At 42.1% G+C, this 288,358-nt stretch overlaps 2 protein-coding genes across 5 annotated transcripts; one reads left to right on the top strand and one right to left on the bottom strand.

Annotated features, from left to right (window-relative positions):
- The first annotated feature begins 6,508 nt into the window (after nt 1-6,508).
- On the top strand, nt 6,509-36,721 carry AP2M1 (adaptor related protein complex 2 subunit mu 1). 3 transcript variants are annotated; one of them, XM_063442876.1, is made up of 11 exons: nt 6,509-6,606; nt 12,719-12,838; nt 19,852-20,117; nt 22,892-22,974; nt 23,809-23,944; nt 26,303-26,444; nt 26,742-26,861; nt 27,146-27,281; nt 28,417-28,514; nt 34,003-34,114; nt 35,604-36,721. In XM_063442876.1, exons 2-11 carry the CDS (start codon nt 12,765-12,767, stop codon nt 35,736-35,738), a joined length of 1,302 nt encoding a protein of 433 aa, XP_063298946.1. In that variant the 5' UTR covers nt 6,509-6,606; nt 12,719-12,764; the 3' UTR covers nt 35,739-36,721. The 3 variants fall into 3 exon arrangements, with proteins under 3 accessions (XP_063298946.1, XP_063298948.1, XP_063298947.1); XM_063442878.1 differs by lacking the exon at nt 6,509-6,606 and adding an exon at nt 6,646-6,705; XM_063442877.1 differs by lacking the exon at nt 6,509-6,606 and adding an exon at nt 12,112-12,393.
- A 59,550-nt stretch (nt 36,722-96,271) lies between these two features.
- DVL3 (dishevelled segment polarity protein 3) lies at nt 96,272-266,428 on the bottom strand. Of its 2 annotated transcripts, none has more exons than XM_063442874.1 (16): nt 265,298-266,428; nt 216,782-216,851; nt 193,189-193,310; nt 174,153-174,259; nt 133,941-134,076; nt 132,016-132,109; nt 131,322-131,391; nt 130,837-130,976; nt 130,635-130,711; nt 130,052-130,119; nt 115,122-115,271; nt 100,567-100,698; nt 99,339-99,506; nt 98,843-99,055; nt 97,844-98,245; nt 96,272-97,345 (listed from the first exon to the last, which is right to left on the bottom strand). In XM_063442874.1, the coding sequence occupies exons 1-16, from the start codon at nt 265,456-265,458 to the stop codon at nt 97,311-97,313; spliced, it is 2,145 nt and encodes a 714-aa protein (XP_063298944.1). In that variant the 5' UTR covers nt 265,459-266,428; the 3' UTR covers nt 96,272-97,310. The 2 variants fall into 2 exon arrangements, with proteins under 2 accessions (XP_063298944.1, XP_063298945.1); XM_063442875.1 differs by having other exon boundaries at nt 96,272-97,342.
- Between the last annotated feature and the right edge of the window lie 21,930 nt (nt 266,429-288,358).

Here is a 288,358-nt window from a genome sequence, read left to right as displayed (position 1 = left end):
TAAACTGTATGGCTATGCTGTGGTTCCTGTAGGCTTTGCGTGCATGTGGGAGTCTGGGGGGTGGGGGGTTGGGGGCCTCTATATCCATTTTGCTTGGGCGCCCAAATTCCTTCAAACGGCCCTGCTTCCCCATAGGATTGGCTGAAACTGACAGGATCAGTGGAGGAGACCGATCCCGCCCGCCTGCGGGGGAGACCTAATGCGCATGCATGGCAATGCTGCGCACACGCATTAGACCTCGTCATAGGAAAGCATTGAAAATGCTTTAAATGCTTTCCTATGGAGATTTTAGCGATGCTGGAGGTCCTCACACAGCATGAGGACGTCCAGCGATGCTATAGCACAGAAAACCTGTGCTATAGACCAGGAAGTGCCCTCTAGTGGATGTCTAGTAGAGAGTCACTAGAGGAGGAGTTAACCCTGCAAGGTAATTATTGCAGTTTATAAAAACTGCAATAATTACAGTTGCAGGGTTAAGGGTAGTGGGAGTTGGCACCCAGACCACTCCAATGGGCAGAAGAGGTCTGGGTGCCTGGAGTGTTCCTTTAATTTTGGCAGCAAATTTCAGTAGTTTTAGTCATAGTCTTTTGACTAAAATGCCATTTTAGTTTTAGTTGTATTTTAGTAATTTGAATTGTTTTAGCTTTAGTCTATTTTAAGTCGATTAAATCTCAAAAATGTTAGTCGACTAAAATTGTTAGTTGATAAAATTAACACTGCTGCTGACAGCCACCAAGTGGAAACCCCAGCAGGGAACTGAGAAAATGCTTTTCAGGATTTAAATATGCCTCTCTGTGTAGTGATTGATTTGTACGTGACTTTTGACACCAAAACGTGTGTGCATAGATGGTGTTACTTCACTCGCACGTTGGCGCCATCTTTGTTATGGGCGATAGGGATTACTTTATATAAATCGGGAACGCAGCGGCCGCCGCCCCTTAGAACACCGTACTGGCTGGGAACCGTCGGGGAAGATAATCACGTGGCAATCCGCCACGATCCAAGTAAGTAACATTCCCCTTTTCGGCACGACCGATCTGCTCAGGTGCGGCCGTGTTTTTTTAGTGTATAACTTTTATACTTCAGATTAATAGTTCACATACTCCTACTTACATGAACAACATTCACATTATGTCATATTTATTTTAAAAATATTCTTTATTGGGGGCGGGGCCTAACCGCAGAGCAGTGAGGACGCTAGCCTTAACAGCTCCTGGCCAGGAAGCGAGAAAAATCTATATTTTGTCTACAAAACGGCAGAAAACTGAAACTAGACGGCCACCAAGCCACTGATGACATCGAGGGGAACAAAATGATACCTTACAACAGTTATTACAAGCGATGCACACCCGAAGTGTCTATGAGGCCTACAAGAGTGGCGAGCGCGGGAAAGGCAGTAACTCTCCTCTCGCCAAGACAAGAAGCGATTGTAACCCTGAGCCCGTGTCCCCCCCCCTCTGGACCGGTGGGGGATATCCCGGTCTACCCACAAGCACTCCCCGAGCACAACAGAGAGTCCCCAGCCTCGACACAAGGCCTGGAACTGCTAACCAGAGAAACTCCCAAAAGGGCGGATGCTTCCATCACCTCCGACCCACAAGACGCATGGCTCGAAACGGAGCGCCGGCTGAATCTAATTTTCACCGCCTTTTGGGCGCGATGGGAGGCCCGCATAAAACCACCAGCACCCGTTGACATACCACGGGCTCCGACACAGGTGACCAAACGGAGGGAAGCAGAAACCCCTCCTCCCCTTAACCACACGTCTACAGGTAGCCAGCACAAGCAAGGAGTCTTCAGGGGGTCATGCCGCTGGAGCCCGGTGGAAAGCAGAGGCAGATCAAAGCCAGCCCGGTGGAAAGGTCGGAGGAAGCGCACAGCACCACAACGGCGCAGGCGACGACCCAAGACACAATCAACCCACGGCCCACAGGATTCAGGGAGACATATCCCCAAGCAGGGATGCCAATCCCGAGTTCTCACCACCCAGCGATTCAGACGACAGCGGGTAGGAGAAGCCAGAGAGCCTGCACAGACTGTGGGGAGCGGATTGTCTTTGCACAAAGCCACTCTGGGGGACGATGGAATTCCAGCAGCCGGCGTGGGCTAAGTGACTATCGAGACTTTTAAGCTAACTGCCCTACTCTTTTCTCACTAAGGACTTTTAACTGCAGCTGAACTCAGTTCGCATTCATTATTTTCATTTGTCGTTTACTGATTTGCTTTTCCCTAACCCTGTCTCAACACTGTAGTCTTTTACAGTATAGGCAGGGCCAGCCTGCAATGGGTTCACTGATCATTTGTCTTATTATTGCATTGCTCGATATTTGCTATTGGTAATTTGCCACCTTAGCTTAAGCTAACAGTTATCCAGCTGCCACATCCTGAATACTCACCTCGGCTAATCACACACAAGTTGTCAGTTAGTTTAACCTGTAATAATATAGTTGATTATTGTCTACTGACAAACGCTTGTTATGCCCTTTTTGCGAAGAGCCACTTGTTTTCTTTACCTTTACTCTCACATTGATGTTCTAACCACGTAGTCAAGCTCATCTTTTCCGCAATGTACAGCTAGACTAGGATACAAGCCTAACATAGTTAACTCTTGTACTTACTTGTAACGTCGGGACCTATATATTTCACTATATGTATCTGATTAAGCTTGTTATTAATAGGGGAAATCAGTATAAGCGCCTACGATATGTACTCACTATAACGAAACTGGTTTTCTTATCACTCATGTGCACTGTATAGTTTTCATCACTGTTCTTTCATGTTAAACAAAAAAAAAAAAGTGCTGTACTGCTGACATTTCACAACCAACTTGATCCTAACCTCATTGTATTGAAAATTTCTTGCTTGAAAATGTCACTGTGTACTTGTTTACTAAACCATGCACTACAAAAATAAAGAATTAAAAAAAAAAAAAAAAAAAGAAAATAAAAAATAATAATAGCCCAGTTTGAGACCAGGCCAAAAAAAAAAAAAAAAAAAAAAAAAAAAAAAAATATTCTTTATTACCTTTAATTGGGTATAGGAACACTATAGTATCAGGAATCCAAACGTATTCCTGACACTATACATTTGAAATGGCTTCTTAGGTTACCGGCCCCATTGTCACCTGTTAAAAAGGTGTTTTACTACCTTTTTCCCAGCAACACACCGGTCTCCTCGCAGCTGACCCCACCACTTGGCTGAGATCATCAAATTTGATGATCTTAGCCAATTCAATGCTTTCCCATAGGAAAGCGTTGGGAGGCTAATGCGCATGTTCGGCAAAATGCTGTTCCAATCAGCATCTCCTCAGAGAGAGATACACTGAATCAATGCATGTCTATGGGGAGCATTCAGTGAGACGCACCTCTAAGTGGCTGTCTGGGTGACTGTCACTGCAGGTGTCCCTAAGCCGCAATGAAAACACTGCCTATTCTCTGAAAAGGCTGCGTTTACATTAAAATGCCTGCAGGGACTGACTACACCCACCAGAACCAATACATTAAGCTGTAGTTGTTCTGGTGACTATAGTGTCCCTTTAAATTAAATACCAAAAAGTGGGAAAACACCAATACGTATAAAAATAATTATAACCACCTGGGAAAGGTAGCATATTGAAAGATCCTAGAAGTCACTGGGATGTATAAAAATCAATAATACAACATAGCATAATACTGTATAAATAATACATAATGGGAAGTATATAAAAAAAAACTCACAAACATATGGAAATTCAGGTTTGTCACCCTCCCAGGGGTACACACAGGTGTAGTTGCAAGATGTTGCTCATAAATGGACAGTCTTCCAATAATGCATACAGAGAAAAAAAAAAAAGGTAATGGCGAAGCACAGTAAAGACACAAAAGGAATTTATTAGAATGCCCTTACAGACCAATGTGGACAATGGGCATATCTCCACATGTAGTGGACATTAGATGGAAGCGTGGTACTGGAAACTAGGCATAAATAGAGATAAACCAAAGTAAAAAATAAATAAAAACAAATAAAAGTATGTATGTCCTTATTATAGTATATCCAACGCGTTTCGCCCCGCAACTTGGACTTCTCAGGGATATCCGTATACTTCACATTATCACATTACATATTATTTATACAGCATTATGCCATGTTGTAGTATTGATTTTTTTTTTTTTTTAAGAGAAGACAGGCTATCAGCACAGTTTTATAGTATGAGAGATTCATGCAAGGCAAACATGTCAAAAACTTTAACAACTTTAAATACAGGCTATGAAGTACGAGGACAACTCACTGAGTGGTATTGCTATCAAACTTGTAAGACAATCTGGGTTTAATAGAGAGACATGTCTAAGCTATTATGAAGCCTCCGTGTAACAAAAGTGGAAAACACTATTAAACATTATAAATTGAGAGACACGATAGGTTGGTAATGGTCTGTCTGAGGATAAGACAGTAGTTTAAGGAGCCTGTATGTTAACCACTGAAACTACTATTTCTGTTACGCTGCACTGGTCATAGTATTCACATTTAATATAAGAGTTTAAGAAACAATAACGAAGCAGACTACGTAGCATTTAAACAGTAGCCGGTGACTTCATATTAAAGCCGGGTCAGCCAATACCTCTGAGCGGCAAGGTAGGATAGCGTCCATAATGGGTCACATAGGCCAAAGTCATGCTACCACAAAAAGGAACATATTATTTAAGTGAAGCAAGATAGTGCACATATTTAAAACATTAGTTATAGCATAACATGGTCTGCAGTTGCCTGTGGGGGGGGGGAGACGGCATCCAGTATCTGCTAGGTAGTACCAGCGGTGGTAAGGCTGCACAGTTGGAGTTACCCTATGCCCAGACTTGGGAGGCATTCACTGGGAGCAAGGTAGGTGCTGTACGTAGTGTCACAGTGTGAGCGGGCCCAGCTTAGGGAGTCCATATAGCCCTGTGAGTCCTGTTGGTTGTCGGTGTGTCGGGGGCTTCTAGTGTCACCTCTCACTCTGTCGCTGGTCCATGTCAGGCGTGGGTCCTTGATCGGGGCCATTGCTGTCAGGTACAGTGTGGAGAGATCTGGGCACCCCTGCTGATTAGGTCTTTGCTGGCAGTTGCCTGTATCGACATGGTGTGCTGGGGACTTCTCTTTCGTAGCGTGAGCTGGGATGTGGACTCCACTGCTGCGGGCCTTGTGAGTGCCGGTCGTCCGTTGCCTCCCTGATGTGGGTCGCACGCCTAAGTGCTGTGTCGTCTGTGTGGAGCCGCGACGTTTCAGAGGCGGGAGTCCCCTTCTGCCCCGGGGTTGCATGAGGGCTGGTGCTTGTAGGCCACGAGCCTGGAGACCATTGTGGTCCAGGTTCGACCCTTGCGGGTTGGTGCGAGGGATCATGGCAGGTCACTTGGGAGTTCGCTTGGCTGTTCCCCGCTTGTGTGGCCGGCACCTCTGTGGCTTGCCCCGTGTTGCTCTCAGCCCGGGAGGTCTTAAAACGTGGGAGTCGGACGCTTGGGTTGTGGTGTTGTCCTGAAGCGGACCCTCACTCACCCGTCTGCCGTCGGCTCTGAACGTGGTATAGGAGTTTCGGCGTGGCACTTCAGCCCATAAGCGTGCTTCTAGCATGGCCCAGAAGCGGTCAAAAATAAGAGTAATGGAGTCGCTTGCTTGTTCCCTGGCGTGCATTGCACCTGGGTGCTTTTGGTGCTTGTCGGATGTCGTTGACTGACGATGTACCGCCATCTTGGGTGTTCCCGTCACCGCGTGTCTTCTGGAGGTGCTTGTGCCTGTCGCTTGGTGCTGGTTTCGGGACACTCCGTCCGGCGGGGACCGGGATATCCCCCACCGGTCCACGGGGGGGGGGGTGCATGATTTGCATTCGCTTGTTTCGTACAGCATCAGGCGGGAAGGCGGCCGTCCTTCCCCCATGGCTCCGCGAGGCCTCAATCTTTTGCCGCGGTTCCCGGTCGGGATTGGCGCCGAGTCTGGTATCGGCACGTTCCAGGGTGCCTCCTCTAGCCGATGGGCTGATTTGTGGAGGCATCCCAGCGATTTTCCTCGGGTTATCTGTCGAGTTTGGGCCATCACGGTAGGAGCTCTTGTAATGTGCGTCTAGTCAGGTTGCCTGCTTGGCTCCGCCCCGTAGTATTGATTTTAATAGATCCCAGTGACTTCTAGGATGTTTCAATATCCTACTTTTCCAGGTTTTGTATTCTATTTGGCATTTGGTGTGTGTGAGGGACACCTGAGATCACGTTTTTTTTTACTTACTTATTTATTTATTCATGTTAGTGTGTATATATTTTTGTTTTTATATTCCCTTTAAATTATCTGTGTCAACACGTTTCATTTGGAATTTAAACCAACAGAGATGACGTTCTCGAGGCTGGCTAGTATAACGGCCATATGGCGTTCATTAGCCGGATGACGTCACGCACAGCCGCTCCCGCCATCGGGCAGTGAGTGGAATCAGGTGATCCCAGGCCGCGCTCTTGTCTCTGCGCACGCGCTCACACACCCTTCGCGGTCTATGGAGGAGGCTGTCAGATGACGCTGTTGCGTGGTGACGTAAGCACTGCGCAAAGAACCAGGTGGGAGGGGTCGGTCGCCATCTTCGCCTCTCATCGGAGGCACGGAGAGTGAGAGGAGGTAATTGGTACTTGCTCAGGCTGGGTGCAGGCTGTCTAGTGGGTCGCGTAGGGCATCTAACGCTGTGATGTTGGCTGTGATTACACGACACGTTTCTCGGTTAAACCCATTAAGCAGCAGCTGAAGGCACCTGCCCGGGGGGCTGACATATTAATCTTAGAAAATATATTTTTCTTCCATGTTGGGTGGGGGGGATGGGTGACAGGCTCGGTATAATGGGAGGGGGTGACAGGCTCGGTATAATGGGAGGGGGTGACAGGCTCGGTATAATGGGAGGGGGTGACAGGCTCGGTATAATGGGAGGGGGTGACAGGCTCGGTATAATGGGAGGGGGTGACAGGCTCGGTATAATGGGAGGGGGTGACAGGCTCGGTATAATGGGAGGGGGTGACAGGCTCGGTATAATGGGAGGGGGTGACAGGCTCGGTGTAATGGGAGGGGGTGACAGGCTCGGTGTAATGGGAGGGGGTGACAGGCTCGGTGTAATGGGAGGGGGTGACAGGCTCGGTGTAATGGGAGGGGGTGACAGGCTCGGTGTAATGGGAGGGGGTGACAGGCTCGGTATAATGGGAGGGGGTGACAGGCTCGGTGTAATGGGAGGGGGTGACAGGCTCGGTGTAATGGGAGGGGGTGACAGGCTCGGTGTAATGGGAGGGGGTGACAGGCTCGGTATAATGGGAGGGGGTGACAGGCTCGGTATAATGGGAGGGGGTGACAGGCTCGGTATAATGGGAGGGGGTGACAGGCTCGGTATAATGGGAGGGGGTGACAGGCTCGGTATAATGGGAGGGGGTGACAGGCTCGGTGTAATGGGAGGGGGTGACGGTCTCGGTGTAATGGGAGGGGGTGACGGTCTCGGTGTAATGGGAGGGGGTGACGGTCTCGGTGTAATGGGAGGGGGTGACGGTCTCGGTGTAATGGGAGGGGGTGACGGTCTCGGTGTAATGGGAGGGGGTGACGGTCTCGGTGTAATGGGAGGGGGTGACGGTCTCGGTATAATGGGAGGGGGTGACGGTCTCGGTATAATGGGAGGGGGTGACGGTCTCGGTATAATGGGAGGGGGTGACGGTCTCGGTATAATGGGGGGGGTGACGGTCTCGGTATAATGGGGGGGGGGTGACGGTCTCGGTATAATGGGGGGGGGTGACGGTCTCGGTATAATGGGGGGGGGTGACGGTCTCGGTATAATGGGGGGGGGTGACGGTCTCGGTATAATGGGGGGGGTGACGGTCTCTGTATAATGGGGGGGGTGACGGTCTCGGTATAATGGGGGGGGTGACGGTCTCGGTATAATGGGGGGGGTGACGGTCTCGGTATAATGGGGGGGGTGACGGTCTCGGTATAATGGGGGGGTGACGGTCTCGGTATAATGGGGGGGGTGACGGTCTCGGTATAATGGGGGGGTGACGGTCTCGGTATAATGGGGGGGGGTGACGGTCTCGGTATAATATGGGGGGGTGACGGTCTCGGTATAATATGGGGGGGTGACGGTCTCGGTATAATGGGGGGGGTGACGGTCTCGGTATAATGGGGGGGGTGACGGTCTCGGTATAATATGGGGGGGTGACGGTCTCGGTATAATATGGGGGGGTGACGGTCTCGGTATAATGGGGGGGGGTGATGGTCTCGGTATAATGGGGGGGGGTGATGGTCTCGGTATAATGGGGGGGGTGACGGTCTCGGTATAATGGGGGGGGGTGACGGTCTCGGTATAATGGGGGGGGGTGACGGTCTCGGTATAATGGGGGGGTGACGGTCTCGGTATAATGGGGGGGGGTGACGGTCTCGGTATAATGGGGGGGGGTGACGGTCTCGGTATAATGGGGGGGGTGACGGTCTCGGTATAATGGGGGGGTGACGGTCTCGGTATAATGGGGGGGGTGACGGTCTCGGTATAATGGGGGGGGTGACGGTCTCGGTATAATGGGGGGGTGACGGTCTCGGTATAATGGGGGGGGTGACGGTCTCGGTATAATGGGGGGGGTGACGGTCTCGGTATAATGGGGGGGGTGACGGTCTCGGTATAATGGGGGGGGTGACGGTCTCGGTATAATGGGGGGGGTGACGGTCTCGGTATAATGGGGGGGGTGACGGTCTCGGTATAATGGGGGGGGTGACGGTCTCGGTATAATGGGGGGGGTGACGGTCTCGGTATAATGGGGGGGTGACGGTCTCGGTATAATGCGGGGGGGGGTGACGGTCTCGGTATAATGCGGGGGGGGTGACGGTCTCGGTATAATGGGAGGGGAGGGGGTGACACTAGTGTTAACCATACAGCTTTGTTAAATGAGTGGAGTATCAATTTAAGTTGTGACACTGTTGCTTGCATTATTAAACTTTTTCTAGTTATCTGTTATTGTGAGCATGTACATGTTAAAACAAACTGTTTAGATTTACTGAATACCAATCTTCGCTTCTTACAGAAGTGATTGATAAATCCCAGGTCGCCATGGCGACTAGGAATTTTGCCCTGGTGCCTGGGTGCTTGTCAGCCTCTTTTGCAGCATGTAATCAGCCCCCACCCTCCCACGGAGGTCAGCAAACACTGATTTGAGCCAAGCGATTGAGGGAGCTGTGGTCACAGGAGCCAAAATCACTCCCGTCCCAGCATCACTAAACAGTGCGGAGCAGAACAAGAAGATTTTGAAGATAATCTTGATCTCAGCCAATCCAATGCTTCCCAGAGGAAAGCATTGAGAGGCTATTGCGCAAGCATGGTAAAGTCTGTAGGGACCAGCAATAGACACCAGAATTAAGCTCTAGTGGATCAAAGACTAGTGTCATTTTAGGAATTGTATTTCTGTTGTTGAAAAAAAAACTTCATGAATTTAAAAGGGGGGGGGGGGGGGGAGGAAAGAAGCCTGGCTCCTAACAACACTTTGCGCCTTTATTCCAAACAAATTTGTCAAGCCCTGGCTTTTTCTGTGCTGTTCAGTAATGCTATCTTCTCTAAGAATCAGGTGGCTGCTTGAATACCCTGCCCGTTACTGTTAATCTCTCACAACTAGTTGGATGGCCCCTGAAATAAAATATTTCCCCTAGTGTGTTTTCAATGTTATTTTTATTTGTAATTCCCTCCCTCTTGTGCAGTACATTCCATCTGTGCATGGGTGAGACTAGGCTTTCATCTTTACTACCTGCCATGTATGTCTGCTAGTTACCAAGGAGTCAGCAGTACACAAAATGCCTCTAACTTAATCATTCATTCCAGCTGTGGGATCTTTTTACTGCAAGCCATCAGTTATTGTATTATTAAACAGTCTTCTTAAGTATTTAGTACTGCTCATTTTGCAGTAATGATCGGAGAAAATGTTTTCTTTAAAATCTGTAGTCCATGAGAATGTAGCGATGTCTCTGCAGAAACCTACATAGAGAAAAAAGAGGCATAGAAAGGCACAGGCAGCTTGAAAACAATACCGTATGTAGTTTGGCACTGTATCTGCGTCTGCTGTTAGAAGCAGCTTAATTCCCTGTGCTACAAGAATTGTACAGTAAAGGAGTTGCTTAATTTTCAAGTTACAATCGGTGTATTTTGTTTGGCACCCTTTATTTCCTCACTTTTCTTAAGGGGTGATCCAATGGAACTTCTATCTGTTCACATCTGTGGACTCTAAGGGTTCAACAACCAGTGTATAGACAAAGAGCAGGAAAAATATTTTTTGTCCCTGCCCCTTGACAACATATCTGTGCTCTATATCCTCTGTGTCCTGCCAGAAGCTTCCTCCCACTCTGAACTTTTGCAACGCTACATTAACCCCTTAAGGACACATGACATGTGTGACATGTCATGTTTCCCTTTTATTCCAGAAGTTTGGTCCTTAAGGGGTTAAAGGGTTACTTCAGCCATCAAAACCACTAAAGCCTGCTGTAGTTATGATGGCAGGATTACCTGCGCTATTCCTGGGCAATGAGAAGAGTTTTTACAACGGTTTCCTTCTTACCTTTGTCTCTCCTGGATTCCATGGGTCCCCTGTTCAGCAGAATTACATCCGTCTTCTGCACAAGCTGAATGCTTATCCTGTTGTCGATTGACAGTGTCACCTGACATCTTTCAGCAGATTAATAGAAATATGCACATAATTGTCACTAGCCAGCCCAGAATTCTTGTACTAAGCTCGCTAATAGCAACCCAGTGATGCTGCCAGAGGTGGAGTTAAACCTCCAACTGCGTTTTTTTAATATAGCAACATGACTAATACAAATCACAAGTGGGCATGGTGTATGGAGTAACAGTTTAAAGAGACACTATAGTCACCTGAACAACTTTAGCTTAATGAAGCAGTTTTAGTGTATAGAACATGCCCCTGCAGCCTCACTGCTCAATCCTGCCATTTAGGAGTTAAATCCCTTTGTTTATGAACCCTAGTCACACCTCCCTGCATGTGACTTACACAGCCTTCCATAAACACTTCCTGTAAAGAGAGCCCTATTTAGGCTTTCTTTATTCCAAGTTCTGTTTCATTAAGATTTTCTTATCCCCCTGCTATGTTAATAGCTTGCTAGACCCTGCAAGAGCCTCCTGTATGTGATTTAAAGTTCAATTTAGAGATTGAGATACAATTATTTAAGGTAAATTACATCTGTTTGAAAGTGAAACCAGTTTTTTTTTTTCATGCAGGCTCTGTCAATCATAGCCAGGGGAGGTGTGGCTAGGGCTGCATAAACAGAAACAAAGTGATTTAACTCCTAAATGACAGTGAATTGAGCAGTGAAATTGCAGGGGAATGATCTATACACTAAAACTGCTTTATTTAGCTAAAGTAATTTAGGTGACTAGTGTTCCTTTAAGGTGTAGATGTTCAGCAAGTCAATTACCAGACTGTCCTGCCAAACCTCAGACATCTGGCAATAGTTGCCCAGTTGGGACAATCTGACGTTTTAATTGACGTTCTCGTTGCTCCTCTTCCTTCCACTCGATGAGTGGGTCGTTGTTTTTTTTTTTTTTTTTTTTTTTATTCTTTTTTCTTTATTTTAAAAGTGGACCAAACTTTTGTTTGTTTATTTTAAAAGTAAGCCGAACAAAAAAAATCAAGTCATACGTTACATTTCATGATACATCAGAAGTTAGACATACCAACATAATTACAATCATTGAAATCTTAATATAAAATCTATTTATTATATAAGTATTTTTGACACCTTTTAAACTTAGATTTGGGAATGCTGTTTGACCCCCACATCTAGTATAATTGTTAGTCTTTAATTCTTGGATACCATGATTGTGTGTGGTTTGTTTTTTGTTCCCTCTCTTCTAAGAAGGGAGGAGTGGGTGTGCTGCAGAGCCCTGATATTTCCTACTCTGGTCATAATCTAATTGTTCAGGCGCTTTAGAATATTTTCTTTAGAACTTTGAATTTTTATTTTTCTTTACAGGAATACTATAGAGTTAGAAATACATGTTTATATTTCTAATGCAAGTGTTCCCTGCACTATATAGATTTTGTAGTGAGTGGGGCTTAGTTTAGGACCACGTAAAAAACAATTCCATAAATTGATGACCCTTCTCCAGTGTTCTAAATTCTAGTTTGATATAGAACAGTCTTCCCCATATTATAAACATTACTTTGTTTAGTCAGCAGCGACTCCAAACCCATGTCTCTGCAGAACCTGACAATTTCCTCTGAATTCAGCATTTTCCATTGAATTCTGTGGATCCCACCCCTTCCTTCCTTCATGCAGCTGTGCATCCAGGAAAACTCAGAATGCTGACATTTTCTTGCTGATCATCTACTTAACTTTTTTGCTTATGGTTGCAATGCAGATGAGATCTGTAGATGGTGATTTTCGGTAAGCAGCTAAACCTGGTTGTTCGTTTTATACTGCAAGTGCATATCAGAGTTACTATGTGGGTAATGAGTATATAGTGCAAGATTTGGGCAGGAGAAATTCTGTTCACATTGACAATTTTGTTAGGATACATGCCTCTAGTGTACGTAAATTACTAATTAGCTACTCATGAAAGTAAGATGTCTTCTTTTTTTACACATTGATGTATGCCTTGGCATAAGAGGTTGGGAATCACTAATCTAGATAATACTATAATTTACTTGTTAATTTGATTAAGATATCACTTTGTGCCAATATTTGTATCTAACATTTTATTCTTTCTTAGGTCTGTATTAACCATCATGGGAAGGAAAAACTGAACTGTAGCCACCATGATTGGAGGACTTTTCATCTATAATCACAAGGGGGAGGTCCTTATCTCCAGAGTGTACAGAGATGACATAGGGTGAGAGTCTTTAAAATAAATTTTTATTTTTACAGATTTCGTGTGACCCACACCTTGTCCCTATTTCTGCCTAATGAAGTCATTAGGAGTGTAGCCATGTGTTTTTAATGTAGCATGGAATCCATGGCATGTAATGTGAGTTTTACTTGGTTGTGAAGCTTCTGGTAACAAACACATGGCTGAATTTATTGCATGGTGAGTAGGTACTATGAACCAAAAAGTTTTTTTTTTTTATACCTATATGAATAAGCATTTTAACTTGAACCAATATTATATATATATATAATTTTTATTTGACTTTATTCCCATAGAATGACTTTGTGAAAGATTTGACTTGTGGTAAAGACAAGTATGTAGCCACAAATTAATAATGGTTTGCTTTCTTCAGAGAAAGTCTTTGCTACTAGGAATCTGATACCAAACCTGAGGCAAAAAGGCCCTTTTTTGTGTGCATGTTTTAAATTATTGCTCTGTAATTGTAGATTATTTTTTCTTTTCTTTTGCATGATGCTTAAGATGCACTGTTTCAAATTGAGCTATTTGGAAGCGGGAAACTTAAATGTGTGATGCGTAAATCAATTGCTCTCTTTGAGCAGCATTTGATTAAATACATCTGACTTATTACTGCAATTTAAACATTGCAATTTCTCTGAAATTACAGTGGTTTACATTGCAGGGTTAATGGGACAGAGACACCTCACCGAGACTACTTCAATAAGATCAAGTGCCTACAATGTCCCTTTAACGTTGCTGTATCTACTAAACAGCAGTGTTAGATTATTGTTGACATGACAATGAATCAAGACTACTAAATTGAAATTAAGTAGCTTGGGGGCCTTTAGTGGCTCTTTAAGACCAATGGTGCACAAGAGTTTAAAACTGTTACATCCTTCAAAGACTTAGTGTGGAATGAGTCCTGTCATAAGTAAAGGGGCACTATAGTTACCAGAACTACAGCTTCATGTAGTTTTTCTGGTGAGTATAGCTTGTCCCAGCAGGCTTTTTACAGTAAACACTGTCTTTTCAGAGAAAAGGTGTTTACAATACTGCCTAGGGGGACACTCCACTGGCCACTCCTCAGATGGCTTCTAGAGGTGCTTCCTGGGGCAGTGCTGCACACCTCTGCATGAAGACACTAAACTTTCCTCATAGAGATGCAATGCTTTGATGCATCTCTGAGGAGATTGGGCAGGGCAGTGTTTAGCACCACTGCTCAGCCTGCCTCTTTGGCTGAAATCTTCAGAATTAACAATTTCAGCCAATACAGTGCTTTCCTATGGGAAAGCATTGTGATTGGCTGAGATCATCACTTCTGTCAGCCAAGGACGCAGATCAGGGTCAGGTCCAGCGCCAGCAATCTGGAATAAAGGTAAGATTTTACAATATTTAAGAGGGGCTTAGTTTGTGTTCCTCAACCTATAGTGTTCTTTGTAGCCATAATTCATTAATAGTATGGTTAGGTGGACACTTTTTTTTTTTTTTTTTTTTTTTGGCTGGCTGCCTGGGAAGAACCACACGCTTGTAAAGTCATGACCACTATAACCAGCACAACAATAATATAAAACATCAGCATGGCATACAGAGAGAAAGCAAATTTTTTTAAATAACAGTAATAATCAGGCTAATTACTTGTGTCCAGACATTGTTTTTTGGCTACAAGCTTGCCACTCATCCATGGGACCACTCTGCCAATAATCTGGCATATCCTGACATGCAGTTGGTGGACACAGCCTATGCTGAACATTCCTACGGCCTGCAGCTGCTCTCGAGTATGGAAAGGAGGGCGACCCTCAACCTTGACTTGGAGCTTGTGAGCCTGATGCCTGCCCCCTTCCCCTCCCTTTTGACCGAAGGGGGATATCCTGGCAAAACGTCAGCGCCCTGCACCACATGCGTGTTGCTACTCACCCAGTAGCAGAGGCACAAGTTGGAAGCCTATAATAACAGCCGCGGGTGCGCAGGAGATAGGGGAAGCTGTAACACAATATCGACTGGTTTGGTTCAGATAAAGGCCTCCTTGGAATGTATGGTGGATAAGGTGGCTGGGGACTACCAATTTTGGGCATCGGTTAATCCAATGTCTAGCTTGCAGCATAGTTGCTTTAACGCTATTCTTATCATACATGCCCGTATGTTCTGATTGTTTTCATATGCTACTATGCCCGAATAAGCCATTCACAGTAGCCCATTGCCATGCCCAGTGGTATTCACCATTTACTCTGACATTCACCACAGTTCTGCTTTCCAGCATGTATTGCTGTCTTCTTGTTTGAACACATAGGACTGTGCTTCTGCTGTTCTCTCATCCTCTTTTAGTGTGTAAAAAAAAAAAAAAGTGCAATGTCACTAACATTTCATGTTACAATCTTCCTTTATTGCCAAATGTTCTTCTGGTGAAATGATTATCAATGCTTGTGAGTTATCGAATGCACAATAAAAAAAACACACCAACAGAAAAAAGGGAGTTCACCCAAGAGACTCCCCACAGTAAATGGTTAAAAAGTGAGAGAGCAAGACTCCTGGTAGTTAAGAACCTTAGAGGTACACTTAAGAGTTGACATAGAATAGAAGCAGCCTCATGCAAGCTGAGCATTAGTGAGGCATGTATACGGTTATCAAAGCAATCGAATGAGCTCAGCTGATCCCTCCCAGGGGTTTAGTGTAGGCCTGCTGCAATCGGGCTCTGTTAGTGCTGCAGTCTCTTCGCGGCAATCAAGGAGGTATGGCAGGCAAAGCCAAAGTGGAAGTAATGTCTCTTGTTGGGACCTGTCCTCTTGGGTAGACCGGTCCCAGGGTTGATATCCATTGGTTGTTTGAGTGCTACATGCTCTTGCTTGATGTGTCTCCGGCTCCTCCACCATACCCTGGCTCGCCCCATGACCGGAACACAGGCTCTGTGTTGGATTTTGTGTGGTAAGTGCCGGACTAGGGGTTTGTTGTTTTTGCTTGGCAGGCTTCTGCTGGTATCAGGCAAGCCGGTGCCAAAAATCTGCAAAGATTAAGTAGTGTGGAGGGAGCGTCGGTCTCCACCCCCCCCACCCCTGGCACAGGCAATTTGACATGTGGTCTCTGCCATTTTTAGATGTGGCCTCTGAGCTTTGGGTCGACATGGCTGTATCTTGGACTTATGGTGTCAACATACTAATAGGGGCCACAGGGTATGGAGGGGGGCAGAGCCAGTTCCACATAGCCTCATGCTTTTGGCAGGGCATGGTTAGCATGGCAACGGCCATCCGCCCGCCCCCTTAACGTCCCAAGCAGTCCTTCTCTCTGACGAGGAACAAGACTGCTAGATCACAGGAAATTCAACTGCAAATAATTTGTTGGCTGCCTATGTGAAGTGATTCTGCGATCAGTGCAGAGGGGAAGTGAAGTTGAGTCAGGTTGCTTTGCAGGGTTTCCCACACACTACCAAAAATTCACTTCTGTAGTGGCATTTCTAATTTCACCCATGTTGTGAATATTCACATAGTAAAAGCAATAAGGGTGTTATTCAAAGATGGCACACTAACTATGAGTGATCAGATTTAGTCCTTTGAATCTACATGTAACATTGCCTGACAAAACCCTAAAATATTTCCCTAAATTTTCTACACAGTCGGCATTTGTAATGGGGGGCATTCTTTACCATTGTCTGGCCTTCATACCAGAGAATAAACCAGAAGTGGCTAAATCAGAGAATAAAGCAGAGGTGGGTGGGGGCCCTAAAGGATGATGGGTATGGGACCTATTGTCCACCCCCCAGGCCTCCACCCCTGCACGGCGGGTGGGGGCTCTAAAAAAAAAAAAAAAAACAATAAGGGGGGCCCTAAATGAACCCCACCTCCCCCAAAGGTGACTAGGGATCCCCAAGCCCCTAGTCACTCCCCCCACCCAAATAAAAAATAACCCCCTACCCCACTCACCCTAAAAATAGTGAGAGGGGAATAAAATAACTAATTTCCTGTAAAAAAATAACTTACCATTTGTCTTTTTTCTAAAATCTTCATTTTTCAGCCCCAAAAAAGGCCAAATAAAAACATACCCGTCGAACTTGTAAAAAATAAATTAAAACCCAGATAAAAAATGAAAAAAACAGAAGCTATAAAATTAGTCCATTTAGGGCCCCCACCTGCCGCTGGGGAGAGGACAATAGGTGTCGTCTCCCCCCCCCCCACACCTTATTGTTATTTAGTTTTTTAGTTTGACTCTGTTCTCAATGCTAAAGCGCCTCTTGTAGTTTCTGTAAAACTGCAATTATTTTTTTTTTTTTTATAAATATATTTCTGGGATACAACTACAGGGCCACCGCACCCAGGCCGCTTGAATGATTAATGAAGCAGTTTTGATATATATATCATGCCCCAGCAGTTTCACTGTTCAATTATCTGCCATGTAGGAAGTTAATTATTTTTGTGTCTGTGTATGCTGCCATAACCACACCTACCCTGACTGTGACTGACACAGCCTGTGTGGAAAAAATGTTTAATAGAGCTTTAATCACACACAGAAGGCTTCTTCATACTGTTAAAGAAACACAGCCTCTTCCTTCTCTTCTCTCCCTGTCAGGATGGTACAAGTTGAAGAAATCTTCCAACTGCACACGTGTAAGTGCCCAGTGCACTTTTCCAGCATCCTAGGGATAAGACACTGGTTAGAATAGTGTCTCCCCTGGTGTGCATGTCGAATGCATAAGAAAGAAGCGGGTAAATATGCGGAATAAAATACTTTGTTTTCATTTTTTTTCAGCCTGCGAAAGTATTTGAATAGGACAGTTGTCTCAAAGTGATGTATGTCCCTTTTGGATCACTTTTTTTTTTTTTTTTTTTTTTTTTTTTTTTGTTTCTTTGTTTTAAATAACCTTAATCTGAACCTAGATTAATTTGAAGGCTTTTAATTGGATTAGTTTATTTCTGAATTCTCCATATGTCTTGTCCCTTTTATGTAGAAGTGACTTCTTTTTATTTCCCTTACAGTCTAAAAGTCTACTTTGAGACAGAAATGGCGTTACGTGTTTTGACCACTGATTTTTAGAGGCTTAGATTTTTCAGTATCTAAATCTGACATATTTTAAAGTACCACTATAGTGCCCTGAGGGTACCCCTTCTGCCGGGCTGGATGGAGAGGAAGGGGGTTAATCCCTTACCTTTCTCCAGTGCCGGGCTCCCTCGGTGCTGGAGACTCTTCTCCTCCTTTCTTGTCATCAGCTGAATGCTCATGCGTGGCAAGAGCCAGTCTCACAGGAAAGCATTTCTCAATGCTTTCCTATGGACGCTGGCGTCTTCTCACTGTGATTTTCAGTGAGAAGCGCGGTAGCACCTCTAGCTGCTGTCAATGAGACAGCCTCTACCGGCTGGATTAACCCAAATGTAAACATAGCAGTTTCTCTGAAACTGTTATGTTTACTGCAGAAAGGGTTAATCCTAGGTGGACCTGGCACTCAGACCACTTCATTAAGCTGAAGTGGTCTGGGTGCCTATAGTGGTCCTTTAAGATATTTTGCCTGGCTGCGCAGGTTACACTGAAGTGATTTCACAGTCTCTGCAATATTTCAGGCCCTTCTAAGTTGTGTTCTTTGCATGTTTTCCTGCTGCATTTTCTTGCATTAGAGGTCCCATTTCAACATTGAAAAGAATACTATTTCATGTAAAATGCATTACTGCAAATGTGGCATGCGCCATGGGTATGTGGAGTTCAGAGGTGCATCTCTGAAGGAATGAAGAGTATATGCATTGCTGTTTTCTTGGTGTCTGTGCAGTTTATTTTCGTATTTTTTTTTTCTAACCCTTTTCTTTCATTGCTGTCACTGTCCTTTCCCTTGCTGGTGTCATCTCTTTTCATCTCATCTCCTCATTGGCTGCTGTAGCAATAGGTAAGATCAGTTCTGCTGCTGCAGCCTGCCCTCTAGTGGCTGCTGCTTGCGTCTTTGCCCATGCAACAGTGTAGGTCTTTGAAGTTTTTGTCCTTAACATATTTCTAACCTGGTGGCCTCCATATTGTAACATTAAATATGAACTACACGTCATTGTCTATGTATTACTTGTGTACTAACAATCTCAAATTCACTCATCACTACTAGAGACCCAGTATACAACCATTCTTAGAAATGGTCAAACAACTAGCACTAGCTCTCTCTTGGGCATTAAATTGCCTTACTATGTAGTTCTGAATTACTTCTAGTATGTTGAGGTGGTCATTACTAAATTGTCATTAGTGGGATACGTTTAACAGAATGAAAAACAGAGGTTCTATGGGTCTCTAAAGCTAATGAGTGATATATTTTTCTTAGAAATTCGTTTTTTTGTTAAACATATGGATATATATGGTGATGAGGTGCTAATGTTTTGGGTTGTACAAATATTCAAGAGTTCTGGAAACATGTAGGTGTATTTCAGGGATTGAGAATTTAAGAATTTAGGACCTAGCCATGCCTTCTTTGTTGCTAGTCAGAGATAGTTATTTCCTTATCTGTGTCTCCCGTAAGATATTAGAAACCATTTTTAGGAGGCATATATTCCTAGATTCTGTAGTTTTTCAAGCCCTGATGTACACAGTGTGATATGTTAACATGTAACTCAGCAAATAGGTTTTACCTTCTGTAAACCAATCTTATAATTTTGTACAACACTAGTTATCTGCAAGTGTTCTACCCCCTGCTTTTTATTTTTTTTATTTTCCACTCTATGAAAGAGTATGAAATGCTGAATTTTATGTCTAAGTGCTTATATTGATCTTGTCTGTTTCTAAAATGGTTTTCTCCACCTTCTGCTCTCAATGATGGAAAGCCAACCAAGTTCTCTTAAGCTGTAGAAGCTTTTTGGTAACAATGCACCCTTTCATGGAGAGGAAACTTGTGTTGACTTAATACATTTGTTTTGTTTTGCCTTTTACTCAGCTTACCATAAGAAAAATGGTGTTTGGAACTTTTAATGAAAACAATGCTGTTTAATGCCCTATCACAACATATAAAAGTGCGTGTGTGTATATATATTTGAATCTTTTTTTAATGTCTCTGCTCTTTCCCTAATGTGTAGGCGGAATGCAGTGGATGCTTTCCGGGTCAATGTCATCCATGCTCGACAGCAGGTGCGCTCTCCAGTCACCAATATTGCCCGCACTAGCTTCTTTCATGTCAAGCGCTCGAACATCTGGCTCGCAGCAGTCACCAAGCAGAATGTCAATGCTGCAATGGTGTTCGAGTTCCTCTACAAGATGTGTGATGTTATGACTGCCTACTTTGGGAAGATCAGTGAGGAGAACATAAAGAACAACTTTGTATTGATTTATGAGCTGCTGGATGGTAAGAAAGTGTGGCGGTTGTGATTTAACATTACCCAGACATTAGTACATGTCTTTTTAACACTAGATTGAACAATGAAATGTTTGAGATGCTTAGATTTTGATGCAAAGTAGCTCGTGTTTTAATATATGGAGTGTGGTGAGATCACGTTCACTCTAAATTCCTTCTGAAAAGGCAGACTGAAATCCTAAGTACTGTAACATTGGTTCACCCAGCATGTGATGTGATTGGGCACTTACACTGAGTTGGCATAATATTTTGGAACTGGGGGATTTTTTTGAAAAACAATGAAAGATTAAGTTAACACAAGCAGGAACATATAATACTTTTTTTTTTTTTTAAATCTGTTTATTGACGAATGTGCGAAAACATGAAGAACAAGTTGAAAGGACACACAGGCCCAGCTTTGCAGATAAAACATCATAAAAGAGCAGGCAGATATTATTAAGTAATTGCCAATAAATCAATCGCAGTATATGCAGCATTATACAGTAGAGTAACTGGACCCGTCTATCCGTTAGCTTAGCATCAACATGTGAAAAGATACAAGCGGGAGTAACCTCGTACAATGAACTACATCATTAACTATATTCTAAATTGTTATGCAATGTGCATGAACGGGTTATGTCTGGTGGTGAACCTGCAGTTGTGTACAAATCTCAATATATAAATCTATTATACGGTGTGCTCAACTATACTTTCCATCTCGTGGGTGATGTATCTGGTAAGTAGCGGGTTAGCAGTATCGACACCAGAACAAAGCCCCGAGTACAATAGGAGTAGCATCATGTTACGAGATGAAAACCCCAAGCACTTAATTAACTTGGGAGTCGGGACCAATAACTAACTATGGCATCGCATATGACACATCGACGTTCCCTTCTACCCCAACTCTGGGTCGGGCCTGCAAGGCAGTCTCGTGGCGTTGCGTCTGAGGGGGGGGCGTGGGGAAGTTCACCCTCTTGTGTGCCATGAGAGAGGTGTACGTGTGTAGTGTGTTGTGGGTGCTACTATCGTGTAAGGATGAGCTGTATCGTGAGTGTGTCTTGTCTGGAACCTACGTCTTGATGGGCACCGGAACATATAATACTTGAACCAGGGGTGGCTTTGTATTTTTTTATTTTCTGGGGGAGAGGTGGATATATTTAAAGCTCCAAAACTGTAGCAGCTTTGGTGTATAGATCACATCTGGCCAGTTTAACTGCTAAATTCTTTTATTAAGGAATTAAATAACTTTTGTTTCTGTTTATGCCTGACTGTGACACTCACAGCTTTTATGAAAACAAATTGATTTTAATCCCCTGCTCTGTTTAAACTTTAATCACACACGGGAGGCTCCTGTTGGCTCTAGTAGGCTGTAAACAGAACAGGAGAAAATATTATAATTATAATTAAACACAGTGCAATGAACAAGGTTTTAAATATTAGACCCCCTCTTTACTGTTAATTCATATGTACACTGTGTGGGTCACATGCAGGGAAGGTGTGGCTAGGGCTCCGTTAATATAGTGATTTAAATCCTAAATGGCTATTGGATCATGCCCATGCAGTCTCACTGTTCATACACCAAAATCACTCCATTAATCTAAAGTAGTTTTTAGCTTAGTTTACTTTTATATAATACTTATAGAATTCAATGCATATCCTAGAAACCTCCGGACGCCCTGGGTTAATGGAATGATGGTTCAGCTTTCTGTTAGAAACTGCGTAACAAGTAGTGGTTCTGGCTAGTAATTTAAACTGTGAAAATGAAATGTACTACCTCAAATTAGAGAAAACTTAAACAGCAGTCACTAGAGGTGTTAACCTTGCAATGAAAACATTGCTGTTCCTGCAGATCAGAAATATTATTGGTTGCAGTTGACATTGAGGTGGCGTCCAGTTCATTAACGTTAAAGGGATCCTATAGTGCCAGGAAAACCTGTTTTCCTGGCACTATAGGCTCTTGGAGTGCCCCACTCCCACTGGGCTGAAAAAGTTAAAACCCTTTCAGCCCCTTACCTGAATCCAGTGCTGGGTCAGGCTCTGCCCACGTTCCTTCCCCACCATCAGCCATCGGAGAGACCTAATGCGCATGCACGGCATTGGCCGCGCATGCTTTAGACCTCCCCATAGGAAAGCATTATTCTATGCTTTCCTATGGGGAAAATCTGACGCTGGAGGTCCGTGAGGATAACGGATCAAAAGTCCGTTTTGGATTCCGAAAGTTCTCTAGTGGCTGTCTGGTAGACAGCCACTGAGGGCAGACTTAGAGCTGCAATGTGAACATTGCAACACTAATTGCAAAAGGGTCACAGTACCCAGACTACTTCAATTAGCTAAAGTGGTCTGGGGGCCTACAGGTCCCTTTAAAGGCGTTTGGGTGCCTATAGCGTAATTCTCACTGCTTCTTGGAAATAGGGGGAAATGGTATTCAGGTAAAGGTTTGCAAATGTTAAAACCGTATAACTATGTTGATAATCTGCTGCTTAATATGCTACTTTTAGATGCATCTTTTCACCTAACCTACCTATAAAATTCACAAAGGCTTAGCTTACTTCTCCACTTTTGTTCAACAAAACCATACACAATGGTATTTACTGGGAGGAATGAGCCATAAAAACTCAATATCTCCCCTCACACACACACGCATTTATTATGGTATGATAATACACATAGGAGGAGTACTATAAAGGAAATGTTGTGAACAGCTGCTTTGTAAAATGTATTTTTATTCATCTTGCCTAAAAAAGAAAAGGAGAAAAATATATATATAAAATGTTTCATTTATACAGAGATCCTAGATTTTGGTTACCCTCAAAACTCTGAGACAGGAGCCCTGAAAACATTCATCACACAACAAGGGATTAAAAGCCAGGTAATTGTATTTGCATGCCATAGTACTGATTAGGCGCAAACCTTTTCTGTCGTGTGGATTTTATTTTTTTTGCCCTGATAACTCAAATGCATACTCTGACCTGTGACTATTCCTTGGTACTGGACCTCACATTACATGTTAACATCTGATTTATGGTAATAAAGACACAATAGTTGTGCATGGAAATGTGTTCCCTGTGTTTTAGAATGTGTTATCTGCTGTTTTTCCTATGTGCGCTAACTGCATATACCAAAAACTCTCCCAGCTGCAGGCTTTAAATAGACTTGTTTTTATTCCTTTTTCATGACGCGCTTTACTCTGCCCGTGTGTTGCCTGCCATATTACTTGTCGTCACTGCTTCGTGTGGCTGGATCTTTAGCATCAGGTAGGAGCGAGTGGTATGGGTTTCCATTTTGTTTCTTGGGAGGTCACTGAAGGTGTATGCTTAACTTTTTTTTATGTCTTATGCGTTCCAAGATGGAAATGCCTAAACTTAATTTTGCATAGGATTACTAAGAAACATTGTTAATTTCATTTTATTAAACACACCAGCATCCTAATTAGGTCTACAAGCAGATATGAGCTTTGGTAAATTAAGCACTGGATGCTTAAGCGTATGTAGTAATCTGATGGTGTCCTAGAACCTTTGATGCAATCCATGGTAACTATTCTTGCTGATGGATACAAAACATTGTGTCTTATTGAGTTTATAGATCATAATTTTCTTAAATGACCATAATTGTGTATTGCTTTTCTGGTTTTTGCTGTTGCTAAAATGAACTAAATAAAATAGGAAGGGTCATAAAAATGTAAAATAATCCCTGTTTTGTTCAGACCAAGGAGGAACAATCTCAGATCACAAGCCAGGTTACTGGACAGATTGGCTGGAGACGTGAAGGTATTAAATATCGTCGGAATGAGCTATTCCTTGATGTGTTGGAGAGTGTCAATCTGCTGATGTCCCCACAGGGTGAGTATAGCTGGTGAGCATGGGATAAAGAGGAATATGGTTGTAGTTGGCAATTACTGTTACCATTTCTGATACTGTTAAAGGGACACTATAGTCACCAGAACAACTACAGCTTAGTAGTTAGGGGGAAGGGGGGGGTGGGCTAGATGGTGGTTTTAATACCTATCCCCAAGTCACCAGTGAATTCTCAAATGTAAACCATCTGCTATGTGTGGCTGCCAAATGTTGTGATTTGTACAATGTTCCACTTAATACACTGATCATCCATTCTTCTCGCCTTCTCCCATCCTGTTTAGCATGTAAGCCATTTGATGTTCATACTTTAGCCACAAACCCTATGCCCACCCCACTTACAGATGACTGATTTACATCTTTGTTATTATCACACCCAGATGGAAGCAACTACCGTATTTTTCGCTCCATAAGACGCACCTCACCATAAGACGCACCTAGTTTTTAGAGGAAGAAACCCAGAAAACAATATATTCTGAACAAACTGTCCCATAGTGTTTCTTACTATGGGACAGTTTGTTCAGAATATTTTTTTTCTCCCCTGTCTTCACCCACCACCCTCCCCATAGTCTTCACCCACCCCCCACTCCCCATAGTCTTCACCCACTCCCCATAGTCTTCACCCACCCCCCACTCCCCATAGTCTTCACCCACCCCCCACTCCCCATAGTCTTCACCCACTCCCCATAGTCTTCATCCCCCCTCCCCTCCCCATCCCATAGTCTTCATCCCCCCTCCCCTCCCCATCCCATAGTCTTCATCCCCCCTCCCCTCCCCATAGTCTTCATCCCCCCTCCCCATAGTCTTCATCCCCCCCTCCTCTCCCCTCCCCATAGTCTTCATCCCCCCCTCCTCTCCCCTCCCCATAGTCTTCATCCCCCCTCCCCTCCCCATAGTCTTCATCTCCCCTCCCCATAGTCTTCATCTCCCCTCCCCTCCCCATAGTCTTCATCCCCCCTCCCCTCCCCATAGTCTTCATCCCCCCTCCCCTCCCCATAGTCTTCATCCCCCCTCCCCTCCCCATAGTCTTCATCCCCCCTCCCCTCCCCATAGTCTTCATCCCCCCTCCCCTCCCCATAGTCTTCATCCCCCCTCCCCTCCCCATAGTCTTCATCTCCCTTCCCCTCCCTATAGTCTTCATCCCCCCTCCCTTCCCCTCCCCATAGTCTTCATCCCCCCCTCCTCTCCCCTCCCCATAGTCTTCATCCCCCCTCCCCTCCCCATAGTCTTCATCTCCCCTCCCCATAGTCTTCATCCCCCCTCCCCTCCCCATAGTCTTCATCCCCCCTCCCCTCCCCATAGTCTTCATCCCCCCTCCCCTCCCCATAGTCTTCATCCCCCCTCCCCTCCCCATAGTCTTCATCTCCCTTCCCCTCCCTATAGTCTTCATCCCCCCTCCCTTCCCCTCCCCATAGTCTTCATCCCCCCTCCCTTCCCCTCCCCTCCCCATAGTCTTCATCCCCCCTCCCCTCCCCATAGTCTTCTCTTCTCTCCCATACTGTCCCCCTCCCCTTGTCCCATAATTACTTACCTGTCTTGTAGCGTTTCTCGGCAGCACAGGGCGCACCGCGGTACTGGAACTTGAATTTCATGTTCCGGTTTCCGGCGGGACTGAAAGGAAGTGTGCACACTGAGCTGAGTGCGCACTTCCTTTCAGTCCCGCCGGAAACCGGAACATGAAATTCAAGTTCCAGTATCGCGGTGCGCCCTGTTCTGCCGAGAAACGCTACAAGACAAATAAGTAAAGCTTCATATTCGCTCCATAAGACGCACAGACATTTCCCCTCACTTTTGAGGGGAAAAAAAGTGCGTCTTATGGAGCGAAAAATACGGTATGTCCTTTGTTTCACAACTCTATTCCATTTGGAGTTCTGAAAGGATCTTATTGGACTCTTTTTCTCATTGCATATAAAAATTGTTTGCCAGTTATTATTATTTTATTATTTATATAGCGCCAACAAATTCCATAGCGCTGTACAACAGTTGCTGGCAATATGTAACATTTGTGTATGCGTGCAGGTGGCTGCATATTCTACACTAAAAATCAGACTTTTTCCAAACCCCTTTTATTGAAATTCTATCAAAATCCTAATGCAGTTACAGTGGAACTTTCTATACTTAAAAATTTAAAAATCCAATGTTAACACAATGGAACTTTTTTCTTTTTAATTATACTGTAAAAAAAATAAAATAGTTTAATGTGGGGAAGAATCTGTTGCAGTGCTTAACGGAGATAGCCCACTCTCTTGTATCTGTAGGCTTGTCACTGCTGTGTTTGTTTTGTTTTTTTTTTCCTTGTAAAAATTTTTCAGTGTGGTTTATCAATGTGATTGCATTCTTTTCTAGGACAAGTTCTTAGTGCCCATGTGTCTGGTCGTGTGGTGATGAAGAGCTATTTAAGTGGGATGCCGGAGTGCAAGTTTGGGATGAATGACAAAATTGTGATTGAGAAACAAGGCAAAGGAACTGCAGATGAAACTGGAAAAACGTGAGTGAAATTTTTTTTTTTTGGGGTGGGGGGGGATTTAATTTTGCTGACTTTATATATTGACCGTGTTAGAGCAACTAATCCAGAGTGGGTGAAAATAAAATATATATTTTTCTTCTTCCACTGAATTGTATGGCAAAAAAGCAGCTACTTTCTTTAGTACTGTGCGATCTATGGCTTGTGGGATTCATGAAAATATATTCTTGTCCACTCAAAAAACAGTAATTCAGTGTACAATGACAATATTTCATATGTAAATGCATTTGTAAAATGCCAACTACACGATTCTACTTTCAGTGGGAAACAATCCATTGCAATTGATGACTGTACATTCCACCAGTGTGTTCGGCTCAGCAAGTTTGATTCAGAGCGCAGCATTAGTTTTATACCGCCAGATGGAGAGTTTGAACTAATGAGGTAGGTATGGTTCGTGTTTTGGTGTGACTTTCCAGGAGCATTAAATGAAAAATGTTACAGGTCCCTCTAGCCAGTGTTTTAGTTCTCCTCCATTGTCTGCACAAGGGTTGACTATTTCCTTTTTGGCTTGTTTTTGAGGTTGAGCTGATCAGTGTGCACAGAGATTTAAAAACTAAACAGATAAAGTTTGTGATGCAGTAGTAATTGGGGATTTTTATCTGTACATATTCATATGTGACTGAAACTAATTTCCCAATCGGTGATCTAAAATTCTCTTTTTGCAGATACCGAACCACAAAAGACATCATCTTACCTTTTCGTGTCATCCCTCTTGTGCGTGAAGTTGGACGAACCAAACTGGAGGTGAAGGTGGTCATTAAATCAAACTTCAAACCCTCTCTTCTTGCTCAGAAAATTGAGGTAAAGTTTAGAGAGCACTATAATTGTGTAAGAATCTATTATGGGAATGCTTCACTTCTATTACTGAGGCAATTATCTGTTTGAAATGCCTAGTTTACAGATGTTAACTATTTTTATATAAAGGAACACTATAAGTAAGGAACACAAACCTGTGTTTCTTGACCCTATAGTGTTAAAATAACTAGCTCCCCCCAGTCCCCCCTCAATATAGTAAAATCTTACCTTAGTTCCTGTCAGTTGGTTATGGCTCTGCCCCTGGTCTGCCTCCTTGGCTGACATAATCAGAAGTGATGATCTGAGCCAATCTTCCATAGTAAATCATTGGAATGGCTGAGATTGCCAAAGCGTGGGCATTGGGCAAGGAATCAATGCATCTCTGAGGAAAGTTTGGTGTCTCCATGCAGAAGGTGACAGAATGGCAGTGCGCACTGCCCCAAGAAGCACCTCTAGTAGTCTAAAAATACAGTGTTGACTGCAAAAAAGCCTGCAGGGACTGACTACTCACCAGAACTACTTTAAGCTGTAGTTGTTCTAGTGACTATAATGTCCCTTTAAGTAAACCTTCAACAAAATCCCTAAAAAAACACTTCTTGTCATGCATTGGTGTGTTCAAATGAGCTTTTAGCAAATTTTGCCACAATGCATCGTCCAACTTTGGTACTTAAATACCGGCTGTATTCAGGCAACAGGTTCTTTCTCTCATCCAGTTGTTGGTAAACGTCACTCTCCTCTTTGAAATGTATGTTTAATTCTGCATGGTCACAACCTGCATGCTTAGAGTTCAGTGACTGTAAAGAGATTATTCAATAGATATGTCTACGGTCCATGTTCTTTTTAGCTCTCTACCTTTCAGAGTTTTTTTTTATTTTTATTTTTTTTTTTAGTAATATGTAGTTTAGGAACATTTTTCTATGCCTGACTGAATACACTAGGAGTTACGGTTCTGAATAAACTTCTAATTTATCTGTAGATATCATACCAGCCTCTTTAGGCATCAGCCCTATATCCATATTTAGCAAACCTATTTAATTGTAAGGTTCCTTCTGCTTTATTAGACTTCTTCATTACTGCATTACTACATTACTGCATGCAGACAATTTGTACATTCATCTAAATTGATGCTTCTTTTATGCAGGTTCGCATCCCAACTCCACTTAATACTAGTGGTGTGCAAGTTATTTGTATGAAGGGTAAAGCCAAGTACAAAGCCAGTGAGAATGCCATCGTCTGGAAGTAAGAAACTTTAAAAAAAAAAATATATATATATTTTTTAAATTCTACTAAATATACAGCTTGACCAAGAAGTCTGTCTAGCTGTAAGGTCAGAGTTAACAATTTTACAAAAGTTAATTTGAAAAGTTTGCAAGAAAAACTTTTAACTTCTCCTCCTGCCTCGAAGTACCCACTTTTGCCACTTCAACATTGAATATCCACAGTAAATGTGGAAGAGTAAAACTGAGAATAAGAGAACTCTGCCCTTCAGTTAGTCCCTGCTCAGGTCTCAACATGTAAATACAATCAAAAACAAGGTGAACAGCGCTGAAACTTCAAAATACAAACGTAACAGGAGATGGCGATTTCCAAGAATATGTATCTTAAAACAAAAAGATTAAAAAAATAGTGCAGTATATAAAAGTGCCAAAGGTACACTCACGCTTTATAGAGCTATGCAAGCTCGATTTCATGGGCCTGGACGGAATAATCCCCATCTAAGGATATCTTTATAGAGGTCTGCAATGCTTGGTACTTGAGTGGGTGATGGTCATTATATATATATATATATATATATATATATATATATATATATCTCCTATGGTATGTAAAGTGACGGTGACTTTAATAGGCTAAAATCTACTTACTTAACCTAGAGCAGGGGTTCTCCATTAGTTTTTCCCATGGAACTCTTGGAAAAAAATCCACAAAAATCTCATCTCCCAAGAAAAGCTGCTTACAATCCAGTGCATTATAGCCAGGAATGGCAGTGAACTCTGTGATGTCTGGTAAAAAATTATTAGGGGGTACTCAGTCATTTGCGCCATGTATAGCATTATTGGAATAAGAATTTTCTCCTGCAGTATCTGGCACATAGTCTCTGTCCTCTGCGTCACTCTCTGAGGCAGTGTCGGTTGCCTCTAAGTTGGCCGCTAACCGGGCATAAGCGTCCTCTGCGCTATACTTCCTAAGCATTATGGATTAAGGTAATAAACTTCCCACTAAATTCCACCCAACTAACAATCACAAATTAATAAAATATTAAAATTTAACCCCTGTGGGTAAAAAAAAAAAAAAAAGAAAAACCTAGATCACAGTAAAGTACTGTGATCTGTATTTTGATCACCGCTGGCAGTAAATGGGATTTGGAATCTCTACTGACAATTTATTCTCTTCAGGGACACAATGTAACGATCAGTTTCTCCCCACTTCACAAACCCACAAAAGGTGGAGGGAGGCGGTTCTGATATCCCAGCAGCATTGTGACCAGTGTGACTGGCTTTCCCAGCGATCACATGGGCCGGGACATTGCAATATGCTGTTGCTGGTCTGCCCCTGACTCGGAGGCACCCAGCAACAGCGTTAACCCCGCGATTGCCGGCACCGCAGCGGTCTGGGGTTAATTTTAGCGCATTGCGGTTAGTCGCCAGTCATTAAGGGGTTAATAGAAACATAGAATGTGACGGCAGATGAGAACCAGTCGGGCCATCTAGTCTGCCCTAAATAAAGTACTCTTATACTACATATATCCAGCTCTTTATATACTTGCGTCACATCCAGTTCTGGTTGCTGATCTGGGTCCATGTGTATCCCTAGGTGGGGATCGTTCCACCTAAAGTTTTATACACTAGAGCAGGTCCTTGCTCTAGGTTATGTAAGTAGGTTTTATACTTTTAAAGCCACTGTCACTTTACATACCATTGTATTTAAAAAAAAAAATAAAAAATAAAAATCGCCCACTCAAGTACCAAGTATTGCTGACATCTTAACACCTTAGTGACCTCTAATATATCTGGTATGTTTGACCAAAAATGGTCCTTAAGGACCATGGACGTACCTGATACGTCCGCGGCTAATTAGAGTGCTGGATGCGATCATGAGCGCTTCCAGCTGCTCTAACTGTATTGCAGCGATGCCTCAATGTCGAGGCATCGTGCAATACCCCTCCTCACTGCCGGGTGATCGCTCGCCCGGAGCGATCACTTCCGGGTTGCCCCAATACATTTTAAACCCTTCCCTCTCTATGTGTACTGACCCCATCGCCACAGTTTGTACATGTATTCTTAAATTGCTATGTGTGTCAAAAAAAAAATCACCAATTTATTTTAAATTTGGCATAGATTGGTGGTGAAATGGTTGCATGAAAAGTCAAAATACCTCAAATGTAACCTTAGGTTGTCGTCTTTAAAAAAATATATAGATGTGAAGGGTTATTCAGGGATTCCTAAAAGACGTGTTACAATGTAACTTGCGCTCATTTTGAGGAAAAAATGGTTTGGAAATAGCAAAGTGCTACTTGTACTTATAGCCCTATAACTTTCCACAAAAAAGTGAATTGCATGTTAACATTGGGTATTTCTAAACTCAGGACAAATGGTGTTTTTTGGTGGTTGTAGATGCGTAACAGATTTTGGGGGTCAAAGTTAGAAAGTGTTTTTTTCTCTTTTTCATATTCTAGAATTTTTTTATAGTAAATTATATCTTTAACCCCTTGAGGACGCAGGACGGTTCAGGACCGTCATCGGCATTTTTGCGTTGCCGACCGACGACGGTCCTGAACCGTCCTAAATTTAAAATGTACTTACCCGATCGCCGTCGTTCCCCCGGCGGCGATCGGCGGTGCTCCCGGTGTGGGGAGACTGCCTGCAGCCCAGACAGTCTCCCCATGGCGGTTTAGGACCCCTGGGGCCATGTGATCGCCCAACAGGGCGACCACATGGTCACAATAGGTGTCCTAGACTCTGCCTGCAGGGGGACTGTCTGTGCTGACAGGCAGTCTCCCTGCTGCTGTAAAATCATAAAAAAATTAAGTTATAGTTAATAAAAAAATATATATTATTATATATGTGTATATATATGATATATAGACATATATTATACCTATATAATATATGTCTATATATCATATATATAATGTCATGCTAAGTGTATTTTTATATTAATATGTACATATATTAATATAAAAATACACTTATAATTAATTTGCACACGTATATATATAATATATATAATAACTATATATATTGTGTATATATATATTATAATAAAATACGAATAATAAATAATTTAAATTAAATTAAAAAAATTAAAAATAATAATAAAAAATTGAAAAAAAATTATATATCTATACGAAATTTTATTCTAACTGTATTTTGATATTAATATATATATATTTATATCAAAATACACTTAGAATGAAATTGTATATATATCTATGTATATTTAAATAAATAAAAAGAATGCGAACTATTCATATGTCGATATACAAAATTACATAAATAATTATATAAATATACACGTAGACTTCAAATATATAAATATGCATATATATTTAAATTCTACGTGCGTATTTAGGTAATATTTTGACATAATTAAGTTATTTTATTGATTGCAATTTAAGGGACCTGCCTGCCAACCCAGGCCGAAAGACCAGAGAATTTAATTTGCTATCACTGTATTTTACCCTGTAACGTTCTACGACACCCTAAAACATGTACATGGGGGGTACTGTTTTACTCGGGAGACTTCGCTGAACACAAATATTAGTGATTCAAAACAGTAAAACATATCACAGCGATGATATTGTCAGTGAAAGTGACTTTTTTTGCATTTTTCACACACAAACAGCACTTTTACTGATGATATAATTGTTGTGATACATTTTCCAGTTTTGAAACACTAATATTTGTGTTCAGCAAAGTCTCATGAGTAGAACAGGACCCCCCATGTACAGGTTTTATAGCGTTTTTGAAAGTTACAGGGTCAAATATATAGGTCAAATATTTTTACATTGAAAATGGCCAGGTTGGTTACGTTGCCTTTGAGAGCATATGGTAGCCCAGGAATGAGAATTACCCCCATGATGGCATACCATTTGCAAAAGAAGACAACCCAAGGTATTGCAAATGGGGTAAGTCCAGCCGTTTTTAGTAACCACTTAGTCACAAACACTGGCCAAAATTAGCGTTCAATTTAGTTTTTTACTTTTTTCACACACAAACAAATATGAACGCTAACTTTGGCCAGTGTTTGCGACTAAGTGGCTACTAAAAAAGTCTGGACATACCCCATATTGAATACCCTGGGTTGTCTACTTTTAAAAAAATATGTACATGTGGGGTGTTATTTAGCAATTTATGACAGATAACAGTGTTACAATGTCACTATTGATACATTTTAAAAATTTATGTTTTGAAACCGCAATATCCTACTTGTACTTATAGCCCTATAACATGCAAAAAAAAAGCAAAAAGCATGTAAACACTGGGTATTTTTGAACTCAGGACAACATTTTGAATCTATTTAGCAGTTTTTTTCATTCGCTTTTGTAGATGAGTAAAAGATTTTTCACATAAAATTCAAAAAACGTGTATTTTTTTCAATTTTTCATCATATTTTTTCATTTTTTTTTAAATTAAATTAGATGAGATTATATAAATAATGGTATGTAAAGAAAGCCCCTTTTGTCCTGAAAAAAACAATATATAATTTGTATGGGAACAGTAAATGAGAGAGCGGAAAATTACAGCTAAACACAAACACCACAAAAGTGTCAAAAAGATGCCTGGTCGCAAATGTACAACATCGCAAAAAAAGTCCAGTCCTTAAGGGGTTAAAAAGACAATTTAATGGCGAGAAAAACAATATATAATGTGTGGGTACAGTAAATGAGTAAGAGGAAAATTACAGCTAAACACAAACACCGCAGAAATGTAAAAACAGCCCTGGTAAGAAAATTGAAAAGCGGTCTGGTCACTAAGGGGATAAAGATATCCTTAAACGGGGATTATACTGTCCAGACTGTCCAAAGGTTCTCTTTGTAATGGCACAAGTGATTTAAAACATTTTGAGATCTAAGCGGGAACACACCAAAGGACAAGCTACTGAGTTTCTCTAAGCTTTTACCTGTTCTCGAGGTTATTATATCCTCTTCTTTTGAAGTTAGTAAGACAAACATTTGATCCCATGCTGGAGAAATGGGCTTCTGGCTGCCACAACCCTCAGTGAGTCAATTTATTAAGCCAGGCCAATTGTGAGCCCAGTAACGTTTTTGACACTATAGTACTTTTGTCAAGCCTGGTCCACTTGTAGCTTGGTTTAAAAAAAAAATAAAAAAAAAACCAATTCATAACTGAACCTTGAGTGAGTTGCAACTTTGTTTTGAACTTCTAATTTTCAGGCAGTTTATACTCTTGCTCTTGTAGCCCCTTTCAGATTAATCACTTTTTATAATCTAAAGCTTTTCAGTGCATTTGTTGAAATACGTTATTTAAGAACGGTCATTTGTTGAATAAGGCTTAATTATTGCTGCAATTTCTAAACCTGTACCTTGACACTTCTCCCACAGCGGCTGCCTAATATTTGGCCTGTCAGTATTAAAAATTAACTACTTATCTAAATCTGCAAGTTGTGAATTTAGGGGAAGCAATCCTGTTTCTGGGTTGGCATGTATGGACTTGTTGCATGTGAGATTTAAATACCCCCTCTCCCTTTCTTTTCCCTTAACCAGAATAAAACGTATGGCAGGAATGAAGGAATCTCAGATAAGTGCCGAGATTGAACTCCTGCCAACCAATGATAAAAAGAAGTGGGCACGTCCCCCTATTTCCATGAACTTTGAGGTGAGCAAATTTTGTGTGGAGGACAGTATAAGGGAAAAAAACAGGTTATGTTTGGCATCATTTTTAACACTGTAATTTGTGTTGTTTCCCAATGTGTACTTGACTTCCTGTCAATTGATAAGTTCCTATTTTAATTATTTTTAAATACTATAGCTATTTTAAACACTGCACAGAATGTTTGGAATGGGTTTTAGCGGAATGTTAACCTAGCTATTGTCTTGTGGGTTTTTACAGAAAGCAGGAAGAGCATTTGAAATATTCTACACTGCTGACAATAGGAGAACGCAATTACAACAATGACTGACAATTAAATACCATATGATTCTTTAACATTCTTTTCCCATTGATCCCAACTAAATTGAAGTTGTACAAATAAACTAGAACTTTGCCCATATGACATTTCATGCATTTTGTTTTCCAAAACCAAATTTAAAATTTCTTTGAGTGTTGGGGGTATGCGGTGATTTCCAGTAACGTGGTAAGCAAGATGTAGCAGCAATTAAAATGTAGCCAAGATACCATCGATATAGAAGCTTATAGTGATTCTTAAAATGGTTTGTGCAATACGTAACACCTTTAAGAGCTGTAAAAGAGTTGAACCATTCCTCTAGACCAGTGGTTCCCAACCCAGTCCTCAAGTACCCCCTAACAGAACAGGATTTAGGGATTACCCGGCTGTGTCTTTAGACACAACTTGGTAATCCCTAAATCCAGGACTGGGTTGGGAACCACTGCTCTAGACTATATTGCGTGCCAAGCTCCTTCTCCCATGACGTGTCCTGATTTACAAGAGGGTTCGGTGTTATATAATGAATAACATAAAGACAGTAGCCCTTTACGTCCCGGTTCCTGTAAAAATAATTTTTCTAGATTACAACATTCCAACGTTTTATAGTTTTTATCTACTTCCACAACATTAAATTTTTCCTTCAGTCTTGCACTGATTACTGTGTACTCCATTCTCATGGTTTCAGGTAAGCTATATTTAAATTGTGATTTTTCAAATGAGAGAATAGTTGCCCAATAAGAAGTTATCGAAATGCATCATAGTAGTTGTGCCAAAGGCTTATGTCGATATTAGGCAGATGATCAACTGATGTTGAAATCGACATAGCTCTATATATACCTGAACTCCGACACAATGGAATGTAGTTGCAACATTGTGTTCATTATTATGGATGGATCCCTCTAAATTCCTTTTTTTCCAAGTTTTCCTTTCCTTGCCCTTACCCCAAATATAGTATGTTTTGCTGTTTATTATTTTTATAAAAAGTTAAAATTTCAATAAAAAACTATTTGAAAAGAAAACGCAATAAAAAATAATAATAAATTCACCCCCTCCCGCTATTCTCAAATTACTTGGGAGGGTTCTTAGCCTTTGAGAAGGTTTTATTTTTATTTTATTTATTTTTTTTGCCCATGCTTTGTGATCACAAAAAATATTGATGTGTTATGGCTGCCTAACTTGTAACATTATTTTTTTTTCTAGGTCCCCTTTGCTCCGTCCGGCCTGAAAGTTCGATACCTGAAGGTATTTGAACCGAAGCTGAACTACAGTGACCATGATGTTATTAAATGGGTTCGCTATATTGGAAGAAGTGGAATCTATGAGACACGTTGTTAATGCAGCAATGCTCTGAGGGGAAAGAGCAACTTCACTCGCTAAACCTTCCTCCCAATCTAACATTTTTGGTAAAATAAGGTCAGAATGTGGACCTTAAACAGAAAGGAGAGAGCTTGTCTTCTACTTTCTGTGGTGGATGGTTTAAAAATGCTCATTCCTTGTCCTGCTTCTTCCGCCCGATCATTCTTGCCACAGAGCTGCATAATCCATCCTAGTACTGATGCTTTCAAGGCTGCTTCAGAACTGGAAGGATTTACTATGAATACTGGGGGTCTCTTACTGATGTGGGATCTCCTGTCTTGCTGCTGTGTCTTCAAAATACCCTTCACATGCAGCTGCACTTACATTATTTTACGGGAATGCTTCAAGCACTATATTCTACATTGCTTATTGTAATTATGGTGCAAGGAGGTAATGAGAAGTCTCTCTCCCCCCCTCCCTCTCTCCCACCCCCCCCAGTTCCCCACACTGCAATTTCTCAGCACCTAAAGCACTCTCCTTGCTGAGAATGTCCAAAATATAAAATGAGCACATGTTGTGCCTATTCGTTGTCATTAACCCCTTTTGGTGTGACAAAACTCATGTTAATGCTGAATTATTTTGTGCGTATAGGGACTTCACCCACTGCCTCCTTACATTATAACCATTACAAAAAACTAGTATTTATGGTGCTAGATGTGTTCTGTTAACTCCGTAAGTCTGTGAATATTGCTGGCAGATAGTATTCCTAAATAGTGTAGTGCACCCCGCACGCTGTCCATACTACCCTCTTCTCTTACTATAGTGTCCTGTTTTGTGTCCCCAAGTATTTCTCTCATTAGAGCTGTGAGCACTGCCACAGACCAGCAGAGCATCTCCAGAAGAGTGACGGGAAGGAGCAGCTGTGCTCTCTGGCATTCTTGTCTATGGCTGGAAAGCGGACTCATTGCTCTATTGCAAGGTGTTTAATCCTCTGTGTGGTTCCTGACCTCTCACAGTGTTTGTGACCAAATGAAGGAAAAAGATTGTCTTGATTCTTGGTAAAAGCTTTCTCCTTCTTGTCCATTACAATGGGAAAGGAAGTAATTGTCGCTCCTTAAAGCAATCATTGGGGGTCTAAAGCATTAATCATATCATTGCCAGGGAGCAGTTACAGATACTAAATAAAGGATGGGATTCCTCACCTTCTCCTGCTGGTGTGGCCCGATTAATTCTCTCTCCTACACATGTGCTCTTTGTGCTGTGATATGCTGTTTTTTTTTTTCTTTGTGATGGTCAAATTATAATAAACCCAATAAAAAGTATAGAAACTAAAGCCATTGTTACTTTTGAAAGGTTGAGAAAGCTTGTTGTTTGGTTAAGTATTTGCCACAGAACTCTATACTATAGTATATGTAAGAGTGAGTATGTTCAGAACTAATCGGTTCCTTTTATAACAGAAATGTATATATTTCTATTCCTTCAGGTATTAGTGATGTAAATCTGGCACTTCACACTCATTTTTTATCTAGGAATGGTTACCCACCTGTAGTGGAACAAATTTTTCTGCTACAAGTCACTGAAATGTCTGCAAAAGTGCTGAAAATGTCTGCTTAACTTCTACTTCTGTACAGTCAAGGATGTTTCAAGAATGGGTCAATATGTTTCCACAGGGAAGGAGGGGGTCGAATAGACACCAGCATTCAGGAGGTTGTGACAGCAATTTTAAATTATTTATCTATGGGCATCCATAGCTCAAATCAACTTTTTTAAAACTTGCTGTCACAACCTCCTGAACTGCTAGGTAGTCCTATTCGACCCCCTCACTTCCCTGTGGAAACCATATTGACCCATTATTTGACACATCCTTGACTGTAAGAAGTAGAAGTTAAGCAGACATTTGCCTTTTATGCAAACATTTCAGACCCTGTGTGAAATATTTCAAAAAAAAAGATCTAAAGCTTTTAGTTTTCAAAATATTTTTATGAAGGGTGAGAGAATAAGTGTAAAATTGACAACTTACACAGTGTAAGTTTCTTTGCAAAACAATATACCGTGTTTCCCCGAAAATACACCCTACCCCGAAAATAAGCCCTAGCTGGATTATTGGGGTGGGCTGCAATATAAGCCCTACCCCGAAAATAAGACCTAGGCAATTTACTGGTACGTGGAAAAATTGTTTGCACCCACCGCTGCCCCGCCGGAGGTCCTCTTCTCTCCTCCCGGCTGATGTCTGCTGCTGCTTCCTCCTGTGCGCGCGTCAGCCAGGGATCTTGTCTCTTCTTTTTCCTCCTCTCCTCCCGCGGACATCTGCGCCCAACTCCCTCTTTAGTGCACGGAGCGGGCTGACGTCATCACAGCCGAACTTCTTCTTCTACCGGTACGGTAATCATCAAAAAAGAATAAAGCTGTTTGTTTTTTGTTTTATGCAGTCTTAGTGTTGTCTTCCAATTTCCCAATTCATTTGTTTATTTATTTCTCTCTTCTTCTTTATTTAATCTTCCATGTTATCTTGATTTTTATCTATATTATTTTATCTCTTTATTTTTACTGGTATTTACCATATTATTATTATTCCCTTTTTTTTTTTCATTCATCCTTTCCTATTGCACTTAAAGGTGTATTACGTAATATTAGCACTTAAAGGTACAAGACACCTTATATACGATACCAACCTGTCTCCATCTGGTATATACAAATTATTATACTCACCATATAGTCACCAGCCAGCTCCTGGACCCACACACCTAATCTCATTATCTATATTGAATTTTAGAGTGTTTTTACCCTTCTTCCACATAGGTTTTTAATGAATCCCTATTGATTCCAGTGTTTTGAGCAGCTGAGTGCCAGTCTATCTCCCTCTCCTCTGTGTGTTACATTTGGTACACCAGAATATCTCACACCGTTACCGTTATGTATGCACTGAACCACAGTACCAGAATTGATTATCAAAAAAACGGATAATGTAAAGGGAAAAAAAAAACTGACTCCTGACATGATATGGGGGGGGGGGAGGTGGTGGTGGTGGTGGGGGGAGACCTGAGGGGAAGACAGGACACAGAATTTTTAGATTTTAACAGTTTTTTTTTTTTTTTTTAGAAAATAGAGAGGGATAAATGACAGTGTTCTTTATCATGCTTTAAAGGAACAGGATTTTTCTTAAAGCAACAACCAGCCAGACTTCAGACTTTTTGCGCACTTTATGCGTACTCTATACGGTATTAATACAGTACGGTATTTTGATCCCCAGACAAGATGAGTGCAAAGAGAAAGAGCTATTCTGTTGAGTACAAGAAAGGAATCGTGGAGGACTCCCACGGCAAGAATCTGACCACTTTCTGCAAAGATATGAAGTTAGATCTCCGAATGGTCTGAAAATGGCGAGCAGAGTATGGTAACCTCAATCAAAAGGTGGACGAGGGAAATGCTAAGAAGCGCAAGTGTGGATCAGGTCGCCAGCCATTATATCTTGAGCTGGAAGATGTCATCTGTGAATGGATTGCTGACAAGAGAGCAAAGGCTTTGGTTGTGCGCAGGGCGGATATTCAAGCATTTGCCCTTGAAATGGCACCACAATTCGACATATCCACGGAAGATTTCAAAGCATCACACCACTGGCTGGATGGCTTCCTTAAGCGATATGAACTGTCTCTAAGAAGATCGACAACACTGTTCAAGCTGGAAGATAATGAAGTTGTTAAACGTGCACTTGCATTCAAGTTCTTTATTGATGGCATAGACTTTTCTAAATACCAACTCTCCAACATGATTGCGATGGATGAAACTGCAGTGTATATGGGCCAAGGATCTCAAACGAGATTGATAAGAGGGGAGCCTCCTCAATCTACGTTCCCTCCACTGGTTATGAAAGTGCACGTGTTACTTGTGTTTTGGCAATTCGTCTGGATGGAACAAAAGCCACACCTCTAATTATCACAAAGGGCAAGAAAGATAAGATTGAACGCGTTTCAGGCATTTATGTTCTTGAAACAGAAAAAGCCTGGTGCACACAAGCAGTTATAAGAAAGTGGATCGATTTAATGCTGCCACTTGTTCTGAGAGGTGGCCAAAGAGGTCTGCTAGTCTGGGATTCAGCCAGCACTCACCGCGCAAAAGACATGAAGAACTTCCTTGCAGAGAGAAGAATAGATCAAGTATTGATTCCCGCAGGAATGACTGCTTATCTCCAAACTCTTGATATTGCAATAAACAAACCATTCAAGGACCATTTGCGCACGGAAATCAATGAATACACTGAAAATAGATTGGTCAGAAATCAGCATGGAAACTTTGTGAAGCCTAAACTGCTAGAGGTCGTGACATGGGTGAAGAATTCATGGGATAAAATCACCGACAGCTGTGTTGCCAAAGCACTACGAGCAGGCTACATGGACAAGAAGTACTCGTTTAAGGAGAGCTATATTGCTTTACATGAGAGATTAGGCCCAATGGTTCAAAAGAAAATGGAGATGCAAGAAATTCAGGCTGGCAATCAGGGTTTGGAGAGGTATGATGATATTCCAGAAGAAGATGACATGATTGTAATTGAATACATTTTGTTTACAGTAGGGAGAGCTACTGTACCATATATTGCTCTAAATGAGAGATTAGGACCAATGGTTCAAAAGAAAATGAAGATGACTGTACCGGTATTTGAAGAAATGTTGTTTAAATGTTGTTCAATGTACATACCGATACCGTAAATAAATAAGCCCTAGTGTGTTTTTTGTGACTAAAATTAATATAAGACCCGGTCTTATTTTCGGAGAAACACGGTATATACATTGATATGCATAATGAGCCTCCGTGTCGTGAAATAAAATTGTGCTTTTATATGTATATGCATTATTTGCTTCCAATATTATAAAATCCACCTACCATCAAAAAGTTCTCTGTAGTGACATGCCGACATTCAGGCTTACTGATCAAACTACTTTCTACCTTTGGTAAATCGTAACATTGATGCAGGCGTGGATTTTTAAAACTTCCACTTGTCTAAAATACTGTTCCCTGTCTGTTCAATTTCTCTGAATCTTGGCTAATCAACTTTATGGAACCCCTTGTTATATTTTTAGAGAGGGAATTCAGAAGAGGTTTTAGATACAGAAATTCCAAAGATAGTATATAAAGATAAGAAAATGTTTTCTCCAAAATAAGATTTCAGCAGATAATTCAGGGTTTTAACCCACTAAATCATTTTAAAGCCTTTGATAGACAACGTATTATAAAAAACATTAGTCGCTCCGCTTGGAGGATGAATTAGAAAACAAGAATACCTCAACTTATGAAAACTATTTTTAAAAAGGATAACAATATTAAGAATATCTTGGCCCCAAGTAAATTTTGTATGAAAGAAACCGGAGATAAAATGCAATGTAGGATTTTATACCTGTTGCAATTGTAAATGTTGTAGACATTCATATAGTTTTTAGGGAATTAAATGGCGCTAAAACTCTGGAAACTTTTAAAATTAAGTGATTCCTGTTCCTCAACACATGTAGTGTTCCTGATCACATGTGGTTGTGGTGCGCAATATGTGGGGAGGACAGGTAGGAAAGTGAAACTAAGAACATCTAAATACTAATATGTAAAAAGACACATTCAGTTCCAGTTTACTGCACTAAATGTCCCTACTTCGTTAAAGGGATGCTATAGAGCCAGGAATACAAAGCTGTATTCCTGGCACTACTGATCACTCTGCCTTCCCTCTCCCTTGTAAATAAAGGGTTAAAAACCCTTTATTTACTTATCCCAGCGCCGATGTCCCTTGGCACTGGGTTGAGGTTCCACCCCCTCCTTCGTTCCCCCAACGTGCGAGGTCTAATGTCCCTGGGAAAGCATTGAATCAAAGCATTGAATCAATGCTTTCCCATGGGGGGGAAAAAATCTGACGCTGGAGGTCCTCCTGCACAGCGCGAGTACATCCAGCGTCAGATAACGGACCAAAAATCTGTTACGATTTTGGAAGCACCCCCAGTGGTAGACAGCCACTGAGGGCAGGCATAGTGCTGCAATGTAAACATTGCAGTTCTCTGGAACTGCAATGTTTTACCTTGCAGCACTAGGTGCAAAAGGGACACTTCACCCAGACCACTTTAATGAGCTGAAGTGGTCTGGGTGCCTACAGTGTCACTTTAATGATTTTTAGCGTTATAATTCTAGAACAAGTGCAATTGTATGAAAAAGACTTAATGCTGAACTTAAGGGAGGAGAGGGAAGGATTTTGGATCCACGAGCTGCAGACTATGCAACCAAAAGGCTTAAATGTGGATTTTTTTTTTTTTTTTTTATAAATTTATAACTGTTTTTTATAGTTTTTATATCTTTTTTTTTTTTTAGATTTTTATTTTCTTAAGGGGTTAACAAGATCTATTTTTGATACATTTATTGTTTTATGTTAATCGAGCACTTTTGGATCAACTAAAACTGTTAAAAATCTCTTGGCGCGCAGCTCTTTGAATGGAATGTTGTGACGAACACCCCCTTGTCTGGACGTTTGCCAGGGGCTCTTTGAGGAGTGTGGAAGCCAGCCTCCTGCCCACTGACTATGGGCCCTGGAAACTGCTGGTAAAAAGACTTGGTTCATGGGAGTTAGTTGTACTGTTTGGGAACCGAACAAACTCACGAATTGCAGACCACCTCTGTGCTTGTTAACCTCTCCTGACACTTCAATCATCGTGTGTTCTAATTGTGCCGCTGTTAGCATGCATGAACGCGTGGGAACTGTTGGTGACTATCTTGAATGCAGGCAGCAGTGTTTGGGCGTATATCGCGTGGATGTAAAATCAGACTTGAATATGCTGTTCACTTTTGGGCGCCTGTTCTAAAGAAAGATATCATGGCACTAGAAAAAGTCCAGAGACAAGCTACAAAATTGATAAAAGGAATGGAGCATTTTAGTTAGGAAGAAAGGTTAAAAAAATGGAAATCTGTTTAGTTTGGAAAAACGGCGCCTGAGAGGGGATATGATAACTTTATACAAATATATTCGAGGCCGGTACAAACCTTTATCTGGAAATCTATTCATAAACAGGGTTATAATTAAGACACAAGGTCACACATTTAGGCTGGAAGAAAGGAGATTTCATCTAAGGCAAAGAAAAGGTTTTTATACAGTAAGAGCAATAAGGATATGGAATTCTTTGCCTGAAGAGGTGGTTTTGTCAGAGTCACTACAGATGTTTAAACTGCAATTGGATAAATACTTACAAAAACATAACATGCAGGGATATAATTTCAAATTAGTGGGGTAATAGCTGCTTGATCCAAGGAGACATCTGACTGCTAATTTGGGGTCAAGAAGGATTTTTTTTCCTAGTTTGTGGCAAAGTTGGAAGCGCTTCAGACTAGGTTTTTTTGCCTTTTGGATCAACAGCAACAACATATGTGAGGAAGGCTGAACTTGATGAACGCAAGTCTCTTTTCAGCTATGTAACTATGTAAGACAAACTCCTGAACACCGCTGAACTTTGACAAACGCCTGCTTCTTCCCCACACATGGCAGGAGAGGGCCAGTTAGTAGGTTTGTTCGTATGGTTCATACGAACAAACGCTACCCACAAGCCAGAGTGTGTGTTCGGTATTTCTTTCCTATGGAACTCCCAAAGTTGACTTGCCGCTACCACTGAATCCCTGGAACTGTTTTGGGCAGGCGCCTTGTATGCGGTCTTTTTAAAACTTTACCCCAATGCTGTTTTTTGTCTGTGTTTGTGGGATCTGAGCGCTTTTTGGATATGTTGGGCGCTCAGATCCAGGCTATCTGGGGATGTTATAGACCGTGGGGGTTCCTATGTGGGGAAATATGTCTATTTTTTTTTTAATTTATATATAGTTTGTAATTTATTTCTTAGTCTTGGTGATACTGGATTATGGGGACATCTTGTGTGTTTAGGGAAGTGTCATGGGTGTGTTTATGGTGTCTCTGTACTGTATAAAAGTGGGCCATTGAGCCCTCATTAAACAGATTTGTTTTACCCTTCATCAAGTCTAGGCTGATGTTTGGGGAACTGGAAGCTATAAGCACTGCAGCGCTTGGGACTCGGGAGACTTGTAACAGAAATACTCAGCTGGAGTATAGGGGGTCCGTTACAAACGTGAGCATCAAATATTGGTCTTCCACCTGTGGTACGCATGTTGGCAATGTAATGCACGCCTACATGAGCTTTACGTACATGTCATGGAAGACTGAACGTACATACGCACGCATGGTAAGTGTTGCATATATAAAATTGAGGCTTGGAATGCAATCAAGGCAAATAAACAGTGGCTATCTGCGGATAGGCTCATGGCAGCCACGGGAGTGGTCTTTTAAATTTAAAACTACTACACAGCGTTACCAGAGGATTAGACTGCTTCCAAACTCAGGAGATTGGATTACCATTTACGCCTGAGGAAGTTCAGACACCTACCGGATGAAACGGGTGTTTATATGGTTTTTAATGTTTGCTTAATAAACGTTTTATAATTACCGAACGGAGGAAGGAGTTACCTGCATTATTGCAGAGGATAAGCGAATTTCATCTATTTGGGACCACATCTATTTGATTTGATGTGCCTATTCCTTTTATCCTGTAAATCCTATTTATATTAAAGCGCAGTATTTTAATATGACTTTTTGCACCATTTTATTTTTTCCCACATGCCCGTCCATTGTTCCCAAGACTTATACCCAGTTTGATGCGCCTACAATCAAATATGTTTATATTTTGTTTTCTTTATTGACCCCACCTACACTGGCCCACCAGCTAAAACAGCCTCCTCCTTTGAAGAAATTAGAATTTATGGACAGGACCCTCCCTCCTTATATAATTTCCCAACACACACAGCCTAACCTGCTTTTCCATATCTAATTGCAGTATTAGTACTGGGAGATTCGTTTGTTTCAAATTGAGTTTGGGCACTAGGGCTAAATTTCTTAAATTTAAATGGCATCTATGAATTTGATTCAACAATGATCTAGTTTTAGAATCGTTTACAAATTTCCGATCTGCAACTGGTTTGCTATCGCTTGTCTACAGAATGCATTAAAATTAGCATTTCCAGTCTGCATTATCCCTTTAATGGTAAGATCTTTCAATTTGTTAAACCATTCTAAAACTAATTGTTTACGGGGGTGATGGAGGAGGGGTGTGTGCCCGTGTACTGTAGTGGTTGTTCTTGGAGCGTTTATTTTTTATTTAATGGAGCTTAAAAAGTAACCAACCTTGTTCACACTATCCAGTCACTATAAACATGTATTTACATGTATTTACCTCGAAGCACTCAGCATGTCAAATTCAAACATATGAGAGCTCTGGCCAAAATATAGGAGTGTACACAACTGGAGTCAGCTGATCTGTATGTATGCCCAATGCTTCTTTTAGTAGGTCACATTAGCTACTTACAGAAATAATTGCCCTTGTAGACCATAATGAAAACATAAATTAAAATTTTTTTCCCTAATATAGTGGCAGTACTAGAAGTTGGGGATATATCCAGATCCCATATGAAACAGCCTGAAACACCCTACTCCCAATAGTGGCTTTTGAGGATGAAATGTCTAGCCTATAGTATTTGATGAAAATATTGACTGAAGACCAGGTAGCTGCCCTGCAAATGTCTTCTGGGAAAGGCATTGGATCTTTAAGCCCAGTAGGTAGCCATTGCCCTTAGTAGAGTGCGATTTAACTGGAAATATAGAAAATGTTCTCCATACTTACCGTAATTTTCTTTTCCTGGCTGTAATTCATGGCAGCATCACTAATGGGTTAGCTCCGCCCCTAACATGAACAGGACAGGAAACAATCAATTATAACCAGACTATAGGTATAAAAGGTCCCTCCTCCCTTTAACCCACAGTCTAGTATAAAGCTAAAACAACATTTTTGGGGAAGGTTGCTGATGCCATGAATTATAGCCAGGAAAAGAAAATTACGGTAAGTATGGAGAAAATTTTCTATATTCCTGGCCATTCATGGCAGCATCACTAATGGGTAATACCCAAGCTCCGTAATAAAGGGAGGATGAATAAAAACGAGACTCCAATAATATCCTGCAAGGAGATTTATTCATGAGAGATTCACTGAGGACAAAACCCCTCTACCGAAGGATGAGGAGGAAGAGGCCACATCAGTTTGTAATGTTTGATGAAGGTTATAGGCGACAACCTGGTGGCTGCCCTGCATATGTCGTCAGAAGGAACCTCTGCCCAATTAGCCCAGGAGGTGGCCAATGCTCTCATAGATTGGGTCTTTATCTTTTCCGGAGGAGAGAGGTTTTTGAGTTTATATGCCATTTTTATGGTGGTCGAAACCCAACGCCTTAAAGTAGCTGTAGAGGCTGGTTCTCCCTGTCTGTATCCTGATGGGATAAGAAATAATTGCTGCGATTTTCTAAATCGGTTAGAGACCTCCATCTATTTCATCACACATTCTCTCACATCCAACTGGTGGAGTTTAACTTCTTCTGCAGAAGAGGGGTTTTGGAAAAAAGATGGTAGAATCACTTCTTGAGCCAAGTGAAAACGAGAAACCTTAGGAAGGAATTCCATTCTAGGTCTTAGGATAATTCTATCATGGAAAACCTGAACGTGATTCAGATCACTGGAGAAAGCTTGAATTTAAGATATTCTTTTTGCTGTAGTGATTGCCACCAAGAACAAAGCCTTGTATGTCAGATTAATAATACCCAACTTATCCACCGGAGCAAAGGGGGTTTCTAAAAAACATCCAGTACCAAAGGAAGATCCCAAGGAGGAGCATAGTTTCTAGATGGAGGTCTTATGCGTATAGCTGCCTTAAAGAACCTCGCAATGATAGGGTCTAATGCCCAGGAGGTGTTACACAGGGCCGACAGAGCTGATGACTGCACTTTCAGAGTGCTCAGGCTTAGGCCTTTTTCTAGACCTTCATTTAGAAAATCCAGAATATCTATATTCGAAGGCTGTAGGAAATTATTGGATTTTTGGAATTCTGTCCGTAATTGAAATAAATCCCATATCCTGTGGTAACATGCAGAGGTGGAATTTTTCCTGGATTTTAGCAGTGTATTCACCAACGGCTCTGGTAATCCTTGCTCTAAAAGTCTCTGCTTTTCAAGAGCCAAGCCACCAGTTTCCATTTGTTTGGATTGGGATGCGTAGCTGGACCTTGTATTAACAGATCCATTCTCTGAGGAAGAGGCCATGGAGGACCCAAGCACATTTTGTTCAGGAGTGGAAACCACGGTCTTCTCGGCCATCTCGGAAGTATAGCAATCACCGTCTTCCTTTACTTCCGAATTTTCCTCAACAATCTGTGAATCATTGGCAGGGGAGGGAATGTATACCCCAGATCGAATTCCCAAGGAAGGGAAAAGGCATCTTGTCCTGCTGACTGAAATTCTGCTTTTAGAGAAAAAAACTTTGGGACTTGAGCATTCCGATACGAAGCCATCAAATCGACCTGGGGTATGCCCCACCTTAATGCTATCTGCTGAAATACCTCTGGGTTTAATTGCCATTCTCCTGATATAATTTTTGTTCTGCTCAGATAGTCTGCCAGAACATTGTCTTTCCCTGAAAGATATACTGCTTTCAGGCCCTGTAACTTGTTTTGAGCAAATTCCATCAACGGAAATCTTTCTCGCAATAGACCCTTGCTTCTGGTTCCACCTTGTCTGTTTACATATGAGGCCACTGCCCTGTTGTCTGTTTGGATTCTCACCCAATAATTCAATATTGCTTGTTGAAAACCCTGTAGTGCATATAATATTGCCCTCAGTTCTCTTAGGTTTGAGTGCAACTTACTCTCTCTCTCTGCGCCCATGTACCTTGTATCCATTCCGTCTCTAAATGCGCACCCCAACCTTGTAGACTTGCGTCTGTAGTAACTGTTATCCATGTTGGATCCTCCAGAGGAAACCCCATGGATAAGTTCTTGGTTTTCTCCCACCAAGTCAGGTCGTCTATTGTTTTTTGAGAGATAGGAATTTCTTGATCGCAGTCGCCCTCTTGGGTCTTGAATTCTTTTAGAAACTGCAATTGGATGGGACGCAACTCCCACTGGGCCCATTTCACCAAGCCTAAAGTCGATGTAAGAGATCCTATAAGGCTCATGAATTCCCGAGCTGTAATGCATCTCTTGTAGTGAAGATTCCTGATTTTCATCTGAATCTTCTCCATTCTTACCATAGACAAATTCACTTGACCGATTACCGTTTCTATGGCAGCCCCCAGGAATATAATATTCTGAGAGGGAACTATCATACTTTTCTCCATGTTCAGTTTCCAACCATGGTTCACGAGGATTTCTACGACCAACTGGGTGTGGAGTGCTACCGTCTGGCTGGAAGGACCTATAATTAGAAAATCGTCCAAGTAATGGTATATCTCTATCCCTTTCTTTCTGATCACTGCTACCAATGCGATGAGCACCTTTGAGAATGTTCTCGGAGCCAGGCTTAGTCCAAATGGAAGTCCCCGGAACTGGTAGTGACTTCCAAACACACAAAATCTGAGGAACTTTCGGTGCCATATGTTGATTGGGTTCTGGTGGTATGCATCTTTTAAAATCGATTGACGTCATCCAATCCCCCACACTGATGTTTGGAATAATAGTCGAAATGGATTCCATCTTAAATGATTTTCTTTTTAGTTTTGAATTTAACTTCTTCAAGTCCAGGATAAGTCTCCACTTCTTTTGTGGTTTTGGGGCTAGAAAAACTGTAGAATAGTGACCCCTTCTCTGTTCTCTATTTGGAACGTATTCTATCACATGATCTTTTAGGAGTTTCGAGATGCAATCCCTCATAGCTTTCTCTTTTTCTCCTTTTGCTACCCGAGACTGGGTAAACACATCCTTTGTTGGAATGGTCTCGAATTCTAACCTGTATCCTTCGGCCAAGATTGATAGGACCCAGGCGTCTGTCACACTTCTGACCCAGACAGGATAATATAGATGCAGTCTTCCTCCTGTAATTCCTGGCTGGGCCGGCACACGTTCAGAAGTTTTTTCCCTGTCTTGCTCCTCTTCTGTTTGTCCTGCTAAGGACAGAAAAAAAGACTGTGGGTTAGAGGGAGGAGGGACCTTTTATACCTATAGTCTGGTTATAATTGATTAATTGTTTCCTGTCCTGTTCGGGGCGGAGCTAACCCATTAGTGATGCTGCCATGAATGGCCAGGAAAGGTAATTTTTCACCGCTAACCTCGTAAACCAGCTTAATGGTATCTGTAAGCTATTTTGCAATGGTGGTTTTTGATGCTTCCTTCCCAAGCAACCTTCCTTGGAAACTATTAAATAGATGATCAGAGGCTGTGAGTTCATTGAAACAAAGCTAAATCTACAATGCTCTTTTCACATATAGAAGGTGCCAGCTACTTCCTCTCTTGATCGGATAAACCTGAACTGTAGAAAATTGGCAGAATAGGTTGATTCATTGATCTTTTGGATATGTTTGGTAGAAAAGATGGTTTAGGATCCAGAACAACATTATCTTCATGGAAAACGGTGAATTCTTCTGAACAAGAACGAACTTGAAGTTTCTTCTAGCAGAAGTTATGGCCACCAGAAACCGGTTCTTGAGAAAGAGAGCGATAGTTAAGCAATGGTTCAAAAGGCGATTGAGATAATGCCTTAACCCCTTAAGGACACATGACATGTGTGACACGTCATGACTCCCTTTTATTCCAGAAGTTTGGTCCTTAAGGGGTTAAAGGGACATTATAGTCACCAGAACAACTACAGCTTATTGAATTTGTTCTGGTGAGTAGAATAGCTCCCTTCAGGCTTTTTGCTGTAAACACGGTCTTTTCAGAGAAAATGCAGTGTTTACATTACAGCCTAGTGATAACTTCACTGGCCATTCCTCAGATGGCTGTTAGAGATCCCTCATGGCTTCCTAAAAGGCATCCAAACGTTCAGTATCTCCTCCCTCTGCATGCAGACACTGAACTTTCCTCATAGAGATTAATTTATTCAATTCATCTCTATGAAGAGATGCCGATTGGCAAGGGCTGTGTTTGAATCATGCTGGTTCCGCCTTTGTCAGTCTCAGCCAATCCTATGGGGAAGCATTGTGATTGGGATCAGGCCACCACTTCTGATGATGTCAGCAAACTGCTTGTTTTTCTCAGGCAAACCGCATGCAGCTCTACAGCTTCAAACTTGAATACAGTAAGATTTTGCTATATTTATGGAGGCATGAGGGGCCCAGGTGGGCTAGATGGTGGTTTTAACCCTGTAGGGTCAGGAATACATGTTTGTGTTCCTGACCCTATAGTGATCCTTTAAGAGCCAACGACAAATCCCAGGAAGGAAATTTAATTTTGCGTGTAGGACTTGTAAGTGGAATGGACTTAAAGAATCTTCTGATCATCGTACTTCAGTCAAACTCTTTAATTTAAAAAAATGTAGTAATTCCATTGGCAGAGGTTTGTTTTCCAGAAGCTTTTTGCTGATATTTTGAGTTCCCAGAACGTTAAGGCCATCTGCTGCAATTCCAAGAACCAGCTTCTGTTTCTCCAATATGGAATGATCACCAACACCTTGTTTGTTCAGATTTATTTATTTATTTTTAAGCACCTTCGGACTTAATGGTATAGGAGGGAACAAGTATTTTTTTATTTTAACCTTTTGAGATAAAATACTTCAACAAATTCTGTGTTTTCTTCTTCCCTTCCAGATATAACTATCAAAGATGGACTGGATTATTTTAAGCCCAATGGAATAATCTGGAATAGGTAGGACCATTTAGGGAGGATGTAAGCTCTAATTGTGTTCATTCATCCCCACTAGGATATTTAATTTTGAAATCCCCAGCGATTCTGGTTATTCCTTCTTTCACTTCTTCCATTTTCTCTAGGATCAATTTTAAGAGACTTATCCTCTCCATAGTTCGGTTTTACCCAGTTAACCTCCCCCTCTGTTATGGCAGCATTCACACCCCCGAAGACCTACCATCATCCTGCAGGTCCTACTCCATGCGTTAGAGCTTGGAGGATAGGTTGGCCTAGCAATATAGCCCTAACCCGTTAGCATAGCTTGACCAAAACAAGGGAACATGGAGTCATGTACACCATACACCCACTACAGCTTACCTTCTCAGTGTGTTAACACCCAAGCAGCCACCCACACTGACTCTTTCAACACTGCCTCTGCTCACCAGCATATGTACCTGAATAAAACAGAATGTCTAAATGGGAGAAATAGACAGAACATGGTGTAGTATGTCTAAGTACATAAAATAATATATAGTCCGTAAGAAATACACTCACATGGTGCTGACCCTTATAGTGATAGGCTCAAGTCACTTGCGCAGAGGTATTTTAAGTTTATACCAAAACTTCTTCTGTGTAGAGATGTAGAGTACTCAAAAAGGAGAGCTAAAACAAATATAGTTAATTGCCCTCACTGTAAACGTGAATACAATATACTAATTATTGATCACCTTGTTGAGAGCCAAATGACTGGGCTCTCAGGGTAATGTGCACTGTGCCTTTAAGAGGGCACAAATCTTCTTTTAGCAGAGGACAACCGCAACATATGGGACTTGGAAATAAATTAAAAAGAATTTATTTACCAAAATAATGGATATATAAAAAACAAAGTAAAAAATACCATAAGTATTATATTCCCAAAATGGAAGATATGCCGTCCAAAATTGTCAGACGCGTTTCGCCTGAACCAACAGGCTCTCTCAATCGGTGTCCTCTTGTGCGCATTAAGCTGGTTTTATATCCAGCGGTTCATCTGTAATTGGTCCCCTTGTCGTGTGTCTCGTCCAATCAATGCGTTGGTTAAGGGGGGTGGCGGTTAGCTCAGCTGCTTGTAGTCAGTCCCGTACAAACGGAAGTGACGTATCGGAGAATATCCGACGTCACTTCCGGTATCGCGGTATCGCCATTTTTTTGTATTGGCATAGTGTTAGCCGGTATTTTGGCTCAGGGCAAGTTCATAGTTTCCAATATCGAGTGATATAAAAAGAAAACACAGCATTAGAACACATTCTTTACAAGAAGTTTGTAAGAAAAACATAATGATTATTGCATATACATTAGCTCATCTTCTGAATATGTTATACTCTATATATTGACACATAGTAAGAGATAAGGACATGATCATAATCCACATAGTTGGTGTTAAGTATCCTGAACATCCTATACATATATACACATCGTGTCATATAAAAATGGAAAACGATTCACGTAGACCAAACAGGCTTCATCCCGGGACGAGAGGCTAGGGATAGCACACTGAGGCTATTCTCCATCCAACAACACGCCAGGAGGACGAAGGCCCAACTACTCCTCTTATCGACTGACGCCGAAAAGGCATTTGATAGGGTCGACTGGACGTACATGATGGCCACTTTACAACAGATGGGATGCGGGCAGAGGTTCCTCACGTGGATATCAGCCCTCTATAGTAAACCGCATGCAACTGTAAGAGTCAACGGGTCTACGACTGCTGCCTTCGGGATTGGCAATGGCACCCGGCAGGGCTGCCCTCTCTCGCCACTTCTGTTCGCAATGACACTGGAACCGCTTCTCCAGGCGATTCGCTTAAACCCGAACATACATGGATATGAATGGCAAGACACACACCATAAAGTAGCCGCTTACGCGGATGACCTCATGTTCTTCGTTAGGAACCCGAGGACAACGCTACCTAGCCTACTCGCGGAATTCGACAGATTTGGTAAGATCTCGGGCTTCAGACTTAATCTCTCCAAATGTGAGGTCTTGAATATCACGATCCCTACGGAAGACTACACGTCTCTTGACTCGCAGTTCCCATTCCGGTGGTGCTACGGCAAAATGAAGTACCTGGGGGTCTGGGTGGCCACAGCCCCAGACGATACTTATCAAATCAACTTTGTTCCCCTCTTGAAGTCAATAGCGGCCGATCTGAATAGATGGTCATACCCGCACGTAACATGGCACGGCAGAGTAGCTGTACTAAAAATGAATATCTTACCGACAGTTCTCTACCTCATGCAAACAATTCCTCTGGCCATACCGAGCACCTTCTTCTCCTCACTGAAAACGGCGATAATTAAATTTGTGTGGCGCGGTGGCCGTTCCAGAATCCGTCACGACATACTTTGCCGGCCGCGGAACCACGGGGGACTGGCACTCCCGGACTTCAAGAAGTATCACCAGGCCACGATATTACAGCGGATACTGGACTGGCACCTTGACCCCTCGTCGAAACAATGGGTAGCGCTGAATAAAGGCCTACTCGGACCATCGCTCGAAATGGAGATATGGGGGACTGCACAGGGACGGATATCCAACGAAGACAACGGAGGCCCGATACAACAAACGCTGCTCGGATGGCGGTCGCTGAGGAACATGGGCCACATCTCGCCTACCCCCAGCCCCATGATCCCGCTGACGCGTAACGCGTCTTTGGGGGGCGGACTACCATCGGACGCATGGCCCATTGCGAGCACTAGGAAATACATTCCCATCTACCAAATTCTCGAAGGGGGCGGAATGCTAGACCTGACCACGCTATTGGGAACAAATCCCAGGACTCCCCTCACGGTCCTCAGATATCTACAAATGCAACATTATTACAACTCGATACCACATAAAGATCGCTTACATCGGGACCTTACCTGGTTTGAAGACCTCTGCAACCAGGGCGCTCCACTTAGCCACACAATTTCGGCTTTATATCAACACTTACTTATCGGGGACAAAACTCAGGCATCCACTTTTCGCCGTCAATGGGAAGAACAACTTGGAAAGGTATTTACACCTGCACAATGGGAAACGGCATTGCTATGGCAACAGAAAAGCTCTATGAGTTCATACTACCAGGAGGTCAACTACAAATTGCTCTCATTGTGGTATAGAACCCCTACCTTGCTGCACCGGATCTTTCCATCGATCACCCCATTGTGCTGGAGATGCCAAGCAGAACGCGGCACGCTGATACACATTTGGTGGGAATGTAGGGATATCGTCCCATACTGGGCGATGATTAAAGGTGCCATAATTGACATTTTGGGAGATATCCCGGAATGGAACGCAGAACTGGCCCTCCTACACATCTCAACGCAATCCATCCGGACCTATAAAAGATCTATATTACGCCACTTGCTTAACGCAGCCAAAGCCAGTATACCAGCACACTGGAAAACGAGCGACACGCCGACAAAAAAAGAATGGATCCGCAGGGTAGAGGACATACATGGAGCGGAAGACATTCACGCCTCCCTGACTGGCCGTGAAACGAAACATATGGAATTGTGGCTCCCGTGGTTCACATACATTACCCAATATAGACAGACAACTGATTCCCTTGGGTCCGCGGACCGGGGGGCGGCTGGCGTGGACTCTGCTTGACGCAGAGCACCTCACCCTCTATCCCTTCCTACTACACCTACATCCTCCTGTCCCCTTTCCCACCTCTATGATTGCTGGGTTCAAGGGCCCCAGGACCTGGGGGAGGGGGGCCGAGATCATCGTGAAGTGTTATTGACGCACGCAAATCTGCCTCACTTTGACACAATAAGGGCTCCTGACCCACACGGACCCGCTCACCTGCCTAGGTTTCTGGGGCGCGCGAGACGCGCCCAGACGCACACACTGTTACCACACGAGTAAATATCTGGGACCTCACACGTCCGTAGCTAACAGTCCTGTATCACGTAGACCCACTCCAAACTCACTTCACGCTAACGCTGAAACACACTGTAATGACATGGTTCCACAGCTCATGCCTGACAATTACGTTGTACTCCACAAACCTATGTTATTCACATCCTGGGATATTCGCGCACCACGGGCTCTGCCAAGAGAAGCAACGACCGTAGATTGGTACACTAGTGACAAGGACTGTAGGACATCCTCCCGCGGAAATTCGTAGCCAAACTATGGAAACCAATCCGCGTCGACCTTACATGAGGGCGACTCTTACCTCAATAATGTATCCCTATACGACCGGATTCTTACCTTACAGTGACGCTACGCAACAACACCCGCCAACGCAACATGTTAGGTTTACTTAGTGAGAACATGACTGACCCATAACTCAGAACCCGCCGGGAGTCTGAACTCACCTTTCTTATACCTGCCTTGACACCATACCCAACTGCCCGTGGAATACAGTGCTTGGTGACTCTTAAGTTTCTGTGTTGGGAGCGGTTTACCCCGTATGCCACCAATGTTTGTCTACTGCATATAATCCTGTTGATCGAAACTTTTAATTTGATACATACATGTTATTCAGTATAAAGCTACCGTCTCGCACTATATAATACCCACGCTGTAAACATTATGCTGGATAGCTAATCTTATCATGCCTGGAGACCCGCGGGTCTCTATTGAAATGTATGCAGAATTCTACTTGTTTCACTGTCTTAACTTTGCTTACAGAGAACAGAAACCTGCGAGTTTCTTACTGTTCACCAGTTGAATGCCTTTCTCAACATGAAAATATCTCAATAAAAAGATTTACAAAAAATAAAATAAAAATGGAAACCAAATGTCACATTTCTCAAAAGAATAACAGTATCTTATACACATATAAATTAACCTAAAAGGATGGGACTAGATAGGAAAATACTATATTAAAAAACACTATATTAAAAATACTAGAATAAAAAAATGTATGAATAAAAAACAATCATCCATAAGAAAAATAAAAAGTAATCAATAATGTAAATAAGAAAATATTTTTATAAAAAATGACAAAAGTTCAAAATCACTGTTTGTAGCGGACTGGACCCTGCACCAGAGTCTGCCCCAGTTTCCTGGAGGGGACTGCTTGCTAGCCTCCTGCCCAGTGATTATGGTCCCTGGGAGATATTGCCCTTTAAGAGATTGGATTGGGGCTTATGGACTGCTACCATAATGTACTGACCTTTTAAGAACTACTTTTGGGCATGTGAATTGTATAATACTGTTCCTAGCCCTTTAAATACTTTGTGGAAAGATTGGTACTTTAAATGGGCACTTCGGACACAGTCGAAGCAGTCGAAGTGACCGAAGTTGTCGAAGTGGCCGGCATCGGACAAAGGACCACGTGGCGGCGGCCATTTTAACTTCGAACACTGCCGACCCTTACCATCCCCTCCACTTCGACACTTCGACTAAAGTCGAAGTACAGGCAACACTTCGAATGGGACTTAGCCGTTTTTATGCAGGAAACTGACCGACCGCACAGCCCAAATCCATGGAACTGTTTTGGGCAAGAAAATGTGCTTGCGGTCGGTCATAAAAGAACTTCCGGGTAACTTTTGATCTACTGGAGGGATTTGAACGATTTTTGAGAGTGTTACTAATTGAAGTCTGCTGATTAAGAAAATGTTTGTTTTATGTTTGTGGCACGAATATTGTAGAAGTTATAAATATTGTGTAAAAGTTATGTTTAAACTGTGTGAATAAGTGGATTACCTCTCAGGCTAAGGGGAGGGGATGTGTGGGTTGTTCCATATATCTGATTGGTTATTTTAGGCCTCCCCCTGGGTGTGGCCTGTATGTGTACAATTGTAATAAAAGCCAGGCTGGATGTGCCAGTCCAGAGTTCCTGCTTAACCCTCAAAGTGAAGTGTCGTCACATTATTGGGGGAGGATTTATTGTATGCCGTTCCAGTTTGACTGCTAGGAGTGTAAACCTATTCGTATGGTTTCCTATTCAACTGTCTACAGCATTCATATGCTTGAGAGGATTTATACGCTTCTCTGATTTGGTGGTTGTGGTGTCTGCTGCAGTGCTTGGAGTCCTCAGGAAACGCTAGGAGCATCCATTAACAGAGGTACCCAGTCGGGGTGCCAGGCTATCCGTTACACTGTTCAAACCACTTGGTTGTAAGGTATCCAAATTGAATATCATGCCCAAAACAGTTCCAGGGAATTCGGGCCAGCGGACTCTTTGTGGAGTACAAAAGTATTTACATTACATGAATGGAGCCTTTTAACCCCTTAAGGACACATGACATGTGTGACATGTCATGATTCCCAAAAAACCCTTAAGAACCAAACTTCTGGAATAAGTGTATTGGGCAAGGTATATTGCAGGTCCCATAGTCACAGGATAGGAGGCAAGCAAACAGGCCCCTCCAAAAACTTGTGGCAAACTCACAGAAAAAGGGGAGGTTGTCACATACGCTGATTAGGAGAGATGTATGTGCTTATATTATTATTGAATGAATATTTCGTAAGTATTTGCAAATATTTCCTTGTCTTTCCCTTCTCCCCTTTCCTTTTTTACAGGTTCCCCTGCTCTCCCCTTACTTTAATCGTGCACCTGCATATAAATGCATTTTTTAAAATTTACCCCTTAGTGACCTTACTCTAAATTTTCAAGAAATGCTTAATCCTAGTTTCATTTAGTGTTACCATTTTGTGTATAGCCAGTTCATTTGTATCATATTTTCTTTATAGTATTGCCTCTATCCATATTTAGAGAGAGGGAGGGAGGGGGTGGAATCTTTCTCCCACTTCTTTCGTCTTCCTAATTTTTACACTTCTTGTATCACTTTTAATGAATTAATCCAATTTCTTCATCTGTATCCATTTGCTTAGTTCATCCATTGATTTAACAGTTTCACAGGTGCCATTCCATTGAATTTTCAGAGAAGCCGTTGAATGCCATCTGAATTTGACATTATGGGACTTTAAGGCGTATAACCCTGCCAAGAATGCTTTTCTTTTTGTTCTCGTTGTATAGGAGAGATCTTGATAGACTAATATGTTTATATTTTTCCTCCAGGTTCTCCTGCATTCTTAGTCCTTTATAGACTTGCTCTTTAAATTGAAAGGAAATAAAATTCGCTGTAGCGTCTCTATGTGCTTTCTCCAAGACCCCTTTAGGCTTACAAAGTCTGTGCCAACGATTCATAATATCTCCAATTATTTTTTATTTTTATAAACATTTCCTTTAGGATGTTTTGGATTCTGAGGTTATGCCTTCTGGAGCAGTCCTCTAAGTTCTAAATTTAAAAATTTTTGGTCAGCTATATATTGGGCTTCTTTTAGAGCTATCAATTGACTTATCCATAGCCTTATCTTCTAGTACTTTTAATCTGCCTGCTAATACTTAATACTTACATTTCTGTCTTAATAATAGTGCCATTGTTTAAATTTCAATCTTCAAGCTCTCCTGGAGCGTATACAAACATTATTTTAGATAGCTTGGTAAGACATGATGATTTTTTTCTGTTAGGTACAGTTCTGCAGTTTTTTGTATTTCTGTAAATTTTTCCCTCTGGTTTCTCCCAGTTGGGGGTGAAAAAAACCTGACACTGACTTGTCCAGTTTGCTATCTTTTTTCCTCTTTCTTAACATGTTGGGTTTTAGATGCCATAATTGCTTAAATTTAAATAAACAAAAAAAAAGCACCAGAGCAAAATTGGAAAACGAATTGGAAAACTGTATTAAAAAACAAACAAAAAAAACAGGCAATTGAAGTGTTTTGTACTTGGCTTAGGTCAGGCTTCCCCAAACTCTGGCCCCCCAGATGCTGCTGAACTACAAATCCCATAATTCTCAGCCTATCTTCTACTGCCATATTACTGGCTAAAAAAAAAAAAGTACTGTAATATTAATATAAAATGGCACAGAGAAAAAGCTACAATTTGGTAATACATTTTTACTCCTACACAAAGCACTGCACTGAAGATAAAGCACACATTCCTTTTGGACTTCTTGGTTTCAAAGTCAGTTAAAGTTAGATTTATAGGCATGTGCCAGATGTGCCTAGGTACACCCTAATGAAGGGTCCTCCCCTCTCCACTATTTGGGTTTCTGTGGGAAATGTGTAAATTTGCATTAGTTAATTTCCGTGCTTGTTTCCAATTGCGTGCTAGTGTAATCTTGTAGGCAATAAAACAATGTATAACAAAACTCAAATGTTTGGTTGCATATTCGGAAAGTGCATGTGTAATAATACGATTTGAGGGTTTCTTTTTATTGTTGGTCTTTTCATGTATATATTTAAAAAGTGCATCTAAAGCTTTCTGAATAAATGTACAACTCCACCAAATATGAAGGTAGGTCCCTTCTTTAAACCCACCAGCAACAAGGCAATGCACTCTGTGCTAATCTAGTCGGAACCAGATATCATAACACCTATTTATAACTTTATAGTGGGTTTCAACTAAATCCAAACATTGAACTTGTATTCAAGTGACATTAAAAGCTTTACAACATTCTAGACGATCTAACACACAGTTAAGCTCTTTTTTCCACTTTGTTTTCTGGGGAGAGTTCTTAGAGTGATTTAGAGTTCTAATTAAATCTATAGCTTTTTGTAGTATTTTTGGGACTACTTCATACTAGGGCTGTGGTCAGCGATTCCATGGAGTAAATCTCTCCCACGCGGTCTACCCATTGCTGGAAGGATGGCACACCTGTCTGCTTCCAGAGCGTGGGAATGAGGTATTTTGCAGCCGTCAATAAATGTTTAGTCAGGGAATGTTGGTGTGGTGTAGCAGCATGGGGAGAGGCTGGAGTGGCAGGTCCAAGTCCGTGATCTCTTGGGTCTTAGAGTTCACCATCGCCCAGAAGGGGGCAATAATTGGGCAGGTCCACCAGATGTGAAGCCTGGTGTAGTATTGTGTAGAGCATGGGTATGCCTCTGGCTGTGTGCTGTCTGGATGTACATAGCGACTCAAATTGTGTGAGGTCCCTATGTAAGAAACACTTGCAGGGGGTGGTCGTATAGAAGCTCTTGATTTGGTGGTATTGGTCTAGTCCTAAATAAAAGTGGTGGTGAGAGCACTCAAACAATTAGAGAGATATATTTTTTACCAATACTGTCTTGGACATTTATCTAAAATAACAAGACAAAGAAAACATAGGGTAATATTGTTATAGGCAATTATTAAAACCCTTGTGTGACTGGTCAAACTCACATTTTCTTGAGTCACTTATAAAAGCTTTGAAACTATGAACAGGTAACGGAGATAGAACTCGTAAAGCAGGACTTCTGTAGTCTGCACAATTAATCCAAGATACAGGATCAAATAAAAATACTTAAAATACACTGGAGAGGAGGTGACATTAAGAGCCTCCTCAGTAAAACTGAGATGAGGTGGATTTTTAATATGGAGACATTATCCCCTCATGGTCGTAATGTAGACTTTGAAATTAATTCATGTTTATAATCATTAGGATTTTATATGTATTTATCATGTTTTCTCATTTTTTAAAATAATTTTTTATAATGTTTTGATACATATTTTAAGAGTATTTATGTTTTTATATTTAATCTTGTGTACTTAATTATGTATGTTTTTATACACAAATTATGACATTTCATCTATATCTCTTCCCTTCAGAGCAGTTTCTTTGTTGTTAATATTGTTTTTTGATATTTTTTTGATGCTTTTGCGGGCCTGGAGGCTGAATGGAAAACCCCATTTATAGGGAATCCTCTTTTCCTGAAGAAGGCGGGTTATGGGTCTTAGCACCCTGCGAGCGTCTAAGGGGAGTACAGAGAGATCCTGGTAGAGGGATATCTGCGCCTCATTGTAGGTGATTGAGGCCTGTGGTCTAGCATCTCTCATTATAGCTTCCTTTAGGTTAAAGGATAGGAGACCGCAAATCACGTCCTGTGTTAGGCCTTCACCTAGGGGGACGGAGCGCTCTATGGGTTCTCTCAATGTGAAATTTGTCAGGGGCTTCTTCGCTCAGGACCTGCGTGAACAGGTGAGTTAGGGTCTTTGCGAGGTCCTCGCCACCTGTCTCGGGTAGGCCTCTAATGCGTATATTATTTCGCCAGCCTTGGTTATCCAGGTCCTCAACTTTTCGACGGATGTTTAACAGAAACGAACCCTGGCGTGCGGTTGCCGTTTCGGCAGCTTGCAAGGTTTTAGTAGCTTGCTGATTATCTGCCTCTTGTTCCGTAACTCTTTGCTCCAGGGACAAGAGATCCCTGCGTACCCCTAATATCTCCTCCCTAATCACTGTCCACAATTCTGTCACTAAGGCATTTTTATTGCTCTGGTGAGCAAGTTGGCAGATATATTGCTGCTAGTTTCGCCGAAATCTGTGTCAAGGCTTCGCTCCGTGAGGACCCGGCAGGGAGTCGGCCATGCTGTCAGAGCCCCGGGAGACCAGCGCCATCTTGTCCGATTGCTCTGAGTGTCTGAGGCTGTCCGTTGTCGATATATAAGCATCTATGGGGCTCGTTGCCTGTCTTGGGGAACCAGAGCCAGAAGGTCCAGGGGTTACCCTGCATCGTGTTTTCCCAATTTTATGCAGTGGGAGAGCTGTGTTAAGAGGCTATGTGGGCTGGGATCGCAAACCCTCAGTGAACAGCATCCTACTCCATTATTTGGCAGGCCATGCCCCGGAAATCTTAAAACTGTAGAAACATATTTGTTTGCTTGAATCAAATATTTTTGCAAAAATAGTTAAAGAAACACTATAGAGAGCAAAAAACAGGTCGCAAGAGTATTCTGAGAACGGACAGCAACTGAAATAGCCTGCCCTTCGGTGGGTCCCCGCTCAGAACTCAAGCTGGTTTTAGCTCATCTTGTGCCATTACAGAGAGAACATCTCTGAAGCATATCAGACTGGTCCCACCCATACGGGCAGTCCGGACCCAAAATGCCAGCAAGTTCTCTCTGCACGAGAGACACAGCAACCCCAGACGATCGTTTCAGCCTTGTTAGGCATCATCAGTGAGGCATAGCTGATATCTCTCTAGGCACCGTGAGCAAGGGGTCCACGTCTGGATTACCCTTTAAAACGTATGGAGAGTTTATTGCTCTCCATAAGTTTAAAGGGTAATCCAGACGTGGACCCCTTGCTCACAGTCTTTATGTCTATAGCCTGTCCCTGCAGACCTTTTAATGTAAAGAGTGTTTACATTGCTTCCTAGGGACACCTCTAGGGACCGTCACTCAGACGGTCACTAGAGGTGCTTCTTGTGTCTGTGCTGCACCTACATTCAGTGTCTCCACGCTCTGCATAGAGGTGCTGAATGTTCCCCATAGAAATGCATTGATTTAATGTATATCTATGAGGAGATGCTGAGTGGTGCAACGTTTTGCAGCCAATCCTATAGTAAAAAATTGGATTGGCTGAGATCATCAAGCTTAATAATCTCAGCCATAGAGGCAGGGCCAGTCGAGACCAGCTCGGCATGGAGAAAAAAAAAAAAAAAAAAAAAAAGGTGAGTAAAAACACTATTCCCTTGCGATCAGAAGGGGTCTGGTCACCTAAACACACACACACACACACACACACCATGACAGATACATACACTCATATCATGATGGACACATACACCATGACAGACAGACACAACATGACACAGTTATACTGACAGAGAAACACACACACCATGAAGACAGACACAGATTAGATGACACACACACACACCATGACAGACATACACTCAATATTGCTTGTCTTAATACCTGTGAGTCCAGTGGGCAACCAGCTGGGGGATTGGGCAGGGGAACAGCATGCTGGGGGGTCGTGGCAGCATACTGGGGGGTTGTGGAGGCGGGTGGCTGGCTGCACGTATTGTTGCTGGGTGGCAAGGGAGCTGTGATGTCCCTGCTCTGCTCCCTTGCGCGCCGCTTGGTGAGGCCGGGGTTGGAATATCACATCATATCCCAGCCCTGATCTCATTAAGCAGGGGGAGCCAAGCAGGGACATCACAACTCCCTTGCCGCCTGCCTACTATTTGCACAGCCAGCCTCCATCCGCCACGACCACCCCGCATGCCGCCCTCCTCCATAATCCCACAGCTTGCCGCCGGCTGCCCACCTCGGGGATTTGTCTAGCCCTGCACTAAATTTTAGTTGTACTGGTGTCTATAGCATCCCTTTAACTCTAAGGAATGGAAATATTTCAAAGTTTGGTATTGGAATTTTTGGGCCAAGGATTCAAAGGGCATTAAATTAACCTGCTGTAATAATTGGTCTAAATTAAAAATGCCCTAATTTATCCATCTAGATAATGATAGGTCAAGTATGTTGGATTCACTTACAAAAAGCTATAGAATATCTGAATCATGATGTATCTCAAATCTCACTTTAACCTCTTCCCAAATGGAAAGAATATGATTAAGTATTTTGTTATTTTCGATTGGAACACCCATTGTTTTAAGCTTTTTTTGTATTCCAAATTAGGCCAATAAGGTATTTCAAGTTAAAGGGAAACTCCAGTGCCAGGAAAACAATCAGTTTTCCTGGCACTGCAGGTCCCCTCTCCCTCCCACCTCCCAATTCCCGGTTGCTGAAGGGGTGAAAACCCCTTAAGTCACTTACCAGAGGCAGCGACATGTCCCACGTCGCTGCTGCTTACGCCGCCGCTCCTCCTCTGCATTGCGTCGGCCAGTGGGTGAGACTGATCCCGCCGGCCGGCTGTGGAGACCTAATGTGCATGCGTGGCAAAGCCCCCCATAGAAAGCATTGAAAATGCTTTTCAATGCTTTCCTATGGGGAATTGAGTGACGCTGGAGGTCCTCACACAGTGAGAATCTGTGCTAGAGACACGGAAGTGCCCCCACTAGAGGTGTAATTAACCCTGCAAGGTAATTATTGCAGTTTATAAACAAAACTGCAATAATTACACTTGCAGGGTTAAGGGTAGTGGGAGTTGGCCCAAGTGAATCTATATTATCTGCTGATCTCATAGTTTGTAACATCATCTAGTCTGAATCCCATTATAGTTGTCTTGTCATTATTTACTTTGTAATTAAATGCCAAACTGTAATAATTAAATTCTCCATCAGATGGTCCAATGGATTTTTAGGATCCTGTATTGTAAGTAGGATATCGTCCGCGTACAGGAAGATTTTAATTCACTGTCTCTCACCTAGAACCCACGTATATTATAATTATTTCTAAAGTTCAAAGCCAGCGGTTCAATTGAGTGCGTGTATAATAACGGCGACAGTGAGCAACCCTGTCTGATGCCATTATTTATGGTAAACCAATCTGAGCAAACATTTGGCCCAACCACTCTGGCTGAAGGTTTTTTTTATACAATGCCATGATTGCATCTAGCTGCCGTCCATTATTATAAGACAATAATACCGATTCAAGAAATCTCCAGCTTGGCCTATCAAATGCTTTTTCGGCGTCAATCGCAATAGCTAGGAGTGGTATATCTTTACTTTTAGAGCGATCAATAATATCTATTATTCTTTTCGTATTTAAACCTGACCATCGTATGGGTATAAATCCAATTTGATCTTGATAAATCAATTTCTCTATTATACCTACTAGGCGTTCAGCTAAAATAGATGCAAACTATTTGCCGTCAGAATTTATTAGAGAAATGGGCCGATAATTCAGAGGAATTTTTACTTTGTTTTAGGATTGGCAATACACCTTGGCCCTAGTCATTTAAGCAGGACAGCTGCCAGTACAAGTGGCATTATTAAAGGTTAGGGCTAAATGTTTCCTCACCCTCCTTATTAGTTTTCCTGGCACTGCAGGACCCTGCAGTGCCCCTCTCCCAGCCAACCCCCATCCCCAGTTGCTGAAGGGGTTAAAACCTCTTCAGTGACTTACCGGAGTCCAGTGCCGATGTCCCTTGGCGCTGGGTCAGGCTCCGCCTACTCTCCTCCCCCGCCTACGTCAGCCAGCAGGGAAGACCTAATGCGATCGACAGCCACTAGAGGAGGACTTAACCCTGCAAGGTAATTATTGCAGTTTAGAAAATCTGCAATAATTACACTTGCAGGGTTAAGGTTAGTGGGAGTTGGCACCCAGACCACTCCAATGGGCAGAAGTTGTCTGGGTGCCTGGAGTGTCCTTTAACGTAAATACTGATTTATGAAATTTAAAGGGATATCTCCCTGAAGATTATATAATTTTCCATACTAATCATTAAAACAGTACCCGATGTCATTAGGGTTTATACAAACTTTGTATTGATAAACAATCTTTGTTATATGTGAATGGTCTTGTTTTTTTCTGAGCTTGTTAGGAGTCGATCAGTTTTTTATCCCCTGTAGTAAAATTCAAGTTTTAACTTATTCATGTTTTGTAAATTATTTTGTTCATGCATTGATTGATTTTGTCTGGTATAACCACCATTTTGCTTACTCTGTCCGGTGAGGGATTTATTTTATTATCTGCAGTGAGTTTATATAATTAGATGCATAAAGCTGATACATTTTTAAATTAGTCGTGGTTCAGTTTAATCAAATCTCCTTTCAACGCGGCTTTAAAGGCACACCAGGTATTCCAAGGTGATGTGTCTGAGGGGTCATTCTCTTTGAAATCGCAGTCAATTAACTTTTCTGATTTATCTGTTTTTTTAAAAAAAATTTTTATTTATTATGCAAGAAGTAATTATTTAGTTTCCATGTAGTGCTATTTCAAAAGAGAATGATGCTTTGGTCAGACCATGTATTGTTGATAAGTTTTATATTCTTCAAATTATGCGATGATTATGTCTTACAGCTCATGAAAACCCCAAATCCACAATCTCAGTAAATTAGAATATTACATGCAATCAATAAAACAAGGAGTGTACATAGAACAACATCGGACCTCTGAAAAGTTTAAGCATGCATATGGATGCAGTACTTTGTTTGGGCCCCTTTTGCAGCAATTACTGCCTCAATGCGGCGTGGCATGGAAGCTATCAGCCTGTGGCACTGCTGAGGTGTTATGGAAGACCAGGATGCTTCAATAGCGGCCTTCAGCTCTTCTGCATTGTTCGGTCTCATGTCTCTCAACTTTCTCTTGGCAATGCCAGGTCAGGCGAGTTTGCTGGCCAATCAAGCACAGTAATCCCACAGTCATTGAACCGTGCTTTTGGCAGTGTGGGCAGGTGCCAAGTTCTGCTGGAAAATGAAGTCAGCATCCTCATAAAGCTCATCTGCGGAAGGAAGCATGAAGTGCTCCAAAATCTCCTGGTAGACGGCTGCATTAACCCTGGACTTAATGAAGCATGGTGGACCAACACCAGCAGATGACATGGCTCCCCAAATCAACACCGACTGTGGAAACTTCACACTGGACTTCAAGCATCTTGCAATGTGTGCCTCTCAATTCTTCCTTCAGACTCTGGATCCTTGGTTTCAAAATGGGATGCAAAAGTTGCTCTCATCAGAAAAGAGGACTTTGGATCACTGAGCAACAGACCAGGTCTGTTTTTCTTTAGCCCAGGTAAGACGCTTCTGACGTTGTTTGTTGTTCAGGGGCGGCTTGGCAAGAGGAATTCGACATCTGAAGCCTATGTCCATGATCCATCTGTGTGTGGTGGCTCTTGATGCACTGACTCCAGCCTCAGTCCACTCCTTTTGAAAGTCCCCAACACATTTGAATGGCCTTTTCCTGACAATCCTCTCCAGGCTGCAGTCATCCCTGCTGCTTCTGCTTGCTCTTCCACACAACTTTCTATTAATGTGATTTGATACAGCACTTTGGAAACATCCAACTTTCTTCGCAATTACCTTTTGAGGCTTTCCCTCCTTATGGAGGGTGTCAATGATGGTTTTCTGCACAACTGTCAGGTCAGCAGTCTTCCCCACGATTGTGATTCCTACTGAACCAGACTGAGAGACCATTTAAAGGTTCAGAAACCCTTTGCAGGTGTTATGGCTTACTTAGCTGATTAGAGTGGGACACTGTGAGCCTAGAATATTGCACCTTTTCACAATATTCTAATTTACTGAGATTGTGGATTTGGGGTTTTCATGAGCTGTAAGCCATAATCATTGCACTTATGACAAATCACCGCTTGAACTATCTTGCTTTGCATGTAATGCGTCTATCTCATATATTAGTTTCCCCTTTTACGTTGCCTTGTATATTTCACATCATTAATCTTGCATACTAAGATCATAAATCTCCCTTCTGGATCTAACTCTTGATCAAGAGACTTCCATTTGATATTATTTGAAACTCTTTTTTTTTTTTTTTTTTTTTTTTAAATGCAATTATCAAAGCATGAATAATAGTTGGCTATCTCTTGTCACCCCAGTTCAGCTTATTGTCCTGGCACCAATATGTTTCTTGCAGCATACATACATCTACCCTCTCCTTCATGAGATAATTGTATACCTGCGATATTTTATTCATGGTACTGAAGCCCTGAGTATTTACCGACAGAAACCTAACCATATTTGTATGAGTCTATTGACTCGGTCCCAAGCTCCACCTCTCGTTACTGAAGATAAACATATAAACAAGACAATTTAACACTCAGGGATATACTGAGTGGAACATATAAAATCCTACCCTGCAAGATGCTCCAAAAACCCATTCTGGAGACTCCCATTCTCATCCACATCCAGTCTTATAGAAGGCATCAAAGTAGGGCTAAAATGGGCCCTTAAACAAATAAATATTCAAGATTTCTAGGTGAGCTGAGTTGACATATACTAGAAAGCTTAAACAGCATCCAATCGATAGAGAAAAAAAACAAAACACACTTCTCGGTTTCAAATTATATATCGTTTTATCCAATCCTCCAATAGTAACTGGGCCACAAAGAGTGACTAATAATTATGGCCATATATTATATATAATTTAAATATGTATAGTGTATATATTCCAGATAAATAATACTAAACATCAAAGAGAAGAGTGGAGAACCCCCCCCCCCCCCCAAAAAAAAACAAAAACCAAACACTTCTCAGTTTCAAATTGTATATCATTTCCCCCCTCCTGTTATTGTAAATGTGTCACAAATTGTCTCTACACATTTTAGCCATATATTATAATAATTTGTAAAAGCTTGAATATATTTAGTGTATATAGAAAATATTTTTCAAAAGCACAGAACTCTACTTCCCCGGTTGTGTAGACAAGCTCAGGACATCAATTCTAGGGTATTCATTATAGTCACATATTATATTAACTCTATTGTATATATTTTCCCAAACCACTCAAAATAAAACATCCTAATCATCTCTCATTTTGCTGCAACCCCAAGTTCCTGGTAGAAATTAATAGTTAATTTGGGTGGATTTGAATATGTTAGCACAAGTTTGGACATTTGTCAGGAAGTTGAAGCTGAGCCATTTGTTTGAGTGGTTCTAGAGCTGAGTGGAAACTCTTTCTCCATGTCGTGTTTGTAGTGAGAAGTCTTTGAAAATCAAGATATCTTTATAGCAGTCACTTATATTTCCTTTATCTCTGTGGGTATTCCCAATTTGTTCTTCATATGCAGAAAAATGGAAGCATGCTATGACATCTCTCAGATGTTAAGATGGAACCGCTTTAGGTTTGGCAAGACGGTGGAATCTTTCCAGAATTGGGTGATGATCACCTGTGCCCAAGCCCATATCATGGAAGTATGAAAATAAAATTATTGTGCAACAGTTTCCGGGATATTCCTGAACCACAGAATACAGCATCTTGAGCAGGTTTCTAAGTTCCAAATTTATTAGTGAAACTTTATTTTCTGTGTCGTTACTAGCTTCTTTTAATGTAATAAGTTGTTCCTCCATCTTGTAGAAATTATATCTAGTGCCTCCCATACTATCTTATGCTTTTCTGTATCACCGAGAGACCAACACCCCATCACATTATTCGGTGGCCTGAACTCCACTCAGCCCAACGCATAGATAGAGCCACTCAAGTCGCTTGGCAACTAGCAGGGCCGCACCTGTCACCCACTTAGCTAATCTTTTTACCACTTGACATTAGTCAGCAAGCCAATACAAAAAGGGAATTCAAATTATTTCTACGAGTTTTATTGTAACAAGAGACCCAAGGTTGAATAAAGAGTTATTTATTCCTACATTCAAACTAGTTTTTGGTATTTACAAAGATGGAGTGTGCTCCAGTTTCCCATACTGTAGAGAATAATTTGTTTTATATTTGCACAGGTTGGAGGATCAGGGTTACAAATACAGTGGCTCTGCATTCTATAACTACAACCGATTCTTTTCAGCCCAAACTATGGTAGCCTTGGCGCAGTAAAAACAAACAAAAAGAAAAACAATTGGAGTCAGTTGAATACAGAGCTCTTCTACAAGCATTTTGCAGGCTTTAGGACATCAACATGTGCGATTTGTGCTTCTACATCATATTCCAACAACCTATGCCCTCCTGATACTAACACACCTACCACTAGCCTGCAGCATACTACTAACGCAACATGAGCCAACCAAAGAGAATTAAAAGAAACGGGCTTTTCACACAGATTTACTTTCCTCACACAGACATTGGAATGCAATAATTTGCAGTTTGATTTGAGAGATCCCTCATCAAAACAGAGTTAGAACAAGGATTCTTAATAGGCCCATTTAAAGTTCTTCCATTCTCTGTATGGCATTCTAACTCAATAGGGATTGCTACGGAAAAACGTCAAATAAAAAAGGATTAATAATTGACTTATCAGCCCCCCATTCTACAGCCCTAAGTAGCCTAAATGTATTAATCACATTTGAAGAATACTTGCTACAGTACACTACAATAGACAATGCCATTCAAGCTATTGTTTCAGCTGGAACTGGTGCATGGTTAAGCAAGATAGATATTGTACATGCATTCAAACTCCTTCCTATTCACCTATCCCTATAGCATATACGTGGTATTAAGTGGAAATACCACTATTTCTTTACCAGGTTTACTTTTGGATCAAATAGCCCCAGGCTTTTTGATATGTTCACCGAGACACTATGCTGGTTACAACTTAAAGGGATTCTATAGTGCCAGGAAAACAAGGCGTTTTCCTGGCACTATAGGCTCCTGCAATGTTAAAGATAAACAACACCTCTAATCGTCAAAGATAAGCAAGCTTTGGCAAACCATACTATGTGGCAGAGGTTTCTACACGAGTGGAATGCGAAGTCCATGTTTCTTCCACCTCTAGCAGATAATTCACCTATAATCTGAACTGATTTTTCATCCTCAACTCGCTTCGCAGAAATCTACAATAATGATTGGTTTTGCAGCACCTGGACAACAGAGGCTAAAGATATAGATGCCTTTACAGACACAACTTATCGGAATATACCGTATTTTTCGCTCCATAAGATGCACCTAGTTTTTAGAGGAAGAAACCCAGAAAAAAAATATTCTGAACCAACTGTCCCATAGTGTTTCTTACTATGGGACAGTTTGTTCAGAATATTTTTTTTCTCCCCTGTCCCATAGTGTCCCCCCTCCCCATAAACTTCATCTCCTCCTCCCCCCCCCTCCCCATAAACTTCATCTCCTCCTCCCCCCCCTCCCCATAAACTTCATCTCCTCCTCCTCCCCCCCCTCCCCATAAACTTCATCTCCTCCTCCTCCCCCCCCTCCCCATAAACTTCATCTCCTCCTCCTCCCCCCCCTCCCCATAAACTTCATCTCCTCCTCCTCCCCCCCCTCCCCATAAACTTCATCTCCTCCTCCTCCCCCCCCTCCCCATAAACTTCATCTCCTCCTCCTCCCCCCCTCCCCATAAACTTCATCTCCTCCTCCTCCCCCCCCTCCCCATAAACTTCATCTCCTCCTCCTCCCCCCCCTCCCCATAAACTTCATCTCCTCCTCCTCCCCCCCCTCCCCATAAACTTCATCTCCTCCTCCTCCCACCCTCCCCATAAACTTCATCTCCTCCTCCTCCCCCCCCTCCCCATAAACTTCATCTCCTCCTCCTCCCCCCCCTCCCCATAAACTTCATCTCCTCCTCCTCCCCCCCCTCCCCATAAACTTCATCTCCTCCTCCTCCCCCCCCTCCCCATAAACTTCATCTCCTCCTCCTCCCCCCCCTCCCCATAAACTTCATCTCCTCCTCCTCCCCCCCCTCCCCATAAACTTCATCTCCTCCTCCTCCCCCCCCTCCCCATAAACTTCATCTCCTCCTCCTCCCCCCCCTCCCCATAAACTTCATCTCCTCCTCCTCCCCCCCTCCCCATAAACTTCATCTCCTCCTCCTCCCCCCCCTCCCCATAAACTTCATCTCCTCCTCCTCCCCCCCCTCCCCATAAACTTCATCTCCTCCTCCTCCCCCCCTCCCCATAAACTTCATCTCCTCCTCCTCCCCCCCCTCCCCATAAACTTCATCTCCTCCTCCTCCCCCCCCTCCCCATAAACTTCATCTCCTCCTCCTCCCCCCCCTCCCCATAAACTTCATCTCCTCCTCCTCCCCCCCCTCCCCATAAACTTCATCTCCTCCTCCTCCCCCCCCTCCCCATAAACTTCATCTCCTCCTCCTCCCCCCCCTCCCCATAAACTTCATCTCCTCCTCCTCCCCCCCCTCCCCATAAACTTCATCTCCTCCTCCTCCCCCCCCTCCCCATAAACTTCATCTCCTCCCCCCCCCCCCCTCCCCATAAACTTCATCTCCTCCCCCCCCCCTCCCCATAAACTTCATCTCCTCCCCCCCCCCTCCCCATAAACTTCATCTCCTCCCCCCCCCCTCCCCATAAACTTCATCTCCTCCCCCCCCCCTCCCCATAAACTTCATCTCCTCCCCCCCCCTCCCCATAAACTTCATCTCCTCCCCCCCCCTCCCCATAAACTTCATCTCCTCCCCCCCCCTCCCCATAAACTTCATCTCCTCCCCCCCCCTCCCCATAAACTTCATCTCCTCCCCCCCCCTCCCCATAAACTTCATCTCCTCCCCCCCCCTCCCCATAAACTTCATCTCCTCCCCCCCCCTCCCCATAAACTTCATCTCCTCCCCCCCCCCCCCATAAACTTCATCTCCTCCCCCCCCCCTCCCCATAAACTTCATGTCCCCCTCCCCTTGTCCCATAATTACTTACCTGTCTTGTAGCGTTGGCCGGCAGCACAGGGCGCACCGCGGTACTGGAACTTGAATTTCAGGTTCCGGTTTCCGGCGGGACTGAAAGGAAGTGTGCACAAGCTGATTGCGCACTTTCTTTCAGTCCCGCCGGAAACCGGAACCTGAAATTCAAGTTCCAGTACCGCGATGCACCCTGTACTGCCGGGCCAACGCTACAAGACAGGTAAGTAAAGCTTCATATTCGCTCCATAAGACGCACAGACATTTCCCCTCACTTTTGAGGGGAAAAAAAGTGCATCTTATGGAGCGAAAAATACGGTACCTTATAGTAGCCGCAGCCCAATCCTGGGGCCACTTATAGTCTGGTCAGACTTAAATGCTTGCCTAAAAAATATAAAATAAAAAAAAAATCCAGCTATGTTTTATTGTAAATAAAGGATGGTCACAATCCTCAGCCATTATGAAATGTATCATTCAATTGACCTGGTTAGCAGCAAAGTACCAGTTTCATTTGATGTGTACAGTACAGGTACCAACATTCAACAATATTACAGCATTGTCTTATTTCAAGCACACCCAACACAAATCCAAACTTTCACCAATTAACGATGTATTAAATAGCGTTATTAATCATAGACATCTAGCGCAAGCAGCACTTTCAGCAAATACTATTTGGTCCTAGAACACGGCATTCAAAATTTGTAAAAGATTTTCAGAAGAGTTTTATATGCACAACTCTCAATTGATCTTTGGTAACCTTTACTGCTTTTTGCCACCTTACTAGGATATTGCAGTCTAGGATACTACATCACATGTTGACCTTATACCCTAATAAACATAATTTCATGTCATGAAATCAGATTAAAACCATACTAAAGGGTATTCAGGACACTAGTCAATTTTAAACATCTCAGCGACTCCCTATAATGGTGATATACCGTATTTAGATTATCTAATTTACTTGACTCATCTCAGTCTCATTATAACATAGCAATTAGGACAGCAATATACTATGGATTCTTTAACCCCTTAAGGACACATGACGTGTGGGACACGTCATGATTCCCTTTTATTCCAGAAGCTTGGTCCTTAAGGGGTTAAACCAGATAATTTATTAGTGAAAGCTCTATTAAAAGAGAGTAGTGTTTAAAAGTTGACCATTTAAAAAAATAAAAACATTCAGATAATTATACAGTTTGCCATCCCCATACAAATACCAGCAAAATAAGTCACATTTTTGAAATACCAATGTAGCCTACACATAATAAATAGTACCATTAACAAACTTTAGATATTAATTGTCTACAATTTCCTCTTCCCCTAACCAACCATTGTTTTCACGTTACGGCTCTATTCTAACTACCATGAAATTCATACGGTGTATATGAATTTTGCGCCGATTAGATTAGGCCTGAACTCTACACTTTATTTGGGACACTCATTCCAGATAGGATGAGCATCCAATGCTTCTAGTTAAACAAAACATAGTCCATATTATTACAAAATTGGGGCACTGAAATCTTCAGCATACTGTCGCTATATTCCACAACAGGAAACAGAATTCAGACAAACTTTCCAAAGTTTAATGGAATAATTCTATTAAAAATAGTTTTGGCACTCCTGAACCATTATGTATATTCCCTATGTTACATTTATTATGTTTATTTCTTTTCTTAGGCCTTGTGCCCCGGCCACAAACATAAAGGCGGGAGCCTGGAGTTGTGGGAGGGACTAGTTTAAAGTAATCACATCCTCTACAGTTAACTCATCTTGATTTTGTGAACTTAGGTAGGCCCTCTTTATTTTATGGTATATTGGTTTTGGCACACCTTAACAGAATTGCGTATATTCCCTATGTTACGTTTATTACAGCTTACGACCACAAATGTTTATATATATATATACATACACACACACACACATATATATATACATACACACACACACATATATATATATATATATATAGTCTGAGGTTGTGGGAGGTGTTACCTGGCCTATAAATACACAGGCTACCCTTCCGGTATTGCTGGTTCAGTATAGAACCTTCTACTTCTGGTACAAATGTTATTAACACCAAATCCCTAAACTCCAGACAAGCTGGTCTTCGCCAAAAGTGCAGCCCACGCAAGAATTAATTTTACCTCACTTGAGTAAACCCCCCCCCCCAAAAAAACAGCAGTCTCCCTTGAAGCTCATAAAGGCACCGCTGCAACATTTCCTATTGTTGTTTGTGCGTTTTTTCAATAAAACCATTAGTTTCTTTGTTTGGCCTGCATGGGTATGTGTTATCACTGACATTCTACACGTATTCAGCCCACATTGGCCATTTCACTAACTAGGGCAGGATTCACAGTTCAGTCCATATTCAAATGTGGCAAATTTCACTAACAATGCAAATTTGGCCTATTTCAATCGTACATAGAATTCCAGCCCTTTCCGAGCACTAGGCGGGCCTAGTCAATCATACTTTTTTTTTTTTTTTTTTAATTCTTTATTTTTGGAGTGCAGAGCGTATCATAAAGAAGAGCTTGAACATTTACATTACATTTCTCAACAATACAGTTCAAATAATGTCAGAGTAAGATCAGCGAATGTTTAATGTGAAAGCATAATATAAGGAAAAAAAGGCATTATAATACACAATAAGACAAAACATGTAAGCACATGGGTACGGACACATATCCACTGGGTTATAAGTCACGTTAGGAGTATTCTGTTCAAAGCACATATTTTTGTATATGTTTTGTGAGACCGATTGTTTGGTACGTTGTCGAGGGAGGGTCTATATATGCTGTCTGTGAGTCGTGTGCCTGACCAAGCTATTTGCCCGCTTCTCTTGTCTAGTGTGGGGGGGGTGCCTACTTGGAGGTCCCATCTTTCAATGGAGGTGATGCGTCTATTGGGAGTTTGAGGTCTGTTGGTAGTCAGGGACCAGTGCCCGCTGCGTGTCTCTTGCCTGGCGTGTGTGTATTAATTGCATGTGGAACTCTGTGTGACTTTGTGGAACAAAGCCAGTTATGGCTTGTAGTGCCGGTGTGGGACAAATTAATGCACAGTACGATTAACTTAGGAGCAATGCAAAACAAGTCAAAACAGAGCAGAGGTCTTCAATTGGTGAGGTCATAGCTCAAAGGCCTGAGTCAACGGTATAGCAGGTCTTCTTGTGGGTTAGCATATTTTTGTCAGGTGGGAGCTATTGTACGTTCCGTGTCTCTCGGGGTAAAGGACACTGATCTCTCCGGGTCCCAGGTATATGATCTTGCGGGAGTTGCTATCTCTGCGTTCGGCGTGGGAATCCCCAGGGTTTGGAGGTATGAGGTCGCCTCCTGCGGCGTGAACAGTCTCTTTGTGCTCCCATATTTAGTGATTAACAGAGTATGCGGTAATTCCCACCGGTATTCGATGCCCATGTTGCGTAGGTGGTTGGTCACAGGGCCCATTGATCTTCGCCATAATAGCACTGTGCGGGTAATGTCCTGGTAAAAAGTGAGTTGGGTGCCTTCGAAGTTTAGCAGGGTTTTACCTCTGACCGCGGTCATTATTTGGATCTTATCCGCTGTTGAATGGCATCGGACGATGATGTCCTGTGGGGCTCCTCGTGGTGCTTGCCTTGGCTTTGGTATGCGGAATAAGCCTTCAAAAGTGAGTTTCTTTGCTTGGGCGTGTGGCATGATGGAGGTGGTGAGCAGTCTTATGTAATGGGGGAGTTCCGTTAAGCCAACAGAGTTGGGTATGTCCCAGATCTTAATGTTTGCCCGTTTGTGACGGTCCTCTGCCAGGTCCGCCCTGTTAGTAGCATAGCCTGGGAGTTTTGCAGTTGATGTAGGGCTTCTTTTAGGCCATGTACTTCCTGCTTCAAGTCCAGTATGTCTTCTTCGGAGACCTGTGTACGTGCTGTGACCGCTGTCATTTCTGTTTTGAGTAAGTCCATGTCTGCTGCATGCAGCTGCCTCATTTCATGTAATAGGTCCGCTATGTCTTGCTTTGTAGCTGGGGTTAGATTGGGTCCCACTGCTAGGGCTGCTGTGTGCGGTTGGGTTTGCATGGGTTCTGTGGGCCTCTCTTTGGGTCCCTCATGGGCGCCTGGGCCTTCTGGTTGTTCCAGCACTATCTTTTGTGGCAGATTGCCTCTGCAGTTCGGTCCCCTGCCCTGTCACCCTGGGTGCCCCACCTAGTTGGTTAGTGTGGGGGTTCCCTGGTTGATCTGGGCTGTGCTGGGTATGGAGAGTTTGCCTTATTATGCTCTGGCGGTGGTGCCGCGGGAGCCGGCTGGGTATGGGCTGGCTTCTGAAACATGGCCCCTATGTCCGTCTCCGGTACCTTTGGGAGCGGTGTCCCATAGCTGTAGTGTGTTCCGGTGAGTTACGGATGTCCGGCGGGTGCGTCTGTTGAATGTGTTTTGCCAGATGTCCACGTAGGATTTCCTCAAGGCCCAGGCTTGATGGTGCGTGGTAGGCCCCGGTCTTGTGTTTCCGCTTCTGTAGCTTCTGCGGTTGGAAGAACGGCATCGATAGGCGCAGTGTCTTGTGCTGCTGCCGTCTGAGCGGGTGTTGTGGCTGGATGGGTGTGAGAAAGAGGGATATTTTGTGGATTTAAGTAGTTTGTTCTGGGAGCTGGTAGAAATGGCGTCCGTTCGTGTTGAGTTGCCAGTCAATCGTACTTTAACCATAGAACAGACATAATTATAACAGACATACATTGTATATGGCCATAAACATGGCCCTCATCCAAGTATGTTATTGTCACACTTCAAATCAAGAAATGCCATGAAGCAGGTCCGGCCACTTGGGTGTCACTAATAACAATACTAAATTGACACCAGTGTACTCAAATATCATCAACATTCATTATACCCAATATAATTGTATCCTTCCCCTGGAACTTTTCATTAGTCCCTCATTCAGCCACCGCGCAGCTTCGTATAATTACGTAGGGCCCTCATTTAATCTATCACACATATACGCTTATATTCGTCCCTCACTTGGACTTCCACAGCATACAATTACATACGGCCCTCTGTTGGCAAAACTACAACATGAATTACGTCCCCTCATTTGATCGTTACATTACTTACATTGTTTCAGTCACGGTTCCGCTGGATTCTGTTGGCGTGGCCGCACAGAAACACAGCGGTCACGCCGACAGAAGAAATATACTTACCTTGCTTGCGGCAGACCACTACCCGACCTCCTTCTGTCCCAGTCCCCAGTGTGTGTGGCGTTCCTAGAGACGCCGGCCGCTGCTGTTCCGGTTTGAATGGGGATATAGCCTTTGCCCACATTAAAGATGGCGCTTACGTGCGTGCAACGTCACGTCATAGACCTGCATGCATGTTTTGGGGTCAGAGGCCACATACATCCAATTACAGCTTTAGGAGGGTTATTTAAACCCAAATTGCCTTTTGATCAGTGCCCTGTTGTGGTTTCCCTTTGCTGGTTATCAGAGAGTGTGTTCCTGATCGTATTATTCTGTTTTTTTACTTTGGCTTCATTTTCACTTCCCTGATTTCTGGTATCCTTGACTTTTGACTTTCCCTCATTGTTGTGTCTCATTCTGTATCCCTGACCTCGGCAAGTATTTTGACTATTCTTGGGTACGTTAAGTCTGGCCATTCTAAGGCCCGATTAGGTGATTTCCTTTCCTTAGTGACAGTTTCAGCCTTTCAGGGCTTCTCACTGGCCTAATCAATTGTACTTTAAAATAATGTCACATTTATGTCTGTTATATGGTTAATTGGCCATATACAAGACCCTCCTAGTAAGTTATTGTTACACTCAAAAAACTAAATTGTTACGTCTTTATGAGTCTCTCATGGGTCATGTTTTGACATCTGTATAATATTATATGGATCAGGCTAGCATTTCTGCAATTCTGCATATATTGCAACAACTCCACAACCATTATTAATCTACATCCACCAATTATAGGCAGGTTTATTCTCACACAGCCTCAAGTGGCCACCCAGCAACTCAGGACTCAAATTGGGCTCCCTCTTGGCCTATACACCTGTTCCCTAAACATTGATGTTAATAGGCCTTAACAACACACGCTTCATCCTTACATCTCTTGACGCTTTAGTCTAGCACAGTATATGCAATTTACAGTCCATTTTAGAATTCCTACAAGCTTGGTAAAATTAACCTTCATTTGCTTATGCCCTATTCAGAACATCTCATACAGCCTATTATTGGCTTACATTTGCCATTCTTGGCCTTTCGCTGCAATAACTCTACACATGGCCCTCACTCCATATATTATATACTGCCTTCCGCCAACAATCCACTACGACACAATTTCGGCCACTAATTTGGGCAGTTACATAAGACAACTGCCTTGTTAGGCCCATGTAGTTCCTTCCTATAAGACCCGCTTTCTGCACTGTAGAGAACCTAAAACCCCTCACTACACATTTAAACCATATTCAGGCCTCCTTGGTCTGTCACAATTTTACCTAAGTCTCGTATAATCCACACAGGCACTTGCTAGCTCTCACATATTTTGCTTTCTGCTAGTAAACCAGAGAAAGCCTCCCCATCTTTCTCATACACACTTCAGGTCCTTCTAGTGGAAGGGCACACAGCTGGAACTCATAAGATGAAGCACAGCTAGGTGTTCTTTCCTATTTATATTAATTGGCCTAGGTTCATGCTGGTAATGAGAAGTTCCATTATTATCTAGGTTTCGAATATCCATACTTATCATCCTGTTGTTAACATTTTAATCCTTAACCACAACATAGGTACCAAGGTCCAGCATATCAGGGAAATGTGGACTGGTTCCTGGGCAAAGATGCCGGTTCCTGTTTGGATCTCCAGTCTCTCCTTGGTATTCTGAACTTTGCCATGTGTGAATACCACAAGGTAACCACTTTATTTTCCGACTACTCAGTCTGCTCCCAGGTTACCTACCGATTAGCCGCACTACAGGCACTGAGACACTCTATGCACAGGCTCAAGCAGACCCATTCATGGAGCTAAACTTTCTATCCCACCGGAACAGGCAAGCCATGTTCCCCCCCCCCCCCTGTCCGATGATTTACCCTTTCTAAATTTGCAGTCATTTTCAAGAATACCTGGTTCTATGACAAATGACCCACATAGATGCAAAGCCTACCCTAAGCATTAGCTAAACTTCAGCTCTCTTTGAAATATACCCCATCGTAACAGCAGCAGGCGCCTAGTGGTCTCTATGAAAGAGGATATCTGTCAAATGCTACTCTGAGAACAAGTGCATGTAAAATTATAAATAAAAGTCGGTCCTCATCACTAACAATAATGAGGAATTTTACCTTGTCCGTATACACATAACAGGCTGTCACAACATAGCAGCCGAAACCGTCCCCCAATCACAAATCCGGGTATTCTTTAAAGCACACCACACAGCTGCCAAACAACCTACCAAAACTCCAGGACCTCATACTGCATTATCTCAGCTCATGGACGCAGTAGATTGCTGGCACATGGAGCACTTTCTGCCACTTTCTGCCAAAACTTCAACATTTTCAGATCATTCTTTTAGAATACTATCTGCTTCTGCAGTCTTTAATAAATATCCCAGTACACATAATTGATGAATGGGATGGAGGAAATCATCTGCATCCACCAGGTACATCCCTCAACCAGAAAGGGAATAAAGGCAGGCCTGTACTGCTTACATCGTACTGGTTACATAAAGTCAACACCACTATTGACTTACACTACCACAACTATAACTCTGCTTATTGGCCTGGACCACAAATAGAAAGGGTGAGCCTATAAGCGGAGTCTGAAGTTGAATACACAGGCCGCCCCTTCCTCTGGCCCGATTCCGAACTCCCACCCACCGCTCCCTTTATCAAGCCATTCAATTTTTACAAGCCTACTCGACCATCGGTTTTGGCGCACCACCACTACTATAACTCTGCTTATTGTCCCCGAGAGAATATGAATATATATATATATATATATATATATATTTATTTTGATTTGAGGCACTAGGTTCTTTTTATTTTTTATTTTTTTTGGTTGGCATGGTGACTTGACTCCCAGGATTTCTGAATCTCTGCAATAGGAGTTGTAAGAAATGTGATCTACTAGAATTGCAGCACTGTGAGGGAAAGACACAATGCAGCACAGAAATTTGCTACACAGGAAATAAAATATCTGAGAACAATGCATGAGCAGTGTTGAACAAGTGTTCATTCATTAAAAGAAGCTCATTAAATTTTTGTAAGCAAAGCTACTCTAAGCCACTTTTTCGTTCATGACTTATGACAATACTGAGCTCCAAATATATATATTTTTTGGCATTCTTCGTTTTTATTGAAGCATATAATACATGGGTACAGTAAATAGACAACTTGAAAGCTTACAAAATCCAAGTAGTGTACAACATATACTGCAATATTCCCTCCCCCAGCCTCTGTTTTGAACTGAACAACCAGGCGCAACTGTGCAACCTGAACTGTAGAACATTTTCCGTGCGTCCCAACAGGGGAAGGTCGGGTCAAAGGTGTCCTGTGTGATAGGTCGAACCCCGTCATGACCGTGCATCTGACTTAATGTAGAGGCAGTACCGTTGTCGTATAGGTCTGTCGTGTGTGGGAGAGAAAAAAAAATGGGGGGTAGGGGTGAAAAGGGGGATGTCGGCCAAGGCGAGGGAAAAGTCCGCCAGCACCACCGCTACCAATGTCCCAGGCCCGCGCGCACCGTCGGTCACCCGTCTATTCGGTCTCCCGCTCCCGCTGTCCTGCCGGCCTACGGGCCATGTACTCGATCCAGGGAGCCCATAGGCGGGTGCATTTCTCCCCTGTCCCTCTCAAGTCCGCCGTGAGGCTCTCCATGCTGTATATTTCTTCCACCTTTCCAATCCAGTTCGCTATCGTAGGTACAGCATTTGTCTTCCAGCGGGCCGGAATCAGGCTCTTGGCGGCATTCAGGAAGTTTCTCGTAAGAGATCTCTTGTATACCCCCAGGGGCATCGTAGTGTGGTGGAGGAGCATCGGCAGGGGTTGCATCGGGATGTCTGAACCTAGGATCTCCAGTGTATTTGTTGCCAGAAGGCCTCTATGGGTGGGCATGACCACCAGATGTGCAGGTCCAAGCCTTCATCCGCCCCGCATCTCCAGCAGCTGGCCGTTGTTGTCAGGCCCATCCGGAAAAGCAGGTAGGGCGTCCTATACCAGCCAGTCATGAGCTTGTAATTCACCTGCTGCAATTTCGCACTAGTCGTACCTTGATGCGCAAGGATGTGTATCTTCTCCCACTCAGAGTTCGATAAAGTGGCACCCGTGGCTTGTTCCCATTTAGATTGGTATGTCACCGGAGGGCTCAGAGTTGCTGTAAGTAACATGGAGTACAGAGTAGAGACGCCCTTCGATAGGCGCCTCCCCTCTGTGCAAAGGGCCTCGAAGCTGGTCAACTCCCTGTGTACCAGCTGCTTGCCCGGTAAGGATTGATAGTAGTGCCGAACTTGTTAGTATCTAAAGCGGGTCAACCCCGTCGGGGGTGTCAAAGAAGTTAAGGTTTCCAAGGGTTTCAGCTGACCCCCGTGCACCAGTCCCCTAAGTATGGTTTGTCCGGGCTTCCCAGCCCCGCCACGTCTCTCGGCGCCAGCCCTCCCGCAATATCAGGGTTGTAGATCACCGGGGCGAGTGGGGTCGGGTTAGTCATTAGTTCCAACTTGTAGCGTATAGTGGACCACACTTGCAGGGTTGCCCCTATGAGCGGATGTTTCCGGATGTCCCCCCGTCTGCATGGGTTTCAGGAGCCACGTTGTCCAAGGTATTCGTTCCCTGACCTGTGCGCGTTCTAAGCTGACCCATTGCTTATCGGTGTCGGGCAGTCTACCACTCGGAGGAGGTGCGCCGCTTGGTAGCAAGTTTGGAGCGAGGGCAGTGCCACTCCGCCTTGGCATTTCGGACAAATCAACTGTGCATGTCGGAGTCTGGCTGCGCCAGCTGCCCATGCAAATAACTGATGGCCGTAGTCAAGGTGCAGAAGAAGGTCCTGGGGAGGCGGATGGGAATTGTCTGAAACAAGTACAGGAGCCGCGGCAGGAGGTTCATCTTGACCGCGTTTATTCTCCCAAACCAGGATACACACGTCGCGCCCCACCTCTTCATATCCGCCCCAAGTGTCGCCAGAAGGGGCAGAACGTTTTCGGGGAACAGCCTGGACAAATCCTTCGTCAGCCAGATGCCTAGGTATTTAATTCGCTGTGTGCACCACCTGAAGGGGAAATTCGCCTTCAGTTGGACCGTCAGGCCAGGGGGTAGATCAAGTGGCAGTGCCTCGGACTTATCCGTGTTCAATTTTAAGTTGGAGAGTGCCCCGTATGTCCGAAAGGCCTGGAGTAGATTCGGTAGTGTCACCGTCGGGTTTGCAATAAAAAATAGCAGGTCATCTGCATAAGCAGCTACCTTATGTTCTCCTCCCCCCACGGTGAGCCCTGTTATACCCCCGTCCCGTCTGACCGCCGCCAGGAACGGTTCTAGCGTGAGGGCAAACAGGAGGGACAGAACCCCTGTCGCGTTCCATTGCTAATCGAGAAGGTAGGGGACAGTGCTCAGTTTATCCTCAGGCGGGCCTTCGGGGTCGTATATAGGGCCGCTATCCAGGTCTGAATATTGGGGCCGAAGCCCTTCACCCGTAGGGTCTCCCTCATGAACTGCCAGTCCACCCTATCAAAAGCCTTCTCAGCGTCTGTGGAGAGCAGGAGGCCTCAGCGGGCAGTTGCCTTGGTGGCATGTATGAGGTTGAGGGCCCTGATTGTATTATCCTTCGCCTCACACCCCGGGATGAACCCGGTCTGGTCTGGCGGGCGAGAATCTTTGTGAATAATTTGAGGTCCGCATTGAGTAGGGAGATAGGTCTATATCCAGCGCATGAGGTGGGGTCCTTCCCGTCCTTCGGCACCACTTCCACCGTTGCCATGAGGGTATCCTCCGGGAACCTCCCTCCCTCCAAGATGGAATTGAGGCTCGCCAGCAGCTCCGGTAGGAGGATCTCCACGAAGATCCCTATGTATCTTACAGGCAAGCCATCCAGTCCCGGGGCTTTGTTCATCTTTGCTGCTTTGAGGGCGCCCGAGAGCTCCTCCAGGGTAATGGGAGCGTCCAGATCCTCTGCCTGGGCCTGCGTAAGCTTCAGGGACACATGTTGCTCCAGGTATTCCCGGATTTTGACCAGTCGCTGTTGAGTCTCCTCTCTCCTGGTGTCCATCGGCAGGTTGTATAGCCTGGTGTAGAACTCCTGGAATTCCGACATTATTCCATCTGGCCTTCGTATGGGGGGCGCATTCGCCTTTTGCAATATAGTGATTTGTGACAGTCTTCGTTTCTTTTGTAACATTCTAGCCAGCATACGTCCGCATTTGTTTGAATGCTCATAGAAGAATCTTCGGGATTTTTGGAGCGTATGCGATAGATTCCGGGACAGAAGGCTCTTCAGGTCTCTTCTCGCTTCTAGGAGAGAACGGTAGTTGTCCTCCGTCGGGGCCGACCTGTGTGTCTGTTCTAACTGCGAAGTTCGTGCGTACAAGTCTTTCAGTCTTGTGTTTTGCTCTTGTTTACGTTTCGAGCAGGTCTTGATGAAATGACCTTGTAAGACGCATTTGTGGGCTTCCCATCGTATCTGAGGAGAGGTGTCCGTTGTATGATTGTCAGCGAAATATTGATATAGGACCTCCCTCGTCTCAGCCTGAAGTAGGGAGTACCCCAGCACTTGTTCATTCAGTCTCCATTGTCTACTACTGGGTTTATAGAGAGGAGAGCGCATCGTGGCCAGGACCGGGGCGTGGTCCGACCATACCACCATTTGGATATCACAGGTCTGAAGCAGGTGCAGGTATTCCTGCGCGATCAGAATATAATCAAGGCTGCTGTGGCCGTGATGCACCTGCGAATAAAACGAGAAGTCCCTGTCTTCAGGGTGAAGGACTCTCCAAGTATCGGCCAGACCCATTTCTTGTAGTGTTTTTCCCACCACCCGAATACATAAGTCGGAGTGCGAGCTGCGTCCTCTGCAGGTGTCCATATGTGGGTCCAGTGGGACATTGATGTCTCCCGCCACAATGAGGAGTCTCTCCCTAAACTGGTCCAGCTGACGGAGGGTCTTGGAGAGAAAGCGGTGCTGGCCCGTGTTCGGGGCGTATTGTATTTCTTATTAGCAATCGTGCCTTTGAGGAATAAATAGCGGCCATTCGGGTCCGCCTTCGTCTCAAAGCAGCAAAACGGTACGTGTTGTGCAAATAGTATCGCCACCCCTGCTTTCTTCGCCACCTGGTGGTTCGCGAAATACCCAGTAGGGAACCTCTTATCTCTAAGGGAGGGTCTCCTGGAGGAATGCTATGGAGGCCCGAGCGGCCCACAGGGACCGAAGCAGGTGTGACCTCCTTTCCGGGTCGTTCAGTCCCCTCACGTTGTTGGTCCAGAAGCGCAGAGGAGCAGGGCAGAACCCCCCACCCCGTGGCCCAGCCATGACCGACACGGAAGGGAAGGGCAAGGGGAGCCGGGACTGTAGGAAAGGGGAGGGAAGAGGGAGAGGGGGCGGCTCTGTCGTAGGGGATCTGTCAGGAAGGGAAGGGGGTGTCCGTCAGGAGGGGGAGGAGTTCGTGACCTGGTAGGTCTACCCTATCAGGGGAAAGTTGGACGTGACTGTATGGGAAGTACTCGTCGGGCCTGAGTCCCCGAACCCTTAGTTGACTCAGTCTCCCGTGATTCTCCCGTCTGTAACCCTCAGTCTGTCAGAGGAGTCGTGCGCGGTGCCCATGCAGAAGGGCCGGTGTCCTTTGGTCCAAGTGTTAAGGGGTACCCGAATAGAAAGGACCGACCACTACCGGCCCACGGCCTGCCTAATATTATATGAACTGAAAACTATTTACAAATCTAGGTTCGGAGTGGGAGTTGTGAAGTGGAGGGAGACCCGCACCCCGCCAGACCGCACCCGCGGGCATGCCTCAAGTCAGTGACTCCTTAAACGGCAGCGACGTCTGTGTCCACACCCTCCATATAAGCGGACCACCATCACCACCCCCCCACCCCCAGCCCCAACAAAACTCCCCAGCTCATGCTGCGAACCAACCCCCCATCCCCATCGTTCCCCAGTGGGCGATTTAGCCTACTAGCGTTGCCCTACCCCCTCCCCAAAGACCAGAGCCCGACGGGCCAACCAGATCCACTGAGCTCCTCTGGGTCCACAGTTCCCGGCCCCCCACTCCCCACCCAAAACCCAGATGAGGGAGCTCCTCCATACTGCCCCGGGGGGTGGGGGAACAAGAGACAGGGGAGGGGGAGGGGACGGGTCTCTCTCCCTCCGTTGTGTTGTCCCAAGTCCACTTTGCAGCAAGGGGGGGAGGGATGGGAAGAGGAGAGGGGTGAGAAAGGTCCACCCTGGAGGTCCCCAACCACTCCTCTACGACCCGCTATGGCCAACCACGATGCCCAGCCCCAGTACCTCCGTGGAAGTCCATTCGCGTCAGCTGGTAGGCCCATTACTCCTCAGCGCCTGTCGGGCCACCCAGCATCCTTGCGGGGGGCTCCCTCTCCCGCGGTTGTTCTGGCAGTGGGCTCTGGGAACCTTGTCTCCCCTCTAGGCGCCAGCGGTGTCTCCAGCAGCCAGTTACGGGTGCGTATGTGCGGAATGCGGAGTGTCCTCAGTGTCGGGGCCACGTCATCCGGCCACCGAATATGGAGCCAGGCATTACCATGCTTTATCTGCAGGCTAAGAGGGAATACCCAGCAGGAGGGCACATTCTTCTCCCGCAGGGTAGCAGTAATGGGCCGCAGTGCTCTCCGGGCATCCAGCGTCAGGCTTGAGAGATCCTGGAACAGCGCCACCTCCACGCCCTGGAACATAATCTTATCCGCTCCTCTGGTGGCGGTCATCAGTGCCTCCTTCAAGCTATAGGCGTGCAGGCAACATAGCACGTCTCTGGGTTTCCCATCCTGTCTTGGAGGACCCAGGGCCCTGTGAATCCGGTCAAATTGGATATCCTCTGGGCAGTTACGGCCCAGGATATGTCTGAAGAGTGCCCGGGCCGTGTCTTGTAGCTGTGATGCGTCCGGCTCTGGCAGTCCACGTATCCGGATATTCTGGCGGCGACTGCGGTTCTCCAAGTCCTCCACCTGTTGCCGCAGTGCCAGGAGGAGGTTCCCCTGTCTGGTGGTCGCTATCTCGGCGGCCCTGTGTTGGGAGCAGCTCGCCTGTGCCTCCGTCTCCAATGCGTCCACTCTCACCTCCACAGCTGACAGGTCTGTGCGTAGTGCGGTGATCTCCTCCCGCACAGCCGCTCGGAACTCCTGCAGCATTCCACTGGAGTCCGCCTTCGTAAGCATACGTGCCGAAATCTGGGTGACTTCTTGGCGGATCAAACTCAGCACATCGCTCTGGTCGCCTTCCTCCGAAGAGACTCCCGCGCTTTCGGCACCAGGGGAGGCCGGCACCATTTTGGCTGCTGGCCTGGCTCCACGCAGATCCGCCGGCGTGGACACAATCATCCAGTGCCACTATATTTACGAGGTGAACCGGTGGAGGGTGTCCCCCCCGCAGCAGAAGCTTCTTGGTCCGAACCATTTTAGGGCAGTTAGTCGCCTAATTAATCGCTGTTTTTTGTCCGAGGGCACGGAGCACAGGCACTACACGCCTGCACTCATGCACGGTCCGGCCATGCCCCCCCAAATATATATTTATAACTGAAAACTCCTGCAGCACTATTCTCCAGCGAAATCAAGCCTTCGGTTTATGGTAATATGAAGACAATCTTCTAATAACGGTTACAACTGGAAATGCACACTTACAATAAAATAAAAACGCACAACAGCTTACAAGTGGCCTGGTTCTGTTTGATTTGTATCTTTTACATAATCCAAAAAGTATAAAAAGTTACAGGCTGAAGTGAGTCATAAACTGGACTTGCCAAAAGCTCTCCTATCAAAATGGCAAATACTTTTTTTTTTTTTGTAAATATAATTTTTATTATTTTTGGAATAGGTATTGTCAAACGTAGAAATTTAACATGGAGACACGCAGGTCTCTAGCTCACATATGTATACATGGGCACGCAGGCCCGTTTATCGTCTGTTCTTAATTTTGGCTCGCAGGCCTCAAGTGATCTCCATAAGTAAAATGTTAATAGAGAGACAGACCGATCTCAGTAGGATGCTATTATATTCGACATATCTAGACGTTTCAGGTCTCTGGAACGGCAGCTCATAGGAAAACCTTTACTACCCCTGGTTTGGTTAACACTCTGTTTCATGATGTTTGTGGAACAGCTATTTTCGCGCGGCTTGGCCGTGCCTGTCCCAGTCCCATCTGTGCTCTCTCGGAGTGTCTGGTTAGAGGTGTCGGTTAGCGTCAGCCTGCCTATGGCAACCGTTACCTGTGCTAGCTTCTAGGTCGGTCCGCTACTCCCGTCAGGCCTGTCTGTTATTTCCAGGTCGTGGACTTGGTCCTTCTTGGTCGGGGTGAGTGGGAGAGGTCGAGGATAGAGGGTTAGGGTCATGGAATTAGGGGGGGGATGTCGGGTGCGTCTGTAGTCCCTTATGGTTCGTTTCTGTCTATCAGTCTCAAGCGGTCCATAAAGTCTGGTTTCGAGGTCTGTAATATCCAGTGTGTCCATGTGTTAAAGTATGTCTGTTGTGTGTTTGCTGCTGTGTGTTGGAATTCCTCTAGGATTCGGAGGTCTTCCATATGGGCGAACCAGGTGGTCAGTGGTGGGGTTGTGGTTTGTTTCCAATATTTGGGGATAATGGATTTGGCCGTGTTCAGTATTCGTATGGACAGTGATTTTTTGTATGCGGATCTTGGTATCTTAGTATGGTGCAGGAGCATTTCTGCAGGTTTAAGGGGGGGTGGGTCATCTGAGAACAGTTGCAGCATTTTGTGGATTCCCTGCCAGAACGGGATGATTCCCTTGCATTCCCACCAAATGTGCATGTGTGTGCCCCTTGCCTCTTCACATCTCCAGCATTGTGGAGAGTGTGTCGGGGAGATCGCGTGTAGAGTCGTTGGCGTGCGGTACCAGTGTGTCATGATTTTGTATGCCGTGTCCTGAGTCTTGCTATAGCTAGCGCAGTGGTGTGTGAGGTAGCAGATTTTTCCCCATGCCACTTCGTCCAGTGTGTGCCCTAGTGCCTCCTCCCATTTTCCCATGAAGCCTGGTGTGGTCGTTGGTGTGTGAGTCAGTAGTAGGTTGTATAGAAAAGAGACGCCATGTGCTAATGGTTGGGGTTCCAGGCATTCCCTTTCGAATGCTGTGGGGGTTCTTGTGAGCGATGTGCCCTGAGGGAGTGTGGCAATGTAATGGCATAGCTGTCGGTATTTGAATTGCGTCAGGAATGTGATTGGTGTCTCTCCTCTAAGCTCCCTTAGGGTTTTAACGCCGTCGTGTCTAAGGATATGTCTGAGCCTGGGTATGTGGTTTGGAATTATGTCCCTGAAAGCTTTCGGGTCTTGGCCTGGGGGGAACTCAGGGTTGTATGTCAGAGGTAGCATGGGTGAGGGGTGCGTTGACAGGTTGTGTTTACCCTTCGCCCTCTGCCATTCCTGGATGGTGGCCCTTATGTATTGTGATTGTGTGAGCGTCTTACTCCCTGATCCTGGTGGTATCCATGGTATTATCGCTGTCGGTATCCCTGCCTCCCCCTCCTCCGCCTGCTTCCAGAGCTTGTGCACCCCCTCCTTGGACCATTCCAGTATCCGCTGGAGATGGCAGGCTCTGTAATATAAGTGGAAATCCGGGAGAGCGAGACCGCCTCTGTTTTTGGGAAGGGTAAGTGTGTTGTGGCTAATCCTGGGTCTTTTCCCGTCCCACACGTATCTGCCCAGAGCGGAGCGTAATGTGGTGAAGAACTTGCGAGGAATTGTTATGGGGATGGTCTGGAACAGGTACAGCAGGCGTGGCAAGAAGTTCATCTTGACCACCTGTATTCTGCCCAGCCAGGATATGTGTGGGTATGCCCATTCCCTCATGTCTGCGTGTAGTTGGACGTGCATCGGTGTGAAATTCTCCCCGTACATGTCCCCCGCCTTCCTAGTTAGCCAGATGCCCAGATAGCGGATCTTGTGTGCTGCCCACCTAAAGGTGTAGCTTTGTCGCATGTGTGTTGTCCTGTGTTCCGGTATGCTGATGTTAAGTATGGAAGATTTTGTGTTATTGATTTTTAAATTAGATATGGCCCCGAAGTCATGTAGTGCCTTCAAGATGTTGGGAAGAGAGACCTCCGGGTTCGATACATAAAACAGCATGTCGTCTGCATATGCCGCAATTTTGTGGTGGGTCTTTCCCACCGTCACCCCTGTGATGTCTGGGTTTGTCCTGATGGCCTGTAAGAGTGGTTCCAGTGCAAGGACAAAAAGTAATGGGGATAGGGGGCATCCTTGGCGGGTGCCATTTCGAATATCGAATGCCGTTGTCAGTGCCCCGTTCACCACTACCTGTGCGGATGGTTGCGTGTATAGGGCCTCTATCCAGCCTCTGATTCTGGGGCCCATGCCAGTTCTCGCTAGTGTTTGAAACATGTATGACCATCCGACTCTGTCAAAGGCCTTCTCCGCGTCCGTGGACAGCAGGAGGAGGCCCCCGTGAGCGTGTTTCTGGCTGTGTATCAAAGTGAGGGTGCGCATAGTGTTGTCCCGTGCCTCTCTTCCTGACACGAATCCCACCTGGTCCGGGTGTACCAGGTGGGGCACGTGTGGTTGCAGTCTGTTGGCCAGGATTTTGGCCAGAAATTTAAGGTCACAGTTGATGAGAGAGATGGGTCGGTAGTTTCCGCAGTGGTCCCCATCTCTACCTTCTTTCGGGAGGATGGTGATGTGAGCTGCGAGTGATTGTTTGGGGAAGTGGTGGCCTGCCCTGATAGCGTTGTATGTGTCGACTAATGGGGTGTAAAGTATGTCCGCAAATGTTTTGTAGTAGCTCCGGGGTAAGCCGTCGGGGCCTGGGCTTTTGCCCGGTTTCGTCTGTTTTATTGCGAGGGCCAATTCCTCTAGCGTAATCTCCTCCTCTAGAAGGTCTGCGGTGTTTTTGTCTAGTGAGGGTAGGTCTTGTGTAGTGAGATAGTCATTTATTTTGTTCATCAGGCGTTCGTCGGCAGCCTGTGTCGGTGGGCGGGGCAGATCGTATAGGTTGGCATAGTATGTTCTAATTATGTCTTGGATCTTCATGGGTAGTCGGTGTAGTGTGCCTTTATCGTCTCTAATGCGCTCTATGTATGTCTGCTGTCTGCGTTTTGCTAGCATCCTAGCGAGTAGTTTGCCACTCTTGTCGCCATGCAGTGCAAAAAACGCTTTGTGTCGTAATGCGTCCCTGAGATGTCTCTTCAGTAGGAGTTGGGTCAGTGCCCTGCGGAGTGTAAGAAGTTTGTCTTGTAGTGCGTGTGTTTGGGTGCCCTTGTTTTGTGTGTCTATCTCCTGGATTTCGGTGAGTATTGCGGATATTTCTGCTTCCCTTCGCTTTTTCAGCAAGGCTCCTTTTTGGAGGAAGTGGCCTCTCACTACACTCTTGTGTGCCTCCCATAGTATGGTCGGTGTCGTTTGTTCGGGTGTGTTTAAGGTGAAGTATTCTCTTAGTGTGGTGCCAATGTCCGCCTTAATGTCCGGTTGTGTTAGCAAGTGTTCATTCAGGCGCCATTTGGTCACCCTTGGTCTGTGCATCGGGGATGTTATCGTGATGGAGATAGGTGCATGGTCCGACCACGTCACTGTGCCTAGCTCCGCTCGCTCCACTAAGGGGAGGTGGAAGTGAGTCATAAAGAAGTAGTCAATCCTGGTGTAGGTGTTGTGGGGGTGGGAGAAGAAAGTATAATCTCTTTCATCTGGGTGGTGCGCCCTCCAGCAGTCAATCAGTTTTTGTTTAGATAGGAGAGTTTTAAGTGCTGTTAAGTGTTGGGTCGGGATGTGAGATGTCCCCGATGAGGTGTCCCATCTTGGGTCCATAGCTACGTTAAAATCACCCCCTAGGATGAGTATTCCTTCCGCAAATTTCTGAAGTTTGCGCAACATGTGGGATAGGAACCTATAGTGTCTCTGGTTGGGGGCGTAGATGTTAGCAAAAGTGTAAGTTTGGTCTACAATCTTCCCTTTCACGAATAAGTACCTGCCTTCCCTGTCCGTCAGTATCTCTTCTTCTATGAAGGGGACTCTTTTGTGCATGAGGATCGCGACCCCCCGTGCCTTTCCCCCCTGGAAATCGCTATAAAACCCCTTCGGGAATCTGTGGTCGTGGAAGCGGGGTCGTGCCCCTTCTCTAAAGTGGGTCTCCTGTATGTATGCTATGGACGCTTTTAGAGTGTTTTCAGGTTTTCAGGTTTATTAAGCCCTTTGGTATTGATGGACACTAGTGTGAGGTTTGCTGGTGTGAGTGACATGTTTGGTGTGTGGTAGTGTGTGTGTCTACGTCTGCAGTCGGTCGGTCTCGGGGCGTAGGATGGGAGGGGGGGGTGGGGAAGGTGGGGAAGGTGGGGAGGGTGTCGGGAAGTAAGGGGGTAAGTAGGTGTAGGAAATAACCGTCACCTGGGTGACGTTAGGGTTATGGCGTCGAGGTGTATGTGTGGGCCCGGGCCGTTTTGCGCGCCCAGTGCCCCACTCACCTGGATGTGGCGCCTATCCCGTCGGGGTGTGGGAGGAACACCGAGAAATGTCGTGACCACGTGGGAAACTCCTCCCCCAGGTGGTCCGGTTCTCGATCTCTTCCTAGTCTAGGTGGTCTGGGGATGTCTGCTTCCCATGCCTCCCTGTTCAGTGGCTCAAGTCGTGATCGTATGTGGCTGTCTCCGCCTTTGGACGTCTCTGTAGTCGAGTCGTCACCCTGGGCATATCTTCAAATAACATAAGAACAAGAAACAATAAATCATACATTAAACGATTCTATTTACCCTCAAGCTTGCAATGTCTATACAATAAGTAAAACCAATGCCGCGCTATAGAATTATGTCTATACAGAGCGTTATAGTTTGGTCAGAGAGGTAGCGCGTTCTGAAATGATTGGAGAATACAAATAACACAAGTAAACCTTCATAAACATTCAAGTTATTTCTGCGCGGCTTTATGGGCCGGCCGACCCCCCCGCTCACCCTCCCCTTCCCCCTTAAGATAGTGGTGCCGTGATACAATAGTGTTGCTGCAGCTAATACCTACAAAGTTGGTTATAAATCACCCCCTGCCCCCAGTTATTCCCAGTGACCCTAGCTCGTGGTGAGAGGTGCCCCTGTGCCCTGTCAGCTCTTCCGTGCTCTGGAGGGGTATCTTGAGTGGTCTGGGCATGTGTTGGAGCCTATGTGTGAGGTGGTCCGCATGGGGTGACATGCGGTCCCCTTTCTTGTGTATCCGCTCTCTAGGCTTCATGGAATGTCCCCCCCTCCTCCCTCCTCTATCCTCCTCCTCTACGGGTCGATAGCGGCCCTGTCAGTTCCCGAGTGAGCCGGGCCCACACCTCTCCTCTCCCGCCCGCTCCTGCTGGGTTCATCACGGGTCGGTGTAGGAGAAGCGTTTGCCCAGCCCAGTCGGCCCCATCTTGTGCCCGTCTCCCTCCCGGCCCTTGCGTAGTCTGTTACTTTCGGGCTTTACCTTCTTACCCTTCAACCCTCGCTCCCTCCCCAAGTGGTTGGGCTAGTCCCTTGCCAAAAGTCCAGCATATACTTGCGAGTCCTTCGGTATGGGCGTCGTCTCGGTTGTGGCCGGGGGCGGCAGTCCTGTGATATATCGAATGGTTTGCAAAGTCCGGGCCGCACCCGGGGTTTCGTAGTTCCGAGGGCGGGTGTCTCCGGAGGAGGGGTGTCAAAGTTCTGGACAGAACATTAGGTATTATCTTCAAGGTGGGTATTCCTCGTGTCCAGGTATGGGGAGTCCATGTGAGTTGTGATAGTCCGTGTCTGGTTAGAGTTCTGCTATTGTGGTAGGGGAGTCTCTACTGGTGGTGGTCGGCCGATGTCGTCCGCCATCTTGGCGCGTGTCGTCGATCCCTTCAAAGTTGGGCCCCCGAGGGCCTCAGCGCCTGTTGCCGCGTAGTTCTCCGGGTCTGCGTACTCTGTGGTTGGGGTGGAGCCCCTCGAGCAGGCGTGTATGGTGCTAACGGGTCCGGCCACTGTAAGGGTGCCGGCGTGATTTGGAGTTCTGCTGCTAGGGCATTTAGGTCTTGTCTGTCCTTCATCAGGAAGGGGCCGTTTGGTGTCTGTACTTGTAGCCCCGTGGGGAAGCACCAGCGGTAGCGCAGCTTATTTGCTTGTAATTGTTTGGTGAAGGGGCGTAATGCTCGCCTGTAAGCCAGCGTGGCAGGTGCCAAGTCGGGAAAGAGTTGTACCTCGGTATCACCAAGGTGTACCGTTCCTGCGTCCCTGGCCTTTCTGAGTATGTCCTCCTTGAGTTGGTAGCTCGTCAAACAGCATATGATGTCGCGCGGTGGGGTCCCTTCCGGACCTTTGGGCCGTAGAGCCCTATGTGCCCGTATAAAGTCAATGGGATCATGTTGTATGCGGCCTAGTATGGAGTTAAAAAGACCGGTCAGCGTGGTCTGTACTGGGGCGGAGTTGTCCGCTTCCTCCGGGATCCCCCGGACTCTAATATTTTGCCTCCTGCCGCGATTGTCTAGGTCTTCCATGTGGCCCGCCATTTGCTGTAGTTGGAGGGTGTGGAGTCGTAGCGTGTCCGTGTTCGCAGATTGCGCCGCTGACATGTGGTCGCAATCCGCCTCCACTTGGGCGACTCGCTGGTGTAGGCCTCGGATTTCCTCCTTGAGCGTTTGAAGCTCCGTTGAGATGGAGGTGCGGAGTTCCGAGTTGGCCGCTTTTAAGTCGGCCTTTGTGGGCAAGTTGCGTAGCATTTCCATCCAGTCTGGGTGGTGGGCGGCTGGATCGGTAGGCAGGTTGTCCGCCATGGTCCCGTCTCCGCTTGGTGTAAGTGGGAGCGGGTCCTCTGGGGCCGTTTGGCTCGTGTAGGCCTGAGGGTCTGCGTCCGCTTGTGCGGTCAAGAAGTGCCTCATGGAGGGGTTTTGAGACCTCCTGGGGGTGTCCGCTTGTTTAGGGGGTTGAGAGGGTCTATTTGTTTTGCCCATTTTCAGGGTGAAATTGTGCTTTAGGCGGTGATTTAGCGGAGCCTTACAGGGAGCTCTAGGTCTATGCTGCCATCTTCCTCAGCGTCCAGGCCACGCCCCCCTGGCAAATACTTTTTAATTTTAATATAGCCAATCAGGCGTAGCCAATGTTCGGCACTTCAGATTGTGGACATCTCACAAAATGCTCTTATAGCCATAATGCTGGCAAAGGAATCCACATCTAGGGTACCATAGGTTGCATACTACCTGGCCTAGACAGGAACACTATAGTATTAGGAATTCAGCTTTGTATTTATAACATTATATAGTGTCCCTCTGCCATCCGCCGAATGATTTTCTTACATTGCAGGGTTAAGGGAACAGGGACACGGCACCCAGACCACTTCAATGAAAATAAGTGGTCTGAATGCCTATAAAAGGGAACTCTACAGCAGGGCTCAACAAATCCCAGATGCTTAGTCGCCATAGCAACTAGGAATTTTGTCCTGGCGTCTCGGTGTTTGTCCATTCAGTCCAGGACACCTCTGGATGCACAAAAGTGTCCTGGTTCATATGGAACCAATCTTAAAGATTTTGATAGTTAGCCTTTTTAATATTACATGCCAACATTATGGTTATGTTGCTAATAAGCTGCAGGAGCCACCCCCTGGTTTTTAGGTCAACCACGTTCTAAAACGTAAACTGTAGAGTCTCTAGTGCATTAACCTCCTGTGCAGTCACTCACAAAATGTGTTTCTTGTTGGCCATCTTTGTATGCAGTAAACATACGAAAGACCTTGGGGGTAATACACTTAGAATAAAAAAATATTAAAATTCTCCCTGACCACCATAACCCCTTCATTGAGATGAAATACCCTGACACCAACTTACCTTTTCAAATGGTTTCACATTGCCTCATCATACTGACAGCCACCACATGCGTGTGATGCACTAGCTCACATAGGAAAGCAATGCTCAAGCATCACTGAACCCGCATATGCACCAGGTATCCAATGCTACTCTGAGGCCATGCATCCTCCATGACAGCTTGCGAGGCCAGAGGTAAGCACTGTCGAGGAAGCCTTGGTGCGAGAAAAAAGTAAGTAAATATTTTTTTTTGCACACACAGGGGAGTCACCTATCTAACTAGGGACAGGAATACTAAAGAGTTAGAAATACAGGTTTGTGTTCCCAACATTTAGTATTCCCAACATTTAGTATTGGTACCAAGAGTTTCCTGTTAATTCACTTTTAAGTTATGCACTGGCGCAAAGTTAATTAGAAACTTACCAAAACCTCCCAAAAGAATCTACCAATTTTTTTCTTAGTTCCATAACAAATGCTTAGCACTGTACCAAATATTTCGTTATAAAGTGCACTCTTGCCACCTGCAGTGTGCTTTAAGAACTCGCCTTCATAGAAACATAACATTGAAGGACATCTATCATCAAATTTGAACTTCTAAGTTAAAGTTTATTACGTATTTTTCTCAAATGATGTATATTGATTTTTTAATCTAAGCAGCCCTGTTGGGCTAGACTACGTTATCTGACCAACTGAAACTCAAGCTTTCCTGCTGCTGCAGGTTCACATAGAGCAATCACAGCAGCAGGCAAATTAGGTTGAGAAGCAGTTAGTCAGATAACAGTAGAGTATGATACAACATAACTGCTCAACAAAAACAGAATACCCTGCACTCAGGTCCTGCACATATGCTCTGGCCTTCCAACAAGGGGGCGCTCTGTGTGTAGGATGGACACCGCTGAATCCACTAATGTAGTACCAAAGAAGAGAAACACAGGTAGCACTCCTGGATATAGAAGGTGAATTTATTCGTGGGTTCACTACCTCACCAAAATAAGTGCGACATTTCGGCTCTTAGGAGCCGAAACGGCGCACTTATTTTGGTGAGGTGGTGAACCCGCAAATAAATTCACCTTCTATATCCTGGAGTGCTGCCTGTGTTTCTCTTTGATACAACACAACTGCTCAGTCAGACAACGTTAAACATTCTCAAAATACACGTAGAAAATGATATATAGATCTATATTGATCATTAAGCTTCATTAAATGTAATACACTTTCAAGGTGAAAACTTTGAAGTGAAAATTTGATTACAGTTGTTATTTAAGAAGCCATTTCCAATAAACATCTAGACAATGTAAACAACATTAAGCTTTTACAAAAAATTTTATATTGCCTTTTGAAGTCATAACGCATATTGTATTTTGGCTGTTTAATTAGATTTAAAAAATAAATGACCCTTCAACACAAGAAAGCAGAAATTAGTTTTTTGCCAATCCATAATGGGATATTCCAAGAGCAAAAACTGCTACATATCAATAAAGATGTTTTGGTGTATGGATACCGGCCCTTTTGTCTGGTGATGGAAAGCAATGCCAATTTTTTACATTATGCTAAAGTATGCCTCGAGTTATCAGGCAGAGAGCCACTAGAAGCAATTCCAACTTTTGAAGGTTTTCAAATTTGGCAACATTACACACAACATTGTGGCACTGAATGCCACTAATGCTTCTCCCAGATGGAGGACAGTGATGGCTGCTCATCCACCCTATGTTCCAATGCCTCTATAGAAAATATATAATGGTTTATCCAACTTCATCAGAGGAAGATCTGGCTGCAAAGAGAAGTCTGTCCCACTGCTGCATTACAGGAAAGTTTCAATCTAGGCCCCACAGATCAAGACTATACAAATATAATATTTAATATGAAGTGAAATGGGTAACTGGGTCAGCCATTTGATGAGAAGTGAAACAAACTACACAATATCATTACAGGAATGAAAGCATGATATGTGACCAGAATATGACTATGATTTTCTTGTGGCTTTTTTAAGACATTTCAATGACCTCTGCCACCACTCACTGTAATCAAGGGACACGTTCCACAGGATGATCTAAGTGGTTAGCCATATATGACAATATGTGTTATTATTTTGAAACCAAGTGAATAAAACAAGTTGACATGTAAACTTGAGTGGAGATTTATTGCAGCAGAAACATTTCAGTGCAACAAAGCAATGGGGAAAAGAAATAATAAAATTAAAAGTAATACCAGGTATTTGCTCGAAGACTGAATGCATTTACACTCAAATGCTGGATCACAATGCTTCACTCTGAAGCATACAAGAATGTTGAGCAACAAAGTGAGAGCAGAACTTGCTTTAATGGAAGTGTCTGTGATGATCAGATACTAAAGGAACTCCAACTTCCTGCCACAATACTATGTTCTTGGGATCACGTATCAGCCTGTCAGTTAGTGTAAAGCTTTGATGCAGAGACCACATTAAAGTCACTCTGTATACATTTGTGCAATGCATCTATCCCCAGTTGTGCCTTTAGTTTAGTGTTTTGTTTTTTGCTGGGAGGGGGAGAAGGGGAAAGATGGCAGGGTAGTACAGAATATTATTGTTTGTGGAATAATAGATTTACTAGCACCATTGTTGGGACATCATCCCCAGGTAATAGAAGAGAAGAACATCCAGCTGCAGTGTGGAAAATGCAAGGAAAATACAGTAGGACTGTTATAGGACAGCAACAAGGAGAGACGTTATAATCCATTCATGCCAAAATGATATACAACATGTTGCTAAACAATTTAAGAATAATGCAGAGCAATATGCTGCAGGCCGTACAGACTGATAGTTAAAATACATTATGCTGCTTAAGATCTGAAAATAAAATCCAAAAATAAGTAACATTTTTAGAGCATGGAGCTGTGACAGCAGTACTGTTATATGAATATTGAATAAAATAAAAAAAAAGTATAATTTTGTTTTGTTTCAGTTTATATTCTGAATGTGATGTGTTGTGGCACTCCGTGGTTATATTCATTCTTGTATTGTGAAAATGTAAGGCTTGTGGTGTTCCCCTCGGCAGAATCTTCTCCTGTTTTAAGATGTTCCTGTGGCAGCGGAATCTCCTCATCTATACACTGTGCTGTTCTGACATGCTCACAAGAAAGTGACACTCCGAATGGTGTTCATACACTTCCTCTGGCAGCTTGCTCAGAGAAAATCAAATACCCCAGAATTCTTTGCTGCTTAATGAAAGAAACACAAAGTGTAAAAAAAAATAAAAAAAAAGTGGGGGGGGTGGGGGAGGAGAATATATATATTTATATATATATTTAAAAAAAAAAAAAAAAAAAAGGAAGTAAACATAAGAAGGAATGACTTAATTCGGTCCGCTATTTGCGTCTCTGGGTTTTAAATGGATGCATTATTAATTTGTTAAAATCAATCTGTTACAAAAGCCAAGCAGCCAGGCAAGAATGCGGCCAGCCTCCTCCCCCTGTACAATCACACAGTCTTAGCGGGATTCTGAGAGATTAGGTGCGTGGATTAGTGGCGAGTGAAAGGGTCCGTGCGCACATCACACACACACACACAGCTCATCAGGATCGTGCTGGTCAATCCATCTCTTTTCTTAGTATCATAATGTAAATAATGATATTTTCAGATTGACACAATGGGTTAAAAAAAAATAAACAGGGCCATAGTTGGAATTCTCGCTCACATAACATCCACAAAGAACTCACTGGGATTCCCCATGGCCATGCGGAAGGACTGTCTACTAGCGGTGAGTTCTGGTGGGACGGAAGCTAGATCACGACCTGTAGGGGCTACAGGAGGCCCCATGGTAGGAGAGGGTGCTGGCATCATCATCATTGGAGAGGCATAGAGAGGGGGTACTCCTGGGGGGCCATATGACTGATGTGTGTGATGGCTCCGGATACTGTGTGCAATGGAGTGGTGACTTCGAAGACTGTGTTCACTTGCTGGGGCTGAACGTTCGCTGGCTGCTCTATCTCTTCGCAGACTGCTTCGTGCGGTGTGATCTGACTCGCTACCACTTCCCCCAGACTTTGATTCTCCAGGTTTGGCTTCTCTGTCTTTCCGTTTTTCAGTGCTGCTGCGGTTGGAGCCACTACTTCGGCTACCTGTGGGGGAAAAAGACAACCAAGGGGTCTAAATATAAAGTTCTTAACAACTTTCAGTAAATGATAATGTCCCAGAAAAACAGAGTAGAAAAGAATAGAAGGATTTAGTGTTAACAAAAACAGGGGTGGTCGGTAGACATGCATAACATATAATAGATACACTAGTATCACGAAAGATACAAGAGTAGCAACAGGAAGGTAAAATCAAACCAAAACACAAAAGTAAAAATAATTGCAACAGCAGAGTTGCATCCAAAAACATACTCTTCCCTAATAATACAGTTTCAAAATAATTTATAAGGTCATTCAGTGATTTGGACTTCAGTGATTTGACTTTGTCATGGTGCTTGGAGTCTGTATGTACAATGTTTCAGTGGGTGAACTAATGACACTGATGTACTAATGACGCTATCTGACAACAGAGTGTTGTTCATTGGTTCACAGCATTCGGCTGTTGCTCCCAATCAATAAATGACTTGTGGGATCTGCTTCGGTTACTGTTTAGCCAGTGGGTAGCCAGGTAAGACAGCAAGCCAATGAAAAATGTTTTGTCTCATTACTGGGCACAAGAATGATAGTAATATTTTGCAAAATTACCTTCACTGTGTTGACTGCCAGCACTACCCCCTCCGTAGCTGAACCCAGGTTCTGGAAATACCGGGTGAGGATTGTAAGGATGAGGCAAAGGGTATTGATATGGAAATGCCATGGGCCAAGGAGCTGCTCCAGGATGTGGAAGAGGAGCCAGTGTGTCCTGATCAGATGTTCCACTGGAGCCATCATGGTCATTTAAGGAAAGGTTTGCCATGTCTGCAGAAAGAAGAATACATCTTATATGCTTTGGCCTCAGGTGACAATTTTCATGTTAAGGGCGTCACATTAATTAGTGTAGAGAAATTAAGTAAAAGATTAGGTTGGAAGAGGAGATGCCAACATGTCATCCAAGAACAGGATAAGCAGTGCTTGTCAGAACAGAAAAGAAGACACAAAGAAAATAAAAACTAAACTATAAGCACAAACAGAGAGGAAGGAAAGACACAAATCTAGTGGGAATAAATCCAATTTCCCTAAAAATAAACAAAATGGTACATACTACCACACAAGTCTCCAAAGATGTAGTAACATTGCTCAGAAAAAGTAATTTTGTTGACTGTATGACGAATGTATCCCGCTTTTAGGAGGTTGCTGGCATATTTCCTAGCTTCTCGACGATCTGTGAATCCTTCAACATGGTGATAAAGCCAATCTACCACATCAGAACCTGAGATCAGAGAGTCAGAGAGAGGTACAAAACTTAGAGCAGGTGAAGATAGGAATAAAGTTTTAGAAAAAACAAACAAACAAACAAACCAAAATAACTTCTAAATGCAAAGTGTCAAGGAAAATTACATGGAATAAGAACTAGGAAAATTCAGAAGTCAGACCAGCTTTAGAGGGCTGATGGTAAAGTATCAGTTCTTATAACTCATCTTCCAAAGTTAAAGACAACTTTATTTATAATAAGTAAAACATAGTAATCAATCAAAATGCTAATGGTTACAAAAATGAATGCAATATAGCCCTGCATTGGCTTCCAGTTAGATATAGGGCCCAATTCAAAATTATGGCGCTTGCTTACAAATCCCTACATAATGCTGCTCCAACATACCTATCCTCCCTCATACACAAGTATGTCCCGTCGAGACCCCTGCGCTCAGCCCCTGCTCTGCCCGGATTCCCACCTCTGATGCTCGCCTTCAAGACTTCTCCAGGGCTGCACCTCTTCTGTGGAACTCCCTTCCCTCCTCAATCAGACTTTCACCCAGCCTCCACTCCTTCAAAAAATCTCTGAAAACTCACTTCTTCATTAAAGCGTATCAATTACACTGTCAGCAGGTTTCTCATCCCCCACCCCATGACTCCTTTCCTGCAACTGTCAAAAATGACATACCAAGCACTCAATAAACCCTTCACTAACAAACTATTTAATTCCCCTACGTTAACCCTTTGTGTCACTATACCCCACTCCCTCTAGCATGTAAGCTCATCGAGCAGGGCCCTCAACCCCCTCTGTTCCTGTACGTCCAGTGGTCTGATCTCAATTATGTGTCTGATAGTCCACCCATTGTACAGCGCTACGGAATTTGTTGGCGCTATATAAATAATAAAATAATAATAATAATAATAATAAGGAACAATGTGCATTCTAAGACACAAAGCAAAACAGACTATGGAAGCAATTGTGTAATTAGTGAAACAATATACATCACAACCAGCATATGTCAACAATGAAGATGTTGCCCAAAAGCATATTCCAAGATACCAACACCACTACTACTTGCCTATAAAAGCACTTGGGATGGTAATCTTCAGCCACATTCTATCTCTTACTTCCAGGCCAGATTCTGGAGAGCTCATGGCTTTCACAATAGTCACCATGTCACTGTGTATTGACAAGTGAAAGTCATCGAAACCTGTTGAGAAAAAGAGAGGGGAAACGGATAAAAGAGAAAAGGTTGTTTAGAGAAGGTAACATTATGGAAGTAAAATAATGTAAGTACAGGTACAAAGGGGTTAATACACAGGAGGTCCAACGGAAAAGTGTGGATAATAAGGAGATATAAAGGATAGGAATACACAGTTCAAAGTCACCACTCCATTGCACACAGTATCCGAAGCCATCACACAAAGTCATATTTACAATACAGTGGTTAATAAAACATGGATTGGCTGAGGGGCGGAGCCTAGCGGTGAACCTGGACGGTCGCATGCTCGCTGTGCTCCGCTCAAACTCACCGATACCAGCCAAAATGATCAACTCAGAGACTTGGAAAACCCTGGAATTCAACCACAGGACCACAAAACTAAGTATGGGCCGCAAGAACAAAAAACCTAAGACAGACAAGAGCCAACCGGGCTGGGATATCGAGGACATGTTCCGGAGCTCGCAGAGGGCCGCATGGAGCAAGATGGCACTGGAGGACGACGACACCTCGTACTCCTCCGATGACATAGCTACAGCCCCAACAGACAGAGCAGCTCAGGCGGCGAAGCAGGGCCGCGCTCCATCGGAAGCTGCTACAGGCGGTGAACCGGTCACAGCAACGCAGCTAAAGGAGATGCTAGCGGAACTCCGTGCAAATCTAGCGGGAGACATGGCCCCCCTCAGGAAAGCCATTGAACACACAGCCACTCACCTGGCCCAAGTGGAATCTGTCCAAAACACACATGAGAACCGGATTGCGGTGATGGAGAAAAGCCTCGCTGATCTGGACAAGCACCAGTTGCAAATCGACCGCAGAATGGACGTCCTGGAGGATCAGAGACGCAGGTACAATCTAAAACTCAGGGGGGTGCCAGAGAAGGTGGGTCTGCCAGACTTACCACATTTCATTAGGCGCTTCCTTGCGGCCCACCTACCCCCGTAACAGGCTAAAACCATGAGGCTAGACGGCATGTTCCGCCTCCCCAAGCCTACCAATGCCCCAGCAACCAACCCCCCGGACCTCATCCTCCGCTTTAGCTCCCTGCAGGACAAAGCCCTGGTACAGTCCGCGGTGAGGGGGAAGACGCCCATTGCTTTTGAAGGCGCTCTCTGCTGCTCATCTTCCCGGATCTCTCGCGGAACACACTCCTATGGCGCCAATCTCTGCGACCACTACTCCAGCACCTCCGTGCTCATGAGGTGCCCTACAGATGGCCACTCGGCCCCGATTACGGCCCCAGACACCACCCTCCGAGCAGAAACTTACCAGTAACTGGAAGGCCACCTGCAGACACTGGGAATCCCGCTGAACAATGCAACGGAGAACAGGTCGCTAGCGCAAGTGGACCTGGCTGTGATCAGAGACTTTATACCGAGGTCAGCGAGACCCTCCTCATCCACTGGAACGGGGACTTAAGTGAGGGGAAGTCGAACTCTGGCGGAGACTGAACCCTTGCCTGGGACCCTCCACAGGACCAGGGACTTACCAAGCGGGCTAATCTCGCTAGACCTGCTGACCCCAGGACTTTAAGCTGGATATATACTTTAACCCTTGTTGAAAAGTTTTATTGTTACAATTTGTTCTTGCTGCTAAGGTTACTAAATGCCACTCATGTCTTCACCCACAGTACATACTGCTAACTGGAGGGGACATAGAGTGAAACATTCACCTTCCTGTTTCGCCTACATCGAACTAAACACATGGGGCCCAATCATTCAGCATTACTCGGCATGCACACACACGGCAGACCTCACATACCATACCGTCCAGACACCCACTCACAGACTTCACAAATGGCAAAACCTTTCCCCCACACAATCCGCCTCATAATTCACACGGACGCACACAAGCCACACAACTATCCATAGAGGGAAGGGACATACACCCAGGCCATGGGTATACCAACCACCCGTATCACGCTCAAGATGTACAACCCGGTGGCAACTCAACTCATACGTCCCACCGTCAGGCTCACACCACAAAACAAAAACACCTCTTCTCACCGGCACTCTCGCAGGCAACATAACACTGTCGCAATCTCCTTATACTGTGCACTCTATTGCCTTGAAATACTGTTTATCTGATACCTTATCAAAACGTATATTCCCTAAAAATGTTGATACCTGATGTGAGTTGAGAAAAATAAAGAATAAAAAAAAAATAAAAAATGGATTGGCTGCTTGTTCAAACATACATGCCCGCAACATACATGTTATTTTACACACTGTGAATCACACTGTGCAATACAAAGGACTGAGGTAGGCGGAGAGGGCCAAGAGACCGAAAGGGGAGGAGGTGAACAAGACAAAGAGGGGAGGAGGTGAATGAGATAGAAGAACAGGAGGAGATATGACGTGGAGAATAGACAACAATATACTTATCAAGGCTGCTCAAAGGGACACTATAGTGACCAAAACAACTTTAGCTGAACAACTTTAGTTTTGGTGTATAGATCATGCTTCTAAAGTTTCACTGCTCATTTCTCTGCCATTTAGGAGTTAAATCACTCTTGTTGCGGATTATATCACCCTAGCCGCAACTCACCTGGCTGTGACTCGAACCGACTGCATGAAAAAAATTGTTTCATTTTAAATCAGACAGTAACTTACTTTAGAAGTTTGTATCTACTGCTCTATAAAATGAACTTCACAAACAGGAGGCCCCTGCAGGGTCTAGAAGGCTATTAACAGAGCAGGAGATACATTCTAAATTAAACAGAATTTGCAATAAAGGAACTGTAAACATGAAATGACTCTTTACATGACTAGGGCTGTATAAAAAAAAAAAAAAAAAAATTTAATTTAACTCCTATATCACAGAAAATTGATTAGTGAGATTGCAGTGGCATAATCTATACACTAAAACAGCTTCATTAACCCCTTGCAGAAGCTTGTCTTACGCTTCAGGACAAAAGCCATTTTTGCATTTTTTTGCTGTTTGCCTTCAAAAGCAATTTGCATCTGTCATTTATTGCACCAACACATATTATACATCGTTTTTTAGAGGGCAAACAGGGCTTTAATTTGATGTCACATATACATAGATACATTCTCGCCAATTATATAAAAATGCCAAAAAATTGAAATAAAAACAAACAAAACATTTTTTTTCACAGTTTTGGCAATAATAGCGTGTGCTTAACCCCTTAAAGACACAGCTTCAGAAGCTTGTCTTACGCTTAATGACACAAGCAATTTTTGCATTTTCTTGCTGTATGCGTTCAACTTCAATTTGCATCTCTCTCGTTTATTGCACCGACGCATATTATTTACTGTTTTTTAGAGGACAGAAAGGGCTTTAATTTGATGTAACATATATATATATATATATATATATATATATATATATATATATATATACTTATTTATTATTAAAAAAATACAGAAAAATTACAGAAAAATACAGAAAAATGTGTGCCTAATTAGTGCAGGTTAAAGAAAGTAATTAAAAATAAATTCATTTAGTTGTTCTGATTTACAGAATATATAATGTGTCTGGGATTTTCAGTTTTTTTTTTGGTAGTTACAGGTCACAAAGCACAAGGAGTAAAATAAACTTTTAATATGGAGCGATTTTAGAATTTGGTATGTTTGTCTTGTAAGCTTAATAGCCATAAAAGAAAACACAATTGCCACACAAAAGTATCTATTTATATAAAGTAGACATCACAGGCTATTGTCCTAAGGTTGTTTTGACACTTTCTAAGTAGCCATTTCACCGCCAATCTCTGCTAAATATTGGAGTAAAATTTAGTATTTTGGGGTTTTTGGCACACAAACTTATAACAAAGAACTTCTCATGTGTATTTTGTAAAGTTGGTGTGTGCTATTCCTGTACAAAGTTTTATTATGTGTTCAGTTACTTCTGCTGAGTACAACGGTACCCCCATTGGATGTCTTTGGCACTATTTCATGAAGCTACAGTGCCATATAGGAGACCTGTCCGTTTCAACATTTACAGTAGAATTTTGAGAGGCGGATTTAATGGGCCTATGCTTCAATTTGGGGTATTATAGCAGTTTGACTGTTCAAAATAACATCACAAAGGCCTACCATTTGTAAAAGTAGACAACCCAGGGTATCTCATATGGTGCAAATTGTGCTTTAACATGCCCCCATTTTTTCACCAATATATGCCAAAGTATGTGGTAAAAAATAATTTGGGGCATTTTTTTTTACATATGGATTGCATTTTTGCTGGGCATTTTGTATATTTTTATATGTGCTACTAAGTTCAAGCCCCCCAAATTATGCTCAGCTAAGCCTTGAGTAAAACAATATGCTCAATGTATCAATGTATGACCTAGACACTATTTTGTGAAGTTACACTGCTGTAAAAGAGACATAACAAGTTCAGGTTTTTAAAGGGACACTATAGTCACCTGAACAACTTTAGCTTAATGAAGCAGTTTTGGTGTATAGAACATGCCCCTGCAGCCTCACTGCTCAATCCTCTGCCATTTAGGAGTTAAATCCCTTTGTTTATGAACCCTAGTCACACCTCCCTGCATGTGACTTGCACAGCCTTCCATAAACACTTCCTGTAAAGAGAGCCCTATTTAGGCTTCTTTATTGCAAGTTCTGTTTAGTTAAGATTTTCTTATCCCCTGCTATGTTAACAGCTTGCTAGACCTTGCAAGAGCCTCCTGTATGTGATTAAAGTTCAATTTAGAGCTTGAGATACAATTATTTAAGGTAAATTACATCTGTTTGAAAGTGAAACCAGTTTTTTTTTTCATACAGGCTCTGTCAATCATAGCCAGGGGAGGTGTGGCAAGGGCTGTATAAACAGAAGCAAAGTGATTTAACTCCTAAATGACAGCGAATTGAGCAGTGAAATTGCAGGGGAATGATCTATACACTAAAACACTTTATTTAGCTAAAGTAATTTAGGTGACTATAGTGTTCCTTTAAGTGTGAATTTTCATGGAGGATTTTGATGCATCCGTGTCCCACTTTGGAGCACTTGAGCAGGCTACATATTCCAACTACACTATAAAGGCATACCATTTCTTAAAGAAGACATCCCAGGGCAATTCAAAAGGCATTTTTTTTAACCTTAGCGTGGGATCATTTTTCCGCTAGCTTGTACCAAGTGTAGTGGTAATACGCATTTTTTCTGCCTTTTTGACACACAAAGTGAGTTTGCGCAGTATATTTTTCAAACCTTATGTGTACTACGACTGTATAATACTTCAAATGTTGCTCAACTATGTCGGCTGAGTACAGCAATACCCCCCCGTATGTACCTTTGCCAGGTATATGTGGACATTGAAGGGGCACATTTGAGACACAGCCATTCCAGTTTTTTTTCAAACTTTGAATTTTTACGCTGTGTCCATGTCCCATTTTAGAGTATTTTACAAGGCTATATAATCCAATTACTCCATAAAGGCATACCATTTCTTAAAGAAGACATCGCAGGGTAATTCAAAAGGCATATTTTTAACCTTAGCGTGGGATCATTTTTCCGCTAGCTTGTACCAGGTGTAGTGGTAATGAGCTTTTTTTAATGTATTTTTTTACTTTGTAAATCTTTTTTACTTTGTAAAACTTTTTTTACTTTGTAAAACCCGTTTTTAAACTTTTTTTTTTTACTTATTAAATGTTTTACATATTCTTACCTTTTTTTACACTTTTACAATTTTTTCTAAACTTTTCTTTTACCGTTAACCCCTAACTAGCAGTAAGCAGCACTAACAGTAAATTCCCTATTTTCCCATAACTCCCACCCACCCCAGCTAGCAAAATATATAATTATAAAATATTTAAATGAATTAATTAAATAAATTGAACCCCTGAGGGTTAAAAAAATAAATAAAAGTTAATCCTCAGGGGTTAAAAAAATTAGATCACAGTATAATACTGCGATCTGTATGTTGATCACTGTAGGCAGTGATCAACTGGCAGGGAAGGGGTTAATTTTTATTTAGGCTGGGTAAAGGGGGGTGGTATTTTTTTTTTACTTAAACGTTACTAAAACAGTTAAAAAAATTTTTTTTTACCTTTTTAAAGCTTATTTAAAAAAAAAAAAAATTTACGTTAACCCCTAGTTAGCCTAACACCAAATTCCCCAATTCCCCACTAACTTCCACCCATCCCAGCTAGCTAAATATATAATTTTTAAATATTTAAATTAATTAACAAAAAAATTTACAAAAAAATATCAGATGACATTAAAATGTATACCCTGCCAATTGATCACTGTAGTCAGTGATCAATTGGGAGAGAAGGGGTTAATTTTATTAAAACAGGGTAAAGGGGGGTGGGATTTCACTTTAATTTTTTTTTATTTATTTTTTTTAACACCAGGGGGCAGGATCATTGAAGATCCGTCTCCCTGCACTTCAAACAGAACCCGGAAGTGCAGGGAGGCGGAAGGTGAGTATGTGGAGCACATGTGCTCGCTCTGACATGCTGTCAGAGCGAGCACCGGTGCTGGGACAGCACCACCGGGTGCTCCCGGTCTGCCTCTAATGCAGAGGCAGACCGGAGCACCGTTAACCCCGCGATCTGGGGTTAACTTTAGTAAATGACGGAAATTTTCCGTCAACGGTCCTTAACTGAAGGACAAGGTTGATGGAAAATTTCCGTCACCGGTCGGGAAGGGGTTAATATGTCCAGCTTAGAAAAAGTAATTCAAAATAAATTTGTTTATATGTCTTGATTTATAGAGTACATCATATGTATAGGATTTCAGCTTATTTTGAAAGCTACAGGTCCCAAAATACAAGGACTAAAATAAAATTTCAATTTGCAACAATTTTAGAATTTGGTATGTTTGTCTTGTAGGTTTAGTAGCCATCACAGAAAACAAAATTGCCACACAAAAGTATTTATATAAAGTAGACATCAAAGGCTATTTACCTAAGGTTAGTTTGACACTTTTTACGTAGCCATTTCATTGCCAATCTCTGCTAAATATTGGAGTAAAATTGTGTTTTTTCTTTATTTTGGCATATACACATATAACAAGGTATTTGTAATGTGTATTTCTTAAAGCTGGTGTGTGCTATTCCTGCACAGAATATTGTGTTCAGCTACATCTGCTGAGTATAACGATACCCACATTGTATGCCTTTGCCACTTTTCTGTAAAGCTACAGTGCCATATAAGAGACAAGGCTATTTCAGTTTCTATAGTTAGAATTTTCGTAGATGTATTTGATGGGCCTATGTCTCATTTTAGGGTATTATAGCAGTGTGACTGTTCAAATAACCCCACAAAGGGCTTTCCCCACAAAAAACCCCACAAAGGGCTTTTTTTAAGCAGCACTAACCATAAATTTCCAAATTTCCCATAACTCCCACCCACACCAGCTAGCAAAATATAGCATTTTAAAATATTTGAATTAAATAAATTGAACCACTGAGGGATAAAAAAAAAAAAATAAGTTAACCCTAAGGGGTTAAAATAAATAAATCGGATCACAGTATAGTACTGTGATCTGTATTTTGATCACTGTAGGTAGTGATCAACTGGCAGGGAAGGGGTTAATTTTTTATTAGGACTGGGTAAAGGAAGGTGGGATTTTTTTTTTACTTTTTAAAAAATGTTATTAAAACTTTTTTTTTTATTGTCTGTGTCTGTGTAGAGCGCTGCCCCTGTATACCTATCTCATGGAGCGTTGTCCCTCCATTCAAAGCCTCGTAGGGAGTCAGTATACCCCTAACTCTGCACATGGGGGGTATGTAGGTTGCGGTAGCCTTGTCTAGCCGGATGAAGAACAGAAACGAAAGAAAACTGTTTAAACTTGGGGTCCGAGCTCAGTCATGTCCCGGTGCTTGTGGTCTGGCAGTTCCGTGGGGTGAAGGGGACTACTGTGGTCGGGTCCCAAGTGGATGTTCCTCTCCGATTTCTTGACGCCTCGCCAAGGGCAGACAGTCCCAGTGCCCGCAGCAGTGTAGGTGCTTCTTTGGCCGCAGTGATTACGTGGCTAGATCCGTTGTGGGTCACTGAGGGCTCATGGAGGGTCCAGTGGTATGTAACTCCTGCGGTTCTCAGTTGGCTCGTGGTTGGGTGGAGCGTTTCGCACCATTGCAGGTTGGACCTCGACAGGTCTTGGTAGAAGGACAGGTCAGCAGCCTCAAATGTGTAAGGCGTTTGGTTTCGTATAGCTGAGAGGAGTGCTTTTTTTGTCGAACTATGATGTCACTCACGGCACTTGCTGGGGCCCTAGGTGATTTTGGTAGGCAGAACATGCCATCAAAAGCGAGCCTTTTGGTTTGTGTTGGCAGTAATAGGGAGGCTGTTGGTCGTCGCAGGTAGTGGGACATTTCGTCCATTGTGACTGACTTGGGTACCCCTCTTATCTTCAGGTTATTACGCCTGGAACGGTCCTCCAGTGTAGCAAGTTGCGTGGAAAATGCTTGCTGGGTTTTATGGACGTTTTGCAGGGAGTCTTGTACGATTGTCATTTCCCGCCTCATATCTATGATGTCCTCTTCTGTGGCTCTCACCCTGTCTGTAACCACCTGTAAGTCAGCCTGGATGGCTGCTATGTCAATTGCCAGCTTCTGGCGGAATTCGGTGAAGAGATTTTTAATATCATGCTTGGTGGCCAGAGCTGATATGTCAGGTAAGGCTGCAGCTGTTTGTGTTTGAGGGCCTGCTGGTTGGCTGGGGCCGCCATTTTGGGCAGGGTTTGGCACTGTAATAGGGCCCCTATGTCTTGGGATTTGCTTGATGTACCTGAGAGAGGTTTCTGTGAGCGTCTCCCCATGGTTGAGGGCTGATCTGCAGGTAAGTGGATGTCTGTGCTCCAGTTGCACTGGAGGGGAATGTGCCCCAGGAAATCCTCCAGGCGTGTAGCGTGATGGTAGGCCGCAGGTTTCTTCCATCACCGGTTCTGTCCGGATCCAGCAAAGAACGGCATGTGCCGATACCGGGAGACACCGGGACGTAGATGCTGGTATGGGGTATGGTGGATGGGCAGTTTATCCGAGGAAATTCGGCTGATTGAGCAGAGTGCCGTCGGAGCTCCTGAAAATGGTGTCTGCTCTGTTCCGCGGTTAAGCCCCGCCCCTGTTATTTAAACTTTTTCAAACTTTTTTAACGTTAACCCCTAGCTAGTCTAACACCAAATTCCACAATTCCCCACTAACTTTCACCCGGGGTTATTGAATATAGAACATTCACAAGAGCCCTGTTTTCTGGTATAGCAGTCTTTTTTCTACATGTACTTGTTTTGTTATCTATTGGACATAGTAAGTGTGTGCATTGTGCTCTTTTCAGTTTGTGAAGCAGTACTATTTATATCTTGCACCATTGTACTTTAGCACTTTACATTATCAAGTAACTTGTATGCTTATAGCTGCTATCCTTAGGGGCTCTTGGCCAATTTGGCTGTGTATTTATTTTAATTATTTTATACATTGTGCATATTGCACTATTATGTATTACTGTTCTCAATAAAGTGGACTTTGTATTTCCACCAATTGCCTTTTATTTATGGGAATCTCCTATAATATATATTTATAGTGATTTGTGGCGCCCTGTTGTCTGAAGTAGTGTTAAGACATTATGTTGGTTTTGTATAAAGGTTAGGAGTGACCTTATGACAGTGGCTTGCCTGCACTAAATTTGTGACCTATTATCACCTCTACCACCCGCCCATTTTTCTTATTTGTTCATGCACTCATCACTTCCCAACTTACTACTTACCGGCCTCCCAAATACCCTCATTGCCCCTCTTAAGTCTCTAATGAATGTTTCCGCCAGGCTCATTACCAGATTGACCGCTACTCCCACACCTCACCCTTTGCCAATCATTACATTCGCTTCCTGTACCCTTTAGCATTAAATTCAAACTGCTAACACAAACCTAGCCCTCTAACTTCACTCCTCACTACATGTCGTCTTTACTCAATAAATATACTGCGCTTTGTTCCCTTCACTCTGCAAATTACCTTCTCCTATCATCTACTTGTTCCTGAATTGACAGCTCTCATCTTGCAGTTCCACTGGAATTTGCTGCACGTGCCATCACTCTCACCTATCCTCCAGTCCTTTAAGAAGTCACTGAAAACACACCTCTTTAGGAAAGCTTACCATCTTCATAGGTGACGTTTTTCTCATTTCACTGCCCCATCACATCCCTCGCCTCCATAGCCCAGCTCACTCACTCACACTCTCTCTCTCTCTCTCTCTCTCTCTCTCACCACTGTTTGGTTCTTCCCCACACAACTTTTACTGGCTTATTTCAACACAGGCATCTTATCCATCAATCCCTCATCCCCTCTGACATAATATTTCTCTTTACCTGGCTAATCATGGCAGCATATACAACATGGGTTAGCTCCACCCCTTACAGCCGATAGGACAGGAAAAACACCAAAGGCTTTAGAAGGAGGCTCCACTCCTAAGGTCCTCAGTCTTTTTCCTGTCCTACAGCCCTAAGGATGTAAGCAATTTGCTCCCTTTACTTATGGACATGTATGTTTTTTCTCTTCATTACTTTATTTGTTTTTGTTATTTTAGGGTGCCTTTATACTGTGGTGTTTTTATACTATGGTAATTTTACACTGTGATTCCTTTAAACTGTGGTGCATTATGCAGCGGTGCATTATGCTGTAATATCTTTAAACTGTGGTACATTATGCAGTTGTGCTTTTATACTGTGAGGCATTTAAACTGTGAGGCATTTAAACTGTGAGGCATTTAAACCGTGAGGCATTTAAACCGTGAGGCATTTAAACCGTGAGGCATTTAAACCGTGAGGCATTTAAACCGTGAGGCATTTAAACCGTGAGGCATTTAAACCGTGATGTCTTTAAACCGTGATGTCTTTAAACCGTGATGTCTTTAAACCGTGATGTCTTTAACCCCTTAAGGACCAAACTTCTGGAATAAAAGGGAATCATGATGTCACACATGGCGTGTGTCCTTAAGGGGTTAAACTGTGATGTCTTTAAAATGAGGTACACTATGCAGCTGTGCCTTAGGCTGTGATGCCTTTTATACCATGAGGCCTTTAAACTTTGACTTTTGCACCTTGTTGCCTTATAACCACCTTGCAGGCACTTTTACGTTATGTCTTATGCTTCCCCTCGGTCCCGGTGATTTATTCTCGGGATGTTCAGGGGCCATGTATGCTGCAGACAGAGCTCTCTCTATGGTCTCTAAACCTCAAACGCACTGGGAAAAGACCCGCGCATGTGCAGTTTGTGCCTTAAAGGGCCCAATACAGATGACTTGCATTGTGGGAATACAAGTTGCGGTAGCCATCTTGGATAAGGGCAATTGCCAGAAAGTACCTAAAATGAAGGGAAAATTACAGTAAACATCCCAAACATATTTGGTAAGTATTTGCAGGGTCTCAAGACATGGATAAGTGCTGTCTTTAAATCTGTTTTCTTGGTAATAGAATTTGACAGTGCACTTTGCCACAGGTAATATTTTTTGTTTATTTGAGGTCTGAATCTACACATGTTCTGATTGTGATGGGAACGCAATGGAAGGTTATGCATCGACCGTCTTCGAAGGTAACCTCTTTAGCATCATCTTTACCTGCTCAGCCACAGGACATGTTGGCATAGCTTACAAAGGAAGTTGCAAGGTATTGTCTGAATCTACACCATGTTCTGGTTATGATAAGAAAGCAGTGGAAGGAAAACCGTTATGCACAGTCTCCAGAAGGTAGTGGCTTCAGCATAACCTATCCCTGCGCAGCCACATGACATGCAGGCATGGCTTACAAAGGAAGTTCCAAGGTATTTCAGAGGCCTTAGGTGTTAGAAAAAGAGGCCAAGCTTTATCCTGTGGAGGAAGGTATTTCCAACCCCTGAACTACACCACTAAGGTGCAAGCCTATGGATCAAAAGTGGACACAGACCTGTCCATATTTATACGCCTGCCGATGCAGGATGTCAGCCAGCTGTAGCTTTCACTGCTGTTTCTACAACCATGAAAAATGTTTTATTAAAGATCTAAAGGCTACTATGGAGAGAGCTATTAAGAGCCAAGATTGAAGATGCAGTCTGAAGTCTTCAGGTTACAACTGACTTCTTCACAGAAACTTCCCTAGATGAAACTAGGATATTCTCTCAAACAAATGGCTTTATCTATAGCAGCTAGGAAAGCATCATGGTTCTGTTTCTGGGATGATGACTCATCCTCCAAGTCTGCCCTCTACACCATTTTATTTGAAGGGGATGTGCTGTTTGGGAAAGCTTTGGATGAATCCATTAAAAAGGCGATTGAGGGTTGCAAGGTATTTGTACCTCAGGACTGAAGTTCCAAGAATCTCAGCTCCTCATGGTCAGACAGGAGAACCTCCAGCAACCAGTATTTCTGAGATGCATGCAGTTACTGACCCTGCAGGGAATACTTTAGAGGTAACTCATGGCAGTTGGTAAACCTGCCTTTCAAGGTTCTAATAGAGCTATGAAGCCGTCATTTTGCTCTTCAGCAATGAACGCGTCTCCTACAGTACAAGGAGCCTAATTTTTTCTGATCAGACATACCTGGGCTCGTCACATTCTGGAGACTTGAGTGGTATCCATAATCCAGATTACTATAGACTGGAGTTTTTTCTTCAGACACAGGAGTCTATACCAACAAGATAATTCAGACAGATGAATCAAAAGGTATGGCACTGAAGGGATATGTAAGAAACTTTCTGGACAAAAAGGTGATTTCTTAGGTCCCATAACAAGAGCAGTTCTAGGGACAATATTCGCCTCTCTTCTGGTGCTAAAAGAAAAAGCACATGGAAGCTTTTAATGGACCTAAGAAGGGCCAACAAAAGGCTGAATGTCAAGAGTCTTCGGGATGGAGTAAATCAGATCCATATCTCAAGCAATTTATAAGGGTAATTTCCTTATCTCTATATATGGATGCTTGCTATCACATTCCAATAGCCCTAGATATTCAGCATTATCTCAGAAGAGAACTTCCAATTTAGTGCCCTACCATTTGGCCTCACTGCAGCCCCAAGAACCTTACACGTGCTTATAGTGATATTGAGAGTCCAGAACACCCCCTTGTTCTATTATCTGGATCATCTACTTTTGGTAGCCTCAGACCCACAGAAGGCAGGCACACAGAGAAATATAGTTCTTTCAGAACTCCTGAAGTTTGGCTGCTTGATGAATATCAAGAAAAGCATTTTCACACCAGCTCAGAGGTTGACATTTCTGGATGGAAAATTCTATGCTCTGCTTTTTTCCCCTCTCTCAGGAACAGTTCTACAGATTGTGGAAGTTTTCTCTTCCAGTTTCTTCACTTTTGCTTGGTAACAGCAAGAAAGTATATGCAACTACTAGGAATCCTGGCTTCCACCACCAGACTTGTCAGATGGGCCCAATGGCATCTCTGGATTCCTCAAAGGTCCTTCCTATCTCGGTTTAACAAGAGAAAGATTAATTGGAGCCAGCCACTGACGATGTCCCCATCAGTGGAGTTACACCTTACCTGGTAGCTGAAAAGAGAGAATATATCTCTGGGTTTCCAGTGAACAGAACCTCATTGGTCAATTATAAGCTTGGACTCCAGTTTTCAAAGATTGCTGGCACAGTATTTGGACCATGTTGCACAATATTACCATTCAATTGTATGGAATTACAAGTCATTTTCAGGGCTCTTCTTCACTTCAGAGGGTTGCTGAAGAACAAGTGGGTCCAAATTTGCTCAAATATAAATGCGACTGTATCCTATATCTATCAAGGTGGGTCTCACAGCTACATATTTATGGAATTACAGCCCATGATGATCAGGGTACGGAAGAACAACCAGGGGCTCAGAATACAATGGCTGATTACCTGAAGCGAATAACTGTGGACAAGGTGGAATTGCAACCATGTCCCAACGTATCCTCATGGTTGACTCAGATTTTACTGATACCATACGTAGATCTGATGGCCATTTCTCTGAACTACCAGGTCCAGAAGGATTTTTCTAGTATTTAGGACCAGATTGCTTAAGGTCAGGATACGCTGACTCAAATTTGGAATTTTAATCTGATGTCCCTTTAAAGATTTGCCAATTGACATCATAATCCATTTCGTTCCAGGCACAGCCAGGGCACACAAACTGCATTGGAGGAGGAGAGACGAACAATGTTTCTGTTTCTCCACATATTATGTTGAATGATGGAGCTTATAAAAATGACTGACAGCGAACGAAGATGGAAGCTTTCTGTTACAGGATAAAGCTAAATACAGCACTGTGGATTTGTATATTTATTTTATTAAATAGGAGACAGGGGTAAAATAAATTTAATTTACCTTTAAAATCATGCAATAATGAAAAGAAAATAATGCCTTTAGAACTATTTGATGGCATTATAGCAGCTCAAAAATTTGGACCTCATATGAAACCTGCACACCAATAATAGGTCATAAGGCTGTCAAAACTTGGGCTCCTCTGAAAGTTTAATCTGTTATACAACAGTCACTGCAATCTGGTACTTACGTTCAGTCTCTGGGATGGAGCTGGTGATGGAGGAGCTAGTTGAGGTGATGGTGCTCATGGAGGGGCTCATACCATAAGGTGGGTAAGTACCAGTCATGGCAGCTGTATGAGACACCCAGGCTGCTGGATCTATAGGCCTAATTGGCTCACCTAGAGAAACAAGCAAATCAGTTAAATATTGAAGAGGATAAAGAGCGGTTTCTACGCAGTGTTTTAAGTGTTTAATATTTGGAAGCAGAAGAACAAAACATATGGGTGAACATGGATCGAAAATGAGAAGACAACAAATCACATGAATGGATAAACACAGCATAAGTAAAGCCGTAATATACTATGTATAAGTGTTGGAGAGGTAGAATATGGAATTAAAAGGACCCTATAGTCACCAAAACAATGTTAACTTAATGAAGCAGTTTTGGTGTATAGAGCATGCCCCAGCAGTCTTGCCGCTCAATTCTATGCCATTTAGGAGTTAAATCTCTTGTGTTTCTGTCCACACAGCCCTAGCCACACCTCCCCTGGCTGTGACAACACAGACTGCATGAAAACAATGTTTTCTTTTTCAATCAGATTAGATCTCACTGCACAGGAAGTGTTTAGGAATGCTGTTTAAGTTAAATCATGCAGGGAGGTGTGACTAGGGCTGCATAAACAACGTGTTTTTACTACTAAATGGCAATGGGAATGAGAGTATTAATTAGGAAAAAGCTATTTAAAGAATGCCACAAGATTTCCAATAAGTTAAGCAGGTGCTTGAAAGAAATATATTATGGCTGGTGGAAGACATTTGTGTTTGTGGAATCAAAAGTTCCCAATAACCAGAAATTAAAGGAACACTGTGCACCATAAGAATGTTATCGTGTTATCTCAATTAAGTGGTTATGGTGCCTGACTTCATGGGGCAGTGTAAAACCATAGCTGAACAGTTTAACACAAGTAGTGTCACCCAGGTGCCTTTTTGCTGCTCAATCTAATGCATTCACAGGAAACGGAGCTACGGGGCAGCTAGTGATAGACAGGGAACTCCAGACATCAAAACTATTTCATTGATAAGTAAAAAAAATAACTGCTCAGATGTTGGATCTGGGTATCACTGAATTGTCCATCTGTGCTCATATAAAGATATGTAAAATCCTGTTTTACTAAATATCCAGAGGGAAGAATGGACATGGTTTATCTCTACCAGACAGCCCAAAATAATCAAAGTCGCAAGTAATATTCTAAAATATTCATTGAAAAAGCTATTATAAGGCAAGTGTGAGATTCCCACCAATAGTCTTATTTTAAATATACATTCCAGATCTAAATGTTTTATATGAACAACAACATTGGTTTTATTTGTTAAATTAACCTCCTGAGAGAGTTGTTACATAATGGATAAAGTATCTTTAAACTGGAGGAGGTAGAAAAAGTTCTGACCTCTAGTCCCAACTCTAGAAACCTCTGTTTTAGTCAAGCAGAAAAGGATTAAAAAGCCTAAGAAACCAATTTGATTTCCCTTTATTGGATAATGAGAGCCCACTAGTTAGGATTTGTGGGATCTTACACCTGAACAGATTAAGATAACCTATTAAGAAAACCTATAAAATGAGTGGTGAACAGCTCTGTGTCCATGTTAACCTCAGATCAGCTGAAATGGCAGTCAGGCATAACAAATACAGTTCTGAAGGAACGGTGTGCCTCTTAAAGGGGTTGCACCCCAAGAATGCCGATTACATTTCAGACAGGAAAATCGGTAGCCATACCCATAATACACCTTTGCACCTACTTGAGCTAACCTCAAAAATCTCCAAAAGAGACGACATACATAGGAAGTAAAGCTTGGCCATCCACAATAGGTATGAAACTAAGTTACCTTCATAAAAAGGCATAATCAAAAGGAGTTGGTTCCTTAGGTTATCCAGCAGGTTATAGGTGAACTCACTAAAGAAAGATCTTACTTTAATCAGAGTCAACAACTCCACCTTCCTTATGGGTGGAAGTAAAAATTGAGGATTCCACAGCAGAGGCTAGAGAGGGAGGAGTGTGCTGAAGCCATGGATAATGGGTAATTCTACCTCCTTCCATTAGGAGGGACTTTATCCCATGTTTCATGACTTGTGGGCTCCCAACATCTAAGGAAGGAAATATACAAACAGGTGGTATCTTCCTGCAGGAAACCAAAATTAATTGCTTGTTCATAACGACCAGATTTGGCTCAGGTTATAATGTAGTTACCGTATTTATCGGCGTATAACACGCACTTTTTCTCCCTGAAAATAGGGGGGAAATGATGGGTGCGTGTTATACGCCGATATACCATATTTACTTATCTGTCTTGAAGCGTGGGCCGGTGTTCAGCGCGCACCGCGGTATTGGAACTTCAATTTCAGGTTCCGGTTTCCGGTGGGACTGAAAGGAATCTGAAATTGAAGTTCCAGTACCGCGGTGCGCGCTGTGAAGCCGGCCCACGCTTCAAGAAAGGTAAGTAATTATGGGACAAGGGGAGGGAAAGTGCACTAGGGGACACTATGGGAGGGGGTGGAGAATACTATGGAAAGGGGGGGACACTATGGGATGAGGGGGGGGAATTTCCTGGAATTTCCTTCTTAAAATGAGGTGCGTGTTATACGCCGGTGCGTGTTATACGCTGATAAATACGGTAAATAACAAGTGAATACACCTCAATAAAGGAGGGGGTGGTACTCAATACTGGATTTTAAAAAAGGGAAAAATGAAAACTGCAACTATAATAACTAGCTTAAAGCTAGGATAAGTGGGGAGATAATCACAAATATCCGCAGCTATATATTCCCACAGTATCTAGTAGATTAAGTACTTTATTGGGTAAAAACAATGAAAAAATTATACAAATGGAACTTAATGCTGGGAAGCAGATAAAATAGTTATGTATATCACAGCCCCACAATCCTTATTTAGTTTCCAATAGATGCAGCCATACTCAATTGGGGCTTAACTCTAGTAATGGCTGCTAAGCCCAAATAAACCGGATTGCTATAAGGGAACGTTCACTAAATAGTTATCTGGCTAATACATATAACCTTGGAGGCAAGTGACCATATGGCAACAGAGCTGTAGTTATGAGTACAGTGGGATTAGATAAGAAGAATTATAATGCAATAAAAACCCCAACTTCAAAACATAAAGGAGTTCAAATTCACTCCTGTTGCATGGAGCAGTGTTATAGTGAAAATATTCTTTTCCCCCTTGATACAGCTAAGTAACAGCAGCTTCATAAGTAAATGAGAGGAGAGAATAAAAACAGATTTATTCAGAAAGAGTACGGATACCAATAGCCTACTTAACTGGAGGAGAGATCACAGGAAAAAAGAGGTATACCCATTGGACAGTACCTGTGACTTAGGCGAAAAAGAGCGTACCATGGGGCTCTCCTAACAGACAGAGAAAGTCTTCTTAGGGAAGATAAGTCTCCATCCATCCATACCAACTCTGATCCAAAACAACTCAGATGTGTTGCAACATTTGATGCAGGCTGGGACCAGGTAAAAACAATCATAAATAGATTCTGGCCACTAAGGGATGCTATTCCACCAAATGCGTGTACGGTATTGTGGCTAGAAGGGGTAGGAACATCAAAGATTCCTTGGTACACAGCCATTTTCAACAACATAAAGCATCTTCTACGCACTGGTTGACAAATAAACTGTTAGGGACCTACAAATGTGGTTGCTGTAAGGCATGCAATTTTATCTGCAAAAATTCAAAAAGCTTCAAAAATAGCTCACAGACAGACGTTTCATCCCTATTCCTTCTTCAATTGCAATACTAAAGGGGTGGTATACTTAATTGCATGACAGTGTAACATGCTATATGTGGGCAAGACTTTCCATCCATTCGAAAGACGGATCTTGGAGCACATCAACTCTATAAAAACTAGCAGAAATATAGAAACCTCCATATCAAGGTATGTAAAGACTGTCCATCATGGGGACCATACAGCACTCAAGTTTATGGGCATTGAATTAGTCAAATTGGACCAAAGGAAAGGTAATCTAAAACATCTGAGGAGAAGAGAATGCTTTTGGATTTATCGTTTGAATACTTCGCCTCATGGATTGAATTGAGGATTCTCTTATTCTCCCTGTATTAGTGATCTCTAATTATCCATAGGGGATATATTAGTATTGCAACAATTTATAACAGACATTAAAACACTGGAGATACCTCCCTTTTTATTGTGTTTAGATTTATATTCGAAACCTTGGCTATTATAGCTTGGTTGCTTCATCTAAGTGCTGCTTCTAAGTGTGTGGTTGGAGATTTTCTGGAGAGTTTTACAGAAGCTTCAACTATCTAATATTTTGCCAAGAGTTTTCTTTTCTACGGTTACAGGTAAGATTCCTCTGTAGGAAAAGGTTACTGATTGTACAAGGTTTGATTTCCTTTTGGTAATTTGGTAAGGCATTTGATTTGATTAGCTAAATACTTGTAATTGATTGCTGGTTAATTAACTATTGTTTGCAAATAGGCACAGGCCTACCCAGGTGTTAAACATTCCTAGTGGGTGGCGATTTTAGGAGTTATATAAGGGTTGTTGTCATTAGCTTGGTTGCTTCATCTAAGTGCTCCTTCTAAGTGTGTGGTTGGAGATAAACTGGAGGTAATCTGAGGTATTCAGGAGAGCAAAAAAATTTAAGTTTGGTTTGATTTAAATTATTCACCTCATTGAAATGGCAGATTTAGTTCAGTGTAACAGTCGTTATGCATTTGTTTTAAGTTCCACTTTTTGGAGATTTGGATGCTATCTAATCAGTAGACAGTTCTCTATATTGCGGCAGGAGATTGTATTTTTGAAATCTGAGATTTGTAAATTAGCTGGTAAACAAACTCAGGCTGGAACTGCTGCAAAGCCACTGCAACAGAGACGTTCTAGGAATGGCAGATGGATTATTGTAGGATTGGGTAGACTTAGAGTTGTGGATAGAAGGCATATTGCACAGTCTGTTGCTCTATATAATTCATTTTCTGCACTTTCAGAGTGTAATGGTGTTTTGGAGGCATTCTCAGGCACCAGGTGTTATGGAGACAGGCACTGAGGGTAGTGGTGTTGTGGAGACAGGCTCAGACACTGAGGGTAGTGGTGTTGTGGAGACAGGCTCAGGCACTGAGGGTAGTGGTGTTGTGGAGACAGGCTCAGGCACTGAGGGTAGTGGTGTTGTGGAGACAGGCTCAGGCACTGAGGGTAGTGGTGTTGTGGAGACAGGCTCAGGCACTGAGGGTAGTGGTGTTGTGGAGACAAGCTCAGGCACTGAGGGTAGTGGTGTTGTGGAGACAAGCTCAGGCACGGAGGGTAGTGGTGTTGTGGAGACAGGCTTGGAGACTATGGTGAGGTCTAACAGAAAGCAGTTGTTGTTGGGGGATTCCATCATAAGAGGTGTGGAGATGGACAATGGTGGTCTTGTGAGATGTCTTCCCGGAGCTACTGCTCACAAAGAAAGGAGATGTATTTGTAATATTGTTATGTGAGCAAAGCAGGAAGGGGAATTGGATGTACTTGTCCATTTAGTGTTTTTGCCAATGATATACGTCAGGTTGCTTCCACACGGTCATTCTCTGAAGTTCTGCCTGTGCATAACACTCAGAATGACAGGTGGATGCGTATTAGGGACATTAACTTGTGGCTTGGTAAATGGTGGCGGGAGCAAGGATTTAGCTTTATTTCTCATGGTAGCTCTGTTTGGAATGGAAATAAACTGTACAAAAAAGATGGTTTGCATCTTTCTCAAAAGGGAACAAATGTTCTCAGTGAGCAGTTCAGAGGTTTTGCTAGGATGTATTTAAACTAGGGAGGGAGGGGGGCGCAAAAGGGTGATATAACACCAATCCAATTGCCCCCCAAAACAAGGACAGAAGGTGCCTTTAGCAAGTGTGTTAAAAAATGATAAACTTAAAGTTATGTCTACAAATGCTCGCAGTTTAGGGAATAAGATCCATGAACTTTTGGCAACTGATAATGTAGATTTAGTCGCTGTTACTGAGACATGGTATAATGAGAAAAATGACTGGGACAAAGCAATACCAGGGTACTCTTTATATAGAAAAGACCGGGAAGGCAAGAAAGGGGGAGGGGTGGCCCTGTATGTGAAAGACATCATAAAATCTAGCCTAATAAAAGTTAGTGAGGCGAACATAGAGTCTGTTTGGGTTATGTTAGAATTTGTTAATCACACAGTAACTCATGTAGGTGTGATTTATAGGCCCCCAGGACAAATAGAAGAGTTAGATAATCTACTAGTTGAGGAAATAGCTAAAATGACAATGAAGGGGGAAGTTATCATCATGGGTGACTTTAATCTTCCTGATGTGAATTGGAAAACCAAAATAGCTGCTTGTGCCAGGAGCACACATATTCTAAACTCCCTACTGGGATTGCCTCTAAAACAAGTCGTTGGGGAGGAAACTCGTAAAGAGGTCATACTAGATTTAGTGTTAACAAAGGGAGATTTGGCATCAGATATTACTGTAGGTGAAAGTTTAGGATCCAGTAATAATCAGTCAGTGTGGTTTAATATAAGAACAGTGACTTAGTCACACCACACAAAAACAAAAGTTTTAGACTTTAGAAAAACAGACTTTTCTAAAATTAGAATATATGTAAAGGAGTCATTATCAGACTGGGGCAATTTAAATGGAGTCCAAGAGAAATGGGATTATTTAAAAGTTGCACTGCTGAAGGCAACAGAAAATTGCATTAGGCTTGTCAGTAAAAACTAAAAATTCAGGAAACCACTGTGGTACTCTGCAGATGTGGCCAAAATAGTAAGAAACAAAAAGTTAGCATTTAGTAATTATAAAAAAAAACAGAGTGAGGAAGACAGAATAATCTATAAGATTAGGCAGAAAAAGGCTAAGCAAGTTATAAGCGCTTCCAAATCACACACAGAAGAGAAAATAGCACAGTCCGTAAAAAAAAAAAAAAAAAAGGGGGACAAAACATTTTTCTAGATACATAAATGAGAAAAAAGTAAAACAAGGATTAGTTAGATTAAAAACAAAAGAAGGAAGGTATGTAGAAGAGGATAAAGGTATAGCTGACTGCCTCAATTAATATTTTTGTTCAGTATTTACAGATGAAAATGAAGGAAAGGGACCTCAGTTAGGAAAAAGGACAAATGAGTCATTTATTACATGTGAGTTTACAGAGGAAGAGGTTCTATTTCAACTGTCAAAAGTAAAGACAAATAAGTCAATGTGACCTGATGGAATACACCCAAAGCTATTAAAATAGCTTAGTGGTGTACTAGCAAAACCATTAACAGATTTATTTAACCAATCATTGTTAAAAGGAGTAGTCCCAGAAGATTAGAAGTTAGCGAATGTTGTGCCTATTCACAAGAAAGGTAATAGGGAGGAGTCGGGCAACTATAGGCCAGTAAGCCTTACTTCAGGTGTGGGGAAAGTAAAAGAAACAATGTTAAAGGATAGGATTGTTGAACATCTAAAAACACACAGATTTCAAGATCAGAGACAACATGGGTTTACTTCAGGGAGATCATGCCAAACTAATCTTATTGATTTGGTAACTAAAATAATAGATGAGGGTGGTGCAGTAGACATTGCTTACCTAGATTTCAGTAAGGCTTTTGACACTGTTGCACATAGAAGGCTTATCAACAAACTGCAATCTTTAAGTTTGGATTCCAATATTGTTGAATGGGTAAGGCAGTGGCTGAGTGACAGGCAACAGAGGGTTGTAGTCAATGGAGTATAATCAAAGCTTGCGCTTTTCACCAGTGGGGTACCTCAGGGATCTGTACTTGGACCCATTCTCTTTAATATTTTTATTAGTGATACTGCAGAACGTCTTTATGGTAAGGTATGTCTTTTTGTCGATGATACTAAGATATGTAACAGGGTTGATGTTCCAGCCAAATGGCAAATGATTTAGGTAAACGAGAAAAATGGTCAGAGTTGTGGCAACTGACATTTAATGTGGATAAGTGCAAGATAATGCATCTTGGACGTAAAAACCCAAGGGCAGAGTACAGAATATTTGATAGTGTCCTCACCTCAACATCTAAGAAAGGGGATTTAGGGGTGATTATTTCTGATGACAAAGGTAAGAAGACAATGTAATAGCAGGAAATGCTAGTAGAATGCTTGGTTGTATAGGGAGAGGTATTAGCAGTATAAAGAGGGAAGTGCTCATGCCATTGTACAGAACACTGGTGAGACCTCATTGTACGCAGTACTGGAGACCGTATCTTTAGAAGAATATTGATACTTTAGAGAGAGTTCAGAGAAGGACTACTAAACTGGTTCATGGATTGCAGGATAAAACTTACCAGGTTAAAGGATCTCAACATGTATAGCTTGGAGGAAAGACGAGACAGGGGGATATGCTAGAAACCTTTAAATACATAAAGGGAATCAACACAGTAAAGGAGACCATATTTAAAAGGAGAAAAACTACCACAACAAGAGGACAGTCTTAAATTAGAGGGGCAAAGGTTTAAAAATAATATCAGGAAGTATTACTTTAAAGGAGAGGGTAGTGGATGCATAGAATAGCCTACCAGCTGAAGTGGTAGAGGTTAACACAGTAAAGGAGTTTAAGCACGCGTGGGATAGGCATAAGGCTATCCTAACTATAAGATAGGGCTAGGGACTACCGTATATACTCGAGTATAAGCCGACCCGAATATAAGCCGAGGCCCCTAATTTTTCCCCAAAAAACTGGGAAAACTTATTGACTCGAGTATAAGACTAGGGTGAGAAATGCAGCAGCTACTGGTAAATTTCTAAATAAAATTAGATCCTAAAAAAAATATATTAATTGAATATTTATTTACAGTGTGTGTATAATGTGTATATATAGTGTGTAATGTATATATAGTGTGTAAATGCAGTGTGTGCGTATGAGTGCAGCGTGTGTGTGTATGAGTGCAGCGTGTGTGTGTGTATGAGTGCAGCGTGTGTGTGTGTATGAGTGCAGCGTGTGTGTGTATGAGTGCAGCGTGTGTGTGTATGAGTGCAGCGTGTGTGTGTATGAGTGCAGCGTGTGTGTGTATGAATGCAGTGTGTGTATGAATGCAGTGTATGAATGCAGGGCCGGTGCAAGGATATTTGCCCCCCCCCCCCCCCCCATATGTCCTGACCTCCCCTCCTCCTCCCTCATTGGTCCTTACCTCCCCACCCCCGTGTTCCTTCACCCCCCTCCCCCAGTGGTCCTTACCCTCCCCTCCCCTAGTGGTCCTTACTTCCCCCTCCCCTCCCCTAGTGGTCCTTACTTCCCCCTCCCCTCCCCTAGTGGTCCTTACTTCCCCCTCCCCTCCCCTAGTGGTCCTTACTTCCCCCTCCCCTCCCCTAGTGGTCCTTACTTCCCCCTCCCCTCCCCTAGTGGTCCTTACTTCCCCCTCCCCTCCCCTAGTGGTCCTTACTTCCCCCTCCCCTCCCCTAGTGGTCCTTATCCCCCCCTCCCTCCCCTAGTGGTCCTTATCCCCCCCTCCCTCCCATAGTGGTCCTTATCCCCCCCCTCCCATAGTGGTCCTTATCCCCCCCCTCCCATAGTGGTCCTTATCCCCCCCCTCCCTCCCTCCCATAGTGGTCCTTATCCCACCCCCTCCCTCCCATAGTGGTCCTTATCCCACCCCCTCCCTCCCATAGTGGTCCTTATCCCCCCCCTCCCATAGTGGTCCTTATCCCCCCCCTCCCATAGTGGTCCTTATCCCCCCCCCCTCCCTCCCATAGTGGTCCTTATCCCACCCCCTCCCTCCCATAGTGGTCCTTATCCCACCCCCTCCCTTCCATAGTGGTCCTTATCCCCCCCTCCCTCCCATAGTGGTCCTTATCCCCCCCCCCTCACATAGTGGTCCTTATCCCCCCCTCCCTCCCATAGCGGTCCTTATACCCCCCCTCCCTCCCATAGTGGTCCTTATCCCACCCCCTCCCTCCCATAGTGGTCCTTATCCCCCCCCCTCCCATAGTGGTCCTTATCCCCCCCCTCCCATAGTGGTCCTTATCCCCCCCCCCTCCCTCCCATAGTGGTCCTTATCCCACCCCCTCCCTTCCATAGTGGTCCTTATCCCCCCCTCCCTCCCATAGTGGTCCTTATCCCCCCCTCCCTCCCATAGTGGTCCTTATCCCCCCCCCCTCACATAGTGGTCCTTATCCCCCCCTCCCTCCCATAGCGGTCCTTATACCCCCCCTCCCTCCCATAGTGGTCCTTATCCCACCCCCTCCCTCCCATAGTGGTCCTTATCCCCCCCCTCCCATAGTGGTCCTTATCCCCCCCCTCCCATAGTGGTCCTTATCCCCCCCCCTCCCTCCCATAGTGGTCCTTATCCCACCCCCTCCCTCCCATAGTGGTCCTTATCCCACCCCCTCCCTTCCATAGTGGTCCTTATCCCCCCCCCCCCCTCCCACAGTGGTCCTTATACCCCCTTTTTTATTATTATTTTTTTTTAGTATTATTATTTTTTATTATTATTTCTTATTTTATTTATATTTTTATTTATTTTTGTCCCCCCTCCCTGCTTGATACATGGCAGGGAGGGGGGCTCTCCTTCCCTGGTGGTCCAGTGGCATTGGCAGTTCAGTGGGGGGGAGAGGGGGGCTGGCAGAGCTGTAACTTACCTGTTCTGCAGCTCCTGTCAGCTCTCTCCTCCTCCGCGCCGTCCGTGCAGCTCCTTCTATCAGCTCACACTGTAAGTCTCGCGAGAGCCGCGGCTCTCGCGAGATTTACACTGGGAGCTGACCGAGGTGCTGAACGGACGGCGCGGAGGAGGAGAGAGCTGACAGGAGCTGCAGAACAGGTAAGTTTCAGCTCTGCCAGCCCCCCTCTCCCCCAGTCTGTATTATGGCAATGCAAATTGCCATAATACAGACCTTGACTCGAGTATAAGCCGAGTTGGGGTTTTTCAGCCCAAAAAATGGGCTGAAAAACTCGGCTTATACTCGAGTATATACGGTAATTAAAGTATTTAGAAAATTGGGCAGACTAGATGGGCCGCATGGCTCTTATCTGCCATCATATTCTATGTTTCTATGTAACCTCTAAGTTGGAAAGGGTTGATGCCAACCTATTTAATATATTCCCTATTGAATTAAATGACATGGGACCTTAATGTATATGAAACACTCACAAATTATACATCTTTTTGAGGGCATTAATTACTCTTACATATGTAGCTCCAGGACGCTATCCATTTTTTGAAAACTGATATGCCTTAATATCTAAATGTATATGAAATATTCAAAAATTATACAGTTTATTTGAGGGCATTTATTACTCTAACATATGTAGCGCCAGGATACTATCCATCCCTTGTAAATTGAGGTGCCTTTAAGAACATTATTACACAGACCAATATATGGAATTATACTAGTGCTATAAGCCTGGAATCTAAAAGGAGTTTCTCTCCCCATGTCTTTCGTTTAGATCCAATCTCCCTGAATATCCAAATATATTAAAGGGACACTGTAGTCACTATAACCATTTCATCTCTTTGAATTGGTTATAGTGCCTGGAGTGCCCTGGCACTGTCCCTCCATTCAGTGCTGTACCATTTTTGTGCAGTGTGCCACGAAATAATTGTCCCTGGCCACCCATTCAATATGTGTAACTAAGGCAGAGATTACACACTTCCTTGTTGTCATACCCATTCATACCGTCAGTTGGAGCTCTGACAGGCTAAAAGCAGTCAGCTGACACTCTCAGCCAATCACAGCTGCCCATTGCTGCTCAGGCTAATACTTCCTTATTAGCCAAAGCAGCACAAAGGGGATGGACTGCCGGGGACTCTTGTTTAGCATTAAAACATTAAAAACTGTTTAATGCTGAAAGAAATGATGGTACCAGGGGACTCCAGACAATATAACCAGTTTAATGAGATGAAGCAGATATAGTGCCTATGGTGTCCCTTAACCCCTTAAGGACCAAACTTCTGGAATAAAAGGGAATCATGACGTGTCACACACGTCATGTGTCCTTAAGGGGTTAAAGGATTCGGTAAGAGGGAGATGATCTAACAAAAGACTTAGCAGTTTGCACTATTCTAACATTATCCAGCATTAGGTTGTGAATTATAATAGGTCTACTCCCCCTTCAGGTGATGTGGCCGGCGAATACACATTAGGAGGGATCTCTAGGAAGGGCAGACCTACGGGTTATGTTAGACACTCCCACTAATGATGACATCTTCTATAGGGAGGCTGCCGGAGGAGGGTGGTTGAGGGGAGGAGCCATGGGCGGACTTGTCAGTTGACGCTATTGCCCCCCTTCCGTACTCCCCTCCCACACCTGACAGCAATATGGAGTAGACTAATACAGCACACATCAGATTGGTCCTCATTGATATACAGTGCCTTGTAAAAGTATTCACCCCCCCTTGGCATTTTACGTGTTTTCTTGCCTCACAACCTGAAATTAACATGGATTGTTTGAGGATTTGCATCATTTAATTTACAGAACATGCCCGCAACTTTGAAGATTTTTTTTTTATTTATTTTGAAGCAAACCACAAATAGGACAAAATAAAAGAAAAGGTCAATGTGCATAACTGGGTAATTCCAACACATTTACATGTTTCCCCTTAAACCACTCAAGGTTTGGGCTTTGACTAGGTCATTCCAACCCATTTACATGTTTCTCAAGTGTTGATTTAGCAGTGTGTTTGGGGTCACTGTCCTGCTGGAAGGTGAACCTCCGTCCTAGCCTCAAGTCACGCACAGAGTGGTACAGGTTTTGCTCAAGAATATCCCTGTATTTAGCACCATCCATCTTTCCCTCAACTCTGACCAGTTTCCCAGTCCCAGCTGCTGAAAAACATCTTCACAGCATGATGCTGCCACCACCATGTTTCACTGTGGGGATGGTGTTCTTTGGGTGATGTGATGTGTTGGGTTTGCGCCAGACATAGCGTTTTCTTTGATGGCCAAAAAGTTCAATTTTAGTCTTATCAGAACAGAGCACCTTCCTCCATACATTTTGGGAGTCTCCCACATGCCTTTCGCAAACCCAGAACGTGCCATTTTGTTTTTTGCTGAAAGTAATTGCTTTCTTCTGGCCACTGCCATAAAGCCGAACTCTATGGAGCGTACGGCTTATTGTCGTCCTATGTACAGATACTCCAGTCTCTGCTGTGGAACTCTGCAGCTCCTCCAGGGATACCTTAGGTCTCTGTGCTGCCTCTCTGATTAATGCCCTCCTTGCCTGGTCCGTGAGTTTTGGTGGGCAGCCGCGTCTCTTGGCAGGTTTGCTCTTGTGCCATGTTCTTTCCATTTGGTTATGATCGATTTGATGGTGCGCCTGGGGATCATCAAAGATTTGGATATTTCTTTTATAACCTAACCCTGACCTGTACTTCTCAACAACAGTGTCCCTTACTTGTTTGGAGAGTTCCTTGGTCTTCATGGCAGTGTTTGGTTAGTGGTGCCTCTTGCTTAGGTGTTGCAGCCTCTGGTGCCTTTCAAAAAAGGTGTGTATATGTAATGACAGATCATGTGACACTTAGATTGCACACAGGTGGACATTATTTCACTAGTTATGGGACTTCTGAAGGTAATTGGTTGCACCAGAGCTTTTTATGGGCTTCATAACAAAGGGGGGTGAATACATACGCACATGCCAATTTTCTGTTTTCTATTTCTAAAAAATTGTTTTATGTATACATTTTTCTCATTTCACTTCCCCAAATTAGACTATTCCGATTAATAAAACATTGAACTTAAGGCTGTAATGTAACAAAATAGGTAAAAAGGTCAAAGGGGGTGAATACTTTTGCAAGGCACTGTATAAACACTATCCCCACACAGAAGTAAGGTTATCCCCTTACGAAGGTGCAGTTATATGCACCGAAACACGCGTCGGGTTTATTTCTAACTCTCACTTTATAGAGCACTTTTAGCACTTATGCACGCACAGGGTGTTTAGCACCATGTTTTGTTCTTAGACTTTTGGTTTTGTGGGAGTCATTTGGAGGCAAGGACTTGAGAGATCAGCTTCGAACACACACAAAGGTGTTGTTTTAGGAGAATTAGGGACTAGTATTCAGAGCATCCTTAGATTTGCTGAAAATTGTGTGTTTCACATAGAAAGCAGTCCCTTCTCATTCTCCCCTCATTTTTGTTATGAGGCTGCTGTTACTTCGCTGCATCAACGGGGATAAGAATACTTTCACTATAACACTGCTGTTTTGAAGTTGGAGTCTTTATTGCATTATAATTCTTCTTATCTAATCCCACTGTACTCATAACTACAGCTCTGTTGCCATATGGTCGCTTGCCTCCAAGGTTATATGTATTAGCCCGATCACTATTTAGTGAACATTCCCTTATAGCAATCCAGTTTATTTGGACTTAGCAGCCATTACTAGAGTTGATTTAAGCCCCAATTGAGTATGGCTGCATCTATTGGCCACTAAATAAGGATTGTGGGGCTGTGATATACATAACTATTTTATCTGCTTCCCAGCATTAAGTTCCATTTGTATAATTTTTTCATTGTTTTTACCCAATAAAGTACTTAATCTACTAGATACTGTGGGAATATATAGCTGCGGATATTTGTGATTATCTCCCCACTTATCCTAGCTCTAAGCTAGTTATTATAGTTGCAGTTTTCATTTTTCCTTCCTTTAAAATCCAGTACTGAGTCCCCGCCCTTTATTGGGGTGTATTCACTTTTTATTTATACGTATTGTTTTGGGTTCAAGCCCACCTGGTGGATCTGGTACCACCATACTGACCTCTGTGTTCCTATCCCAGCTATTGGGATTAGGTTACTCAGTTCTAACTTTGCTTTTCATTTATATAATGTAGTTAAATCTCAGAATTCACAGTGTACAGCACTGGCTGGTTAGGCTGCAAGGCAAGGGTTTCTCAGAGCAATCAGAAATCGCTGCTTATCACTGGCAATATTTGTTAATAAATCTGTTTGAAATTTTGACATTCTGCACGTTGTAACTTACTTCTAGGTAATGTAAAGCAACCACGAGGTGAGGGATCCCAGCACTTGGCAACAGTGAGAGTTATGGGTCTGTGGGGAGGAAAGAAGAGATGCTTTAACCAGAACATCTTATTGTTGAATATTTAAACCTCCTACCACAAAATTATTGTGACCCTAGCACATATAGAATACATGTCTCAACAGGGAACACATCCTTAACTTCAAACTTGTAGGGGCACTTTTAAAAAGAAAAAAAGCAGAGTGGTATATTAATTTCTTACACCTAGGAATTCAATATGCACATTACAAGTTACTGCGGACAAATCACAAAATATTTTTCTGCTCACACTCTTTGTTTAGCCTACGAAAGGCAGAACAAGTTTATCATTTTACTTTATTCATTGGGTATTTAGAGGTTATCTGATAATAAAAAAACAATACAAAAAAAAACGAGCACCACATTTTTTCATAGCCCGGTGTTATTACAGATAAAAAGGTTTTCAGAAACAAAAACCCAGAATGGCATTAGAGTAATACTAAAGATGATTTAAGAGCTAAGGATGTAAAACTTATACAGAACTGTCTACTCCCTTTATTTTACTTACCCTGGCTTGTGCACAATCTCTCTTAGGACTCTCACTGCATCGTCATTTGTCATGTTCTCAAAATTGATATCATTTACCTAAAAAAAATAATACTTTTTTTTTTTTTTTTAATTTAACATTAGCCAGCCTAATATTTTCTACCAGCATCCATGTCCTCTTGACAAAAGTCCAAATATTTGGCTGGTGTTCCTATAATACATACCTGTAATAACATGTCTCCTGGCTCAATCCTCCCATCGGCTGCCACAGCACCCCCTTTCATGATGGACCCAATATAGATGCCTCCGTCACCACGTTCATTGCTTTGTCCAACAATACTGATACCGAGGAAATTATATTTCTCTAATAAGTAGGATAATCACTTTAAGAAACAACATCACCACAACAATATTACAGAAGCCTTACGCTAAGTGATAGAGAAGCATGAGACGTTTCATTTGGCAAACAAGTAATATAAGCAAATGCAGCAGCATAAAGGGGTATTAGCAGCATTAACCACATATAATTTAGGGGGAAACAACCCCTCTGCATGCAAAAAATAAATCTAAAAGGGGAAATGAGTATGGATATAGATATTGGCCAATTAAAATATAAAGAAAACTTTTAGATGCAAGTAGAATGTGATTTTGTCTACTGGTTAGTTTAAAAAAAGTAAAGTATGTTGGAGCGCCTTCTCTTCATACTCACCCATGTTCAGAGTCACTGTGATAATGTTTAGAGACATGGTAGAATCAGTGATGCTGCTAAATGAAGAGGACTAGTGGAAAACAAAAAAATAAAACAAGCAGGTTAGCAGTGTATTCATAATGAAACACATACAATATAAAACAAAACAAGTGCAGTGAGTCCACGCCTACAGGGGTTAGCTTTTCATTTGTGGTACTTTAGGTAATTCATAAAACTTCTAGTCATTAATAGCTGGAATCTATCATTAATTAAACTATCCACACATTGTGCATATAATGCTTAAATCAGATTCAACGGTTTCAAAATGTCATCCAAAAACAAACAAAATGAACCTTGATAAACCATTATATGTCCCCTTTCACTGTCTTTTGTTAGATGTCATGACAGGACCCCAGATAATTCACAGCTTCTCCATAAAACTGGACAAATCTCCCAAAATGTGCAATTTCAGAGGTGATCATGCACATACAGAGTGTCAAATTTAATAGAATTTAATAGTACTGAAATAAAAACAGCTCAAACCTTAACAAATTTCCTTTACATATCTGCTGCTTGCAAGGAGGATGACAACAAATTCACAATAATCATAATGAAGGTCCACACTGGAGTTCATAATTGAACAAAAACTTTTTTTTGTTGTGCATGTTCCTTACCCTTGCTAACTACCTAGTTATATTACATTATGCCTGCTTACCCGCTCTATACGAGGAGCTTTAGGTTTTCTCCTACGTCTTTTGTGCCTTCTCATTAGACGCGATGCACTACTTTGCTCTGTAGAGTTACTGAACCTGCATAGACAGAAAAAGAAATTACTGGAATGAATATATATTGGTCTTTAAATAAGTATAAATCTAAATTGACATGGCTCAAGGAGTGCCTATACAAGGCAAGATCAAATAACACCATATTACTTTTGCACAGAAGACAAGTTGTGAAGGGGACAATATCTATGGTTATAGTTCTCCTTTAGGTAATTACATTTATGATTTTCAAATTACATACAGGGAAATATCCCCAGCAGTATGAGAAATAGTTAACAATTGCATAGCATTTTTAAAATAATTATGTATGCAGACAAGAGATATAGAATGGCATCTATGTAGTCATGAAGCAGTTTTGGTGTATAGAACATGCCCCTGCAGCCTCACTGCTCAATCCTCTGCAATTTAGGAGTTAAATCCCTTTGTTTATGAACCCTAGTCACACCTCCCTGCATGTGACTTGCACAGCCTTCCATAAACACTTCCTGTAAAGAGAGCCCTATTTAGGCTTTCTTTATTGCAAGTTCTGTTTAATTAAGATTTTCTTATCCCCTGCTATGTTAATAGCTTGCTAGACCCTGCAAGAGCCTCCTGTATGTGATTAAAGTTCAATTTAGAGATTGAGATACAATTATTTAAGGTAAATTACATCTGTTTGAAAGTGAAACCAGTTTTTTTTTCATGCAGGCTCTTTCAATTATAGCCAGGGGAGGTGTGGCTAGGGCTGCATAAACAGAAACAAAGTGATTTAACTCCTAAATGACAGTGAATTGAGCAGTGAAATTGCAGGGGAATGATCTATACACTAAAACTGCTTTATTTAGCTAAAGTAATTTAGGTGACTAGTGTTCCTTTAATTACATTTAAACAAATGGCATCTCGCAAACAAGCGACAGCTTTGCAAGTAGCTGAGCACAATTTAGAAAGAAGACTATTTTTTTATTTTGATCATATTATCCTGAGAAAGGGATAACTGGACTCCTAGGTTTGTGGCATACATTTGAAAGGAGATCTGAAAATACCTCAAAACTCTGAAATCCTGAAACATTCCCACCAAAGATGGAAAAAAGGATCTCGCTAGCAAAGGATTATTGTAAGTATTGCCCATGTATTTATGAATAATAGGTGTGGTATACCACCTGAATACCATTTTACAGAATTGTTCCTGTAAGCAGATTAAGACATAACTTGGTCAAGATCTATTAAGTTTGGCTTTGTATATAAGTGCTTCAGGGTAAACAGATCAGGAAGAAAGCCAGTAGTACAAAAGAAACAAGTAAGAGAATTGAGGAGTGGCCAGTAGGAAATCTCTTGCAAAGAAGGTCAAGAGTGATTTAATTAAGTGGAAGATTCAAAACTCTGTAATTGAAGGAAACTGGTGATATACTGACTCTAACCCATAGGGAGGCTAAGGTTACAGGGAGCAATCTGCTGGAACCCATGCATTCTACCATGTCATAAATGGCTAAAAGGGTTGGGCTTATAGTGAAGTCTTTTTTTATTTTACCCACAGCAGGGTTATATGGAGAAGCAAAATTTTAAATTCCATACGGTCCCAAGCTTAGAGAATTCAAGACAACACAGGCTGGATGTACAAGTGTGGACACAGAGATAATATTAGACTGTAAATTTAACCCAGTGAGATCATATTTAGAGGCAAGGGGGTTGAGGACACACCAGCCTTGTTCCATTACCATTGTGAAATGCACTAGGAGTAGACAAAGCCCACCAGATAAGGTCTATATTGTGTCTCATGTCATCACTAGCATAGGACGGGGTCATTAGTAAAATATCCATCTCTAGTAATACTGTCTTCTTGTGGACAAGTACATTGATTATGTCAATCCCAACTCCTTACCTGCTGGTGGAATCATCTTCATCGGAGTCAAAGAAACTGGTTGATTCCAGCTCACTGCTCATTAAGGTGGATGAGCTTTCGTACCCTCCAGTATCTCTGCGCCTTTCAAGCATAGATGTGCCATTTAGCCTGGGAGCTGATGGAAACATTAACAAGTGAGCAAGAGTGACTCCTAATCTAAGCTTGACAATATGTACAAAACTAGCTAAAACGATCACTAGTTATTAATCATAGAAACTTTAAGTTAACAATCTTCTTATTTACAATAGATTTATTCATTTCACTAATTATGTAGACAAGTGGCATCATCTACTCATATATATATATATATATCATAAAAAAAATAAACAAACATTGACAGGTCCCTGAAAACCTATTAATGTAAGTGCAAAAAAATTAAGTTTCTATGGCACAGAGTTTGTTTTTCTTACGTACACGTCTCAGGTGTTAAACTGTATAGAAAGACTTATCATACCAAAATACCTTTCAAACAAACCAAATACAAAATAAAAATAAAAAATATAATATATATATATATATATATATATAAAATATTTTTTTATTTTTAGATATATATTTTATTAAGATCAATATAAATTGTGTATTGCCCCTAGTGATTTTTACTCCTCAAAAGGAATAGAACCAGTGAATAATTATTCACCAAGGTGATACAATCTTGCATTGTTTTCAGGTATGTTAAATTTCTTATGGCACTTTGGCAAGGTCTGAAAACGTAACTACTGGTTACCATCAGGCCACAAGTACTAAAAATGTTTATAAACAGGTTAGAGACACTCCAAACCCTTAAGCACATCAGCTTGCTAAAGTACCCTCATTGTTGCAATTCAGAAAAGTGCCAATATTAAGAGAAAGCTGCATGTTTATGATTGCTTTGGACAAATTTGGGAACTGCCTTATTTCAGTCAAGCTGGCAGCAAGAAAGGTTTCCCGATTCACTCCGCTTGAAGAAATATTCAAGTGGAAATGTAGAGCTTTACAAGGAAACATTAGCCAGTGCCTTCCTCTGAGAAGCATTCTGTTGGGTGAATGCTGCATCTGATTGGCAAGGCACCGACCATTATGCCTTAGATTTGCTCCAAGATATGTTGTTGGAACTTAAGATTTACAGGAAAGATTGTCTCTTTGCTCATCCCCATGAAAAGCGAACTCTACCAGTCTCTGTCTATGGCAATTATGAAGTATGCATCAATAGACATGGGGATTGGATATGGAAAATAAGCCAGTGCTTGCATACAGCATTAGTAAGAACAAGGAATGGTATTTTAAGAAGAAAAAAAAAAACCACATCTATATATGTTAGAGGCTGCAAACCACAATACTTTCATGGCTCAAATTATTTTATGGGTTTCCGAGTAAATGTGTGCAGAACCTATGCATGCTTTTGAAGAGAGCATGAACTGTGACAATGACCTTCAGTGTACAATCCCTACCCTTGCTGGTAAGAGTATGCTTGATAAAGTTAAATGAGCCACACCCTGCATTGGTAACTGCTGCACTATAGGTGAGCCGATTTTTTTTTTTTTATTTGCTCTTTTACCTAACTTTCCACCAAATAGCCAGTTAAAAATCAATTCACTTTCCTTCTCACCTCCCCTCTTTCTGTCACCCTCCCTCCTCCAACCATGGCACATTCACTCCCTCATTCTGTCACTCTCAAACCCCAACTCTGTCTCACTCACCCTGCCACAGCCACAGTTACCATCTGAAGACATTTATCATACACACAAAGTCATAAAACATTGTAATAACACAATGCACAAAGACAGTCCCTTTACACTAAGCGTGTAAAACTTGCGGCCCGGCGAGCACGTGCTTAGTGTTAAAGCAGACTAGGCACCTGCTTTCTCCACATTGCAGGTGCCTACTCTGCTAAAATTTACCCGGTCGCAGGAGGAGCTCAGTCTTCCTGCTCCTCCTGCTCCCTCGCCGTCTGTAGTGATGCCGGGTGCCAGAATATGACGTCATATTCCGGCATCACTAAACTGCGCGCGTGAGGGAGCAGCAAGAAGGAAATCTCCAGATAGAAGATCCCCACTGGACCCCAGGGATAAATACAGTGAGTGTGTGTGTGTGGGTCAGTGTTGCAATGGCCACGGCTGGACCGTTGAGAACCTGGAAGTGCACGGAGGCAACGCCATGTCAACTTCCAACGTGACGTTGAGGGGCTCCACCTTGACAGTGTTTCAAGAAGTAGCAGGAGTATCCACTTTGGCACAGGGTGATGACGACGCCCTTTGGGGTATACCAGAGGCCGGACTCCGGAGTCGCATACTGGCAGCGGCAATGTGAGTGGAGTCTGCTTTTAGGCTAGGGGGGGGGGTGCTGAGATTTAGTAGGGGGGGTGGGGGGAGGAGGCTGGGATTTAGTAGAGGAGGATGCTGTTTTTTTTTTATACTGTACTTTTAAAAATAAACCTAAGTTTCTATGAAACTGTTTGTTTGTTTTTGCGGCCCACATAAACCTTGTTTATTTGGCCTGTGCTAGACTTTGAGTTTGACATGCTTGCCTTACACAAAACACACCGCAAGCAGCTACCCCACACACATACGGTCCCAGACACATACACACAAGGATACTCTGTCAGACACACACTTTCAGGCACATACACTGGTAGAATATGCCAGACACTCAAAAATACACACTGCCAGATACAAACATACAGTCACAATATGTATTTGTCAAACTGTGTGACTATGTGTGTGCATGTGCGTGTATCAAGAGTGTGCAATGTGTGCATGTATTAGTGTGTTTGTGTCTATGGATAATGTTAGGGCAGAATGATATGGGCAATGCAAATGTAAAGTGGCAATATTTATAGTTTGCATACACTGGCAGAAATTGTGAGATTTTGGCCTCGATTTTGAAAATATGACTGATCATGCAAAGAAAGATTTATTTTATTGAAGGATAGTGCTCATATGAAGCTATTTATTATCACATTAGTTGTTTGGCTCCTTTTTAAATCATGATAACAGAAATCACCCAACTGGCTCTGATCAAAAGTTTACATGCCCTTGAATGTCTTTCCTTGTTACAGACACACATGGTGACACACACAGGTTAAAATGGCAATTAAAGGTTAATTTCCCGCACCGGTGTATAAATAGTCAATGAGTTTGTTAGCTCTCATGTGGATGCACCGAGCAGACTAGATACTGAGCAATAGGGAGCAGAAAAGAACGGTCAACAGACCAGCGTAAGAAGGTTATAGAATTTTATAAAAATGATATAAAAAGATATCCAAAGTCTTGAAAATGCCAGTCAGTACTGTTCAGTCACTTATTAAGTATTGGAGAATTCAGAGATCTCTGATACCAAAAGGTCAGGTAGACCAAGAAAGATTTCAGCCACAACTGGCAGAAGAATTGTTTGGGATACAAAGAAAAAAAAAAACACAGGCAACCTCAGGTGAAATACAGGCTACTCTGGAAAAAGATGGTGTGGTTGTTTTAAGGAGCACAATATGACCATACTTGAACAAAAATGAGCTGCATGGTCAAGTTGCCAGAAAGAAGCCTTTACTGCACCAATGCCACAAAAAAGCCCGGTTACAATATGCCCAACAACACCTTGACACGCCTCACTGCTTCTGGCACACTAATTTGGAGTGACGAGAGCAAAATAGAGATAAAGGGGGGAAACACACAGTATTAAGTACTAAGGGAATGCAGACTTTTAAACAGGGGTCATTTAATTGTTGCCACGTTTTGTTTTATGATTGCGCCATATGTTATGACCTACAGTTGAATATGAATCCCCTGCTCACTCATATTTTTCTTAAAAATGGTACATATATTACCAATTCTCCAAGGGTATGCACACTTTTGAGCACAACTGTACATATAAAAGACATGGGGCGACACACACTTATATATTATATAGGCTAATGCATATGTGAAAGTGTTATAGAATATGTGGGGAAAATGTCTATGGCACTTTCTTATCTGTAACTTTATTATTTGGCAAATAATTTTTTTTTAAAGCTTTTTTGATTCCAATGACCCCTTCAAACCAGAATTTATGTGTACACAACTGCTAAGCTATGTAACCATATACCGCAATCATGTATAAACGATTAGCATAATTGCTAATTCATTTGTTTATTGCCAATTAATTTAGTTTGCAAATTATGCCATAACTACAGTCAGAAAGCTCACAATGCAGCGGCACAGGGAGTCGCGTGTACTACAAGCCTCTGAACAATAAATACAGAGATTAGCTCTTGGTATCTAGCGCTGCAACCTCATCCGTCAATATTTTTTTTCATTTTGGGTGTTAGTGGGGGGGGCCTCATGTTTGAGTTTCGCCACAGCCTCGCAAAGTCTAGAGGCGCCACTGCATTCAGGTGTGTTAACACAATGCCAAGGAGGAAAGACATCTCACTGGGAATCAAACTGGGAAGGGTTAAAAGGTATTTTCCAATCAATTTAAAGACCATTATTCTACAGTGAGATAGAGTATTCAAAAGTGGAAAACATTCAAGACAGTTGCGAATCCTCCCATGAGTGGACTTCCCATCAAATTCACCTCAAGGTCAGATCTTGCAAAAAAAAAAAAAACGAGTTACATCTCAGACTATAAAGGCCTCAGTTCACATGTTAAATGTTAACGTTCATGACCGTACAATTAGAAAAAGACTAACAAGTATCGTTTGTTTGGAGGGGTTTCCAGGAGAAACCCTATTCTCTCTAAAAAGAACATGGCAGTACGCATTAGGTTTGCAAAGTTGCATCTGAACAAACCACAAGACTTCTGGAACAATGTCTGTTGGACAGACGAGACCAAAGTGAAGATATTTGGCTTTAAAACACAGCATCATGTTTGGTGGAAACCAAACAGCACATCAGCACAAACATCTCATACCAATTCTTAACCCCTTAACGACGAGTGACGGACGAGGCCCGTCACTCAGGGGAAACCCTTAACGACGAGTGACGGACCTCGTCCGTCACGCGGTAAAATTAACCCCAGATCGCCGCAATCGCGGCGATCGTGGGGTTAATGGTGCGGTGATCGTGGGGTTAATGGTGCTCCGGTCTGCCTCTGTATTAGACCGGGAGCACCCGATAGTGCTGCCCCAGCACATGTGCCCGCTCTGACAGCATGTCAGAGCGGGCACATGTGCTCAGTATACTCACCTCCGCCTCCCTGCACTTCTGGGTTCACTGTGAAGTGCAGGGAGACGGATCTTATATAAATATATACTTTTGTGTGGCAATTTTGTTTTCTTTTATGGCTATTAAGCTTACAAGACAAACATACCAAATTCTAAAATCGCTCCACATTAAAAGTTTATTTTACTCTGTGCTTTGTGACCTGTAACTACCAAAAAAACTTAAAATCCCAGACACATTATATATTCTGTAAATCAGAACTAAATGAATTTATTTTTAATTACTTTCCTTAACCTGCACTAATTGTGCACACATTATTATTGCAAAAACTGTAAAAAAAAAAAAAAAAACAAACATTTTTTTTGCATTTTTCTGTATTTTTTTTTTTATAATAAATACGCATTTATGTAGATATATGTTACATCAAATTAAAGCCCTTTCTGTCCTTTAAAAAAACGGTATATAATATGCGTCGGTGCAATAAATTAGTAAAATGCAAATTGCAGTTGAACGCAAACAGCAAAAAATGCCGTTGTCATTAAGTGAAAGACAAGCTTCCGAAGCTTTGTCCTTAAGGGGTTAAGCTTGCCTGAAATTTGGTCATGCAACAGGACAATAATCCCAAGCACACAAGCAAATCTACAACAGAATGGCTAAAAAAAGAACAAGCATTGTTGTAAAAAGTGTGGGCATAAATTCACCCAGAACGATGCGAGAGACTGATAAGGTCATACAGAAAACGATTACTTCAAGTTATAGCTTCTAAAGGTGGTTCAACAAGCTATTGAATCACAAGGTGTACTTGGTTTCTCACACATGGCTTCCTTATTTTGGCTTTATTTTTGTTAAATAAATCATGACACAGTGAAATATGTTATGTTTTGTTCATCTGAGGTTGTACTAGCCTAATTTTTAAGCCTGCTAAGGAACAGATGATTGTTATTATTGGTATTTATATAGTGACAAATGATTCTGCAGCGCTTTACAATAATATGAAAATGGGAAATTTAACACTAAATGAGACAAAATATTACAGGAACAAGAGGTAGAAGTGGAACCTGCTCAGCTTACCGTTCAGGAGTGGAATAAAAAGACACAATTGGAAGGGTATCAAGGGGGACAAGAAACAAGGTTAAGAAGTAGCAGAACCAGAGGTGAGAGTGAAGCGTGGCTCTTAAGAAGAGAGCAAGAGAGATATTTGTGAAATAGAAGTTATTCTAGGAGGCCATCAGCATATCTGAAAAGATTGGTTTTGAGGGACTTCTTAAACGATTGAAAACGGGGGGAAAGTCTGATAGAGTTAGGCAAGCTGTTCCAAAGGAAAGGATTAGCAGTTAGCAGTAAGGGTGCGAGCAGTGGACAGGAGGTTGTAACCGGCACAGCCGAAAGAGACCGAGAAAGGGCATACCTAAGAATTAGTGAAGAAAAATAACATAAAGAGCTGTTCAGAGCTTTAAAGGTAAGGGTTAATATTTTGAATGGTAACCTATAAGATACAAGAAGCCAGTGTAAGGATTGACAGAGAGGTGAAGTATGAGAGGAACGTCAGGAGAGAAAGATCAGCCTGGCGGCAGCATTCATTACAAGATGTAACAGGGCAGTACGGCTTCTGGGTAGTCCAATTAGGAGAGAATTACAGTAATCCATGCAAGAAATTAACAGAGCAGCATCTTGCTTAACCCCTTAAGACTGCAGGACGTTCTATGCCGTCCTTATTTATATGGCTCTAAACGCCGCAGGACGGCATAGAACGTCCTGCGATCTTTTGTACTTAACCGGTCGCCGGCGATCCCACGCCGGCGATCGCGGTATGGGGGACTTACCTGGGAGCCCAGGGAGTCCCCCTCGGTCCTCTTCGGCCCCCCAGGGCCATGTGATCGCGAGATCCTTGCGAGGACCCCGCGATCACATGGACGGCATAGCCGTCCATGTCAATGCCAGCAGGGGGAGTGCCTGTAATGACAGGTACTCCCCCTGCTGCCTGGAAATAAAATAAATTAAGTTAAACAGTGTAAAAATAAGATTATATATACTTAGATCATATATATTTATTATATATATGATCTAAGTATATATATATATATATATAAACAAAATAATCCTTTAGGCACTCACCCCTGAATGGTGTGTAGATAAAACTTGCCTCCGGTGCTTCCAGCGTCGTATATATATCCACCAATGAAGAGGAGCACTCAGAAGGACTTTACAATCGTGAATTTATTATTCAAGTAGTTTTACATCAGCATGTAAATCCTGTGATTCAACGTTTCGACCCCTCAGGGTCTTTTTCAAGAACAATTTACAAGTGAACTAAGCATGTAATATATAGGAATGAAAACAGTGCACTCACCAATCTCGTGTGTGTAGCCGCCCATTCAAACCCGGAAGTGTCACGAAACCAGCCCCACGTGGTTTCCTTAGCGTACGTCAGTACGTGCGACGTAATTAGCGTCGTTGCTAGGTAATATTTTGTCAACAATATGTTATGTTCGTGTATACTAGCAACCAGACTTGGCAATGTGTTCTAAAAGAGTGAAAGATGTCTAATCGCTAAGGAAGAGATCCCTAAGTATAGAGTAAATCTTAAGTAAGAGGATCTCAAGGGATGAGTGTGTGTCAATATGAGACATGTGACCGAAGTGCCAGAAGTGCCAGATAGTGCAAAATAAAGGGCAAAGAGTGTGCTAAAACTATAGTGCCAAACAGAAAAAATTTAAAACATAAGGCAACATCAATCTCAAATATTGCAATTTAAAAACAAAGAAGGAGAGAATTTCCTGAGTGTCGAGACTAGATATACAATGATATTAATTATAATATGCAAACACTTAGTGAGAATACTGTATGTTATATTGTCTTAACTAATAGCAAATAATTAAAAGATTAAATAGCGGGATGATGATCTGAGAACCCAACATATTCTTATTGGAACGACATATGGTTTAGCGTTGCGTCAAAGGAGTATTTAGCAGAACATAGAAAATGAAATACATTCATTGAGTCCCTTGGGCATAACTGTGTCAAGTCGATGTATCCAATACGTTTCTCGTTGGAGTAATGCTCTAGATCTGTCCCCACCTCTTGGATTCGGTGGAACATGATCTATGGCAATGAATCGTAGAGTGGGCAACCTATGGTTGGCTTGGAGAAAGTGTTTGGCCACCGGCTTGTCTGATTTTTGATCCCTGAATGCCGTGTTGATGGTTGATCTGTGGCCTCTAATCCTGTCCCTGAGCGTGAGATCTGTTTTCCCCACGTATGAGAGACCACAGGGGCAAGTGATGAGATATATCACATGGTCGGTGGTACATGTGATATATTGTGTGATGGGGATCCGAATTCCACTGTGTGGGTGGACAAATGAGGTATTGGTATTCATGTGACTACATGTCACACAGCCGCTACATCTGTAGCAACCTTTTTTGATGGGTCCTCTCGGTTTTTGGTAACATGAAATTGGATCACTTTTCACCAATAGGTCTCTCAGATTTTTGTTTCTTTTTAAACTAATCGTGGGTTGCTGCTGGAAAATTGGTGGCAGATTCTTATCTGAACGTCATGGAGCTGTTATCTATAGCCCTTACATGCAATTATTTCAAATTTGAAGAGCACTTTTACCTTCAACTGACGGGTACTTCCATGGGGGCGGCCATGGCACCCTCATATGCCAATGCCTATATGTCAATTTTCGAAACCCAATCCATTCTGGAAAGATACAGTGAACATATACTCACATATCATCGCTTCGTGGACGACATCTTCCTAATTTGGACAGGAACTAGCTCTGACCTAGAAACAATGGTCTCCGACTTGAATGAAGCCGATTGCCCAGTGAAATTGACGCTATCATCAAACACCCAAGAGATCCAATTTTTGGACGTATCTATCTATAAGGACAACGGCAGATTAGGGTACACCCTATATCGTAAGGAGACGGCTAGGAACACGCTACTTCAGTTCAATAGCTACCACCCTCAGAAACTGAAAGAATCCCTCCCGATATCGCAATATATGCGGGTATTGAGATATAACAGCGACCCAGAGAAACGTGAGCAACAATTGCATGAAATGACGGACAGATTCCAACAGAGAGGATATAATCCAGATATACTAGCCAAGGCGAAAGAGAAAGCCATGAAACGGATGACATCCCCTGCTAACAGGGCCTCTCAATCAACAAAAATGTACCTACCCTTAACGTTACACACAGGAACCACACAGATCCAAAGATCTGTAAATAAATACTGCGGCATTCTACGTTCAGATAAGAATCTGCCACCAATTTTCCAGCAGCAACCCACGATTAGTTTAAAAAGAAACAAAAATCTGAGAGACCTATTGGTGAAAAGTGATCCAATTTCATGTTACCAAAAACCGAGAGGACCCATCAAAAAAGGTTGCTACAGATGTAGCGGCTGTGTGACATGTAGTCACATGAATACCAATACCTCATTTGTCCACCCACACAGTGGAATTCGGATCCCCATCACACAATATATCACATGTACCACCGACCATGTGATATATCTCATCACTTGCCCCTGTGGTCTCTCATACGTGGGGAAAACAGATCTCACGCTCAGGGACAGGATTAGAGGCCACAGATCAACCATCAACACGGCATTCAGGGATCAAAAATCAGACAAGCCGGTGGCCAAACACTTTCTCCAAGCCAACCATAGGTTGCCCACTCTACGATTCATTGCCATAGATCATGTTCCACCGAATCCAAGAGGTGGGGACAGATCTAGAGCATTACTCCAACGAGAAACGTATTGGATACATCGACTTGACACAGTTATGCCCAAGGGACTCAATGAATGTATTTCATTTTCTATGTTCTGCTAAATACTCCTTTGACGCAACGCTAAACCATATGTCGTTCCAATAAGAATATGTTGGGTTCTCAGATCATCATCCCGCTATTTAATCTTTTAATTATTTGCTATTAGTTAAGACAATATAACATACAGTATTCTCACTAAGTGTTTGCATATTATAATTAATATCATTGTATATCTAGTCTCGACACTCAGGAAATTCTCTCCTTCTTTGTTTTTAAATTGCAATATTTGAGATTGATGTTGCCTTATGTTTTTAATTTTTTCTGTTTGGCACTATAGTTTTAGCACACTCTTTGCCCTTTATTTTGCACTATCTGGCACTTCTGTCACATGTCTCATATTGACACACACTCATCCCTTGAGATCCTCTTACTTAAGATTTACTCTATACTTAGGGATCTCTTCCTTAGCGATTAGACATCTTTCACTCTTTTAGAACACATTGCCAAGTCTGGTTGCTAGTATACACGAACATAACATATTGTTGACAAAATATTACCTAGCAACGACGCTAATTACGTCGCACGTACTGACGTACGCTAAGGAAACCACGTGGGGCTGGTTTCGTGACACTTCCGGGTTTGAATGGGCGGCTACACACACGAGATTGGTGAGTGCACTGTTTTCATTCCTATATATTACATGCTTAGTTCACTTGTAAATTGTTCTTGAAAAAGACCCTGAGGGGTCGAAACGTTGAATCACAGGATTTACATGCTGATGTAAAACTACTTGAATAATAAATTCACGATTGTAAAGTCCTTCTGAGTGCTCCTCTTCATTGGTGGATATATATATATATATATATATATATATATATATATATATATATATACACACACACAAATATACATACACTGTCTACGTGTATTTTAATATTAATATATATATATATATATATATATATATATTAATATCAAAATACACGTACAATGATATTGATTAAATATATATATAATTTATTATATATATTTATATATAATAAAAAAATATATATAAATGTTAAAAAATAAAATTTAAAAAAATAAAAAATGGATCAAAAAAATATATAAACATGCGTAATTTCGTTCTAACTGTATTTTAAAATTAATATATATATATATTGATATCAAAATACATGTAGAACAAAATAATATATATCTATATACATAAGTATATACGTATATATCACTATATATACATATATAAATAAAAATAATCATAAAAAAAAAAATATATATATATATATATATATTCAAATGGAAAGAGTGCACTCGAAGGTCTTCTTAAGGATATAAACAATTTATTTTGCCAAATTTCAAAAGACATACAAGTCGACGTTTCAGTCCTCGTGGGACTTTTTTCAAGACAATGAAAGGCGGAAAAACAGTGATTTAAATATGCGTTGCAGGTGATTTGATTGGAGAGTAGGTTATATGAAAGAGAGGCTGTGCAAACGTGAAAGTGGTTATTCAACTTTGAAAATAGGGATACATACATAGTACCCCGGCGGGGTATTCAAATACACTTTGAAGTTTTGGTACAATGTATCTATTGACACTGGGAAGTCCAATCTATACGCAGCCACCTTATGTTAGTGTTTAAAAATGTAGCAAATGTAAAATACTGTTTAATTCAGTTTAACAAATTTGTTAAAATATTCAAATAGAATCTCAAACTCTTAGTCATTCTAAGGTGGCTTCGATATGTCTTATTTCTTATCCTTGAATTTTAATATATGTCTGCGAGCGCAGATTATTAGATATTTGGCCGTAACCACACTCACCGTCAGGCCTTTTTTTATTTAGGCACTCAAGGGGTTAATCCCTATTTTCAAAGTTGAATAACCACTTTCACGTTTGCACAGCCTCTCTTTCATATAACCTACTCTCCAATCAAATCACCTGCAACGCATATTTAAATCACTGTTTTTCCGCCTTTCATTGTCTTGAAAAAAGTCCCACGAGGACTGAAACGTCGACTTGTATGTCTTTTGAAATTTGGCAAAATAAATTGTTTATATCCTTAAGAAGACCTTCGAGTGCACTCTTTCCATTTGAATATATTAAAGGCTGAGGCAGCACCAAGGCAAGCACAAGACCGGTACATTGAGTGCGGGACATTTGCAGTTTATATATATATATATATATATATATATATATATATATATATATATAAACAAAATAGAAAGGAGTGCACTCGAGAGGGCTTTTTTGAAAAAATCAATGTAGTTTATTTTGCAAACGTGCAAACATTCAGAAACGATCAAGTCGACGTTTCAGTCCACGAAGGACTTTTATCAAGACAGTGAATAGCGGGAAAAATAGTGATTTAAATACGGTAGAGCAGAGTTTTGATTGGAGAGTGAACTATAAGAAAGAGAGGTTGTGACGTAATCAGTGCTATGTCAGAGGTCAGAAAACGTTATCTCAAAGTAGAGAGATTAACCCTGTGGAGTGTGAATAGTGAATGGAAAGTAAACAAATGGATTGCTGAAATGTGGGAATTCCCATACTCGAACATCCTTAAAATACAAGGAAGATCTATAGAAAAAGGAGGAAAAGGGTGCCACCCCAGCATACAGATCTTATAAGAGATCTAAGAAGTAAATATATATAAACCAACATAGTAGATATCAGTAAGGGTAGCAGACCAATCCCATAAAGAGAATTCAAGGACCTAGAGAAATGCAGTCATCAATATCGAGTAACATATACGCAATATACAACAGGCTTGGGTTACATAGTCTGTAAACACTAAAAAGAAAGAAACAAAAAAGTTACTGTGTTATCCTGATAAGGCTATTTAAACCGGCAACAATTGAACACAACATTATCTTTTTAAAATAAAGCAATTCAACGGATTAATCTCATTTAGTCCCCCTGGAGACAGAGTCCCCAGTGTAAAAATCCAAAAGGCTTCTCTCTGGAGAAGCAATGTGTCTCTATCACCCCCCCTCACCGGGGTCGGAACATGTTCAATGCCCATAAATTTCAAGGTTGGTAGTGAATGTCCCATCTCGAGAAAATGTTTGGCTATAGGAGTAGATGCAATGCCACTGGAGAGTGCTATTCTGATAGTTGACCTGTGTCCTCTCATTCGTTCCCTTAAGTCATTAGACGTTTTCCCAATGTACATAAGGCCACAGGGGCATGTGATCCGATAAACGACATGTGTTGTAGTACAGGTAATCCGTTGTCGTATCTTATATTCTTTGCCAGAATGGGGGTGAAAAAAAGATTTTCCGGGTGTCATGTTGTTGCAAGCTGTACATTTTAAGCAGCGAAAGCAGCCAGGATTCTGTTGTGTATGTTGACCCGGGGTTTGTATATCTGTATGGACCAGATAGTCCCTTAAATTCTTATTTCTCGTATAGCTTATCATAGGACTTTGCTGGAATATCACAGGTAATGTTTTGTCTTTTCGGAGTACTTCCCAATTATTCCGTAGCTTTTCAGATATATCCCTAGACTGTGAGTGATAAGTTAGGGGAAAGGTTAGTCTTGTTTGTGTGTTCTTTGCCGTGGGTCCATCTGTATATATTTGTAATGCCTTAGAGTATGCCTTTTCCAATATAAATCTTGAGTATCCTCTTTGGGTGAATTTTTCAAACATCTCTTGTACCTGTGAAGCAGCCTTAATGGGGTCCGAATTATTCCTCAGTACCCTGATGAACTGGGATACCGGGAGAGATTTGATAAGGTTAGGAGGATGATGACTGGTGGCGTGTAATAACGTGTTACGATCAGTCTTCTTCGTAAACAGAGTGTAGCCCAGTTTGTTGTTTTCAATGTAAATCCGAAGATCCAAAAAGTCCATCTGTTTGTTGTCAATTTGATATGTTAGTCTAACAGGTGAGTCAAGCTGATTGAGTGACTGTAACATATCAAGTAATGTTTGTTCTTCCCCAGACCAGATAATGAAGATGTCGTCGATATATCTGAAATACTTCAAAATATATTGGCCGTATTCTTGTAGGATGTATCACTGTTCATAGATATGCATATATGCATTCGCATACATAGGTGCCATAGGGGCACCCATAGAGGTCCCCGAGATTTGAATGTAGAATGACTTTTCAAATCTGAAGTAGTTGAGTGTGAGACATAGTTCCAGTAGTTCAAGGATATATTCAATTGGAGGCTCAATTTTCTCTTGATGTTGTAATAGTACTTGTTGCATAGCAAATATTCCCTCTTCATGGGGAATGATGGTATATAGACTACTTACATCAATAGCCGCCAAAAAGACCCCTTGTGGAGGGAGTTCAATGGATCTCAAAGTAGTTATAACCTGTGCAGAGTCCTTCACATAAGTCGGTAATGACATTATTGGTTTCTTGAATTTGGTGTCTAACCATTTTCCAATGGGTTCCAAAAGGCCGCCAATTGCAGACACAATTGGTCGGCCTGGTGGGTGCTTCAAGTTTTTATGGACCTTCGGCAGTGTATAAATGATCGGGCACCTCGGGTGGGTTTCAAATAAGTACTCAAACTCGGCAGTAGTGAGGAAGCCTGATTCCAAGCCCCTCTGTAGTGTCTGTTGAATGGTCTTACTGAATTCATTCACTGGGTCTACAAGAGTATACTCATAGACCCTCGTATCCGATAACTGTTTGAGGATTTCTGCCCTATAGTCTTCATATTGTAGAATGACTAGTGCACCACCCTTGTCCGCTGGCCGTATAATAATTGACATGTCATTAGCCAAACTTTGTAGAGCCTCTCTTTCGCTTTTGGAAATGTTGGATCTGGACTGTCTTTTATTCATCAGTGCTTCTGTTGTATCAGTCTTAAGCATTTGAGAGAAAGTTTTAAGTGTGGTATTAGAGGTAATGGGGTCAAATGAGCTTCGCAACTTGAATCGTTCAATTTCCACCTCTTTGGTTTGTTGTTGCCGATTAGAATTTTTGAAGTAGTCTACTAAACGGAGTTTTCTATTGAACTTAAATTGATCGATTTCCCATTGGAATTTGTGAATTCTGGATGTAGGGACAAAAGAAAGACCTTTCTTCAGTAGCATAATTTCTGTATCAGTGAGAGCTCTGGCCGATAAGTTGATAATGGGATCTTCTAGCGTCTCCGTGGTGGTTGTCCTCTGTGTCCAGTGCCTCTTCCCTTTCTGCCCCCTCCGAGTGTAGTGTTGATGTTTGGCGGGTGCTCTATGCCGGAGTGACCCCCACCGATCGATTCTCTCACCAGACCAAGGCCTGGTTCTAAAAAAGATGAATCGCTCTGTTCAGAGTTTTTGGAGTAGGCTCTCTCCCTCTGTAAGCTCCTCTGTTCAGAATCAGACGCCGATTCGCCTGAGGTAAAATCAATCGTAGACGCAATCGGTTTTCTGATGCGGGGCTTGTAGGTTCTGTATACAGGTCTGCTGTTATCTCCAGATAGCCATCTGTATACTCTGTGTTCAGAATAGTCTGCCTGAACTTTTGAGAGTTTTTCTCTCTTGAACCTAACCAAATCGTTTTTATAACGTTTCAAATCTTCAGTTAATTTCTGAATCAACAAGTCACAATTAGGTGCCACTATTGTAGTAGAGTGTGATACTTCATAATCGGATATTTTAAATTTGGTAATTTTTAATTCTCGGCCTACCTCCTCAATCACAACCAACATTAAATCTAAGGAACATTTATTTAATATGCCAATCCACTTACGACATACCTCTGGGTTGTTTCTTCCAATGGTAGGAACATTCTTAATCCGAAAGCCTCTGGGTATTTTTTTTCATACGATAATAGTCTGAAAGGTAAGTGGCGTGTAGTTCGAGATCTATTTGTCTTTGTTTCAGCTTTTGTAATTCTCTTACAATGTCCCGTGGTTCAGATGAGACAGGTAGGTCCGAGTCCGATTGGGGCCAAAGTATGGCTGCTGCTTCTGCTTCAGAAAATTGCAACACCTCAGCATGATCTGCAAACGCTCCTGCTCTGGTCAAGAATTCCTCCATCAAAGAAAATCCTTGTAAAAAACGTAACTCTCCTGGGTCTGGTGCGTGGAATGAGCCCTGGCTATACGAGCTCTCTTGGGTAATAGAATATCGGATGTCCCGCACTCAATTTTCCGGTCTTGTACTTGCCTCGGTGCTGCCTCAGCCGTTAACGTAAACAAAATAGAAAGTGCACTCGAGAGGGCTTTTTTGAAAAAATCAATGTACCGTATATACTCGAGTATAAGCCGACCCGAATATAAGCCGAGGCCCCTAATTTTATCCCAAAAAACTGGGAAAACTTATTGACTCGAGTATAAGACTAGGGTGGGAAAGGCAGCAGCTACTGGTAAATTTCTAAATAAAATTAGATCCTAAAAAAAATATATTAATTGAATATTTATTTACAGTGTGTGTATAATGAATGCAGTGTGTGCGTATGTGTGTGTGTATGAGTGCAGCGTGTGTGTATGAGTGCAGTGTGTGTGTATGAGTGCAGTGTGTGTGTGCATGAATGCAGTGTGTGTGTGCATGAATGCAGTGTGTGTGTGCATGAATGCAGTGTGTGTGTGCATGAATGCAGTGTGTGAATGCAGTGTGTGCAGGGCCGGTGCAAGGATATTTGCCGCCGTAGGCAAAACATTTTTTGCCGCCCCCTCCCCCCCCCCATATGTCCTGACTTCCCCTCCTCCTCCCTCAGTGGTCCTTACCTCCCCACCCCCGTGTTCCTTCACTCCCCCCCCCCCAGTGGTCCTGACTCACCCCTCCCCTAGTGGTCCTTACCCTCCCCTCCCCTAGTGGTCCTTACTTCCCCCTCCCCTCCCATAGTGGTCCTTATCCCACCCCCTCCCTCTCATAGTGGTCCTTATCCCCCTTCTCCCTCCCATAGTGTTCCTTATCCCCCCCATCCCTCCCATAGTGGTCCATATACCCCCCCCCCTCCCTCCCATAATGGTCCTTATACCCCCCTCCCTCCCATAGTGGTCCTTATCCCACCCCCTCCCATAGTGGTCCTTATACCCCCCCTCCCTCCCATAGTGGTCCTTATACCCCCCTCCCTCCAATAGTGGTCCTTATCCCCCTCCCTCCCATAGTGGTCCTTATCCCCCCCTCCCTCCCATAGTGGTCCTTATCCCCCCCCCTCCCTCCCATAGTGGTCCTTACCCCCCCCCCTCCCTCCCATAGTGGTCCTTATACCCCCCCTCCCTCCCATAGCGGTCCTTATACCCCCCTCCCTCCCATAGTGGTCCTTAACCCACCCCCTCCCTCCCATAGTGGTCCTTATACCCCCCCCCCTCCCATAGTGGTCCTTATACCCCTTTTTTTTTTATTATTAATTTTTTTTTATTATTTTATTTATATTTTTTTTTCGTCCCCCCTCCCTGCTTGATATATGGCAGGGAGGGGGGCTCTCCTTCCCTGGTGGTCCAGCATTGGTAGTTCAGTGGGGGGAGAGGGGTGCTGGCAGAGTGTTACTTACCTTTCCTGCAGCTCCTGTCAGCTCTCTCCTCCTCCGCGCGGTCTGTGCAGCTCCCTCTGTCAGCTCCCAGTGTAAGTGGCTCTCGCGAGACTTACACTGGGAGCTGACCGAGGTGCTGAACGGACGGCGCGGAGGAGGAGAAAGCTGACAGGAGCTGCAGGAAAGGTAAGTTACAGCTCTGCCAGCACCCCTCTCCCCCAGTCTGTATTATGGCAATGCAAATTGCCATAATACAGACTCTGACTCGAGTATAAGCCGAGTTGGGGTTTTTCAGCCCAAAAAATGGGCTGAAAAACTCGGCTTATACTCGAGTATATACGGTAGTTTATTTTGCAAACGTGCAAACATTCAGAAACGATCAAGTCGACGTTTCAGTCCACGAAGGACTTTTATCAAGACAGTGAATAGCGGGAAAAATAGTGATTTAAATACGGTAGAGCAGAGTTTTGATTGGAGAGTGAACTATACCCTTACTGATATCTACTATGTTGGTTTATATATATTTACTTCTTAGATCTCTTATAAGATCTGTATGCTGGGGTGGCACCCTTTTCCTCCTTTTTCTATAGATCTCCCTTGTATTTTAAGGATGTTCGAGTATGGGAATTCCCACATCTCGGCAATCCATTTGTTTACTTTCCATTCACTATTCACACTCCACAGGGTTAATCTCTCTACTTTGAGATAACGTTTTCTGACCTCTGACATAGCACTGATTACGTCACTACCTCTCTTTCGTATAGTTCACTCTCCAATCAAAACTCTGCTCTACCGTATTTAAATCACTATTTTTCCCGCTATTCACTGTCTTGATAAAAGTCCTTCGTGGACTGAAACGTTGACTTGATCGTTTCTGAATGTTTGCACGTTTGCAAAATAAACTACATTGATTTTTTCAAAAAAGCCCTCTCGAGTGCACTCCTTTCTATTTTGTTTACGTTAACGGCTGAGGCAGCACCGAGGCAAGTACAAGACCGGAAAATTGAGTGCGGGACATCCGATATTCTATATATATATATATATATATATATATATATATATATATATATATATATATATATATATATATATATATATATAAAAAATAATTCTACATATATATTTATGTAATAATTTTACATAATTAGGTCATTTTATGAATTACAATTTGCAGGACCTGCCTGACAACCCAGGCCGAAAGCTCAGGGAATTCAATTTTCTAGCACTATATTTAACCCTGTAACTTTACAAGACACCATAAAACCTGTACATGGGGGGTACTGTTTTACTCGGAATACTTCGCTGAACACAAATATTAGTGTTTCAACACAGTAAAATATATTACAACGACGATATCGTCAGTGACAATTTTTGCATTTTTCACACACAAATGGCACTTACACTGACAATATAATTGTTGTGATACGTTTTACTGTTTTGAAACACTAATATTTGTGTTCAGCGAAGTCTCCTGAGTATAAGTATATAGTACCCCTCATGTACAGGTTTTATGGTGTTTTCAAAAGTTACAGAGTCAAATATAAGGTTTGCATTTCAGTTTTTTCACATTAAAATTCGCCAGGTTGCCTTTGAGACCGTATGGTAGCCCAGGAATGAAAATTATCCCCATGATGGCATACCATTTGCAATAGTAGACAACCCAGGGTATTGCAAATAGGGTATGTTCAGTTTTTTTTAGTAGCAACTTAGTCACAAACACTGGCCAAAATTTGCGTTCAAATTAGTTTTTTGCATTTTCAAATATTAACATTAACTTTGGCCAGTGTTTGTGACCAAGTGGCTACTAAAAAAGACTGGACATACTCCATTTGCAATACATTGGGTTGTCTACTTTTGCAAATGGTATGCCATCATGGGGGTAATTCTTATTCCTGGGCTACCATATGGTCTCAAAGGCAACGTAACCAATCTGGCGAATTTCAATGTGAAAAGACTGAAATATGTAACATGTATACCGTATATACTCGAGTATAAGCCGACCCGAATATAAGCCGAGGCCCCTAATTTTACCCCAAAAAACTGGGAAAACTTATTGACTCGAGTATAAGACTAGGGTGGAAAATGCAGCAGCTACTGGTAAATTTCTAAATAAAATTAGATCCTAAAAAAGTTATATTAACTGAATATTTATTTACAGTGTGTGTATATAATGAATGCAGTGTGTGTATGAATGCAGTGTGTATATAATGAATGGAGTGCAGTGTGTGTATATGAGTGCAGTGTGTGTATAATGAATGCAGTGCAGTGTGTGTATGAGTGCAGTGTGTGTATGAGTGCAGTGTGTATGCAGTGTGTATATAATGAATGCAGTGTGTGTGTATGAGTGCAGTGTGTATGTATGAGTGCAGTGTGTGTGTATGCAGTGTGTGTATGAATGCAGTGTGTATATAATGAATGCAGTGCAGTGTGTGTATGAGTGCAGTGTGAATGCAGTGTGTGTATATAATGAATGCAGTGCAGTGTGTGTATGAGTGTATGAATGCAGTGTGTGTGAGTGCAGTGTGTGTGTGTGTGTGAGAGAGTGCAGTGTGTGTGAGAGAGTGCAGTGTGTGAGTGGGGGTGGGCATTTCATGAAGGGGGTGGGCATTTTATTATTATTATTTAATTATTATTATTGTAATATATATTTTTTTAATGTTGTTATTTTTTTTAATTTATTTTTTCGTCCCCCCTCCCCTGCTTGTTAGCTGGCCAGGGAGGGGGGCTCTCACTCCCTGGTGGTCCAGTGGATGGGCTGTAGGAGGGGGGCTGTCAGGAAGCTGTAACTTATCTTCACCGCAGCTCCTGTCAGCTCCCTTCTCTCTCCTCCGTCCGTGCAGCTCCCAGGTCAGCTTCCTCTGCAAGTCTCGCGGCCGCGCGGAACGTTGCCACGGTAACCCATGGCAACGCTCTGACCCCGCGGCTCTCGCAAGAGTTGCAGAGGGAGCTGACCTGGGAGCTGCACGGACGGAGGAGAGAGAAGGGAGCTGACAGGAGCTGCGGTGAAGGTAAGTTACAGCTTCCTGACAGCCCCCGGTCCTTGTCTGTATTATGGCAATGAAAATTGCCATAATACAGACAACTGACTCGAGTATAAGACGAGTGAGTGTGTTTCAGCACAAAAAATGTGCTGAAAAACTCGTCTTAAACTCGAGTATAAAACGGTGTATTTGACCCTGTAACTTCCCAAAATACCATAAAACCTGTACATAGGGGGTACTGTTTTACACGTGAGACATCGCTGAATACAAATATGTGTATTGTATTGCAGTAAAAGCAAACAGTATTTTGACATTCACAGTTAAAATGTCACGTAGAACTAAAACAATTTTAGAAATTCTTAATTTCTCCCATTTTTTTTAATATTTTTTTCATATTAAATTATGTTCCATACCTAAATATGTGATGTTAAACGAAAGCCCTGTTTCCCCTGAATAAAATGATATATAATAAGTGTGGGTGCATTTAATATGAAAGAGGTGCATTACGGTTGGACAGACATATAGTGCAAATGCCAGGTTTTGTTTACGGTTTTTTTGGATCACAACTTGTACATTTGGCTGCGGTCTTAAGGGGTTAAGAAGAGGATGTACGCGGGCAATGTTTTTAAGGTGGAATCAACATGTTTTAGCATGGGCTGATATAGGTACCATTAACTTAAAAGGGAACGTTAAAGAGAGGACACCTTACTTTCTTAAATTGCATTTATCACATTCATTTTGCATTATGTATATGCACAATGCTGTTATAACAGGTTTATTAAAATACACTTTTGCTTATTTAGCACTAGAACTATTTAACTTGTCTCCCACGTTGGAATTTGTGTAGAACCCACTGATATTGGGGTACTGTGAAGTAGTGTTGGAACTGAATCCCCATTTGTTTGCCTAGATAGGTAATTTTAAGTTGCCTTATAAAATGTAAAAAAGTATTTTTATTTGTGCACGGTTCCTTAACCTATATGTGTGCTAGTATGTGCATCTACGTGTCAGTGTGTGTCTGCACATCTGTATGTGTGTTTGAATCTGCACTCTGTATGTATGTATATGATATGTATAGTTAGTCATGGGGGATAAAGAAAGTATAACTTCTTTGTATTCTATTGCCAGGCAATTTGTCTGTTGCATGGTTAAAACGACAGGGGCAAGGCACCCAGACCACTTCCTTAAGATTAAGTAGTATGGGTGCCTATACTGTCCATTTAAGTTCAGCTACTTTGACCTAAAATTTAAAATACACTTTGAATTGACATTAAAATCTCATCTTAGACAAATAACACTGTTGGTATTTGTTTTATAGCAGAGGGATAATTTGCACATGGGTTCTATATTACATGTGTATAGGATTATAGCACTGAGATACTATGGCTGCATGACCGTCACAGAGAAACATTGCAGCCTGTCTAGTGGTTAGCACGCTGTGTGAGCCAAAACCAGATGCAAAAGTTGCACAAAATTCACATCACCAACCAGGAAGAGAGTATTGTAGCTGGAAGACTGATGGCCGAGAGAAATGGTACGATTAAGTGGTTAACAAAGCTCAGAGTGAAGATTTAAAACTAAAATGTTAATTTTCTAGCTAACAGTCTCCCATATGCATTTTTCTCCCCTCCCCCTTTTCTTTCTTTCTCAAAAAAATTGCAATGAGAATGCTCATTGATACCATATTTTTGCATGGTTATTTTGAAAATGTACTTTAATTAGATATCTCTTGTAAAACACTTTATTGTAGTACCCATCAGGATTATTCACAATTAAAAGCTTTACACAAAATAAAGAAATAAAATTTTATTGGAAGCAATACATTGAATTTACACTTTAGGCCAGTGGTTTCCAACTTTTTTTGGAGCAAGGCACACTTTAAATGGAGGGGAAATTTCCCAAGACACATCCATCAGTAGTTATTTACTTAAAGGATTTTTAAAGATAAATACATACTTCTACTCACATATTAGTTTAAATTAATTGCCAAAGGGGAATACCAGTTTCAATGCATACACAACAATCTATATATTACAGTACTGAAGGTAGTGTTCAAGGAACACCACTAATGGAACACTCTAAACCCCTGAAGAGAGTACAGACTGAAAACCAATCATCGTCCTGTTCCAAGTCTGGTATTCTGTCATAATACTCCTCTTATGTTTGAATTCCTGCCAATTAACACCAGTGAATAACACTGACAATGTAGTAAAACGTAATTTTTATTACAAAATCCCAGTTGATGTAAAGAGAAAAAAAGTATCAAATATAATATTTTAATATGTAAATATTTAAAGGAAAGGAAAAATCTAACTTTTGTATTAAATTGCTAACAAAGTAATCAATAAAATGTCACATGCATTGGTGCCAAGTTTATCCTTAAGCTGCAAAAATGGTTGACCATTAAGTTAGTATTAATAACCACTGGTTCTCTGACAAGACCTATATTATGGTTTATTTAGTCTGAATACACAAACCAATACCAACCCATAAAAGTTCAATCTACTGTCCTATCAAACACGTGTGCATATTGTAATGGGTTCCTTCAATACAGTCATACAGACACTAGCAGTACTTACAAGACCACACATAATAAGTATTGCAAAAGCTACCCACGGCATAGGAATTATAAGCACAGTCGAGAAGATTTCACTCTGACATCTGATCTAACATGCAAAGTCTCCTCCAGCGACCAAAATAAACGGTTTAGCAAAAACAAACAAAAAGAACAAAGCTGGTAAAAGAATTCATCTACAGAAGCAGACAGCACGCAGAGTACATAACAGGCAGGCAGCAGTGCATACTGTGTCAATATATCCAGTGATAAGTTCGCACTATATATGGATTTAGGGAAACGTGTCACTAATTAAACATTGGATGACATTAGACCTATTAATAATAATAATAGTAATAATAATAGTAACAAAAAAAGGAAAATAACTGAAATACAATATATTTTAGCAACTTACAGCAAGGACTCCGGTCCACAAACCAGAGATCAGATTGCAGATTTAGCTGATGACTGTCTGAACGTGCAGAGCTTTGAGCTCTGGATGACTGATTTCTTTCCCTGTTTCCAAAGCACAGAAGCATAACCATCCTACCACAGTTGTATTTCCACCAAGAGCATGTGTGTCAAGATGGGAGCAAATATTCCATCCACTAGCAGATACCCCTCTTCATGAAAGCAGCAGCAGGTACCATTGATATACACTGTTCCCAAAGAACCCAGTGCAACTTCTGTTTATATCCACAGGAATTAGATCTTTAATAACTGCAGGCTTCCTTCCATCTTCATACTATATCCAATCAGTTAGATTACTCGAGAGTGACTAATCAGAGCAAGATCACCAAAAGCACTCTTCTCCACTCTCTGCTGCCCTTTACTGCTTTCCTTTCTTTCCCTTACATAAACTCTCCTTCCCTCCCATGCTTCTACTCTGACGGGGAGGGCAGTGAGTCTCTAAGCAACCTACATAAAACAGTACTGATACCTGCGGGGTGTGGGCAGGTCCTGCTCATAGAGTTTCACATGTATTGAGAGAGCCAGCCTGGGGGAAGGCGAGAGAGCACCTGTATTGTTTTCTATTCAGAACATACCTGGCACAGACAGAACCAACAACACAATCTGATTACTTGGGACAGTTGATTAAAAAAAAGGACTTGTGTCACTAGAGGGGATAAAATTATGCAGAAATTACTTCTTATCCAAGGCTCCAATCTTTTTACAGATAATTGCAGCAATTAAACAAATACAGAATGGTGCAAAAGAGTTTGGATTTTAAGACCATGATAAGATAATTCTTCAATACTGTTTGTTCCCTTACCAAATGAAGTCTCAAGTATGCCATCTGCAATATACATATATATATATATATATATATATATATATATATATATATATAGATTAAACAAAACACAGACAAAAAATATTTAAAGTTAGATATGTTCTTTTATCAGTCTATAGACGTGTCCTATGCTTTATAAAAATAAAAATAAAGAAATACATCTCAGAGATCTGTAAATCCAATCCTCATTGAGAAGCCCTGACTCATACTCTGTGCTTGTAGTTGACATACTTTGGGATCACACAATGTCAAGTGTGCTATATATCAGAAATTATACTATTTTGAATCTGCAAGACTAGCAGAGCGGCACTTATGCCCTTAAATCACTTTAAAATAATTAAAGGTACACTTTAAGCACCAAAATTATGTTATATTATTTTTTTTTTATTCTTAAATGTTCTGGAGCATTTGTGTTGGTATGTATTGCATATTAAACACAAACACACTTCTTTTCTCATCCTTTCAGGGTGGTATATATTCCTCATTTTTTTTTTTTTACCAGAGGGCCTGGGAGCCTGAGGCTTCTACTCATTATCTTAGCTGTTCTTAGAACTGCACTTTTCTGGACAGTAATCTCAGATGTCCCACCTGTAACATGTTGAAGCCACTCCCCCAACTTGGGGTCACAGCCCGGAGTGCTCCTATCACAATGGGAACTACTTCTGCCTTCACTTTTCACATCCTTTCTAGCTCTTCAGTGCTTGGTATTTATCCATTCTCTCATGTTCCTTCTACCTGATATTATAATCACTTAGTATTGCCACATACACCACCACTGCAGTCTTCTGTTTCTTGTCTACCACCAGGATGTCAGATTGGTTGGCCAGAACTTTGTCTGTCTGGATGTGAAAGTCCCACAGGATATTAGCCCAGTCATTCTCAACTACGCTTTGTGGTATCTCCCATCTGTACTTAAGCAGGTCCAGCCCATATTCTGTGCAAATGTTTTGTTATACAATACTAGTCACTTGGTTGTGCCTCTCAGTGTGTGTTGTTCCTGCTAAGATTTTGCGCCTGGCTACTCTGTGCTAGATTGTCTTGGGGGCCTCTTTGCACAGACTGCACCTTTGGTCTTGCCTGGTGTGGTAGACCCACACTTCTATTGATCTGGTGCTGGGTGCTTCTTCCTGGGCTGCTAGGATTAGTTCCTCAGTGCTGCCTTTCAGTACTGCTTTTTCCAACCACTGGTAGGAATTTGCAATGTGAACCACATCCACTTTTGGCCAGTGGCACACCCCATGGAGAGGTTTGTCTTGCCATGTAATCTTCAAATGTGCACATATATACATACATATACATGTATTTTGTGATAGAGATTAAAGGAATACTCCAAGCACCATAACCTCTACAGCTCATTGCAATGCCCCCCTCCCCGCCCCATACAGACTGTAAGTGGCTTGATATGTTCATGGGTCTGCTGGGTGCCACTTCCTACCACCACTACTTCACACAGAGAGCCAAAAACTGTACGGCAGTGTACGGCTTAGCTCAATGATCAAGAGTAATTATCTGATGATCTGACACAATTAGTTAGCCCTGCACCTACTTAGAAGCTTTCAGCTCTTAGTCTGAAGTAGTGGAGGTGAGGTGGGATGTAAGAAGTCAAACAATTAGAAAACAGTTTGACTACTAACAGGGGGATTGTCATAATGGTTGGTAAAGGGTAGGGATCGACCGATTATCGGTTTTACCGATATAATCGGCCGATATTCGGTATTTTCGGCAATATCGGTATCGGCCAATAGAGATACCGATATTGCCGATAATACCTCCTAGGACCGCCAGGCTCATTACAAGCCCGACGGTCCCGGGGGGGGGGGGGCAACGCTCTGACGGCCGCGGGTCTCTAACCCATGGCAACGCTCTGACGGCCGCGGGTCTCGCGGGATTTACACTGGGGAGCTGCAGGAACTGCTGGGAGGTGAGTAAACGCTTGCTACCCGCCCCCAGCTCAGCCAATGCCATTGGACCACCAGGGACTGCTATATCCCCCCTCCCTGGCCAGGCAACAAGCAGGGAGGGGGGACAACAAAAATAATAATAATAATAATTATTAAATATATAAAAAAATTATAATGTCATATTTAATAAAAAATGCCCCCTTACACAAACACTCCATTATTATACACTACACACACACTGTGTATGTAATGCAGTGTGTGTTTGTATAGTATGTGTGTATATAATGCAGTGTGTGTTTGTATAGTGTGTGTGTATATAATGCACACTACACAAACACACTGCATTATATACACACACTATACAAACACACACTGCATTATATAAACACACTACATTATATACACAGTGTGTTTGTGTAGTGTGTTTATATATTTCAGTGTGTGTTTGTGTAGTGTGTTTATATAATGTACACTACACAAACACACTGCATTATATACACGCACTATACAAACACACACTCTGCATTATATAAACACACTACATTCACTATAGACACACTACACAAATACACACACTCTGCATTCCTTATATGCACACACTACACAAACACACACACACTTTGCATTTAGTATATACAGCATTCCCTTTACACACACAGTGCATTCACTTTACGCACACTACACAAACACTCTGCTTTTATTATATACATACTAGACAAATACACACTGCATCCACTACACACACTAGACAAATACACACTGCATCCACTACACAAACACACACTGCATCCACAAGACTTACACTACACAAACACACACTGCATCCACTACACATACACTACACAAACACACACTGCATCCACTACACGCACACAGCTCCCCTGTCTAAACACACTGCATCCACTACACGTGGCATTCATATTTTGTGCATTTACCTTTAGAAATTGTTTTTATTTTCCAAAATGGTAAATGTACAGAATATCGGCAAATTATATCGGCTATCGGCCTGAAAGTTTACAGAATATCGGTATCGGCTCTAAAAAAAATCAATGTCGATCCCTAGTAAAGGGGAGATGTAGTCTATAATATTTGGAGTTCTGAAGGTTGCCTACCACTGCACTAAAGCAAGCTGTATTGTTTATGGAGTCTGGATTGCTCCTCAGAAGAGTAAAATTAAAAAGGAAGGACTTTTATTTCAAATAATAACATAATAGACTTCTAAATAGGATTTAAACTGCAAATACTGACCGACAGTCTGGCAATCTTTCCTAAAAGGCATATATGTACAGGTACATCTGTCTAACTGGCTTATAGTGGTCAGCTCATTGGTTTTAAAGATGCAAATGAGCTGAGATTATCCACAGGTTGCCACCTTCCCTATATAAATGGAAATTAGACGGATAAAGAGCTCTGCTGGAGTCTAGGGTACACCCTGTAACACACCCAGGTCACTGATACCTGCATGACATTGTGCATGCATTATGTACCAAGTTCAGTCACAGTGTAAAGGGAATTAGTCAACAGTGCTCAGTGTACTAATCATTTATTTATAAACCATGGGAATATTTCAAAGCACTACACAATGAGAAGACAAAAAACAATAGAAATAATAACAAAAGAAATATAGACATGCTGAAAAAAAAGGACAGAGGGCAGGCACTCTGCCAACAGATGTTTACAAAATAGGAGACAGAGAGAACTGCAGGTGCTAAACTAAAGGAGGCTAAGCAAATATAACAACTTACATGGAATTATCACAACAGATAAACTAAATAGACAGGTCATATATTCCATTTTGGTTCCCTCCAGACACATTTATGTTAAATTGGGAGATTAGAGTGCAGTTATAGTGTTTATGTGTGGTTTTAATAAGCCTTTGGTTTTGTTTCTATAATTTTTTTTTCATGTGCACACGTCCCATGCGGGTAATCTTTGTTACAAAAAATATTTCTGTATATGATAATGTGACTGAAACTACAAAGAAAACAATGTAATGTCTTCTTTCCATAAATCCTTGGTTTGCCCATAATGCACGGCTTTAAAGGGATTAGCTCAGCAATACACTATGGAACCAACGACAGAATGTTAAAGTGGCTCTGTCACTTTGCAAATTCTGCTTTTTTTTATTAATTTCTTTTTGTCCTCTATTTCCACTTGAATGTCCCCTGTTCCTGTGCTTTAGTGAATGCCCTAACTATAATGTGAGACAGTAGCTTTACTTACCTTGCAGGACCTTGTTGATGAGGAGTTATGATGGCAGCTGAGGCCCAGTCACAGAGTGTGATGCAATGGTCTCATGCATGTTCTCAGCTTCCATCCGATTTCTGGACCTGTCAGGAGTGCTACCACACATGTGCAGCAAAGGAAACAGCTGATGCTGCGTCATCTGATAGGACGTGGCTACATTGGACATGACGTCGGTCTGACAGGTCTAGAAATCCATTTGAAAAAGTCTTTTTGACGAAACGCGTTATGGATATCTAATATTGTGTTCTTTTATATATATTAAAGTATTTTTGGTCATTTTATTGTGCCAATTACCTTTTTTATAGACACAATCTATTTTACCCTGGCTTTTTAGTATTATCTTATTCACCTTTTATTGGTTTTATGTAAAACCTCTGAAATACATCTTTGGAAGTTTCCTGTACCTAAAGAAATCCTTAGGTGGGGATAAATCCACCCACGCTGTCATCACAGAGCAGTTGGTCTGCTCTTTTCTTGTAAGTACATTCTTTTATCAATATTACCATACAGTGAGCACTATTGGTTGTCTCTTTTTATCCGAGAATTGGACAACAGTGACGGAGAGGAATCCATTTATATCCCACAAGCGGGGATTAAACCGCTGTATGCGCTTCACCCCAGAGCTGGTTATTAGCTCTGGCAAATGTGAGTTTTATATTATTACTCCTTTACGTCTATATTTGAATTTTACATACTGCACCATTGGTTGTCCTTCTCTCTTTTTATCTTTCATATAAAGTGGATCCACTGCAATAGTAGAAGACCTCATCACTAAAGACCATTTGTAAGGATAATATATTTGGACTTTTGCCTTTTAACTGGACTTTTTATTACTGATTGTGGCGCAGCCTTTTTTATTGTTTTTTCTTGTCTTATTTTAAAGGGTTTGAGGGATTCCTTTTAAGGTTGCTGCCTATAAGTTAAGTAAGCGCTGTCTCATTCTTCCATTTTTTTCTAGAAATCTGACAGAACACCGGAACTCTGTTCCAGGATACTTAATGTTAATTTGGTGCAAAAATTATGTCTAACAGAACAACTGAAGTCTAATATGTCCACATGGGAATATACTAGACAAAACAAGTCCCTAAAGTAAACAAAAATAAAAAAAAATGTAAAGAACTATTATAATAATCGTAAATGGGACTTAAATATTTAGCATATAATTAACCACTTCAGGACGGAGTCAATAGTGCACGTTCTGATCAAAACAAAACGTAAACAAAAACTGGAATTTGCGCTATATGTCTGTTCACCCGTAGTTCCCCTCTTTCATATTATATGCACCCACACTTATTATATATCATTTTGTTCAGGAGAAACAGGGCTTTAATTTATCATTAACTATTCATATATGGAACATAATTCATTATGAATAAAATTTTAAAAAAATGTGAGAAAATAAGATTTTTTTTTTTAATTTGTATTTCTGTCTGACATTTTAGCTGTGAATGTCATAATACTGTTAGGTTTTACTGCACAAAAATGCACATATTTGTAATCAGCGATGTCTCACAAGTACAACAGTATCCCCCATTAACAGTTTTTATGGTGTTTTGGAAAGTTACAGGGTCAAATATAGAACGTTCCATTTTCAAATAGAAATTTGCCAGATTGGTAATGTTACCTTTGAGACGGTGTGGTAGCCCAGCAATGAGAATTACCCCCATAATGGCATACCATTTGAAAAAGTAGACAACCAAAGGTATTGAAAGTGGGGTATGTTTAGTCTTTTTTAGTAGCCACTTAGTCACAAACAATGGCCAAAGTTAGCGTTCATATTGGTTTTTGTGTTAAAAAAGCAATAAACAAATATTTGGCCAGTGTTTGTGACTAAGTGGCTACTAAGAAAGACTGGACATACCCCACTTGCAATACCTTGGGTTGTCTACTTTTGCAAATGGTATGCCATCATGGGGGTAATTCTCATTCTTGGGCTACCATACGCTCTCAAAGGCAACATAACCAATCTGGCAAATTTCAATGTCAAAAAAATGAAATGCAAGCCTTATATGTGACTCTCTAACTTTCCAAAACACCATGAAACCTGTACATGGGGGGTACTGTTATTCTCGGGAGACTTCACTAAACACAAATATTAGTGTTTTAAAACAGTAAAACATATTACAATAATAATATAGTCCATAAAAGTGCCGTTCGCTAATAAAAAATGCAAAAAACGTAACTTTTACTTAAAATATCATCGTTGTAATACAATTTACCAATTTGAAACACTAATATTTGAGTTCAGCGAAGTCTCCCGAGTAAAACAGTACCCCCCATGTACAGATTCTATGTTGTCTTGGAGAGTTACAGGGTCAAATATAGTGCTTGCGAATTAAATTCTCAGCACTTTCTCCCTGTGTTGTCAGGTATGTCAATCAAATTTTAATTAATCAAATCACCTAATTATGTTAAAAGATTACTTAAATATACACGTAGAATTTTAATATATATGCATTTATAGGTATTTAAATTCTACGTGTATACTAATGTAATCTTTTATGTAATTATATGTATTTAGCTATATATATATATATATATATATATTTGCATTTTATATATAGATAGATATATATAGAATGTCATTCTAAGTGTTTTATTTATTAATTTTATTATTTTATTTATTTATTATTGTAATTATACGTATTTATATATATAATGTGTATATCTATTATATATATATAATATATGTATATTATATATATGTAACGTCATTCTAAGTGTATTTTAATACTAATATATGTACTTATATTAGTATTAAAATACACTATGTATGACGTTAAATATATATAATATACATATATATATATATATATATACATACATATACATATACATATATATATATATATATATATACATATATATATATATATATATATACATATACATACACACATTTAATTTATTTTATAACCTGTCTAATAATTTTTTTTTTATACTTCCCACCAGCAGGGGGACTGTCTGATATTTTAGACAGTCCCCCTGCTGGCAGATCCACAGCCAGCTATAGGGGGGCATGTGATCTGTGATTGCTCTTTGAGAGCGATCACATGGGGGCCTGATTTGCCGTGGGAGGGCTGCCTGGGCTGTGAGGCAGTCCTCCTGAAGCGGAGCGCCGGGAAGGTAAGTATCCCGGGCGCTCCAGGGCTCAAAGCCGTTTCGGCGTGCTATGCCGTCACAACGGCTTTAAAGCCCACTTAAAGCGTGACGGCATAGCACGTCGTAACGGCGGGAAGGGGTTAAAGGGATTTTGTCACTGTTTTTATTGAGGAACAGTTTATATACAGACGTGTACAGTTATAGCAGATTTATAGTCAAGCATGGGAGAAAGAAACAAGCTTCACGATACGTGTCAAGTTTCAAAAGCCTAACTATGACAAAGAGTAACTAAGAGCATGCAGAGACATGTCCCATGTAGATGTTATAGGCCTCATTTTATAAAAAAAGAAATGAAAGCAATAAAATACAGTGCGATGTAACTAATCTAAACTAGTACCTTAACATAACGAGGTTTAGATGCACTAGTGATAAGCACATTTGAGAATAGAACAATAGTAAGAGTCATTTATGCAAGGTTAACATACAAGAATAATGTGCCGCCTCCTCCTATAGAGGAGAGTATGGACTACTGTAAAGGAGTTAAAAGTAAAGACCGCCAGCCACAATTTCCCTCCCCTCCTTGACCGAATACTTAAATCCCTCGAAGAATGGGACATACCACATATCACCTGGCTGGGACGAGTGAACGTTCTCAAAATGAACGCCATACCATGCTTCCTATACCTGATGCAAACACTCCCAATCTTCATCCCCCAGACCTTCCTAGCCCAAATACGCACAGCCTTCACGAGATATGTCTGGTGGAACCGAACGGCCAGAATAAAATACGACATCCTCACAAAACCCAAACCACAAGGGGGCCGGGAACTCCCCGATCTTAACAAATATCACAGAACCATCCACCTCCAACGAATCGCCGAATGGACCTTAAGGACAGAAGATAAGCTCTGGATTGCTATAGAGGCAAGCTTCACCCACTACCATGGATGCTCCCACAACAGATAAGGGGACACCCCACAATATCAGCCACCCTAACGGTCTGGAAGAAAATAGACAACAAGGAACTCGCCCCCCCCCCCGATATCCCCATTGTACAATATCACAGACAACCCTAGATTTCACATGATCGACAGCAACCAAACCATGACGAGCCTGGGCCTACCGACCCCATGGAGGCTACAACATCTCCTGGCAACCGGGAACATCCCCCCACTAACGGACTTACCCACACCCAAACCCCCAACCCCGATGACTAAATTCAGGTACTACCAACTAGTAAGCGCATTAAAAACAATACCCGACCTCCAAACTGCTGCAAGACCACCAACCCCGTTCGAGAACTTATGCACCCAACCGGCGCCCACGCCACACGCCATATCACTACTATACCAACTGCTGAACACACCGAAGGGAGACGCCCAACTGCCATACTTTGTAAGACACTAGGAGAGAGATCTTGGACACCCATTAACCCAGGACTAGTGGAACACAGCGTTCACAATGACACACAAAACCTCCGTAAGCACTAAATACCAGGAATCTGGGTACAAGATTACATCTCACTGGTATAAAACCCCTGAGAAACTCGCGACCATGCACTCATCGAACGCGCCGGAATGCTGGAGATTCGGAACCGAATTGGGCACACTATACCATATCTGGTGGACATGCCCCCCCGGATGCAGCCTTTCTGGAGGGAAATTCATCAAGCAGTCACCACGCTAACAGACAACGCGGTCGAACTCACACCAGAAAACTATCTGCTACACCTGACACCCCTACCATTAGCTACATATAAAAAAACCATCACACCATACCTAATCAATGCAGCATGCAGCCTGATCCCAGCATTCTGGAAAAAGACCGCAACCCCATCCATGACGGACTGGATAACGAGGGTAGAAGACATCATGAGAACCATAGAAGAACTAATCCTAACAGCCAGAGGACAAACCCAGAGATACCAAAAGATATGGTTCCACTGGCTCCGATGGCTAACAACCAGACAACCATAAAATACACATTCTTGAAGAACAGAAAACGGAGGTCGAGAAGATGAGGAACAAAGGATAACAAACCCTGGGAAACAAGGGAGAAACCCAGGGACACGAACGGAGACGGACGCAATGACCTCATCGACCACCGATGGGGGAGACGGGGGCGGGGGGGGTCTCCGTGGGCCCGCAGGGGCCCTGGCCGGGGGACGGAGACCTTCGGGTACCTCCCCCCCTCCATATGGCCTTGGTCCATGAACTCATAGCCCATATACAGGAACGTTCACATACCCAAGCGCGACCAACTCCAGCTCTGCCCCCACCACAGGTACCCCTCTCGCAACAACGAGCTGACACACACCACTCCCACGCATGCCCACAGCCAAAGCTCAGAGACTCACACACCAGGGAAGAAATGGGGCCTGACCCCGAACTACCCTGATGCCCACCATAGTGCCCCACTATCCCATCACACACCCAAACAAGGGACGGCTCTCCCTAACACAAGGAGAAATACGACAGTAATACCCAGGACATCTCCACATAGCCACATCAGCCGCCCTGCCAACCCACTAACAGCACACACATCCCTGGCACAGGGAGTAACCCCAAGCAGGGAAACGAAAGAATAACGAAACGGGAGACAAAGGGGTCTAAGCAAACACACGACTAGAGACGACTAACTGGAGTAAATAGCTAAACAGGTAATACAACATCTTCTGACAGATGATATACATGACGCCAGAAGAAACATGGGAAAAGGGAGCCTAGGACGCTCGAGGCACTAGCACACTAGACACTAGACACTAGGAGAGACAACAACAAGAGAGACCAATCCAGAGAATGGGAAACTACCCCCAGACAAGAAAAGAGATATGCGCACACCAAAAGTAGGCACAGCCCAAAAACCTCACTACCCCATTGAGCATATAAAGAGCCGAGACACTGACGATCTCCTGAGACCTCTAAACAAATGGCACTCTCCCTACACAACCCCCTAGTAATCAAGGCCACAGAGATGCTATGCATAACACTCCTGGGAATGTGAAACCTTCTCCAATGACACGCTACTACAAAAGAACATAACGATATTATAACAACATGTTCCTCTACCTAATGATTAACGTTAAACTACTATGTTTTATGAATGTTATGAAAATTCTGTAATAAGTTAAGAAATACTTAAACATGTTTGTAAAGTATTCATACACACTCAATAAAAACCCTCGGAATAATAAAAAAAAAAAAAGTAAAGACCGCAAGGTCCTAGAATGCTAGTTGGAATTAAATGCTCTTGCAACATAATAGAGGACTGATGATCACAACAAAATCTATTCTCTATAACATTTCATGGAAAGGAGCAATTTGCTAGTATCCACCAAACAGTTTCCATGTGGAACAAGGGGCTACAAAGTGTCTCCAAATAGCAGCCATTTAAAGACTCAAACATAAAAATGTAACAGAGTAGGAAACAGCCCCATTAGCAATATCCAGTCCAAAATATACAATGCTAGAGAGGTCTGAATACTATACAAAAAATTCCTGTTATATTTTATAAATAAAAAAAAAGAAAGAAAAGAAGAGGGAGTAATAGAAAGCAGAGGGAAATTACAGCAGTTGAATATGTGTCCTCTGAATCACCAACCTAATCCAGAAAAGGGAAGGGGGATGGGGGAACTATATCGTTATAAGGCACTTGATCAGCCTCATGGACTTATAAGAATAGGAATATAAACTGGATAATACAGTCATATCCATGGTCTATCATTTCCCCTACACCCTCTTCCTGCACCACAAAGTATATTTACAATTCATTACAAGCCCAAAGTAAAGTAAAAAAACTAAACTTAGGAATTGAAAGGGATGACAGGGTACACTGCGCACTAGCGAAAGACATAATGAGCTTCGACCCACATATCTAGCATTGGAAGTGTGCATGCAAGATAAAGCCTAAATCTCCCCTGCTTGCCCTCCCTCCCTGCTTTCCATACAGTTATTCTCTTCTTAATAATCCCCTACCTCTGTCCAACCACCTTCCCTCCATCCCTCTGGCTCAAAACGCAAGCTTGTGCTCTGAGCCAGGAGGAAAATTGACACTGTGTCACGACGGACAAGCCATGGAAGAAACTTGTCCAAGCTGGAGTGAAGGTATGTTTGTTCTTTGGTTTTAAGGTTAAAATAAATAAATAAAAAATAGAGGGCACAAGAAAAAAATATTTTAATGATAAACGACTAAAGTATAAAATAAGCAAACTGAAGCTTGGTCCTTAAGGGTAAAAAAGAATGAGTCAGCCAAGAAAGTTTGTTTTCAAACTCCTACGTTTACAGAGTGAAATATATTGCTCTGTACTGCAAACTGCAATTTGCAAAATAAAAAACCTTGCATACAGCAAAACGATGGTACAGAGTCCCCTCAGTTATCAATAAAATATATCAAATGGAGGTGTGGTTTTGAACATGCTAATCACATGCATATATTGTGGTCTTGTCTAAAAATCTAGACAGTTTGGCTTGATATATCTCAAAGACTAACCAAAAGATTTGGAAATGAATGGAATTTAACTGCCATTATTACACTTAAATTTCCCAAATCAAAATAATCAAGATTAAAAAAAAATTATAGTACATATTCTAACAGCAGTAAAACTCTTAATTGCAAGGAATTGGAAATCTCCAAAAATCCCAAATTGGCAAGAAATTAAAAATAAAATAATTGTACATCTAGAATATCTTATTAAAGAAACTGGAACAAAAAAAGATTAAGAATATAATGTACGCAATGGTTGAACTTATTGTATAAAATTAATTATAAAATTAGTAGAATATAATGTACTCAAGGATAAATAGAATAAAATTCCATTTAAGAATTTTCTAGAAAGTAGAAAAAAAAAATGGGATATGGGACAGAGGGAGACATGAGAAATAAGGGCTAGGGGGAGGGAGGGACTTAGGAGGTAGGAATTGAAGGTTAAGGAATAGGGAAAATAAAGATGAGAAAGATGAGAGGAGCTGTATCCTTTAAATGCCACCCTGCTTCCCCTTATTTTGCTTTCCCTTTTTGACCTTAGGAACAAACCAGAATGCAGAGCCACATGTTTTGTCATTTATTTATTCTTGTTGTAGGTTACATAGCTGAAAAGAGACTTGCGTCCATCAAGTTCAGCCTTCCTCACATATATTTCTGCTGTTGATCCAAAAGAAGGCAAAAAACCCAGTCTGAAGCGCTTCCAATTTTGCAACAATATAATGTTAGTGGATTTCTAACGCCCCATAACGTATAAAATAATTTAGAGGTATATATCCTCTAAAACTAATAGATCACTGGAGTTATGATCCAAACACTAAAAGCTCTCACAGGCTTCACTCAGGTTGAAGCTAGATCCATGGGATGTACTGAGTGTGAGGGTGAAACCGTTGCAAATCCTGGTATAACAAAGTATCAATAGTTGAATAATGTATCATGTATAGTCTTGTTAAGATAGCTGCAATAGTTAAGAGCAGGGTTATGTTAGTACAATAGATCTAATAGTATAATCTCCCTGTTGTGCCTTCGAGGGCACCCCTTAACAAAAGCTGTCCCTGTGTTATTAAAGATAGACAAAGACCCACCCAAGAGATCCCCGTATTATGGTAACATCCAGCTGAACTTGCAATGTTTCTTATTCATTATAAGAAACGGGTGGTTATGGATTTAGCAACCTAAGCGTCCGTCTAGTATCTAAACCACCTGAGCCCCTTCTGTCTGGTATCTAAATCAGTATGTGAATGAGTGGAGCAGTTCGTGGCCTGAGCCCCTCAGGCTCCACTCATTCACGTGCCATTGTAATGATATGATCAAAGTTATTCACTTCACCTGTCAGTGGCTTTCAAGTTATGGCTGATCAAAATTTAGTCTTGGCAACAAGAAAACTTTAAATTGTAGTAATATACATAACACATTTCTATGTTACAGAAACTATAGCAATACCAGTGCTGGTTATTAATAATTTTGCAGACACGATTAAATTGATGGGGTCACTGAGGCATAACGTTAAATGTTTCAGGTGAAGAAGCCTAAACCGTTGATATTGAGTGTGTGTATAGACCCTGAACAATTACACCTGAAGATGATAGTTTGTTTTGTAGCTCAACAGCGGGACAGCCCTGTGTTAATCATACAGGCCACAGTATGCCTCACAATCTACAATTAAATGAAGTTTCCTTGTTTATTTTTTCCTATGCAAAAGTGTCTGTCTACATTCGTATAAATGCCAGCAATGGTCTCATTCATTTATAGAATCGCTAGCTATAAAAGCTTGGAATGCAATATTGATTTAGTTATAGATGTGACATTCGCTATGTTCTTCAGAATACTCAATCTACGAAACTATGGAAATCAGATTTTAATTGACAAATTATGAATTGTCAAAGCATTCCATAACTGGGTTTTAATCTAGCCTTTCTGAGTGCAGCCAATAAATAATGGGCAAGTCTGTAAAGGTTGTCTGGCAAGGAGTCCTTCACATAGTTGAATGCTGCTTATATCATTTCCATTATCTCCCATTTTGCAGAACAAGGTTACAGTGTTACAAATCAATTGAACATGCTGACAAGCATTCATTACCCCCTAATGACATTTATAATCAATTTGACACCTCTAACTTTTTAAGAGCAGACTGGTAAAGATGATTATTGTGCTAAGAATAACAAACAGAAAAACAAGTCAACTATTATTTAAGGGGAAAAAAAAAAAAACTACAGCCTGTATGTTTTTTTTCTTTCAATGTGTATGTCTGTATCTGAATATCGAGCCAGGAACTAACTGCTTTCATGTATGTGCAATGCTCTACAACACAGGCTGTGTGATTTTATATATATATATATATATATATATATATATATATATATATATATATATATATATATATATATATATATATATATATATATATATATATAGAAAATTCAATTTCTGGCACTCTTCCCAAACAACGTAAATCTAACTATCAAATACCAGGTGCTTCTCTGTGCAAAAGTATAAACAGAACAAAAAATGAGAGCACTCCATGGATTTAGTAAATCAAAATATATATGGAACATGGGGGGGTGGTTGCATCTTTATCTTGATAAAGACCGCTAGACGGTCGAAACGTTGATTTATATGCGTGTTATTGAATATATTTTTTTGATTTACTAAATCCATGGAGTGCGCTCATTTTTGTTCTGTTTATATATATATATATGCAATGTATGATCATATAATGTAACTAAATCCCCATTATTTTTTGCCTAGATAAGGTGTTTTTAAATAAAACCTTTTAAAAACTAATAAAATCTGTCAACATTGAAGTTGCTGTTTAGTAGATAGGAGAGTGCGCTGGATCTTGTGTATTGTTTATTGTATAATATGGCCCCCAGCTGCACCCCATTTAAGCATGTTCAGGTGAGTGCAACCACCCCCCCATGTTCCATATATATATATATATATATATATATATATATATATATATATATATATATATATATATATATATATATATATATATATATATACACATATATATATATATACACATATATACACACACACATACACACACACATACACACACACACACACACATACACACACACACACACACACACACTGCCCTAATCCTCATACTCAAAAACAAAATGCAAAAACCTGAACAGAGATAGGGAGAACAGGTTATATAATTAGAGAGCTTATGTTTGTTTTAAAATTCTTACGGGTAGTTTCTTGTAGTTGATGACAAAACCTGGTGATGTCTAGCTCTGACTACCGGGGATATATCAAAATGAATGTTTTAAGCTTGCATTAGTAGGAAGGGGTTTAATTAAACATACATATTCGAATTTCTGAAGTTCTGTTTTGAAACTACATCAATATACGTTACTAATGTTTTTTATGGTGATTTGGCAACACCTGTGCTCTTGAGAGAGTTGGAGGCCGAATCATTCAAAGCCCCAGTGCTCAGAACTATTATTGCAAGAAAAAAAAACAAAAAACTGAGCACTGGGGCTTTGAAGGCTTCAGCCTCCGCAAGTCTCTCAAGAGCACAGGTGTTGCCAAACACCATAAAAACCATTAGAAGCGTATATCGATACGGACTACTTGTGTCAATCAGAGGCCGGTGGGGACCAGATCCCCATTACAGGGAAAAAAGGTCTGGGTACTCCTGGCAACATAAACACTACCCTTTAAGGGTTTAGGGAAGCAAAAAAACAGGACTGAGCCATTTGTGGTCAATATGTAACTAGTTCAGTTAATTAAAGGGACACTATAGTCACCAGAACAGTTCTGGTATGTATAGTTCGTATTTGCAGGCTTTTTGCAGGAAATACTGTCTTTTCAGACAAAATGCAATGTTTACATCAAAAGTCAAGGGACACCTCCAGTGGCCAGTCCTAGAGTCCAGTACTATAGGTGCTTCCTGGGACAGTGCTGCACACTGTGCAGCACTGACATTCAGTGTCTCCACCCTCTTCATAGAGACGCATTGGCATGGGAAAATGCCGATTGGCAGGGTGGCATTTGGATCTCCCCCTCCACCCTCTCAATCTCACTTCTGATGATGTCAGCCAAGGAGTGAGATCAGGCGCAGAGCAAGCAGACTGAACTGAAGGTAAGATTTTACTTTATTTAGGAAGGTAAAGGAAGGGAGGTTGGGGGGGAGGTTTTAACACTATAGGGTCAGGAATACAAGTTTGTGTTCCTGACACTGTAGTGTTCCTTTAACAGCTGACAACAAAATGAACTCACTTCAAGCATCACTGAAATAATAAAGAATCTTACTACAATAGTTCTTGTGAAGTTAGAAATATCTTACCATGTTCTGTTGGTTCTTTTCTTCTTGGTCTCTCCCGCTGCGCTGACACAACAGAGTCTGTCTCGGTCTCATTGTCCAAGTTCTCCTGACTGCCACGCGTGTTTGGGCTGAAAAAAAACAAACAGAACATACATCAATTACCCAGAAGCTGCATTACACCAATACACGCACTAAACTGGGTAGTACATACAAAAATAGATGTGCAGGCGGAGTCGTAGGAAGTGGAGTACATTCAAATGTTTTTGTGTTGATTAGTGTGCTTCTCACACTGTAAACATGCAATTTTACATACATTTAAAAAAGTACTATGCAAAACACTATGTAAATTGGAAACATCAATAATTATTGAAGCAAGGTTCTTAACTGTTGTATTACAAGAAAGTTACACCTATCAATCAATCCCTCCTCCCCTCTGACATGTTCTTCCTCTGGTTTCTTTACTCCTTCTCATAGTTTGTAAACTCATTTGAGACTTCACCTTTTGTCTCTGTCAAAATTTTATAAATCAATTACTTGTTATCAGATATCCCCTTTAATAATTTTAAAAACAACTCTGTGGAATATGCTGGCACTATATAAATGATGGTAAAATAATGACTACACTTTTTTTTTTAAACGTCTGATGGATTACAGTCACTAGAAATGCATTTAAAGGGACACTATAGTCACCTGAACAACTTTAGCTTAATGAAGCAGTTTTGGTGTATAGAACGTGCCCCTGTAGCCTCACTGCTCAATCCTCTGCCATTTATAAGTTAAATCACTTTGTTTATGAACCCTAGTCACACCTCCCTGCATGTGACTTGCACAGCCTTCCATAAACACTTCCTGTAAAGAGAGCCCTATTTAGGCTTTCTTTATTGCAAGTTCTGTTTAATTAAGATTTTCTTATCCCCTGCTATGTTAATAGCTTGCTAGACCCTGCAAGAGCCTCCTGTATGTGATTGAAGTTCAATTTAGAGATTGAGATACAATAATTAAAGGTAAATTACATCTGTTTGAAAGTGAAACCAGTTTTTATTTTCATGCAGGCTCGGTCAATCATAGCATCATAGCCAGGGCTGCGTAAACAGAAACAAAGTGATTTAACTCCTAAATGACAGTGAAGTGAGCAGTGAAATTGCAGGGGAATGATCTATACACTAAAACTGTTTTATTTAGCTAAAGTAATTTAGGTGACTATAGTGTTCCTTTAACCCTTCCATGTAGCAAAATGGCACAGTTTTATATCAAAGGGTTAGAAAGACAGGACCACTGCACTAAGACCATTTTATTGAGATGACGTAGTCCCGTAAATGTAATTGGCAGAAGAAGAAAAACTGTAAATTTATGAACCCTAGTCACACCTCCCTGCATGTGACTTGCACAGCCTTCCATAAACACTTCCTGTAAAGAGAGCCCTATTTAGGCTTTCTTTATTGCAAGTTCTGTTTAATTAAGATTTTCTTATCCCCTGCTATGTTAATAGCTTGCTAGACCCTGCAAGAGCCTCCTGTATGTGATTGAAGTTCAATTTAGAGATTGAGATACAATAATTAAAGGTAAATTACATCTGTTTGAAAGTGAAACCAGTTTTTATTTTCATGCAGGCTCGGTCAATCATAGCATCATAGCCAGGGCTGCGTAAACAGAAACAAAGTGATTTAACTCCTAAATGACAGTGAAGTGAGCAGTGAAATTGCAGGGGAATGATCTATACACTAAAACTGTTTTATTTAGCTAAAGTAATTTAGGTGACTATAGTGTTCCTTTAACCCTTCCATTTATTGAGATGACGTAGTCCCGTAAATGTAATTGGCAGAAGAAGAAAAACTGTAAATTTATGAACCCTAGTCACACCTCCCTGCATGTGACTTGCACAGCCTTCCATAAACACTTCCTGTAAAGAGAGCCCTATTTAGGCTTTCTTTATTGCAAGTTCTGTTTAATTAAGATTTTCTTATCCCCTGCTATGTTAATAGCTTGCTAGACCCTGCAAGAGCCTCCTGTATGTGATTGAAGTTCAATTTAGAGATTGAGATACAATAATTAAAGGTAAATTACATCTGTTTGAAAGTGAAACCAGTTTTTATTTTCATGCAGGCTCGGTCAATCATAGCATCATAGCCAGGGCTGCGTAAACAGAAACAAAGTGATTTAACTCCTAAATGACAGTGAAGTGAGCAGTGAAATTTAGGTGACTATAGTGTTCCTTTAACCCTTCCATGTATGTGATTGAAGTTCAATTTAGAGATTGAGATACAATAATTAAAGGTAAATTACATCTGTTTGAAAGTGAAACCAGTTTTTATTTTCATGCAGGCTCGGTCAATCATAGCATCATAGCCAGGGCTGCGTAAACAGAAACAAAGTGATTTAACTCCTAAATGACAGTGAAGTGAGCAGTGAAATTGCAGGGGAATGATCTATACACTAAAACTGTTTTATTTAGCTAAAGTAATTTAGGTGACTATAGTGTTCCTTTAACCCTTCCATGTAGCAAAATGGCACAGTTTTATATCAAAGGGTTAGAAAGACAGGACCACTGCACTAAGACCATTTTATTGAGATGACGTAGTCCCGTAAATGTAATTGGCAGAAGAAGAAAAACTGTAAATTTATGAACCCTAGTCACACCTCCCTGCATGTGACTTGCACAGCCTTCCATAAACACTTCCTGTAAAGAGAGCCCTATTTAGGCTTTCTTTATTGCAAGTTCTGTTTAATTAAGATTTTCTTATCCCCTGCTATGTTAATAGCTTGCTAGACCCTGCAAGAGCCTCCTGTATGTGATTGAAGTTCAATTTAGAGATTGAGATACAATAATTAAAGGTAAATTACATCTGTTTGAAAGTGAAACCAGTTTTTATTTTCATGCAGGCTCGGTCAATCATAGCATCATAGCCAGGGCTGCGTAAACAGAAACAAAGTGATTTAACTCCTAAATGACAGTGAAGTGAGCAGTGAAATTGCAGGGGAATGATCTATACACTAAAACTGTTTTATTTAGCTAAAGTAATTTAGGTGACTATAGTGTTCCTTTAACCCTTCCATTTATTGAGATGACGTAGTCCCGTAAATGTAATTGGCAGAAGAAGAAAAACTGTAAATTTATGAACCCTAGTCACACCTCCCTGCATGTGACTTGCACAGCCTTCCATAAACACTTCCTGTAAAGAGAGCCCTATTTAGGCTTTCTTTATTGCAAGTTCTGTTTAATTAAGATTTTCTTATCCCCTGCTATGTTAATAGCTTGCTAGACCCTGCAAGAGCCTCCTGTATGTGATTGAAGTTCAATTTAGAGATTGAGATACAATAATTAAAGGTAAATTACATCTGTTTGAAAGTGAAACCAGTTTTTATTTTCATGCAGGCTCGGTCAATCATAGCATCATAGCCAGGGCTGCGTAAACAGAAACAAAGTGATTTAACTCCTAAATGACAGTGAAGTGAGCAGTGAAATTTAGGTGACTATAGTGTTCCTTTAACCCTTCCATGTATGTGATTGAAGTTCAATTTAGAGATTGAGATACAATAATTAAAGGTAAATTACATCTGTTTGAAAGTGAAACCAGTTTTTATTTTCATGCAGGCTCGGTCAATCATAGCATCATAGCCAGGGCTGCGTAAACAGAAACAAAGTGATTTAACTCCTAAATGACAGTGAAGTGAGCAGTGAAATTGCAGGGGAATGATCTATACACTAAAACTGTTTTATTTAGCTAAAGTAATTTAGGTGACTATAGTGTTCCTTTAACCCTTCCATGTAGCAAAATGGCACAGTTTTATATCAAAGGGTTAGAAAGACAGGACCACTGCACTAAGACCATTTTATTGAGATGACGTAGTCCCGTAAATGTAATTGGCAGAAGAAGAAAAACTGTAAATTTATGAACCCTAGTCACACCTCCCTGCATGTGACTTGCACAGCCTTCCATAAACACTTCCTGTAAAGAGAGCCCTATTTAGGCTTTCTTTATTGCAAGTTCTGTTTAATTAAGATTTTCTTATCCCCTGCTATGTTAATAGCTTGCTAGACCCTGCAAGAGCCTCCTGTATGTGATTGAAGTTCAATTTAGAGATTGAGATACAATAATTAAAGGTAAATTACATCTGTTTGAAAGTGAAACCAGTTTTTATTTTCATGCAGGCTCGGTCAATCATAGCATCATAGCCAGGGCTGCGTAAACAGAAACAAAGTGATTTAACTCCTAAATGACAGTGAAGTGAGCAGTGAAATTGCAGGGGAATGATCTATACACTAAAACTGTTTTATTTAGCTAAAGTAATTTAGGTGACTATAGTGTTCCTTTAACCCTTCCATGTAGCAAAATGGCACAGTTTTATATCAAAGGGTTAGAAAGACAGGACCACTGCACTAAGACCATTTTATTGAGATGACGTAGTCCCGTAAATGTAATTGGCAGAAGAAGAAAAACTGTAAATGTTTTTCTGTTTTACGCCTCATTTGCATTTTGGGACCTGGCTCTGCCCCTATTGAACTGGAATGTGAAGATACTTGCTAAATCTTTAATATACATTTTAACATAAACCTAAAAAAGAAGAAAATGTTAACAAAGGGGATAGTTGATATTTAATGTTTAATTCATCTGTGTAATGTCTAAAAAAAAAGTGACGGTTGTGCATTGCATGCACATGAATACAATTACAATAAATGTTGGCAAGGAAAGCTGCCATTGATCATAGAAAGAGGGTGGTATTGGTATCTGAAATTAATCTGATTTAATGATAAGTGAATGTATTTAATAAACAATAGTAAAATAGGCATAGTCAAGATACCAGCTGAACCTTGGAGAGGAGCATACCCTAACAAAGTTTTAGGCTTCATTACCCACAAGAGATTTTCAAGAGGTTTAAACTGTAGTTTGCATTATCGTATTATAAGATAGTGTGCAAAACACACACTGGCTCTCCCTTTTAATATTCTTTTCTACAATCACATTTTAGAATTTGAAAACATGAACAAGCTCATTTAATCCTTTATTTCTTTGTGTGCCTTGATATGGTATTTCCCAGGTGACATTATTAAAGACAAATATCACATCAAATACAGATTTCACAAATAACTTGGAATCTTGTGATTTCTAAAACACCCAACACTTCCATTTCCCTTGAGTTCTCACACACAGTCCTACTTAAACCACAAAACTATACTATGCAATTATATTCTAGTTTGACATGTGTTCACCAGTCATGCCTTCTATTGCACAATCACCTGACTACATTCTGACAAGCTCACAATACCTCCAACATAATTTACAATCACTTCCTGTATCACTACGGTTTCACTAAACTTGAATCCTTACCTAAACCACTAGAACCTCTGCAAACTTGTTTTTAAATTCACTGTAGCTGGTAGTTGTGGCTTCTAACAAGGCACTTTTGAAATAAAAACTTACAACTCGTACATTACACTACATTACACTTGCCATCTGCACAAGAAAAATAGACATCTATGATGTAAAGTTATAATGCAAAGTTACATTTACAAGCATATCTGCACTGTTACCATAAACTGTTGAAAACCTAGTACACAGCACACAGGGGAACAACAGCCGTATATGGAAATTCAAGGAGAGCATTGCAGGTACTGATGAGGCTGACAGATATAACAGAGTGTGAAACTAGTACTAATGAAGTTTGAAAACCTGGTAAAAGTAAATCCTTTTCATTATCATACTAGCCACTCTACTGCCCTAAAGGCTCCACATCAGGTACTGGATTTTACTCAAATATTCAACATTAACGGATCACTATAGGGCCAGGAAAACAATAGATTGGTTGCTTCATCTAAGTGTTACTTCTAAGTGTGTGTGGTTGGAGATATTCTGGAGAGTTTTACAGAAGCTTCAACTGTCTAAGAGTTGTGCTAAGAGTTCTTTTTTACTGTTACAGGTAAGATTCATCTGTAGGAAAAGGTTACTGACTGCACAAGATTTGATTTCCTGTTGGTAATTATAAGGCATTTGATTGGATTAGGTAGCTACTTGCTATTGATTGCTATTTAAATTAGCTATTGTTTGCTAATAAGCAGAGGCCTACCCAGGTGTTAAACATTCCTAGTGGGAGGTGATTTTAGGAGTATATAAGGGTAGTTGTCATTAGCTTGGCTAATAGAGCTTGGTTGCTTCATCTAAGTGTTACTTCTAAGTGTGTGTGGTTGGAGATATTCTGGAGAGTTTTACAGAAGCTTCAACTGTCTAAGATTTTAGGAGTATATAAGGTTTGTTGTCATTAGCTTGGCTAATATAGCTTGGTTTCTTCATCTAAGTGTTGCTTCTAAGTGTGTGTGGTTGGAGGTATTCTGGAGAGTGTTGCTTTTAAATGTGTGTGTGGTTGGAGATATTCTGGAGAGTGTTGCTTCTAAGTGTGTGTGGTTGGAGATATTCTGGAGATAAACTGGAGGTAATTGAGGTATTCAGGAGGAAAAAATAAAAAGTTAAGATTCGTTTGATTTAAATTATTTACCTAATTGGAATGGCAGACTTAGTTCAATGTAATAGTTGCTATGCATTTGTTTCACGTTCCACTTTCTGGAGGTTTGGTTGTTGTCTAATCTGTAGACAGTTCTCTATCTTGCGGCAGGAGATTGTATTTTTGAAGACTGAGAATTGTAAATTATCTGGTAAACAAACTTAGGCTGGAACTGCTGCAAAGCCACTGCCACAGAGACATACTAGGAATGGCAGATGGATTACTGTAGGATCTGGTAGACTTAGAGTTGTGGATAAAAGGCATATTGCACAGTCTGTTGTTCTACATAATTCATTTTCTGCACTTTCAGAGTGTAATGGTGTCATGGAGACAGGCACTGAGGCTAGTGGTGTTGTGCAGAGAGGCACTGAGGCTAGTGGTGTTGTGCAGAGAGGCACTGAGGCTAGTGGTGTTGTGCAGAGAGGCACTGAGGCTAGTGGTGTTGTGCAGAGAGGCACTGAGGCTAGTGGTGTTGTGCAGAGAGGCACTGAGGCTAGTGGTGTTGTGCAGAGGCACACTGAGGCTAGTGGTGTTGTGCAGAGAGGCACTGAGGCTAGTGGTGTTGTGCAGAGAGGCACTGAGGCTAGTGGTGTTGTGCAGAGAGGCACTGAGGCTAGTGGTGTTGTGCAGAGAGGCACTGAGGCTAGTGGTGTTGTGCAGAGAGGCACTGAGGCTAGTGGTGTTGTGCAGAGAGGCACTGAGGCTAGTGGTGTTGTGCAGAGAGGCACTGAGGCTAGTGGTGTTGTGCAGAGAGGCACTGAGGCTAGTGGTGTTGTGCAGAGAGGCACTGAGGCTAGTGGTGTTGTGCAGAGAGGCCCTGAGGCTAGTGGTGTTGTGCAGAGAGGCCCTGAGGCTAGTGGTGTTGTGCAGAGAGGCCCTGAGGCTAGTGGTGTTGTGGAGAGAGGCCCTGAGGCTAGTGGTGTTGTGCAGAGAGGCCCTGAGGCTAGTGGTGTTGTGCAGAGAGGCCCTGAGGCTAGTGGTGTTGTGCAGAGAGGCACTGAGGCTAGTGGTGTTGTGCAGAGAGGCACTGAGGCTAGTGGTGTTGTGCAGAGAGGCACTGAGGCTAGTGGTGTTGTGCAGAGAGGCACTGAGGCTAGTGGTGTTGTGCAGAGAGGCACTGAGGCTAGTGGTGTTGTGCAGAGAGGCACTGAGGCTAGTGGTGTTGTGCAGAGAGGCACTGAGGCTAGTGGTGTTGTGCAGAGAGGCACTGAGGCTAGTGGTGTTGTGCAGAAAGGCGCTGAGGCTAGTGGTGTTGTGCAGAGAGGCGCTGAGGCTAGTGGTGTTGTGCAGAGAGGCGCTGAGGCTAGTGGTGTTGTGCAGAGAGGCGCTGAGGCTAGTGGTGTTGTGCAGAGAGGCGCTGAGGCTAGTGGTGTTGTGCAGAGAGGCGCTGAGGCTAGTGGTGTTGTGCAGAGAGGCGCTGAGGCTAGTGGTGTTGTGCAGAGAGGCCCTGAGGCTAGTGGTGTTGTGCAGAGAGGCGCTGAGGCTAGTGGTGTTGTGCAGAGAGGCGCTGAGGCTAGTGGTGTTGTGCAGAGAGGCGCTGAGGCTAGTGGTGTTGTGCAGAGAGGCGCTGAGGCTAGTGGTGTTGTGCAGAGAGGCTTGAAGACTATGGTGAGGCCTAATAGAAAGCAGTTGTTGTTGGGGGATTCCATCATAAGAGGTGTGGAGATGGACAATGGTGGACTTGTGAGGTGTCTTCCCGGAGCTACTGCTCACAGAGACAGGAGACGTATCTGTAATATTGTTAAGCAAGCAAAACAGGAAGGGGAATTAGATGTACTTGTCCATTTAGGGACAAATGACTTGGCTTGCAATGAAGTTTCAGAGGTTAAGGAAGTTTTTAGTTTTTTTTTTGCCAATGATATACGGCAGGTTGCTTCCACACTGTCATTCTCTGAAGTTCTGCCTGTGCATAACACTCAGAATGACAGGCGAATGCGTATTAGGGACTTTAACTTGTGGCTTGGTGAATGGTGTCGGGAGCAAGGATTTGGCTTTATTTCTCATGGTAGCTCTGTTTGTAATGGAAATAAACTGTACAAAAAAGATGGTTTGCATCTTTCTCAAAAGGGAACAAATGTTCTCAGTGAAACATCAATACAATTGTCCCCCAAAACAAGGACAGAAGGTGCCTGTAGCAATTGTGTTAAAAAATGATAAGCTTAGAGTCATGTCTACAAATGCTCGCAGTTTAGGGAATAAGATCCATGAACTTGTGGCAATAATGGCAACTGATAGTGTAGATTTAGTCGCTGTTACTGAGACATGGTATAATGAGAAAAATGACTGGGACATAGCAATACCAGGGTACTCTTTATATAGAAAAGACAGGGAAGGCAAGAAAGGGGGAGGGGTGGCCCTGTATGTGAAGGATAGCATAAAATCTAGCCTAATAAAGGTTAGTGAGGCGAACATAGAGTCCGTTTGGGTTACGTTCGCTTTTGGTAATCACACAGTAACTCGTGTAGGTGTGATTTATAGGCCCCCAGGACAAATTGAAGAGTTAGATAATCTACTAGTTGAAGAAATAGCTAAAATGACAATGAAGGGGGAAGTTATCATCATGGGTGACTTTAATCTTCTTGATGTGAATTGGAAAACAAAAATAGCTACTTGTGCCAGGAGCACACATATTCTAAACTCCCTCCTGGGATTGTCTCTAAAACAAGTCGTTGAGGAGCCAACTCGTAAAGAGGCCATACTAGATTTAGTGTTAACAAATGGAGATTTGGTATCAGATATTACTCTAGGTGAAAGTTTAGGATCCAGTGATCAGTCAGTGTGGTTTAATCTAAGAACAGTGACTGAGTCACACCACACAAAAACAAAAGTTTTAGACTTTAAAAAAACAGACTTTTCTAAAATTAGAATATGTGTAAAGGAGTCATTATCAGACTGGAGCAATTTAAATGGAGTCCAAGAGAAATGGGATTATTTAAAAGTTGCACTACGGAAGGCAACAGAAAATTGCATTAGGCTTGTCAGTAAAAGCAAAAAATTCGAAAAACCACTGTGGTACTCCGCAGATGTGGCCAAAATAGTAAAAAACAAAAAGTTAGCATTTAGTAATCATAAAAAAACCCAGAGTGAGGAAGACAGAATGACCTATAAGATTAGGCAGAAAGAGGCTAAGCAAGTTATAAGAGCTTCCAAATCACACACACAAGAGAAAATAGCACAGTCAGCAAAAAAAAGGGGGACAAAACTTTTTTTAGATACATAAATGAGAAAAGAAAAGTAAAGCAAGGATTAGTTAGATTAAAAACAAAAGAAGGAAGGTATGTAGATGAGGATAAAGGTCTAGCTGACTGCCTCAATGAATATTTTTGTTCGGTATTTACAGATGAAAATGAAGGAAAGGGACCTCAGTTAAGAAAAAGGATACATGAGTAATTTATTACACGTGAGTTTACAGAGGAAGAGGTTCTATTTCAACTGTCAAAAGTAAAGACAAATAAGTCAATGGGACCTGATGGAATACACCCAAAGCTATTAAAAGAGCTTAGTGGTGTACTAGCAAAACCATTAACAGATTTATTTAACCAATCATTGTTAACAGGAGTAGTCCCAGAAGATTGGAAGCTAGCGAATGTTGTGCCCATTCACAAGAAAGGTAATAGGGAGGAGTCGGGCAACTATAGGCCAGTAAGCCTTACTTCAGTAGTGGGGAAAGTGATGGAAACCATGTTAAAGGATAGGATTGTTGAACATCTAAAAACACACAGATTTCAAGATCAGAGACAACATGGGTTTACTTCAGGGAGATCATATTAAACTAATCTTATTGATTTTTTTGATTGGGTAACTAAAATTATAGATCAGCGTGGTGCAGTAGACATTGCTTACCTAGATTTCAGTAAGGCTTTTGATACTGTTGCACATAGAAGGCTTATCAATAAACTGCAATCTAAGTTTGGATTCCAATATTGTTGAATGGGTAAGGCAGTGGCTGAGTGACAGGCAACAGAGGGTTGTAGTCAATGGAGTATATTCGAAGCTTGGGCTTGTCACCAGTGGGGTACCTCAGGGATCTGTACTTGGACCCATTCTCTTTAATATTTTTATTAGTGATATTGCAGAAGGTCTTGATGGTAAGGTGTGTCTTTTTGCAGATGATACTAAGATATGTAACAGGGTTGATGGTTCAGGAGGGATAAGCCAAATGGCAAATGATTTAGGTAAACTAGAAAAATGGTCAGAGTTGTGGCAACTGACATTTAATGTGGATAAGTGCAAGATAATACATCTTGGACGTAAAAACCCAAGGGCAGAGTACAGAATATTTGACAGAGTCCTAACCTCAACATCTGAGGAAAGGGATTTAGGGGTGATTATTTCTGATGACTTAAAGGTAGGCAGACAATGTAATAGAGCAGCAGGAAATGCTAGCAGAAGGCTTGGTTGTATAGGGAGAGGTATTAGCAGTAGAACGAGGGAAGTGCTCATGCCATTGTACAGAACATTGGTGAGACCTTGTTGTAGAATTATTAAATTACCTATTATTGATTGCCTATTATTGATTTTCTTAACAGTATTTAGAATATTAGAAGGAAATGCTTTTCTAGAAGGTTATGAGCAGCACCGGAACAGTCAAGTTCCTGTAGTATGAAACATTGTATGCCATAGTTAGATCATGAGAACTGTACTAATAAAATGTGTATTCACTAAGCCTGAGAAACTAACCTTGAAGCTAAATGGTGCCAAGTACTCAAAATGGCTGGCTGCCAGATCCCCCCTCCCATCGAGCGAGCCTCGTGCTAAACAAGAATGGCGCTTGTATCTTATGTCCACTCCCGTGTCAAAGATGACGACATCCCATGATGGGAGGATGCCCAACTAGCCACTTAACACCTAGACCAATTAATAAGATTGATGGGTGGGTATTGACATAGCCACTTAACACCTAACCCAATTAATGATGTTTACTTGTTGTTATCTTGATATTCTATGATGATGTAATATTGCCTTTAAAAGGGTCTGCATACCCGCTTTTTAACCAGATGCCATTAAATTTTCTCGAAGTTCTTTTAACCTGAACTCCGTGTGTCAGTGTGAATTTACTTCTGCGTATACGCAATTTAATCATCTCTAATTTGGACAGGAACAGATAGTCATTCAAACTTCTTTGTTTGCTTAAAAGAATCTATATCAACCTCACTTTGAGTACTGTACACAGTACTGGAGACCATATCTTCAGAAGGATATTGATACCTTAGAGAGAGTTCAAAGAAGGGCTACTAAACTGGTTCATGGATTGCAGGATAAAACATACCAGGAAAGGTTAAAGGATCTTAACATGTATAGCTTGGAGGAAAGACGAGACAGGGGGGATATGATAGAAACATTTAAATACATAAAGGGAATCAACACAGTAAAGGCGGAGACTATATTTAAAAGAAGAAAAACTACCACAACAAGAGGACATAGTCTTAAATTAGAGGGACAAAGGTTTAAAAATAGTATCAGGAAGTATTACTTTACTGAGAGGGTAGTGGATGCATGGAATAGCCTTGGTTAACACAGTAAAGAAGTTTAAGCATGCGTGGGATAGGCATAAGGCTATCCTAACTATAAGATAAGGCCAGGGACTAATGAAAGTATTTAGAAAACTGGGCAGACTAGATGGGCCGAATGGTTCTTATCTGCCGTCACATTCTATGTTTCTACAAACATGTATTCCTGACCCTATAGAGTTAACACCACCATCTAGCCCCCCTGGGCCCCTCATGCCTCCATAAATATAGTAAAAATCTTACTGTATTCAAGCCTGAAGCTGTAAATCTGCATGCCGCTAGACTCAGAAAAACAAGCAGTCTGCTGACATGTGGTAGCCTGAACCAATCACAGTGCTTCCCCATAGTATTGGCTGAGACTGACAAGGAGGCATATCAAGGGCAGAGCCAGCATGATTCAAACACAGCCCTGGCCAATCAGCATCTCCTCATAGAGAGGAATTGAATCAATTAATCTCTATGAGGAACTTTCAGTGTCTGCATGCAGAGGGAGGAGACACTGAATCACAGGATGCTGTGCACAGTGCTGCCCTGTGGTCTGCTGACAGCAGATCTGAGTGGATGGAGGTATATTATCCCTCCATCAACTCCGAAGTCCCTCTGGTTCATTTTGAGTGACTGCAACTGGAGGTGTTCCTAGCTTTCAATTTAAACACTGTATTATCTCAGAAAATACAGTGTTTACATGAGAAAGGCTGCATACATGAGCTATAGTTCTCACCTGAACAACCTGATTAAGCTGAAGTTGTTCAGGTGACTATAGTGTCCCTTTAAAAGGGACAGTATAGTCACCAGAACAACTACCGCTTAATGTAGTTGTTCTGGTGAGTACAGCATGTCTCTGCAAGCTTTTTAACGTGAACACTTCCTCTTCATGGCTGCCACTCCTCAGATGGCCACTCAAGGAGCTTCCCGAGTCAGTGCTTAACACTGCATGTAGACGCTGAACTTTCCCCATAAATCATAAGATTGGCTAATTTCCAAGGTGGTGTTTGGTCCATCCTTCTCCTATAGTAAAGCATTGGATTGACGGAGATCATCAATTCTAATCTCAGCCAAGGAGGCGGATCAGGGGGGCGCTGAAAATAAGGTGAGTTTTCATACCTTTTAAGGGGGCAAGCCACCTAAATGGTGGTTTTAACGCTATAGGGCAGGGAATACACATATATATTTAATTCAGTTGCAATATATAAAACACTTAAGACACTTATATTAGAAAAAGCAAAATCAGATAAAGATGAAAAGCGGTTTACAAAAGTATGTCTAACTCTTTCAATGCACTGGCTTAAAAGAGCACATGTTAAACAGTTTTAGCTTTTGTCTAATCTAACTAGTTTACCTTCCAGGTAATTTACCTCATTCAACTCACTGTGGGAAAACCAGTTTCAGCTTGCCAGGGCTAATTATTCCATGTATTGGTAAAACATCACAAAATGGTTTTAACATACAAAGAGCCATAAGGTGGCTAAACAAGAAGGACATCAAGTTCTAATGTATGGTGACACTTGAAGACTGCACTCCTTTACCCACGACCATGAAAAACTAATTTCAGAATACTTTCAAAAGTATTAAAGTATACAGAAAAAAATAAAGTATTTAAAAAAAATCTCATAAAAAGGTAAATTGCCACAAAATATGCTCCTACAAAGTAATTAAAGAGAGCTATTTTAGGGTGAATTAAACCACTTTCTTCATTTAGTTTGGGGTGTCACCCAATAATATCCCCCAGGGAAGTATTTCAGAGACTAAACACGCAACTGAATATTCAGGGTTTCTGCTACAGGAAAGAAAGACAACTGCATAGAAATGTAAGTGACCAAGTGTCAGTGGCTTTTATTTTAGTACCATTTACAGGTATTTGAAAAATAAATTTGTTACATGTTTCAAGATAGTGTATATTAAACATACAGGCAAATAATGCTCCCTAAATGTGGCCTAATATTTAATTTAAACCATTGCTTGTATTAGTTTGTCTAAAAACATATAGGAGTTTTGTAATACTATTTACTGTATTCAGCATTGAAGAACGTACCTTTTCTAAATATTTTAAGAATGTCATTCACCATTTGACCATGTAACCATGCCATGCACTTTCTAACAGGGGCGGACTGAGCACTCGGGCAAATCGGTCATGGACCGAGGCTCTGGGGGGGCCGCCCGGTGCAGTGCAGTAATGGCTGAGCTGGGGAGTTAAACAATCTCCCCAGCCAGCCTGCACTCAGTAAGGGGCCCGCACAGCCTTCCGCGGGCCCCTGCTGCTAAAAATATAATCCTCCCGTGCAAGGCACACAGAGATAGCTAAGGGGCCTTCCAAAGACCCCACTAGGCTGCCCCTCAGTGTGCCTGTCTCAGTGTGAATTGGGCAGAGGCTCCAGGAGCAGAGCCTCTGCCAGAAGAGTAGCACAGCCACACTGAGCTTGTAGGCTGTCAGTAACACTGCTCATGGCAGCTCCGTGTGGCTGGTTCTGCAGGAAGTTAGATCATGCCATGCGGAGCTGCCCTGATCAGTGTTACAGGCAGCATGAGGCACATGAAGCATCCCCCCAGGATAAGGATTCCTCCCTCCCTGGCCAAAGTTAAGACTCAGGAAGGGAGGAATATATATCCTTTTAAAATCTGTTTTTTTCTTAATTAATAATGTTTTTAGCATTTATCCCCCCACTACTGCCCCTTAACAGCTCCTATACTTCTCCCCTTCATCAACCACAGCCTCACTACCCCTCTACACCCCATGTACCCTTGATCCATCTACAACTCCTATTACCCCCAGGTAACCACTACAGCCCCACTACAACTCCTATTACCCCAGGGCACCCACAACTACTGTTTGCACCCTGCATCCACCACAGCCCCTACCCCCTTGTACCCACCACAACCCCTGCACCCACTACATCCCAGACACCCTCTAGATCCTCATACCCCCTGTACCCAATACAGCCCCTTCCACCCTGCACATACTACAGCCAATACCCTCCTTGCCCCCTCTACAGCCCCTAATATCCCATGCCCCCACTACAGCACATTATACCCACTACAGCCTCTACACCCATTACAGTCCCTACCACTAGGCACCCTCTAGGTCCCCATACCCCTTGCACCCACTACAGCCATTACCCCACTTGCCTCTTCTACAGCCCCTATTATTCCATACCCCCACTAAAGCACCCTGCACCCACTACAACTCCTACCCTCAGACGCCCTATAGATGCTCTATACCCCCTGCACCCACTACAGCCCCTGTACTTATTACATCCCCTGCATCCATTACAGCCCCTACCCCCTGCATCCATTACAGCCCCTACCCCCTGCATCCATTACAGCCCCTACCCCCTGCATCCATTACAGCCCCTACCCCCTGCATCCATTACAGCCCCTACCCCCTGCATCCATTACAGCCCCTACCCCCTGCATCCATTACAGCCCCTACCCCCTGCATCCATTACAGCCCCTACCCCCTGCATCCATTACAGCCCCTACCCCCTGCATCCATTACAGCCCCTACCCCCTGCATCCATTACAGCCCCTACCCCCTGCATCCATTACAGCCCCTACCCCCTGCATCCATTACAGCCCCTACCCCCTGCATCCATTACAGCCCCTACCCCCTGCATCCATTACAGCCCCTACCCCCTGCATCCATTACAGCCCCTACCCCCTGCATCCATTACAGCCCCTACCCCCTGCATCCATTACAGCCCCTACCCCCTGCATCCATTACAGCCCCTACCCCCAAGCACCATCTAGATCCCTATACCCCCTGCACCTGTTACCCCTACCACCCTGCACATACAACCAATACCCCCCTTTCCTCCTCTACAGCCCCTATTATCCCATGCTCCCACTACAGCCCCTAACTCCAGGCACCCTCTTAATTCTTATACCCCTTGCACCCACTACAGCCCCTACCAACCTGCACATATTACAGCCAATACCTCCTTGCTCCCTGTAAAGCCCCTATTTTCCCATTCCTATACTACATTCCCCTATACCGTCTGCACCCACTACAGCCTCTACCATCTGCAGCCCATACCCCCCTTGCCAGTTAAAGTCATTATTAAACCCTTTCCCCCTCTACAGCCCCTCCCTAGCATCCACTACATCACCTACCGCTCTGCACCCACTACAGCTCCTACCCCCACGCACCCTCTAGATCCCCTATACCCCCTTGCACCCACTACAGCCCCTATTAACCCCTGCACCCACTACAGGCCCTTCCACCAGGCACCCTCTAGATCCCCTATACTCCCTGCACCCACTACAGCCCATACCCACTCTACAGTCCCTATTAACCCCAGCCCCCTATACCTACTACAGCCTTAGTGGTGGTTATTATTATTGTATTTACAATAACTCCCCTGCATTCAAGCACATTCACTCTCCGTACATATACACCCCTGCATTTACAGACTGTGCACACACATGACCCAGCATTCATAACCATATATCCATATGTTCACGTACTCTGACCCTGCACACATACAAATTATTGATTCAATGCATCTCTATGAGGAGATGCTGATTAGCGCAGCATGGCATTTTGCTGCTCATGTTCAATTTCCTTCCAATGCGTTCCTATGGGAAAGTATTGGATTGTCTGAGATCTAATTCGATGATCTCAGCCAAGGAGAACACCCAGGCTGCACCTTTTTAACGGGGGAGAGGGGGGGGGCTGGGACCTAAACGTCTATTTTTAAACCTATAGTGTCAGGAATACACGTTTCTATTTTTTTATTTTTTTTTTAATTCTTTATTTTATTTGTGCATGGTTAGACAGTGAGTATGCAGAGCCACATAGCTGCTGCAGACAGTTTCATAGTATCACATAACGTGGCAGATTAAACAGCACAGTTTTTCTTTTTTCATCATGAAGTTAACAAGCTATTAGACAATTATGGTTTGTGATAGACATGCTAGGCTAAGTGTGTGCATAGTAGAGTCGTACTCATTTGGTTTTACATTATAGTAGGTGTCTATGCTTTACTTGTGAAGGAAGATGATTATAACTAGGGCAACATTGCAAGTATACTTCGCTTGGTGGATTACATGAGCTAGGCTTTGTGTAGACAAGCATAGAGAAACTTAAATATTACATGCAGTGTGTCTACACCTAATATGCTGCATCGTTTTCTCTGTTAACAGTGCTAGTGGAGCCTCTGGGGCAAGCCCAAATTTGCATACATAGGTTATGTGTGAGATACCACCAGGGAAACAGACAGGCTAGCTAAACGTGGAGATAAAACCAATTAAGTCTAGCTGTCAACACCCAAACCCTTTTGCTTATTAATGTGGAGTTACGTGGTATCTGTCCTTGAATGTGTAAGTGATCTAAATAATATAACATAACAAGGAGACAACAGGTCACCAGAAGTTAGAGACTGAGAGTCCATGCTGGCGTGCAGCAGTCATCCCCTGTGTTAGGGTAGACTATTTTGACTTGTGTCCTCCGCGTAGCCTGAAGTCAGCCAACTCCCGATCTGCCGAGCCGCAGTGGTTACAGGTAAGCCGGGTGGGGGGTTCTGTGCCCATATGCTCTGTCCTTTGGTGCCCCTGCGGTGGTTGTTGTTGTTTGCGCCGGCGTCCGCCGACTGCTGTAAGCTTGCAGGCGTCTGTGTGAGGTCCAGCGGACAATATATGTAGAAGGCCGGAGGGTCAGGAGCCATCCCCACGATCCGCAGCACAGTCCCCAGGGGATTCCCACAGACAGTTCATGCTGATCTGATTCCATCATATTGCTTGGTGAGAGGGTTTAGTGTGTTTAGTCCCTAGCTGCTACCCATTCCTCCATGTGAGATAGCTGGTGCGCCGGAGTGTCTGTCTGAGCGGCAGTGTTGCGTGGTGAGGGGTCGGGAAGCATACACCGGCTGTTCAGCGCCGCTAGATCCGGGATTCCCGCACAGTTAAAAGATCGGTAAGCTTAGGAGCATTTGTGTCGGGGAACCCCTCTGCCTCACCTCCCCGATGTTTTCGGTCTGCTGAGCCTTGATGATTCCTGGCTTTGCCGCCATTTCGGTCTTGCCCGCCATTTTGGTAACGGGGGGTCTTCTTTGCTCCAGACGCTTGCAGGAACAGTCTCCTGGGACCGGGATGACCCCCACCGGTCCAAAGGGGGGGGATACGGGGCCCCTACCACGTGGCAGCAGAGTTCCGGGAGGAAACCGCAGAGCAGGATAGCGAGGTGGCGGCCGTCCACCTCACTCACCGCCCGGGTAGGCCCCAGTTGTGGCGGTGCCGACGTGCCTTTTCCGAGGTCCAGTCGCTTGTGATCTGTTTGGCCTCAGCACCAGCCCCTCTTTGCCCGCAGGACCGTTTCTTCCAAACTGCAGGTAAGTATTTTTAATGAATTACAAGCTTTAAGATCGTTTTTCTGCAGGAGCTCGCCTCGTGTGCGACCTCTCAGCATGGCGGTCGGGCCCCGCCCCCCCGTTTCTATTTTTTTGACACTATAGTGTTCCTCGTAACAGTTAACACCTGATTTGTAATTTAAGACGCAAAATTTGGAGGCCTGCATACCCTTTTATACATATTGCCATGCTATGTAAACACACATAAAAATTACTACCCTATTTAAAAAAAAAAAAAGGAAAAAAAAAGGAAATTTAACTATACTCTGAAGACTTACACCAGAGCTCACAGTGAATATGCACACAGAAGCATTCATTCACTTTACATGCACATACAATCAAATACACGGTACATCTACACCGACATTTATATTGGTCTACAGGGGGCCCAGGTCCTAATTTTGCCCAGGGGCCCTGACCACTGTCAGTCCGTCCCTGCTTTCTAATATATACATAATTTCTTTCCCATGAATACCTGAAAGTATACAAGTCCGTAAAGGGCATTTCAAAAATTCTTAGATAACAAAAAAGGTGGGTTTTTTTTGGCTTTAGGTTCTGTTTGCCAAAAGAAGTTAAAACACATTTGGAATTTGATAAAGTGTTTTTTTTTTGGGAGTAAATATGCACCTCAACAAAGGTGCATATTACCCAGTCGTTCAGCATCCTCTAATGGGCGAGTGTGTGGAGATGTTGTAATGTATACACACTTACTGGAAAGACGGGGGTCGCGAGTCTCCAATTCCTCCGGTCCTCTCAATTTGTGGAGGCAAATCAGACTGGAGATCAGCACAGACAGAGCCTCCATCAGACTGTGAGCCGTCAGCAGATACAAGCTGTTGGGAAGATATTGCATATGTCAGAGAAGCATTAAATAAGAAACCGTAGCTAATGGTAATAAAGGTCACCAAAGGTTTTGGGCTATTTTGTATGACAACGTTTTTACAAAATAAACACCTTTGCAACAGACTACACTTTAAAAGGGGAAGTGTCACTTTTAAGATGCTTTGTTTCCTTTCAAATTTATATTAAAGATTCAGCAAGTGAAATAATAATCCATCTCAGACCAGACAAAGCAAGGGCAAACATTGTAAATAATGTTGAGAAAGAGAACATTGTTTTATTTCTCCTCTTCTCCATATGTCGACTGCCTGGTGCAAAGGAGAGAGCTTATAGCAATGACTGACAGCGAGCTAAGATGGAGACACCCAGTTGCAGTATAAAAAGGTGTGAATTTCTACATTTAATTTAAAATGTTCACGCTTAAAATGGATATGTTTGTTAAATGTAAGTATAAGTCAACATAATATTAAAAATCCTGTGAAGTGAGAACTACCCTTTTTTTTCACTGCCTCTCCTCTATTTAGGCACGTTGCAACTCCCTTTTGGGTTCTCCTTCATAAACTGCATTGTCCAATAACAGTACTTATTTTGTCATAAGAAACCAAAGTTGAGGTTTCGAGGGAATTGCAGTTCAGCTAACAGCTCTCATAAATAAAAAGTTGATAACTGTATTATAATTTACAGAAACCTTTGTTCTGCCTATAAAGTCATTCTTTGAATGAAGTTCCCCCTTTTGTTAACATAACATAAAATAGGGGATGGGGGTAGGGGAGCATTTAAACATAATTTTTTTATCCAGAGTCTCCTCGCTGCAGCAGCTCCTCACACAACTAAGTAACCAAGACTGATTACCTCTAGCGCAGTCCAATGCTTCCCAGAGAACACAAATCACTGTTGCTGCCCGTCAGATACTTCACATAGAGAATTGAAAGTCTTAAGGAGTAAGTGCCTTTATGGCTATCTGACAGTCAGTAAAGGCGTGCTCTTGGACTAATCCAAAACAATGTTTGAGCAAAAGTAACATATAAGCACCAAAATCCCAAATGAAGATTTAGTGGTTTTTGTGTGTATTGTTCAAATATGCAATGACTTTGTGATTATATGTACAACAAATGTAGATGTGAAAAAAAAAACAGAAAATTCATATCTTGTAATAAATTTTTTATTGGACTAACAGTTTTTTTAATGACAAGCTTACGGGAGAACCTCCCTATCTCAAGTCTAAAGCATTTCTGAGCAAGACGACACATAGAATTCAAAGCTGCGTATATGTGAATAAGTGTATGGGCACATATATGGGTAGGCACATTTGTACGTGTAGGTACATTTATTGGTGCTTATGTGTGGATGTACGTATGTATAGGTGTGCATGTAGTTATATTTGTGAAATCTGTTGTTTTTATATGTATATCTTTTAATGCTCTTATGTATATTGTGTATGTGCTTGTGTATACTTGTACATATACACTACCTGTGTATATGTGTGAGTGTGTGTGTATGCTGGATATAGGCCTTTATGCATATCCTGTAACTCTTGGATGGGAATTTATGCATTCTTAATACAAGTAATTATTTTTTTTTGTCAATCTTTCTTTTATTGAGGCATGAATTATGGGGGGTACAGAATGAAGAAAAAGGGATTTACGTTCTCATACAGGTTGGGAACATAGTGAAACAACATCTCCTTCGCATAACAGCCTCGGATTTTTATATTTTTTAAATTAAGCGTTACAGAAGATTAACAACAAGTTTAATGTAATAATAGTCATACTGGTGTTCCTGTTCAATATGCCTTAACAAGTTAAATGTAATAATAATCATGCTTGTGTTCAAGTTTAATATGCCTGAACAAGTTTAACGTAATAGTAATCGTGCTTGTGGTCATGTTTAATGAGCCTTAACAAGTTAAACGTGTTAATAGTCATGCTCGTGTTCATGGTTAATACGCCTCTTAGCTAGGATAGTTATGAGTTAGTATCGATCAGAGAGGCTAGGCAGTCACTGCTAGCAGTAAACCAGCTGGAGTGTACACCCGTTTGTTGTAGCTAATATCAATGCCTATTCTGGTAGACTATAAGAGGGTATACAAGGCTTATGCACATAGTTAGTGAACAACAGGTGAAGCCCAAGCAGTAAGATTAATAGTGTGAATAACCGCAAGCATAAACATCACATAGGTCAAAACGAGAACATGTCATAAATTCAAGGCTAATGCGTTAGGGGTATGATAGGGCAGTAGCTTATTACCGCATGCCTATTGAATCATGTATGTTTGGTTTGCAGTTTTGGCCATATGCAATTAGCTGACATTACGTACCCTGAACCATTAGGTAGGAGCTATATGTGCTAGGTAGCGGGAGACAGGTTTAAAATGAAAATAATAATGTTACAGTCCAGTTTGAGACATGTATGCTTATGAAAGCTTTCAGTCAGTCCGGCAACAGCAGTAAGTAGGGAGATATGGTTGGTAGCGAGCTGCAGCTGTTCATCCCTTTCGTTTTCCGGCAGACCAGTGTGTGGGTTGAAGATTGTCCTTGCCGCCTTACGGGTGATGGTGTGAGAGGCTTCCCGGCTCTAGGCTGCTGTGCTTCGTCTTGCCCCAAGGTCGGTCGTTGCTGGGGTCTGGTGCTGTTGCGCTCGGTTCCTCTGGCAGTCTCTGTGGGCGGGTGGTGCTGTGCCATGCTCCCTGTAGTGGCGTCTCAGCTTTCGAGGGCCGCTTGTCTTCGGCCTGAGGCCTGTGTGGGTGCTCGCGCCCTCCGCCATTGGACCCATCTACAGGTCCGTGGGCCCAGGGTTCCACCAGGTTCCAGGCTTCTCCCTGGGTGTATGGCCGGCTGTGGGGGGAATTCCCCAATGTGAGCGCCCGGCTCAGATGAAGAGTGAGCGGGCCTCCCGATTGCTATGTCCACATGGGTGGCAGTTGGTTCGTATCTTTAGTATAGGAGTGAGTGGCTGCTCGTATGCCAGTGGCAAGGTTGCCTGTTCCGTGCACCTGGACGTCGCCATTTTGTGTGCGGATCCCGGGCTACATGTCGGCGGTTGCATGGGGAGCTGTACGGCCTGGTTCAGGGTAGTGTAGTTTAGTTTGGACCGGGATCACCCCCCCGGTCCAGTGGGGGGGAAACAGGGCCGGGTCCGCAGATTATCGTTTTGTGTCAGGCTCCGTCGGGCGGGATAGCGTTGCGGCGGCCGTCCGCTTCACTCACCGCCAGCATGGGATCCGCCTGTTACAGCAGGCCTCATCCTCCGAGGGACTAAAACCCCGAGGGCAAGCCTCTCCTCAGCTCGGGCAGCCCGATTCCGTTGAGGGTCACAGTTAGTCTCGGATATTTCTCCCCAAAATTCTCGATTTGTAGGCTATTTGTGGGTCATCTTGCAGGAGCCGAGCTGTCCTGCGACCGCTCAGCTCGGCGGCCCGGCCCCAATTATTTTTTTTAACTCTCCCCTTCTAGCACCATCTTCTGCATGGTTTTGTTTATTTTCTCTCTCTCTTCCCCCTCACTCTGATCTTCACACAAGATATTTACAACAAGAATGGTGTCTATTTTCTATTAAACCTGTGTCTTATCTGCACATGTCGCTTTAACCCCTTAAGGACACGTGACATGTGTGACATGTCATTATTCCCTTTTATTCCAGAAGTTTGGTCCTTAAGGGGTTAACTTAAGGGGTTGCTTTAGACTTGAGAAAGGTAGGTTCTCTGGAAAGCTTGTCATTAACAAATTCTTAGTCCAATAAAAAGGGTATTACAAGATATGAATTTTATCTGTTTTTTTTTACATCTACATCACTGGACTAATAATCTCGACAGCAAATGTACATATTTGAACAGGATAAACAATTCTTAAGACAAAATCCAGGATTAAATAAATATACTGCCACTGTGTGGACAATCTCATAATTGCATCTGGCCAAAACAAAATAAATAAAAGTCTAGACAATGTATATATTACATGATCAACAATACAGGTGAAGGGAAAACCGCGTTCAGAGCTACTAATCATACAATGATAAGTTTACAAGATTACAGATCGTTCAATCAAATGTAGGAATTTCAACAGCTTTTAACATTTTATTGCATGCAAAGCACATCCAAGGATGAAAATAAATTTGTCTTTCAATCATTTCCCAAATATTAGGCTAGGTAAACAAGCATTATTACTATTGAAAGATGTGGATTCATTACTACTCACACAACGTACTTTTCTGAATCCACAGGAGACAGTGCTATCAGTGAAGGTTGCAAGTTAATAAGGAATAAATACACAGCAGAAATAGATTACAGGTCTGCCACGCTTCCCACAAAATTTGCCACATAAAAACATTAGTTGTTCAGAAACAGGGGAAGGAGCATCAGGGAAAAAAGAGCGGAGAATCATCAGACTAGAGCAACGTATCCATACAAGTTAAAGGAAGCAAATCTCTGAGGTGTGTGTAGTTGCCAAATATACCAACCATTTGTGCCGGTTTAGTTTTGGAGATATAACACATTTTATATTCCCCAACTTTACAACACCCTGTTATTAAATCTTAATAAGCTTTATTAAGATTTTTGCCCTAAAAATTAACATTTGTGCAGGTTTGGTTCTGGAGATTGTGCACAAAATATTTGATCAAAAGGTGCAAGGAACTCACTATACCTCTCTCCCTTTATCCTACTCCAGATAGTGGCAGCTATATGCCCTGCCTCCTCATCTTCCACTCTGTGACAGTAGCTGCTGGTGAAGTTTTGAGATAGTGGGGTGCCACAGTCGTCCCCCAGAATCTGACTCTACCCTTAAACACTGTAGCCATCATCTTCTGTCCTGTGGCATCTGTGCACTTAACGTCATGTATTCAACACTAAATAGTAACAGATACAGAGTTTTAAATACAATTCTCAGAGCTAGTTATAATAGAGAGATATCCATACAATACACAAAGATAAGAACAATACAGAGGTACCTATACCATTCACAGAGTCAGCTACAATACAGAGATACCCAAACAATTACAAAGAACCCAGTACTATAAGAAAATACCAATACACAGAGCTGAACATAATGCAGAGATACCAACATAATACACAGAACTAGGCACAACACAGATACGCAGAGCTGGGTACTACGGAGATAACATTAGTATCACATACAACCAGGGGTTTTGTGACGGATTGCACGGAGCTGTAATACAGAGATTCCCACACATTACAGTGTATCTGTATAATGCTCCATCATTGTCTAACACCTACTCTCTAGCTGTCCCTTTTCTGATCTAATCTTCAGTAATGCCCCTGCTATGACAACAACAGCTAATTAATGTTGCTGCTGTTATGAAACCGTATGCAAAGTGTTAAAGAAGCAGAATACCGATAGACTCTCTATAACCTTTGCAGCTGGAAATATACCGTAATTAATCTGCAGTAGTAATATGGAGACACTAAGTAGCTCACATGGTTACAACAATCATTACAGATTTAAATCAGAACCTTAGTAACAGTCCTAGCCCTGCAACGTGGAGCTTCACAAAATTTAAACATACCCACAGAATGAGTTTCTCAGGTCTCTGTTACAGAGTGACTGAGCACTTTAACCCCTTAAGGACACATGACGTGTCTGACACGTCATGATTCCCTTTTATTCCAGAAGTTTGGTCCTTAAGGGGTTAAATGGCGCTTTACGGGAACCCAGATAACTTCATCTCATTGAAGTGGTATCGGTTTAGTGTCCCTGTCCTTTATCCCTTTAATGTAAAACATAATTTCAGGGAAACTGCAATGTTAAATTGCAGGGTTAAAACAACCTCTAATGGCAGGCACTAGAGGCGCTTCCTGCATTCTTAAGGAGTTTAACTTTAAAATTTTAACTTTAATTTTACATTTTAGCCAAATTTTAGAATGCTTTCCTACAGTGAAGTTCTAACGCGCAAGTCTAATACCGCACACATACTTGGGATCCCGGCACACAATAGCGTTAGGAAAACAGTTTTGCATTCCTAACGCTATAGTGTAGATTGTGGACCCAGTTGTATGAAAACTGCTGAGACAATGTCGTTTCTGCTTTGCCTTGGTATATCTTTTGACTGTGTAGGAATTTCAGTGAAATTCTAACAGTCAATTTCAGTGACATTTTAACACAGTCAATTAGTATTTAAGTCCTAAACAAACCCAATATAAAATATGCATTTTGCAGGAAACTGGGAAGGACAAAAAAAAAAAAAAAAGAAAAAGACTATGCATGTACAAAACAGGGCAGATTTCAAATCTGTATTTTTTTATTTTTTTTATTTCTTTTTTAAAGATCGCACTACTTGTATGGGTTCTCTGGCAGAATATAAAAGAAAGAGGGTGGCCACAGGAGATACGAAAAATAAACTAGGGAAAAGGAGTACAGGACATGTACTTTCCTCTATTCATTTATAGAGTAGTTGTACTCTATATCATCATCAAGGTTGTAAAGTAATTGGTAATGCTGAATTACACACCTTGCACTACTGGAGATGGTTTTATGGCAAAGTCACATAGTTCTGACTGAGAAGGAACAGCCACTTCTTAGTCCTTGCAGCATTCTTCTACCAAAATAAAGTGTGTGGGGTTGTAAACAAATGTACGGTTACAATTAAATCCACTGGGTGACACTATTGTTCCTTGATTAAAGGGACACTATAGTCAGCAATACAACTTTAGCTTAATGATGCAGTTTTGGTTTATAGATCATGTCCCTGCAGTCTCACTGCTCAATTCATTGCCATTTAGTAGTTAAATCACTTTGTTTATGCAGCCTAGTCACAGCTCTCTGCATGTGACTTACACAGCCTTCCTAAACACTTCCTGTAAAAAGTCATCTAATGTTTATACTTCCTTTATTGCAATGTCTGTTTAATGTAGCATTTCCTAACTCCTGCTCTGTTGATAGCTTGCTAGACCATGCAGGAGCCTCCTGTATGTAATTAAAATTCAATTTAGAGAGCCGATAATACAAAATTGTAATGCAAGTTACTATCTGATTAAAAATGAATCCATTTTTTTTTTTATACAGACTGTGTGAGTCACAGCCATGGGAGGTGTGACCAGAGCTGCATAAACAGAAACAAGTGATTTAACGCCTAAATGGCAGTGAATTAAGCACTTGGCCTACAGAGGCATGATCTATACATCAAAACTGCTTAATTAAGCTAAAGTTGTTTTGGTGGCTATAGTGTCCCTTTAAAAACATTTAGTTTAACCCCTTAGTGACCAGACTTTTTTTCCCAATTTTCTTACCGTTAAGGACCAGGGCTCTTTTTACATTTCTGCAGTGTTTGTGTTTAGCTGTAATTTTCCTCTTACTCATTTACTGTACCCACACATATTACATACTGTTTTTCTCGCCATTAAATGATTTCTAAAGATACCATTTTTTTCATCATATCATATACTATAAAATTTAAAAAAAAAATATGCAGAAAAAAAAAAAAACCAACAACCTTTGACCCCCAAAATCTGTTAGGCATCTACAACCGCCAAAAAACACCCGTGCTAAATAGTTTCTAAATTTTGTCCTGAGCTTAGAAGCACCCAATGTTAACATGTTCTTATACAAGTAGGACTTTTACCACCAATCTATGCCAAATAAAAATCAAATTAAAAAAATGGTGATTTAAAAATACATGCACGGAGAACTTTAAGGCTCACTGCTAAATAACAATATTTATTCAGTAACAACTCCACAGTACAGTGATACCCCCCCATGTATAGGTGAGTCGGGATCTCTGGGGGCTACAAGACCTTATTTGGAGGGTGAGCATTCCAGTTTCCCAACTAGGAAATTTCACAGCTGGTCATCATGCACCCATGTCCTATTTAGGACATTTTAGAAGCTGGCCAATGCTTTAACCCCATCAAACCATATATTTTTGCAAAGTAGACACCCTAGCGTATTTCAAAGGGTGGTATTTTTAACACTTTCCATGCACTAATTCTACCACCAGTCTTTGTCAAACTTTTGGGTAGTCATTTTTTTGTATTATTTTTCTCTCACATTGTACTTTAGGTATGGATTCTCAGTTCCTGTTATGTGTTACTGACAAAGAACACCCAAATATGTGTTCAGCAACATCTCCAGAGTACATCAGTGCCCCCAATGTACAGCTGTAATGGGTTTTTGCAAACTTACAGGGATTAAATGTAGGGCTTTCCCCTTTTCCATGTTTGGACATTGAAATTTGAGACTGTATAGCAGCCCAGGAATGAAAATTAACCCCATCATGGCATACCATTTGTAAAAGTAGACAACCCACGGTAATCGAAATGGGGTATGTCTTTTGTAGTAGCCACTTAGTCACAAACACTGGCCAAAGTTAGCGTTCCTATTATTTTTTTTGCTTTTTTTTTTTTTTTTAATTTATTTATTTTTTTACACAAAAACTGCACTTTTACTTGTGAGTTCATTGTCGTGATAAGTTTTACTGTTTCAAACACTTATATTTGTGTTCAGCGACGTCTCCTATAACAAAACCCATGTACAAGTTTTATGGTGTTTTGGAAAGTTACAGGGTCAATATAGGGCTTGCCCAATTCAGTTTGCCAGATAGGTTTGCTGGGTCTGTGTTGCCTTTTGAGACCATATGGTAGCCCAGGAATGTGAAATAACCCCATCATGGCATACCATTTTCAAATCTTGACAACCCAGGTTATTCAAAATGGACTAGGTCTAGTCTTTTGTAGTAGCCAGTTAGTCACAAACGCTGGCCAAAATAAGCATTTTTTAAATATATATATACACACACACACGTGTGTTGTGGGAGGGGCTTGGGTCCCCTTTATAAGGGCTTCCAATCCTGTCCCAGTTCACTTTTGTTGGTTTGGCGAGTTGCCAGCACTGCTGGGGGTCACTTCCGGGTCAAGTTTGCAAGAGGCGCTTCACAGAGGTCCTACTGTCTCGAAATTCCAGTGTCCCCCGTGCTGAGCGTCCACTCTACCGGAGTGCCTGTCCGTCCACCTGGTCCCTCATCCACAGGGTTCATGTCACACCAACCTAATCCGTGAGGTTGGTCTGTACCATTCCACACACTGTGCACTATATGACTTGTCCGGGGGCTCGGGAACCCACAGACTAACCAGGTTCCTCCAGCACCGCAATGTTGTAGGTCGAAAGCCCCCGCGGACAATATGCTGCTTTCGCCACATGGGCGATTTATTTCTTTGTTAAACTTGCAGTGTGTCAGTTTTCATGTATCCGAATGAGTGGTTCCGGAGTTTTAACACTAAAAAAACGTTTAGTCAATTTCCTTTCGTACAAACTTCTTATTTTCGTGCCGCATTCGGCTCTTTCAGGTTTCATTAGCAACATTCTTTTTAAGCCAGGTTGTCTGGGCTTTCGGTTATATTCACCGCATTTCGGCTGGTTTTCCTACCCTTTTTTGTATAACAATTTACACATCCTGTAGTACAATATCGCCACCTTGTGGCCACGTTTCAATGTTAATTTTGCTATGCTTTAGTGCAGGGGTAGGCAACCTACGGCACTAGTGCCATGCACAGCACTCGAGGTGTCTTTGCACGGCACTCAAGGCTGCTAGAGCCAAACAGACTCTGGCCTATCAGGAGTCCCAGTAAAACTTCAGATATCTGCTAATCCGAAAAGGTGGTGAAGGGCAATCCTCAGTTTACGCATTGCAGCACATAGAGGAAGTGACCTCAGATCACCTCCTCCCAGCACTTGTGAATGGGAATCCACACTGTAGTAGAGCAGCTCGCAGTTGCTGTTGCAGCTCCTGTCCTTGACATGTACCTGGCCGGCCTAGTCTCCACTGGAAGCCACCCACACTGCTAGATATACACAAAAATGCAGAATAACCCTCCCCTCATACAAATAATACGGACAGCCCACAAACAAACACACACAATCCGCACAAACGAAACACCACTAACAATCCACATACATGCACACAACCCCACATGCAATACCCCAAACAGCCCCCACACACTACCAAACACACACTGTGACATATCCATCCCCACACACACAATTCCACAAGCAGCCCCCATACATATGTATTATACACAATACCATAAACTACTCATGAACATATACAATATAATAGCTCAAATACGCAGGGCCGTCTTTAACGCGGGGCAAACTGGCCAGCTGCTCCGTGAGCTCTGCTGGCCTCAACTATTTCTAACCCTCTGGCCGGTAATCTGCACGCTAAGGCGGCCCACCGGGTGGCCCATGCACAAAGGACCACCCGGTGGGCTTCTGTCAGCAGGGGCCCGGTTGCACGCTGAGGCACTTTAACAGCGCAAGCGGGCCCTTTGCTTTTCGGCAGCAGGCTGGGAGGAAGTGACGGCCGCCCTTTAACGCGGGGCAAACTGGCCAGCTGCTCCGTGAGCTCTGCTGGCCTCAACTATTTCTAACCCTCTGGCCGGTAATCTGCACGCTAAGGAGGCCCACCGGGTGGCCCATGCACAAAGGACCACCCGGTGGGCTTCTGTCAGCCGGGGCCCGGTTGCACGCTGAGGCACTTTAACAGCGCAAGCGGGCCCTTTTCGGCAGCAGGCTGGGAGGAAGTGACGGCCGCGCATCACTTCCTCCCACAAAGAGAGGAGCGCGCGGGAAAGAAGAGTAGGCATATTGGAGGGGGACTGACCAAGAGCGCTAGACCCCAACTCCCAACACCTTCAGCCACCAGCAGGAAAGGTAGGAAACTGGAGGGTTTTAAAGTGTATGTCTGTGTCAGTATGTCTGTCAGTGTGTGTGTGTCATCTGTGTGTGTCAGTATGTCTTTGTGTGTCAGTATATCTGTGTGTGTGTGTCAGCATGTCTGTGTGTCAGTATGTCTTAGTGTGTGTCAGTATGTCTTAGTGTGTGTCAGTATGTGTGTGTGTATGCAAATTTCAGTGTGTATATATCTCTGTGTGTGTGTATATGTGCATACATCTCAGCATTCACACACTAACACTACACACAAATACACCCCTGCATTCAAATTTCAACACTTACTACAAACACATGTCTGTGTTACACACCAAAATTATATGTAAATACACCCCTGCATTCAAAAACCAACACTACGCAAATACATGCTTGCAATCACGCCAACACCACATACAAACATATTCCATACAAAAACCTGTTTACATTAAAACACACAAAAACTGCTTAGTGCTAAATACAGACCTGCAAACATGGGTAAATGGTAGAGCCCTAGCTGTCAATGCATTTCTGGAGTTGCACGACAGATGGGGATCTACCTTTTTAATCACCCGGGCAACAGGGAGACCCCCAAAAATTCTCGCACCTCTCTACTTTAGGTCCGCCACTGCATTGAGGTGGTGGACGTGATTGCATGCCTGGGGAGGGGGGACAGGGTCCAGGGGGCCCCAAGCAAATGCTTTGCCCAGGGTCCAGTTACTATTAAAGACGGCCCTGCATATACGCACAAATACAACGATACAAAGCAATTACAGTAAAAATAACACAAGCAGAATACGGCAGCATACACACCTCAATTAAAAAAAAAAAAAAAAAATAAGACCGGCACGCTACGGGACATCACATTCCTATATCGGCACAGTGCTGCTAAAAGGTTGCCTACCCCTGCTTTAGTGTATGGATGATATTACAGGTAAAAAATGAATTTTGCTCCTTGTAAATTTTGTAGATAAGAAAGGAAGTCTTAATTTAGTATTATACTTAAACCTGCTGTTTTGGTTCACATCTATAGGTATTGTTGATTTTCTACCCGCTGGTTCAGAACGGTTAGGTGAATTCTACCAGTTTTACAAACACATCAAATTGTCATTTCTAGATTGATGAATTTGGCTTTAATTGTTTAGGTTATAACCTAATTTCTCCTCATTATTTAAGGTATTAACTCAAATTCTTTAGGTGACAATATCAGATATATATATATATTATATATATATATATATATATATATATATATATATATGCCTATTGCAAGTCACAAGGTGTGCATCAATTCGTTGCAGCATTTGCCAAATTTGCACCCTGTGTCTGGCCATTGGGGTAGGTTATTCTATATTAGTTAGATCCAGGAACTGACCCACATGTTTTACAACATCCTCAGACTACTTTAGGTTGCCGTACGTTACAACCCCAACCCTCCATACTCTACTCCTACAACTATTCATCATTTCAGATTCTCACTAACAACGTTTACACGTACTTAGTTCATATTCCTTTTAGTGGAGAGTACTGGCTTTCAGGGATTCACGTGTCCAACTAGTTTATGTTTTCAGGTATCTATGCCATAAGGCTAGTGGTCCCGCAAGGCCAACACCCATCCTCATACTCTGAGGTATACGCCCATCGGTCCAACGCATAGATATTCGCCTCGTATGGTGGCATAGAGAGGGCCTCACCTGTCACTCCCATACCATCTTCTGCTTTAATTGTTACCGAGAGGCCGCCACAACGTTTTGTGGCCACAAATCCCCTCGGGCCAACGCATAGTTAGAGCCTCTCACGACACTTGGAAACTAGAAGGGCCTCACCCGGCACCCCTTTTTAGTGGAATTTTTTCTCTACTTGGCAATAGCTAAACTGACCCACATGTTTAACCACATCCTCAGGTTGCCGTACATTACAACCCCAACCCTCCATACTCCACTCCTACAACTATTCATCATTTCAGATTCTCACTAACTACGTTTACATTTACTTAGTTCATATTTCTTTTAGTGGAGAGTACTGGCTATTAGAAATCCAGGTGTCGAATAGTGTATATTTTCTGGCCTCTATGCCATAAGTTAGTGGTCCCGCAAGGCCAACAACCATCCTCATACTTTGAGGTATATGCCCATCGATCCAAGCATAGTTACCTGCCTCGCACAGTTGCATAGAGGGGGGCCTCACCTGTCACTCCTATATTATCTTCTGCTTTGTCACCAAGAGGCCAACATCCCGCCACAACGTTCAGTGGTCTCAAAAAGTACCCTCGGGCAAACCCATACTAAGAGTCTCTCAAGCCACTTGGCAATTAGCAGGACCTCACCTGTCACCCTTTGCGTGGAATTTTTCGCCGCTTGGCAATAGATAGTCTGCAGTGCCAGTTGGTCTTAGATATAATGGTAATTTTACATCTCAGTATGTCTCGGGTTTACGAATCTAGGGATCGTTATTGCTCTGTCTTTCCCGAGACTGAACTGGATTTGTATATGCACAGGCTGGGTATCTGTGGCACAAGTATGGTGGCACAGCCTTCTATGACAACCATCGTTCCTTTTCTGCAAAGATGGCTGCTGCTCTGACTCAGTTTAACTACAATATAAATTGGAGTAGATTGGATGCTGAATTATTCTATAGGCATGTTGCAGGCTTCAGGACTTGTGCAGTTTGTGCATCCACAGCACACTCTAAAAACCCGTGCCCTAATATGGCAGAAGGTGAGAAGGGTCACTCGGTCCCTAACTCGGCAATATCGACCAAAGGTTTGAAAGATAATCTGGGTAGGGTCTTCTTGGGCAAGTGCCAGATATGTAATAATTTTAACACGGGAACTTGCGTGTTTAGTTCCTGTAGATTGTTACACGTGTGCTTACTGTTTCCGGGCTCATGCAAAGACCATGTGCCCTAGTAAATGTTTCCTAATCCGTACATCACTTGCATCAATGTCACGTTATTTGCTAACCTATTACGACACCCCCCCTCACAACATTTGGTTAAATTTCTCACCGAAGAGTTGTCTAAGGTTTCGCACAGGTATCATACACTTGCCATCTGGTACGGTGGAATGCAATAATTTGCAAACCACGATACACCTGGCCGTAAGTGCGAGCAATCGTAAAACAGGTAGGTCGCTAAATGAGGACCACCTGTACATGTATAATATATATAAAATATATATATATTTTAATATCAAAATACAATTAGAATAAAATTACATTATATATATATATATATATATATATATATATATATATATATATATACAGCTGCAAGAAAAAGTATGTGAACCCTTTGGAATGATATGGATTTCTGCACAAATTGGTCATAAAATGTGATCTGATCATCATCTAAGTCACAACAATAGACAATCACAGTCTGCTTAAACTAATAACACACAAAGAATGAAATGTTGCCATGTTTTTATTAAACACACCATGTAAACATTCACAGTGCAGGTGGAAAAAATATGTGAACCCCTAGACTAATGACATCTCCAAGAGCTAATTGGAGTGAGATGTCAGACAACTGGAGTCCAATCAATGAGATGAGATTGGAGGTGTTTGTTACAGCTGCCCTGCCCTATAAAAAACACACACCAGTTCTGGGTTTGCTTTTCACAAGATGCATTGCCTGATGTGAATGATGCCTCGCACAAAAGAGCTCTCAGAAGACCTACCATTAAGAATTGTTGACTTGCATAAAGCTGGAAGGGGTTATAAAAGTATCTCCAAAAGCCTTGCTGTTCATCAGTCCTCGGTAAGACAAATTGTCTATCAATGGAGAAAGTTCAGCACTGCTGCTACTCTCCCTAGGAGTGGCCGTCCTGTAAAGATGACTGCAAGAGCACAGCGCAGACTGCTCAATGAGGTGAAGAAGAATCCTAGAGTGTCAGCTAAAGACTTACAAAAGTCACTGGCAAATGCCAACATCCCTGTTAGCGAATCTACAATACATAAAACACTAAACAAGAATGGATTTCATGTGAGGATACCACAGAGGAAGCCACTGCTGTCCAAACAAAACATTGCTGCACGTTTACAGTTTGCACAAGAGCACCTGGATGTTCCACAGCAGTACTGGCAAAATATTCTGTGGACAGATGAAACCAAAGTCGAGTTGTTTGGAAGAAACACAAAACACTATGTGTGGCCAAAAAGAGGCACAGCACACCAACATCAAAACCTCATCCCAACTGTGAAGTATGGTGGTGGGGGCATCATGGTTTGGGGCTGCTTTGCTGCATCAGGGCCTGGACGGATTGCTATCATCGAAGGAAAAATTATTTCCAAAGTTTATCAAGACATTTTGCAGGAGAACTTAAGGCCATCTGTCTACCAGCTGAAGCTCAACAGAAGATGGGTGTTGCAACAGGACAATGACCCAAAGCATAGAAGTAATTCAACAACAGAATGGCTTAAACAGAAGAAAATAAGCCTTCTGAAGTGGCCCAGTCAGAGTCCTGACCTCAACCCGATTGAGATGCTGTGGCATGACCTCAAGAAAGCGATTCACACCAGACATCCCAAGAATATTGCTGAACTGAAACAGTTCTGTAAAGAGGAATGGTCAAGAATTACTCCTGACCGTTGTGCACGTCTGTAAACTGGAGGTTCAACCAGTTATTAAATCCAAGGGTTCACATACTTTTTCCACCTGCACTGTGAATGTTTACATGGTGTGTTCAATAAAAACATGGCAACATTTCATTCTTTGTGTGTTATTAGTTTAAGCAGACTGTGATTGTCTATTGTTGTGACTTAGATGATGATCAGATCACATTTTATGACCAATTTGTGCAGAAACCATATCATTCCAAAGTGTTCACATACTATTTCTTGCAACTCTATATCCTGAGGAAGGCCCTTGTGTGGACCGAAACGTCGATTTTTGTATTTGATAAAATAAAGAAATCTTTTTCAATTTAAAAGACCGTGAATGCAGTTCCATACCACTGTTTATACTATCATCCCCAGAAGACGGGAACCCGGCAAGTAACAGTCAAGTTTTGACTTTAAATTCTATTTGAGCTTGAGTGCAAGGATCTTTTGAGAGATATATATATATATACACACACACGTACTTCCCCTGGGGTTAAAAGGCCTCTCTGCCTTCACTTTATCACAAAATATTATATATATATATATATATATATATATATTTTGTGATAAAGTGAAGGCAGAGAGGCCTTTTAACCCCAGGGGAAGTACGTGTAGTTTGTGTGTTGCATAACACAAAGCTATGTTTAGTTATGGGCCCCTAGGCAGGTAAAGGTGGATTGCTGGCTTCCTCCCTGGAAGCAGGTAGGAGAGAGGCTGTTCTCTCCAGTGAGAGAGTCAAGGAGACTGAAGCAGTTAAAGGGACACTCCAGGCACCCAGACCACTTCTGCCCATTGGAGTGGTCTGGGTGCCAACTCCCACTAACCTTAACCCTGCAAGTGTAATTATTGCAGTTTTTAATTATAGGGTTAACTCCACCTCTAGTGGCTGTCTACTAGACAGCCACTAGAGGGAACTTCCTGCTCTATAGCACAGATTATCTGTGCTAGAGCGTCGCTGGACGTCCTCATGCTGTCTGAGGACCTCCAGCGTCGCTCAAATCCCCATGCTTTCCTATGGGGAGACATAATGCGCATGCGCATTAGGTCTCCTCGGCCGGTGGGCGGGACCAGTCTCACCAACCGGCCGACTGAGTAAGGAGGAAGAGCGGCGCGGAGGAGGAGACCGCGACGAGGGACATCGTCGCTGCCTCAGGTAAGTGACTGAAGGGGTTTTCACCCCTTCAGTAACTGGGGAGGGAGAGGGAACCTGCACTGCCAGGCACTGGAGATTCCCTTTAAGGCTGGCTTGGAGCACTGGGAGTGCAGAAAGGGAAGCAGTCAAGGCTGGCTTGGAGCACTGGAGTGCTGAGAGCGGACAAAGACAGTTGTTTAAGTTTAACCCCTGAGAGATAGGGAACCTGAAGTTAGTTAGTGCTCAGACGAGCTAGGTTTTTGTTTATAGGTGTTACGGTTGCCTCCAGGCTGGCTGGAAGTTGGACCGTAGAAAAGGATGCTCCTAGCGCTTTCCAAAGGACCATCAGCACCGTAGCCACCATAAGCACTGCGAACTCCACGAACCACCGCTGCTGGGCTGGTATCTCGCCGTCTGCTCTGCGCCCTGGACCTACGACCAGGCTCCAGGTTCCAATAGGTGAACCTCTTCCTTCTGTAGAGCGAAGCAGGATCAGGAACAAGAGCTCTTACAAGAGCTCAGTAGCTAAGGGAGTATGAAGAGCATAGCAATCCCTGCAGTGATTATAGCTGTCCCCTACAAACATGAGTCACGGCTACAAGTTAGAGGGTCAGAAGAGGTCTCTGGTGCTGGAACACCCAGCCTGGCTTTTATTGAGGTTACAGGCAAACAGGACACTCCCAGGGGGAGGCATAAAATCACCAATCACACATCTGGTGCAACCCACACATCCCCTCCCCTCAGATAAACAGTTAAACCAATTATTACATACAATAAAAATACAGTTTTCACACACATACTGTAACTTTAAAACCATACATTCAATTTCCATATTCAGACTCAGCATACATCAAACATAAACACTTCCAAAAATCAGGCAAATCCCTCCAGTGGATCAAAAGTTAGCTGGAAGTCCTTTATGACCGACCGCAAGCACAATTTCCTGCCCAAAACAGTTCCATAGATTTGGGCTGTGCGGTCGGTCAATTTCATGCCGAAAAACGACTAAGTCCCATTTCAAACGGGACTTAGTCTCTGGAGCTGCAAGTTCAGAATGGAAGAAGGAAAGGGTCAGCGGTGTTCGGTAAAATGTGTAGCCGATTTCAGTTCCACAGAATCTTTAGCATATACCGCTGACCGCATTCGACTGAACAAAGATGGCCGCCGCCACGTGCAATTAACCTGCAGTAACCTCACAGCCTGGGAGGTAAATTGCCTGCACACTTTAACTTCTGGGTGGTCCGCCTGTGTGGTACTTGGTTCAGTAAGCCCTATTTACTGAACCAAGTGGGAGAAAGCCAGGGGCAAGTTATTTTACAGGTCTGGGGACATAGTCTTAAAGGGTCATTGTTCAGCAAAGTCACAATATGTCCCCCAGACGGTTCTTAAAGGGCCATACACACCCAATAAAAGTTAATAAGTTTTCAGGGGCACAATCTTCCAGGGGCCATAGTCATGAGGAAGGAGGCTGGCAAATAGGCTTCTCCACAATCCAGGGAAGCAGGGCAATTTTCCATTTAAAGGGCCAGTTACAAATAGCGATTTGTAACAATAGGGATTTGTGTTATATTTAGGTTTTCATTTACTGCTGTCTCCTGTGTGGATTTGCAAATAAAGTGCCTGGATTATATGCAATTAAAAGGACTGTGCCTGTTGTTTACCCTAGAAGACCGTGCTACCTGCTGACAAGGATCACAATATATATACACATACATACACACACACACACAGTATGTAGTTATGATATACACACCCGTGTGTAATTTTACATTAATATATATTTATATTATATTTTAATAAAAATTACACTTAGTATGACGTTATATACAAGATATAATATATATATACACACACACACACACACACACACACAGCTCAAAAAAATAACATCCTAGATCTGAATGAATTAAATATTCTTCTGAAATACGTTGTTCTTTACATTTTCAACCCATGGAGGTCTGGATTTGGAGTCACACTCAAAATTAAAGTGGAAAAACACACTACAAGCTGATCCAACTTTGATGTAATGTCCTTAAAAAAATTTCAAAATGAGGCTCAGTAGTGTGTGTGGCCTCCACGTGCCAGTATGACCTTCCTACAACGCCTGTGCATTCTACTGATGAGGTAGCGGATGGTCTCCTGAGGGATCTCCTCCCAGACCTGGACTAAAGCATCTGCCAACTCCTGGACAGTCTGTGGTGCAATATGACGTTGGTGGATGGAGCGAGACATGATGTCCCAGATGTGCTCAATTGGATTCAGGTCTGGGGAACGGGCGGGCCAGTCCATAGCATCAATGCCTTCGTCTTGCAGAAATTGCTGACACACTCCAGCCATATGAGGTCTGTATGTGTGTGTATATATATATATATATATATATATATATGATAGATAGATAGATAGATAGATATATATATATATATATACACATATACATATATACACACACACACACACCTCATATATAGGAGGTATATATGTATGTATATCTATTAATACAATTAATCTAATTTGTATAAATTTTTTTTAATTAAACATATATTATTCATTATTATTATTATTCTTTATTTTATGTTGTGCATAGGTATACAAGCAGACTTGCAGAGCCACAACAGCTAACGCAAGTATTCTGAAACATAGGGAGGTGGTGCCTAGCAAGAGAACGAGATGGACACACAATAGATAGGCTCTCCGTACACACTGCTTATAACCGTGTTTCCCAACAAGACAAAGTGCCGCAAAAGTACCCCACAGATCGACAAAGTGCTGCAAAAGTACCCCACGGACCAACAAGGGACATGGGAAAAGAAAATAAAAAAAATAAACCGGACAAACCCAAAACAGGGCCCCATATCTGCAATTTATTCAGGCAGGCGCAAGGGGCACATTGGCCCAAAATGACCGCGGCCTCACAGAATACACAGACTCCTCGGACGACCAGGACCTGGATGACTCCACTGGCGGTATGTTTGCTCTGTTATCGCAGCCAACCCCAAAAAAGGGGCCACCATACCCAGTCACCACAGAGACATTGCGATCCATGTTAGGTGACTTGCCAAGAGTACTGCAGGCATGGTGGGAAGAATTAGGGTAATAGAGGCCTCCTCAGACAAGTGCAAGTGCTAAAAAAAACAAAAACAAAAAAAACACCAAGAGACCACAGACCAACGATTTGCAGCCCTTGAAGACCTCAGACGACGCAATAACGTGAAAATAAGAGGCGTCCCCGACGATATCCCAGTGGAGGAACTCTCGCATTTAATGCGGAGGCTCATCAAAGCCCTTTTAACGCCGAAACAGGACAGGAATGCGAGCATTTTGGCGGTCTTCCGGGTCCCCAAACTGCGGAGAGCTCCAGCCTCAGCCTCAAGGGATGTTGTGGTGAAATTCTGCACTGGCACCGATAAGGCTGCGGTCCTTGTGGCCCTCAAAGGGAAAACACTAAATGCATTTGAAAATGGAGCCCTCACCTTTAACTGTCCGGGGACACCCTACAATGGAGACGGTCCATCCAACCATTCATGGCGCTTTTGAGGAAGATCGACATAGAATACTGATGGTGCTCACAAAGGGCTCCGCAAGTCCAGCCGAACAGCTTGACCTACACAGTAACAAACCTGCAGAGAGCAGCGGCGCTACTATGAACACTCGGCCTGCCAGAGAACTCTTTAGCTCCTTCAGGGCATCTAGAAAATTCCACCACGGTCCACCGCTGGGACCCAACGAGGATTACGCCGTTCCTGCCACAAGGAAGAAAGTCAGAGGCTTACGCTGCAGCTACGAACTGAACTTTGGAACTCACAACCCCACTGTCTCCTTTATTGCCCTACGGACATACATCAGTTGCGGTTCGAAGTTCCTTAGGTTTATTTTGGACTCCACATTTACACTTTTATTTTTCAGAAGAATGCCAAAAACACCCGGGCACCCACTGCCTCGCAATTCGAGACCCTAAGCCTCACAAAGATTGCACCGATTTTTTGAGCAAACTAATGTGGTTTGAAGACTCTGCCCACACCCAAACAAACTGACACGCAGCCTAACCCTACTCACCCCCTGACGAAACAAGACACTGGAGGTGCAAACCCACATGACAGAGAGCCTAGTTTAACAGGGCTACCTATGCGGCATTAACACTAGCATAGGGATCATACCTCAGCGAGATACACGCATGACTCAAACCGAGAAGAATTCACCAGAACGCTCCAAATGGCAGTAAATCCTCATTTCCGCCTAAGGGCTGACAGTAACTCACAGGTTCCACTCCAACGCATTACCGACCTATGCGGACCACGAACCAACCTCGACCACCCGACATAGACCATATCGCTTTTAACATAAAACCCCCTACTCCCAAGCACTGCTCACTAAGGACAGACCGCATAGCAATGTGGATACCAAGATGCCTGTACTGTATATAATGTCTGATCTTGTTTCTGTTAACCCACTCATGCTTGTGAGCTGGGATAAAAATAAATGAAACAACATAGCAATACATTTGTGTGGCATATTGGGTAAACTGCACATTTTATAATAGTATTGTAGTGAGGGCTAAGTCACAGGGATCAGCGACAGGTTGTGTCATGTGACAACCATAAGAAAGGAAGCCTCTGTGACAAAGATTGAAAAGTGAAACTTGCCAGCTCAGAGTTAAATAAGGAGGTTAGTGTGCAAGATTTGCATTGAGCTGGGTATTGCTACATCAACATTGTGTGTGAACACCCCATAAACCCTCACCATGGGTAGTTGGATAGTGAGGCCCCAGAAAAAAATTTTTAGTCAGGATATAAACATAACATTTCTAACTAAGGTTTGCAATGTGAAGGCTGGGGGGGAGCGCTCAATTCAGCAGATACCCTCTAGAGTTCTGGTATAGTCCTGCTGTAATCTGGCTGTCTTCAAGCCCTGCGGTTCCATCAGAAAGGTGCAGCAGGTTATGACTGGGAAAGGGAGCGACATCTCACGCTGTGAGCCAACTGATCGGGCAGGCATGGCTAAGTCCTCTAGGGCCGATATTTGTTGGCTGATTCTGTGCTGCATTCGCCGACCCGCAGTACCTCCACCTTCTTCGCCACTTGTGGGACTTGTCTGGCATATGCTGGGATGGGATACCCCTTTCTTCCTGCTGGACAGGCTGCCACAGATATGTAGTGCAACACGGACTTCTGGCAGAAGTCCATGTGGATTTTTTTCTAGTAAAGAAGGAAGGTTGGCGTCCATCTTGGTGCAGGCTGTGGGAGTTGCAGCTTCCGCTATTTTAAGTGAGACTCCTGGTCTTAAAAGCTGTATAATGGTACCTTGGGGCTGCGGAGTCACCGTTATGGTAGGAGCAACAGGGTGTGGACTGGGCTCACCCCCACCCGTCCAGAGGTGGTGGGGGGGAATGGCCAGATGCACACAGCTTTGGGAGTCAAGCTTGATATAGTCGGGAATGCAGGGCAGCGACCGTCCATCCTACTCACCACCTGAGTAGGCCTCATTCTAGGAAGAAGACAAATATCCTCCCGAGGGACTAGAACAGCGTTTGCAAGCCTCGCCTTGGGTCCAGTTCTCCCTTGTGTCCAGGACCACTGCTTCTGGCTGCCAGGTAGGTACAGGATCAGCTTTAGTGGGCTGAAAAGTTGAAAGAGTGTTGGAGCTGCTGTCTCATGCAGCCTTTCAGCACGGCAGTCAGGCCCCGCCCCCATTCAAATTATTTTTAACATCATAGCTGCACTGACAGAATAATCTATGTACCTGTACATCTGGGTCAATTTGAACACAAGAAATTGTTAATAGTATTTGGACAGGCTGAATCCTTTTTAGAAGTAGAAATATCTGGGGAGAATAATTCTTTAAAATTGTACAGACTGCTCCAATAGCTTCTTTGCAGCAAAAACATATATAATAACTGTATGATATACGATATGAGGTTACATTAATAGGCAGTAGGACAAGAATAACAATCCCATAATATTAGGGATGCACCGAAATGAAAATTCTGGGCCAAAACTGAAAATGCAGGATGCCCTTGGCCGAAAACCAAAACCAAAACCTTCTCCCTTCCACCACCAACCCCCCCCCCCCCCCCCCCCCCGGCTCTTGTCGCACATGCACATTCAGCGGATGGCGTCGGAAGAGGGAGGGGTTTTCCCAAAGACACCGAGGGAGCCCTGTGCTGGAGAAAGGTATGCGGGACCGTGAGGGTGGGGGAGGGGGACCTATTAACACTATAGTGCCAGGAAAACAAGTTTGTTTTCCTGGCACTATAGTGGTCCTTTAATTCTCTGCCACTTAGGAATTCAATCACTTTTGTTTCTGGCCATGACTCATAGCCTGCATGAAAACAAAATGGTTTTATTTCCAATCAGAATATTTTCTCATCTCCTGCTCTATAAATATAACCTTTAATCAGACACATGAGACTCCTACAATGTATTGCAAGCTATTAACAGTGCAGGAGATAGGACATTCTAAATTAAATAGACTGTGCAATAAAGGAAATTTAAACATTCGATCTCACTTTACAGGAAGTGTTTAGGAAAGCTGGGCAAGTCACATGCAAAGAGGTGTGACTAAGGCTGCATAAACAAAGTGATTTAATTCCTAAATGACATAATTGAGCAGTAAGACTGTAGAAGCATGACCTATACATCAAAACTGCTTCATCATGCTAAAGTTTTTTTTGTTATTTTTAGTGTCCCTTTAATATATATGCACCACAGAGTAGTGGGAACAAGTGATGACTAACCCATAACTACAATTGTAGACAGTTTTATCAATCAAATGGCTTTATATACGGTTATACAGTTTATTGTTTTTGTTTGTTTGAATTGTCCTACATTGTCAAGTCATTGTTGTGTAAATGTAGGGACTTCTTCACTGTTAGCATTTCTATTTATCTTTCTTCCTGGTTTCAGTATCAGAATGTAAAACGGACACTACAAGGAGAATTTAACATTCATTTTAATTCACACGTAATGATGGGTACGCAATTTCAGAAGTCTCTCTCTCTCTCTCCATCATCCTGGAAATAAGGAATATATTATATAGTGTGTGTGTGTGTGAGATGAGGCTAAAAATCCAAACATCAAAAAACTCACCCAACATACAACTCTTCCATTGAAACATGGGAGTTTTGCATTGTCATCGGAAATCTCTTCTTTTACCACACTGGAAAAGAAACCAAAAAAAGAAGTGTTGATACAAATATGATATAATATATATAATATGATATAAATATGATCAGTTGTCTTATAATTACATAATGTATCAAGCTTCTAATGCTTGACTTGGTTATGTTGAATGCAAACACCAGTTCCCATGCAGAATAGACTATCTGCCTGAAACCTCCAAATATAAATATTCATAAAACAGAACTAGTGAATATTCTGGCAGCGTTCTTTGGTTGTTTGCAAGAAGAAACACAAAAGTAAAGACTGCAATGGAATATTGAAAATGCTCATAAAGATAAATACACAAATCTGAAATGAACATTCACGAGTTAGCAAATTAGTTTGAAAATTAGCGTATGTGTAAAAAAATGTTGATAAAGCAAAATGAAAATTAGAGTAAATTACAGAAGAAGGAGAAAAAAAACAAAAAAAAACTAAAAGGGGGATTTTTTTTTTTTTTGACAGGAAAGGATCCTCGTAAGGTAGACACCCAGCAGTGGGAAATGTGAGAAGCCTTTTGTGGCACAATACATCTGCACTTTGGTCCTAAAGGCTAGATACAGCACCTTAGTGCGCCATATCCAGCCTGTGGGCACTATTGTGATGTATGTAGCACTATCACTGTGATATAGCATCATGTACATGCATTTTATAGGAAAAGTATATGGGTAATAATGCATTAGAGCACCACAACTTTGTCTCATCACTTCCAAGAAGTGATTGAGGAAGGCCATGGGAAATTCTACAGCTCCCAGTTGTCCTCATCTGATTCTACAATAAAATCTTACCATTACTATGTATTTATAGCAGCTGTACGAAATGTGTACAAATGTGGAGCCTAAAACTAGCTGAGGCCTATACACGTCAGCAGCAGTTACCCACAGAAAAGATTTTCCAACGATATCAGCAAAAAAGAAAATTGTAGAGGTGAAATCAAAATGTTTAAAAAGTTAATGCAATTGCTTTTAACATTAACCTCTTTAGCACTTGTCAGGATCTAACCATAGTCCTCGAAACATTCCAGGCAGCATATTTTAACTTATGCTGAATCGTTATAAAATTGTGATAGTCAACTTTAAAGGGATACTATAGTGCCAGGAATACAAAGCTCTATTCCTGGCAATCGCTGCCCCTGCCTCCCACCTTCCTCGCCCCACTGAGGTAAAAGGTTTTTAAAAAATTGATGTCCCACGATGAACGGGCGCTAATGCGCATCAAATGTCGCACGTGCATTAGACCTTTCCATAGGAAAGCAATGAATTAATGCTTTCCTATGGTGTCAAATCTGACGCTGGACACCCTCATGCAGAGCTAGATGATTTCAACAGCCACACTGGACCCCAGGTTACCCAGAAGTAGGGAGGCAGGGTGGACTTAAAGTGAATTAAAAGTGTGTGTGTGTTTTGGTGAATGCCCCCATCCCCTCTCCACCCCTTCGATCACTTTTTTTTTTTTTACCCTTTTTTCAATCTTTGCCACGACTGGCCACAGCTCCATGGCAGAAATATTTCAACTTTGTGATCAGCAAATCCAATGCTTTCCGACAGGCTATTGCGCATTCCAATCAGTATCTTCTCATAGAGATGCAAAGCATGGAGATAGGAAGTTTCTCTAGTGGCCATCTGAGATCTAGAAATGTTACTAGTCATGCAGGGAGAGGCTATAGACCAACACTACATTGACCTGCAGTTGTTCTGGTGACCATATTGTCCTTTTAAGAATTGTATTATTGTCATTGAAAATAAAGCGGTTAGTTTAACCCCTTAAGGACACATGACATGTGTGACATGTCATGATTCCCTTTTATTCCAGAAGTTTGGTCCTTAAGGAGTTAAAAAAAAAAACCTGGCTCCTAACATTTTTAGCTGGCTCCAAGATTCAAAGCAAGTTTGACAAGCTCTGAAAAAATGAATTATTTGGAAAGTGGCTAGTGAAACGTAAAGATAAAATTAAAACACTTATGAAATGGGAAACTGCTGGCAAATGTATAAATTAAATGCAATAAAGGGTTAAAGCGGACCTTGATGTAGAGTTATAAAAAAAAAGTCAGGTGAAGACAGAAGTGGTGACATAGCTGTTGCTGGGGGACAATAAATGGCTGTGGAATGGATGCAATCGAGGGCCAGATAAGACAGTTAACCAGGCTAGCGGTATTCCCGAGCGTGACTCGGGGGTTAATTTTCGCTGCCAGAAGCGGTAACCCCGAGTCACGCTCGGGGTAGATAACAGAGCTGGCAGCGGAGTCTCCTTACCTTCTCCTTGCGATCCAGCGATGTCCCCGCGCTGTGATTGCCGGTGAGAGCCCCGGCGGATGCCTCCATCTGACTTCCTGGTTCCGTCTCTGTGAGCCGCAGAGGCTCATGGGGGCGGAACTGGGCGGGTAATTCAAATGTTTCAAGCATAAAAGTGACACACACACATAAAGTTAGGTGATACAGTGAAATCCTGTCAGATTACATTGTATCACCTCAGATTTGACACAGTATCACCTCAGATTTGAAATTTGATCATCCTACACTGCCCTGCCTGCCCTTTTTGCTGTAATTTCTGCCCATAAAATTAATTTTTTACCATGGCATCAAAGCGTCACTTTAGCATCTCCAAAGCGGGTTTGGATCAGATGAGTGACAGCGGCAGCGACACAGAGCCCATCGCAGAATTGAGCGACTGCGATAGCGATTCGTGGCAAGATTCGTCATCCGACTCTGACAGTGACCAGAGAAGTGGCGACAGCGACGATTCTGCACCCGAGCTCAGTGATGTGCGCACTTGGTGCCTTATTGATTGCGGTATGGATGAGGTACCGCCGCCAAGATTTCCGTTTACTGGATCACCTGGGATGAAGGTAGACGTTGAGCACAATGATCCTTTGGCATACCTAAAATTATTTCTCACAGATGACGTCATTGAAAAGATTGTCACGGAGACAAATCGCTACAACGAGCAGCAATCAGCTACTCTGCATAGCAAGTTTTCCAGGAACAGAAAATGGGAACCGGTATATTATTTATTAGATTATAATTCATGATTTTATGTTTCGAACTTTATCACATCTGAGAGTACTTTTGGTCAGGTTTAAGAAAGTAATTACTGGCCTACAATACATAACACCAAATTTCCATGCAAAAAAATGGTACCGCTTTTGGTACAAAATTCCTGACATAATCATACCGCCAGGGAGGTTAAGAATAAATTCAATCAGCACAAGCGCAACCCCTGTCAGCTTCTTCAGGTGAGGAGCAGCGTGGAAGGACCCCCGTCCTCCCTCCTATTTTATTAAGTTATTTCATTCTATTTATTGTTGTGGTGTTATAAAGCATTGGGGGCAAAATACATCATCACGGTGAAGTTCAGAGGAAGGATATGAAGGTAAAAGGTTTTAAATAAAAAGCGTTCAGTTTGGTTAAGACTGAGAGGCACTATGATGGTGGTGATAGTTAAAGCTTTTAAAGTAAACAGTTTATGTAAATATGTTTATCAGTATGGTATTAAGCCCCTTCAGCTTTGAATAAACACCACGGCCTAGCCCACTGTAATGTAATTAACCGTGTCTGTGTTTATCGTGTGGCCTAAGTTACTTATGCAAACCATTGCCTTCCATACACATAAAGAGTTAAATAACAGCATGCCTGTGGCTTATCCATGTGGATAATAAATTACAAATATAGTCAAGGCCTCTGCTGTGGAGACAGAAGGGATCTTCAGGAATGTATACAAACAAAACTGTCGGTGACTGAACAGTGAATTGATAAATGGATGCCACAATAATTGGGGGGAAATCTACAGTTCAGTTTCCATTCTGGTTTTATTAGTTTGGTCAAAAATATGTAATCAACTGGTAGATTCCTCATGATTCACTTAGTGAATAAACTTGAAAAGTTGTGTTGCATTGCTTAGGTTAGTGTGAAGTGAGTGAGTTCTACAAACTAGCAGCAGGTCACCCTGGCTTCAAAACAAGCAGGGCAGGACAATCTGATTGACAAATGGGGAGATAACTGCTTTGCTCTTTACTTCAAAACACAAGCATCTAACCTAAAAGCCACAAAACAAAACTAAGCTAGCCAAAAACTAAACGCTCCAGAAGAGGCGATAAACCATAATCCATAAAATGTGTGACCTGAAACTGCATTTCCTGTTTTGAACAATGAACTCTCACCAGTCACACTGTGAGCATTTCAATTCTACAAACACCATAATAACTCATGTCTTGCAGTCACAATACGATGCTAATATGGGCATTCAGTACAAAGCATACAACCACCAGACAGTCCTAGAGAGTCCAGACTCACAGCTGTTCCTACAAGAGCCTCAGAGCTCTCCCCTCCCCCTGTGACAGTAAGGGGCACAACATCAATACTGAAGTGTCACTCAAGCACTTTCACAGACCCCCTGGGATAGAGCAGCTGCCAGCGGAGGGTTGAAATGTGTAAAGAGCCCTATAGGCACCTGTCCATAGTGATGCCCAGCTACAAACTCATGTTAGAAAGTCATATTTCCCTAAATTTGGGAAGGGTTTTGTTTCCCAGTACATCATAGTGGTTTTCATTCCACACTCAAGAATTCCTGGCAGCCCAGTGCAAGTAAAGCTGGATGCAAGTAAGCACAAGTAAAGCTGGATGTTCTTACTCATCACGATCAAGACATATTGGTTTAAACATCCAGGTTAGGAGAACTAGGGATTTTATAAATACAACCAAATTAACAATGAAGAAAGCATGCAAGGGGTAATAATGTCTGAAGAATTCTAGCATGTATGGAATCAATATAAAAGTTCGACAATTCTAATAAAATAGATATACGGCAAAAGGAAAAAGCAAAAAAAAAAAGTTTTTAATCCACAAAGAAAAAGATAAATAAGTGTACAATTAGAGCCAAATAAACAAGGAGAGTCAGTGCATTCCATATAAACAAGTTATACAGAAAATGCATAGCTACATAAAAACAGTCAGAAGAAACAAGGATATGGCCATAACATGCCTAGACTGACACGATGAGACCAATGTATTAGCAAGCCCTAATTTTAGCTAGTTTCATAGGGATTAATTCATATGAATTTAGACTTCCCTAGGAACCAACAGTACCAAGTAGAGCTTAACCCCTTCAGGACGGAGTCAATAGTGCACGCTCTGATCAAAACAAAACGTAAACAAAAACTGGAATTTGCGCTATATGTCTGTTCAACCGTAATTCACCGCTGTCACATTAATTGCACCCACACTTATTATATATCATTTTGTTCAGGAGAAACAGGGCTTTAATTTATTAACTATTCATATATGGAACATAATTTATTATGAATAAAATTAAAAAAAATGTGAGAAAATAAGATTTTTTTTTAAAATTTGTATTTGTCTGACATTTTAGCTGTAAATGTCATAATACTAATACAAAAAAATGCACATATTTGTAATCAGCGATGTCTCAAGTACAACAGTACCCCCCATTAACAGGTTTTATGGTGTTTTGGAAAGTTACAGGGTCAAATATAGAATGTTCCATTTTCAAATTGAAATTTGCCAGATTAGTAATGTTACCTTTGAGACGGTATGGTAGCCCAGGAATGAGAATTACCCCCATAATGGCATTCCCTTTGAAAAAGTAGACAAGCCAAGGTATTGAAAGTGGGGTATGTTTAGTCATTTTTAGTAGCCACTTAGTCACAAACACTGGCCAAAGTTAGCATTCATATTTGTTTTTGTGTGAAAAAAGCAAAAAACTAATATTTGGCCAGTGTTTGTGACTAAGTGGCTACTAAGAAAGACTTGACATACCCCACTTGCAATACCTTGGGTTGTCTACTTTTGCAAATGGTATGCCATCATGGGGGTAATTCTCATTCCTGGGCTACCATACGCTCTCAAAGGCAACATAACCAATATGGCAAATTTCAATGTCAAAAAAATGAAATGCAAGCCTTATATGTGTCTCTCTAACTTTCCAAAACACCATAAAACCTGTACATCGGGGGTACTGTTATTCTCAGGAGACTTCACTAAACACAAATATTAGTGTTTTAAAACAGTAAAAAAATATTACAACAATAATATAGTCCATAAAATTGCCGTTCGTTTGTAAAAAATGCAAAAAGTCACTTTTACTTAAAATATCATCGTTGTAATACAATTTACCAGTTTGAAACACTAATATTTGAGTTCAGCGAAGTCTCCTGAGTAAAACAGTACCCCCTATGTACAGGTTTTATGGTGTCTTGGAGAGTTACAGGGTCAAATATAGTGCTTACGAATTAAATTATCTGCACTTTCTCCCTGTGTTGTCAGGCATGTCAATCAAATTTTAATTAATCAAATCACATAATTATGTTAAAAGATTACTTAAATATACAAGTAGACTTTTAATATATATGCATTTATAGGTATTTAAATTCTACATGTAGAATGTAGTAATCTTTTGTAATTATATGTATTTATCTATACATATATATATTTGCGGTTATTTGTATTTTATATATAGATAGATAGATCTATATAGAATGTCATTCTAAGTGTATTTTGTTACATATATATATTTTAATAACAAAATACAGTTAGAATGAAATTACATATGAATATATAATATATTAAATTTTGTTTCAATATTTTATTTATTATTGTAATTATACGTGTATATATATATATGATTATATATATATTATATATATATATGTAACGTCATTCTAAGTGTATTTTAATACTAATATATGTACTTATATTAATATTAAAATACACTTTGTATGACGTTACATATATATTATATATACACACACACATATATATAAATAAATTTATATTTTATTTTAACATGTTTATTTTTTCTATTTTTAATACTTCCCACCAGCAGGGGGACTGTCTGACATTTCAGACAGTCCCCCTGCTGGCAGATCCACAACCAGCTATAGGGGGCCATGTGATCGCTCTTTGAGAGCGATCACACAGCCCCCAGGGGCTTCTTTTGCCGGGGGAAGGGCTGCCTGGGCTGTCAGGCAGCCCTCCAGAAGAGGATCTCCAGGGGCTGCAAGCCGTTCTATGCCGCCGCAACGGCTTTAAAGCCCACTTAATGCGGGACGGCATAGAACGCTGTAACGGCGTTAACGGGTTAATCTATTTACCAAGTGGAATCGGTAATTTATGGTCCTCCTTAGAGACCATTAATATGACACCTGTGTAATGGAGGGTGCTTAACCCTAACTCTTTCAACATATTTTGCTAACACACACACACACACACACACACACAAGACAACAGGAGACTTACATAATAGCCGTCCAAGAAAAATATGCATACAATTTTTTTTTTTTATATGGCCTTGCTAGATATATAGCCTTTTTTACATGGAGTACAGTGAACTCCCCATGACTATATACTACAAATATCAGATTTAAAATAAACACTTAAAGGGAATCTCCAGTGCCAGGAAAACAATCAGTTTTCCTGGCACTGCAGGTTCCCTCTCCCTCCCACCCCCCAATCCCCAGTTACTGAAGGGGTGAAAACCCCTACAGTCACTTACCTGAGGCAGCGACGATGTCCCTCGTCGCTGCCTCCTCCTCCGCGCCGCTCCTCCTACTGACTCCGTCGGCCAAAACCGATCCCGTCCACCGGCCGGGGAGACCTAATGCGCATGCGCGGTCTCCCCATAGGAAAGCATTTTCAATGCTTTCCTATAGGGAAATGAGCGACGCTGGCGGTCCTCACACAGCGTGAGGACGTCCAGCGACGCTCAAGCACAGATAGACGTCCAGGAAGTTCCCTCTAGTGGCTTTCTAGTAGACAGCCACTAGAGGTGGAGTTAACCCTGCAAGGTAATTATTGCAGTTTATAGAAAACTGCAATAATTACACTTGCAGGGTAAGGATTAGTGGGAGTTGGCACCCAGACCACTCCAACGGGCAGAAGTGGTCTGGGTGCCTGGAGTGTCCCTTTAACCCCTTAAGGACCAAACTTCTGGAATAAAAGGAAATCATGACATGTCACACATGTCATGTGTCCTTACGGGGTTAAGCTATAATTTACTAGCATTGAAATTTTTTTTAAAGGGGTAGACTAAGATGCATTGCCACTAAATCTTGGTGTTGTGGTTATGTTGTCTAGTGTCTTTGGATGACATATTCCAGTTATTGAACAGATTTTATAAACCAGGGCCCTCACCTAATCAGTCCTTCCTCAGTCACACTGATAACGTGAATGTTACACTTCCACATTATCAATCTCAATTTAGTCCCATGAGAAGCCAGGTAAGACTCAATTTGAAGCCTTACCAGGGAATGACCTCCTTAATTATGGAATGTACTTTTGAATGACACAAAACGATACTGGCAATAATAATTTTCAAAGTCATGTCTGTCTGGTAACCGATAGCACACAACTCCAGTTCTCTCTGTGGTATATAATGACAAACAACTACATTTACTTTATATGGTTCCCAAAGTGTGTTTTTGGACATCAAGCTTGCCCAACTTAGGTAAATAAAAACAGACTAACATCAGACAGTCTGGAAAAACTTTAATAGTGCCATTTACTAAACTGAGAATTTGAAATTGAAGGCAAAAAAGTTAAATTGCAAAATTATCCAAGCAGCAATGCATCCAGCTTCGCAATTTTGGTAAAAATGTCTAATTCATTTTGACTTCCCAACAACTCTCACTTTCATAAATAACCTTACAGTTCTCATATTAGTAACATAAATAACATATGCCAAGTTATATAAAAACATTGGTAATTTTTCAACCATTTTGTTAATTTGCACATACAAGCATACAATGGACAATCCCACCTCCTCCAAGGCGATCTACAGACAACGTGTAAGGTCTCCTGGCTTAATTTCTGTTATAAATTTCCGCCTCTTGGGTGTCATATTTTCCTAACCTGCCTTTCAAGGTCCTGCAATGGACCAACTTTAGGGAGTCCCTGGATTGAACCATTATTTTTGAAAACTCCAATAAGACCCTTGCTAGATGGTATCTTGCCACTACCAAATTTAGTAGAATCTACCCATACCACATTCCCCATGGCTTCTGCAGTTGTGGAAAGCAGTGCTCCTACTTACACATATGGTGGACCTGTCCATTAGTTGTTTGACTTTGAAAATGTTTATTTGATCAGATTGGTGCAGCTCTCTAAAATAATTCACAGCCTAATCCTTGGCCAGCCTTAATTCATAACACCTAACCTCTACAGCCAATAAACTGAATTTCAGATATGCACAGAAACTAGATTGCTAAACACTGGAAGATTTTCTTGCCTTCTCATTCTGAGATCTTGAAAAAGTTTAATATATTTTGGCAGTGGACAAAATGGTGGCCTCTGCAGGGCACTTAAGACCAGTTCTATAACTGGATTAGGGCACATTCCTTGCTCTTTTCTGTTCCCCTATGGCTCTTTCCTATTCTTTTTTCCCCTTCCTATCTCTCTCTTCCTTCCCACTTCATCCCCTTCTTTATTCAATCTGTGGACCTTGTGAATTTCTTTTTTTTTATTAAAGCAGAGTATTATACGGTCTATAAGTGATCGGCTCTCACTCAGATAGGAATTTATGCACAGTTACCTTAATGGTCTGTAATGTGTTGGCACCATGAGAATTCAGTCTTATGATCAATCTACTTTACCAATTTTCTATTTAATACTCATGTATTTTGTACCGTTTTTCTACAATTCTACAATAAAGCAGCCAAGACAAACATTGTCTGCAATTTACAAATTACAAGCACAGTAGACTACAATTACATTGCTGGCTCATTATGTGTATGTGTATTTACTAAACAATTGTTGCAAAGTGAAAATCGAATTACAAAAAAGTCAGGATAAAAACGGGTACTCCACTGCCCAAATAAAAATCACCGTTTAGTAGATATACTACTAAACCCTAACCCTGGACAAAGTTAGTGTTAATATTAGTTTTTTTGCATTTTTCACACAACAAAAACTGCCCTTTCACAGATGATATTGTCATTATACATTTTATTACTCTAAAACAGTAGTATGTGTGTTCAGCGATGTCTCATGAGTACTGCAGTAATCACTAAGTACAGGTTTTATGGAGTTTTGGAAAGCTACAGGGTCAAATATGGGACATGTCCATTCCAGTCTTCATCACTGGAAACTTGATGTGACTTCCTGGGCCTATGTCGCCTTTGAGAGAGTATGGCATCCTAAGTAATCATTCCATATAACATTTTTAAAAGTAGGCAACACAAGGAGTATTCCAAATGGCATACTTGTAATACATACACACACCGATACACACTGGCACATACAAACACAGATACACACACCTTGACACACACGGGCACATACAAAAAATAAATGGGGGGCAGGGTGGGGTGTTCCATGATGTTGATCCATTATGTCAAAGAGTTCAAAGGAAAAAAAGAATTAGGAACCCCTGGTCTATATACACATTGATCAGCCAAGTCTACTCCTCCCATATACTTTGTAGCATATACAGGATGTAAAACATAAGAGAAAAAAACGATATATAGTGCAGATATTGTGCAAATAAGGTCTACTCACATAAAGTACAGCCCAAGAAAATTATAGCATCACTTTGAATGCAGTTATACCTTTAAAGGTATCATACCACCTTCTCTTCAATCCTGGTTTTCCAATCTTTTCTTTCAGAGAACCAAGCTTATATTGGGCACTCAAGTTCAAATTTTAGTTGCCGTGTAGTTGCTCATTATTCTTTTCTTGTGTCTAAACATTAGCAGATTTTTACCGTGTATGATGTTTTCTCAGCTTCCCACCCTTTATTTTTCCCCAAACATTTTCAAAAGTTCACAGACTGCAATATATATTGTTGCATAAATGTGTATTTCCACATTAATTTAACCAGCCTTAAAGGACCACGATAGTGCCAGGAAAACAAACCAGTTAAACACTCACCTTTCTCCAGCGCCGGCCTCCCTCGGCGCTGGGGACTCTCCTCCTCCTTTCGACGTTATCGGCTGAATGCGCGGCAAAGTCCATAGGGGGGGTTGGATACTTTTTTTAAATTGGGTAACTTTGCCAGTAGATTTTTTCGATTGGCTGACTATTAAATTAAATTAATCCCTTATCTGTAAGTCTTAATAGGACTTTGAATTGTTCCACTTGAAGATTACACAATTTTTTTTTAATTTTTTTTTTTTTTTTTTTTAAAGCATTTCAACTCGTAATATTTTAGTAAAACATATGGTGCTGTTAAGTACGAGGCAGGGATTGAAATGTGTTTATATGTTGCTATAATACTACTCTCAACCCCAGGAGTCCTTAAAACTACTTCCCTGCCAACACAAACCAGACCACAAATGTGCTTGCTAAGCAAAATAACTAAGGCCTTAAAAAGTGTTTATCTATGCAGGAGAGCAAGACTTCTCAAGCTGCACCTGGGATGCATGACTTGCACAGGAATAAAAAAAAAAAACAACAACACATTTTAGAAAAGAAGCACCTCGAAAACTCACAAAAAGAGGTAGAGCCATGCTACCTCAAGCACAGCCAATATTATATGACTTGAGCTACCGGATTACAGTGTACAAACCAATCAAGGACAGCTGCTGCAAAATATATATATTGATAATTAAATCAACTACAAGATAAATGGTAATTTAATCTAGTTGACAGAAAATAATATTTACATATATGTGGAGTAACAAATGAGCAGAATTATTGGAGTTTCACACACATTGACAGGCATTGCTATTTAAAATGAATGTCAAAATTTTCCACGCATACATTTAGTAACCCATTAGGAACTCTCTTATTTTCTTCTTCCTTTAATGGAGCACAAAAAAATTGTGTGTCGATTGTTCGTATATCCCCTTAAGGACACATGATTGAAATATTCCATCATGATTCCCTTTTATTCCAGAAGTTGTGTCCTTAAAGGGTTAAATATTCCATCTTGATACAAGCCAACAATAAATACCCAATTCCGCCACATTGTGCAAGAAAAGCAATAAAGTTGCTAAATAATAATAGAAAAGAAAATACAATCACTTCAGAATGTTCTTATTTTAAAATAACCATAAATAAGTAACAACAAATTCGGAAATACACAAAACATAAAAGGCACAAATGGTGCCAATAGTTAGAAACATTAAGTGTATTCAAACATAATTTTACAATCTCTGCAGTTTGGGCAGGTGGGCTAGGAATAGGACGGTCAAAGAAAACAAATTAATGAAAATGGAAAGCACAGTTCAAATATTGCATAAGATATGAGAACGTTAAGGTCACGTCCAATAGAAAAATTAGAGAGGTCCCAAACGTAGCAGTAAGATGCTCGAGTCTATGGCAAAAAGGAGAGGAGCAAACCAATACATTATGTAGTAAAAGTGACAATAGCCATTGAGCATCATCTGTATAATTTGTCAGATTCCATTCGAGAGATGACGGAGATATAAAAAGACAACATACATGTAATGTGTAGCTGCCATTAGAACACTACTCCCAGTGTACCGGGTGCCCTATCACATCATTGAAGCCTCTATCCTCTATCATCTTATCCTTACTTTCACTTTCCTACTCAGTCTGTTTGTTCATTAATCATATGGTTACCTTGATGAAAGTCTGTTTTGATTGCTGCTTATAGAAAATCAAACCCCCCAGATTTTAAATACGGTTCTCCAGTTGTGTGCCAATTTCTTGGAAGATGTATAAAGCCACCTGGCTATACACATACAAACACTTATGATTATTTTCTAGCTCTATGGAATTGGGCTTTTCACAGTTGCACACTTCTGGCAAAGTGTATTTGCATTCAAACACACAGACCCTTCGTACAAACACCCCTGCATTCGCACACTCTAAGCCTGCACACAAATACACAGACCTTCCATACAAATACACCCTTGCACTCATAAATTGAACCCTAACACAAACACAATCCAGTGTTCACACACAATAACTGTCATAAGTAGGCTGTGAATTAAAACAAGGATTGCTTAAGTGGTAATTGCCTTGCTAGAACTTGGATCAGTATTGATCGCTTAAAAAAATGCCAAATCCTAACTTAAACACATGCAGACATTCTATATATACACACACAAAATGATTTAAGCTACAGAAACAGAACCAGGCAGGCTAGGAACATATTTGTAATTGTGGAACATCCATGCCATTTCTCTCAATCCTATACTTAGAGGTTGCACAACTGAACATTCTGGATTCTTCTCTGCTTATGTTTAAAGCCAGTGGTTAGTGGTCAGAAAACTTATATGTGGAATATGCAAGAGAATCCTGCATGCATGAATAACTCATATGCTCTCTATTAATACCTCCCACTGTGGGAAACGTTCACATTTGTAGATTGTCCCACTGCCTACATACCTCAGTGGTCTGGCACAAGGATAGGAAGAGAGGCGGTGCTACATTAAAGGCACTTGGGCCAGACCTAAATTCTTGGTGACTGCAACTGCAGAGAGAAGCAGATTCCATAGGCTTAGCTCTAAGAAGGGATTTCACTGTACAAAGAATATTAGTTCACCATGGAACCCGGGTCGGCCTTAGGCCTTTAGACGCCCTGTGCAAAAAATCTTCACAGCGCCCCCCCCCCCCCCCCCCATCCATGTATGATGTAATGTTTGTGTTGTCTGTGTATGTGATAGTAGGTGTGATGACTGTGTGTCATATTTGTAATGGGTGTATTAACAGTGTGTGATATGCGTGTATTGGTTGTATGTGATACACACACACACACACACACACACACACAGGCAGTCATGCACACAGAGGTAGACAGTCATACACACACACACACACAGGCAGACAGTCACACACACACACACAGACACAGGCAGTCATACACACAGACACAGGCAGTCATACACACAGGCAGACAATCATACACACACAGACACACAGGCAGACAGTCACACAGGCAGACAGTCACACAGTTACCTGTGGAGTTCATTATGGAGGCAGTGCAGCTCCTGGAGACTGTTTGGTGGGGAAGCAGGGACTCCTTCCTGCAGCAGTTTTCCGGGGCTTTTAGCTCTGCCCCCGCCGCACGGTAAGCCCCGCCCCCGTCGCACGGTAAGCTCAGCCCCACCACAATTTTTATTTATTTATTCCCAGCCGGCCATGTGTGAGCTGTGTCAGCCGCACAGCTCGCACACCCCTAAGGCCGGCCCTGCATTTGTCCATTTTTAATCCTACTCTTATAATAAAATGGTCCATGTGCAGAGCTGTTTAAAACAAATTCCAATGGAGACACATTGCCACAAGTCATATCGTGAGAAGGCAGAAGTGTACTTTCTTGCTTACAAATCTCAGAATGCTGCTCCTAACTACCTATCCTCACTCAAAAACATGTCCTGTCTAGGCCCCTACGCTCTGCCGAAGACCTGCATCTATTCTCTGTTCCTACTCGCACCTCTAATGCCTGCCTTCAAGACTTTTTTTAGGGCTGCGCTGTTCCCTTCCCAGCTCCGTTAGACTCTCACCCAGTCTCCGTTTCTTCAAAATATCATTAAAAACACTTCTTTAGAAAAGCATACCAATTAAACTGTTAACAGCTTTACTTCCTTGCACCTTGGTAACCCACCCTGCTCCATTTTCTGCAACTGTGTCCTCCAATAAACAAACCATTCACTGTAAACTATTCTAGAAACCTACTTTTACCTGCACATTAAAAATACATACTTACCACTTGTGCCACTTTACCCCACTCCCTCTAAATCTAAGCTAGTTTGAGCAGAGCCTCAATGACTTCTTTTCCTGCGCGTCCATGTCCTCTTGCAAAGACATGTCTGTTCGTCCACCTATTGTACAGCGCTATGGAATTTCTTGGTGCTTTATAAATAATATAATAATCAGTGTCGAACAAGGGGTGGGGAGGGGGAGTCAGCCTGGGTATTTTTTTAATATCACAGAGAACTAGTGAGAAGATGGCGGGGCCAGAGAGGGGGTGTTTTGTCATCACCTTTTTAAAGTGAGCATGTTGGACTATGCGCAGAGCCCTGCTGAAAAGCTCTCACATGAGAAAAAAGGCCCGGTATTTGTTCTGCACAGCACAAGCAGATTTAATGACACGCTTGCAATGTTTGCACTTGTGACTTGTGTCTGGTGTCTCTACAACTGCGATATCAGAGGACAAAAATGCTTGGAAAGCGTATTGTGCAAGTTTTTGGAGGCAGTTTGTAGAGTGTGCTGATCGTGGTGTTTTGTGTAAAATAAGTCTGTTTCAGTTGTGTTGGTGGTGTAAATACTGTACAGGGACATGATAAATCAAGCAATAACATTTCAAACATCCAACTAAAACTTTTAAAACATGGCAGACTTGTTCAACTGTACATAAATCGCACGTCAACAGGGAAAACATGGAAAACGTCAAAACAATTTAAACACTTTTTGGAAGATTAGGAGGGCAACTGGGCAGCACTAACACAAGCAGGTTCTTCATGTCTCGGCTGTTTTTGTAGGAACCTTTCCATGGACTGCTGCTTTTGGCGCTTTTTAAGCATCCCTCGGAAAGGGGACATGGTGTCGGTGTCAAAACTGTTCACAAGTCTCTAGGCTAGAGCCTTATCTGGGTGGTGCTGCTTTACAAAAGTCTGTAGGTTTACCCACATTTGACATGCTTCCTCGAGATCCCTGGAAGAGAGCTGTTCCTCACTCGTTTCCTCCTCCTCAAATGAGATCTGCTCTTCCATCGCCTCCTTCTGCAATTCCACCAGGTCCTCGTGGTTAGGTCACGATCGTGTCCCTACACCAGCTCGCAGACATCCTTCTTAGTCACCTCCAGGCCCATGGTCATCCACAAGGAAACAATCTCCTCCGACACTGTTGACTCTGGTGCAGGTGCAGAAGTCTGGCCACAGTCTGGCCATAGGTTGCGCCAAGCAGAATTTAGGTTTGTCTGGTTGACCCGGGCACAGGCAATGGTGATAATCCACAGACCGCTCATGATGTCAAAATGCTCTCTCCAAAATTTATGGAGGGTGAAGCTTGATTGACCGGTCATCTCAAGGCATTGCCGGAAAAGCTCCCTTGTGTAGAGTTTTTTTTAAATTGGAGATGACCTGCTGGGCCATTGGCTGGAGTAGTGGGGTGGTGTTAGGTGGAAGGAACATGACCTTGATGAAGTTAAAGTCCTCCAGCAAGTCTTCCTCAAGGCCTGGAGGATGAACAGGAGCATTGTCCATGAGTAGCATGGCCTTGAGCGGCAGGTTATCGTCCACATGGTACTGCTTAACAGCAGGACCAAAAACCACATTGACCCACTGCACAAACAAGAGGCGTGTGACCCAAGCCTTTGGGTTGGACCACCACAAAAATGCTCAACTGCCTTGTTCACCTTGTGTTTCTTGAAGACCCGTGGGTTCTCTGGATGGTAGACAAGCAGGGGCTTAATCTTAAGGTCACCATTGGCGTTGGCGCAGATTCATCGGCTTGTGGCCAGGCAGTGATGTCTCCTCTTCAGTGATGAAGGTAGGCTTTGGCATCCTCTTCCAGAAGAGCCCAGTCTCGTCGCAGTTTAAGACCTGCTGAGGAAGATAGCCCTCTAAAACCATGACCTCCAGGAACTCAGTAGCAAATTCCTCAGCTGCAGCAACTTTTGAACCTGCTGCCTCTCCATGCGTGACCACGCTGTGGATGCCAGATCTGGTCTTGAACCTTTCGAACCACCTCCTGCTGGCTGCTGGTTGAGGAGCTCAGCGTGCAAGGCCTTGGCTTTTTCACAGATTGCCTCAGTCACTGCGTCCCATGCACGGTGCTTCTGTTCAATCCAGAGCAGGAGCAACTTTTCAACCTCCTCCAGAACAAGTGGCCGTTGCTTGGAGACCCTGACCCTGGCTCCCTTGGCTGCATCTCTCCCAGTTATCTTTAGGATGGTAGCGATTGTGGATGCACTCCTTCTATACTCTTTGGCAAGGTCAGTCAATCGCATTCCTCCTTCACGCTTCCTGATGATTTCTTTCTTGACCTCAAGCAGAATCATCTCGTTCCTCTTCCCAGCTTCCGCTGCTTTCTTGGATGCCATGACACCACAGTCGCCAAGTGAGCAGAAAATTAAAAAAAATGCTTTAGACCCACATGAGCTGGCTTGTAAACCACCCCACAATGCAAAACACAAAATAACAGGCATTCACAGCACATGAGCTGGCAAAGAAACCACAGTGAAAGCCATGCACAGCACATGAGATTGCATGGAAACCACTCCACAATGCAGAACACACAGTAAGAGGCATGCAAACAACTAAGCTCAGCTCCCTACCTTTCCACCTCTTGAGAAATGCACCAAAAAGTCCCAAAACCGCTGCAAATGGCTCCAAAACTTGCTGCAAAAACCTCTCCAACACCTCCACGCTCACGTGCTACCCAGACTCCAGTATGCGGGGGGGGGGGGGCGCGTCTATAAACCGTGAAACTTGCTTCGTATTGCGGCAACATTTTTAAACCGAGACATTTTTTACAATGGATTTCCATTTGTAAACTGAATTTTTCGTTTACCGAGGCGTGCATATATATATATATATATATATATATATATATATATATATATATTATATACTGTACCGTGCACTCTTGTGGACTTTCATCAGGATCCAGGATCCTGATGAAAGTCCACAAGATGGACTGAAACGTTGATCTGTTTTAGTAATTGGAATAAAAGTTATATTTTAATGGAAATCCGAGAGTGCAACTTAACTATTATACATATATACTGTACATATTTGTTTATTTGTTTATTTTCCTCGCTTGTGTTTTACATACAAGCGGAACGGTTGGACCACTAATAGCACTGAGGACACTACACCCAAAACAAGCACCGTATAAGGCATTTATCTCTGAGTGAGACTTTAATATTTTAGATTTTAATTTTCTGTGATTTCTCCAGAACCCTAGTCCCACTATTTCAGTGAGACTTCATATACTGTAGTGTCTTACCTGCAGATACAAAAGTATTGTATTATTTTTACTGTTTATCCACTTGGCACAGCCCTTTTCCTGTAATCTTTTGTGTCAAATGTTTTCTCTTCAGAGGGTTTGAGGGTTACCTTCTGTTGGCCCGCTGTCTACTACACTTCTATTTTTATTAGCGCTGACTCTTCTCCATTTTTTTTATTGTGTCAGTGTGTGTCTGTCTGTCTTTGTGTGTCTTAGTCTGTCAGTGTCTGTGTATGAGTTTAAGTGACCAGCCCCCTCCAATCGCATGGGAATGTTTTTTAACTCCCCTTTTTTCCCCAATGCTGTGGCAGTCTCCATGCGTTTATGGGTAGTTTATGGGCAGTCGCCACGCCTCTATGGGTGAGATAATTAAGCTTCCTAAAGAAGTGAGTTTTCATTGATTATTTGAAGGAATGGAGACTGGGTGAATGTCTGACGGAGAATGGAAGGGAGTTCCACAGGAACGGTGCAGCATTAGAGAAGTCAGAGGTGGAAGTACAAACAGAGGATAGACGTAGGTCATCGGCAGAGCGTAGGGGCCTAGACGGACATACTTGTGTATAAGCCCACCACTACGCCACAGTACCCAGCGGAGAGCTTAACACAATATGGTCGTATGCTGTAAATAAATCCTCATATCTGGCTAAACAGGTAAAATGAAGGGAAACAAAATAGTTTGCGCTGTTCCCTAATCTGTATCAAAAAGACTTGGGTATTAAAGTACCTTTTTAATACCCAGAGAAACAAATTACTTTTACATTATGCAGAAAGCTATAGTTGAAAAAGAAGATTTAAAGAGAAATTGTGAATTGTTTAAATGCATGTAAACAGGATAATTTCCAATGCAAATTAACAAAAAAAAAAAAATCAAATAAAAATGATTCTTTACTTAAATGGTAGTTCTTGCGTTAGTGGCATGAATACAAATATTACATACCAGAGACATATGGCATTTTAGGAGATGTAAGGAAAGAGATAAATAGTCAAATGACATGCTCTTTGTTTCCCCCTCAACAACAACAAAAACAGGTGATTAAGCATTGATTTGGCAATCAACTGACAGCTGACAGGAAGTAAGCCATCGTTTAAAAGAATTCTACATCTCCTTCAGATGTAGGATGTACAAGGCCCAATCATCTAGCCCAGGGGGGAGGCTTTTGTGCGTCTCTGTTTTTATCTAGTTGGCTAAAATCATCTTTGTGAAGGCAGCTTCCAAGGTGAGTAGTTGACTCATGTGTAATTTTGGTAGTGAACACTGTCTGTCTCTGCAAAAATTCTAGGGTTAAAGTGAAGGAGAGATCTAAAGCAGAGGCTGGTGCTGAAATGGTTTGACTACTTATACCATAAGCACTACAACTGGCTATAGTGGTAATGGACCAGAGTGTTTAGCAAAACTTTATCACAATTCAGTTCAGGACACACATTGCATTGGAGAAGAAACCTAAACATTGCTGACTGACAGGTGCACAGTGCAGAGTTTGTAACAATGATTGTCAGGAAGCCAAGAGAGGTACTCAGTTTCAGGACAGAGGTAAATACATCAGTGTGGAAGGAATTCTACATTTAATTTTCTTAAAGGAACACTATAGTCACCTAAATTACTTTAGCTAAATAAAGCAGTTTTAGTGTATAGATCATTCCCTTGCAATTTCACTGCTCAATTCACTGTAATTTAGGAGTTAAATCACTTTGTCTCTGTTTATGCAGCCCTAGCCACACCTCCTCTGGCTAGGATTGCCAGAGCCTGCATGAAAAAAAAACTGGTTTCACTTTCAAACAGATGTAATTTACCTTAAATAATTGTATTTCAATCTCTAAACTGAACTTTAATCACATACAGGAGGCTCTTGCAGGGTCTAGCAAGCTATTAACATAGCAGGGGATAAGAAAATCTTAATTAAACAGAACTTGCAATAAAGAAAGCCTAAATAGGGCTCTCTTTACAGGAAGTGTTTATGGAAGGCTGTGCAAGTCACATGCAAGGAGGTGTGACTAGGGTTCATAAACAAAGGGATTTAATTCCTAAATGGCAGAGGATTGAGCAGTGAGGCCGCAGGGGCATATTCTATACACCAAAACTGCTTCATTAAGCTAAAGTTGTTCAGGTGACTACAGTGTCCCTTTAACAATTGTGCTCTTATTCGTTAAATGTAAGGGAATAAGATAATGTTAACAATCCTGTGAAGAAAAGGTATACATTTATAAAATTTAATAGAAATAAATATAAATGACAGTTTTCCTTTAAGAATAAAATGTAAGGAGAGAGCATATAGGGAAGAGAACGCATCCAGAAACTGGTTGATTATGCAGAAGTCTTGGGGACCCCCAGTTGTTTTTTACTACAACTATATTTATGGCTAACCGCAGCTGCTGGTTTTCATTTTTTAACACTTTTTTTTTTTACTAGGGGAGGTACAGAGTGGGTGGGGAATAATACTCTGTAATAAAGCCTTTTTTGTAGGCTTTCTTCGTATATAGTGCAGACACTAACAGCTTGTAGTGTACCAAGAGAAACGTATGTATGACAACATCTGCATAGAGTATGATATTATTTAATTTGTGTAATTGTGTTTTGTTCTAGGAAGATGCCAATGACTGTTACACATGTGAGGTTATTAGGGGAGTTTTGGAGAAGACTCTGGTGGTTTATTCACTAAACAATGACTTGCAACCAAATGGCTTGTGACTTATTGGATAGCAACATTTAGGCTATAATTAAAAAAAAAAAGTGTTACTTATTCAATTATTCACCAGCCACATTTCAGTTGACTTACAGACCAAGAGAATGGAACAGTTTGAAGCACTTGCATCTGAAGGTTCCTCCCTACTACACACTGCTCAAGCTCCCAGTCTTCTCTAGCTTGATGTCAGCCAGGCCAAACAGAACGAGGGCTATGTTTTAGTCTCTATGTAGCTTTTCTGGGCACATCCTGCTTGGTGGCAGATAAATAGAAAGCAGCAGATTGTGAAAGAGGCAGTAATTGTGCACTAAAAGGCAGATAATTCATACTTTCTGGAAGTAGGGCTTAAGGGTTGACGTGCAAGATGCAGCCAGCAGTATGGGAGTGCATGCTTCCTGTATTTAGCTGTAAAACAACAGTAATTGCATTTTTGGCTTTTCCCTGAGCTGCTGTTTTTTTGGGCACGCAAACAGTTAATACAATTGAGCACTCATTACTGGTATTTGACTTGATAAGTTCATTCCCTTAGAAGTCATCTTCCCACCCAGCACAAACAGATCAGCCAACAGTAGCCCTGAGCTCCCACAGCAGCAAGCTTTTAAAAGGTGACCAGCATGTGTCCTGCTAAGATTCATTCTCACTGCTGCAGAGAGCCATTCAGCTCAATGCTCTTGGCAATTGGGCATTAATGAGTCCAATGAACCCCTGAGGAATTTTAAAAGCCAAATGCAGAATTGCACCAAATGCAGTCGGACCAATTTACAAAAGCAAATCATCTTAAGTGGATAGACCCCTGGTGATATAGTGACGGATGACTTGAAAATTAGGGAACATGTACATTTGGCAACATTAATTCAGGAGTTATCTTCCATGTAATAATTAAGACCGTGATATTTTAGTGGTAAAAAGTTAAATTTAATAATGTATAATTAATAACATTTAATATTTACAAGGACACAAATTCTAGTACTCAAATATTTCTGAAAGAAATACTCAAAAATCAAAGCACTTCATTCCACCACAGAATGTGTGGTTAAAAAATAAAAAAATAAAAAATAAATAAACTTACCCTTTAAATCCCTTGCAAGGGGGAAGGAGGGGAGGTGGGGGGGAGTGTACACCTACAAAGGTAGGGGAAAACTAATAGGGGGTAGGAATACAGATTTGACTTCTTACTGCTCTATTGTTCCTTTAAATACAGGTATTTGTATCAATGGAGTGTTCCTTTGATAAACAAAGCACAGTAAGAGTAAGAAAATATAAATATGTCTCTTTATTCGATGTTGACTGAGAATTTCTAAAAATACACCCAGTAAATATGAAGAAGAATAACAACGCAGACAGTAAGGTAGTGTATAAACATACACAAATGCTTGCAGGCAAATAAACTCCATGAACCAATTTCAACAAAAGAGCTCTGACTGCCGTGATCAAGACACACAGAAATTCATGAATCAGACTTACACACATTCCCCATACATAGACTTGGAGTCATCAAAACAAAGAATAAGAAAACTGTTAAACTCATGAGTATGGGATTCAGATTTGTGTGTGTGTGTGTGTGTTTGTGTGTCCTCTACCCCCAGCCCCTGTGGTTTAAAGGGACACTTCACAATGAAGCTATGGGCTCTATATTACGCAGGAAGCTTAAACTGTTAACAGTTTAAATCCAAAGTTTTTTAAGTCAGCACCTGATAACTTTGCCCTGCACTGCTGATCAATGTCAGGGACTTCAGTCATAAAAGCTTGGACAGGGCACTGCAGATGGGCATCAAGAGATCCCAATTGAGAAAAAAAAAAATAGTGGAGGGTATGTACCTTTTTCATTATTTGATCAACTGGTGGCTACTGATAATGTCAGCTGACACTATCAGCCTATGAGTGGTAGTCCTGTCCCAGGCAATCTGATTGAAGCATCAGACATTGAGCAAATATGCAGGGGAAGAATGATCTGGCACTGGCTTGAGAACTTTGGATGCTTATCCTTTCATTAACAGTTTAACCCCTTCAGGTAACAAGTGCATATTTTTATTTATTCTTAAATTAACTTGACAGTGTCAGGATCAAAAACATGTATTTCTCACCCTTAAGTGTAAAAAACACTATCTAGCCCCTCTGGTCCCCCTTGCCTCCTTAAAGGACCACTATAGTGCCATGAAAACAAATTCGTTTTCCTGGCACTATAGGGTCTTTAGGTCCCCCCCACCCTCAGGGTCCCCCCCCTCCCGCCAGGCTCAAGAGGGGTTAAACACTTACCCTTCTCCAGCACCGGGCTCCCTCTGTGCTGGGGAACTCTCCTCCCTCTTCCGACGTCAGCACTGAATGCGCATGCGTGGCAAGAGCCGCGCGTGCATTCAATCAGTCCATAGGAAAGCATTTGTCAACGTTTTCCTATGGACGGCAGCGTCTTCTCACTGTGATTTGAGACAGCCACTAGAGGCTGGATTAACCCTATTCTAAACATAGCAGTTTCTCTGAAACTGCTATGTTTACAGCTACAGGGTTAACCCTAGATGGACCTGGCACCCGGACCACTTCATTGAGCTGAAGTGGTCTGGGTGCCTATGGTGGTCCTTTAAATATAGTAAAAGCTTACCTTGATTCCAGTCTGCTGGCGCTTACCCTGATCTGTCTCCTTGGCTGACATCATCAGAAGTGATGATCTCAGCCAATCACAATCGACCAAGATGGTCAATTTGGACGATCTCGGCTAATGAGGCGGCGCTGTGCGCCACACCGGCTAATCAGCATCTCCTCATAGAGATGCTTTGTATCAATGCATCTTTACGAGGAAAGTTCAGTGTCTCCATGCAGAGGATGGAGACACTGAATGTCAGTGCTGCGACGTGTGCAGTACTGCCCCAGGAAGCACCTCTAGTGGCCGTCTGAGGAGTGGCGACTGGAGGTGTCCCAAGGCTGTAATGTAAACACTGCCTTTTCTCCGAAAAAACAGTGTTAACATAAAAAATAAAAAAAAAACCTGCAGAAACAGACTATACTCACCAGAACAACTACATTGAGCTGTAGATTTTCTGGTGATTATAATGTCCCTTTAACTCTGATGTAAGCCTGAGAGCAGTGCTTTTTATATATAGGTTCAAGGAAATATATTGTTTAAGTCACCGACGATGAAATAAATGACAAATCTTTAAATGGCATTGAGAATTTATAAGTTAACAAATTAAGCTGTATTACGTATTACCTATTCATAGCGTACAATACTATTAAAAGTTGACAAGTCACCTGAATATAAATAAAACTTTGCATTAGTCATCAACATTACTAGTCCTAAAGCAAGCAAAAGAGCATTTAAATGGAAAGAACAGGATTCTATGTACAACACTGCATACAGTGCATCATGGCGTCTACTTTTTCCCGGCCAAGTAATTCCAACGCAGGAATAAAATATGTCCATAGAATAAAGGAATAACTTATTTTTTATTCATAAGCATTCAAAACGCAATACGATTATAAAGCAAACACAAGTAGAAGTACCCCCTGTGAGAACCGTTCTGTCAAACATAAAATATGTATACCTTATGGACAGCTTAACAGCTAGGGTTCGAGGGTCTATGTCACGATTTGAGAAAATATGGGAACCCTGGACTTCTAGCGATCTAACCTAAGTGAGCATCAGCACAGATAGGGTGCGACGACCTCACCCCAACCCACTAAGATAGGCCCCGATAAAGTCCCAATTAACATGGGACCATACATAACACACCATGGTGCCGACATACTCCAGCCTGATGAACCCCCTCTAACACTTATCTATTTTTATTCATATCCTTTTCTTTCTCTCTCTCTCTGTTGCTTTTCCGTTAGGAAACTTGACCCGATAGTCAATTCCAAACGTCATGAATAAATATTGGGCGGGACCTATCCCAACTCAGCGGCAACCGTAGAGGAGACAGGTGCCGTGAGCCCTACCGGAAAGGTACACTGATACATTGGCTTCTATAAGCACTGTTGAGAAGTTTGGTTACTTACTTACTATCGTTATAGTTGTATATTACATTACATAAAAATAAAAAGCAAAACGAAGGTATCTTGACAAACCAGAACAATAGGCCACTTATGACTGAGATAGACCGTGGAATGTATCAATACCAAGAAATCTGGCTGTAATAGCATAACTGTGGCAATGTATACTGTTCACTATGTATATGTCAAGCGCTTCAATCATAAATAAAGTATTTGACATTTTTTAAAAAAAATAAAGCAACACAACGTTGGATTTAAGGTCTGTTCACAAACTAATCAGGGTAACTCAAACATAGGTACTAGCATAAGCAACAGCATTTGGCATCGCCTTGCACAAAACACAAAGTAAAATTGGTCTTGCGTAAGTGCTGCAAAGCATAATGCAAGAATGAGGGTGATTACTTTTAGGTTTGCATGGCTTATTTTACTCTGTTACCTTTTTGTTTTACATCGGTTTAATTGAAAATGTATAGATTTTAAAAATAAATTAACAATGTTTAATAAAATACTGAGACAACTGGAGTGTAAATCTTTATCTCCATATTACTGAATGATAATCTGACAAAAGACAGTACACAATGAAATCAGTCATTGACATTGCATTTTTGGCAACAGTAGCACACAATGGTTTAAGGAAAATGTATTCGCTAAAGTATATTCATTCACATGAACGCAAACTGCGTAAAGCAGGATGTGTTACATTTTTAGGTATATATGATCCAGACAGCTTTTCTGAACATTTATTTGCCAAGCCACCACACCAAAATAGAGGTGGAAGTGTTTTTCACTTCTGATGTGTAGGAAAAATGATCTACCTGTTTATTGCTGCTTTCTCTCTAAAATGCAGTACACCATGCATGGAGAATAGAATGAAATGACATATATACACACATATATACATGCATACATATATACACACACAAAAAATTGAAGCTTTAAGACATTTTCAAGCATTTGCAAATTATTATTATTTTTTATTATTTGTGGGGGAAAAAATGTTAATTGTATTTAAATGTTTGTTCTCACTGCAAGCATTTAATGTTTGGTAAAACTAAAGTTACATTCTCATAGGGATGTTTCAGCCTTTAAACTCATGCTTCTATTAAAACACTTATACTATGTTATGTTATACTTGCATTAAAACAGATTGTTGCACGGACTGAAAGAAATGTATAGTTTGCAAACGATTGAGTAAAACTTTCCCCCAGGTCATAAAACGGTGGTTGAAAACTTTGATTTATTCAAGCCAAGATATTAAACTGGTTAGTTCTTACTTGTGATAAGAGCATTAGGACTGCCACATGTGGAAGTGTGCCAAATAGAAGAGTTTGGTAATTATTATTATCAGCATTTATATAGCGGAAACACATTCCGTAGCGCTTTACAATATTATAAGAGAGGTAGATTTAAAGGGACACTCCAGGCACCCAGACCACTTCTGCTCATTGGAGTGGTCTGGGTACCAACTCCCACTACTCTTAACCCTGCAAGTGTAATTATTGCAGTTTTTTATTAACTGCAATAATTACATTGCAGGGTTAACTCCACCTCTAGTGGCTGTCTACTAGACAGCCACTAGGGTCACTTCCTGAATCATAGCAAATATTTTCTTTGCTAGAGCGTCGCTGGACGTCCTCACACTGTGTGAGGACCTCCAGCGTCGCTCATTTCCTCATAGGAAAGCATTGAAAATCTTTTTCAATGCTTTCCTATGCGGAGCATTAATGCGCATGCGCGGCATTGCTGCGCATGCGCATTAGGTCTCCTCGGCCGGTGGGCGGGATCAGTCTCGGTCTACAGTTATTGCTGTGTTTACATTGAGGGTTAATCCAGCCTCTAGTGGCTGTCTTCCTGACAGCCGCTAGAGGCGCTTCCGCGACGCTCAATGCGAAAATCGCATTGAGCACGCAGAACGTCCATAGGAAAGCATGGAGTAATGCTTTCCTATGGGCGGTTTGAAAGCGTGCACGGCTCTGGCCACGCATGCGCATTTCGGATCCACTTGGAAGCTGACGTCTGAGAGGTCACCAGCGCCAAGGGAGCCCGGCGCTGGATTAAGGCATGTGGCTGAAGGGGTTTTAACCCATTCAGCCCAGTGGGAGGGGGGCCCTAAGGACTATATAGTGCCAGAAAAACTAGTTTGTTTTCCTGGCACTATAGTGGTTATTTAAGGTTGGGAGAACATCGGATTTTATTGGCACAAGCACAGTCTTATATACATGGACCCCCACCATGGTGTCCCTATTTAACAGTACAATGATCCCGCCCTGGTACCTCTGTCTGGGAGATAATGGAGTTGCTGCTCGCTAAACTAATTATCTCCCGGATTCAGAGAGCCCAACACAAAAGCACCCGAAAAACAAAGTAAAATCAACAGGAAACCCAACACATTATATCTCCCTGGATAGCTCTGATCCAAGCTCAAACGTTGGCAAAATAATGCTCGGATCCATGGAGAATTGACAAATCGTCACCGGGGTAAACGTTTTGCCCGGCTGCTAACAGAGTACATGATAGGAGTACAGCTAAAAATTATAGTGCGGAATAAATAATTAAATTGGCCATTATTAGACTACTTACTTGAGTATCTGAAACAGTTGACCCAAAACAAATAACTTTCTTCTGAAACTTGTGAGTATTCTTGTTTGAGAAATGAAGGCTATTCCATGCAAGAAATTGAATGGAAGCATGGGGTGAAAGTTTATCATTAAGTTTTACTTTTTGGTGTAGATAGGCAAACAAATGAGAGTACATTAAAAACCGAAGACAATCACTTAATGCCTAAATTGCCTTGTCATGTTTTAAATACCCCAAGAAACCTTTTAACGTGGTAAGGTAATGTGAAATACACCTGTGATACACATGTAAATGGCTGTGCAGTATCACATTAATGTTAGTGTAATATTTGCAGATGTGTTAAGCCTCTCAATAGGCTGTGGGAGTCAATATGAAACCTTTCCAGACATTTTGAAACCATTGTGGGAGGGGATGTAGAGTGCATTTTTTGTTATATTGGGAACATGAAATGCATTTTGTACTCAAAAGTTCAGCTTATTTGGTAAATAATAAAATCAGTTTACTTTTAAAATTATTTTCATTTTTGTTACAAATTAAACTTACAAGTTATAGATATGTTAAAAAAAAATGTGAACTATAAATAACTTTTTTTGCCAGTACACAAGTACAATGAAAAAACGTTCAGCATAAAAACTAAGAACATGACTGTCTCTTCTAATCCTAATAGGGATTCACAGTACCAGAGAGAAAGCACTCACGTCCATTAAAGATTCTCTCCACACCTTTAAAGCACTTCAGCTTGTTGAAGTTCAATTGCAGATTTCATAAGAATACACTATAATAAAAACAGGATGGAAACGCCTCTTTGAGAGAACTATAGTGCTTCCCTATAAGAACTATAATGCTAAAGAATCTGACTGCCCAACTGGTTACTATCGCCCAATCAGGTTTGTGCATTTGAAGGAATTGCTGTGTGTGATATTGTAACTAAGCAGTACATTAATAGGAATCAAGTCATCATTTAGATAAAGGTTATGAAGATAGACTAATGCAGTTAAGATGCCAGAATTCATAGGAACTCAAACTCTGACCTCTTAATTATGGTCTAACAGAGTACACAAACAACTAAACCAACTAGACGGGGGGAGGGGGGTAGGCAACCTTCGGCACTTGAAATGTTGTGGACTACATCTCCTCTGAAGCTTTGACAGCATTATCTCTATAAAATCATTCAAGGAGATGTAGTCCGTAACATCTTAAGTGCAACATCTGAATCCCTGAACAAGATGCAGCATGTACTGTATCTTGAGCTCTGGCATCTGCACCTGGCATTTGAGTTGCCTAAGCGTGGGCGCAAGGTTTTTTTCGGACACATACATACACACATACATATACACACACAGTATCTCACAAGTGAGTACACCCCTCACACATTTTTGTAAATATTTTATTATATCTTTTCATGTGACACTGAAGAAATGACACACTGTTACAATGTAAAGTAGTAAGTTTACAGCCTGTATAACAGTGTAAATTTGCTGCCCCCTCGAAATAACTCAACACACAGCAATGAATATCTAAACCATTGGCAACAAAAGTGAGTACACCCCTAAAATGTGAGGGGTGTACTCACTTTTGTGATATATATACACGAAAAAAAAAACCCTTGCACCCACGCTTAGGCGACTCAAATGCCGGGTGCAGATGCCAGAGCTCCAATAGACACAGTTTTCAGAAAGGAATGGCTGCTCACCGGACTTAAATTGACAAAAAAGTTTATTGAATAATGTTAAAAGGCGACCTGGTCTAGATTGCCTTGTCATGTTTTAATACCACACATACTGCCCAGTGAAGCAGGGCCCTGTGATATGATCAGGGAAGTAAACTGGCACAAAGACCCAAACTTGTGGGAATCTCTCTAACTGCAACGAAACAAGGACATTGGCGAATTCCATTAGCTGCGACAGATCACATATTGATGGGCTACTCCACTCCCTATAACTTCATCACAATGACATAGTTGTAGAGCCTTCTTATTTTGCAAGGTTAAACAGTTTTTGAAGGTTCATTCCAGAGGTTTGGCCCATGGGCACCTGTCTTGTCTTCGGTCCTCATCATGGCTGCCACACTGATTGGTAACGTTTGGCTAGGGCAACGGAGATGGGTCCAGAGTGTAATTTCCGATGTTATGAGGGCTAGAGTCATGTTGGAGTGTTCCTTCAAGAATGCACAAGTCTTACCAGGCTGGTCCAAAAGAGATATTTTTTTTTAGCAGGACAAGCTGGAATAGACTATTAGTCTTTGAATAGAGCACAAAATCTCATATATATATTGTGCTAGTAGTTTTTCCTACTTCTCAGCATGTCCTGCAGTTGCTATGAAAACGCTTTAGCTGGAGCTGCTAAAGCTGGCTAGGATGTATCGAGTGGAGTGACTGACATTACACCATTCAGATGCTGGTGTTCCTGAGGAGGCTTACCCTGCTTAGGGAAATTTTCCCATGCAGGGCAAATCGCAAAGGACTGACTGGAGGTGGGTGTTATTGGAGAGCAATAAAACTGCTCAATTTCTGTATAATAAACATGGTCGTGCACAATATGTCAGTACATATGCAAGTATAAGCAGTAAATTAAATTAGGCTAAGTAACTGACAATTTAAGAAAAATAATATGGTAGAACATGCTAGGTCTAAGGATGGGAACCAGTCTTGGAGAAGACCACCAGGTAGGAATCAAGGTTGCTCTGACTTTGGTACATTGGCCATCAGAAATGACTGAAAGAGTCTTATATTCAGAGCACTATACCACATGGCTATTTTGAGTACTAACTGTCAGGCTTGTAGCAAAACAATAATAAGACTAAAATGGAAGTAAAACAGCATAAATGGACCAAGTTAAAGCTAAGCCTTAGAAATGAGACTTTGATAGAAAATTTGATATTATTCAGGAATCATCCACACGCAATGCCAGATTTTATGGTTTAGCCCGGGTTCACTCCAGTGCTTTGTCCACCCCTCCACGTTTAAAGGTAATGCAACCTGCTTAGTATATTCTTCAGCCTGATAGCATGTAGGTCCACGCTGCGATAGTACTGCAGGCCTGAGGCCTTAATAGGAGCCATTGCATTGTGTCCATTGATCCCCTCCCCTCTCATCAGGGTCATGGTCCCACGGTTCTCTGGAATTTGGTTGTCTCCCTAGGTGCATGGACGGCAGTGGAGAGTGACCTTTCAGATGGGCACCCAGCTCAGAAGAAGGGCGAGTGTTTGGGACAACCGCTTTGCTCATCTGTGCAGCAAGAGTTGCTGGTGAGTGGGGGCATTGCGCCAAACGGGTGACTGGCTCGGAGGCAAGACAGGCTTCAAGGTAATCTGCTGCAAGCACCTGTATATCAGGAGGGGTTAGGGGTTGCAGCAGACTTGTACAGGATTCAACCCGGAGCCAGAATGCTGCAGATCTCGTCAAAGTTGGCTAAGAATTTGGCCTTCCATTGTTTCGTAAAGGGCCGATCAGGCAATCCCATTAGTATTAGGAGTGCTTGATGGCTTACCCCCAGCGGTCCTCCACGCAGCGTACCAAATGAGTAGGTCTCCGTAGGTTTGTCCGGCTACAAGAGTGTGGCTCCAAAACTGCATGAAAGGGCTCCCCAGTGGTCAGTAGGGTAAGCAGTCACTTGAGTAGGTCTGAGGGATGCCACTTCACTTTAAGATCTTGAATAATTGTAGCATTTGCTTCACTGAGTTTTAAAAAAGTTTCCAAGAGCATATCAGTTTAGTTATTATAAAGCATTTCTGATTTGTGTGTAACCTACCGACAATGAAGTCATAGCTCACATTTTTCTAGGCAAATGGGTAATTTATAAAGGGCCTTATTAAGAACAGTTACATTGCGGAATCCATCTTTTCTATGCGTCACTTATGAATGCATGTGTGGTCATCTTACCTTTTTATCCTCAATCATGTTGTGCCTATGGGCTAATTTCACTTTATACAGGAGTTTGTCAGATGACAATTTATTCTCTAACACAAATTAGGGGAACACCACACCCAAGTTGATAGAATCCCACCCCCGCTTCTCACTTGAGCTACTTTTGTGAATTGTCAATCACAACTGCATAAGGCAGGGTCTGAAATCGTTCATACAAGTTTAAAGTGTGTGTGTGTGTGTGTGTATATATATATATATATATATATATATATATATATATATAAATTTTTTTTCCTAATCTTTTCAATCTTAAAGGTAACAGTATATAAAATAGTAAAAAAAAAAAAATGTTTTTACTTTTTTGGAGATGTTTACATATAGACCTAAATAAACAAACAAATAAATCCTGGGCTACTGTTAAGTTAGGAAACTCTCAAGCTAATTTTCCTAAAATTATGACAACATTTTAGAGACTAAACATTTTAGTACTGTTAACCAATCTTGTAAATGGGTAATTACTGTATAGCTTGATGTAACTCTGTATGAATCAGCTCTGTAAGCTTTCTGTTAGTGTCACAAGCTTGTCATGCTAGCCATGATTTACAAAACACTCATTGACTGCAGATTTCTGCCCTTCCTAGTAAGCAACCTTTTTAGTTTATGCATGCTAGTTTTTGCATGCTAAACTTGTTAGAGATGTCTACTCTTTCATTGAGGTTTTATGAATTAAAATAAACTATTTGCAAACTATGCAAATAGTATGTGAATACATAACAATAAGTGTAAAAATGAATACTAAATATACATATCATAACCAGTATATGAATACCTGCAAGAAAAAGACAAACAATGCAAAGAAATTGACAATGCATAATAGGCAATAATGGGGGGGGGGGGGAGTTACATTCTAAGTATGAGTAGGGAGGAAAGCTAAAATGGGTCGGAAATGTTCACCTTTGGTTATTATTAAAATTAAGATTGTCAGTAAAACTGGAATAATTTACAATTTTATGATCTGACAGGAGGCTCATATTTGCATTTTTAGCGCTCCGCCGAGAGAGAGAAAGCAGCATGAGGAGCTGGCCGAAAAAAACAAACAAAAACAAAAAAAAAAAAAACGTAGTCTCTTCCTGAGGAAAACACGGAGGAGACAGCAGCCCCTCATACAAAATGCGCTCCAAAAATGGGGTTTATAGCTGCCATCGAACCTAATGTGCCAATAAAGCCACAGTGACTGGCGGAGCTTAGTAGAGAGCTGGCGGAGTGAGAGGTGTTTATACTCTGGCCATGTCTGCAAAAAAAAAAGTTTTTGTCCCTGGAGTTTTTGTCCCAGAAGGGCGAACCAATTGAATTCCATTAATGAGGTGCATACAAGTGGGTCTTTGCCCAGTTTTTGATAACTAGGACACAATAATTTGTGACAAGCCTTTTGAAGATGGATTGATCCAGCAGTCACTGGCATCTCTCCAGAGAACCAGTCCACTACTAGGTTCATCACTTATGGTAGATATTCTGTGTGGAGAGTGATATTCCTTTTGAAGTAGAAATGGTTGATGTCCTTGGTGATTTTGGAGAGTAGTTTTGAGTGGGCACTGCCAAGGCGGTTGATGCACATTAGCTAAAGAACACATTCTTTTCTGTTCCCAATATTGAAGATGAGGTCTGAGAAAATGAATTCCTTCCATCTTGAATGTGTGGTATCTGACAAAGATGTTTAGTGCTCGGAGCTTGATTACTGGCCTGAAATATCCAGTCTTTTTTTTTTTTTTTTTTTCTTGACTAAAAAATTTTGTTGTTAAGAAAACCTCCATCGTTTTGGGCTTTTTGACATTCTCGCTTGAGGAGGAGGGATGACCCATGGTCTACCTGCCCTACCAAAAACATTCCATGTGGGATGATGGTCTAAAAACCTTCCTAAGCAGGTTGTAGATTCAAATGCCTACTAGAGGGTACTTCTGATTCACCTGTTGGCCAACATACACCTAGGTCTGAGCAGAACAAGTCGCCTGCACATTTCTCTGAAACTTAACTCTGATTATGGGGGCATTGTCCCTGTGTTTTTTGGTGTGCGTTTTTTTTTTTGGGGGGGAGGGGGAGGTTGCAAGGGGGAACCTAGCCTCCCTGGGATGTCCCCTTGATACTGGAACTGGTTACCACCAGCCTTCAGGCTACTGGAACCCTTTTCCAACAGAGGCCAAAATGAAAAATATTCCACTGATGACCACAACACCACTTTTATTGTATACAGGGATATCCGATAGTCCCACAAATTATGGACATGAACAGGATTAGTACAAGAATTTTTAAAGCAACATTCCTATACTTTCCAGTTACTGCAGGTGTCCATCTAATTTCTGACACCATAATTGTAGAACCAAATTCCTACCAGGGGGTATTTCTGATTCACCTGTTGGCCAACATACACCTGTACCTGAGCAGGACGGGTCGGGATGAGCTTTGATAGGCAGCTAGCTGGGAGAAGGAATTGGTTCACACGGACAGCATGTCTGTATGTAAAATAGTGTTCTTGTTTATTATTTTTAAAAATAATTTTATTAGTTATTATGCTAATGGTTAATTACGAATATAGGTGTACATGACTAAAACCATGATTCATTATTTAGTTTTTCAGGAGATTAGCAACTAAGCAGAAGGTAAACTTGAAGGCAAGATATGGGGCAAATACATTTGGGGTACATTTAGAGACAAACTAGCAGGTCAAGACAACAAAGTAGTCAGGTGTGGCGGAGTTGTTTTTCAAACCATTTTTTGCAAACTCTGCTGTTTAGCTAAATGTAAATGCTAACCATATAAAATATGGTTTATAGTCTGTTATTTTACTCTTAACACAGGTCTGTGCTTTATTGAAAATAGAGAAAATTTTAACATGTTTTTGGAGTTCTTTTAAGAAGAGTTCTTCAAAAGCATTCCCTAAGCCTGTGGGCCTAGCTCATTGGAACTCAAAATCAGTCACCTTAGGGTCTATGTGTGACAAGACTGCTTTCATCTCTTGATAGAGAGAGCGCCACATTTGTATTGATCATAAGACAGATACAACATTGCAAAAAAACAAGTCCTGCGCTCACTCCCATCACTCCTGGGCGTCAGCAACGACCACAGTACACATAAGCCCCAATACATACAGCAAAAAGTTACCTGTGCTCTCTCCTAAATGTATATTTAAACAAATGGACATCATTTAGTTATTCCAATGGCCATTGGAGGGAATGCCCTCCTGCCAATGTCAAGGCAGACCCTCCCTAGACGGGTCCTACACTGATCTTTCACCTTGCTTCCTTGAGCTGCTGGGAAAGATATCTCTAATAAGAGAGAGGGGTATTTCTTTTTATAGCATAAGAAATGCAACTTTACCTATTTAGTCCGACCCAGAAAGACAAGAAATCATGCAAGTGCACCCATAGTATTATTATTATTATTATCATGTTATTATTTATATAGCGCCATCAGATTCCGTAGCGCTGTACAATGGGTGGACTAACAGACATGTAATTGTAACCTGACAACTGGACATACAGGAACAGAGAGGTGGAGGGCCCTGCTCAATGAGCTTACATTCTAGAGCGAGTGGGGAATAGTGACATAAAAGGGTAAAAGTAGGGGTACGAAGTAGGTTGTTAGAAAAGTATTCACTGAGGGCTAAGTCGGTAATTTTTGACAATTGCAGGAGAAGAGTCATGGGGAGTGAGGGAAAAAAAACTGCTTACAGTTTAATTGATATGCTTTCTTGAAGTGTGTTTTCAATGATTGTTTGAATGAGTGGAGACTGGGTGAAAGTCTTACGGAAAAGGGAAGCGAGTTCCACAGAAGAGGTGCAGCCCTGGATAAATCTTGTAGGCGAGCATAAGAGGTGGGAGTACGGACAGAGGATAGACGTAGTTCTTTGGCAGACCGCAGGTGCCTCAACGGGGCATACTTGTGTATAGGTAGGTTGGAGCAGCATTATGTAGGGACTTGTAAGCAAGTACCAGGATTTTAAATTTAGCCCTATATCTAACTGGAAGCCAATGCAGGGACTGACAGAGTGGGAAGGCGTGGGAGGTGGGAGCGGACAAGAAAATGAGCCTCGCCGCCGCATTCATTATAGATTGCAGCGGTGCAATCTGGGAACACGTAAGACCACTGAGAAGGGGATTGCAGTAGTCAAGGCGAGATAGAACAGCAGCATGGACCAGTACCTTAGCCGCATCCGGCATTAAATAGGGGCGGATGCGCACTGTGTTTGAAATGGAAGCGACAGGATTTGGCAATTGATTGGACATGAGGGGTGAAGGATAGGTTGGAGTCAAAAAGAACACCCAAGCAGCGAGCATGCAAGGTAGAGGTGATGGTAGCGCCGTTGGCTTGGAGGGAGACAGACACGGGAGTGGTAACACTTGAGGGAGGAAAGACCAGAAGTTCTGTTTTGGACAGGTTGAGTTTAAGGAAGCGAGCATCCATCCAGTTGGAAATAGCAGAGAGGCAGTCAGTCAGAGACACGAGTCAAGATGGGCAGAGAGAGATCAGGAGAGGACAGGTCGATTTGCGTGTCATCTGCATAGAAATGATAATGGAAGCCAAAGGAGCTGATGAGTTTACCAAGGGAGGCAGTATAGAGAGATAACAGTAGGAGACTTTGGGGGACGCTAACAGAGAGTGGTTGGGGGTGGGGGGGGGAGAGGCAGAGTCAGAGAAAGAAACACTGCAAGAGCGCTGGGAGAGGTGGGAGGAGCACAAGGAGAGAGCAGTATCCCGTAGACCAAAATTACGAAGAATGTGAAGATGCTGTTGATCAACAGTGTCAAAGGAAACAAAGATCAAGGAGAATTAGGATAGAGTAAAGGCTGCGAGATTTAGCAGCAATTAAATCGTTGGATACTTTGGTAACAGCCGTTTCCACAGAATGACCAGCGCAGAATCCAGACTGAAGGGGGTCAAGCAGAGAGTTGGATTCGAGAAAGTCAGTCAGTCAGTCAGTCAGGTGTACACAACTCTCTTGAGGATCTTGGAGGCAAATGGCAGTAGTGAGATAGGGCGGTAGTTGGATGGGGAGTTTGGGTCAAGGCTGGGATTTTTCAGAATTGGGGTTACAGTTCCATGTTTGAAGGGTGAGGGAAATGTGCCAGAGGAAAGGGAGAGATTAAAAATTTCAGTGAAAAGAAGAGCAAGAGAGGGAGACCAAGTGCGGATGAGATATAAGGGAATAGGATCGAGGGAACAGGTGGTGGGGCAGGAGGACCGGAGCAAAGCAGAAACTTCTGCTGTAGCAAGTACAAATGCGTGTAGAATGGTGGAGGGAGTGGGGTTGGGTGATTTATTGGTAAGGGAAGGAGAGAAATTAGCGCTCTTCTCTGATCGTAGAGATCTTCTCAGTAAAGTGAAATGCAAAGTTTGTGGCGGACAAAGTGGTAGAAGGAGGGGGCGTAAAAGGGAGTATAAGAGCATCAAAAGTGTGAAATAGATGTTTGGATTGATGGTACAATGTACTTATGAGGGTGTTAAATTATTTTTATACTTTATTTTGCAATGATAGAAGTTGCGATGCATCAATGGTAGCTTGTGCAAAAGCAATCACATTTCTTGTAGCAAAGGATATATCGTTAATACTTGCAGTAAATTGTACATTGGTGTTTGACCTGGTCGCAATCCATCAAGGGTTTTGTAGCACTATAAGTAACTTCATTTAACGTAAACAATTACATAAACAATATCAAAGGAAAAGGAGGCACAAAGAAGTGTTGAGATTGGTACAATTTGCGTGTGAGTTTTGTAGGGAATCTAAGCATTTCAGTCAGCACGCATCCCGCGTCCGTCACTTCTCTCGCCCTTCAAGAGGCTGTCTGTCCGATTCGGGGACGGGTGCCCACAGCCATGCAGTGGTGTTCGCTGTGGTATGGCTGCTGTACAGAGGCCCGTGCAAACACAGGTTCTGTCTTCACGGAGAACTGTTTTTTGCAGTAAGGGGTTAAAAGACATGTTATGGAATGGTGATTATATGTATCATCTGTCTTTAGAGTAGGTTAAAAACATGTACTGAGAGGGGGAGGCCAGAGGCAACCGGGATCCCCCTCCACCCCGCGTGGTCCCACATCCCCGCCCTCCGTCTCATTCCCCAGGGACCGGTCAGTTTATACCCCTGTCTCGTCAGTGTACTGCTCCCACAGGTGCCACACCTTTTGAAAGGTCTTTGTGGTGTTCCGCACCTATGAGGTCAGCTTGGCCATAAGGTGGTTATCTTTAATCTTTGTAATGACCATGGACAGGGGAGGGGGCTCTGGGCAGGGCCATTTCTGAGCCAATGCCCTTCGGGCCGCCAAATATAGCATGTTAAGCAGTTTCTGGTTGTGACGGGACAATCCCTCTGTGGGCCTAGATAGAAGACACGCCATGCCCAGGTGTCTTTGTAGTATTGAAGCTCAGGTCTACCACCCGGGTCCAGAAGCTCCGGACGATTGGGCACTCCTACCACATGTGTATGTATGTACCCTTTGCACCACAACCATGTCAACAAGAGTCGTTGGGGCTTAGTTTCATGTGAAGTTGCTTGACCGGGGTGGTGTACCAGCAAAATAACGTCTTGAAGGATTGTTCCTGGAGGGTGACACAGATGGAGGAAAGTAATTTACTTTTGCAGCGGAAAGAGCCAGGCTGTAGGAGTGCAGCATAAATTTATAGTGGAGGAAGTCAGCAGCTTTCAGCAGTTCTGGAACATTTTTGGAGGTAACAGGTCAGCTTGGTGTGCCAGGGTTGTAAATGGGGGCGCTTCCTGCGTTTAATTGTAGGAGGTGCCATTATGTCGAGTTGAGAGGAGAGAGTTGAGTTGCAGAGTGAGGTTGCAGAGTTAGGGCAAGTTAGATTTGAGATAGGTAAAAGGAAAGTTTGGAGTTTGGTGGAGAAATCATTGATTGTTATTCCATCTTCCGTAGTAATTGCAACCAATCCTTATGATCTAAGCTTAAAGGGGCACTAAAGATTGATAAACAACTACAGCTTGCTTTAGTGTTTTATGTGTAAAGAGTGTATTCTATTTTTTTACATTTTACAAAATGTGCAGATTTCAATAGAAAATCGGTGTGCGTTTTTTTTTTTTTTATATAAGATAACCTTCTTTTTCCCCCTTCTTCCCAGCTCTTCCTAGTTAGAGTTAAAGGGAAACTCCAGTGCCAGAAAAACGATCCGTTTTTCTGGCACTGGAGGGTCCCTCTCCCTCCCACCCACCAATCCCCGGTTACTGAAGGGGTGAAAACCCCTTCAGTCACTTACCTGGGACAGCGGCGATGTCCCTCGCCGCTGTCTCCGCCTCCGCGACGCTCCTCCTAGTGATTACGTCGGCCGGTGGGCGAGACTAATCTCACTCACCGGCCGAGGAGACCTAATGCGCATGCGCGGAAATGCCGCGCATGCGCATTACGGCTCCCCATAGGAAAGCATTGAAAAATCATTTCAATGCTTTCCTATGGGGTTTTGAGCGACGCTGGAGGTCCTCACACAGCATGAGGACGTCCAGCGACGCTCTAGCACAGGAAACCTGTGCTAGAAACAAGGAAGTGACCTCTAGTGGCTGTCTAATAGACAGCCACTAGAGGTGGAGTTAACCCTGCAATGTAAATATTGCAGTTTATGAAAAACTGCAATAATTACACTTGCAGGGTTAAGGGTAGTGGGAGTTGGCACCCAGACCACTCCAATGAGCAGAAGTGGTCTGGGTGCCTGGAGTGTCCCTTTAACTCAAGAGCCAGGTAATTGCTCAGAGCACCTGTCTCTCATTGAGCTGCATTGGGAAGTATGTGATAGGGCTGCCACAGAAAGTATCGGCTGGCGCATGCTTACAGAAAAGAGATCTTCAGTTGTTGCAAACCATTTTACCTATATCTGTATATGTAATCCCCACTGAAAAATGCACAATTGCATGCATGCATTTTATTTTACTGCGGTTTATCTACTAAACAGCAATTTTACTTTTTTTGGGCAGTGGAGTGTCCCCTTTAACGTAATTCCCAGCAATATATATAATTGAATGGTTTTCAAAAGCTGTGTTTAATCACTAGGCTCTGAGTGGACACACATTGCTACAACACAGCTTTCATTATGGATAGAATTTTTTGATGCAAAGGCAACCGTTCCCCTAAATATTCAAACTTAAGAGAAAGTCAGCAGTAAGTTTAGTGATGCTAATTTTATTAGAGTACAAACACTGAGCACAACTGGGGTAAATATGAGAGCTCATCATTTTTGGGAATAAGCCAAGTGCTTTACGATACGTTTGGGCTCAAATGACCCTATCACCTCATGATTATAGGTTACTAAAGCCCAAGGTTAACTTAAACTTTTAAGAATACAAAAGCTCTTTTTTAATTGCATTTAATAAAACATGCTTATGTATACCAAGTATGGAGCACATTATCCGGTTTTGAAAAAGCAGATTGGCATATTTATGCTAGAATACCAGATATCAGTCCAGCAATAGATTTGAACCTCCAATCTTTAAATTAATCTCACAAAGTCAAAAAATTAAGGAACTACCTGCAAGTAATGAAACCCAGAAGGTCAGTAGCCACTGAGCAGTGAACTATGTTTAAGAGAAAAGAGTCCTGGGGAGCATTCACTACCAGTAAGAAAATGTCTCACTACATGGTAACCATGCAATAATGCAGCACTCTAAAATCAATCTTTAAACCTTATGCAGTTTTCAGCTTATGTAGTCAAAATGTGAGGCACCAATGTGCAGTTGCAAATATATCTTGTAAATAAATTCCAATAGTTTAACACGATTTAGACAGAACCCACCGAGATATATTTAAGTTTAAAAGATTGTGTGCTGCCAGAAATGTTTGATAATACAAAAGGGAAAAATATTGAATATAGGTCCAAATAATAATCCCACACAAACACTCACAAATTCCTAGTATGTGCCTTCAGTACTGAGTGCACATGATGGCACATACATACATCACATAAAATACAATGGTGAAAATGACCATGCTGCATGTCAACATTTAGAGATGAGGGTAATCCAAAACAGACTTCTGAAAAGAACAGAATGCACAAAAGGCAAAAAAGAAGAGGGGGAAAAAAAAAATCCCACAACAAAAAACCTTTTGAACATTATTAATAGTGTACTCACACACAATTGGTGTAGAATATATAAATACAAATTACAAAATTAGAATGAAGACAAATGTTTGAATGCTCACAAAGTAAATACTTAAAAATAGAATCCTTTGTTTCACTGTTACCATTATTTAGTTAAGTGTGAATTGTCTGAAATTAAAAAGAGAATTAAAAATGTTGGCCTTTACAGAGATACTATAGTTCCAGGAATACAAAGCTGTATTCTTGGCACTATCGCTGCCCCAGCCTCCTCCCTCACTTATGCCCCCCTTCCCGGTGAATAAAGGGTAAAAAAAAACCTTATTTACTTCTTATCTTATCCCAGCGTCGATGTCCCTCGGCGCAGGGTTAACCCCCCCTCCGATGTCCCGCGACTCGCAGGCGCTAATTCGCATGTGCGGCAAATGACTAGCGCGCATTAGACCTCCCCATAGGAAAGGATTGAATCTATTATTTCCTATGGGGAAAAACAGCAATTTTACTTACCGTAAATTCCTTTTTTCTTTGTATAGTGGCAGTACTCACAGTTGGGTTGTTCCTTCCAATCTGGGACAAGAAGCTCCCCCTTCTTCCGGTTTTTATGCCTGTGCTCCGCCTGCTGCCTCCATAAATCCTGTATGCCCTGAACACACGCCAGTAATAAAAAGAACCCAAACGGAGACTGAGTCATGCAAAATACATTTAATCTATACAAAAAAGTGGAGGGAAAGCCAGTACTGCCACTATACAAAGAAAAAAGGAATTTACGGTAAGTAAAATTGCTGTTTTTCCCTTCGTATAGTGGCAGTACTCACAGTTGGGATATAACAAGATCCCCGTAAAAACGAAAGGGTGGGAACTCAGCAGGCCACAGCTTGCAACACCTTACGCCCAAATTCAGCCTCAGATGATGAGAAAATGTCCAGCCTATAATGCTTGATAAAGGTATGCAATGAAGACCAGGTAGCCGCTTTGCAGATGTCTTCAGGAGAAGCCGCAGCTCTTTCAGCCCATGAGGTAGCCATAGCCCTAGTTGAATGAGCCCTCAATGGAAATTTTAGGGGAATCCCTTTGGAGCGATAGGCCAACCTGATGGTATTTGTCAGCCATCTAGCTAATGAGGGTCCAGAGACAGCATTACCCACACATTTGCCTTGAAAGTAGACGAAAAGATGATCTGAGGATCTAAACTCCCGAGTTTTATGAAGGTAGCATTTCAGGGATCTCCTAACATCAAGGAGATGCCATTTCTTTTCCAGCTCAGATGTGGGCGATTGACAAAAGGCCGGCAGAACAATAGGCTGGTTGATCGAAGCACTTGAAATAACCTTAGGCAAAAAAGAAGGTCTGGGATGTAGAACTACTTTCTCTTGATGAAAAATGGTGAATTCCGGCGAAGATGATAGAGCTCGGATCTCACCAATTCTCCTAGCGGAGGTAACCGCCACCAGGAAGGCCGTCTTGAAGGTAAGAAATTTGATGGAGACTTGACACAAAGGTTCAAATGGTGGTTCACAAAGGGCCTGAAGAACCAGAGACAAATCCCATGTAGGAAAGGAAACCAGCCTGGGAGGCCTCTTCAACCGTATGGACTTAATAAACCTTCGAACAAGAGGGTTAGATGCAATATCCTGAACCAGGAAGTGACTAAGCGCAGAAATCTGGCCCTTGAGTGTAGACACCCCTAGGCCGGCTTCAAACCCATCTTGCAAAAAAGAAAGAATTTTCGGAACTGAGGCTTTGGCCGGATCAGAATTCCGGAGATAACACCAGGTTCTGAACTTCATCCAAACCCTGAAATAGATTCTTGAAGTGGACGAGCGGACAGATGACAGCAAAACGTCACATAGACGGTCAGAAAGACCCTGACCTTGGAGTATCATCCTTGCAGCAACCATGCCGTCAGGTGAAACATTGCTAGGGTTTCTTCTGGAAGCTTCACGTTCTCTAAAATGTGAGAAGAGACCGGGAGGTGCCAACGAGAGATGGCCATGTTTTCCACTTCCGAAAACCAACTCCTGTTCGGCCAGAAGGGCAGGACTGCCAGAATTCTTGCCTTCTCCCAACGTATTTTCTGAACAATTCGTGGGATAAGGGCTATAGGAGGGAAGACATAAGCCAGATCGAAAACCCAAGGGAACGATAGACCGTCTAGGACATCTGGGTAATCTTTTGAATGAAGTGACGCAAATCTCTGCACCTTTCTGTTCCTCCTTGTTGCCAACAAGTCCATCTCTGGCCTGCCGAAGCGTGCAACCAGCTCCAGAAAAACTTCGCTTGATAGAGCCCAGTCCGCTTGGGACCAATGGCTTCTGCTGAGGTCGTCTGCAATAACGTTTAGAGACCCTTTGATATGGGTAGCTGATATTGCGCAAAGATTTGCTTGGGCCCAAGTCAAAATGTGGTAGCAAAGATCTTGAAGAGCTTTTACTTTTGTGCCCCCTTGGCGATTCAAGTAGGCCACCGTAGTGGCGTTGTCCGACTGAATCCTTACCGACTGATTGGCGATGAGAGAACTGAAGGAAATTAGGGCTTCCCAAACCGCTTTTAATTCCCTGAAATTCGAGGAAGCGCATGCCTCTTCTTTGTTCCAAAGCCCTTGATGGAAATGAGAGCCTAGATGAGCGCCCCAACCCGTCTGGGAGGCATCTGTGGTTATCGTAATCCACTGTTTTAGTGCGAACGACAGGCCCTTTGAAATGTTGTCTCTTACTTTCCACCAGTTCAGTTGTTTTTTCACCGTGTCGGATAGACGGAAGGGAGCGTCCAGATCTTCCTGTTTTCGCGTCCACTGGGATAGAATGTCCCACTGTAACGGTTTGGATTCCGCTTTTGCCCAGGCGACGGCAGGTATTGTCGCCGTTAGGAGGCCTAGCAACCTCATAGCATCTCTGATTGAGCTTAGGTTTCTTTGCAGCTTTGATACTGCTTTGAAAATCCCCACTTGTTTCTTTTTTGGAAGAAAAAGAGATAGGGACTGGGAATCTATCCGAAGCCCCAAGAATACTAAACTCCAAGACGGGGTTAATTCGGATTTTTCCAGGTTCAGGATCCAACCGTGATCTTTTAAAACCTTCCTTGCAATCTCTAGATGAAGTTCTAGTAGTTGTCCTGACTGTGCTTTCAGGAACCAATCGTCCAGGTATGGAACAATCGCAATACCTTTCAGACGTAGAACTGCTGCCACGGGTGCCAGAATTTTTGTAAAAACTCGAGGGGCTGAAGACAGGCCAAAGGGAAGAGCCTTGAACTGCAAATGGAGAATCCTTCGCCTTTTCGTTAGAACTGCAAATCTGAGAAACTTCCTGGAAGATTCTGCCACTGGAATATGCAGATAGGCGTCTTTTAAATCCAATTTTGCCATGAAATCTCCCTTTTGTAATATGTGTGTTACCGACAGAATGCTCTCCATACGGAACTTCTGGTATGGTATGCAGGTGTTGACTTGCTTTAGGTCTAGAATCGGACGAAAGGATCCATCTGGTTTTTGCACCAGAAAAAGGCGTGAGTAGACTCCTTGAAATTCCCAACCTTTGGGTACCTTCTCCACCACATTTTTTCTTAAAAGGATGAGTGCTTCCGTAAGCAGGGCCTCTGTTTTTACCTTTGAAGGATAGCTCGACAGAAGGAAGGATGGCCGAGGACTTGATGAAAACTTTATCCTGTAACCTTCTGAAACGGTTCTTAAAATCCACCCATTTGAAGTACTCTTTCTCCATTCGTGGGTGAAGAACCGAAGGCGTCCTCCCACTCTTTTGGCGTCAAAACTTCCTCTTTTTCTCTTGCCTGTTGGATTCATGCCTAGACCACTGGCTGTTGTTGCCACCCTGTCTGTGGAACCTGCGAAACCGCCCCTGGTAACGAAAGGGCCGCTGGCTCTTGTACTGGAATCTCTTAAATCCCTGGGCTCTTGGTTCCAGCGGAAGGGCTTTCTTTGTATCTGACATATGTTTAATAATGTCTTCCAACGGGGTACCAAACAGCTTGTTCCTCTCGAAGGGTAATTCACATAACGCTGCTTTCGATGCTGAATCAGCAGTCCATGTTCGAAGCCAAAGAGCCCTCCTGGCTACTGATGATAACCCCATAATTCTTGCTGATAAACGAAGAAACTCCTCAGCAGTATCTGAAAGGAATTCATTGGATAGCTTCAGCAGGAACATGAGATGGGAAGGGTCCGTATCGGATTTTCCCATGAGGGAATCTTCCAGTGCTTGAAGCCAAACACTCTGGGCTCTGAGCACTGCTGAACCCGCAATTTCAGCTCTGCACTGAAAGCCTGCGGCCTGGTATATTCTTCTACATGAAGTTTCGGCTCTTTTGTCCATAGGATCTTTGAGGCCAGAGACTTCGCCAATGGGTATAGTAGTTTTCTTAGATAGTTGGGCAATCTGAATATCTACTTTAGGAAGATCTTCCCACTTTTCCTCAGACTGGAGTTTGAACAGTAGTTTAAAATGTTTTGAAATGAACGCCCGTCTTTCAGGATTCTTCCATTCCCTGTGAAGGAGATCCAATATTTTTGGAGACATAGGGAAACCTTTAACCTTCACATTGGTAGGTTCCGTCTCTTGAAAAGCCGCACTCACTTCTTTAATGAATCTTTTCAACTCTTCTGGTGGAAAACCCTCCTCCACACTAGAAGTTAAGCTGGAAATATCCGAAGGAGAAGAAAGGGAACATTCTCCAGAAGAGACGTCAGACTCAGAAGGGGATCTATTCCTCCTACGCTTTTTAGGCAATTTCTCCTGAATTGCAGGGTCTTTCTTCATCGTATCTTTAAAAGACTCAAATGTCTGGGACAAATTTTCCTGAAACCAGCCCAGGAAGGATGCCATATCCGACTGTTTTGTTTTTTCCAGTAATTCAGAAGCGCACTGGTTACATGTCTTTTTGCGACATCCGTCAGGTAGAGGAACAGCACATTCCAGACAACATAAGTGCTTAGACTTGCTTGTGGCTTTTTTGGGCACAGAAATAGACATCTTGTCCTTATCTGCCTTGTCCGGAGCTATAGGGCTGGACATATCTGTGAATCAGAAAAAAAGGAATGAAATTAATAAAATTTTAAATAAATTTTTTAAAGAAAATAAACGCATGCATAATAGTAGGTGACAAAGTGGAGAGTTTAAATAGTTAAACCTCACCTTTAGCCACCTGAGGTCCGTGTAGGAGGGCTGGTGACACGGAAGAACCGAACTGCACACCCACCCTTGGGGTCAGAAGGGTTCAGCACAGCTTAAATACAGTTTTTTGAAAATTTGAAATTTTGCGCCAAAAAACTCCGGATCGCGCATGCGCAGTAGCGCGATACCGGGTTTGGTGGAACGCAACGTCACCCGGGCGTGCGTTCCACTGCTGTGCGCATGCGTAAGGAACCACGAGGAGGACCGCCCGGGAACTCCTGCGGAAGAGCCACATAAATTGCCCTACCTGGTCGCGTTCCGTAACGCTGGACCGGAACCTCTGCCACTCAGCTCCCGCCCGGGGAGCTATCGGGCGTACACCTCCCCGATCAGCAGCCTGTGCTGATCGCACCTTCTCCACCAGACTGGGGAACCTGTCCGTCCCGTTTGCCGGGACAAGAAGAACTGGCGTGTGTTCAGGGCATACAGGATTTATGGAGGCAGCAGGCGGAGCACAGGCATAAAAACCGGAAGAAGGGGGAGCTTCTTGTCCCAGATTGGAAGGAACAACCCAACTGTGAGTACTGCCACTATACGAAGGGAAAAATCTGACGCTGGATGCCCTCATGCAGAGTGTGAGGACGTACAGTGTCAGATACCAGGTCAAAGGTCTGTTACGATGCAGGAAGCGCCTCCAGTGGCTGTCTGGGAAAGAGCCACTGGAGGCAGACTCCGTGCTGCAATGTATGTTTTACATTGCAGCACTAAGTGCAAAATGAACACTGCACCCAGACTACTTCAGTGAGCTGAATAGTGTCATTGAACATTGGACACTTCAATAGTGTCCCTTTAACAGCTGCACTGTGGAAAAAAAAATATTGTAATGAGTTCTAGTTCCAGCTTGGCTATAGTTGCCATGCAATCTGATTTTCACTTCAAAGATTTCACAATTACCACTGCGGTAAATAACCCTATGTTTCTTGTATATTTTGTTTTTTTATTAAAAAATAAAATGTTTACTTTAAATGGAAATATGCTGGCATGGTATAAATGTAATTTTAGGTGTCAATGCTAGGCTTAAAACACAGTCAAATTACCCAAGAAACAAATCTACAAAACAATACATGTGATTATCACTACTGAGATGATACGACACAAGCAAAGATAGAAACATAAGAAGAACAACGAAATTCATGCAATAAACAAACATACTTTTCTAAACCAATATACCTTGTTTCCAAACTGTGGTTAAGACTTCAAAATGATTGTATGATGTATTATTCGTACAGCCCTGTAAATGCATATTACCAGAATAGCCTAACTTATAATAAAATAAAATAAAAAAAAAGTGTCCATACCCTGTGGTGTCTTATGAAATAAAAACCAAACCAAAAACAGTGTCTGCCTATGCCTCTTGCAGTAGCATCATGTGAATCCAATTATCTTCACATAAAAGTTTAGCGTTACCTGCTACTCTGGACTTGCTCTAACTCTTACAACACATTCCTCATGAATTACACTTCTACAATTGACAGGCAGAAGGGGTGACATCTAAGCAAATGCCAGTAACCAGAATACATTGATATTTTTACCACACTACCAAAAATAAAGCAGAATATAAGACCTATGAACAGGAGAAAATGGATATTTTCACACAGTGATCATTCCGCACATATGCAGTTTACAGGAACAATGGAAAATTAACAAAATGCTTGTTAAAGAATACAAAACAGAAACATTGTAAAGATGATCACAATTTTTGGTGCAGACAATTTTCCACAAAACTCCAGAATACTAATACAGTAGGTCACAATACCAACTTACAGATGAAATATTGCTTTTCACAATGTGTACAGTATTCAGTAGGGTTAATAGAGATTTGTTCAAATCAATGCTTTTTTCCTGAAACCTCAACTTTAGGTATGCAACTGCAAGAAGGCTTTTTAAACCCAGTTTATGTACGACACGCTGGCATCAAGCACGTTCTAACCCTCAGACATCTGAACGGTACAGACAAACAACAGTAATTCAGACATGCTGAAGTTAGAAGATTTAGCTATGCTTCACACTCCCTCCTACCAAGCTCCTGTATACAGAGAACACAATTTTCCACTGTTTACACTGGAAGGAAAGCATTGGTACTTGTTCTAAACTCTTCCTGGATGTCTGTCATAGCAGCACTGCCTTCTTTGCCTATTCACGCTCTCTCAGAACAAAGGCCTGTGCAGAGCTTCAAAAAGACAGCTAAAGTGAGGTGAGAGTACAACAGATACTGCCATTGTGTTTCAATACAGACCTCAAACTGTAAGGTCCTGATCAGCACAAACATCTCTCTTTTATAGTCAAGTAGCACGTTTTATTTTACCATCACCAAAATAATAGCAAACAATTTCCAATGGTCAGCAACAAGAACCTGAATTGTGACTTTAAATGGCATGAAATCTGACAATATTTGCAGGACGGAAATTAAATACATCACCCGAGAAGGTTAAAGGAGCCTGTGATTTTTCTTGTAATGGGAATTTAATGATACTGAGACAGAGGCCAGAATGTATGCCCTTCTTTCCATGCTAATCCTTTGTGCCCTTTAATTTACTGCTGTCAGTTTGCTGGTTTCCTGACTGGAAGAACACCAAATTTAAAATCTCTGTAACACTGAATAAGTAAAGGGTTGTTGTACGCACAGACATAAAAGAGTCTACCAATAACAGAATACTTTCCAATGTGTGCTAGTAACCCATCTAATAATAAATGTAAGAGTTTGTTTAATCAGTACCAATTTAGATAATTCTTAAATTCATGTTTTAACCATTTGAATGGCTGATGGGTGACCCATCTGCCATTTCTGAGTTAATAGCAGACTGCCAACAATAATCACAGCATACTAATAGCACTGGGTCATTGTTTCAAGACTAGATTCATATCCTCCGCTAGTCTATTACACAGCTGCAGACTCCCAACTCCAAATAGACAGGGCCAGGCCCAGATGCCACCTCAGGATTCCCCAGCTGTGTATAATCAGCTATCCTCAGATTCAGCCATTATACACAATGCAGAGTCCATACTGTCTCAGTCACTTATATCATGGACTGGCAACTTTAAAAAGTCTGCTATCACAGGAAGTCTACCATCAGCTCCAAACGAATTAAGGGGGAACTAATTGGCAGTGATTATTTAACAACCAGACTGGGGATATAAAATGCCACATTGACAGATATATTACCCCTACTCCTGACCTACAGATTTAGCTCACTCACCCAAAGTCATCATCCATGGACTTGAAGAAGAACTTGTAGTTGGGTTTGTTCAGAACACCTTTAAAGTCTCCCAGGGTAACTCTTTCAGAGGGTACGGGCAGCTTGACCAGGTACGGGGTCTCCTGCTCATCCAGGTGGTAAATAACCTTGGTTTCCCCCATGGTGACCCAACAGAGAAGGGTAAAGGCCTGAGGAAGAGGGTGCTGTAACCAGATTTGGGGAGGGGCCCAGCCCCAGTAGTTGTCATACAAGGGGGTTCATGGAGAGACAGAGGGCTGACAATGAGAGGATGTGGAGTCTAGAGGGGACAGTTTGAGCTCCAGTAGAAGACTATGCTGGGAGAATAGGATGTTAGAGACTGTCTGAGAGCTCACAGTGATGGGGCAGGCTGGATGAGAGCCTGGGAGCTCAGTGTGAACCTTGAGACTGGGCTTGGAGAGACAATCTCTCTGTGTGTGTGAAGCTAAGGTTGGAGGAGCTCAGTGTGGGAGCTCAGTGTGTAAAGCTAGGATAGGAGCTCAGTGTGTGTGTGAAACAGAGTGTGGGAGCTCAGTGAGAGGATGTGATGGTAGATACAGACTTAGACTGTGAGCTCAGTGAGAGGATGGTTTAGGAGCTCAGTATAGGAGCTCAGTGTGGATGGTAAGGGAGGTCAGTCTGGGAGCTCGGTATAGGAGCTCTGTGTGTGAGTTATGGTAGCTCTGTGTTGGAGCTCAGTATATGAGCTCTGTGTGGGAGTTATGGGAGCTCTGTGTTGGAGCTCAGTATATGAGCTCAGTGTGGGAGTTATGGGAGCTCAGTGTGGGAGTTATGGGAGCTCAGTGTGGGAGCTCTGTGTGGGAGTTATGGGAGCTCTGTGTGTGTGTGGTAGAGGATGGGCCGAGCAGGCAGTGTCTCTGTATATGCGGACGGCCAGTAATAAACAGTTGAGTGTGGCCTGTCAGTGCAGCACACATTAGCTTCTCTCCCGCTGGCTTGCCCGCCCCGAACCCTCGCTGTCGGAGGCCGGTGTAGTCCGGTGGCCTCTCCCGGTCCGGCCTGTGTGTTCGGGCACAGTTACCGGCCGGTTCCTCGCTCTGTTTCTGTCACTCGGTGTCCGTCTATCGGGCGCTGCGCATGCGCGGTACTCACTGCCAGTCGCGGCTCTCTACGCACGCGCCAACCAAGGACAGCCTAGTGAGAAACCACGCCCACAGCGACATACGTAACGGGAAATCCGCTTCTACAAAACGATGGCTTCTGGATGCCAGGCTTTGCTGATGACGTTATCCGGTCACATGATCAGACGGGGGTGACGTACGTTTCTAACTAGCCTATCGCGTGTGTTGAGCGGAGCGTGTTTGTAAGGCTGTAACAGTAATAGACTGAGCATGTAGTGAATGGGCAGTAAGCATTAGGCTGTGTCTCTCCCCCCTCCCTCTATCTATCAGGACCAGTTAGTGACCTGAATTATCGAGAATTCAAAGTAAATTTCACATTTTAGACAAAAATAGCAAACTTGGGTTAAAAAAGTGAGTTATTTTGGGCAAAAATTTGAAATTCAGCTCGAATTCATTACAATTCACACTTTAGTTAACCCCTTCAGGACGGAGTCAATAGTGCACGTTCTGATCAAAACAAAAATGCAAATGGTATGCCATCATGGGGGTAATTCTCATTCCTGGGCTACCATACGCTCTCAAAGGCAACATAACCAATCTGGCAAATTTCAATGTCAAACAAATGAAATGCAAGCCTTATATGTGACTCTCTAACTTTCCAAGACACCATAAAACCTGTACATGGGGGGTACTGTTATTCTCGGGAGACTTCACTAAACACAAATATTAGTGTTTTAAAACAGTAAAACATATTACAACAATAATATAGTCCATAAAAGTGCAGTTCGTTTGTAAAAAATGCAAAAAACTTAACTTTTACTTAAAATATCATCGTTGTAATACAATTTACCAGTTTGAAACACTAATATTTGAGTTCAGCGAAGTCTCCCGAGTAAAACAGTACCCCCCATGTACAAGTTTTATGGTGTCTTGGAGAGTTACAGGGTCAAATACAGTGCTTGCAAATTAAATTCTCAGCACTTTCTCCCTGTGTTGTCAGGTATGTCAATCAAATGTTAATTAATCAAATCACCGAATTATGTTAAAAGATTACTTAAATATACACGTAGAATTTTAATATATATGCATTTATAGGTATTTAAATTCTACGTGTATACTAATGTAATCTTTTATGTAATTATATGTATTTATCTATATAAATATATTTGCGATTATTTGCATTTTATATATAGATAGATATATATAGAATGTCATTCTAAGTGTATTTTGTTACCAATATATATATATATTAATAACAAAATACAGTTAGAATGAAATTACATATGTATATATAATTTATATTAAATTTTGTTTCAATATTTTATTTATTAATTGTATTATTTTATTTATTATTGTAATTATACGTATATATATAATATATATGTAGATCTATTATATATACATAATATATATACATATTATATATATGTAACGTCATTCTAAGTGTATTTTAATACTAATATATGTACTTATATTAGTATTAAAATACACTATGTATGACGTTAAATATATATAATATGTGTATATATATATATATATATACATATATTATATATATATATATATATATATATATATATATATATATATATATATATATATATATATATATATAAATATATTTATTTTATTTTATAACCTGTCTAATAATTTTTTTTTACACTACCTACCAGCAGGGGGACTGTCTAATATTTTAGACTGTCCCCCTGCTGGCAGATCCACAGCCAGCTATAGGGGGCCATGTGATCGCTCTTTGAGAGCGATCACATGGCCCCCGGGGGCCTGATTTGCCGTGGGGGGGCTGCCAGGCAGTCCTCCCGAAGCGGAGCGCCGGGTAGGTGAGTATTCCGGGCGCTCCAGGGCTCAAAGCCGTTACGGCGTTCCATGCCGCCGCAACGGCTTTAAAGCCCACTAAATGCGGGACGGCATGGAACGCCGTAACGGCGTTAACGGGTTAAAAGTCCTATTTGTTTGATTTTTGTATATTTTTCCCATTAATACCCCTTTGGCGGGGGGCGGGGCCTGACCGGGAAGCTGAACAGACATGCTTTCTGTGAGCTCCCGAGCCTGAACCCGATTTTTGGCAGAAAACAGTGGGAAAATCTCCTAATTCAGGATCCCACCGCACCTCACCTTGTTATATGGAGGCAGGGGTACCGGGGGACACATCGCCTGTTCAAATGCCCACTGGGAAACCGGACCGGGCATCATGCAGAGCGGGAAAGAGACGGCCGCTCTCCCCGCTCACCTAACACTGCAGCACCTGAAGTATTGGGCCTTCCCCCCCCCCCCCCCTAGGACCGGTGGGGGTTATCCCGGTCCACGCCAGCGACTACCACATGCATACATGGACCGCAAAAGAGGGCAATGACCTTAATCATACCCCCATCCAGCAAACCGCTACTGGCAAGATAGCGACCGAAACGGCAGCCACCACGTGTGCTTGAGACACAAAGAAATCTGACCTCGAGGCCAGGCTGGATGAGCTGTTTGCCAGATTCTGGAGGACAATAGCCTCCAGGGAGCAACAGGCTAAGGCATACCAACCTGCTACAATCCTACCGGCGATCCCCCAACGAAAGGGCTCACCTCCTCGTACAAACAAAGCCAGTGGACGGAAAATCCGAAAAGCATGTAAGCCCAAACGACTACCATTGCCTATAACAGCGACCCACCAATACCGAGGCCCGGCAAAACTAAACCTACATGAGAGGCATGAAAAGTCTACCCTGCAGCAGCGACACACTATGGCGAACAAGGGCCGGACAAGACCGTGGGGTCCCGGACAGATCACGGTGCAACTCCCCTACAAACGGCACACAGAGGCGGACCCGCGCCCAGGCATATCTCGGAGGCGACACCACAACCTGCAGCAAACCACCTCACACAGACCTTCACTGGTTAGCGGGTCTACCCCACAAGAGCGGGGCTATGAACTCACTTTCGCAAAGACCTCTCGCACCGACCGAAGAAGACGGATGCACCATACCGCCAAGCTGCAGGCCCCGCGATCTGGAGTCGGCTAGGTGACCACTTTAAACTGGCTACCGGAGTTCGACACCTACTTCGGGTTCCACTTGGACACTTATTGACCTTACTTATAATGCAGACATATCGAATTACAGACAACGGAGAACTCTAGTTACGGCAAGAGAGCAAATATGTACCTTGATAATCATTTATTGTTATTTTTTTTGCTGTATATCTGCCTAATAACTGTAACTATAACTGCCTTATTAGCGCTGGGTACTTGCAGCACACAATTTAATTCGACGCACAGCTCTGTCCACGCCAGGGGCCATGGAGGGAATTCCACGCGGGAATGAGCAACTACATACTGAGCCTCTCCGAACATAGCCTCACTACCTTGTTCCCAAGGTTAGCCCAACCCAGTTCACCAGTGTGACTACTAATCTATAGCCATAACGACCAGGAGGGCTCCAGTAAATAACTAGCTCAACACGTATGCATAAGTAGACATATCAGCCTGTTAGGATGAGGTTCGACTCAACACGCTACTGACCCATACCAGCCATGTCATTACATATTCTGTAACCATACCCTTTGCTGTGGTCATTAGCAATAACTAACCTACTGACTTACACTGACTTGCTCTAAAACATGTGGTAATTCGCAGCTTGAATAGCTCTTGACACAGCAAAATAATCACCTGTCTAGGAAATTAAGCGAGATCACTCTGTTATGTTAAGCAAAAGCCTACACAAAGTAAAGCTATACTGTTTCTATCCTTATATATAAAAATGTGCCTGTTCTACCTTGTACCTCTATATTCAACTGTTCGTACTGTGCTAGAGGATTGCCTTTCGGGTACCTCACAAGCATCTGTTATACGCTTACGCACTACAAAAATAAAGAATTAAAAAAAAAAATACCCCTTTGGCTTTACCCCTTAAAGTGGCACATGGTTTGCAGAGACCCCCAGCAGTGACTTTGCTGCTGGGACACAGGCCAAGTGCCACCATCTTCTCTCTGCAACTCCTAGTGGACGACATCCACTGCCGAACCCGCGGTCTATGGAGGTGAACGCGGAATACTCCATTGATAGTCAATTCACTGGTGATGGCTGGGGGATTGACCGTTCTAGACGGCAGTAGCTCAGGGTCTAGAAGTGTCAGGCGTAGGAAATATACAGAGACAAAATACTTTGTCCCACATGGCCCAGCCCTAACTTTGCTAATAGCCCATATATAGGGCTTCTGAAAATAGAAATAAAACTGTAGGATACTAAAAGGAAGTTAGGCGCTTGTAATAGCGACAGGCCAGGCCCGCTCTCGGGGGCACTATATGATACGTGATGTGCAAGAACATAGCTATGGAGGCTCATTCAGTAGTATACACACGAATACTTGTAATAACACTGTAAAAACCTTGACGGAAGGTGACGCTTGACTGCAGAGAATTCAAATGTATACTAAGAGTTTAATTGTATGTATAATTATCCAATAGATCATTGAATATGGGCTTCTGCGTAAGCCGGAATACTATTGATATGCCTCTGTTTCTGTCAAGAAAAAATAAAGAATAATAATGAAAAAAAAAAAAAATAATAATATTACTTTGTCCCAATATATCTCTTGACTGAGTCAATATGTATATTTGAAAGGGCTATTAACATCCTACATGTCCTCTATGCCCATTGAAAAAATGCATGTTAATAACACACATTTTAATGGCAGCTAAGATAGTGTTGGCAAGGCATTGGAAAAGTACTAAAGTTTTAGAGTGGGCTGAAATTAAAAAACAATCAATATATCAATGGAAAATGGAAACTGAAATAATTCAAAGGAATTCTGTTGGATTGAAGAAAATCAGCAGATGGAAAAATATTGTGGATAAGCTCCTGGTCAGTAATTAATGTTTATATTATAGATGGTATGTGATGACCCCGAGGTGTGTCTGGGTCCCGAGAGAAATTAGCTGCAATAGATGTGCCCATCTGGGAAATAACTGCATACATGGTCACAACAATGCTAGCTCTTGGGGACTGTTTGTGTGTCTGAGTGTGACTGTCTTTTGGAGATACCTTAATCTTGCAATTCGTGTAATTTACAGACACTGTAATTCCATCATTGTTCCTTTTATTTTTGATGTATAGGAATTCTATTTGTATATATGCGATGCAACGTGAGGCACTGTTTGTATTTTATAGACATTTCGCTTTAACGACTTCCTATTTAGTACAGATGAAAACGCATTCACTTGAATATATGTATTGCAAATTTAGGTACTGTACGTATTTTTGTATATTGTAAAATTTTGGAAAAATAAAATATATAAAAAAAAAACAAAAAAAAAAACATCCTACATGTATACCCAACACATCATTATGTGTGAAAATGGAAACAAACTAAAAAAACTTTTTCCTACATTTTTGCTAATAATAATGTTTACACATCCTGTGCAACTAATTAAAAAGAACTCATAATAGATTATATCAACCCTGATTGTTAAGTATCTAATATGTTAAGGATCTAAATTAATGTTTGATAGCTCATGCTAACCCTATACCAACCCCCACACAAAGGCTATACCACTTACCCAATGCTTACACTAACTCTAACTGTATGCCTATCTTAATCTTACTTTTTAACCCTACACTATTTTTAAAGTGGCACTGTCACCGTTTGGGGACTCTACCAAATTTGCAGAGTTGTTCCGGCAGAGCCCTTATGGAGCTGATGTCACTGCTGCACTACCGCGCATGTGCGAGAGTACAGTATTGAGGTCTATGGAGCGGGATCCTCCATAGACACGACCAAGTCCCGGTCCCTGCAGCCGTCATTGTAGATGGCTGTCGGTATTAACGCCACCCTGAGTCTAAGAAAGTTAGGCGGAGGAAAAATACAGACACAAGGTAGCCCCAGCTTTGTCTCTGTATATCTCATGACTTGGTTAGAATTTCAGTAAAATTCCAATGCGGTCAAAATGAGTATTCTATCTTTATAAAATAAAAAAAAAATTGTTGTTGCTCTAACCCTAAAACAGCATTAACTCTAAAGCTAAGCCTAAACCAAGTGTAACCCTACACTACTGTTACCCCTAAATCTAACCCCAACCCAAATTCTAATATTAGAAATGGGTTTTACTCTATTTAACATAGTAGATGGTGGTATGTTGCTACCATCTATTGGCCGTTTTCAGAATTACACTTTGTGTAATTCTGAATGAGCCTGCTTCCCAGTTAAATATATAGAGATCGGTGCTGGCATCCTGGCACCTAGCACCGGTCCTTTTTGGAAAGGGACAGGCTGGGTGATCCTGTCAGGGTTTATTCAGGTCCTGGAGGGTCTCCCCTGGGCACAAAAACTGCAGCTGAGCACTAAAGGGCTCTATGCAGTCCTGGGGTTTGTGTTGTGTGCAGGGATTTAACTCTGTTCACACCATAATACCTAACTATGCATTTAAAGAGACCATATAGGCTCCCAGGATACTTCATCTCATTTAAATGATTTGGGTGCAGTGTCCCTGTTTTAGAGAGCATTAGAGCATTAATACTGCTTAGACAGCCACTAGAGGCACTTCCTGCATTTACATGGAGTATAACACTGTGAAACGACACTGGATGTCCTCACACTTTGCATGAGTACGTCCAGCACCATCAAAAATCCCATAGGAAAGCATTGAATCAATTAATTCTTAAAGGGACACTACAGGCACCCAGACACCTTTAGCTCATGCCTATTGCACTTAGTGCTGCAATGTTCAGATAAAGACACTAAAATTGGCCCTAGCACATTAAGGGGAGCCCCAATGTATTCACTGGTACCTGGGTTTAGTGGTGTGAGCAGAGATTTACATGAATGGGTCTACATTTCAGTATGGTATTCAAAATAAGAAAAATGCTAGGCAAACTGCAAAATCAAAGAAGTGAGCAGTGTAAATGAAGAGTTTTACTTTGCAGAAATAGGGGTAGAAATCAGGAAAACACCTAGTGAATGGAATAGTGCAATCAATTTAATAGGTAACCAGCAAGACAAGATACATTTTGCTGAGCAGGATAGCAGTTTTTCCATATGCAAAATGTCAGCTTGTCACTGTATAGTACAACCCAACACGCAAAATGGTAAATATAACGTATTATTGGTCCTTAGAGTGGCTGGGCTACATGTAAATATACAGAAAATGGTCAAAGACAAAACAGATATGAGGGAGCAAGAAATCAGGAGAATGAGAGACAAAAGCCATGTTAAGGATACCAGAAAGTAAAATCGTCATAACCAGAAAATACAGAAATTTACTATATAAATCTGCTACTGGGACCAACAATGTAGCACAACAGGGCATAGAACGTAGCCCCAGCAAACTATTTTTATAATGTGGCTTGTAACCGTGACCTAACTATGTGAGGGGCCATTGAAACCGGCATAATGTAGCATGTCATAAAAGAAGGTGGAGTTACAGCACTCTGCATCTGAATCGGTAAAATAAGATCCCGAGGTGTGGGAAAGAGTACGGCCTCCCTCCATAACCCCACATGGGCACCGTGAGGAAACCAGCACCGCAGGTACCCTGACACAGATTAAGACAGGTATTGCTCAGCAATAGGAGTGGATTAATCAACAAAATGGGCAGGATTGGACACTTCACACCTCTATTTAAAGTTGCTCACTTGCCAGCCTTTCATTTATTCATTTATTTATTTATTTTTATATTGTATAAAGATAAAATTAAACTAAATCTGAATGCAATCAAAAAATTTAAAGAGTAGGCCTTACTTTGTCTTATGTTAACAAAACTTGACAAAAGGTGGCATTTACACCGTCAAGTGTATTTGTTTTTTTCTTCAATCAGTGTTTTGTTGAGTGCCATATGTGAGATACAAACAAGGCAAAATGCAGTAAAAGAGCTGTACAAAGAATACTTAATATTACAGTAAAATTGCTGTACAAAAATCCCTGTCTAGAGATGTGAAAATCAGACCATTGTATTTTAGTAATAAAGTAAACCGGCAAAGTAGACAGTGCATGGAAAACAAAACATAATAAAACAGTATGCACTGATGGCAATCACAGATGAAAGAAGATAAAATAAATGTAGTGAGTGATGTGCAAATCACTTGGAAGCCACTCAGCTCATAGTTAAAGCAATAATGCAGAGGCACAAGGTATGCACATATAACAGCAAAGTAAAAAGAAACTATTAATTAAAGACATAAGGGTGGACAGCAGGGCATCTATCTATCAAAAAAGGTTAGTAAACCTCCCATGGTAGGTAAAGCTTGGGTTCCATTGCTGTGTTTCTGAGCAAATGCCACTCAGCAGCACAGCAATCGAGTCACAGAACCGTGCCATACCAGCCCTTGGCCTGCAAGGGAGCCGTCATCCTAAGCACCGTAAACCATGTCCAAGCTATGTTACCTAGAGAGTGGTGTAATTTTAGGTCAGTGGTTATGACGCCTCTGCTGCGTAGCCATCTATGTGTGTGGGTGGTGAGAGGGGTAAATTACCTGAAGGGTTCTGAGTCTAGAAAAGAATTACTGCTTAGAAATGGTGTAGGAAATGGCATGGGGTCTCAAGGATGTCAACTTTGATTCTGGAGAACCGTAAACCATCTTGTAAGTAGTAGATAATTACAATGTTGTTTGCTAGTTAAACTTAACCCAGATTCTCTCGAAGAGCTGATCATATTTAGTCAGGATATCCTTTGGTTGTGAGCATGCCATCTTGCATGGTAGGCCCTTGTGATTCAGTGTGATTGGACAGTCTGTGATTTAAAAAAAAAAAAACCTTTGGGAGAGCTGTATCAAAGTGTTATGTTGTAATAGGTGGTCTGGATTACTAGAACTTGGGAAATCACCATGTAAACTAGTGGAACCAGCAAGCACATTCCATTGGTGACACCTCACATTTTACATTTATGAACCACATTTAGAATAGTAAATATCTTCCTTTGCCGTAAATCTTGGACCATCAGATCTTCTAACTGTCAAATATCTTCAACTGCCTACACCTACAAGCTGAATGGCCAAACACTTAATTAGCTTAAGGGGGACACATAGATGGCTGAGAAGCATGTCCTTAGATGCCATTGGAGGAGAAGGGTCATTGGATACCCCTGAATTACCTCATAGGGAAGGAAGGCTAAACTTCCCAGAGTGATGGAAAGTAACAACTCCATGTGAGTCATTTAAAAGAAAAACAATCAGTCTAGGACAGACTGACTGTCCCAATTTGAGAGGTGAGGAAAAAAAGACTGAGGATCAGTCAGGATCCCTTTAACTTTTTACTGTGTTATTTGATGAGAGGGGAGGGGCTACCCACTGCCATGTCAGCCGGGAAATATAGGTAAAACAAACAGAATAGACAATAATGTGAAGCATAGTCATGGATTGAAAGACTAATATAAGAGGCTGAGATGGGCATGTATGTTCACAGAGAGAAAGTACACTAAATCAGACAAATTGTTTGTCGTCTCTACCCAAAGTAGCATTACCTTAGCAAGTACACTTGGCTGTCAACTTGTATGCCTCAGCATGGCTCGCAAGAGCACAAAGCTAACTTCTTTTATTAAGGCAGTATTGATACCAGCATGACACCCCAGATGTGAGTTGCAGAACTAAAATACCTATTGTGGCAATAAAGCCCCAGTCACACGTCAATTTCTCAGTGACAACAGTTGGAAAGTATGAGTTGTTCTCTGGTGTCCTTGAGAAGCAGGATACCATGGAAATAGCTCAGGCCACCAGGACACTAGTGCCAAGAGTGTTCTACTATATTCAGGACACTTGGGAGTTATGTCTGTTTTTGATATATTGTAACTAAAAGATTCTGCAATTAAGCCCATAATAATCATTAGCATTAGGCTCTTACTCCAGCACAGTTATGAGGTTTATTTATGAATACATATTTGAGAAACTCGAATGGTCTGAAATAAGCATTGTATCTTAGCTTTGCCCGTAGAAACACAATTTCTAATCCTAAATTAGTGTTTGCTTGCAGGAGTTAATGCTAAAGAACAGTCTGACTCAGAGTGTAGTCATGCACCAGTAATTATATTAATCCAGATAATTCCCTGCTATGTTTATAACAAATGTAAAGGTGTGTCCTTATCTCACTGTGTTGTTGAAAGATGTGATACTTGGGAACTGTAAATTTGTAATAATTGTCCACTGTGATATAGCCCAATAGTTGACATCTATCAACTGTGACGTGGAAATTGGGCGATAAGAAATGGGTATTTGTAGATTTTTTGGTTGACAATTCTGCATATAACAGGGTTAATCAATACATTATGAATTGTGACAAAAGATCCAAGATTGTAAACAAGGAAAAAAAAAACAAGTTGCAGGTAAGATTGAGAATTTGCTCAAAACGGTTATTTCAGCCTATTTCAGCCTAAACTTTGTCATTCTAATCTCAATTCGCTACAATTTGTAATTTAGTGAACAACCGTATCACTGTTTTACTTTTACAATGTTTTTTCTTCAGAGTTTTGAAGAAAAAAGTGTCTACGCACTTAGAGATAATGAATAATAAACATGAAGTATAAGATGCATAAAAAGAATAATTGTTGTGTTCACTGTATAACTAAATAAGTACAATTGCATAAATAATGTGCATCTTATTAATCAGATTTGAAAATATTCTATTTTTCCTAGAAAGCATCCATGCATTTTAAAATCTGCTTATAATCTGATAAAACAACATCTTTAGGCAGTTAAATACAAATGTATTTATTGTTTACAGAAAATAATAGTTTTGTCTCTGTCATGAGCTAAATATCCTGTCTTCACGTCTTCCAGGATCATTCAAAGTGAGAATTCAAAGTGAATTCAATATCAATTTCCATTTCCAATTTAAGGTGAACATTGCAGAACTGGGAAAACTCTAACTCTGCTCTCCTTTCACACTGTAGTCTTACATTTGAAATTCTATTTGAATTCTTAGTAAATAAACCTACATGTATTCATCAATCAAGTGTTAGAGGCAGTATGCTGGAGAATGTAAGAAAGATTACGGGCATGTAGAATCTATTGCACAGGTATTTAAATTCTGAGACATTTAAGTTATGGTAGTAAGATGATGGCTCTAGATCCCTATCACCAGGTGGCATGTACACTGATTGAAATTGTATGCATTTAAAGTGTCTCTTTCACTGGAAATATTTACATAAATTAGGAGTGAATAATATTCTTTTTTTTTTTTAATTCTTTATTTATGGTCACAAAATAGCATAACAACTCAGTATACAGTACAATACAACATTGTGCAAATAGTACAACGATAATGTAACATAACATGGCATCCTGAGCCATGTCACGGTTAAGCTATTCAACTCAACAGCGTTTCTTAAATTCACCTTATGATCCCGTAACTCTGTTATCAGTATGCTTCAGAAGCACCAAATTTTTTGTTTTTATGTGTGAGATACAGTAGAGAATTAGTAGAAAAGAGAGATAGGACAGAAAAGACCTGTTGCCCTGTCAGAACATGCCTCTGTGCCTTGGAGAGGGAGTGACACTGGAGAAGACCCTGATCTGATGTTTGTAACCTCACTTGGTAAAGCTAATCTCCCATATGTCCGTAAAACTGAATGATCAATCCCCTGGACTATGCGGAGACACAGAATTGCATGGAATATGTGTTCGAGAGCCGACACAGGAATAGAGAAGAAGAGAAGGCACAGGAATAGAGAAGAAGAGAAGGATAGAATAGTGTGTGTTGGTCGCTTGTTAGAGAGGGGGAAGAGAAGGAAGGGAGGGGAGGAGGCAGAAGAGGGCCGCATCCGTCGGCACCCCAACTCCACTCCTCACAACCCCCACCAGCATCCCACTTCAGTCTACAAAGTCACTTGAGTTCCAGGGTTCCGATACTTTCTCATATTTGTGTACCATGTTTCTCACCTGCGCTGTCAGTTTGTCCATCAGACAATTGTCCTTAACTTTATCAAGGACCTGGGAGACAGAGGGAACGGTAGGTTGTAGCAAAATCTGAGCTGTGGCTCGTCTGGTCGCCAAAGTGACTCTGAATCAACGTTTGCTCTGAGCGAGTCCACCCTTCTAATGGCTTATTCAGGAGGCACTTCCTTGGGGTTAGGTCCGGTCATCTGTGAATACGTTTTTCCAAAACGTCTCCTATTGCAGACCAGAGTGTTCTGATCTGGGGGCACTCCCACCACATGTGGAGGTATGTGCCCTTGAGGCAGCAGCACCTCCAGCACAAGTAAGTCGGAGTTTGATTTATGCAATGGAGTTTCACCGGTGTAGTGTACCACCGAAACACAGTCTTAAAACATTGCTCTTGCAACGTGATGCAAATGGAGGAAGAAGCAGCCGCTTCCCAGATATCCTGCCAGTGTAACAAAAATATACCCCAACACGCAGGATTCAACTCAACAGAAGACAACACAGAGGGGAGATACGTCTACCGGACCTTAGAATGGCCGGACTCAACGTATATGAGAGGAGTACAGAGTCAGGAGCGATCCGAGGTCAAGGGCACAAAGAGACAGCGTAAACTAAGACTAGCCGGGGTCTGGTACACAGTAAACAGCAAGTCGGCAAACAGAACAGATAAGGATAAAGAGATGACGTAGTCAGAAACAAAGCCAAGGTCAAGTACGAAGGAACACAACTGAACACAACAAGCGCTAAAGGGAACTGAAACAGAAACCACGATAGGGCAAGGAACTAAGGGAAAAAGGTGAGTATATATACCTTAACATCTATTTTGATTGGCCCCTGTCATATCCACGCCCCCAAAAGGTAAGTGTATGGGGTGTGTGGCATGACAGGGACCAATGGGAGGCCTTTGCCAATTTAGGCTCCCACTGTCCCTTTAAGAGCGCACCCGATACCCGCGGCGCGCTCTTAGAGTCAGGCGGTGTCAGGATCGGGACAGGGATCCAACACGCAGAGTACAAAGAGTAGCAGATACGTATACTGGACCTTAGAATGGCCGGACTTAACGTAAAACTACGTATAGAATGGTCAGGGACAAGCCGAGGTCGAGGGAACGAGAAGACAGGTAAGCGAGAGACAAGCCGGGTCAAGGATAACAGAGAAGACAGGTAAGTAATAACAAAGCCGGGTCAGAACAAAAAGACAAGAGAATACAGGAGCACTGTGTGACTAGGCTGGCTAGAACCACGACAGGGCAATGAGCAAATGCTGAGAGCTCCCTTAAATACCCTGGTTCTAGAGACTAATCACGCCTCCGCCGAGGCCTGATTCGTGTCCGGGATTTGACTGACAGGTCGGGGTAGAATGGCGTCATGACGTCGACTACTGAGCGTCACGTTACAAAAAGGCATAGTTCTCTCGCGGCCGGCGTTTACATGCGCGAGGGGACCGCGAGGAACGGAAGAATCATGCCGTCTGGATGGAACAACGTCTAAGTCTCTACCCGTCTCAGGGGTAGAGACTACAGGTACCCTGACAGTACCCCCCCTCTCAGAAACGCCCACCGGGCGGAAGGAACCGGGACGAGATGGAAAGCGGGAATGAAAAGCCCTGCGAAGACGAGGAGCATGGACATCCTCCTGTGGTACCCAGGTCCTCTTTGCAACGTCTCTAATCTGTAAGTATCGAAAAAAGCCAGACGGGGTGAGTCTAGTGTGTGTCTTAAGGGTCTCAAATGACACTATCTGGCCCCCCTCATATAAATGACAAAATATCTGAAGGCCTGCCCCTTCTATATTTTTTAAATCTCGGGCCAACATACTTGGAGAGAACGCCCTGTTTCTGAGCAGAGGAGTGATCGGGGACAGGATGGAGGACAGGCCAAATTTAGAAGCTGTCGCATCCCATATTATGAGTGAGTTAAGTATGGCTGGGAAGTGGACCGTAATATTATTCTATTCTTTCTAGGAACCCACATGTTGTATTGTTGGGTATCCGCTCCTGTCATTAGGGATTCCAAGTCGACCCATCTCCTAACATCCACCAGTACATGCCACATTGCTATCACTGTAAGCTGTGCTGCCTGGTAATAATAGCATAAATGAGGTAGCCCCAGCCATCCCCTCATTTTAGGGAGATAGAGGACATTTCTAGAGACCTTGTGCCTCTTGTTCTGCCAAATGAAAGACCCTATTGCACTTTGTAGGGGTGCTAAATCAATTTTCGTAATCTTAATTGGGAGGGCCTGGAATAGAAATAGAATACGTGGCAATATGTTCATCTTCACAGAGTGAACACGACCAATCCACAAGATCGACGTATCCATCCATTTTTCCATATCTCATCAATTTTTTCATTAGGGGTCTATAGTTAATTTTGTATAATTTAGAGGGATCAGCTGTTAAATGCGTCCCTAAGTATTTAAGGGAGCATTGTGCCATCTGAGTGCTATAGGTGGATTGGATGTGTGCCGTGTCTACCGCCGACATCTCTAGGGGGAGAGCGCTAGATTTATTCATGTTCGCTTTATAGCTGGAAATGGACCCATACGTCGTCAAGAGATCCTGGAGTGCAGCCATAGACTCCACGGGATCGGTAAATGATATTAGAATGTCATCTGCATATGCCAAAACCAAAAATTGTGTACCCCGACCGTGATTCCGTGAATATCTGGGTGTTCACAGATAGCGTGCAGAAGGGGTTCCAGAGACCGCACAAACTGCAATGGGGAGAGTGGGCAGCCCTGCCGTGTGCCGTTTTCCAACCAACGTCCATATTTTTCAGCTCCTGGGACACGGACCTGTGCAGTTACGTCACGGTACATAGCTCGAGATAAGGCGGTGGGAAGCCCAGAAAGGCAAGGAGACAGAATAGATAGGGCCAGTTGACCCTATCAAGACCATCTCAGCATCAAGGGAGACCAGTATGGAAGGATTCTTGACTGTAACTTGTCTCCAAATCAGGCCTACGTTTCTGCGCGTGCTCTCAAACAATTGGCGCCCGGGTATGAAACCCACTTGGTCAGCATTGATTAATGTTGATAAAAAAGGGTTCAACTTGTCTGCCAGTATCTTGGCCAGTATCTTTGAGTCATGATTGATAAGGGAGATGGGGGCGATAGTTTTCTGGCAACAAGGGATCTTTGTTGGGTTTTGTGATCAGGACTATCGTAGCCAAGGACATGTCCCTATCCAGGGCCTCACCGTCCTGATTGTTAAAGAGCAAATCAAGCCTAGGGGTCAATAATCTTGCCAGGAGCAAATCCATTTTATTGGCCTTCTCGTAAAAGGTCCTCTTGGACCAGAAAACATTCCTGGCCGTATCCTCCACCAGGAGGTCCTGAAGAGACAACCATACCGCTTTTAATTAGGACGTCTGCGGCGCAGTCTGATTTATGGCATTGTTCTAAGCTGCGCAGCGATTCCAGTAATGAATGCAATAATTGAGTTTTCCATTTCTTTTTAACCGTTGCCAGACAAATACATTTCCTTGAATAACCGCCTTATGAGCAGCATAAACCTTCATCGCCGTAAGTTCTCACATATCGTTTTCTAGAACATAATCCTGTTATTCCCTGCGAATATGTGAAACGATCACAGGGTCACGCAGCAAGGAAGCATTCAGCTTCCAGGACCACGGTGAGGCCGTGCACAGATTGCCTAACTTGAGGGATGCATCTGCGTGTTGCGAACAAGTGATCGATCCAATCCCAGAGCCGACGACACGGGCCAGAAATGATTGTTAACTAGGAAATAATCTATCCATGAATACGAGTCATGGGGTGCTGAATAGAAAGTATAGTTTACATCAGTTGGGTGTTGTGCCCTCCAGACGTCTAAACGCCCGGTAGTCTGAAGGAAATTGTGGACCAACTTGTCCTGTCCCCCTCTGCCCTGTGAATGTGGGAGCCCTCTGTGAGAGCTGCGGTCGATGGCAGGACACGGCACAGAATTAAACTCTCCACCCATCAGGATCATGCCATGAGGTAAAGCCCTAGCTTTATCTGTCAGAGTCCCAGAAGTCTGCATCAGGGGCATTAGGGACATACATATTGATCAAATCGATCACGTGAGAGTGAAGAGTACTATACAGTATCATGTATCTACCCTCAGGGTCCAGGTCTGAACCAGTGATATGGAGTGGACATTTATTGTGAATCAGAGGCATGTGGGCAATAATAACAATGGGTTGAGGTAGAAAAATACCGTCCTCTGCCTAGACCTATCGATCTGAGCAATGGAGGTACCAAGGTGTCACGCTTTCCTAATGATCTATATGCTAGGGATCTAGCTTCCTGGCTTGAGGCAAATATTTGCCGTGGACACCCATTACCGGTCTATCCGATCTCTGATACCATGCCTTTTCCATTTCCACCTCCGTGTTGCCACCTACCTAGCTCCCAGAACAGTGGGTAAAACTTTAAACCAGGGATGGGTCCCCCAGATATACAAAACGATTTCCCCCGTAGGAAACCCAATTTCCCTCTTATACCTCAGTTTGTAGCCGGTTTTCTTTATTTTGTGTTGTTGTTGTTGTTTTCGTGTGTTTTTCGTTTCGTTTTGTTTTGTAGAGGTCAACCGGACATTATTTACATAGCTTAAAAAGATCATAGAGTCAGAGAATTTTTTTTTTGGAGTGTTGTTTTATTCTGTGGTTTTCTTGTTTGTTAACATTTTGCCTATGAGCAACAGAAAACATAATGATAACAGGTGCCTTTACCCTGAACCTTATTTCCCTAGTATTGCCTCTCACCCGAATGTTCTACCTTCTCCTGCCCGGTACCTCTGCTCATTCACCGGCTTGGAGCCACTCTCTTGGTAGATCGGTGGCTTCTGCTCCCATGCCTGGAAGGGTGTTCGGCACTTGGAGCCCCAAGTTACCGAAAAAGGCCACGGGGTCTCCTCCCAGGTGCAGGACATGTAGGCGTCCATCTTTGTAAACCAGCGATTTGAAAGGGTAACCCCAGGCATATTTCATGTTGGCCTGGCGGAGAACCTCCATGACCGGCTTCCACTCCTGCCTTCGCTGCAACATGAGGGGTGCCAGATCTTGATAGAACAAAATAGGGACGCCCTTGTGAATGATGGGGCCTTCTCTCGCCCTCTGCATCACCACTTCCTTAGTAGGGAAATGCAGGAACCTCACAATGACGTGTCGTTGGGTGTTCTGCTCCAGCCTCCTGGCTCGGAGCGCTCAGTGAGCCCTCTCCACGTGCCACATCTCTTGCAGTATCCTCGGGAGCAACAGTTGCAAGATTCTTACCACAAGGTCTGCTAGGAGCCCTTCCTCCGCATGCTCTGGTAGGCCACGGATGCGCCTGGATCGATTGCCCATGTTTTCTAGCGCCAAGTCAGTCGCATTGTACTTTGGCCGTCAGTTCAATTAGGTGATTGCTGCGTTGTGTGCCTCTGTTGTGACCTCCAGATAGTATTCTACTCTGGCCATCCGCGTACCCAGGGCCTGAATCTCCCCCTCAGGACTCCCGTGGTGAATAGTATTCTTAATAGATAATTTTAGCTAGCTAAACTTTTGTAAATTTAGCTGCACTTGTAAAAAAAAAGCTGAAATGTTTTAAAGTGCGAGGATATGCTCATTCAAATTGCAGTTTATGAAGCCAGGGAGGTTATCTTCCAAATTCCATTCCACAAAGCTAAAGGAAGTGACAGACACGTCTCCCCTCAAGTCACAGTGAGCTTGTAAGCTTGCGCATGTCCACAAAGCTCAGTTTACCTCTAGATCCCTTGCTCCAAGCGTGGGGGGTGGAAAGGAGAGCGCTGGAAAAGGCTTGCAAACTGTTTTTAGATATACCAATAATGAAAAGATGCATAATTATATTTACAGTTTACAGTATAGAACTGGTGAATACATATTTTCACAACAATTTTTAAATCCCTCATTACAATAACAAGATGATTTCTAATTTTTTTTTCATGTTTAATTTTTCTTTTATTTTGGAAAAAAATAACATACTACATACATACAATTTTTTTTTCAATATTTCACAACATATTAACCCCTTAAGGACCAAGCTTCTGGAATAAAATGGAATCATGACATGTCAGACATGTCATGTGTCCTTAACCCCTTAAGGACCAAACTTCTGTAATAAAAGGGAATCATGACATGTCACACATGTCATATGTCCTTAAGGGGTTAAGGGGTTAACAAGCATGAGCACAAATCCCACCTATATAACTAGATACCGTGTCTGATACTGCTCCATACATCTCAACAAATTACTTATCAACCATTTAGCTTGTCCAATTTTGAATTTTTTAAACATGGGGGAGATTAAAAAATAAAATACCATTTAATTTATACAGCAAACCAGAACCTTACATTTATACCGCTGATTTAATAGGTTTAATAATACGTTATAAGTTTTAAAATCAGAGGGATTGGGACAGAAGGAATGTACATTTTAAAAAGCCTGATGCTTCTAACTGCTTTTGTGGTCAAATAAAGCCCAAGATAGGTAGACTACGTTGATAAAACTATGCGGAGCAGGGGCGGGTCATGACATGCAAGATGGCCAGATGTGCTCTTTGATAGCTCTGGCACAATCAGGCACAAAAATTTACTTTTTATGCCAAAGTGCAGGGAAAACCGCACAACACGACCTGTGCCTTACTTAGCATCGAGCAGCAACGCGGGGATAGCTGCCTAGAGCCTGAGAGAGGCGGCCGATCTCCCAGCACGGGACTTGCTTCTGGCAACTTTTCTTCTGCAGCCCTGCGCCCCCCCACCTTTGGGGATTTTCCCAGACCCCCCTGGGGAATCATAATTCTCTGCAATGGCAGAACCCTCTGCTGATTAAAGGACCACTATAGGCACCCAGACCACTTCAACTCAATGAAGTGGTCTGGGTGCCAGGTCCATCCAGGGTTAACCCTGCATCTGTAAACATAGCAGTTTCAGAGAAAACACTTTTGTTTTTGCCCCCATTTTTCATGAGCTGAACTCAAAGATCTAACACTTTTTTCTATGTACACAAAAGGCCTATTTCTCTCAAATATTGTTCACAAAACAGTCTAAATCTGTGTTAGTGAGCACTTCTCCTTTGGCGAGATAATCCATCCACCTCACAGGTGTGGCATATCAAGATTCTGTTTAGACAGCATGATTATTGCACAGATGGGCCACAATAAAAGGCCACTCTAAAATGTGCAGTTTTATTGTATTGGGGGGCCCAGGGGGTCAGAAAACCAGTCAGTATCTGGTGTGACCACTATTTGCCTCACGCAGTGCAACACATCTCCTTCGCATAGAGTTGATCAGGTTGTTGATTGTGGCCTGTGGAATGTTGGTCCACTCCTCTTCAATGGCTGTGCGAAGTTGCTGGATATTGGAAGGACCTGGAACACGCTGACGTATACGCCGATCTGTCCGGTGAGTATGCTGGCCATGCAAGAACTGGGATGTTTTCAGCTTCCAGGATTGTGTACAGATCCTTGCAACATGTGGCAGTACATTATCATGCTGCAAAATGAGGAGATGGTCATGGATGAATGGCACAACAATGGCCTTCAGCTTCTCATCACGGCATCTCATGCCATCAATAAAATGCACCTGTGTTCGTTGTTCATAACATATGCCTGCCCATACCATAACCCCACCGCCACCATGGGCCACTCGATCCACAACGTTGACATCAGCAAACCGCTCACCCACACAACGCCATACACACTGATTGCCATCTGCCCTGTACAGTGAAAAACGTAATTTATCCATGAATAGAACACCTCTCCAAAGTGCCAGACGCCATTGAATGTAAGCATTTCCCCACTCAAGTCGGTTACGATGAACTGAAGTCAGGACGACAAGCATACAGATGAGCTTCCCTGAGACGGTTTCTGACAGTTTGTGCAGAAATTCTTTGGTTATGCAAACCGATTGTTGCAGCAGCTGTCCGGGTGGCTGGTCCCAGACGATCATGGAGGTAAAGAGGTCCTGGGTTGGTGTGGTTACATGTGGTCTGTGATTGTGAGGCCGGTTGGATGTACTTCCAAATTCTCTGAAACCCCTTTGGAGACTGCTTATGGTAGAGAAATTAACATTCAATTCACGGGAAACAGCTCTGGTGGACATTCCTGCAGTCAGCATGCCAAGTGCACGCTCGCTCAAAACTTGCGACATCTGTGGCATTGTGCTGTGTGATAAAACTGCACATTTTAGAGTGGCCTTTTATTGTGGCCAGCCTAAGGCACACCTTTGCAATAATCATGCTGTCTAATCAGCATCTTGATATGCCACACCTGTGAGGTGGATGGATTATCTTGGTAAAGGTGAAGTGCTCACTAACACAGATTTAGACCGATTTGTGGGCAATATTTGAGGGAAATAGGCCTTTTGTGTACATAGAAAAAATCTTAGATCTTTGAGTTCAGCTCATGAAAAATTGGGTCAAAAACAAAAGTGTTGCGTTTATAATTTTGTTCAGTGTATAAACGAAATTATAGGCAATAGGTAGAAGGTAAAAGAAATAGGGGTTTGAGCAATATGCCCCAGACATATTATTAACAGGATGTAATTGGATAGTAAGAAATCCTATAGATGAAAGTATAGGATATTTAGAGAGATAAGTAAAACAGAACAGTAAGGTTTCAGAATTGCAAGTAAAACTAGAAAAGCTACAATTTCTGTGGACATTGTTTGAAGTGTTCTTGCCTCCACCAGAAGTCTACAACTGGAGTGGTCAGAGTAACTGTTAATATTTATTCATATAGCACATTTAATTGCAACGTTGTTGCCCAAAGTGCTTCACAGTTACATTAACCCCTTAAGGACTGAGCCAAATGTACACGTTGTGAACAGAATAAAACGTAAACAAAACCTTTAATTTGCGCTATGTCTGTACAGGCGTAATTCACCTCTTTCATATTAAATGCACCCCCCCCTTATTATATATCATTTTATTCAGGGGAAAAGGGGCTTTCATTTAATATCAAATATTTAGCTATGAAACATAATTTAATATGAAAAAAATGGGAGAAAATAAGAAATTTTGTTATTTTTTTAGTTCTACAAGACATTTTAACTGTCAATGTCATAATACTGTTTGCTTTTACTGCAATGAAATACACATATTTGTATTCAGCAAAGTCTCATGTGTAAAACAGTACCCCCTATGTACAGGATTTATGGTGTTTTGGGAAGTTACATTTGAAATTGAAATTTGCCAGATTGGTTACGTTGCCTTTGAGACTGTATAGTAGCCCAGGAAATAAATTTACACCCATAATGGCATACCATTTGCAATAGTAGACAACCCAAGGTATTGCAAATGGGGTATGTCCAGTCTTTTTTAGTAGCCATTTGGTCACAAACACTGGCCAAAGTAAGCGTTAGTATTTGTTTGTGTGTGAAAAATGCAAAAAAACGCCAATTTTGGCCAGTGTTTGTGACTAAGTGGCTACTAAAAAAGACTGGTCATACCCCATTTGCAATACATTGGGTTGTCTACTATTGCAAATGGTATGCCATCATAGGGGTAATTTTTATTCTTGGGCTACCATACGGTCACAAAGGCAACGTAAGCAATCTGGCGAATTTTAATGTGAAAAAAATGAAACACAAGCCTTATATTTGACGCTGTAACTTTTGAAAACACCATAAAACCTGTACATGAGGGGTACTGTTGTACTCGGGAGACTTTTCTAAACACAAATATTTGTGTTTCAAAACAGTAAAAAGTATTGCAGCAATAATATTTTCTGTGTAAGTGCTGTTTGTGCGTGAAAAATGCAACAAACTTCACTTTTACTGGCGATATCATCGTTGTAATACATTTTACTGTTTTGAAACACTAATATTTGTGTTCAGCGAAGTCTCCCGAGTAAAACAGTACCCCCCATGTACAGGTTTTATGGTGTCTTGGAAAGTTATAGGGTTAAATATAGTGCTAGCAAATTAAATTCCCTATACTTTCGGAATGGGTTGTCAGGCAGGTCCCGCTAATTGTAATTAATTAGGATACCTAATTATGTAAAAATATTACATAAATATATGTGTAGAATTAATATATGTATATATATATATATATATATATTTTTAAATATTTTTATTTATATATAGGTATATATATACGTATATATTTATGTA

Source organism: Pelobates fuscus, chromosome 2 (genome assembly GCF_036172605.1).
Source record: "Pelobates fuscus isolate aPelFus1 chromosome 2, aPelFus1.pri, whole genome shotgun sequence".
In the NCBI taxonomy this organism is placed as follows: Eukaryota; Metazoa; Chordata; class Amphibia; order Anura; family Pelobatidae; genus Pelobates; species Pelobates fuscus.
The sequence above is the reverse complement of the archived record's forward strand: the minus strand, read 5'-3'. Positions and strand labels throughout refer to the sequence as shown.

Excerpts from the sequence above, each read along its gene's own strand:
- AP2M1 (XM_063442876.1), top strand. The coding sequence starts at position 12,765 with ATGATTGGAGGACTTTTCATCTATAATCACAAGGGGGAGGTCCTTATC. Across the intron at positions 26,445-26,741 it reads GCAGATGAAACTGGAAAAAC|TGGGAAACAATCCATTGCAA; the intron begins GTGAGTGAAATT and ends TTCTACTTTCAG. Across the intron at positions 28,515-34,002 it reads GAGAATGCCATCGTCTGGAA|AATAAAACGTATGGCAGGAA; the intron begins GTAAGAAACTTT and ends TCCCTTAACCAG.
- DVL3 (XM_063442874.1), bottom strand. The coding sequence starts at position 265,458 with ATGGGGGAAACCAAGGTTATTTACCACCTGGATGAGCAGGAGACCCCG. Across the intron at positions 131,392-132,015 it reads AAGCTCCTCGTATAGAGCGG|TCCTCTTCATTTAGCAGCAT; the intron begins GTAAGCAGGCAT and ends GTTTTCCACTAG. Across the intron at positions 99,507-100,566 it reads CATCCCAAGTGCTTTTATAG|GTTCTGATGTGGTAGATTGG; the intron begins GCAAGTAGTAGT and ends CTCTGATCTCAG.